Source organism: Anomaloglossus baeobatrachus, chromosome 6, assembly GCF_048569485.1.
Source record: "Anomaloglossus baeobatrachus isolate aAnoBae1 chromosome 6, aAnoBae1.hap1, whole genome shotgun sequence".
Taxonomy (NCBI): Eukaryota; Metazoa; Chordata; class Amphibia; order Anura; family Aromobatidae; genus Anomaloglossus; species Anomaloglossus baeobatrachus.
Genome location: NC_134358.1, coordinates 217336487 through 217588520, shown reverse-complemented (window position 1 = coordinate 217588520; position 252034 = coordinate 217336487). Strand labels below are relative to the sequence as shown.

The 252034-nt window shown below is 45.0% G+C and overlaps 1 protein-coding gene across 5 annotated transcripts; it reads right to left on the bottom strand.

Moving 5' to 3' along the window:
• Positions 1 to 43352: 43352 nt before the first annotated feature.
• On the bottom strand, positions 43353 to 250747 carry DCDC2 (doublecortin domain containing 2). 5 transcript variants are annotated; one of them, XM_075314694.1, is made up of 12 exons: positions 250221 to 250747; positions 228213 to 228264; positions 177620 to 177634; positions 173214 to 173290; positions 172999 to 173130; positions 171146 to 171292; positions 170706 to 170760; positions 149917 to 150094; positions 107860 to 108012; positions 65662 to 65762; positions 54368 to 54526; positions 43353 to 44896 (listed from the first exon to the last, which is right to left on the bottom strand). In XM_075314694.1, exons 1-12 carry the CDS (start codon positions 250583 to 250585, stop codon positions 44798 to 44800), a joined length of 1533 nt encoding a protein of 510 aa, XP_075170809.1. In that variant the 5' UTR covers positions 250586 to 250747; the 3' UTR covers positions 43353 to 44797. The 5 variants fall into 5 exon arrangements, with proteins under 5 accessions (XP_075170809.1, XP_075170805.1, XP_075170806.1 ...); XM_075314690.1 differs by having other exon boundaries at positions 54158 to 54526; positions 250221 to 250746; XM_075314691.1 differs by lacking the exon at positions 177620 to 177634 and having other exon boundaries at positions 54158 to 54526; positions 250221 to 250745.
• Positions 250748 to 252034: the final 1287 nt, after the last annotated feature.

Here is a 252034-nt window from a genome sequence, read left to right as displayed (position 1 = left end):
ATACTCAGCTCCTAAACCGGCGCCCTTAATGAGGTGTCCGTATTCATGGTGACGGGGCTCAAGTGGGGTTGTGACATCACACGAACCCGCATCCAATCAACTCCGGCTTCTGTCTCCCTGATGTGTATGTGTGAAAATAGATAGTCTGGATCAGTGACATGGGCCAGTGACATGGTTGCAATACTGGTCCAAACTGTGCATTCTCCCATGCATAATCGGAGAGACTCAGGGGCACTTGAAACCCCTTGACGCATCTATAAGGGATAAGCAGGTTATCCTGCAAAAACACCCCCCGTACTATATCTACCTAAATAAAGACGAGAACCACGACTTTATTGCAGGAATGGCCACAGTTTTATTTACCGTATATATGTATACCAAAAACTCGTGGCCCAACATGCCACTCAATTGTTAAACTTAACCTTATACATATATACCCGTATAACCAGAAACACCGATAGATCCGTCCGAGAGGCAAACCATCATTCCTAACCCCCCGGCCGTAACCTCCAAACCGGCCCAGAGGACCACCTCGGCCGTGACCACCCGGGGCCCAAGGTGAGGGGTAACAACGTTCCATCGTTAATTACCCCTACCCAGAACCTGCGGGACCTCCGCCCACAAGTTCCCATCCACTCCGAAGCCACTCCCCTTGAGCGACTTCGTACCAAAAAACCGACTGTCGGTACTCCCAACCTCTCAGACGGACCTATCACCCCGCTGTGACAACAATAAATTAGCAACTCAACCTTGTATTCACCTTTATTCCTCTTTTTTTTTTTTTTCTCTTTTTTTTTTTTTTTTTTTAAACATATACATATAATTATATATCAGGGCGGGCGGGTGGGACACAAAGATCAAGCGACGAAAGGGGAGGTGATCAGTACACCCCCCTCTCTTATACCTCTCACAACACCCCACCCCTTCCTTGCTCCCCCCCAATCCCCTTACAGCTCCCTTCTACCAATCCTGTACTCCCACATATCCCCCATCCCATGCAAACCCATTAACTCTTTCCTAACCTTGCACCCTCCCGATCGTCATGGGGTCCATTCACCCCTATGGGGCTCACTGCCCTTCTTGACGCATCTATAAGGGATAAGCAGGTTATCCTGCAAAAACACCCCCCGTACTATATCTACCTAAATAAAGACGAGAACCACGACTTTATTGCAGGAATGGCCACAGTTTTATTTACCGTATATATGTATACCAAAAACTCGTGGCCCAACATGCCACTCAATTGTTAAACTTAACCTTATACATATATACCCGTATAACCAGAAACACCGATAGATCCGTCCGAGAGGCAAACCATCATTCCTAACCCCCCGGCCGTAACCTCCAAACCGACCCAGAGGACCACCTCGGCCGTGACCACCCGGCCCAAGGTGAGGGGTAACAACGTTCCATCGTTAATTACCCCTACCCAGAACCTGCGGGACCTCCGCCCACAAATTCCCATCCACTCCGAAGCCACTCCCCTTGAGCGACTTCGTACCAAAAAAACCGACTGTAGGTACTCCCAACCTCTCAGACGGACCTATCACCCCGCCACAGGCCGGCCAAGTGACACCCTTACTTGGCCCGAGCCCCCCACACCCCCAGTGCTTGCTCTAGGCCATCCCTCAAACCCAACATCCATAAATCCAGACCCACATCAGTCAGATGAACCCCATCTCTCCTTAGATACTGCTCCGTGGACTCCTCCAATTCTCTATGCCGCACCACCAACCCACCATTTCTCGCCACAAACCTGCCAATAGCCCGGTTCAGCTTGCTCCGGGCCCTATTAATACGGTCCACCGACCTCCCAAAACGCCACTGCGTCCGAGCTATAATGTCTGACCAAACGATAACTATGCCCGGGAACGCCCTCCACAAATGTAACAGGTCCAGCTTTATATCCCTTTTCAATTCCCTCGCCGACCTTACTCCCAAATCGTTCCCCCCACATGCAAAATTAACACATCAGGGACACGATCCATACGGCTATAATAAGCCACCTCAGGGCGCACCCTACCCCAGGTCATGCCCCGAATTCCGAGCCACTTTACTCGAGCTTCCGACACCGACACTCCAAGCTGCCGACCGTCACGCCGCACATCCGCCCGTAACGCTCCCCAATAAACATAGGAGTGCCCGAGGATCCACACAAGGCATGGACCTATAAAATACAAAGACCACGAATAAAAACAGCAACAGAACAAGCAATTGCCCCCACAAACCGGCATCAAACACCAACCTTGAATCCCCCACCCCTGACCATCACCTGACCAAGTGAGGCCTAATGTACAAACGGAACCTGGAAGACTCCCACCTCCCTATCCGCCGGATACAGTCCTCACTCAAACCCCACCTGGCAGCCTCCGTTGCCGCCCCAATCCGGAAAGAGTGAGACCCGTACTCCCGTTGCTCCTCCCCCACCCTTGCTAGAGCCATCTTCAGCACCGCATTGAATTGATACCGCGACAAAGCCAATCCGTCCGCATGTCTAAGAAAAACACCAGGGTAACCGCTGCGCACCTTTAAAAACTCTGACACATATAACACTGGGCACAACTGGTGCCCCGGTAAAGCGAACAACACTACTAAGCGCCCCCGGCCCCTCTGATCCGTCTTAGAAAAGCAAAGCCGACATTCCACTCTATCCTCCCCCAGCATTACATCACCCAACAGCAAACCACCCATCGCTTGCTTAGTCGGGCTGACCAATTCGCCAATACGAAAGGCCCCAAAAAACGCCAGTACAAAAGCTACCGAAAACAACACCCGCTCATAAGGAGACGAACACAACTCCCCTAAACACCCCACTAAACGCACCAACAATGGCAATGACACTGGCCGCCTACAGTCACGCGACTGAGCCCCTTTCCGAAAACCCTTCATCGCCTGTCGCACCAGAAAATCCTTAGTCGCGTCCCGAACCCCCTGCATCTGGAACAAAAAGGCCAACGCCGCCAACTTGCAACCAATCACCGAAACAGACCTGCCTTCCGAAAAATCCCCACTTATTAACATCAGTACCCCCAACACTCGACCCTTGTAACCCGACTCCATGAACTCCCTACTTTCCAACTCTGCCCATTCCTTCCACACCGCCTGATATCGGCACCAAGTAGCCTCAGACACCGATCTCCGAATTCCCTCAAATGCTATACCGATGCCAGGTCCCACAGCCAGTTCTGGCAAGGTTCTCCCTCCGCGTCCGCTTCCGGCACCAGCTTCCTGAACCTGCAAAACTGAAACCGTGATAGCGCATCAGCCACCTCGTTGCGAATCCCAGGCACATGCCGAGCCACCACGCAAATGTTTAACTCCAAGCAACGCAACACTAGATGCCTTAAATACCCCACAACCGGCGGGGATTTTGCCGACAGTGCGTTGATGGAATGCACCACCGCCATGTTGTCACAATGCATGCAAACCCTTCTTCCAGCAAAAACAGGGCCCCACAGCTCCACCGCCACAATAATGGGAAACAATTCCAACAGCGCCAAATTCCTCACCAAACCTGCTTCCACCCAACGCCGCGGCCACTTTCCCACGCACCAGCGCGTTTGAAAAATTGCTCCAAAACCTGTCGCCCCAGCCGCATCAGTGTACAATTCCAGCTGGCTATTGGACACTGCCTCGCTCATCCAAAGGGTCCGACCGTTGTACCGGTCCAAGAACTCCTCCCACACCAACAAATCCCCTTTCATCATTTTTGTCACTCTGACAAAGTGATTTGGAGCTTTTACCCCCGCGGTTGCGCCCGCCAGTCTCCTATTAAATATCCGCCCCATCGGCATAATGCGACAAGCGAAATTCAATTTCCCGAGCACTGACTGCAACTCGCGCAACCGCACCTTCTTGGCCTGAGACAAAAACCGCACCGACGCCTTCAAATCCAACAGCTTCCCCTCCATTCCATTGCCAGTGTATCAATTTCGATACGTAAGAAACATAAAACCGTCACCGGCCCTTCTGTTTTGTCTTTTGCCAACGGAATACCCAGGCTACGCGCGATCCGCTCTAACGTGAACAACAACAAGGAGCAAACCGAAGAGCCCGCCGGACCCACGCAAAAGAAGTCATCCAAATAGTGAATCACCGAATGGACTCCTGCCACCTCCTTGACTACCCATTCCACAAACGTACTGAATGCCTCAAAATAAGCACACGAAATGGAACAGCCCATCGGCAAGCAACGATCCACATAGTATTCACCATCCCACATACACCCTAAGAGATGAAAGCTCTCTGGATGCACCGAGAGTAAACGAAAAGCTGCTTCCACATCCGCCTTTGCCATCAGGGCCCCCCGCCCCGCTACCCTTACCAGCTCCAAGGCCCTATCGAACGATACATAACATACCGCCAACAATTCCGGTGATATCCGACAATCCCGCCGGATAAGATAAATGATGAATGATGAATGAGCCGAAATTTGTTCGGCTCCTTCTTAGGTACCACCCCAAGGGGGGAAATCCGTAAATTGGAGAATGGCGGGTCCTGGAATGGGCCCGCCATCCTTCCCAACTCCACCTCCTTCTGCAGCTTTTCCTTCACCACCGCCGGATGTTCTTTTGCGGACCTCAGGTTTCCCGGGCGAAACGGAATCCGAAAGCCCTCCGTAAAACCACGTTCCAACAACTCCGCCGCCCGAACATCCGGGTATCTACTTAAATAGGGAAGCATCGCCTCGACCCTCACTGGCGTCCTCCCTTTTTCCAGACCCATCCCCCGCCTTTCCTTTCCCTTTCTTGAAGCACCTGGCCAGAGGGTGGGACCCTCCACATCCGGAACACTCGTGTCTGAAACGACAAGAGGCCCCGAACTTACACTGTCCCTCGTTATACTGCCAACAAGCTCCCTTTTTCTGTCCAGCCGAGGACCCGCCACTCGCACCCGGGCTCCCGGCACCCCCTCGAAAGGGCTGAGCTGGCGCCGTCATTAACCGCATCCACAAAGAAATATCCTTGTGGCCCCACTGGACTCCTGGCCGCAGAGCCTTCCGTTGCCGGAACTGCTCATCATATCTCAACCACCCTAAACCGCCGTATACTCTATACGCTTCCCCTATCGCGTCCATATATCCAAATAGGGCGGAACAATGCTCCGGCTCCTTTTCCCCGATCACACTGGCTAAGATCGCAAAGGCCTGTAGCCAGTTAGTAAACGTCCTCGGGATCAACCTATACCTCCGTTTTTCCTCATCCTCCTTCTCCTTTTTTGTATCACTGGGTTTTACCTTATCCAAATTAAACTTTTCCAAGGGAAGCAGGGAAAAAATTTCCACATACTCCCCTTTCCAAATCTTTTCCCTCACCTCCTTTTTCAAATGAACCCCTAACTGACCTTCAAAACACACATAAATTTCACTCCGCGCCCTATCATCCAAACGCACAACCTCATCCTCCTTTTCTTTTTCCTTTTCCGCCTCCTTACTCGCACCCACGGAAGCCGCCCCACCAGCCTCCTGTCCCGTACCTGCCGCCGAGGTCGGGTCCCCCACCGCAACCTCGCGCACCGGCGCTTCTGTCCGCACCACCTCCGTGGGGCCCACCCACGCCCCCACCGGAGCCCCAGGCCCAGTCCGACTCACCCGTTCCGCAGACAACCCCTGCAACACCCCCAAAAGCTGCCCCCAAAACTCCGGACCCGGTAAACCAGACTGCCCGACCGCACTCGCCCCCAGCGCAACGCGTCCCGCGACGGAACCCCCGCCCCCGCCCGCGCTACCCACAGCATGAAACATTTCTGTTGTCTGCTCACCAGGCTGCCGTTGAGCCGACGCCGGAACAGCCGTGCCACGATCTTCCTGCTGCCGCTCCGTCCGACACGCCGCTGCTCCTTCTTCCTCGCTGGAGTCTGATGCGCTGCCGAAATCCTCAGGGGGGACCAGCGAGGGGACAGCCCGCACCTGGCGGCCGTCGACCCCCACGGTCACCGCACCCTGCTCGTCCGGGCGACTCCTGCTTGACCTCTTCCTTTTCTCCCACCGTGGCGCCCTGCCGCCGTCTTTTCTCGCTGTAATCGTGATATCCTGCTGCGCCGCCACTTCTGTCGTTCTCAGTGGGCTCCCTCCCTGCCGACTGACGGAAGGCCGTGCCGAGCTTGCTCCTCGCCGGGACCCTCCCCCAGCACGCTCCTCGCCGGGGGGGACCGTGACTACCGATCTCCTCTGTGCCTGCGGGCCACCGTACCCCTCCTCTGATCTCCTGACCTCGCTGCTCGCATCCGCTCCCGTCCTCCGTCCTGTAGCTCTCCCCTGCGGCCTGCAGGGAGTCTCCTCCGGCAATCCGGCACGCCGAGCGCCACCCCCAGCCGGCACATCACTGGGGGCTGCCGTCATCCCTGCTCCGGTCTGGTGCTGCGCAGGCCGTGGACCGGAAGTGGGCCTCGCCGAGGCTCCGCCCACCCCCGACCCACGGGATCTCCGACGCGGATTCCTCCCGGTGGCCGGCTGCTCCCCTAGGTGAGTTGAAGGGCTCCGCCGCTGCTCCGGAGGGTCCCCGCAGGGGCTCCTTGATCTTATTCTCCCCCTCCAGCTGGGGGAGTAGCGCTCCGGCGGTCGCGCCCGCCGAGCACGTAGCAACGGCCCGGGCGCTGGAACAGCAGGCGGCGCCGCTCCAGCCCCACAGACCGCTGCCAGCTGCTGCCTCAGGGCATCCACTCCTACTACCTCGGAGGCCCCCCGCACCATCTCCAGCAGTTCAGCAAGGGCAGCCATGGCAGGAGGCAGCACTACGTCCTGGGACACAAAGATCAAGCGACGAAAGGGGAGGTGATCAGTACACCCCCCTCTCTTATACCTGTCACAACACCCCACCCCTTCCTTGCTCCCCCCCAATCCCCTTACAGCTCCCTTCTACCAATCCTGTACTCCCACATATCCCCCATCCCATGCAAACCCATTAACCCTTTCCTAACCTTGCACCCTCCCGATCGTCATGGGGTCCATTCACCCCTATGGGGCTCACTGCCCTTCTTTTAGTGCTCACGCGCACGTAACTGCTGAATATTCTGCAGCGATTTGACAGCACATGTGCGCTTCAAATCGCTGCAGAAACACTGCAGTATTTTTGTTAAAAAAAAGACGATTTCATGCGCTATGGCTGCTGCCCCCACCATAGACAGAGTGGGAGCTGCATTCAGAGCGCACAAATAATTGACATGCTGCTTTTATGAACGCACGGATTTGGGTCAAAATTTTAGCATCCAAATTGCTGTGTTCAAAAAAGCAACGTGCGCACGTCTCATGCACAATCTACGTAGATTGTGCAGGGGACGCAGGACGCATGCATTTACACTGCAGTGCAATACGCAGCGTAAATGCATGCTATTACGCAACATGCACATGAGTCCTTAAAAGGTTTCCAAATGGTTTCCAAGGTTAGAAGGAAAGATCTATTTTTCTTTTCTGAAGAAGGTCCACTCTTGCCCATGGATTGTTTTATGTTGCAGTCCAGCAATATAAATAAATGGGAATGAACAACAATATCAGACACAGCTTGTGAAGAAGAGTGGAGGTGTTTCTTAAAAAAGATCCTTTCTAATATCAGATTTCCATTTTTATTGGAATCCAACATCCATGTTCCACTCTCATTGTTATGTTACATCATAGTAAATGAGAATGGATAGCGCTACCATTACATATACAGATGTCTCAAAGCTCTTTAGAAAGCTGAAGTCATATTACGAAAAAGGATAAAGTGGCGAGTCCCATAATTAAAATCTTCATCTTTATTCAGCAAATTTTAAAAACATCATGATGGTTGAATTATAGTCTCAACATGTTTCAGGCAAGCATGCCCTTAGTCACTGAGATACAAAATCACTATAACCCAAGGTTTAAAAGCACTAATTCAACAACCAATGATCATATAGACATGTGTTAGCAATAATTGCACATATGAAGATCATTTACATAATCACAAGTCACTCCACGAATTTCTTCAAATGAATCAATAGAGATACAATGTGTCATTCCTATAGTTCATTCCCTTAGGGTATTTTGTATCCAATTTTATAATCCAATATAAGGCTGCTTTCACACTACGTTTTTTTAGCATGCGTCATGAACGTTTTTTTGCTGCAAAAGCGGATCCTATTTTTGCAAAGAAAAACGGATGCAAATGCATGTGTTATTTTGCTGGATCCTGTCACTTTAAGTTTATGGGCGGGCATTGGAGTCATGTGATCGGGAGTGAGGGGAACTGAATGTGAAAGACTGGGAGCCGACATCTGACAGCTGTGGAGGCTCGTAACCAAGTTAAACATCGGGTAACTTGCTTGGATACCCGATATTTACCTTGGTTACAAGTGTCTGCACGGCTAGGAGCTAAGAGGTACAACGCTTTGTCGGTTTTGCCAACTTTTACCGACGTTTTATCCGTAATTTTTCAGAGATCGTTCGTCCCATCACTCTGTTAACCAAGAAAGGACAGAAGTGGTCCGCCCAGGCCCAGGAAGCCTTCCATCGTCTCAAGGTCTGTTTTACCTCAGTGCCTATACCTATATTGGTACATCCGAATCCCGCACTTCCCTTTATCGTGGAGGTCGACGCTTCCGACTACGCATTAGGGGCCATCCTTTCTCAAAGGACTGGGGACAAGAGTCTCTTACATCCGTGTGCTTTCTTTTCCCGCCGGTTGTCCCCTGCAGAAAGGAACTATGACATTGCGGACAAAGAATTGTTAGCGATTATTTCCGCTTTCAAGGAATGGAGACACCACTTACAGGGAGCCGCGCAGCAAGTGATAGTACTCACAGATCATCGTAATCTGGAATTTCTTAAGTCTGCCAGGTGCCTGTCTCCACGGCAAGCCCGTTGGAGCCTATTCCTTAACCAGTTCAATTTTGTCGTTACATACCGTCCAGGTTCACGTAATGGGAAAGCCGATGCCTTGTCCCGAATCCACGCCGTGGACTCCGTGCCTGGAACCCCGTCTCAGACCGTGTTATCGGATGCCAATTTCGTTGGAGTAATCCAGGACCAGGACTTGTGGAAGGACATCAAGCTGGCCTATGATGGTGACGTATTTCTTGCTGCCCCCCCGAATGATGTAACTCTTGTTCTTCGGAATGGTGTGTGGTTGAGAGAGCGACGCATTTATGTCCCGGAGGCCGTAAGACTTCGGGTTCTCAAGTTGGTCCATGACTCCGTGTTGGCTGGTCATAGGGGGGTACAGAAGACGCAGGAATTTCTGAACCGTTTCTTCTGGTGGCCTACCTGTTTAAAGGACGTAAAGGACTATGTCCACTCATGTGTGGTTTGTGCCCGGTGCAAGGTCCCTCGTGTGGCTCCTACAGGACTCCTCCAACCGTTACCCGTGCCATCTCGCCCTTGGGGGTCTATCTCAATGGATTTTATTGTGGAGTTGCCCGTCTCAGACGGTCACAATACCATTTTAGTGGTGGTGGATCGGTTGACTAAAGCTGCTCACTTTATTCCGTGTGCCGGTCTTCCCTCAGCCTCAGAGACAGTGGATCTGGTTATCCAGAACATATTCCGATTGCATGGGGTACCAGACGAGATCATCTCTGACCGGGGCGTGCAGTTCACGTCTAGGTTCTGGAAGGGGTTTTGTACGGCACTCCAGATTGATGTCTGTTTGTCTTCTGCATACCATCCTCAGACAAATGGGCAGACCGAACGGACCAATCAAACCCTGGAACAATACCTTCGCTGTTATGTCAGCCATCTGCAGGACGATTGGTTGAAGATGCTTCCGTTGGCGGAGTTCTCGTATAACAACACTCAGAGCAGCTCCACTAAGGTAACACCCTTCTTTGCTAACTTGGGTTACCATCCGACTATTTTGCCTAGGTCACCGGTTGCGGTCTCAGTGCCTGCGGTGGAGGACAGATTGACAGAGCTACGACAAAATCTGGAGGTTCTGAAGGACACTGTGGCTACAGCTCAGGAGCGTTACAAGAGGTCGGCAGACGCTCACCGGAAACCGGCACCCATGTATAAGGTAGGGGACTCTGTATGGTTATCCACCAAGAACCTGAGATTGGGTGTCCCTTCGCAGAAGCTGGGACAAAAATTCATCGGTCCGTTCAAGATCACCGGGATCGTGAGCCCTGTGGCCTGTCGGCTGCGGTTACCGCACCATCTAAAGGTACACCCGGTCTTTCATGTTTCTCTCCTCAAATCCGTCTCTCCCAATACGTTTCATGGTCGTGTCGTGCCTCCTCCTCCGCCTGTGATGGTCGACGGCGAGGAGCAGTTCGTGGTTGAGGACATTATTGACTCCCGGCTCCATCGTCGGCTTCAGTATCTGGTACGTTGGCAGGGGTACGCCCCCGAGGACGATTCCTGGGAACCGGTGGGTAACATTCGAGCACCCCGGAAGATCGCTCAGTTTCATCGACGGTACCCGGACAAGCCGGGCCCTGACCCGTCCTGAGGCCGTTTCTGGGGGGGGGAGTAATGTCAGGTTTCCGGGTTTTCCAGTCCTCTTTTGAAAAAGCTTGCCCTCGGTTAACATGGAGTTTTATGTTCTGTTGCCCTACTTCCTGTCCAGCTACTTAAAAGGCCGCCTCTAAGCCTAGTCCAGTGCCTGAGTATACTGCTTGCTGTGTGCTCCTGCTTTACTGCTGCTGCTACTTGGATCCTCCTGAAAATCTACCGACCGACTCTGGACCACACCCGGTTTCTTCAAACTGTGCCCGGACTCCGTCTGCCGTCTTTGGTCAGCACGTCTGCCCAGTTTCTTCCGGTTCGTAACCATTCTGGACTTTCATCCCGTACGGACACTTCTGGACTTTACCGCTTGCCCCTTGTGTCCCGGCTGCGGCGCATTTAGGCCTTCCGGGGTTGATTGCCGGACAGTCCCTGTATAGGGGTTCGCTCTGGTGGTCTCCCTGGGGGAGTCCGGTGCGTGGCCCCGGGAATTCCCTCCGCTCCGTTTCGGGAAGGTATTTCGTGTGTTTGTTCTGCTGTGTTTGTTCTGCTGTGTTTGTTCCGTTGTGTATCTACCGTGGTTACATATCATAAACATCTTGTACCACAAACTCGTCTCTGGCTGTCATTGCCCTAACGCTATCGAAATCCTCAAAACATACAATAGTATTACAAATACTTATCAGACATAGCTGCAGACTCAGAATGACATGGAGACAAAACCGATGCAAAAGGAACAAAAAAGCCGCTGTAGAAATCATTCCTGGAGAATCCAAAAAGGAGCAGAAAAAAAGCAAAAACAGAACCTACAGGAACAGGCAAAAAGCCTAAAGGCTGGAGGACAAACTTCTGGACATCTTCACATGGAGCAGAAACAATTATCACTAGCAAAGGTTATACAAAAACTGCTTTCCTACACCCCCAGGCTGGACTCCATAGGCTCCCTGAAGCAGCTATCATCTCCTACACCTGTCTGAGCGACAGATGCAGAATCAGACTCACCAGTACTAGCCACCAGAGGGAGTCTAGAAACACTCCCGGAAACAGCACCATCTCTGATGATATTCACAACAGCGTGCACTCCTTAGTAGCGCTCCTGGAGTTCCTGTGAAGCGTACAAACTGCAGGAGGCTGGAGGAGGAGAAACCAACATGGAAGAGAGGCAGGGACACCGGGCAGCATGGTGAGTCTGATCGCGTCTCTGCAGGAGAGCAAGGAGTGCAGGGACGCAGCATTACAGTAGTCCTAGAAATGTTCATTAGCAATTATCGGCCTAAGCAGGCCAACAATCACTAACAAGAAAAACGCTTGTTCTTGGGTGATACTTTTTAGCTTGAGGACATGTGATACTGAGAAAAAAATATGTTCCATGTAAACACAACAATCATAGAAGTGATTGTTCTGTGAGCATGACAGTGCAGTTGGCCTGTCTGAATGGGCTATTAAATGACCACCAATCGGCTTACATGTAACTGCACAACCATCCCTTCTATCTGGGCAGTTTATAAAAGGCCTGGAAAACCCATTTAATCTAAAAGGGTTCTAGAATCACCTGAAAATTCCCTATGAATGTGATAAACCTTTACAATATTACAAAGTTCTCACAAATGGCACCATACGAACTCCATTACAATACAAGTGAATACAGCTTTGATGTAATCAAATCCAGAGCATAGGGTGAGAAGAAAAGATCAGCGGATGAATTAACTGGAACGTAAGGCAGGCAAAACATACCCATGGAAGGTCACTGGCTGATTAGCAATGCCACCTACAGCTCCTATCAATAGCATGTGATGACAAGGGCAGCTTGCTTACTATATGACTCATGCTTGGCTCACTGTGACGGTGAAGGAACAGCACCATTATACATATATTTCTGTATATAAAAGCACAGTAAGAAATCAGACAATAAAACATATTGACATATGTAATAGCATTCATATCACTGCATAATGGGATTAATGTAAATATGAGGCTCTACACAAAACACAGACTATTACACATCATTTAATTATAAATGGAAACTATTATCATAAAATGACATATTGTTTAAATCAGGCTTCTAAAAAATCATTAGAATTGGAAATCTTGCAATTTTCACATTGACCACTAGGACTATTTTAGACTCTAAAGGCCGCTTTACACGCAATGACATCGCTAATGAGATGTCGTTGGGGGTCATGGAATTCGTGATGCACATCCGGCCTCGTTAGCGACGACGTTGCGTGTGAAACGCAGAAGCGACCGTTAACTAGCAAAAATACTCACCATATCGTTGCTCGTTGACACGGTGCTCTATTCCCAAATATCATTGCTGCAGCAGGTACGATGTTGTTTGTTGTTCCTGCAGCAGCACACATCGCTATGTGTTACACCGCAGGAATGAGGAACCACATCATACCTGCGGCCACACGCAATGAGGAAGGACGAGGTGGGCAGGATGTTCGTCCCGCTCATCTCCGCCCCTCCGCTTCTATTGGTCGGCCGCTTAATGACGTCGCTGTGACGCCGAACGAACTGCCCCCTTAGAAAGGAGGCGGATCGCCGGCAACAGCGACGTCGCAGGGAAGGCATGACATGAGCCACATGTGGCTTGCGGGCCCCTGCTGTGTGGCTCCTGCCTGCTTCTTCAGCACCTTATCACTGTGTAAAGCATACAGCCAGAAACAGGACGAACTGCAGGAGGACGACAAGCCATGAAAAGGTTAAGGCTGCCTCCTCCTCCTTGCTGGTGACCTCATCCCCCTCAGGTGTGGTTGGCTCCTCCACCCTTTGTCTGCCTGCACTCAGCTTTGCAGGAGAGGGAAAGGATGGCACATCAAAGAGCACAGATTACATGGGTTGTCTCCACTGCTTATAAAGCCAGTGTTGGGAGTCTGTACAATTGAAGACGAGAGGCGGGTTCCCCTTGCTTCATTAAACGTATATGTTCGTGTGATGCTTCCCTTGGAGCTTGAGGCATTTTTGATTACATCCGCTGCTACCTCCATTTTGAATTGCTGGATCCTCATGGGGAGGGCAATACAAAGCATACACCAGTCTCTTGTAAACAAACAGGAGCCATTTTATTGTAGCTCACACTTCTCCCATACTTCAGGGAAGGCCACTTGTGCTGTTGGAAGGGGGGTTTCTATCTTGCTGGCACTCGCCCAGGGAACTATCCTCCAGCAGTATAGAGAAAAGAACAAAACCGCTCACCACTGCAGAGACAAGCCTGAATATATCCTCCTGTTAATATCCCATGGTCTGGCACGGATTACGGCATCAAGCCGGGAAGGTAATGGAACAAAGCAATGCAACGGATCCAGCTGGACTCCAAGGGGATAAATAAAAATGCTTCTTTATTTGTATCAACTTGATTAAAAATATATATCCATTTTTCAAGTAAAGACACCGGCTTGTGCACACTGATGAATGTCAGATGTATACCACAACGCGTTTTGGCGGGACGCCTTCTTCAGGTCATAGTCAGTACAAGACTAAAAGGATATTTATAAATGTTTTTCCTAAGCAGCGGACCAACCCACATGTTCTCAATGAATTAATTAAATAGGAGAGTATACGCTGCTCAGGTAAAATCACATGTTCACAAAAAACAGAAAATTCAAAAATAGACCATAAAGTATTTATCTAACCATAAATTACATGAGTATTCATCCAGATAGAACAAAGAAAAAGTACAGATCAATTAACATTTAGGTACAAATACCTTATATATGAATATATATGCATTTATTTTTTTTCTATAAATGGACATGAAAATCAATAGATGCAATAAAACCCCTGCTGTATAGATTTATAGATATAAATAATCGGATTCTTTTGTCAAACACATTATAAGAACCCAGGTATACAAGGAAACCGTTGCCCATAGGTATAAGAAAAAAATCAAAAACATCAATAACATAAAATCAGATCATGTTTGCTATTTAGTCCCTTAAGCGGGCTTTACACGCTACGATTTCGCTACAGCGATCTCGTTAGGGTCACGGATTTTGTGACGCACATCCGGCCGCTGTAGCGATGTCGTAGCGTGTGACTTCTAGGAGCGATTTTGGATCGTTGCAAAAACGTCCAAAATCGCTCCTCGTTGACATGGGGGTCCGCTCCCAATTATCGCTGCTGTCGCTGAGGCGAAGTTGATCCTCGTCCCTGCGGCAGCACAAATCGCTACGTGTGACGCCGCAGGAACGAGGATCATCTCCTTACCTGCCTCCGGCCACAATGCGGAAGGAGGTGGGCGGGATGTTACGTCCCGCTCATCTCCGCCCCTCTGCTATAATTGGGCGGCCGCTTAGTGACGTTGCTGTGACGCCAAACGGACCGCCCCCTTAGAAAGGAGGTGGTTCGCCGGTCACAGCGACGTCGAAGGCCATGTAAGTACGTGTAACGAGGGTGCGCGATTTTGTGCGCGACGGACAGCGATATGCCCGTCGCGCACAAACGATGGGGGCGGGTTTCATGCTAGCGATATCGGGCCGGATATCGCAGCATGTAAAGCCACCCTTAGGGAGGCGAGTATCCAGCATAAAAATCCACCGGCTTTCATGATTAAGTAGCTTTCTCCTATAATCACCTCCTCTCAATGGTTTAAAAACCTTTTCTATACCTTTAAATTTAAAGGCTGTCAAATTGCCCTTGTGAACTGTGGCAAAATGTCTGGATACCGCAGAGATACCAATTGTGTTAGCATTCACTGAATCGGACATGTGCTTACGTATACGTTTTTAAGAGGGCCCCACTGTACAGCCTACGTACTGGATCTGACATTGTTCACACTCTATCAGATATATCACATGGTTGCTATTACAGTTAATGAAAGTGTTAGTATTAAAGCTATTACCTTTGTAAAGAGATTTAAAGCCAGAAAAGCTCCCACTCTGCAGAGTATTCTGTCTCCCAGCACATTTATCTCTGCACAGCCTGTCAGATCTACCACGTGGTTTGAACTCAAAGGTTTTTTCAAGTGTGGTGCCGCTAATTGTAAATGCTGCAGTTTTGTCAGTAAGGCCCCTTTCACACGTCAGTGATTCTGGTACGTTTGTACTTTTTTTTAAACGTACCAGAATCACTGACATACGCAGACCCATTATAATGAATGGGTCTGCTCACACATCAGTGATTTGTCACTGCACGTGTCTCCATGCAGCGTACCCGCGTGTGCGTGATTGCTGCACGGAGACATGTCCATTTTTTTCTGGCATCACTGATGTTCCACGGACCACGCAGTGGTGTGGTCCGTGAAACACGTGCCAGAAAAAAACGTGCTTTTAAAATAAAAAACATTTTAACTCACCCGGCGTCCAGCGATGTCCTCTGCAGCCCATTCTCCCTGCTGCTTCTAAGCCGGCTGATTACTGTCGCGCATATTCATTATGCGCGACACAGCCGACCCGGAAGCAGCTGCTGCGGGGGTCACCGCCGGCCGGATGCTGCGTCGCGGGAGTGATCAGCACCATGGACAGCGGGAGCGGGCGTAGGTGAGTGAATCTCTAAGTGCAATCACGGGCCACGGAGAACGGAGCCCGGATTGCACTTAGACAACCCACGTGTGCCGAGATTCACGGCACACGCAGGGACATGTGCGTGTTTTACACGCCAGTGAAAAACGTCTGTGTTTTTCACTGACGTGTGAAACGGGCCTAAGAGTGATACCTTTGTATCTCTTTACAATGGTAATAGCTTTAATATTAACATTTTCATTAACTGTAATAGCGACCATGTGGTATATGGGTTGTTATGGGTTGCCACTGCAGCAGACCTCCCAGATGTCGGTTCAGCATCTCAGCGTCTCTCAATTCTCCTTCCCACCACGCCGTCTTCGTGCGCGGAGCCGCACACTCATCCAGCATGTCCTGCGGACTTTTGAAGAGTCGGGATGGAAGTCCATCATGGTCTTTAGCCATCGCCAAAATGGCCATGGCGTCCTCTCCTGCGGTTAAAACTCTTTCCCAGGCCGCACCTTGTAGGGTGGGGCCTCTTCCGGCCGCTCCACCTATTTCCTCACCGCTTTCACCCATTGCAGTCTTCTGACCAACTTTGGGTGGAGCCACAATCCCGACCGTGCCTTACATGGAGAATCTTCAGCCTTTGGACCTCCCTGAGAATGGTCACAGACTTATCTCTGCCTGTGAGGAACTTTTAATACAAGTGCATCTCAATAAATTAGAATGTCATCAAAAAGTTTATTTATTTCAGTAATTCAATACAATAAAGGAAACATATTATATAGTGATTACAAACAGAATTATCTATTTCAAGTGTTTATTTCTGTTAATGTTGATGATTATGGCTTACAGCCAATGAAAACCCAAAAGTCATTATCTCTGAAAATAAGAATAATATATAAGACCAACTGAAAAAATGACTTTAAACTCAGAAATGTTGGGGCCTACTGAAAAGTCTGTACAGTATATGCACTCAATACTTGGTCAGGGCTGCTTTTGGATGAATTACTGCATCAATGTAGTGTGGAATGGAAGCGATCAGCCTGTGGTACTGCTGAGGTGTTATGGAAGCCCAGGTAGGTTTGATTAAACACAGTGGACCTACACCAACAGATGATATGGCTCCCCAAACCATCATTGATTGTGGAAACTTCACAATAGACCTCAAGCAGCTTGGATTTTGGATTATGGCCTCTCCACTCTTCCTCCAGACTCTGGGACCTTGATTTCCAAATGAAATGCAACATTTACTGTACTTTCATCTGAAATCAACACCTTGGACCACTGAGAAACAGTCCAGTTTATTTTCTCCTTGGCCCAGGTAAGACTCTTCTGGCGTTGTCTATTGGTCATGAGTGGCTTGACACAAGGAATGCGAGAGTTGTAGCCCATGTCCTGCATACATCTTTGTGTGGTGGCTCTTGAAGCACTGACTCCAGCAACAGTCCACTCCTTCTGAATCTCAACCAAATTTTAGAAATGTCCTTTCCTTAACAATCCTATCAAGACTGTGGTTATCCTGGTTGTTTGTGCACCATTGTCTACCACTTTTTCCTTCCACTCAACTTTCCATTAATATACTTGGATACAGCACTCTGTGAAAAGCCAGCTTCTTTAGGAATGACCTTTTGTGACTTACACTCCTTGTGGGGTGTGCTAATGACTGCCTTCTGGACATCTGTCAAGTCAGTAGTCTTCCTCTTTATTGTGTAGCCTACTGAACCAAAATAAGGGACCATTTTAAATGTTTATGAAGTCTTTGCAGGTGTTTTGTAGTAATTATTCTAATTTTCTGAGATAATGATTTTTGAGTTTTCAGAGGCTGTAAGCCATAATCATCAACATTAACAGAAATAAACACCTGAAATAGATCACTTTGTTTGTAATGACTCTATATATTTGTTTCCCTTTCTGTATTGAATTACTGAAATAAATTAACTTTTTGATGATATTCTAATTTATTGAGATGTACTTGTAGCACTCATTTGATAAGTAATCGATCCCCACCCATTCCACCTTCACTTCTGTAAGTTACGTTCCCATGATCAGTGTTTGTTGAGTTTTTGATGCTGCAGAATTTCTGCACCAACTCCGCACCTTAGTTTACTTGAGCTTTTTCATTTTGTTTTTTGCTACATGACTTTTTGGATGTGTTTGTGACTAATGCGTTTTTGTTTCAATAAAGTTGGATACCTTCCATTACAGTGGTGAATATGATGTAACAAAATGTCAAGTTACTGGATGTATATTTATGAAATGTGAATTTAAAAAAAGGATAAATTAAATAAAGTTATGTATAATGGACCTTGAAGACAGTTTGTGGTAACAGCTGCATCACGGCTATTTAATAGTGGGGGCATCTATAATAAAAACAAACACTTTTATTGATTTGTGTATGGCAGGACTGGATAAAGCCATTGCTCTCCGAAAAGAACATTGCTGCCTGTCTGTAGATTACTATAGATCACCAGAAGACAATTTGAACAATGTTTTGTGGAACAAAACACAGTTTTTCAATTTAAAAGAGAAAAACACTGCATTACAGCATAAAACCCCAGCATAAAAACCAGGGCCGGCGTCAGCACCCGGCATACCCGGGCAAATGCCGGGGCCCTGGAGAGCCGGGGGGGCCCACTCGGCCTCGTCAGCTCTGGTGCACCTTGGCCGGGGCCCACTCTCCTTAGTTCTGCGGTCCCCCGGGCGAGTTCCGGGGACCGCAGTCCTCGGCAGGAATCTGCGGCGCCGTCTCTTTAAGGCGCGCAGACTTCCTGGTTTGAACTTCATCTGTGGGCGGAGCTACAGACCGGCATCCTGCTCAGTCCCACAGATGAGAGTTGCAGTGCCAGCCAGCGACCCCCAGCACAGCGTGTCCCTCCGGCGCTGTGTGGGCCCCCTCTCCACCGTGACCTGAGAGGTATGTGCCCTCCCCAACCCCGATTTATGCCCCCCCCCCCCCCCCCCGGAGCCGCGCGTGTCTGTCTCTGTCTGTATGTAGCAGAGCTAGGTGTGTATGTATATAGCAGAGTGTGTATGTATATAGCAGAGTGTGTATGTATATAGCAGAGTGTGTATGTATATAGCAGAGTGTGTATGTATATAGCAGAGTGTGTATGTATATAGCAGAGCTATGTGTGTATGTATATAGCAGAGCTAGGTGTGTATGTATATAGCAGAGCTAGGTGTGTATGTATATAGCAGAGCTAGGTGTGTATGTATATAGCAGAGTGTGTATGTATATAGCAGAGCTAGGTGTGTATGTATATAGCAGAGCTAGGTGTGTATGTATATAGCAGAGTGTGTATGTATATAGCAGAGTGTGTATGTATATAGCAGAGCTAGGTGTGTATGTATATAGCAGAGCTATGTGTGTATGTATATAGCAGAGTGTGTATGTATATAGCAGAGCTAGGTGTGTATGTATATAGCAGAGTGTGTATGTATATAGCAGAGTGTGTATGTATATAGCAGAGTGTGTATGTATATAGCAGAGTGTGTATGTATATAGCAGAGTGTGTATGTATATAGCAGAGCTAGGTGTGTATGTATATAGCAGAGCTAGGTGTGTATGTATATAGCAGAGCTATGTGTGTATGTATATAGCAGAGTGTGTATGTATATAGCAGAGTGTGTATGTATATAGCAGAGCTAGGTGTGTATGTATATAGCAGAGCTAGGTGTGTATGTATATAGCAGAGCTAGGTGTGTATGTATATAGCAGAGTGTGTATGTATATAGCAGAGTGTGTATGTATATAGCAGAGCTAGGTGTGTATGTATATAGCAGAGCTAGGTGTGTATGTATATAGCAGAGCTAGGTGTGTATGTATATAGCAGAGTGTGTATGTATATAGCAGAGTGTGTATGTATATAGCAGAGCTAGGTGTGTATGTATATAGCAGAGCTATGTGTGTATATAGCAGAGCTATGTGTGTATGTATATAGCAGAGCTAGGTGTGTATGTATATAGCAGAGCTATGTGTGCATGTATATAGCAGAGCTATGTGTGTATGTATATAGCAGAGCTATGTGTGTATGTATATAGCAGAGCTATGTGTGTATGTATATAGCAGAGCTATGTGTGCATGTATATAGCAGAGCTATGTGTGTCTGTATGTAGCAGAGCTATGTGTGTATGTATGTAGCAGAGCTATGTGTGTATGTATATAGCAGAGCTATGTGTGTATGTATATAGCAGAGCTATGTGTGTATGTATATAGCAGAGCTATGTGTGTATGTATATAGCAGAGCTATGTGTGTCTGTATGTAGCAGAGCTATGTGTGTATGTATGTAGCAGAGCTATGTGTGTATGTATATAGCAGAGCTATGTGTGTATGTATATAGCAGAGCTATGTGTGTATGTATATAGCAGAGCTATGTGTGTATGTATGTAGCAGAGCTATGTGTGCATGTATATAGCAGAGCTATGTGTGTATGTATGTGGCAGAGCTATGTGTGCATGTATATAGCAGAGCTATGTGTGTATGTATGTGGCAGAGCTATGTGTGTATGTATGTAGCAGCGCTGTGTCTGTATGTATGTATCCAGCAGAGCTGTGTGTGTCTGTCTGTATGCATGTATGATGTGTATCTATGTATGTCAGTGTATATGACTATAGATGTGTCAGTTCTATATGTATTTTTGTGAGTTTGTCGTTAAATATGTATATGTATGTGTACGTATGTGTGTCTGCGTGTGGATGGGGCCCACTGGGACTCTTCCGCCCGGGGCCCACAAAAACCTGGAGCCGGCCCTGATAAAAACCATACTACTTGTAAAACAAAGTGGTGTTAGTATCATGGTTAGGGGCAATTTTAATGCATCTGGACCAAAACTGCTTGCCATTTTATTGGAAAAATCTAAAGTACAATGTGAGAACATCTGTCAGTGAGCTGAATGTCAAGAGAACATGCGTCACACAGCATGAAAATGACCCAAAGCACACATTTGATTCAGCAAAAGAATGGTTAAAGAAGAATAAAGTTAAAGTTCCTCATTAATCAAGACTTACAATTTTCTCACCAGTCTTGATTAGGGGACATGGTGGAGTTAGATGCTCCTCATTCTTGAAGAGGTGAATACCTGCCAATGAATCTGGAGCATCTGATGAGTGGTGTACGTCATGCAGAAATGTTATTCCAACCTCTGACAGGAGAAAGATTTCTGGTGTAGGGAATGCCACAGGTGGTCATGAATTATTCAAGTCGTGGCATCCGTCCCATCCCAGCACCATTTATTTTGTCAAAGCTGGGAGAAACAGGCATGAAAACACAGATTTTTCCAAATTTTTACCCAACTCTCAGTGGTGCCAAAATGTAGTGACTTTTCAAAATAATTTAAGTAATTATTCTGACGTTGAATCGGAGCCAAAGGTTTGAATGCCCAAGAAAAAGTCTTGAACTAAGCATATAGAAATGTGCAAGGCCAGAAGAGCACAGTTCATGAGAGAAAATACATTAAATTTCATGATGACATGGGAGAGCAGGGGACTGGAGCTCCTAGACTGGCCCTCAGACTAGTGGGGCCTTAGCTATCCCTTATCTCAGAGTTTCCTCTGAAGGTGAAGATGTCTGATCCGCCATCCTGACCCTGCTCCAAACCAGCCTTGATCTTATACCCCCTTCTTTCCTAACCCAGGGGAGGGCCAAGACAGGAGTGTGATAAGAGCAACAGACATAGACAAATAGGGGAAACAAAACTCTATCTCACAGCATGCCCACACAAAGGTAAAAGACAATAAGAAGTAAGGAGGAAAATAGGAGCAGGGAGGAAACAACAAGACGACAAGAGCACAACAACTGATTGTTATTGTAGCAAGTTAGAATCCAGAGTAAGGGACAGTTATGGCAGGATCAATTGCAGAGCCGGCCCACAGTGCGGTGGAGTGTTGGTTGTGTAGTGGAAGCAAGAGAACGAGGTTAAGCAAAGAAATTAGATTAGACCAGGTTCAGAATGCAGATGTAACTCTTACCAGGCAAGCTTGTGAAAAGTGCAGATACATTCTAAGGCCAACTGAAAAGAGGACCTTGGAAAAGTAGGGACGCCCTGCTGAAGGACAGTGGCACAGAGACGACTGTAAGAGCAGTCCTTGGAAAGCAGCATAGCAGTGTGGGGGTTATAATAACCACGGCGATACATCTAGACCTGTGTGGTTTTATACTAACAATAAAGGATGTATAATTTGTTATTGCATGTGTGTGAGTTTACCCGAATATGAAAAGGACAGTGTTTTTAAGCCTTGGACAGTTTTCTTTATTATCGGTATGAAGAAAGATGATAAAGCACAATTTGCAATTCCAGAGAAGGTGAAGGTCCCGGACTCAGAGATACCAAAGCCACAACTCCACACTTCCACCCACTCAACACCCTTTTCTGTAGCATGTTACGCACAGAAAACGCAGAGCTTGTTTACAAAATGATTGTCATTTCCTTCTTTATGAAGTCTGGAGTATTGTAGTCTGACGAAATGAACATTTTTCTGGAACCTTAAGCAATAATTAAAATAGTGGTGCATGGCACCAATGCCACAACACCACACTTCTACTCACTCAGCGCCCTTTTCCTTAGTGTGCTGGGTCGAAGAAAACACAGCACTCGCCCGTCATTATCACCCCGGGCACATCTGCACTTGACATAGTCGGAAAGATGGGAATCCTTTGACAGAAAACAGGACATGTGGAGTGGGAAAGTAGCGTACAAAATTGGACAGCCTGAGATGGCAACCTGGATAGACTTAATGTTAGTGAGCAGTGACACAGAGAGAATAGTGTCTGGAAATGAGCCACCTAAGATGGCGGACTGCAGCGTGGATCTCAAGATGACGGTGACATTTGGTCTGAGGCATGGGAATCTGATCTATCGCAGATGTGGACAGTTCCAGAGAACGCAAAAAGGTGACTAGCCTATGAGAATGTTGACTTGGAGGAAGGGTTGTGCTGAAGATAAGGTCTGGCCCAAGATGGAAGGTGCATGCTGAACTGGAGAAGGGCGCTGTGTAACATGAAGGTCCGGCCTAGAACAGAATGGGAGGTGTGGTCTGGAGGAGTGAAAGGTTCAAGATGAAGTGCAGCCTCGTCAGTGGAGACCGCCGAGTGAAAGGGTCATGGCCAAGGGCAGAATGGATGAAAGTGATTAGCAGCATGCCAGCAAATGGGCCTGAGGCAGGACCATGTGGGCAGGAAGCGTACAGCATGTGACTGGCAGGCACCATCTTTTCTGAAGACACATGCCAAGGAACACAAATCACTGCCATTCCACTCCGTGCTCCTAGAAAGGCCAATGTGGTGGATGATTGCCCAATGAAAATTTCAGAGAGCGAAGATGAGGAGGTTGGAGAGCCCTGAGAATTGAAAGAGGGACCTAGAGCAGGGTGAGGTAGCCCACACCTGAACCTCTCAAAGGGCCAGAAGGGGGCAAATGTAATTTGAGGCATCTGTTCTAGGGCCCCTCACTTCTAGTGTGTAAGGAAGCTTCAGGGATCTATAAGCCATAGGAAAAAATCAGTGTGGTAGATAATGGAAAGCAGTCTGTGTGGTGAATAAATATTGGCGGGGACGCCGCAATTACAGTTCAGATGGAGATACGGCTGTTGAGCAGGAGACCTGAGAAGCCTGGCAGAAGGAAAACGCCTGAAGGTGACTTTCAGCCTGTTTGTTCCAGTTGTTGACCTAAGGCCATGTTGAATAATGGGGTGTACGTCTGGGATGCCCCTATCCCTGAAGGAAGCTGGGATCAGCCGTTCCCCAAAAGGGACTTTAAGTTGAAGGCAGGCCTTGTTCGGAGGGACTGTTTTATTGCCCCTTACAGCCTGGGCTTTATGTTTTATTTCCCCTCTCCAAATTTTTACATCTGTTACACATCCCCATTCTAGATTGGAGGACTTTGCCCCCATGGACTGTTGCCCAAAACCCCATGGACTCTGCCTTACAGTCATGGACTCCATCCAATCAGCAGTATACCTTGTCCCTTTGAGGACTGTGCCTAATGCCGGCATCACATGGGACTATTTATCGTGCGATCGCATCAGCGATCGCACCCGCCCCCGTCGCTTGTGCGTCACGGGCATTACATTGCCCGTGTCGCACAAAGTCGTTAAACCCCCGTCACACGTACTTACCTCCCGCACGACCTTGCTGTGGGCGGCGAACATCCTCTTCCTGAAGGGGGAGGGACGTTCGGCATCACAGCGACGTCACACAGCCGCCAGTCAATAGAAGCGGAGGGGCGGAGATGAGCGGGACGTAAACATCCCGCCCACCTCATTCCTTCCGCATTGGCAGCGGCGCAGGTAAGCTGCAGTTCATCGTTCCCGGGGTGTCACACGGAGCCACGTGTGCTGCCACGGGAACGATGAACAACCGGTGCGCATAAGGAGGACCGACATTTTGAAAATGAATGACGTGTCAACGAGCAACGATAAGGTATTTTTTCTCGTTAACAGTCGTTCGGAGGTGTCACATTATACGATATGTCAAACGATGACGGATGTGCACCACTAACGACGTGACCCCGACGACATATCGTCCAATATATCGTACCGTGTGACGTCGACATTAGTCCTTTGGACTGTTGTTGAGAGGAAAAGAGGATGGATGACCTGATGTTCCAACCGCGTCAGGAACTTTGAGGACTATGCATGTGGACTTGCCAGGACAGTTGCTGTGTTGGCCTGTGTGCCACTGTTAAAAATGGACTTGGACACTTGTTCCAGAGTCTGGGGAGGTATGTAAGAGGGTGACCCTACAGTCATGTACCCCCTAAAGACGTCAATTGTTTTATTATAAATGTGTAACGTGCCTTTTATGCTAAGTTAGTGTAACTTGTTAGAATCCCTCATGGCCGCAGTACTGCCAATGGTCACAAAGGTCACTGTTCTCCTGCATAATACTGAGAGAGTTTGTCTGTTTAATAAACAGACAAATAAAAAAACCAATAAACCAATGACCAATAAAAAAACCAAAAAAACCAATAAACCAATGACCAATAAAAAAAAAAAAAAAAGTGTGTCTAGTGATTTAGTCAGTAGTATTAGCCACACCTGTTTCTAGAAGCTTCTAGCAGCTTCTAGTAGTCCTTGTAGAACTATATAAACCAGCCAGAGCTAGCGAGGTGCTGAGAGTGCGAGGTACTGAAGTAAAGGGAGGCGACTGAAGATAAGTGTGGCATAGTTTTAACACAATCTCATAGTGGTGATAACTGTAGCTGTTTAAGAAGAGAAGAGTCGCCGTAAGCTGATCGATTGCTGGGACTTGCCGGGTCTCGCTGTTTGAGGACATCGCAAAACCTGACGGCGCGCGACTTTCGCCTGTCATACGCTACATCAGCATTATGGAAGAGAAGAAAATCCACATGGTCACCTGCAACACATGCTACATGTTTACAGATCTGCCGCACAAGAAATTCAACTTCACCTGTCAAAAGTGCAAACTTGTTGCCCTCTTAGAGGAAAAGGTGCGGGGACTGGAAGAAAGAATAGCAACTTTGAAGCTAATTAAAGAACATGAGGACTTCTTGGACGAGGCAGAAGCAACAATTCAGGATATGGAAAGTGAGAAAAGCTTCAGAACACATACAGAGCTGAAAAGTGGACACATGTGACCAAAAGAAGCCAGCGGATCAAGTGGTCGGCACCACCCACACAGCTTAGCAACCAATATGAAGCCCTCATGCTGGAGAACGAAAATGGCACAGCTCAGGATGATACCGTCTCTACAGGAGAAGACACAGTATCATCAAAAGAAGTTACTTTGTCAACAAAAGCAGAAACAACAGACACTCAAAAGCACTCAGGAGCAACAAGCAGTGCGTCCAGAAAGAAAAGAAGAGTGGTAGTTATGGGCGACTCACTACTAAGAGGCACAGAGGCAACTATCTGCAGGCCGGACATAACCGCACGAGAAGTATGCTGCCTCCCTGGAGCAAAAATCAAGGATGTGGCCAACAGGATACCAACTATCCTCGGATCCAAGGACGAATACCCGTTCCTATTGATACATGTAGGAACAAACGACACGGCAAGAAATGATCTGCCAACTATTTGTGAAGACTTTGAAATTCTGGGGAAGAAAATAAAGGAACGGAACGTACAGGTTGTTTTCTCATCAATCCTCCCAGTCGATGGCCATGGTGTCAGAAGATGGAATAGGATACTAGATTTGAACAACTGGCTACGACGGTGGTGCAGGCAGCAAGGATTTGGATTCTTAGACCATGGAGTGAATTACCTCTACGATGGACTTCTCGCAAGAGACGGGATACACCTCACAAAACCTGGGAAACACACGTTCGCCAGAAGGCTTGCCACACTCATCAGGAGGGCTTTAAACTAGAAGAAGAGGGGATGGGAGAAAAAACAGCAGACAAGAACATGCAGCAGAAGGACAAACTAATCAAGGATACTAGATGCCGTAAAGAGGACCCAAGACAGGGTACTAAGAAGGAAGCTGAGAAAAGGGGAGCAAAACTTCTTTCCTGCATGCTGACCAATACAAGAAGCCTGACCAATAAGATGGAGGAACTGGAGCTGGTAATGTATGAGGAGAAATACGACATAGTAGGAATAACTGAGACATGGTTAGATGATAGTTATGACTGGGCGGCTAACCTGCAAGGATATGAATTGTTTAGGAGGGATCGTAAAAAAAGGAAAGGGGGTGGAGTCTGTCTATATATAAAGTCCAGTTTAAAGCCCAGACTAAGAGAAGATATTCAAGAGGGAAATGAAGAGGTGGAGTCTCTATGGGTGGAGATACAAGGAGGGAAAACTAATAAAATCCTCATAGGGGTTTGTTATAAGCCACCAAATATAACAGAAACCACTGAAAATGTATTATTGAAACAAATAGACAAAGCAGCAAATCACAATGAGGTGATTATTATGGGGGACTTCAATTACCCCGATATAGACTGGGAAACTGAAACCTGTGTATCTCAGAAAGGAAACCGGTTTCTGTCAGTAACTAAGGATAATTATCTGTCCCAACTTGTGCCGGGCCCAACTAGAGGGGCAGCCCTTCTGGACTTAATTTTAAGCAACAGGCCAGATAGAATAACAGACGTACGAGTGGATGGGCACCTAGGGAATAGTGACCACAATATAATACAATTCCACTTGTCCTTTAGTAAGGTGCCTTGGAGGGGGGTTACAAAAACGCTGAATTTCAGGAAAGCAAAGTTTGATCAACTTAGAGAAGACCTTCGCCAAATTGATTGGGACAATGTCCTCAAAAATGGGAGCACAGAAAATAAGTGGGAAATTTTTAAATCGGTATTAAACACCCACTGCGAGCTAGCCATACCATACAGAAATAAAAGGGCTAGGAACAGGAGAAAACCAATGTGGCTTAATAAGGATGTAAAAGGGGCAATGAATAATAAGAAAAAGGCATTTAAAAAGCTAAAACAAGAAGGCAGCGAGGAAGCATTAAAAATATATAGAGAAAAAAATAAAATGTGTAAAAAACAAATATATTTAGCAAAAGTAGAAACTGAGAGACTCATTGCTAAGGAAAGCAAAACAAATCCCAAACTATTCTTTAATTATATAAACAGAAAAAAGATTAAAATTGATGGTGTTGGCCCTTTAAAGAATAATGAGGGTAAAATCATAGAAAGCGATGTGGGAAAAGCAAATGTTTTAAATACTTTTTTCTCAACTGTGTTCACACAGGAAAAGCATATGCCAGGGGAAATGCAGAGTGATCATGTAAAGGCCTCGTTAAGTATGACCTGCCTAACCCAGGAAGAAGTGCAGAACCGACTTAGTAACATTAAAATTGACAAATCACCAGGCCCTGATGGCATTCACCCTCGGGTATTAAGGGAGTTAAGTAATGTGATAGACAGGCCTCTATTCCTTTTATTTAAAGACTCTATAGAAACTGGGTCTGTTCCACTGGATTGGCGGCTAGCAAATGTGGTACCAATATTCAAAAAAGGGTGCAAAAGGGAACCTGGAAACTATAGGCCGGTAAGCTTAACATCTGTTGTGGGTAAAATGTTTGAAGGGTTTTTAAGGGATACTATTATGGAATGTCTCAATGTTAATAACTGTTTAACTCCATATCAACATGGATTTATGAAGGATCGCTCCTGTCAAACTAACCTGATCAGCTTCTATGAGGATGTAAGCTCTCACATGGACCGAGGAGAATCATTGGATGTCATTTATCTCGACTTCGGTAAAGCATTTGACACTGTCCCACATAAAAGACTGCTAAGTAAAATGAGAAAGCTTGGGCTCGGGGAAAATGTGTGTAGATGGGTAGGTAGCTGGCTTAGTGGTAGAAAACAAAGAGTGGTTATTAATGGTGCATACTCAGATTGGGCCAGGGTTACTAGTGGGGTGCCACAGGGGTCTGTATTGGGCCCCCTACTATTTAATATATTTATTAATGATCTGGTGGATGGTTTACAGAGTAAAATATCAGTATTTGCAGATGATACAAAACTATGTAAGGTAGTTAACACAAAGGAGGACAGTTTGCAACTACAGATGGACTTGAGTAAATTGGAGAATTGGGCTGAAAAATGGCAAATGAGGTTTAACACAGATAAGTGTAAGGTTATGCACATGGGAAGGAGAAACAGATGCTACGATTACTTACTAAATGGGAAACTGCTGGGGAAATCAGACATGGAAAAAGACTTAGGCATCTTAGTGAATAAGAATCTAAATTGGAGTGCCCAGTGTCAGGCAGCAGCCACCAAAGCAAATAGGGTGATGGGATGCATTAGAAGAGGTCTGGGGGCACGAGATGAAAACATCATTCTCCCTCTGTACAAATCACTAGTCAGACCACACTTGGAGTATTGTGTGCAATTTTGGGCGCCGGTGCTGAAGAAAGACATTACTGAACTTGAAAGGGTTCAGATGCGGGCTACTAAAATAATAAATGGAATGGGTGCATTACAATACACGGAAAGGTTATCAAAATTAGGTCTATTTACTCTAGAAAAGAGAAGACTTAGGGGAGACCTAATAAATATGTACAAATATATCAGAGGGCCATATAGAGATCTCTCCCATGATCTGTTTGTACCAAGGACTATGACAAGAACAAGGGGGCATTCTTTTCGATTGGAGGAAAGAAAATTCCTACATCAGCATAGAAGAGGGTTCTTCACGGTAAGAGCAGTGAGGCTCTGGAACTCTCTTCCTGAGGAAGTGGTGATGGCCAACTCACTGAATGAATTTAAGAGAGGAATGGATGCATTTCTTGTTAGCAAAAGTATAGAAGGTTATAAATAGCATAATCTTACAGGTAGATAGAAGAGCGACCAAGATTATTAGAGGAATGGGTGGGCTGCAATACCAAGACAGGTTATTAAAATTGGGGTTAGTTAGTTAGGAAAAACAAAGGCTTAGGGGGATCTAATCACAATGTATAAATATATGAGGGGACAGTACAGAGACCTTTCCAAAGATCTCTTTACACCTAGGCCTGCGACTGGAACACGGGGGCATCCGCTACGTCTTGAGGAAAGAATGTTTAATCATAATCACAGATGAGGACTCTTTACTGTACGAGCAGTGAGACTATGGAGCTCTCTGCCGTATGATGTTGTATTGAGGGATTCACAAGTAAAATTTAAGCAGAGCCTGATCGCATTAATTGAAAAATATAATATTACCAGTTATGTATATTGGATTTTATGACAGGGTGTTGATCCAGGGAACTAGTCTGATTGCCGTATGTGGAGTCAGGAAGGAATTTTTTTCCCCATTGGAGCTTATTTTACACATTGGGTTTTTTTTGCCTTCCTCTGGATCAACATGTTAGGCTACGGGTTGAACTAGATGGACTTAGAGTCTCCCTTCAACCTTAAAAACTATGAAACTATGAAATAACACACAGTAGGGAAAGGGACAGCCACAGCGGTACACCTGGACCCTTGTGGCTTTATATCAGTAGGATGCAGACAAACCAGCCTCTCCTTTCCTCCTTGGCAGCCTCTGTGCAAGAGAATAAGATCATGTCTGTAACCATCCTGGAACAGCCGTTTAATTGTAAATAGGAAACAAAATGATGTATGACTAGTTATTCCATGTGTGTGGGTTTACCCAAATAAAATTTAAGTCCTGGACAGTTTTCCGAGTATGGAGAAAGATGGTACCGCACAATGTGTAATCATGGAGATAGTGAAGGCCTCGGACTCGGAGATACCGACACCATAACTCCACACTTTCACTCACTCAACATCCTTTACTGTAGCATGCTGGGTGCAGAAAATGTAGCACTCGCCCATAGCTATCTCCCCCAGGCACGTTTACAAAATGATTGTCATTTCCTTCTGCATTCAGTCTGGGGTTGCAGACCTCTCTGACAAAATGGGCCCAAAAGGTGATCATCTCCCTGGAACCTACTGTAAAGCAATAATTAAAATAGTGGTGCAATATCCAGCATAATGGCTGTATAATTATGTAAAGCGCATATACACATACAGTACAGACCAAAAGTTTGGACACACATGCTCATCTCTAGAACAACTGTTAAGAGGAGACTGTGCAGCAGGCCTTCATGGTAAAATAGCTGCTAGGAAACCACTGCTAAAGACAGGCAACAAGCAGAAGAGACTTGTTTGGGCTAAAGAACACAAGGAATGGACATTAGACTAGTGGAAATCTATGCTTTGGTCTGATGAGTCCAAATTTGAGATCTTTGGATCCAACCACCGTGTCTTTGTAGAAAAGGTGAACTGATGGACTCTACATGGCTGGTTCTCACTGTGAAGCATGGAGGAGGAGGTGTGATGGTGTGAGGGTGCTTTGCTGGTGACACTGTTGGAGATATATTCAAAACTGAAAGCATACAGAACCTGCATGGCTACCACAGCATCTTGCAGCGGCATGCTATTTCATCCGGTTTGCATTTAGTTGGACCATCATTTATTTTTCAATAGGACAATTAACCCAAACACACCTCCAGGCTATGTAAGGGTTATTTGACTAAGAAGGAGAGTGATGCGGTGCTACGCCAGATCACCTGGCCTCCACAGTCACCAGACCTGAACCCAATCGAGATGCTTAGGGCTGATCTGGACCGCAGAGTGAAGGCAAAAGGGTCAAGTGCTAAGCATCTCTGGTAACTCCTTCAAGACTGTTGGAAAACCATTTCCGGTGGCTACCTCTTGAAGCTCATAAAGAGAATGCCAAGAGTGTGAAAAGTAGTAATGAAAGCAAAAGGTGGCTACTTTGAAGAACCTAGAATATAAGACATATTTTCAGTTGTTTCACACTTTTTTTTAAGTATTTCATTCCACATGTTTTAATTCATAGTTTTGATGCCTTCAATGTGAATCTATAATTTTCAGAGTCCTGAAAATAAAGAAAACTCTTTGAATGAAAAGGTGTGTCCAAACTTTTGGTCTGTACTGTATATGAAGTCAACTGTCATGCCACAGCAAATCCCTCAGTGGGTCCCTAATCTTAAAGGTGGGGCTCTGTGAGCCAACCACTGTCACAGTGACAGGGCACCAGCAAGGCGGGCAGGTGACCTGGTGCTCTACAGCAGAGTTCCCCAACTCCATTCCTCAAGGCCCACCATCAGTTCATATTTTCAGGATTTCCTTAGTATTGCACAGGTGATAATTTAATCACCTGCACAGGGGATGATTCCAAAATCTGTGCAATGCTAAGGAAATCCTGAAAACATGCCCTGTTGGTGGTCCTTGAGGACTGGAGTTGGGGAACTCTGCTCTACAGTACTCCTGCTATAAGGCTGAGTTCTCATGACTCCAGGTCACACCACTCCACAAGTGCAGCACCACAGCAACAATGGACACCACCCAGCACCAACACTGATTGGCTAGATCTAAAAAAAAGTCACCTAATTTTATGTACTTGACCCCTTAGCGTATTATATAAGACTATGGGTTCACTCACATTAACATTTAAATTGAACTAGTGCAATGTGAGAAAATATCGCACTGCGCTCGAATCAATGATAGTCAATGAGGTAGAGCAGATCTGTGATGTCTTTCTCATGCCAATTCGGTACGCATGCTGCGAGTGCCTCCGCATATCAGATCATGTTCACCCATACATGTCTATTGGTGAGAGTGATATATTGGATCCCAAGCACTCAAAATAGGACAAAGAGAATAAATGCAGAAAAAGTGTTATTTTATTGGACTGTTTGCAAAAAAGAAAACACCACCACAATATAGCAAAAGCCGACGTTTCGGCCTACGTTAGGCCTTTTTCAAGGTTTTTGCCTATGAGAAATGATAGAAAGTATATTACACACCACAAAGTGTCAGAAAAAAACGAAAATGTTTCACAAACATACATATGTACACACGCATATTTATATACAAGGTATTTACACGTACGTATAATAGGAGGGTGGATGGGACGAATTGAACGTCAAGGGATTGTACCATGTGGCGTTTGCTTTGCAAGGGTACGTCACTGAATGGGATAAAAAGCAATTGATCAGCACCAAAACAGGGAAATGACACAGTCATACAGTAACATACAACAAGCGCCAGTGAGTCCATATTAGAAAGCTGTCCTAGGTCAAACCAGGAGGAGACACATGAAACATGAATAGACAGCGCATCATGCTAATGTGGGGACACCATGGAGAGGGCTTTATGTATCAGAGCAGCAGCAGATTAAGGCATTACAGAGTACATAAAAATGAGGGTACATCAGAGCATAAATTCGGACAAGCATGTTATCATTGGCACATACCGGAGGCCAGGGAGGCCCAGAAGACAGGTAGAGGAAGAGAGAGGATGCCTGTGGAGAGAGATGGTGAGGCGATGGTAAATACAAGGACGTGCCTGGTGAAGTGGAACGGCAGTTGTGAGCTGAAAAGAGCAGAACGCAACTATTGCAAGTTACCTGGATACCACAAGGAGTGGGGACAGGGTCCCAGAGGTCTGTGATGGAGGCAGGAGGCATGTCGGTGTAGTGTATGGCGCGTATTTATAGGGGTTGTGTGCCACTTCCGGGTGTCCGGTGCTGGGGCTACTGCGCCTGCGTGCATGACGTTGGTGGTGGCGTGGGTACGCAGCAGAGCCTGCGTGGAGCGTCACAATAGGGGCGGGGACAGTACTGGTATGTTGGGAGGTGTGAGCGATGCAACGTCACTGTGTAATGTCAATCGCGCATGCGCGCGTGACGTCACTGAAGTGCAACTGCGCATGTGTGAGGCGTCATAGCTAAGGCACTATTACAGGAGGTGTGTGTTAGTGCTAGTATGCACGGAGGGGGCGTCATCTAATGCGTGTGGGCCAAGTCCACAATAGGGGATATAGATGATGATAATAAGAGGCGGGGTGATGCGGTATACTCCTAAACATAGAGCGATATTAATAAGGAGGTATATATGCTTTAGGATGTGTATGGATATGGGGGTGTGTTATGCAAATGTGAAAACTATAGGAAGGCAGAATGAGGGGTATGACTAATTACCCCTTATTACTAATTATGTTAATGTCCATAATTAGTAATAAGGGTTGGGTCTACATCTGTAACCTGAGACATATCTAAGTGCCTGGAAGAAAAAAAGGGGGAGGGGGGTGTTTAGAGATGGTACCTTATAGAAAGGTGGTGCCCATGATAAGGATGTGAGAGTGGAGTCCTGCCCGTGATGAAGGTGGTCAATACCTCTGGAAAAGAAGATAAGAATAAGTTAGAACTTGCATAAGTACATGAATACATGAATACCTAGACATATGCATGGTAGTCTAAGCGCTTATACAAAACGACATAGGCCTTAGTCGCTATATAACACAGTTGCTGAATAAGATGGTAGCTGAAAATTAATAATTAACTTCATATTCTCTGCTCATGCCCCATGGTTCTAGAGTCTGTAATGTATGTATCCAGTAGGCCTCGCGGTCCCTGAGGATTTGAACACGGTTCCCACCTCTCCTGGGTAACGGCACATGTTCCAAAACCTGATACCTGAGTTGAGATATTGAGTGACCCCTAGCGATGAAGTGTGCTGGAATCGGAAGTGCAGTTTGACCACAACGTATGGTAGATTTATGTTTACTAATGCGGTCTCGGACATGTTGGGTGGTCTCCCCAACATATCCGAGACCGCAGGGACACTTGATTAAGTAAACCACAAAGTTAGTGTCACAAGTGTAGAAACCCTTAATAGGGTATTTTTTGCCGGTTCGTGGATGTGTGACATTATCCCCTTTAGTGACATTAGAGCACTGAACGCAATGGAGGCATGGGAAGGTACCCTTGCGTGGCGTGGAGAGAAAACTCTGTCCTTGGATGTGGAGGAGCCAATGTCTGCTCGTACCAAAGTGTCCCTAATGTTGCGAAGACGTTTGTGGCAAATAAGTGGTGGATTTTGGAATTCTGCAATTCCAGGATAGGCATTACCAAGGATTGGCCAATGTCTTTTGATGACCTGGCTAAAGGATGGGGAAAAGGGATGGTAAGTGTTGATGAATGGTATGCGCAGATTAGGTTTGGGCTCTGAATCTCGTGTCCGGGTGGTAGAGGCTGCAATGTGGCGAGGGTAGTCTCTAGCCAGAAACTTTTTGCTAATTTCTTCGTGTCGCAGTTGACGGACTGTGGGGTCAGAGACGATTCTGTCCACTCTACAGTGCTGGGAGATCGGTAAGGATTGTTTGATGTGTTTAGGATGACAGCTACTATACAGGAGTAGACTATTTTTATCAGTGGGTTTACTATAAATGTCCGTAAACAACCTCCCATTGCAATCCTTGTTGACCAGGGTATCAAGGAAGTTGATGGAATCTTTGTCATAATGTAGGGTGGACGATATATTAGGGGAAACCGTATTGATGCTGTGGAAGAATTCTGTAAGAGATTCTTCGTTGCCATTCCAGATGAAAAATACATCGTCTATGTATCTTTTCCACAAGGGGATATGAGTGGAGAAGAGGGGGTGAGAGTAGATGAAATCTTCCTCAAATTTGGCCATGTATATATTTGCGTAAGGGGGCGACACGTTTGACCCCATAGCGGTCCCCTTACGCTGTAAATAGAATGTGTCCTCAAATAGGAAGAAATTATTCTCCAAGACCACCCTCAGGGTATCCAAACAGAACTGTTTTTTGAGTCTGTCAAAATCAGTGTGTGTGTTAAGGAACCAATTCACTGCCTCGAGGCCCCCCTGGTGGTCAATGCTGGTGTATAGACTGGTAACGTCCATGGTGACTAGAAGGCAGTTATTGGTGATGCAGTTAGTGTTGGATATGACTTCCAAGAAATGGGTGGTGTCCTTTAAGTGTGACTGGGTCTTGGGAATGAGAGGAGTGAATATTTTTTCCAAGGTGCGGGCTAGGGGAGATAGGATGGAGTCTGTGGAAGCAACAATGGGTCGGCCAGGGGGTAAGGTGAGATTCTTATGAATTTTCGGAAGGGTGTAAAACACCGGTGTGATTGGATGGTTATTGATTAGGAATTCAGATAATTTGTTATCTATTGTTGCATTTTTGGAATAAAAATCAACAAGGTCACAGATAATTGAATTGATTGTTGTGGTAGGATCCCGTGGGATTGGGGTATATGTGTTTGTGTCACTGAGCTGGTTTTTAATCTCCGATATGTAATATGATTTATCAAGGACAACAATAGCGCCCCCTTTATCTGCTGGTTTAATCACCAGATGGGGATTGTTCTTGAGTGAAGTAAGGGCTCTGGATTCTTCGTTAGTCATGTTGTGGCGCAGGTGCATGTGTCCATGTCCGATGTCAGATTTAATTCTATCAATATCCCGTGTGACCAAGGATACGTAAGTTTCGATGGGGTGGTAATTCCTCGGGGGTTGGAAGGAGCTTGGGTTGCGAAGACCCAAGTCATGTAGTGTAATGGAGGCTAAAGGTGGAGAGTCTGTTGTGGAGGTAGCGGAGTTAATGTCCACCATACGTTGTGGTCAAACTGCACTTCCGATTCCAGCACAGTTCATCGCTAGGGGTCACTCAATATCTCAACTCAGGTATCAGGTTTTGGAACACGTGCCGTTACCCAGGAGAGGTGGGAACCGTGTTCAAATCCTCAGGGACCGCGAGGCCTACTGGATACATACATTACAGACTCTAGAACCATGGGGCATGAACAGAGAATATGAAGTTAATTATTAATTTTCAGCTACCATCTTATTCAACAACTGTGTTATATAGCGGCTAAGGCCTATGTCGTTTTGTATAAGCGCTTTAGACTACCATGCATATGTCTAGGTATTCATGTATTCATGTACTTATGCAAGTTCTAACTTATTCTTATCTTCTTTTCCAGAGATATTGACCACCTTCATCACGGGCAGGACTCCACTCTCACATCCTTATCATGGGCACCACCTTTCTATAAGGTACCATCTCTAAACACCCCCCTCCCCCTTTTTTTCTTCCAGGCACTTAGATTAGTCTCATGTTACAGATGTACTCCCAACCCTTATTACTAATTATGTACATTAACATAATTAGTAATAAGGGGTAATTAGTAATACCCCTCATTCTGCCTTCCTATAGTTTTCACATTTGCATAACACACCCCCATATCCATACACATCCCAAAGCATATATACCTCCTTATTAATATCGCTCTATGTTTAGGAGTATACCGCATCACCCCGCCTCTTATTATCATCATCTATATCCCCTATTGTGGACTTGGCCCACACCCATTAGATGACGCCCCCTCCGTGCATACTAGCACTAACACACACCTCCTGTAATAGTGCCTCAGCTATGACGTCTCACGCATGCGCAGTTGCACTTCAGTGACGTCACGCGCGCATGCGCGACTGACATTACACAGTGACGTTGCATCGCTCACACCTCCCAAAATACCAGTACTGTCCCCGCCCCTATTGTGACGCTCCACGCAGGCTCTGCTGCGTACCCACGCCACCACCAACGTCATGCACGCAGGCGCAGTAGCCCCAGCACCGGACACCCGGAAGTGGCACACAACCCCTATAAATACGCACCATACACTACACCGACATGCCTCCTGCCTCCATCACAGACCTCTGGGACCCTGTCCCCACTCCTTGTGGTATCCAGGTAACTTGCAATAGTTGCGTTCTGCTCTTTTCAGCTCACAACTGCCGTTCCACTTCTCCAGGGACGTCCTTGTATTTACCATCGCCTCACCATCTCTCTCCACAGGCATCCTCTCTCTTCCTCCACCTGTCTTCTGGGCCTCCCTGGCCTCCGGTATGTGCCAATGATAACATGCTTGTCCGAATTTATGCTCTGATGTACCCTCATTTTTATGTACTCTGTAATGCCTTAATCTGCTGCTGCTCTGATACATAAAGCCCTCTCCATGGTGTCCCCACATTAGCATGATGCGCTGTCTATTCATGTGTCTCCTCCTGGTTTGACCTAGGACAGCTTTCTAATATGGACTCACTGGCGCTTGTTGTATGTTACTGTATGACTATGTCATTTCCCTGTTTTGGTGCTGATCAATTGCTTTTTATTCCATTCAGTGACGTACCCTTGCAAAGCAAACACCACATGGTACAATCCCTTGACGTTCAATTCGTCCCATCCACCCTCCTATTATACATACGTGTAAATACCTTGTATATAAATATGCGTGTGTACATATGTATGTTTGTGAAACATTTTCGTTTTTTTCTGACACTTTGTGGTGTGTAATATACTTTCTATGATTTCTCATAGGCAAAAACCTTGAAAAAGGCATAACAGGCCGAAACGTCGGCTTTTGCTATATTGTGGTGGCGTTTTCTTTTTTGCAAACAGTCCAATAAAATAACACTTTTTCTGCATTTATTCTCTTTGTCCTATTTTGAGTGCTTGGGATCCAATATATTACTTAGCGCTTTCTTTCCCTTAAGCACCTTCCTCCTTAGGCGGTTGAGCCCAGCTCTACCCACATTATTGGGGAGAGTGAACCATCAGAAGGCATTCGGATGTCATCTGAGTGCAGCACAATATATGAAGAGACAGCCAATGGAGAATATGGAGAAATGAATCTCTCCTTCTTCTCACCTGTGCTCAGATCGCAGTATAATTAATGACACTATAATCAAGCTCGCAGCAGAGTCTGACCTGAGTGTCATTAGCATATCACATAGGGATGCTGTATGCCAGTGTGACCCAGGCCTAAGGGTAAGTTCCCCACGTGGCATTTATAATGAGATTTCTTCTATATGAAAAAAGCAGGCTATTGCAAAGAAACCTCAATGGAAATAATGCACGTGTTATGTGTGTTTTTTATGCCATTTTTAAGCATTTTTTTAGTGTCAAGCCATTTTGATCTCAATGGAAAAAACTGCATTAAAAAAGCAAAAGCAATTAATATGTTGCATTTTTAAATAAGCACATAAGTCAATAAATACAAAGGAAAAAAAGAAACCGTAAGAATGAGATGTTCGAAATCTCAGTCATTTTGCTATTATTATAAAACGCTGAGTTTTATTCACAAAAATAAAATTGTGCCGAAATATTACTGCATCTAAAACACTAAATGTGTAAAACCCAGAGTCCATACTTGTTGTTTTACTGGCGATACTATTAACCCCTACAATTTTGCAGAACAAGAGAAGAAATTAGTAAAGTCAGTGGTCACATGACTGCACATATGTGATGTACGTACTTGTGTGTTTACGTGCTGTCGCGGGCGGGGAGGACGCCGCCGCTGCGCTCGCTAACGCTTGGGTCCGGTGCTGCTGCGATGGCTGCTCGGTGGCTCGAGCGGTGGGCCGGATCCGGGGACTCGAGCGGCGCTCCTCGCCCGTGAGTGAAAGGCGTGGTTTGGTTTGGGGATGTAGTCCGTGATGCCACCCACGGACACGGTCAGTTTGCTCTTGCTCCTCAACTACCACTTCACTCTTGCTCCTCCAAACTCTATCTGACCTCCTTTTCCCGCCTCCAGGACTGTGAACTCCTCGGTGGGTGGGACCAACCACCTGGCTCCACCCCACCTGTGTGGACATCAGCCCCTGGAGGGAGGCAACAAGGATTTGTATGTGTGACTGATGTGCCTAACTGGGGTGTGGGGTGTGTTGTTGCAGTACCTGTGACGTCCTGGCTTGTCCAGGGCGCCACAGTGCCATTAGTCTTCTATGGCTTCTCTCAATTCTTTTCTATTGAGAAAAGCCGGATGACACTAGTCAGCATTTGACATCAAGAATGAAAATTGCATACATGCGATCATATGACCGCCCACTAGCACGGGGAGTACAGGGCAATCGTGACAGTGTGCGCATTTTGAGTGCAGTCATTTCATCTTAAATCGGTAAAGTCTTTTGATCTGGATCTGTCAGCCAATTTCACAACACAAGCTCTATACACTATAAAGTTGACCTCTTAGTCCTGATGAGGCTGAGTTTCTTACTGTTAATATCCTTGTCAAAATGGCTGTATAATTCTGTGGCATTTAATTGTGCTCATTTTACATCAACTGGACAAACTGCAATAGAATTTAAAAGTCACTTTGACATGAATTTTCTCAATAAGTACAACAGCCTTGTCAAGTCTCAGAGATCTTCTTAATACCATATCCTGTTTTTATTTTGAAATTTGACACATCCATTTTACGTTTCATTTATTTAATATTTGATATTGGCTAGTAATGTTATGGGGTTGTCCACTTCCAGGAAACTGAGTCACAAACGTTGTAAAATACCTAAAGTTACAAACTCAGCAGGTACTCACCCTCCCTGGGTATAGCACCGGATTTTCGCTGCTGCTCCTTGTTTGGCTGTCGTGTTGAGGTGTCATCAACAGCACAAATCACTACTCTAGGCAATCCTTGAGTTCAACGCCGCAGACAAAATCCAGGGAGGGCGAGTACCTGCGGTGTTTGTTATTTTACGTAGTTCACAAAGTTTGGGGCCCACTTTCCTGAAAGTAGGCAATCTCTTTTAAGACATAAAATATTTCTCTGGATGTAAACAAAAGACAACAAAACACTGAAACAAAACAAAAACAAAGTGGAATCAAGACATAGTTGCAGGAAAGAAATAGATTTCCCCAAGGTATGTACATCTAAAAAGGTTTACAAATGTGTCTTCTCCTACATTTTCCCTTGCCTCAACATATCCGAAGGTGTGTGCTTTGAGATTACCAGCTTTAAAAAATAATGTTTATTTTGTGATATTTTGTCACTATATGTCTTTACTATATGGGGCTATGAGTGCCTACCAGAGGTTGTGATGTGAACTGCAGCTCATCAGGTTTTGCTTTTCGATTGAATGATTGAATGTGCTTATTGAGAAGTTGGAATCTTTTGCCGAATTCAAGAAAAGATAAATTTGGAGACATCGGTATGACTTTGTAAGACGTGTATACACAAGGGGTTATCGTAAAACCAATCTGAGAAAGTGGATACTGATCAATAGAACAAATGACACTAAGAGAATGAAGCAAGCAAACACCTAGTGCCAAAATGTTCCCAAAGGATGAGTTGACTAACAAGTGAGCTACACAAAACAGGAGAGCCATTGTATTGTGCTTGCTCTACCATTATAAGAAAAAAATAAGTGATATGTTCCAGGGAGATTGAATTTACCACCTATTCACCAGATAGGTGATAACTACTAGATTAGGTGGGATACAAACTTCATCAATTGCAAGAAAGCTTGGTCTTCTAAGCTGTTTTTCTGGAGTGGTAGTGCACATGCTCAGATGCCACTCCCTTCATTATTAAAGAGAACCTGTCATCACTCTTAGAAAGTATTAGATGCTTTATCACCACTTAAAACACTCTTCATGACCCTGAACGCTAAGGCTATGTGCGCACTAGAAATGTGAAGTTTCTCAAGAAAATTTCTTGAGAAACTTCTGCCAGTGAAAGATTTCCGGACCTGCGGAAAAATCCGCACCAAATCCGCATGCGGTTTTGCCGCGGATTTGCCGCGGATTTACCGCGGATTTACCGCAGGTTTGTCCCTGCAATAAATAATAAAGATAATCGATAGACAGATAATGGATAGAGGGAAAGATGGATAGATGAATAGATAGATAGATAGAAGGATAGATAGATAGATGAATAGATGAATAGATGGATAGATAGAGGGATAGATAGATAGATGAATAGATAGATAGAGGGATAGATGGATAGATAGATAGAGGGATAGATGGATAGATAGATTGAGGGATAGATGAATAGATAGATAGAGGGATAGATGGATAGATAGATAGATAGAGGGATAGATAGATAGATAAAGGGATAGATAGATAGATGAGAAAAACCTATATAATGTTCCACCTCCCTGCATTTTCTAAGCTGGCACCCTTTAGTGACTTTCATGTGGCACTAAAGGGTGCTTAGCCTTGTATTTAGCCATAAAATAAATAAATAATTAAAAAAAACGACGTGAGATCCCCCCATTTTTTGTAGCCAGCTAGGGTAAAGCAGACGGCTGCAGCCTGCAGACCACCGCTGGCAGCTTCACCTTGGCTGATAATCCAAAACAGTGGGCACCCCACGCTGTTATTTTAAATTATATAAATAATTTAAAACAAAAAACGTGCGGTCCCCCCCATATTGGATCACCAGCCAAGGTAAAGCGGACAGCTGGGGTCTGATATTCTCAGGCTAGGGAGGTCCACTGTTATTGGACACTCCCCAGCCTAAAAATAGCAGGCCGCAGCCGCCCCAGAAGTGGCGCATCCATTAGATGCGCCAATCCTGGCGCTTTGCCCCAGCTCATCCCGCGCCCTGGTGCGTTGGCAAACGGGGTAATATATGGGGTTGATGCCAGATGTGTAATGTCACCTGGCATCAAGCCCTGGGGTTGGTGAGGTCAGGCGTCTATCAGATACCCGACATCACCAACCCAGTCAGTAATAATTAAAAAATAGACAACAAAAAAAGTTTTATTTGAAAAAACACTCCCCAAAACATTCCCTCTTTAACCAATTTATTGAAAAGAGCACAATCAATTCCACGTCCGGCGTAATCCAATAAGGGGGGGGGGTACGGCGATCCATACCATAGTCGCTGTCCCAGTCAATGAAGAACAGAATGTTCCCCATTGGCTGGGAGAGCAATGCAGTGACCTGAGCTAACATCAATAGGTCAGCTCAGGTCACTGCAGGGGATGACGAGCGCTGCCATCAGGAGCATAGATGAGATCATTACCTTCTGTGATCATCTCCTGTACTGCTGACGTCAGCGCTGTCACTGACTTCTATGCCCGCCGCGTTGTCAGACGTATCGCGAGAGCTCGTGACGTCACCGCTAGTGACAGTCTCGGGCCGCTCGCGAGACGGGCATAGACAGCAGTGACAGCGCTGACGTCAGGAGGCAGGAGATCGTCACAGCAGGTAATGATCTCACCTCCTGACAGCAGCGATCGTCATCCCTGCGGCTGCCAGCACTGCAGGATGTCAGTGTCTGCCTGCGCTGCCGCGTGACAGGCTGCTGACACTGCGGGCAGACACTGACACCCTGCAGTGCAGGCAGCCGCGAGGCCGGAGCAGGACACAGACTGCACGGGCACCTGGAGGTCGCACGGAAGTGCTTCTGTGCGGTGTCCAGGGAGTGCGACGTCTGTGTTTACTCTGCTCCGCTTCCTCTTCCTGGCATAATGACATCGCTTCCTGCAAAACCGCAGGCAGCGATGAGCATTACCGCAGGTAATTCGCGGCTATTCCGGTGGTATACCGCACATCATTGCTACCTGCGGAATACCCCCGGAATACCGCAGGTACCTGCGGAAATTAATGGACATGCACATTTTCTCAAGAAAGTTTCTCGAGAAAATTTTCTCAAGAAATTTTCTTGAGAAAAATCCGCACAGTGCGCACAACTATTTTTTTTTCTCATTGAATTTCATGGGAAATGTCTGCACAAAGATTGCAGACATTTCTCAAGAAATTTCCGGGGCAAATCCGCGGGTAAATCCGCGGGAAAAACGCACTAGTGCGCACATAGCCTAAATGTAAGTGTTTCAAACCTAACTTTAATTGTCCCTGCTCATCCTGATTGCGGTCACCGGACTAGTCCAGGACCTCTATTAACCACAGAAGAGCGGATTGCTTCACAAAACCCTGGTCATCGATCCAAGTCTATGCCCCTCTGGCCGAATGTCCTAAGCTTGTGGGTTCCTAGAAACGCCGGTGTTTGAAGTTGGCTTGACATGACAACAACTGCGCAGCATACAGGTGATGTCTTGCCAGCACAGCTAATCATAAACTAAGCCTACGATCCCAGAGAATAAGGAAATCCGCACAGCTCTTGTCCATGGCCAGAGAGCACTGACCTAGACCTTAGACCGGGGTTCGGCAAAGTGATCTGCTAATCTTTATTATTAACCAATGCCAATGCAGGGGGGGTGCACGACATGTACAGGGAGATCAGGGAAGAAAAAAGTAGCGGTCCCTCTCTGAGAATGAATGGAGTGACAGCTGAGTATGAGAACTACTGCTCCAAGTCCTCATTTCTAGCAATAATGGGGTCTCAGAGGTCGTACCCCAACTGAAGTAGAAGTTCTTATGCTATCAATTTGTAATATTAACTCCATACTGGAATTCCCCTATACTTTTCAGAAGTAAATGAATTGTCAACAACAGAAACAAATGCAGTAATGATTTAAGATATTTAATTCATTAAAGATAAAACATTGACCGATTCATCTCAATGATGATCCATCCAGACAGATGTAATGTAGATAGCAGTTTATTTGTTACACAATATATAGCTTTTCATGTCATATTTTTGCATATATCAGTTTGCAGTTTAATAATCTCTCATTTGGAAAAATAACATTTTATATTATATATGTAAGAAGATATATATATATATATGTAAGGCAACGTAACCTTATGAAGTACAGAATCAGTTCAGTCTAACTATATCATGGCCGTCTACAGGGATAATCTGCAAATTGTGCATGCCTAAAGAGTATTTATATCACTTCAGCTCTCATCCATTAACAAAATGGGTCAGATTATATGCTCAGATGGGTCCAAATTGTGTCTTTGTATTTGCATTGAGGTTTCTGGATAATCTGTCTTTGTGCATTATCTCTAGCAGGGCTGCAGTATGTAATATTCAGTAAACTTGCATAATGACCTGTTTCTAGTTCAGATCCAATACCCTCCACTCTGCCCGGCTCTCGCCTTGCTTAGCTGGCTCTGTGTGTAGAGGGATTTCTATGTAATGACAATGACATTTTCCACTTTACAAGGACACACTGAGTAAATGTTAGTGCATTTCAAGCCGGTGATCACAGTAAACATGCAGAATGGGACATAGGTCATTATTTCTAAACTGTTGTCGATATTCCCCCGTGTCTGCGCTCAGTAGCAGACATCACTGGCTATTAAACAGTGGCCATAAAATCTTTACATGGACAATGTAAATTACTGTCAACGACCGCCACATGGTGTTACATAATGTACAATAGCAATAGAGATGGAAAATGTTTTCTAATTAGTCTGAGCATTGTTACTTAGAGGGAAGGATTTAACGAGAATCTAACTTGCTGTATGTTCAGTGTATACCGACTATGCATTATAATTACGTAATATAAAATTCTATTAAACATATTGGAATTTATGTCAATCTGGAGGATAGGTAGCTAAGAAAACAAGAGGTGACACATGGCAACTAAAATGATTATGACAAGTTTGGAAAACTAAACAGAGAATATCGTACTAAACATTTTTCATTGACTTGTTCACCAAATGTAGTAAAAGAAGCAATAAATGTATAGGAAAAGCCTATGGAAAGTGCAATGTTACCGGTAATGTAATATGGCTTCAAAAAAGAATAAAGTTATGATTACAAAACATCTGGCGGTATAAAAAGTACCCTAATAAATAGATAGGAACCACATTATTGTTACAAAAAATAACATGCCTTAGGAACAGTGCATATTCTGATGCATTTTAATATGAGGGTGAGTATAGAGGTATTCACCCGTCTACAAACATAAATGATAATCCTCCAGCTCTGTAATGATACAATAAAACATGCAGATTCAAGTATCAAAGGTAGCATCGTAGAGTAGGGTTCATCCTCTCCAGTTTACATTTCATCGACCAATTCCTTCTTCTCGTCTTCAGTAGGAGTGGAGACCTTCTCCAGGAGTCTTGATGATGTTGGTCTTGGAAGAGAATCTTCAACCTACAAAAAACAAAAGAAAAAGATAATACAGAAGATGGTAATCCTCGGTGTGGTAAACCACAGCAAGTAATTCTCACCACATAGTCTGATTGTATAAAGCTACAAAAGTAAAATCACTAAGCTGTGAATGAAATGCATACGTTCTGACCTAAGTGAGCTCCTATTCCATTGTATACATAACTACGTGTACCATGAATGGAAAACCAAAAAGAAAACCCACCCTACCATCGGCTTACAGCAAAACACGTTAGTTACTCATTTATAAATAAAAAAAAAAATGGACCAGTGTAGTGCAGAGTTCAGAAAGCTTGCCACTACCACCCCACAGCTTTCTATTGTACACTGTCTATTGAAAGTGAGCTGCTAATCAAAAGAGGGGGCATGGTCGGACTAGGTCTCACATGGGCACTAGTACGGGTAGTGATAACCTCCTGCAGATATAACACTCATTGTATTGAAACAGCACCTAATAAATCACACATTGCTGATATCGGTATCTCAGCCCCTAGATCATGCTGGTAAAAACCTGCTAACAGATTATTTTGAATACAAATTTGTAAACTCATGGTGTCTATTCCAATGTAATTGACTTAGATGTATCCCCATTATATGTCATTTACATTTATCTTTTACTGTTATTCACCAAAGATTAAATCTATCACCAACTAAGGAAATGCACTGGATAAATATATTTAGTTCACAAAATGTTTATTATTAGAGATTAAAAATTAATTAACATATCATTCAATGAAGATAATAAAATGGAGAGTGTATACAGGTGAAAAATCTGAACTACAATTTAAATAATCTATACAATCCTTCAAAGATTAAAGGATACTACAGTACATCTTATCACCCAAAGCATCCTCAAAGTCACACAGCTGAGCTGACATTTTTATAAGTGTATTCACGAAACTCAAATTAATGACTAAATTAATAAGTGAATTAATAAATTAATTAATACATCAATTCATTATTTCAGTTTCACTTCAATTATATGTTACATTATACTAGTGATCTGGCTCCATTTAAACGGAATTTGGAATTATGACACTTTCCACCATTGACACATTTTATAAAAGAGATGCATTACTTTTATGTTTCTTCTATAATAACATCTCACTTTATGATGTAATAGATATTGAAATACTATATTAGGGACTTCAGAACTAATATCAGGAGTTCACTTCAGCTCCAGAATTAGTCAAAGCGGTGTGCGACTATAAAGATTGTACATTAGTTGATTAAAAAATAAATATACCCCATATCAAAGGCAGCTACATCCAGCATTTCCTATGACCTCCATGATTTTTAAGGACAGCACCAAATCTTCTAGGCATGACATGAACAAGTTAGTAACAGAAAAACACAGTTTGCATTTAGGAAAATGAATTTAGAAAAATACATGGTGCCTACAGTGAAACATGGTGGTGGCAGTGTCTTTATGTGGTCTGCATTAGTGTTGCTGGTCTCAGTGAGCTACATTTCATTGATGGTATCATGAATTCTCAGATATACTGCTCTATATTGAAAGAGAAGATGATACCATCACTCCGTGCCCTTGCTAGACATGCACTTTTTCAACATGAACATGATCCAAAACACATCTAACATCGCTGCTGCATTTCTGAATAATAGGGTGAAAAAGATTAAGTGGCCAAATATGCCTCTTAATATGAGCCCAATCAAACACCTATAGAGAATTCTGAAGAGAGAAACTGAGCATCGCTCTCCATCCAGCATCTAGGGTCTAAAAGAGGTCATTATTTAACAAAAAGAAAAAGATAGATGTTGCAATATGTTGCCAACTTGTTCTTTCCATGCCTACAAGGGTTAATGCAGTACTTAGAATTGTGGTGGTCATACAAAATACTAGATGTAAGACTGAAGATTGTGTAATGAAGGTTATATTATTAACCATACTTTCATCTTATTGGTTTTAACATGTTCTACGAAATTCTGTCTCAAAATTTTTGAAATTGCTCTTATGCTCAGTGAGATATTGATTCAAATCTTACTTTTCAAAGGGGTGTACTCATTTATGCTAAGCACTGTACATCATAACTTCTGTTCTTAACAGGCTCCATGACATTCTTCATAATGACTGGAGATGTCGCCTCATTATTCCACATCTTGTCCTGGAGAAGTTCCTGAGTATGACCTACTATCATGACTTGTCTACGTAAAGCTGTCAAGGTATATGTTACAGAGCTAATTATTACATTACAACTAGAAGTCACTGTGCTACATATAATTAATCCTAATCATTAGCTCAGAGCTTCAGCTGTATCTTATTCCTTGTTCTAGTGCACTAAGCCATTTAATGAAATAGTTAAATCCATTAAGAAATATGGACAGACTAAATGCACATTACTTCTGCACGTCTGACACCTACTGGCCCATGGACATGTTACATATTGCCTTCTATTGTCATATTCCTTGCAGATTTGTCTTTCCCCTGCTCCAGTATGCTACAATCTCACATCTCCATAGGAGTTTAATCCTCCCCTGGAATGTCACTACTGCAAATACTTGGCCAGGTTTTTGGCAGGGACTAGTGGCCGAATCAGCTGTGCACAATAAAAGATAAAAGCTCTCAATGTAGCAGAATGGCAGCAGATAGAAAAAGCAAGAAAATTGTAAACTTGCTTATTTTCATGCTGTCTAACTAACTAAAGCAATTGAATAACTTGAAAATACCCCTTTACAGGGAAGGTGCTGTGATTTTTTATTTTAGTATTAATAATTATTGATTATGTAATCATATTAATACAAAATTAAATTCACTATTTTAATAGTTTTTGTTTATTCTATTTTTATTCAACCACTGGGGGCTGGGATTTTGCAGGCTACACATTCCCCCTGTAACTGCTCTGTGCTAAGCACAAGCTGAGTGGTGACTGGAGCTGGATGACCACAAAAGCGACAGAAGGAGGTGCTGGGAGCAGAAGTCCGGGATCAGGTGAGTACCGGCAGGAGGGAGTGGTGATCGCAGCCTGACATCATTACAAGACTTCAGATCACTGCTCACCGCTGCCACATTCAAAGCACAGCAAAGAAATCATCATGCTGCTGTGCTCTAAACACGTTGACACAGCTCTGCAATATCCCTGCAAACTGATATAGGAGACTCGTGTACTGTATGCAGCATTATGGGGCACATTATACAGTGGAGCACTATCTATATGGGACATAATATACAGTAAAGAACTATATGGGATGCATTATACTGTGGAGCTCTAGCTATATGGGACACATTATACAGTTGAGCACTTTATCGGAAGCATTATACTGTGGAGCACTATATGGGATGCATTATACTATGGAGCACTATGACAGCCATCCTCGGTGACACTTTCCACATTTCAGTATCACTTTGCAGTCACCAACAAAATGGCTTTGCACTGTGAGGAGAGGAGTGACATCAGACACGTGAGCAGATCCTGCCCACTTTTACTGCAGTTGCAATGCAGGCTAGTTGTAAACTATTTTTTCATGACAAACTTCTAGACTAGAAACCTGACGGCACTCCCAAAATTGCAATATGAACAGGTGCATAACTGAACATGACATAAAATTACAAAAAAAAGAGACAGTTGCACTCTGAAATGCTAAAGCATGAAAACCATGAATGTAATAATATAGATATGCATTACTGCTAAAAGGAAATCTAAGAAAAATTAGATATTTAGCATAGAAAAACGACCATTTCTATATCCGCCCAGTCGCCACATCACAGCATATCTTGTAACTGGGTAGCTACTCTATACTGAAGCCTCTCTCTGGGTTTAAAAACCTCCGGTATATGGGCAAGTAGGAACTTGCTACGAGATATGCCGCGACGTGGTGGCTGGGCAGATATAAAAATGGCCGTTTTTGTATGCTAAATATCTCATTTTTTCTTAGATTTCCTTTAGCAGTAATGCATGTCTATATTTTTACATTCATAGTTTTCATCCTTTAGTATTTCAGAGTGCAACTGTCTTTTTTTTTGTAATTTAATGTCATGTTCAGTTATGCACCTGTTCACAATGCAATTTTGGGAGTGCCATAAGGTTTTTTTGTCTAGATTAATGGGGGTGATACCTTCTGACCATGCACCCCTCCCCATTAGCCACAGATGATTTTATCCTATATAGCAGGTTCCTACTTGCCCATGCACAGGAGGTTTTTAAACCCAGAGAGAGGCTTCAGTTCAGTGTAGGTACCCAGTAATGAGCAATGCCGTGACGTGGCGACTGGGCAGATATAAAAATGGACGTTTTTGAATGCTAAATATCTCATTTTTTCCTTTAGCAGTAATGCATGTGTATATTCTTACATTCTTGGTTTTCATGCTTTAGCAATTCAGAGTGCAACTGTCTCTTTTTTTTGTAATTTCATGCCAAATTTCAGCAGCTGCTCTCCATAGTGAGTCAAAGTGGAAAATATCAAACTTTTAAAATTATGTTTTATATTTTAATCCACTAAAAACAAATGATAATATGTAAACAAAAATTTTAAACATTAATTCTTTAAATTTTTTCAGTTGTTGAAAAAAGTTTTATGGCCTGCATTATTCCCCCCACGTCTGCTGATCTGATCAGCAGACAAGTGAAGCTAACAGGCCAGATAGATCAAAGATCCACCCGTGACTGTTAACCCCTTAGATCGTGATGTCAAACTCTGACAGCACGCTCAAAAGCACTCCGGCAGGGATCGCACTATTCCCCACCGCCATCGCGATCATGGGGCACTGATGGGTTGGCATGGTCGCTTGAGGTCAGATGATGACCCGTGTCGCTGCCATGGCATGTTTGTTTTTCCTGTGAATGCCAGCAGAGCAGCATTTTCAGAGCGGTGCTGAAGCATCGCTGTGATCAGGAGACGCGATTGGAGTGTGCAGGCGTAAATTCACCTAGGGGGGACCAATAAAATCATTAAAAAATGTAAAAGAAAAAAAAGTTTTAAAGAGTATGAAACCCCCCCAAACTTAAAGTTCAAATCCCCTTCCTTTTGCCCCATGGAAAATAAAACAATAAAATAATAAAAAAAACGACATATTTGGTATTGCCACAATCAGAAATGCCCAATCTGTCGAAATAAGAAATCAAATAATCTTATTGGTATAGGGCGTAGCGAGAAAAACAAACATCAAAATACCAGAATTATGGCTTTTCGGAAGCAACATTGCATTAAAATGCATTTACAGGCGATCAAAATGTTGCATCTACGCACTGATGGTATAATTAACAACGTCAGCGCTAGACGAAAAAATAAGCCATCACTGAGCCCCAGATCCTGAAAAATGAGAACGCTATGGGTCTCAGAAAATGGCAACAAAAGCAAAATTCTTTTTTTTTTTTTTTGTTACAAACTTCTCATTTTTTTTTACCACTATACATGTTTGGAATATAAAATCCTTTTTTTTGCCATTTTCACCGCACTTGGAATTTTTTTCCCGTTTTCCATTATGGGGCAGAAATGAATGGTGTCATTCAAAATGAAATACTCGCCCTGCAAAAAATAAACCCTCACATGGCAATATTAACAGAGAGGTTAAAAAGTTATGGCTCTTGGAAGAAGGGGAAGAAAAAACGAAAACAAAAATGGAAAATCGCCCGGAGGGGTAAAGTGGTTAAGCACTGGTAGGCAGCATGCTACACCAGGAGTGCCATTAGAGATGGCAACAATCTTCCCAGCATCAAATAGTGAAAGTGACTGACAACAGAACACATAGTCACCATATCTACTGTATAAAACAGTGGAAAATGACTTTCAAAATATTTTCTTTACAGAATACTCTTATTTTTTTAAGTAAAGCATTAATTTCCTCATATGCAATTCCTACTGAGACAATTGGTGGCAGCAAAAAAAAAAAACCAGCACAGTGTCAATCAGCATGCACTTACAATGAAATAACTCATTATTACAATGAATGAAGACTGATTACTGCAGTTACACCTTACTGACCTGTGTAGAGCATATTGTTCTATAGATGTACTTATAACACAAAAGGCTGACCTATGATGAACCCACAATTTTACTTATTAGCCCTTTTATTATGAAGAGTAGGATTTTTTTTTTAAACATATATAAAATGTTATAATGCAGATCCTCCTCACATCTGATCATTGGTTGGTAGAAGAAAGTGGACATAAAAGCGTTTAGTAAATTGCAGACTGTTTAAGGCCCCCTTCACACGCACGTGTCTCCGGTACGTGTTAGGTCCGTTCCTGCACGTACCGGAGACACGGGCACACGTAGACCCATTAAAATCAATGGGTCTGCGCACACGTGCGTGTTTTGCCATGGAACGTGTGTACGTGTGGAGCATACGCGAGTCCGTGTCTTCCACACGTAGACATGTCCACGTTTTCTCCGGCATCACGGGTGTCACACGGCCCGCATACGGACCACACGGATGTAGTTTGGATGCGGTCCCGTGTGACACGCGCCAGAGAAAACTCACGTGTCAGAGAAAAAAATAACAAATCTTTACTCACCTTCTCCAGCGCTGCTGTCACTTGCTGCCTACCGCTCATTATGCCCATTTAATGTTTACTTCACTGCGGCCGGAAGAAGCAGCAGCGGGGACATAGACCGAAGATCAGCACCACGGACAGCGACACCAGGGACAGGTGAGTAGAAAGTTCCTGTTTTCCGTGTGTTATCACGGATAACACACGAAGAACATACGTAGTGCCATAAACACGGCTCACAGAGGGGAAAACGCACCTTTGACACGTCCGTGAAACACGTGTGTGATTTTCACGGACGTGTGAAGGGGGCCTAAAAGGAACGGGCCAGCTTCTCCTTACCCCTCAAAATACCGCCGGTATACTGCCAGATAGTATTTATTGCTACCTTAATACCCTTCCTAACAAGCCAATTTCATTGTCTCACTGATTTCTTCCTGGCATAAAAACGATTTTTATAACTGCGGTAGTGATACGCTAATCAGTGGTGACTAGCTGGGGGGGTAGTTACTTTCCCCAGGCTAATCGTCCCACTTATCATGTTATCATGCCCATGTGGGTGTGGGTGTCAGTAACATGATTTGCAAGAGTGGCCTCACCGCCGGGTATTTGTAAATCTTTGCCAAGCTGACAATCCGCATACCCAGGAAGGCAATTATGATGCAGTATACAGCCAGTGATGAGGTTTGCATAACTGGCATTAAAGGGAATCTGTCAGGTGATTTGCTAGTACATTATGAATGTTATCTTTAAATAGGGCTTAGAGACCTTTCAGGATCAGTAAGTTTTATTGCTCTACATTCTTGTGTTATCTTTTTGTGAGCTCCCTAGAATTCAGTGTGACATAGCAACTAATTACGTGTATGTAAATACAAACTGCATATGCACTGCTACCCCCTCCTATCTCTCAGTGATCAGTGATGAAAGTGAATCTGCACTGCTGCCCCCAATCATACTCCCTCCCACCTCTCAGCAGTGATAGTGAATGCACTGGGAGGTGGATGGGGGGAGCAGTGAATATACAAATTGCATGTACATACAGTATCTTGCAAGAGACACTGAATTCTATGCAGCTTATAACAAGATAACAGGATGACGTAGAACAATAAAACTTAAAAGATCCTCAAAAGTATCCTTAAGCCCTATTTAATGATAACATTAGTATTATACTACAAAATCACCTAACAGATTCCCTTTAAGGTACCATCACACATAACAAGATCGCTAGCGAGATCGCAGCTGAGTCACGATTTCCATGACACAGTAGCGATCCCGTTAGCAATCTTGTTATGTGTGACACCTACCAGCGATCAGGCCCCTGCTGTGAGATCTCTAGTCCTTGCAGAATGGTCCAGGCCATTTTCTTCAAAGGTGATGTCCTGCTGGGCAGGACGCATCGCTGTGTTTGACACTGTGTGACAGGGTCACAGTGACTGCTGAGATCGTTATACAGGTCGCTACTGCGACCTGTATTGTTCCTGCATCGCTGGTAAGATCTGACTGTGTGACATCTCACCTGCGACCTCCCAGCGACTTACCAGCGATCCTTATCAGGTCGCATCGTTTTCGGGATTGCTGGTAAGTCGTTGTGTGTGACTGGGCCTTTAATGGTTCGATGTTCTCTGCATCCCCGCTGCATCTCTGAGTATGTGCAGTGCACTGATGAAATTAGGATATGATGCAATCAATAAGACAATAAAATGGGCTTGTTAGGAAGGGTATATTGGTAGTAATATAGACATAGTGCAGGATTGGAGGGCCTGGGGAAGCTGTTGGGTTCCTTTTAAGGCATTCAAACGCATTAAATTAAAGAGGGACTATATGAAAGTCTAATGTGCATAGGGACCTAACAATTCTCCCCTGATTGATGATGTCAGGCAAGGATCTAGTATTTCCAATAGATGATAATTTTGTACTTTGGGAAATAAGTTGTTGCCAAAAGACTCTGGCAGTACTTCTCTCAAAAAGAAACACAGGAGTACTCGGCCAAGTGCCCCTGTGTATGGAGGAGTCGCAGAAGATAGTTATCGGCCAAACTGTTGTACAGCTGACAGCTGTCTAATGTCTAAAGGTCCTATGATACAAGAAATGATTGATAAATATGTCCTTCATCCATGGTTGATTCTGGAAGAAAAAATGCTGCTCTTGTAAATTAAAAAAGAGCAGTAAAGTTTTTAGACAGTGGAAAATAAAACAAAAAATGGACAAAATGCAATGCCTTTGATGGAAAATTGCACTTGGGGGCTGAGAGCAGAGTGGGTATACATAAGCAAGGGCTATAAATGTGGCGGGTGACATGAAGACTGTGAAATCACACCTAACAATTATCCACAAGGTTGTGCTGTGACCCACAAACTACATTAAAGATGGCAAAAAAAAACAAACCCTGTTTGAGTTGCCCCTGATATATTTCAATGTAAATCGTGTGAGACTTGCGACTTACATGGAAACTGTGAACTGCTTGGCTAACGTTCTATCGCAGAGCTAAATAGTCGCAAGCCCAGTTGCTTTTGGTAGCTGGGATTGTCTGTGACTAGCTGTCACTTGACTAGTCATGTGTATTTTTAACCTTATACAGACATATAAATGTCCAACAGTGTGAAAAATAAAAGGGCCAATGCATCAGATGTCCACCTATCAACAGACAGTACAATGAACAATAAACGGCATTACATGGTACGAACATATATGAAATTTATTTGCAGATGATTGATCAATGTAACCCTCAATGCTACAGATCTCCAACAATAAAAAAAAAATGCTAAAAATATATTTGAAATGAATTATGATCTTATAGCTTTACCTGACTTTGGTCGTCAGTGTTTCCATCATGGCCATCATCTTCATCTTCTCTCCCATAAACATCACCGTTAATTTGCCCAATGACTTCACCATGTGTGTCTACTGAATTTAAAGGCTGATCCTCTTCCCAATGTCCATCTCCATAATTATCAATCACATCTTCTGAATCATTGTGTATCTTCCCATGATCTGCTTCCACTTCGTGACTTACCATACTATGCTCCTCATTTTCACCTGTTTCTTCTTCATGAAGATGTTCTTCTTGAACATTAGTATGGTCATCTTCTGGTTCTTCTGTTTCTTCAGCGGCCCCATCACCATCTTGACCCTCATTTTCTCTTACTTCTTCTTCAACTGTTTCGGCCACTCTCTGTAATAAGTGAAAATCCATTAGAGAACCATCAGTTTATGATCATTTCTGTAAAGCACTACGTCATGAAGTGTATATGAATATTCCTTTAAAAGACAAATATTCTCATTAAATTCTTGTAATGGAGATAGCAACTTATGATACTTGACCTTACAAGATGTTTTACATGATGTTTTGTGCATTTACTTACTCATCTAAGCCATGGGAAATGTCTAAAAGGAAATGTACATATAATCCGAGAAATAAATGTAAAGAAATGAAGGCACTCACCGGTCTCTGCTGTGCAGTGAAACATTTAATCACGAATGGAAGTTACATGCTGTGGCAAGCGGGGAGGGGGTAGAACAGGACAGCACTCTCAGACGACAGCCGTTTTGCACTCTTTCACAGTGCTTCGACGGGTGAGTGCCCTCATTTCTTTACATTTATTTCTCAGATTATTCTGGACTTTTGAATGAGCACCACGTTAGCTGTTGCAGGGATTTTTACTGCCATGCCTCTTTGTCAACTGCGGCAAAGAACGCTATTATAACGCTGTTTGTGAATATTGGCTTTAGCCAAAAATATTCCTCGGGCTGAGCAGTGCCCTGTTTTTTCCTTCTAAACTTTTTGGAAATGTACATATACTTTGTAGGGAATTGGTTCTCACTAAGATCTGAGAAAATTGTTTGAGCAAACCTCCTCATATCTGACTGTAATTTTATATAACTTTGGACAGGACATATAGACATGTCAGAAGTTGTGAATGGTGGGAACAAGGCATTTTTGGCATGATAGAAATGTAGTGCTCTATAGGCAGTACTGTCTTGTTGGTATCCTCTTCTCAAAGTGCTGTGGACAGACCATAAATAGTATGCTAACTGTACAGTCATGGCTGAAAGTTTAGTCACCTTTGATATTATTCCAGAATATGAGGTATTACTGCTAGAATATGTTGTGATTACACATATTTTGTCATGCACGTTTACTTTCTTTGTGTGTATTGGAACAACAAAACAAAAAAAAAACAAAAAAAAAAACAGAAACAAAATGCAACTTGGACATCATTTCACACAAAACTCCAAAAATTGGCAGGACAAAAAATTGTTGGTACTTGTCCAAAATTGTAGGTAAACAACTTTGTTTCAAGCATGTGATGCTCGTTCAAACTCATCTGTGGCAAGTAACAGGTGTGGGTACTATGAAAATCACATCTGAAACCAGATAAAAAGGGGAGTCGTTGACTTAATCTTTGCATTGTGTGTCTGTGTGCCACACTAAAGGCCCCGTCACACTAAGCAACATCGCTAGCAACATCGCTGCTAACGAACAACTTTTGTGACGTTGCTAGCGATGTTGCTGTGTGTGACATCCAGCAACAACCTGGCCCCTGCTGTGAGGTCGTTGGTTGTTGCTGAATGTCCTGGGCCATTTTTTAGTTGTTGCTGTCCTGCTGTGAAGCACAGATCGCTGTGTGTGACAGCAACAACTAAATGTGCAGGCAGCAGGAGCCGGCTTCTGCGGAGGCTGGTAACCAATGTAAACATCGGGTAACCAAGAAGCCCTGTCCTTGGTTACCCGATATTTACCTTTGTTACCAGCCTCCGCCGCTCTCACTGTCAGTGCCGGCTCCTGCTCTGTGCACATGTAGCTGCAGGACACATCGGGTTAATTAACCCGATGTGTGCTGTAGCTAGGAGAGCAGGGAGCCAGCGCTAAGCAGTGTGCGCTGCTCCCTGCTCTGTGCACATTTAGCTGCAGCACACATCGGGTAATTAACCCGATGTGTGCTGTAAGTAGGAGAGCAAGGAGCCAGCGCTAAGCATTGTGCGCTGCTCCCTGCTCTGTGCACATGTAGCTGCAGCACACATCGGGTAATTAACCCGATGTGTGCTGTAACTAGGAGAGCAGGGAGCCAGCGCTAAGCATTGTGCGCTGCTCCCTGCTCTCTGCACATGTAGCTGCAGCACACATCGGGTAATTAACCCGATGTGTGCTGTAACTAGGAGAGCAGGGAGCCAGCGCTCAGTGTGCGCTGCTCCCTGTTCTCTGCACGTGTAGCTGCGTGCACTGGTAACCAAGGTAAATATCGGGTTGGTTACCCGATATTTACCTTAGTTACCAAGCGCAGCATCTTAAACGCGGCGCTGGGGGCTGGTCACTGGTTGCTGGTGAGCTCACCAGCAACTCGTGTAGCGACGCTCCAGCGATCCCTGCCAGGTCAGGTTGCTGGTGGGATCGCTGGAGTGTCGCAGTGTGACATCTCACCAGCAACCTCCTAGCAACTTACCAGCGATCCCTATCGTTGTTGGGATCGCTGGTAAGTTGCTTAGTGTGACTGGACCTTAAGCATGGAGGACATGGAGGAGAAAAGAACTGTCTGTGAACCTGAGAACCAAACTTGTTGAACAATAGCAACAAGCTCAAGGATACAAGTCCATGTCAGAGATCCTGATGTTCCTTTGTCCACAGTTCACAACATAATCAAGAAGTTGGTTTTGTTGTCTGTTATCTTGCTTTAATGCAAGTTGGGGGTGCAGCCCTCCTGATACTGAGGCTGAACAATTACCTGCTTCTCACTTTTTGCTGTGTATTTAATCTGGGACCCAGCTAACCACTTTACCATCCATATTGAAGTTTTGACATGACACTAGTCAGGTACAGAATATGTTTTTAACTTTAGTAGGTTAGGGACTGTCTCAGATGGGTACACCGTGACGAGGTGAGACAGCTTCTTACCTTTTTGCAAAAATGTATATACTAAGTACCCTGTTTATTAAGCACTTGCAATTTATTTATTTATAGTCAGGGTATTTTTTCTACAATTTTCTCCTTGTTTTTGTTTTTTTTCTAGTCTTGAGGCTGCAATTCACATGCTTGTAATGTTGCATGTTTATTGAACATTTGTCACAGCTCAGTTTTTTGGTTTTTATAATCAAGAAGTTTACAACCCATGGCACTGTAGCTAATCTTATTGGGTCTGGATGGCAAATTGATGAAAGATTGCAATGCAGAATAGTCTGGATGGTGGATAAGCAGCCCCAATCAAGTTACATAGAAATTCAAGCTGTCCTGCAGGCTCAGGGTGCATCAGGGTCAGCGCGATCTATCTGTCGACATTTGACTTAAATGAAATGCTAGAGCAGGAGACCCAGGGGGACACAGAGACATAAAAAACTGTAGTTTGCCAAAATGTACGTAAGCCAAAATCATTTTGGGAAAGCGTCTTGTGGACAGATGAGACCAAGATAGAGCTTTTTGGTAAAGCCCATCATTCTACAGTTTACTGAAAAGGGAATGAGGCCTACAAAAAAAAGAACACTGTACCTACAGTCAAATATGGCGGAGGCTCAAAGATGTTTTGGGTTTTGTTTTGCTGCCTCTGGCACGGAGTACCTTGACTGTGTGCAAAGCATCATGAAAACTGTAGTGCACAGTGTCAGAAAGCTGAGTTTGCATTCTAGGTCATGGGTCTTTAATCAGGATAATGACCCCAAACATACTTCAAAAAGCACCCAGAAATAGATGGAAACAAAGCTGGAGAGATCTGAAAAGCTCAGCAATAAGTCCAGACTAAATCCCACTGAACACCTGTGGGGAGATCTTAAAATTATTATTTGGAGAAGTGGTCCTTCAAATATAAGAGACCTGGAGCAGTTTGCAAAAGAAGAGTGGTCCAAAATTCCAGTTGATAGGTGTAAGAATTTTGTTGCTGGTTACAGGAAGCGATTTATTGCAATTATTTATTCCAAAGGGTGTGCAACCAAATATTAAGTTGAAGGGGCAAACAATTTTGTATGGCCCATTTTTGGAGCTTTGTGTGAAATTAAGCCCAATTTGGCTTTTTTTTTCTCTGTTTTTTCTTTTTTTGTGTTGTTCTAATACACAAAGGAAATAAACATGTGAATAACAAAACAGGGGTACTTGCACTAATTTTCTGGGAGAAATTGTCACGGTCGTCTCTCTGCTGTAAGAGTTTAGTGACCGTTTTTTGGGTCTGAGTCTCACTTATCCCCTGTGAGACTCTGCTATTTAAACAGAATTTCTTTCCCTTTGGCAGCTGTAGGCTTAATGGCTGTATTCCCTGCCAGCAAGTAGGCCTAGTACCAGCTCAGGTGTTTACGGTTTGGACCACAGTCAGTCCCTTTATATACCCTCTACTACCTGCAGAGGGGGCCAGTTATTGTTGATTCATTTGGATGCTGGTCTTGGAGCTGGAAGGAGCTGTTTGAAACCCTCGCCTGAAGTTGCTGGTGTGGCTGCAGTCCTGACTGCAGCAGTCTGTTGTGGTGTTTTCCCCCTGTCTGTCTTCCTTTCTCGGTGTGTTGTTTCAGTGCAGCGGTGAGGCTAGCGCCCGTCACCTGCCCACTCCATAGCCAGGGACTATCGTAGGGTCGTCTCCAGGCTTCAGGTTCCGGCTTGGTGACAGCTAGGAGTGCAGAGTACCGCGGCAGGTTATAGAGGAGGTGTCCATCTTCCCTCTCACTAGCAGTAGGGAACACCATTGTTAATGTCTCCCTGATGTACCCCTTTTTTGTCTTGGTGTTACAACCTGATTTTTCGTGTATTTGGCCTCATGCCGGACCTCCCCTAGCCTTTGCGTGACAGAAATACTTCATTTTCTGGAATAATTTCAAGGGTGCCAACACTTTTAGCCATGATTGTGTATAGCTCTTTATCGAACACAAGCCAAATAGACTGTTTTGAAGAATGCTGCAGATCCTTTGTTCTATCTATCAGTGGGTAGTCTGCATCCCACCAAAAAGAAAATGACCGTAGCATATTTAGCTAAATATTTTAGCTATCAATCATAAAGATTGACCTGCAGGTATACAACGCAAAGGTATTATTTACATTCAGATTTTGGTTAAAGTGGTTGTCTGGGACTAAGATATTGATGATCTATCCATCTTTAGGATAGATCATTAATATTAGATTACAGGGAATTTGACCCGCCAGTACCCAACAATCAGTGGCTATCTGGTGCTGCAGCTACTGGAAGTGCACAGCTATGAAGTTCGAGCTACATACAATTCCAGAAAAAGAACCAAGTATCAGCTGATAAGTTGGACTGCTGGGTATGAGATCACCACAATCTGATACTGAGGACCTAAGATGATATAATTAGTCCTGGACAAAGAGTTTAAAAATAAGCAATATGTACACTGCTTTACATCTAGTGTAGTCTGTAAATTAACAAAATGATAAACTTTAGAAAGCTGTCAGCAAGAGTTAACTTTAGGGGTACTTCACACACAGCGAGATCGTTACTGAGATCGCTGCTGAGTCACGGTTTTTGTGACCTCATTAGCGATCTCGCTGTGTGTGACACTGAGCAGCGATCTGGCCCCTGCTGTGAGATCGCTGCTCCTTACACACAGCCCTGGTTTGTTTTTTTATTGTTGCTCTCCCGCTGATAAGCACACATCGCTGTGTGTGACAGCGAGAGAGCAACAATCCTGAATGTGCAGGGAGCAGGAGCCGGCATCTGACAGCCTGCGGTAAGCTGTAACCAAGGTAAACATCGGGTAACCAAGGTGGTTACCCGATATTTACCTTTGTTACCAGCCTCCGCAGCTCGCACGCTGCCAGTGCCGGCTCCTGCTCCCTGCACACGCTAAGCTAAGCGGTGTGCGCTGGTAACTAAGGTAAACATCGGGTAACCATACCCGATGTTTACCTTAGTTACCAGTGTCCGCAGCTTCCAGACGCCGGCTCCGTGCAAGCGCAGCGTCGCTTGCACGTCGCTGCTGGCTGGGGGCTGGTCACTGGTCGCTGGTGAGATCTGCCTGTTTGACAGCTCACCAGCGACCATGTAGCGATGCAGCAGTGATCCTGACCAGGTCAGATCGCTGGTGGGATCGCTGCTGCGTTGCTAAAGTGTGACGGTACCCTTACCCTTAGCAAACTTATAAAGGCTAACAAATTCTTAAACAAGTCTATCAAATGTGGCGTAAAGCTGTCAAGTTCCGTTCTGGCATCAATTCCAACTTTTCAATAGGACACTAATATCAAAGAACTAGGATGGGAAAAAGTAGAGATTGTGCGAATTACTCACAGGAACCGGTCCAGTGGACATGTCGGTAATCAGTGGCCACTGGATGGGAGCCCTGAGAACTACCTCTGATGGCATCTCTGGTTCTTCTTTTGGTTAGCTCGCCTAATGCAGATGTGACCTCGCACCAGGCTGGCTAATCAAAGGAAGAACCGCGGTTTCTTTAAAAAATAAGACATCCGAGAAAGGTGAAATACAATTACACCAAGGTACTGAAGACAACAGTAGAATTAACAGTACTGTAATTCTAGATATAGGCCGGTTAAAAGGCTATTTTGTAAAAAGTCCATAGATCAAGGACCCGTAAGTGTGTTATTGCTAATTTGTGTCTACTTATCGTAATATATTAATCAATATTTGATTACTTTCTGCAGCAATGTGAAAAGCGTTATGTAATACATGAAAGCATTTTCAGCTCAAACCTTCTACTTAGAGATTCCTGGAGAGTATTTGCCCTGGAGTTAGTTATTTATGAAAGGGAAAATGAAATAATTAGTCATGGTCAAAGAATGATGATGACCAGCTTCAAACACGGCTTTTGCTTTGGACATTGCATACATTATTGGCATTCCCTTTAATGTCTGTCTGGCACTGTCTGAACTCCATCACCCTTTACTAATTTGGTTACTTGGAAATCATCTCACAGTGTATTTATTGTACAAAAAAATACTGAATGTAACACAAGTTAATGAGATAATTACAATAGATACTGGAATGTGTCTGCGGCGATATTACTAGTCAGGAACCTGATGGTGGTAGCATTACCCTTTACAACGTTTCCACATGGGAAGGAGACATCAAGAATAATATCAATGCAATCATTATATATGGTAGGGTAATAGAATTTATGCTTCACATGGGCAAGTTGCCCCAACTACAAACGCAATAGATGTTCATGTACTAATGTTGGCAACTTTAAGAAAACTCCAGAATTGTATTTTGTGTATTGTGTTCTACTCCTGCCCCAATACATGAATATATTGAATATATCAGGAGAGTAACAGAATAAATAATCCAGAATTTGTTAGCAAAATCAGACATGTTCTGGGCCAATGATGGGTGGTGTTCTCTGATTTGGGCTCTCTCAAACAAACCTGGGGGCTTTTTTCTCAAGCAACATGTTGCCCATTATGGAAAAGTCCATGTTACATCACAGGTGATACCATCTGTGCTTCAGATCTAGTGCTATATACACTGTGTGCAGAATTATTAGGCAAGTTGTATTTTAGAGGATTTTTTTATTATTGACCAACAACTATGTTCTCAATCGACTCATAAATATCAAATCTTAATATTTTTGGCAGTTGGAGTGGGTTTTTTTTAGATTTGGCTATCTTAGGAGGATATCTGTTTGTGCAGATAACTATTACTGTGCAGAATTATTAGGCAACTTAATAAAAACCAAATATATTCCCATTTCACTTGTTTATTTTCACCAGGTAAACCAATATAACTGCACAAAATTTTGAAATAAACATTTCTGACATGCAAAAACAAAACCCCAAAAAATGAGTGACCAATATAGCCACCTTTCTTTATGATCACACTCAACAGCCTACCATCCATAGTTTCTGTCAGTTGCTTGATCTGTTTACGATCAACATTGCGTGCAGCAGCCACCACAGCCTCCCAGGCACTGTTCCGAGAGTTGTACTGTTTTCCCTCCCTGTAGATCTTACATTTTATGAGGGACCACAGGTTCTCTATGGGGTTCAGATCAGGTGAACAAGGGGGCCATGTCATTATTTTTTCATCTTTTAGACCTTTACTGGCCAGCCACGCTGTGGAATAGTTGGATGCATGTGATGGAACACTGTCCTGCATGAAAATCATATTTTTCTTCAATGATACCGACTTCTTCCTGTACCACTGCTTGAAGAAGTTGTCTTCCAGAAACTAGCAGTAGGTCTGGGAGTTGAGCTTCACTCCATCCTCAACCTGAAAAGGTCCCACAAGTTCATCTTTGATGATACCAGCCCATACCAGTACCCCACCTCCACATTGCTTTGCATCTGAGTCGCACTGGAGCTCTCTGCCCTTTACTGAGCCAGCCTCTGGCCCATCCATCTGGCCCATCAAGAGTCACTCTCATTTCATCAGTCCATAAAATCTTTGAAAAATCAGTGTTAAGATAAAACGTCAAGACTGGGCCAATAAATATCTTATGTTTCTTGTTCAAAGGTAGTCTTTTTTTCAGCCTTCCTTACCTTGGCCATGTCCCTGAGTATGGCACACCTTGTGCTTTTTGATACTCCAGTAATGTTGCAGCTCTGAAATATGGCAAAACTGGTGGCAAATGGCATCTTGGCAGCTGCACGCTTGATTTTCCTCAATTCATGGGCTGTTATTTTGTGCCTTTTTTGCCCAACACGCTTCTTGCGACCCTGTTGGCTATTTACCATGAAACGCTTGATTGTTCGGTGATCACGCTTCAAATGTTTGGCAATTTCAAGACTGCTGCATCACTCTGCAAGACATCTCATAATTTTGGACTTTTCAGAGCCCGTCAAATCTCTCTTCTGACCCATTTTGCCAAAGGAAAGGAAGCTGCCTAAAAATTAAGCACACCTTATATAGGGTGTTGATGTTATTACACCACACCCCTCCTCATTACAGAGATGCACATCACCTGATTTTCTTAATTGGTAGTTGGCTCTCAAGCCCTTGGAGTAGGACAACATGTATAAAAATTATCATGTGATCAAAATACTCATTTGCCTAATAATTCTGCACATGGTGTAGTAGCACTAATTTAGCAAGGGGGAGCAGATATAGCTAGTAAGCAATGATGTCAAAATTTCCTGATAGCGGAAGCAATTGGATAAAGAACATAAGGCTGCTGGGCTCAGAAATTAAAAATATAAATATTCAGAAAGTAGGAGGATCAATAATTAAACAATATAATTAATCAAGGGAATCTGTCATCAGGGTTTCACTTCCCAAACTATTTGTATGTAGTTATTTCAAAGACAAGTTCAGTAATACCTTTACATTGCCAGTCTGTTCCTTTGTTACTGAGAAATCAGCGTTTGAATTGATATGCAAATGAGGCTGAAGATCTGAAGCCTCTGTCACTCCAGATCTATTCCCCACCAAGCGCCGCCTCGTACTGCTGTCAGCCTATATGCTGTCTGGCAAAGGAGCCATCAGTCAAGCAGGAGGCGGTGGTGCTGGAGGGGAACAGAGCTGGAGTGACAGAGGCTTCAGATCTTCAGCCTCATTAGCATATCAATATAAACTCAAATTTCTTACTAACAAAGAAACAGACTGGCCATGTAAAGGTATTGCTGGACTTGTCTTTGAAAGAGCTACATGCACATATGAATAAATTAGGGGGTAAAATCTTGCTCACAGATTCCATATTAGTACATTATTACATATTTTAGGATTACAACAATGCCAAATCGATATTTTTTTGTATTTGATCCCTTTTATTAAATGCAAATATTTATTATTTTGTCCCACTTGGGAACTAGGAAGGTGTGACAAATACAGCCCCTGTTGATTATGCTTCTAAAAGGTAAGACAGAATCTTAAATAGCTTTCCGAGCTGTTCCCTTTGGATGTCAGGTATTTATTACAATGCAGACACACCCAATTGTCACCCGTTCTTGCTTTCTCTGCAGCCCGCCATCTGGTCCTTGGTGACTTCTTCTCCCCCATATTGCACAGTCTCTTCACTCCAGGCCCTGGCTTCTGGCTTTACAAGGACACTATGCACAGTGACTTCTGAGGCTTTGTCTACCCAATTGACTTGGCGTGAAGTGAACAGCCCGAAGACAATGAGTGAGCTGGTAGAAAGGGAAAAGGACAGGCGCCAAGGATGGATGGTGGACTGTAGTGGGGTCATTATTATTTATTTTACTTTGCAGTTTGCCAGGTCCACTATTGTTCATGAAAATGGTGGATGCTATTTTGCTGAATTTGCTGAGGAACAAATTACAAAAAATATATTTGGGAGAATATGGGTCTTTGAATTTATTTGAATGGAATGGAATTCTCAAATTTTAAGCTATGTGCCCACGTTGCGTTCTGTCCCTGCAGAAATTTCTGCAGCGATTTGAACAGCACATGTGCACTTCATATTGCTGCCGAAACAGTCCGTAATGAAAAGCCGATTTCATGCGCTCTGGATGCGGCCCCTCCCATAGACAGAGCAGGGGCTGCATCCGAAGCGCACAAAAGAAGTGAAATGTTGCTTTTGAGAACGCAGCGATTTGGCAGCATGCAAATCGCTGCGATCTAAAACGCAACATGGGCATGGATTATGCACAATCTTCATAGATTGTGCTGGGGACGCAGGACGCATGCAGTTACGCTGCGGTGCAGAACACAGCGTAACTGCATGCAATACGCACACGTGGCCACAGAGCCTTACACTCACCTCTTGGAGTCACACCAAGTATTGATTAGATTTAGCTTTATCTTCACTTCGCTAATTCATAAAAATAAAACTATTAATGTTGTGTTTTATAGTATTCTTACTTTGCAGCATTGTTTTCACACCTGCTGCATGTTGCAGAGTACATATACTATATACACACACACACACACACACACACGACAAAATGACCATAAGGATTCACTAGTAAGTCCATGTGCTGTGTGTGATGTGCGGATAAATATATAAAAAAAGGTGACTTCAAAGCGCTCTCTGGTCTAATTAGTGCAGCCGACATAATTATACATTCAGGAGGTATTTAAGAGAGCTATAAAGCATGTACCGCAGCTATGAAGATCAGCTTAAATGTAATCTTGCCAAATCTAGAGACCTACTTTGAAGCCACCGCAGCCTCTCTTAAGGCTAGATTTATAAAAGATTACCTAGGGCAAAGTCAACATTATGCAAATCATCCCTTAAAAATAGTAACATTTGCCAATCTATAACTCTTAAAAACATAGCCTGAAAATGGTTTGAATGCTTCAAATTAAAAGCACTCGTCTGCATTTCCACTTTAATTAGCTGCTGGAATATGAGCTTTAAAATGAGTCCTTTATAGCTTTCCAGCCTCAGCTGCTGCTGGTGAACGGGCGAACAATTTGTATTATTTTTCTTTTTCTCATTACCATTTGATGGCTTAAAAGCTGTAAGGCAAATTACCTGATCAACCGGAACCTCCACTTTAGTGTTTTCATCTTCCTGAACTTCTGATGCCCCCCACATTTCTGATCTGTCTTCACCAGCTTTGAAAATGCCATCATCTGCACGAAAAAAGCAAGAAAATATCTAGTTTCACTGAAATATGGCTCGATTCTGGCCCTCTGTGGTGGAATTAAACAACTACAGCTGTTGGACTTCTCATCCAGCAAAATAAAGTCGTCCAATCAATTCCAGTACAGTAATCTTTACAGTCATCTGGGAATTACCAATCATCAGTAAATGACATGAACATCTGATAACATCGCACACTTTACAGGGCTTCCTTCTGAAAATGCATCATTTCACGCCAACAGATATCTGTATGGAAACAGCGGCAATGCTTTTATCAGTCTGACTGACATTACACAAAGGATCGGTCAAAACACAAACACTTGATGAGACTGGTGTACTTACTTTGAAAATCCATGTCAAAAAAGCGGTATAATCCTAAGATTAAAGTGATATTTCATGAGTATAACTAGATTTATAAAATGTTAAATTTTATTATTAGACAGGACTATACAGTCATTTTGCCATAGCTTTCTAAAGCAAGTACACCAGCCTCTACAGGTCTAAGGCTATGTGTCCACGTTGCGGAAAATGCGCGGATTTTGCCGCGGATTTCTCGCGGAAAAGTCGCGGATTTCCCGAAAATCTGCAGCTCAGGCACTTCCCAGCCATTTCTATGGCATTTTGGAAATGCTGTGCCCATGCTGCGGATTTTTCCGCAGCGGATTTTGTGCGGATTTTGATCCGGAAAAATCTGCAACATGTCAATTATTGTTGCGGATTTTCATCCGGATTTTGCCTTTAAAATTGGGGAAAAACAAAAAATCCGCACCAAAATCCGCATTAAATCCACGGCAATTCCGCGGTAAATCCGCACCTTTGAAAAGGTGCGGATAATGCGGGAAAGCCGCGGATTTTGATGCAGAAAAATCCGCAGCTACATTCTCCCGTGGACACATAGCCTAATAGATCTATTTAACAATGCTTGCAATTTGTCCTGTGAAATCCGGTGACAAATCTGCTTTAGGCAATGTGCGCATGCTGCGGATTTGCTGCAGAAAATGTGTCTAACATTGCTGCAGTCATTCCCCAGCAAAACCTATAGGTATAAAAAAAATGCTGTGCGCACACTGCGATGTTTTTTATACCTGCGGATTTAGCCGTGGAATTTCTTCTGCGGAATTAATGTGCAAGTCACTTCTTTTCTGCAGGTACCTGCGGTTTTTGTCATAGATAATGGTAAAAAACCGCAGGGACCAACCTGCGGAGAAACCGCAGCAAAACCGCTGCAAAAATGCGTCAAAACACGGTAAAAACATGGGTGCGGTATTCTGCCAGAGGGTGCCGATTTTTCTTAAGAAAAGTCCATTTTCTAGTGCGCACATAGCCTTAAATAGCTTTGAGACAGATTTAATCTCATTTCAACATACACTTGCCTACATCACTTCTATAGGCTCTGCCAGCATTACTTCTCACATCTTACTGAGGTCACCCTAAGGCTATGTGCCCACGCTGCGGAAAATGAGCGGATTTTGCCGCGGATTTCTCGCAGAAATGCCGCGGATTTTTCATAAATCTGCAGCACAGCTACTCCCCAGCCATTTCTATGGCATTTGGGAAATGCTGTGCCCACGCTGCGGATTTTTCCGCAGCGGAAATCGTGCGGATTTTCATGCGGAAAAATCTGCAGCATGTCAATTATTGTTGCGGATTTTCGTGCGGATTTTGCCTATTCAATTCAATTAAAAAAAAAAAAAAAAAAAAAAAAAAAAAAAAAAAAAAAAAATCGCAAAATCCGCAACAAAATCCGCGTCAAATCCACATCAAATCCGCACCTATGAAAAGGTGCGGATTCCGGGGGAAAGCTGTGGATTTTGATGCAGAAAAATCCGCAGATACAGAGTCCCGTGGGCACATAGCCTAACGTTGCTGCAGTCATTCCCTAGCAAAACCTATGGGTATAAAAAAAATGCTGTGCGCTCACTGCGTTTTTTTTTATACCTGCGGATTTACCCGTGGAATTTCTGCTGCGGAATTAATGGGCATGTCACTTCTTTTCTGCAGGTACCTGCGGTTTTTGCTATAGATAATGGTAAAAAACTGCAGGGACCAACCTGCGGAGAAACCGCAGCAAAACCGCTGCAAAAATGCGTCAAAACACGGTAAAAACATGGGTGCGGTATTCTGCCAGAGGGTGCCGATTTTTCTTAAGAAAAGTCCATTTTCTAGTGCGCACATAGCCTTAAATAGCTTTGAGACAGATTTAATCTCATTTCAACATACACTTGCCTACATCACTTCTATAGGCTCTGCCAGCACTACTTCTCACATCTTAGGCTATGTGCCCACGCTGCGGAAAATGTGCGAAACTTGCCACGATTTTTTCGCGGAAATTCTGTGGACTTTTTAAAAATCTGAAGCACAGCGAGTCCCCAGCCATTTCTATGGCATTTGGGGATTGCTGTGCCCATGCTGCGGTTTGTTCCGCAGCGGAAATAATGCGGTATTTCCCTGCGGAAAAATCTGCAGCATGTGAATTATTCCTGCGGATTTCTCTGCAGGGTCCCATATACTTACATGCTTTGATAGCAGACACCGGAGTCACTTTCTTCCGGTGGAGCGCAGTGGATCCAGGAGCAGCAATGAGGAGGTGGGCGGGGCCTGCACGAGCTCCGGTCATGTGACAGCCGGAGCTAGTTCAGGCCCGCCCACCTTCTCCTGCAGACGCTGACAGAGTGACCTGGCCGCCGGAAAGCAAGGTGCTGCGTGATAGAGGTAAGTATGAACTCCCCCGATCACTGTAGCACTTGTTCTGCATTGAGGATGCAGTGCCGAAGCCATGGTACTGTATCCTCAATGCAGAATGCCCGCACCATATCTGCAGGACATTCCACAAGAAAACCGCAGCATGGAAACAGACAAAAGTTGTGCTGCGGTTTTCTGGGAGCTCCTGCGGATATAACCGCAGGACACTTTCCCCGTGGGCACATAGCCTTACTGAGGTCACCCTAAGGCCCAGTGCCCATGCTGTGTAGTTTTGACGCGTATTTTCAGAAATCTGCAGCAAAATTTGAATGTCCATTGCGAAGCCAGCAAAGTCTATGAGAATTCAGAAATGCTGTGCCCACGTTGCTTATTTTTACCTTGCGTATTTGGTGCAGATTTGGTGCAGAAAAAAAGAAATCTGCACCAAATACGCAAGGGAAAAATACTCAACGTGGGCACAGCACTTCTGAATTCTCATAGACTTTGCTGGCTTCACAATGGACATGCAGATTTTGCTGCAGATTTCTGAAAACAGGACCTAAGAGGCTCAACATTGCATATGCCTTCACAGTAGAGGCAACGATGAACGGTTTAATGCACAGTTTTATAAAGACTTATTGTTTGTTTGAACCAGCTATCTTTTCAGGATCCCACACGCATGGTTCCTAATACTGTAGGGCATGTGGAGAATGGACCCGATCACCACCATTTAAATGAGATGCAGCCAATCAGGTCGCGTTTTCCTCTCTATAGAGGCCTAATAAAATCTCCCTGGCAGCATCCATGTGTTCACTAGTAGGAGAAAGAGCATAATAACATTTCTGAACAGAACCTTATATCAATAAAAAGTTACTGCACTGGACATAATAGGACTCATTAAAGGGAATCTGTCAGTAGGATTTTGCTACCTAATCTCAGAGCAGCATGATGTAGGCAAAGAGATCCTGAATTCAGGGATGTATCAGGTTGTTTACTGGGTGCAGTCGTTTGACGCAAAGATTTTAGTTTTAGCATGCAGCAGGGTTTAAAGGGAACCTGTCACCAGATTTGGGGCCTATAAGCTGCGGCCACCACCAATAGTGGGCTCTTATATACAGCATTCTAACATGTTGTATATAAGAGCCCAGGATGTTATGTAGCATGTAAAAACACTTTATAATACTCACCTAAAACGGTTGCTGAAGTGGAGTTGGGCCATATGGGCGTCTCCTTTCTCCGGTGCCGGCGCCTCCTCTTTCGGACATCTTCGTCCTCCTTCTGAAGCCTGTGTGCATGACGTGTCCTACGTCATACACACTCGCCGGTCCCGTGCAGGCGCACTACAATACTTTGATCTGCCTTGCTCAGGGCAGATCAAAGTGCTCCTGCACAGGACCTCAATGCAGGCGAGTGTGGATGACATAGGACGCGTCATGCACCCCAGCTTCAGAAGAAGGACAAAGATGGCCAAAAGAGGAGGCGCCGACACCGGAGATTGAAGACGCCCAAATGATCCAACTCCACCACACCGCTCGTTTAGGTGAGTATTATAAAGTGATTATTATGTTCTACACAGCGTCCTGGGCTCTTATATACAGCATGTTAGCTTATAGGCTCCAAAACTGGTGACAGGTTCCCTTTAACAAGCTGCCCCCGCCCACACCAGGCTTTTAGTGTACATTTCCATAGACAAAAGCTGCTAATCATAGAGGCGGCAGAGTTGGACTTGAGCTCCCTAGTTGGACTAATGATAAAGCTACTGAAGCTTAAACTAACATTGCAGGTAAACAAAAACACATTTTGTGATAAGGGACAATGGCTGAAATCTGTATGTTAACCCTTACAGCATGCTGTCTTCAGATTACAAAGCAAAACCCTGCTGACAGATTCCCTTTAACATCTGTTATACTTAAACATGGCTCACAAGCTACAAATAAATGGTTTGAATTCATTGTTATTCTGGTTCCGTCATCCTATTATTTCTTCTGTCAATCTCAGACAGGTGGCATCCTGGTGCCATGATGAAATGCAACGAATGGAAAATATCATGTGACATCTCATAATAAGGAAGGTGTCCGTTTTACAAATACATTATACATTGCACAAATATGCTAATATTTCTGTGTCATGGTTGTAGAAAGAAGGTTGCTCCTGTGCTGAGATAATCTTATATATGTGTTCCTGTTATATACTGTGTAATGGCCGTGTCTGACCATACAGGGACATGGTCTGATCAAACCCCTTTAAACTGTCACTCCTAGGAAAATGTGAAGTGAAGGTGCCTGCAATTTAGCGGGAAGACATAAACTACAAAATTTTGTAGGTGGATAGCCATCTGTTCATTTTCAAATGTGTACTTAATATATTTTAGTACCATTGACACTTTTCAGGTCACCCACTTATTATAAACTTAATGTGATACGGAAAGTAAAATACTAGGAAACGGAGTCACAAAGCAACACTAAAGGGTGCTTTACACGCTGCGGCATCGCTAACGATATATCGTCGGGGTCACGGTGTTTGTGACGCACATCCGGCATCGTTAGCGACATCGCAGCGTGTGACAGCTAGGAGCGACGATCAACGATCACAAAAACGGCAAAAATCGTTGATCGTTGACACGTCGCTCCAAATCATAATGTCGTAGGTGTTTCAGTCCGCAGGTTGTTCGTCGTTCCTGCGGCACCACACATCGCTGTGTGTGACACAGCAGGAACGACGAACATCATCCTACCTGCGTCCATCGGAAAGGAGGAAGGAAGGAGGTGGGCGGCATGTTCCGGCCGCTCATTTCCTCCCCTCCTCTTCTATTGGGCGGCCGTTTTGTGACGCCGCTGTGACGTCGAACGCACATCCCGCTTGAAGGAAGTTTGTTCGGCAGCAACAGCGATGTCGCTGAACAAGTATGTGCGTGTGACACTGCCGTAGCGATATTGTTCGCTACGGCAGCGATCACCACATGTCGCACGAACGACGGGGGCGGGTGCTATCGCTCACGATATCGCTAGCAATCGCTAGTGATGTCGCAGCGTGTAAAGCACCCTTAACATCATCAACACCACAGGCAATGACTGGCTCGCCCGCTCTTATAAAGTCTCTTTCATATTTTTTTTCCATTACCATTTCTAGAATTTGGTCAAGGACTCTAATTCATAATGAATCTAATTCAATATGATAACATGAAAAACTTGTAAACCCTTGATAGGCTACAATGCACATCACAACCTCTGTATCACATTGTCATAGAGAATCATATATTTTTTAAAGCTAGTCATCTTGTCCCACACATCACAGGATTCATTGAGCCAAAAAATGTTATTTAAAGGGTTATTCTTGAGCTGTCTCTTAAGGCCCCATCACACTAAGCAACATCGCTAGCAACATCGCTGCTAACGAACAACTTTTGTGACGTTGCTAGCGATGTTGCTGTGTGTGACATCCAGCAACAACCTGGCCCCTGCTGTGAGGTCGTTGGTTGTTGCTGAATGTCCTGGGCCATTTTTTAGTTGTTGCTCTCCCGCTGTGAAGCACAGATCGCTGTGTGTGACAGCGAGACAGCAACAACTAAATGTGCAGGCAGCAGCAGCCGGCTTCTGCGGAGGCTGGTAACCAATGTAAACATCGGGTAACCAAGAAGCCCTGTCCTTGGTTACCTGATATTTACCTTTGATACCAGCCTCCGCCGCTCTCACTGTCAGTGCCGGCTCCTGCTCTGTGCACATGTAGCTGCAGCACACATCGGGTTAATTAACCCGATGTGTGCTGTAAGTAGGAGAGCAAGGAGCCAGCGCTAAGCAGTGTGCGCTGCTCCCTGCTCTGTGCACATTTAGCTGCAGCACACATCGGGTAATTAACCCGATGTGTGCTGTAACTAGGAGAGCAAGGAGCCAGCGCTCAGTGTGCGCTGCTCCCTGCTCTCTGAACGTGTAGCTCCGTGCAGTGGTAACCAAGGTAAATATCGGGTTGGTTACCCGATATTTACCTTAGTTACCAAGCGCAACATCTTCCACGCGGCGCTGGGGGCTTGTCACTGGTTGCTGGTGAGCTCACCAGCAACTTGTGTAGCGACGCTCCAGCGATCCCTGCCAGGTCAGGTTGCTGGTGGGATCGCTGGAGCGTCGCAGTGTGACATCTCACCAGCAACCTCCTAGCAACTTACCAGCGATCCCTATCGTTGTTGGGATCGCTGGTAAGTTGCTTAGTGTGACTGGACCTTAAAGCAGCTCACAGCTTTGAGTGACAGTTCTGGTGAGTAGCAGAGCTGAAGTATTTGAATTATAAAGCACAAAATCTGCTGAAACACATTCAGATAACAGTGATTTGTTCTAGAGTGTGGACTTTTATCACTGTGTTTACATATAAAGATAACAATCCAATTGAACAAGCACACAGCTCAACAGTCAGAGCCATGATTAGGAGACATGCTATGAAAGCAGCAGATGGTTGGAACTGGTGATTTTTCAAAACAAGAATACATTGAAGTGGTTCTTTAAAAGAAGGAATGTGTACATTCCAATGGAATTTTCTGATAGGAAAATGCTTAATGTTTTGCAACAGAAGTCAAAAGGAATGGAAAGAAAACGTCCAGAAAATGCTCAGCTGTCTGTCATGACAACTCCAGACTCTGTTCACATTGCAGAGTCTGGCAGGCAACCTGATGCACCTTAGGGTACCTTCACACTTAGCGATGCCGCAGCGATCCGACCAGCGATCTGACCTGGTCAGGATCGCTGCTGCATCGCTACATGGTCGCTGGTGAGCTGTCAAACAGGCAGATCTCACCAGCGACCAGTGAACAGCCCCCAGCCAGCAGCGACGTGCAAGCGACGCTGCGCTTGCACGGAGCCGCCGTCTGGAAGCTGCGGAGACTGGTAACTAAGGTAAACATCGGGTATGGTTACCCGATGTTTACATTAGTTACCAGCGCACACCGTGTGTAGGGAGCAGGGAGCCGCGCACACTGAGCGGTGGCTCCTTGCTCTCCTAGCTACAGTACACATCGGGTTAATTAACCCGATGTGTAATGCAGCTACATGTGCAGAGAGCAGGGAGCCGCGCACACTGCTTAGCGCTGGCTCCTTGCTCTCCTAGCTGCTGTACACATCGGGTTAATTAACCCGATGTGTACAGCAGCTACATGTGCAGAGAGCTGGAGCCGGCAGCACAGGCAGCGTGAGAGCTGCAGAGGCTGGTAACTAAGGTAAATATCGGGTAACCACCTTGGTTACCCGATGTTTATCTTGGTTACAAGCTTACCTCAGCTGTCAGACGCCGGCTCCTGCTCCCTGCTCGCTTCATTTGTCGCTCTCTCGCTGTCACACACAGCGATCTGTGTGTCACAGTGGGAGAGCGCCTTTGAAGAAAACGAACCAGGGCTGTGTGTAACGAGCAGCGATCTCGCAGCAGGGGCCAGATCGCTGCTCATTGTCACACACAGCGAGATCGCTAATGAGGTCACTGCTGCGTCACAAAAAGCGTGACTCAGCAGCGATCTCGGCAGTGAGCTCGCTGTGTGTGAAGCACCCCTTAGTTGCACAGCCAGAGTCAGGCGTTGACTGTTTAGTGCTCTCTGGTCTTCGGTTTAGTAGGAGTTAATTCCTGCTGGCTGGTGAATTGCTGCTGGGGTCGCAGGTTGCTGACATCCTATCACAGCTGCCTCCGCCATATAAAAAAATGGCAGAACCTAGCCTCAGATGCCGAAGATAGCTCTAGATTTGCTCCAGTGTTATCGGTCTTTGTGCGTAGTGATACAGTTGTTTGGTGAACTGTTGTATGCAATTTGGTGTGCTCTGGAAATATCCTTGTTACCTGTACTCTATTTCTCCCTGAGCACATATGGTCTCTTCCACTGTGTGTGCTTGCAGTGAGTTTGAGTCTTGGTTTTCCCTTGTCTGTCAGTATTTCTGGGATTCCTCACTACTGTCCCAGCCCTCCCCAGGGGTGTTAGATCAGGGCTCCTCAGGAGTTAGGGGTACTTTGCACACTACGACATCGCAAGCCGATGATGCGATGCCGAGCGCGATAGTCCCCGCCCCCGTCGCAGCAGCGATGTGTTGATAGCTGGCGTAGCGAAAATTATCGCTACGCCAGCTTCACATGCACTCACCTTGCCCTGTGACGTCGCTCTGGCCGGCGACCCGTCTCCTTATTAAGGGGGCGGGCCGTGCGGTGTCATAGCGACGTCACATGGCAGGCGGCCAATAGAAGCCGAGGGGCGGAGATGAGCGGGACGTAAACATCCCGCCCACCTCCTTCCTTCCGCATAGCCGACAGAAGCCGCGGTGAAGGAGGTAGGAGATGTTCCTCGCTCCTGCGACTTCACACACAGCGATGTGTGCTGCCGCAGGAACGAGGAACAACATCGGACCGTCGCAGCAAGGTAATTATGGTTTTCGCCGACCCTACACCGATGATACCATTACGACGCTTTTGCGCTCGTTAATCGTATCATCTAGGTTTTACACACTACGATGTCGAGAGCAACGCCGGAAGTGCGTCACTTTCGACATGACCCCACCGACATCGCACCTGCGATGTTGTAGTGTGCAAAGTACCCCTTATGGCTACGCTGGCAGTCCAGACCTGGCTACCATTAAGCTTACCTCTGGAATAATGGACAGCTTAAGGTCCCTAGTCTGATGGCCAGTCTAGGTGCTCTTAGTCCTGGTAACTGTGTCATACCCCTGTCTTTTTGAGCAGTTTGTCAGCAAAAAAAGCTAGCATCTTTTCATTGTTTAATGAATTTTAGAAAAAGTTCACATACTGAAATATACTTAAAAAAAACAGCAGTGGAAAAAACCCGTTGAAAAAGCAATAAAAAAATACCCACTAAAAAAGATTCCTCATGTTTACAAAGCTCCAGAGAATAAAAAGATTGTTGATACATCTTTTGCTTGACAAATGGATGTTTTGGAACTGCCAGAAACAGATGGGGTGTGAAAATCCCCTTAACGTTCACCAAAATATTCAGCCCCTATTGCCACTATGTGACTCAAACCATTTAGGTAAACCATTATTACTGGAGATTGCAGAATCAACTCTTTAGAATCAGGATTACCAAGAATTTTGGGACAAATTTTGAAAAAGTAAACATTTTTAAAGGTTCTTTATCTCTATTACCTTTTTGAATAAAACGCTAACTCTGAAGAAGGTGCCTGTTATATAATATTGATGAATGTGTGGTAAAAGATTAAATTCCGTGAAGTGGAGAAAAATCCCACATCTGACAAGACCAAAGAGGCAGATATGAATAAAAAATGTAAGCCAGCTCGGACTAGACGGCCTTAATTATTTCCTTGCTCTTCACATACATGCATATGCATGCAAACATGTCTTACACAATCAATGACAGAACAATTTATCACACATAACGCTGCGACATATGGTGAAATTCGTGTCTGAAAAATGGTGCTCTTCATTTTGTATTTATTTTTATTTTTTTAAATGGACCCTAAATTCTCAGCACCATTGCTATATCAGCCAGTGTGAGATTCTGCACTTCGCTTTTATATGGTGAAAGAAATAGGGGAAAAATCATGAGGCTTTTGTTCTTTTTTTTTTTTCAAAATGTACAGGGCCTTGAGCTAAATGTTACATAGCAATATATCTGAGGCAGACTCTTTTTTGTAATCTAAACACGTGCAAGTCCTTTGGCTTCCAGGATAATCTATGCATGCGCCTTTGTAGCTGAGGTAACTCCATACAATAAAGTTGAGAAACCATTGTATTTAGGAAATAAATAAATAAAATGAAATAAAAGCCATACAGCCAGGCATTACATCATCTTTATCTGAATTTCAGAGAACAGCGATTGTTTGTAGTCCTTGATATAAAAGGGAGGAGAATACAGTGTAATGAATAGAACCTTCTGCAGCTGGAGAAATGTCAGGACGGGTCCACGGCAGCTCTGGCTTGCATCTTTCCTATCTCTCTTTTATTTGACAACAGACCGTAATTATAAAATGTGTGATCTCATTTTATATGCTGCAAATCTGGAACCTTTTCCACAGCAATCGAAGTCAGGAAAAAATCTAAAATGAAACCCGTGAGCTGACAAAGCTATCAAAACGGTATTGAGATGCTAGACTGCATTCACACATGACAAGCCGTTTCATATCGGTGTACGATGCGGATGTTGTTCACAACAATATCCACGAGAATATCTAAAGTACATAAGATCAAATTCTTAAAATGCGTGTGATGGAACCTTTATACTTGTATTCATAAATTCTACATCTTTGGGAGCTATGAAGAGTTTGCATGTTTCTATGTTTAAGGCTGTGTGCGCACGTTGCGTTTTTTCATGCGTTTGCGCAGCATTTTAAACTGCAGCGTAAACGCATGCGTTCTGCTTCCCCAGCAAAGTCTATGAGAATTTAGCAAATTCCATGCGCACGTTGCGTTTTTAAACGCAGCATTTTGCATACCAAATTTTTTACAAAATTGATGCGTTGTAAAAAGCAACATGTCACTTATTTTGTGCGTTTTGGATGCTTTTCTGTCTATGGCAGAGCAAGCATCCAGAACGCATCAATTCTGCATCCATTCTGCATTCACAATGCATCCCAAACGCAGCGTTTTGGCTGCGTTTTGTAATGCACATGCAGTGACAAAACGCTGCAGAATATTTGACACGGCACAACGCAACGTGCGCACATACCCTAAAGGGAATCGTTCAGCAGGTTTTTGCTATCTCATCTGACAACAGCATAATGTAAGAGAAGCTGTGGAAAGAGAAGGCGCAAATAGGGTCTTACCCGGTATAACACATGGGGGTGAATGTTAGCAAGAACACTCACCTGGTGGGGTTGTGCCAGTCACAACCCCTTTGAAAACATGTAAATAGCGTGGGAGGCAGCGGTCCCGCAGCAGGGAGACAATTCAGAAGGCAGGAGAAAAACAGGTTTAAATACCAGCGTCTACACATTGAGTCTAGAGTCTACACATTGTCCTGAGGAAGAGAACGGATATGTCCCTGAAATGCTTAGACCTGAGAAAATAAAGAAAAGGGATTTACTAACATCATCTGGACTCCTGTGGTTTGGCTGGTATTTAAACCTGTTTTTCTCCTGCCTTCTGAACAGCATAATGTAGGCAGAGATCCTGAATCCAACGATGTATCACTTAAATTACTGGGTGCAGTGTTCTGACAAAATCTGAATTTTTAGATTGACATTTAGCAGAGCTGTAATAGCTGTCCCCGCCCACACCAGGCTCTCTATAAAGATTGTACATTGACAGTGAGGTGTCAATCAGAGGAGGGATGTGTCGCACTGTCAAGCGTATGCCTGCAAGTCCTAGAAATGATGTGTCCTGCTGCTTAAACAAACATAGCAAATAAACAACAGATTGGACTGTGACAAGACAGGAATCCCTGAATTTCCTGTTTTAACCCTTACAGCATGCTGTCTTCAGCTTACATAGCAAAAACCTGCTGACAGATTCCATTTAAATGGGAATCTGTCATGTTCAAAAATGCTATTTACCTGCAGATAAAGGGATATTTCTGCCTCTTTCACATGTCAGTGAAAAACACACCCATTTTTCACAGACTTGTTGAAGGTGCGTATGGCCCTTCGTGTGCCGTGATTTTGGCACTTGTGTGTTCTCCATGTGCTATCCGTGATCGCACACAGAGAGCAGAAACTTTTTACTCACCTGGTACTGATGTCTCCAGGGCTGCGGTCACACTTTCTTCTGGGTCCGCGGTGAGTGAATATGTAAGGAGCATAATGAGCGGTCCCTGAAGCAAGACAGCATCGCTGGAGACAGATGAGTATAGAAATTCATTTTATTTCAAAGACACGTGTTTTCACCACGTACGTATCACACGGATTACACCACTGTCTGGTCCGTGTGACATCAGTGTTGCGTTAGGAGAAAAACTGACTTGTCTCCATGCGGAACACACGGACACACGGTCAATGAGAAATCACTGATGTGTGTGCAGATCCATTGATTTTAATGGGTCTGCGTATGTCCATGATTCTGGTGCATATAAAAACTGCGTCATACGTACCAGAATAACTGACGTGTGAAGGGAGCCTTATAGAGTTAGAATCCTGCCAGCCATTCTTGAACAGCAGATTCAGGGGAAAAAAATCATTCATTCATTCATTCATTCATTTTACTCGCTTGAAAGGCTCGTTCAGACGACCATTTAAATCAGATGTGTGCTATCCGTAATCTGAGTGGGGTCTGATTTTCATAGATTGACTGAATGGAGGAAGTGGAAAACCATTTTTTTATTCTCCACCAGAAAAACTCACCCCACTCTGATCAGACTCTGTTCAAACTCTCATCAGAGTCTTATCAGCATAGTTGGACCATTTTTCTTAGATATGGAGAAAACGGTTGTGTGCACCTATATAGCGAGTAAAAATGTACACATCGCTTTACAGAAATCATCATCAATAGCAGTTTGGGGCTCACAAACTATACTCCCTTTAAAGTGTGTAAATTTGTAGTGTGGGAGAAAACCGGAGTACTTGAAGAAAACCCATTGAAAGACAAGGAGAACCACTGCACCACCATGCTGCCCCCAAAATGGGCATTGCTGAGATTACATTAGATGGGGAGAAATTACGGCCACTCTCATTGTATAGTGACCAGTGACTGTAACCACTTCCTTAAAGGGGTGGTTCACCCATTTTTTTTATTTTCTGTCGAAGTTCTACTTACAATTCTAGGTATTTTCTCCATTGGCTTGTATTTCCATTTCTGGCACTGAGCGGCGCTATGCTGCACGCTCAGTGCCTGTCACATGACCCCCTGGAGCTGTGGCCGCCGGCATCCTCTGACGTCCCGGCATTTCCGGGCTCTCAAACAAGACGGGTACGTCACAGGATGCCGGCGCCACTCAGATTGAGTGACAGGGCTGTGGGCGGTGACTACCGCACATCACAACCCAGCATCGAGGGGAGGATCCGGAGGATGTCAGTGTGGAGCCGGCGTCCTGCAGATAGTGAGGCACGGGGCGCCAGTGTGCAGTTCCGGTGGGGGGGTCTTCAGCTGAATCCCCCCCTGCACGTAAGTATGTGATCACACTGTCCACCCGCCCGCGCTGCTGCGATGTCAGGAGAGCGGCCGGTATCGGGCAGTGTGATCGTGTGCTCCTCCCAGCAGCAAAACACTGACAGGCATGTCACCGCTGTGCTCTGCCATCTGTCCTGCTGCATGGGACCAACTGTCTGCACTCTGTCACCTGCACCACAAGTCACAGAGTGGAGACAGTTGGTGACAGAGCACCTCTGCCCCCCCCCTCTTCTCCCCCCCCTCCCTCTCTTCTCCCCCCCCTCTCTCTTTTCCCCCCTCTCTCTCTCTCTTCTCCCCCCCTCTCTCTCTTCTCCCCCCTCTCTCTCTTCTCCCCCCCCTCTCTCTCTTCTCCCCCCCTCTCTCTCTTCTCCCCCCCCTTTCTCTCTTCCCCCCCCCTCTCTCTCTCTTCTCCCCCCCTCTCTCTCTTCTCCCCCCTCTCTCTCTTCTCCCCCCTCTCTCTCTCTCTTCTCCCCCCCTCTCTCTCTCTTCTCCCCCCCTCTCTCTCTTCTCCCCCCCTCTCTTCTCCCCCCCCCCCGCACGCTTTCTTCTCCCCCCCGCTCGCTCTCTTTTCCTCGCTCTCTCCTGGCATGGTCAGTACAGAAATCTCTCCATCGTGGAGGGGTGAGAGGGAGTAATAAACATGGAGTTCCTACTGTGTCTGTGTATTTATTTCTAATAAAGTATTTCTCTGTGTGATGTCTTTTTTTTTTTTTAAACCCTTTGTTGGAGATTCTTAATGGCAAGGTTAAACTTGGCCTGACATTAAGAATCTCGGGCTTTTTACCAGCTGGTAAAACATAGCTGGTATTAACCCCTTATTACCACCACCTGCCACCAGGGCCACTGGAAGAGTTGGATACAGCGCCTGAAGATGGCGCTTCTATGAAAGCACCATTTTCTGGGGCAGCTGTGGACTGCAATTCGCAGTGGGGGGCCCAAAAAGTTTGGGCACCCTGCACTGTGGATTCCAATCCCCAGCTGCCTAGTTGTACCTGGCTGGACTCAAAAATTTGGTGAAGCCCACATCATTTTTTTTTTTTTTTTAATTATTTCATGAAATTCATGAAAAAAAAGGGCTTCTCTATATTTTTGGTTCCCAGCCGGGTACAACTAGGCAGCTGGGGGTTGGGGGCAGCCCGTAGCTGCCTGCTGTACCTGGCTAGCATACAAAAATATGGCGAAGCCCACGTCATTTTCTTAAAAACGTTTTCAGGGAAAAACCTTTATAAAAAAAAATGCTTCCCTGCATTTCTATTGCCAGTGAAAGTAACACCAAGCAGCGGGGGCTAGCAGCCAGTAGCTGCTTTGGTTACCCTTAGCAATAGAAAATGCAGCGGGAGCCCACAAACAATGTGATTTTTTTGTTTTTTTATTTTTAATGAATTTTTTTAAAAAAAAAAAAAATCGGCATGGGCTTCGCCCATCGAGCACCAGAGCATTTTACTGCTCAATTCATTCCAAGTAATCAGATGACTCCAGTGTCGGCCGATTACTTGTTCTGTGTCCCCCTGCATCCATCGCAGCGTGTACGGGCTGTGAGGTCAGCGGAGTGGAGACAGTGACATGCTCTGCTCTGACACATAGTGTGCTGCATGTCACTATCTTTCTACACTCTGGCACTTGTTGTGCAGGTGACCGGATGCTACATGTCACTAACTGTCTCCACTATGGGACTTGTTGTGCAGGTCAGAGTGTATACAGTTGGTACTATGCAGCAGAAATCACAGAGTGGGGCAGTTAGTGACATGTATCATCCGGTCACCTGCACAACAAGTCCCAGAGTGGATACAGTGACATGCAGCACACTATGTGTCAGAGCAGAACATGTCACCAACTTGCTCTGCTCTGTCACCTGCGGTGCTGCATGTCACGTTTTTGCCGCGATTTGGTGCCTTTTTTGCTGCGTTTTTGCTCACTGCGTTTTTAATCAGTGCACAATGCCATTAAAGATTGTTGATGAAAAAAAAAAAAGGTCTGATGTCATTTCCTTATTCAAAATGTTCATTGTATGCAGGAGAGCATACAGCAGCTGCAGAACTACAAGGCTCAGCATCCTCCATTCACTAGTGTATGCAGGAGAGCAGACAGCAGCTGCAGAACTACAAGGCTCAGCATCCTCCATCCAGGACTGTATGCAGTTTTTTACCCAAAAAGAAAAGAAAAAATGACATGGGCTTCGCCATATTTTTGTATGCTAGCCGGGTACAGCAGGCAGGTACGGGCTGCCCCCAACCCCCAGCTGCCTATTTGTACCCGGCTGGGAACCAAAAATATAGAGAAGCCCTTTTTTTTTTAATTATTTCATGAATTTCATGAAATAATTTAAAAAAAAAAAAAATGACGTGAGCTTCGCCTAATTTTAGTGTCCAGCCGGGTACAACTAGGCAGCTGGGGATTGGAATCCACAGTGAAGGGTGCCCAAGCTTTCTGGGCACCCCCACTGCGAATTGCAGTCCGCAGCCACCCCAGAAAATGGCGCTTTCATAGAAGCGCCATCTTCTGGAGCTGTATCCAACTCTTCCAGCTGCCCTGATGCCGGGTGGCTAGCTGGGTAATAATGGAGTTAGGGCTAGCTGTATATTATCAGCTAGCCCTAAGCCCGAAATTCATGGTGTCATGCCAATATTAGACATGGCCACCATGAATTTCTAGTAATGATAAAAAAAAAAACACAACACACAGAAAAATATTTTTATTAGAAATAAAACACAACACAATTAGTGACTCCATCTTTATTGAAATAAACCCCCCTCCGCAGTAATCCTGGGTCAAGGGTCCCGCGCCGCCCAATCTGGATCCAATATCATCTGATCGGTTTGCTGGAAGGCAAAGCGATCAGATGATGTGTCAGGTTAAACTACGTGAATCACATGACACATCAGCTGATTGTATAAAAGCCGATTATACAATCAGCTGAAGCGTCAGTGCAAAAAAAAAAAATAAATAAATACTCACGTCTGTGCTGATTACTGGCAGCTCCTGCAGCGGAGTCTGATCCTGGCCCATCACTGCAGGAGCGGCCGGTAATCAGCTGATGAAGTCCCCTGACGGCAGGATCAGCTGATAGCCGGCCGGGCGCGAAAAAGCCGGCGACACCACGAGAATCGATCAGCTGATGCGTCAGGTGACTGCATCAGGTGATCCACCACCAGGTCCTGCAAGCTTCGTACGTGCCCCGGGGAGACTGCACACAGCCAGAGCAGTGGTACCGAGACAGGAGCTGGGAGCGGGCATGGCACCGGGACCCTGCAGACAGGTGAGTATGACATACACACACACACATACACACTCACACACACACTGTATATATACACACACACTGTATATACGCGCACACACTGTATATACACACACACATACACACTCACACACACTGTATATACACACATACACTGTATATACACACATACACTGTATATACGCGCACACACACTGTATATACACACACACTGTATATACGCGCACACACACTTTCTTCCCCTGGCTGTGTAGAGCTGCTGCTGTCTCTGTATGATTGATCTCAGTGCATCCACAGGGAAGAGGCAGGGAGGAGGGTTTGGGTGGGAGCAGAGTGGGTGTATTAGACACAATGGGTGTGTTAGATAAGCCAGACACCGCCCTAGAGCCACAAAGAATTCTGGGACTTGTAGGAACTGAACACAGGAAGTCAGAGGAGAGATTAACCCCATCAGAGCTGGAGCCAGCAATGACCGTGTGCTGCTAGTGCACAATAAAAGGTAATTTTGCTGAAAAAACATAATAGATGTGTTGAGGGGCACATATTAGCAAGATTTATCAGAAAAAAAAAAAATCAGTTTTGGTAACTGGACAACTTCTTTAAGTTTTTAACACAATTTACCTGCAGATCAACACTCATATCTGCAAGTAAATAGCGTTTTATACATGACAGATTCCTTTTAAAACTGAATCAGAAATCGTTTCTAACCTTTCACGTAACACATAGTGCAGATACACTATAGACAAAAGTATTGAAGCACCTACACATTATATCTCCAGACGCTTTAAAAATAGGCATTAATACAGTATGTAGTTGATTCTACCTTTTCAGCAGTAACTTCCACACTTCTAGGACATATTTCTATGAAACTTAGTAGTGTGGTGGTGGAAAGTTTTGCCCATTTATCCAGAAGAGCATTTGTAAGGTCATTCACTTTGGACCTGCCTCACAATCTAGTTCTAGGTATACGGTTGGGCAGTAATGTAACTAAAATCCAATGGGCAACATTTGGACCTGGGCCCCCACCTAAATGTTGGTCAGATGGACTCTTGTGGCATTATAAATCCTATAAAGACATGTTCACCTCTCTTGTAATATTGCTTCCCGCCCTAGCTCATTCTTCTACTAATGTATCCTTCCCATAATAATGTCCCCCATGCTGGCCCCTTCCAGTAATTTTCCTCGCCCTGGCCTCTTTGTGTAATAATGTCCCCTTGAGAGCACTCTTCCTGTTATGTTCTCCATCCTGGCTCCTTCCTGTAATAATGCGCGCCATCCTGTGCCTCTTTCAGTAATAAAGTTCCACATCCTGGTTCCCACTTTCTAGGCCCCTTACTATATTAATGTCTCTTATCATGGACCCCTTCCAGTAATAATGTCCCTCTCCAGGTCTTTTCCAGTAATAAAGGCCATCATCTTGCTGAAATATCTGCAGAAATTTGGTGCAGACATTTCAGCACCAAATTTGCATCTCCTGGCAGAAAACCGCACCGAAACTGCATCAAAACCATTTTTGTGCACTTTTTTTTACCAAGAGATGCAGATTTGGTGGTGAAATTTACACACCATATTCCTGCACCAAATATGCATTTCCTGGCAAAAAAATTGCATCAATATTGCATCAAAAATGCATCATGTTTTGATGTATTCTTTTGCAAGAAGATACAGATTAGGTGCAGGAATATGATGTATACATTCCAGCATCAAATCTACATCTCTTGGCAAAAAAAAAATCAGTTTTCTGCCAGGAAATGCAGGTCTGTGAACTGTGAAGTCACTGAGTTTAATGAGGTCACTGGAGGTCAGCTTATCTGCGGTCAAAACTGGAGTACCATGGGAACCTCCAGTTGTGACTGCAAATAAACTGAGTGACATCACCACTCATTGCTGCAGCTCACTCATTCTCTGCCTGAAGCCACAACAAGCAGACATGTTCTATGCACGCTGTCACTTTAGTATGTAGCAGAGCTGGAATCGTCGTGGGACCTCGAGTGGATTACGACGGAACTGGTTATTTTGTGGGTTAATAAATTGGAGAGAGGGTGGGTTTTTTGTATTTTATTGCAAATAAAGGATTTTCTTTGTGTTTGTGTTTTACTTCTTTTCACTTACAGATTAGTATTGGGGGTCTCATAGACCCTCCCCATTACTAATCTAGCGGTTAGTGGCAGCTTTAAGCTGTTATTAACCCCTTATTAACCAGATTGCCACCACACCAGGGAAATCAACTGAGCAGGGTAAAATTCTGGGATCGTTGCATTTAATGGATGTGAAAATTCTGGGAGGCTGGAGGCTGCTATTTTTAGGCTGCAGAGGCCCAAAAACCATGGGTCTCCCCAGCCTGAGAATACCAGCCCCAGCTGTTAGCTTTAGCATGGCTGGGTATCAAAATTGGGGGAATCGCATCACATTTTATTTAAATAATTTAGAAAGCCATATAGGCTCCCTCGTATTTTGATACACAGCCAAGATAAGCACATGGCTGGGAGCTACAGCCTGTAGCCGTATGCTTTATCTGTGCTAGTTATAATATGAGGGACCCTACGCCAATTTATTCATTTATTTATTTTTACACCATGATAGAGACAAACAGCTTCTGTAATTGGTTGTGGTCAGACACGCTGTCACACAGGGTGGGGGCGCGGTCTGTTTGCAACCAATCACAGACAGTGGGGCTGCCGGTGGGCAGGGGAAGAAGTGCATATGCATGAGGGTTAATGAGCGGCCCTGGAAGTAGTGTTACAACTGCACGAGAGATTAGTAAGTATAATGCGCCTGCTCTAATCCCCTTTGCGGGGAGCATCTCGTTGTGGCTGGTTTATTGTGAAATTATTTTCTTTCCACTTCCAGATTATGGCCCCAACAGTACTCACTTTAACATTCTGTAACCAATACCTTCAGTATGTTTTGTAACAGTAAGGTTGTGAAGGTCTTGAGACAGCTCACTGATTTTACTTATCATGAGATGCTTCTAGTATGGCTCCTTTTTAATGAGACACCTTTTTATAAGCCATCAGTTGAACCAGCTGATATTATTTTTGCAGAATTGTTTTCTAATTATTAATAAATTTCAGCTACTGTCATGACTTTACATGGCTTTTTGCACTACTTTCTACTTTCTTCATGTGTTCAATGCATTTTCCCTGGGTCATTTCTCATTATTACACATCACTAAATTTATGGACATCTATGGTTTGATCTCTTTTCCTGTGTGGATCAGATAGGTAATAACTTCTCTTCACCAAATAACCCACTCAATATGCTTATGGGACCCCTTCATTCAAAGGCAACATCATCACCTTAATATCCACAGTGAAAATGTAATAACAGAATGGAGCACACACAAAAATATTTGTTTAGTACAGCAGTAGTTTATGTAAAGGATTGAAGATTTGTCAAATATTCTAAGGAAAAATGTACCGTATATCTTCCTCACCTTCCAGTTCCCCTCCCTTGCCTGAAAGCTTGAGCCAAATACTTAATATTAGACAGTTGGATGGTAGGATGCAACAGTATCTATATCATTGCTATCATTACAACAAATTAGTAAAAAGTGATATCACTACAGCAATAAGTTAGAAGCTAATATTAGGCTTAAAGGGCATTTAGACTGGAATATTATCATGAATGAGTGCTGTTTAAAATGCTCATTTCACGATTATCTTCCTGTGTAAACAGGTTGCTGATCACCCGATATATGAGCACAATACTCATCAATCACGTGAATTGATCTTTTATGCAGGATAAAGGATCACCATTCTCTGTTGGGCATTGTCCTGTTACAGGACCCACACTGCCGAAAACAATGGCAGTCAATGTGCACTGAGATGAGGAATCTAGAAGTATTCATCATTTACTTTGGTCTGCCTGTGTAAATAGGCATTGAAATCAGGGGCGCACATATCATTGGTGCAGGGAACCGAGAGGTAAGGGAGGCCATTTGCACATTTGCACATCCAAAGCAGGTAGAATTGTGGATTTTGCGGAGCTCTTGAGTGGGCACAGGGCCCATATATTGTTCTTGCACAGGGGGCCTTTTCTGTCTGTCCACCAGTGAAACGAACGCAGATTGGTAAAAGTTTATGTATCGACAGTCGTATTGTGCTACTGGTCGGTCTGTGTAAATGGATCCTGTGTAGGCAATGTGAAAGTTGCAAGGTTGCCGCATGATTTAAGATTTTTTTTATATATAAAGGGGCATTTACATTGCAAGATAACTGGGAACAAGCATTATTAAAAACGCTTGTCTCAAGATTACCTTGTCCTGTAAACAGTGTGATAATCAACTGATGAATGAGCAAAATGCTCATTCAGTGGGTGAATTGATCTTTTATGGAGCATAAAAAAATAATTGCTCTCGCTGGGGCATTGTCCTATGTAAATAGGACTCATGCTACTGAGAACAATGGCATCCTATATGCACCGAGTGATCTAGTTGGGATCGCTCAGTGCGTATCATTTACTTTGATCTGCCTGTATAAACAGGCATTCAAACGATGGACGATCAGTAAAAATTTTATCAATTGGTGGTCATATCATGCTGGCGATTGGTCTGAGTAAACAGCCCATAAGTCATAATATAGAAATAAAAAAAAACCCCATAAAATATGTATTTACTGTATTTTGCTGATTGTAAGCCGTTCTTTTTCCCCCAAAACTGGGGGTAAAATGTGGATGCGTGATCTACCGGTGAGCTGTGGGGGTGTCACTTCGGTGGAGCGACTCATGAGGGTCACAGGACGGGGTGTCTTGGCGGCAGGTGCATTGAGCTGACTATGAGCTTCATTGAAATCGCCCACGGTTGTTGCAATGGAGTTCAAGAAAATGGCCCGTGGTGGAGTGTGTGCAGATTGACATGATAGACTTCTAGAAAATGTCCTATACGCGCACGTGCCGCTTTCAAGGCCATTTTCCTTTAGTGCATCTCGTGAACTGCGAGAGATTCAACGGAGCCTGCAGTCAGGTCAATGGCACCTGCCGCCGAGACACCCCGTCCTGTGACCCTGCTGAGTCACTCCACTGCAGTATCACCCCTGCAGCCCGCTGGCAGATCAATGGAGTCCGCGACACCCCCAGGGCCTGCAGTATCGCCAACCCTCCTGAGCCATAATACCCCCTTCTCTGATCTTGCAGCATCGCCCTGCCTCCTGTGACCTTTCTGAGCCACTCCAGCACCGCCACTCCCTCCTGGTGCGCATTAGGATTAGGACGCACTAGGATTATAAGACGGACCCTCATTTTAACATTAAAAAATATTATCTCCTATTTTCCTCCTCTAAATTTGGGGTGCGTCTTATAATCCGGTGTGTGTTATAAAACAAAAAATACGGTAACTTAAAAACTCGATCTAAACAATAGGTCATTTTCTGATGCCACACTCCCATTTAATACATGTGATGCCAATGTGCCTAGTTGACAATTCATGTCATGCCAATGATGCAAAAATTGACAATAAAATGGCTTTTGACAATTTGGCAACAAAAAACAGCCAACTTCAATAAATGAAAAAGATAAATGGCAAAGATGTATTTTTATTCATAAAGCTTTTAGTCGATTTACATGGAAAATAACTGGAATAGGAAAACTGTCAAGAGAGCTCATTATTTCACAGTAACCTCACCAAAATCCTTTTGTGCGCTGTGATAAACAAGAAAATGGCCTGCATGCACTAAACAGCAAATGAGTTATAAATTCAAATAACTAGTACAAAATCAATATATTTTAAATAATTAAGCATGCCAATTAATACTTTTTGCCCAAGCTTCCTTTTTAACCATTGGCAACTATAAAAAATGTATTGCTGCACAAATTATAACATTACACACAGCCATTTAATGCATTTCAAATCTAAAACTGATTGAAGTTTAGCAGTAGGGATAAAAAAAATCATTGTAATAATGGCCTGCGCTGAATATTTTATGGAAATCAGAGTCATTTATTAACTGTAAGCTCTGTATGTAAGCAAGAAAGTTAATGTGACCATAAACATTTTTAATGTGATTTACCACGGAGGCTGCCTCATAAAAATGCAAAATCAAATTAAAAATAAAATGTAAAAATCTTTGCCTCATTAAATCCCATGGATTGCTGTGAGGGATGGAGAAGGACACATCAGTTTATGATTTGCTGTCGATAATATAATTTGCTGCAAAGTAGAAGAGAAAAAAAAAAGAAACGCAAAATGCTGATGATATTAGAGAAGGTATATTTCAATTAAAAAATTAAGAAGACAAATAATAATCCATAAAGTCAATGGCATCTGTCATGACTAATGCTTCAGGATAAAAAATGCAAGCTAATTTCCTACGCTGTCCGAAATCTACAAGAAATCCCTTTTCCCACTGGTCTGGATATCAGTTATCTATCCTTCTATGATTGGTTATTACAGTAGCCTCTTTAGCCTAAGATAATTAAAAGGACATTACATTTAGAAATTAAAAATACAGTATATTACAAAAGTGAGTATGTGTGAATGAAATTAAACGCTAGGGCTGGAGACCCAGGAGGACCCCACTGCTGACACAGAGAGATAAAAAAGCTACACTGCAGTTTGCCAACATGTAGAGTATGTCTCAAAATGGAGTACACCTCTCACATTTTTGTAAATATTTTATTATATCTTTTCATGGGACAACACTGAAGACAGGACACTTTGATACAATGTAAAGTAGTCAGTGTACAGCTTGTATCACAGTGTAAACTTGGTGTTCCCTCTAAATAACTCAACACTCAGTCATTAATGTCTAAACCACTGGCAACAATACTTAGTACACCCCTAAGTGAAAATTGACAAATTGTGCCCAAAATGTTAATACTTCCTGTGGTCACCATTATTTTTAAGTCCTATCTTAAATCTCTTGGGCATGGAGTTCATTATCGCTTCACAGGAGCCACTCCTCTATGATGTAATCATAGAGCTGGTGGATGTTAAAGACCCTACACTCCTCCATCTTCAATTTGAGGATGCCACACAGATGGAGTATAGGTCTGGAGACATTCTTGGCCAGTCCAACACCTTAACCCTCAGATTCTTTAGTAAGGCAGTGGTCGTCTTGGAGGTGTTTGGGATCGTTATGTTGGAATACTGCCCTGGGGCCCAGTTTTTGAAGGGAGCGGATCATACCCTGCTTCAGTATGTCACAGTACATGTTGGTATTCATGGTTCCCTCAATGAACTGTAGCTCCAAACAGGAGGCAGAACTCATGCAGCCCCAAACCATAACACTCCCACCACTATACTTGACTGTAAGCAAGACACATTTGTTTTTGTTCTCCTCACCTGACTGACGACATATATGCTTGTTACCATCTGAACGAAATAAGTTTATCTTGATCTCATCAGACAACAGGACATGGTTCCAGTAATCCATGCCCTTAGTTTACTTGTCTTCAGCAAGCTGTGGGCTTTCACATGCATCATCTTTAGAAGAGGCTTCCTTCTGGGATGACAGCCATACAGACCAATATGATGCAGTGTGCGCTATATATGATCTATCACTGACAGTCTTACCACCCTTCCTCATCCTATTACCTCTGCAGCAATGCTGGAAGCTCTCATACGTCTATTTGAAAAGACAACCTCTGGATATGACTCTGAGCATGTGCACTCAGCTCCATTTGTAAACCATGATAACACCTGTTCTGAATGGAACTGGTCTTGTTACACCACTGTATGGTCTTGGCCACTGTGCTACAGCTCTATTTCAGGGTGGTGGCAATCTTCTTACTTAAACTAAAGGCATTATCACCTAGTGATTATCATTGCTTCACTACACTGTCATGTGCACAGCAGTCCGGCATGCCCCATCCTACCGTATGATTGACCCCTTACTGTCAATGTACAATCTCTATTGAGAGCCTGGTGTGAATGGGACAGCTCTCTCAGCTCTGCTGCTTTGTTAAATCTAAAAGGTTTGATTGTGTCAGAATGTCTGCAGCCAGTAATCTAAGTGATACATCATTGGATTCAGAATCTCTTGGCATACATCATGCTGCTCTCATATGAGGAAGCAAAAACCTGCTGACACATTCCCTGTAAACCTCATGCAGTCAGTCCCTGGTTGCCAGTTACAGCCACTGCTTTGTTGGTTGTTAGTGGCTTCCCCTGTGCTCGGTATTGTTTATCTGTACTTCTAACCTTATTGTCTGAATACTCCTCTGCCTTATTATTTTGCCTTTGTTTTGGATTTCCTGGTTTTGACTTGCCTGACTACCCACTTACCTTACGATTCTGCCACTGATTTGGACTTCCCAGTTTTTATGCGGCTTCCTGACTATCCCAGTGCTCCTGGCTGGCAAACCTCCACTACTGTCCATGACATGTCCCCAGGATGCTTACCATGAACTCAGCAGTCAAGTCAAGTTCCCTGCTATTGCCATTAGGGCTCAATATGGAATCCATAATGCCAGTAATAGGGAATGTATCCTTGAGGCCAGGTACCTCCAATAAACAAATTGCCCAATCCTTCTTTACCCTGACTCATTTGTTGGAGGAAAGGCCACCATAGATAGATAGCTGGTCCCATCAAAATTGGTGGTTTTGGTTGACATGTATTTCAAAAGAAGTCTTTGCTGTAATGAAAATATATTAGAAAAAATTTAAAGGGAACCCTTCACCATGTATTTGCCACCCCACCTGAGAGCAGTATACTGTAGGGGCAGAGACTCAGATTCCAGTGATGTGTCAGTTACTGGGCTGCTTTATCAGCTGCAGATCTACCAGTCTTCTGAATGCTGATATGACCTTGCCCACATGAGTGATTGACACATTTCTGCTTATGCACAGTGTTCAGAATATTCTATCAATGAGTGTTAGGGACGGGGTTAAACAGAGTTCCTGAATGTGGGGGCTACATGGCAGCAGGTTTACTACTCCTCTAGTGATAATATCCTTCTGATAAAACAGTGATATTATCAAATCTACATAAAGCAGCTCAGTAAGTGGCACATCACTGGAATCAGGGTCTCTACCTCTACATTATACTGCTCTCAGATTAGGTAGCAAAAACCTGGTGACGGATTCCCTACATTTATGCTAGGCGCTACATGATGCACTTTAAATATAACCTGGAAATGATGGGATTTAGAAGTGCAGAGAGCATTTCTGATAAACAGTTATGTCTTTGTAACTGGAATGTAGGAAATAATCCATTTAATGTATTTTCCACCTTATGTAAACTCCAGAATTGTATTTTCCATATGGCTTATCAATACTCCTCTGGATTAAATGGAAAATAACATCAACTGGATAAGATAATATCTATTGTATCAGGAAAAAAAAATCATCATTTCTAAGCATATTTTTTTCAACTCATGCGATTTTAGCTGAAATGGAGACCTTGAAAATAAAACTGAGATAAGCATCCTCCTAGCTGTAGTGAAAGGCAACAAAGTAGATGAAGAGGCAATTAGGTGGAAAGTTTTAGAAGCACAACCTAATTTCTTCAGGCATTTCCTTGTTTGTCCACTTAGCCCATTTCGGTGCTTTAATCTCTAGTGAAATCCTTGGGTCTATGGTCACTAGCTGATTCATATACTTAATTGGTTGTGACTGGGAAAAAAAATGACACATGATAGAAAGTGAATGCGCCCGCATCAACATGCATAGCTCCCTCCAGCAACTTGTAACCTTTCTGTGCCTTCTTCCATCAAACATAGATGATAAGGCTTCCACGATGGAATGGCTGCAGCGGATTTTAATTTAGTTATCTGCAGGAAACCAAGTAGAACAATATTGTCTATGAATAGCTTTGCTGGCAAGAGGGATCTTGACTCATAAACGGCTTGGAATATTATGGTAATGTTTTATGGGATTTTTCAGAGAGGTAATTGTTTATGTAATGGGCCAAATATCCATATTCTGACTTTGTGATAGGCAAAGGATTCAGTGTCACATCACAATCAATATTAAAAAGAATTCTATGGAAATTATTATACATTGTGGAGCACTGACTATTATGGGGCTTAGACTGAAATAGAAGAAATAGCGCAATCATATAAATTGGATTTACGACAAACGAGGGTTAATTTGTTACGTTACATTTAAGGCTAAAATGTGAAAAGTATATATATATATATATATATATATATATATATATACATATACATATACACACATACATATACATATACATATATATATATATATATATATATATATATATATATATATATATATACACAATTTCTACCACAGCTGAAAAATCTCAATGTATCAATACGAAGGCAAACATAGCTCATCACGGGAGGTATTTGCACAAAAAATGGAATACATAAAAAAAAACAGACTCAGGCTATGTGCACACGCTGCGGTTTTTTGACGCTGCGTTTTTGTGCGGTTTTGGCCGCTAAAAACGCACCATGGCAAAAAAAGTGGTAAAACATGCATGCGTTTGTACTGCGATTTGGTGCGTTTTTGGCTGCGTTTTGTGGCGTTTTTGATCTCTGCGTTTTTCCAATGCATTGCATGGGGGGAAAACGCAGAAAAACGCAGGAAAGAATTGACATGTCCATTTTTTTTTTTAAGCTCAAAAACGCAGCTTAAAAAAAAAAAGTTGTGTGCGGACAGTAAAAATGAAAACTCATAGACTTTGCTGGGGAAGCAAAGTCATGCAGTTTTGAGGCAAAAAATGCACCAGAAAAACGTGCAAAAACGCCGTGAAAAACGCACTGTGTGAACTTACCCTCAATGTGGTGAATGGACTAGTCTGCCTCCTGTCTCACATTGTGACATAGGAAAAATATCAGACACCACCACAAGAACACAAGCTCCACTATGAGACCCTAATATCTTATTGCTAATACTGGAGCAATTTTAAAGGTCTAAAGGGCATTTTTGAATTGGAAAATTGAAAGTGATATAAACTGTATTTATTTTTCTTAGCACTTTTAAAAACATTTTTTTACTATATTTGACCAGGATTCAGAGCACGAGGGTTGGCCCGCGGCTGATACTGAAAGCCAGCGGCTCACCACGATCAAGTGATCAAGGGGGTCCCAGCAGTGAGGCAATGATGAATAAGAGATTTATGCGCTATGCTGTAGGTAGATGGCAATTGTCTTTTGTGGAAACAAACCTTTAGGTCCTGTGCGCACGCTGAGGATTTACCGCAGATTTTGCCACGGATTTGCCGCGGAATTGCTGCAGAAAATGTGTCTAACATTGCTGCAGTCATTCCCCAGCAAATCCTATGGGTTTTAAAAAATGCTGTGCGCACACTGCATTTTTTTATACCTGCGGATGTACCCACGGATTTTCCGCTGCAAAATTAATGAGCATGTCACTTCTTTTCCGCAGGTACCTGCGGTTTTTGCCATAGATAATGGTAAAAACCGCGGGGACCAACTTGTGGAAAATCTGCGATAAAAACGCGGTGCGGTTTTACTGTGGTTTTTACCGCGGGTGTGGGATTCTTTCAGAAGGTCCGTTTTTTTCTTAAGAAAATGGCACTTTCTAGTCCACACATAGCCTTCAGAGGTTGTCCAGGACTTTTACGTTGGCCTATCCATAAGATAGGTCATCAATATCTGTGGGAGTGCGACGTCTGGTACCCCCACGGAGTAGCTTTTTCCAGTGCTGGTGATGCCCAGAAGTCCTTAGTTGTGGTGCTGCTCAGTGGCATTCAATGGCTTCCCGCCTTCAGTAAGTGTATACTCCCGAAAATGGTGCACACAGTGACTGGCCCAGTCGACGCATACACCTGAAACCCGTTTTATGGGGGGTTCGGACGGTAGCCCTGACGGGATCACTGAACAGGGATCGGAGCGCAGTGTGAAAGCGGCCTTAGTGTGTACAGTTAAGCAAGCTGATAATGAAATGATTATATATATATATATATATATATATATATATATATATATATATATATATATATATATATATATTACACACACACACACACACACTCATACATACAAGGAAGGCAAATTCAGCTGCTTTTATAGGCAAGACTCCCAAAAACATTAAAATGGTGGGAATATCACATGGAGTTTTCAGCTTTTGGGTGCTGTATATATTGTGAGGTAGCGTGGTCGGCTGTGCAGCAGAAGACACAGGATCCAGGCATCAAGGTTCACAGCATCCGGTTTAATAGTCAAACAACAGTCCACAACAGTACACATGGCCTCACCGGCAGCAAACTCAGGGAGTTGTGTTCACTCCCTCACACACTAAGCTCCCCCGCCCATCTTTCTGTTTCCTTTTTAACCCTGTAGGGAAACAGCATTAACCCCGGAGTGGAGTTACTTTCCATCATGGAGTGAGCACAACCGGGGCGAGACATACCGGCCGTCATAGATAATCCCGGTCACAGTCTCACATACCCCCCCCCTCAGTTCAAGTGAGCGGGGTTGAACTCCTGCCAGCAAACACGGGCCGCGGGACAAGGCATCGGCGTTGCCCTGCAACCTACCGGCCCGGTGTTCAACCGTAAACCGGAAGTTCTGTAGAGAAAGGAACCACCGGGTAACCCGGGCATTCCGTTCCTTGGCTGACCTCATCCAGACCAGAGGAGAGTGATCCGTCACCAAGCGAAACTGCCGTCCCAGCAGGTAATAGCGTAGGGACTCCAAGGCCCACTTGATCGCCAGGCACTCCTTTTCCACTACGCTATAATTCCGCTCGGGAGGGGTGAGCTTCCTACTTAAGAAGGTGACGGGGTGTTCCTCCCCCTGGACCACCTGAGACAGCACTGCCCCCAGGCCGACCTCCGAGGCGTCAGTCTGTACTATGAACTCCTTCCGGAAATCAGGGTTTACAAGAACGGGCTGTCCGCACAGGACCCCTTTTAGGGCCCGGAAGGAGTCCTCGGCCTGCGAAGTCCAGCGCACCATGACGGACTTCTTGCCTTTGAGAAGGTCCGTCAAGGGGGCTGATAGTCCCGCAAAATCTCTGACAAACCTCCTGTAGTACCCCACGATACCCAGGAAGGCCCTAACCTGCTTCGTGGTCAGGGGTCTAGGCCACTTCTGGATCGCCTCAACCTTGTTAATTTGGGGCTTAATCACTCCTTGGCCTATCACGTAGCCCAAGTAGCGGGCTTCCGTGAGTCCCAACGCACATTTCTTGGGATTGGCTGTCAATCCGGCTGTTCGAAGCGCGTCCACCACCGCTTGTATCTGTTCCAAGTGGGTCTGCCACTCAGAGCTGTAAATAATGATGTCATCAAGGTACGCTGATGCATACGCCTGGTGGGGTTCCAGCACCAAGTCCATCAACCTCTGGAACGTGGCCGGAGCGCCATGTAACCCAAAAGGCAAGACAACATAGTGGAAGAGACCCTCTGGTGTAACAAAAGCGGTTTTCTCCTTGGCGGACTCCGTAAGTGGCACCTGCCAGTACCCCTTGGTCAGGTCGAGCGTGGTAAAATATCGCGCCTGTCCCAGCCTATCAATCAGCTCATCCACCCGCGGCATGGGATAGAGATCGAACTTGGATATTTCGTTCAATCTCCTAAAGTCATTACAGAATCTTAAGGAGCCATCGGGTTTTGGTATTAGGACAATGGGACTAGCCCATTCACTCCGGGATTTTTCGATGACCCCCAGGCGTAGCATTGTCTTCACTTCCTCTGATATGGCTTGTCTTCGAGCCTCCGGTACGCGGTATGACTTCAGGCGAACCTTCAGGTGGGGCTCGGTGACAATGTCATGTCGTATCAGACTGGTCCTACCCGGCAACTCGGAGAAGACATCGGGGTTCTGCTGAACCAGCCGTCTGGCCTCTCGCCTCTGTTGCTTGGTGAGGGCTTCTCCAATCCTTACTTCTGGTTCGTCCTCTCCGGAGGTTGCTGGAGCCGGGTTTGAACGACCCGAAGAGGAGGGAGATGGGGAAAAATCAACCATCAGGCTTTCCCGTTCCTGCCACGGTTTTAATAGGTTGACATGGTATATTTGTTCAGGTTTCCGCCTACCGGGCTGCAATACTTTATAGTTGACCACCCCGACTCTTTCCTTTATCTCGTAGGGGCCTTTCCACTGAGCCAGGAATTTACTCTCCGCCGTGGGGATCAATACCAACACCCGATCTCCGGGTTTAAAGGTCCGCACGGTGGCTTGTCTATTGTAGCGGCCGCTTTGCGCGGCCTGAGCCTCCTGTAAATGCTCCTTCACAATTGGCATGACTGCGCTTATGCGGTTCTGCATTCCTAAAATGTGTTCAATCACACTTTTATGGGGGGTGGGCTCCTGCTCCCATGTTTCCTTTGCCAGGTCCAACAATCCCCGGGGATGTCGCCCGTATAACAACTCAAAAGGCGAAAACCCTGTGGATGCCTGTGGCACCTCTCGTATGGCAAACATCAAATAGGGAAGCATCATATCCCAGTCTTTCCCGTCTTTGGAGATCACCCTTTTTAGCATGGTTTTCAGGGTTTTATTGAATCGTTCTACTAACCCATCCATCTGAGGATGATACACAGATGTACACAACTGCTTGATCTGGAGTAGCCGGCATAGTTCTTTGGTCACTTTAGACATGAATGGCGTCCCCTGATCCGTAAGGATCTCCTTGGGCAACCCCACCCGGCAGAACACAGCAAACAACTCCCGAGCTATAAGCTTTGCCACAGTATGTCTGAGAGGTATCGCCTCTGGATACCGGGTGGCATAGTCAGCGATCACTAGGATGTGTTGGTGCCCTCGAGCAGACTTTACGAGGGGCCCCACCAGATCCATCCCTATCCGTTCAAAAGGGACTTCTATAATGGGTAACGGTACCAACGGACTGCGAAAGTGGGCCAGTGGTGCGGTAAGCTGACACTCCGGGCAGGTTTCGCAGAACCGTTTTACCTCCCCAAAGACCCCGGGCCAATAGAACCTTTGCAATATTCGCTCCTGCGTTTTCTTGACCCCTAGGTGGCCACTCATCAGGTGTTTATGAGCCAAGTCGAGGACCCGCCGGCGATACGGGTGGGGCACCACCAACTGCTCTACCCCCACGCCCCGTATTTCATCTACCCGGTAGAGTAAATCCTGCTTAAGAGCGAAATGGGGGTACCTTACCTGGGCACCGGGCAACTGTGCCACCCCGTCAATTACTATCACCCGATTCCGGGCATGTATTAATGTGGGGTCCTGGAGTTGGGCTGTCCCAAACGTATCCGGGGATGCCTCCAAGTCCGGGATGGGCTCGACCGTCTCAGCCTCTCCTGCCAATACCTCTAGGGGCGACCTATCGGGTTCACACTCTGTCCCTATCATGGGGACCCCTATGGCAGGCGTCCCGGATTCAGGATTGTAGGGCTCAGGTCCCGGACTGACCAATATCTGAGGGGACTTAGGAGGTCCCTTCCATAAAGTCCAAAAATAGGGCAGATCCCTTCCTAGGATCACGTCATAGGGAAGAGAGTTAATAAGTCCCACCTCATGTTGCACCTGACCGCAAGGTGCTGTGATGGTGACAATCCCCGTGGGATAGTCTCGGCGGTCCCCATGTATGCAAACCACCCCCACGGTACGTCCTGTGGCCTTTACTTTAGCCCTTAGGGTTGATCGCAGAAGGGTCACTAAGCTTCCGGAATCCAACAAGCCTGTAACCGGACATCCATTCACCTGTATTTGGCACAAGTGGGGCTCAGTCTCTGGGGAGACCAGGTCAGCGGTACACACCACCTGAGCATACATTGAACCCCGCCGGGTAACCCCACAATCCATGGGCTCCGTGGTGAGTGGACACTGGGCTTCCATATGTCCCACCCGCTGGCACCGCCAACATCTAATAGGGAAGGAAACCCCCTTGACGAGTTGGCGTTTAGGGTACATAGCCTTCCGGACCTCAGGGACGGAGGGTACGGCCTCAGACGGTACGGTAGCGGACTCCCGCACCGGTGTCAGCGGTGGGTCCTTGGCCCTAGGCTTGGAGGGGCCGGACCGACGGGCGGTACGCAAAGTCTCAGTGTCCCGTATCAAGTCCTGCGTAGCCACATGCCGCTCTACCAGGCCCACTAATTGGTCCAGGGTACTTGGCTCGCCCTGTCCTACCCACCGTTGAATGGTGACGGGTAAGGTGCGCACAAAACGATCAACAACTACCCTTTCCACCATTTGCGCCAGGCTCAGAGTGTCAGGCTGCAACCACTTTTTTACGAGATGCAACAAGTCATAGGCCTGTGAGCGTACGGGTTTGGCTTCCTCATAGAACCACTGATTTACCCGCTGAGCCCGTACATAGGTATTCACCCCCATCCGAGCAAGTATTTCGGCTTTCAGGGTCGCATATTCTAAGGCGTCCTCGGTACAGAGGTCCAGGTACGCTTTTTGGGGCTCCCCCGTCAGATAGGGCGACAATACCTCAGCCCACTGGGGGGTCGGCAGTTTTTCCCGCTCGGCCACCCGCTCAAACACCGCTAGGAACGCTTCCACATCATCCCCCGGGGTCATCTTTTGCAACGCTTGTCTCACCGCTTTCCGGACGCTGCCGTCGTCACCCGATCCCGGGGTTGTTGCTGCCGGTCCGGCACGGATCGACTTGGCCAGGAGAACCATCTGTTCTTGGTGTCTTTGTTCCTGTGATTTCAAGGATTGGAGTATGTGTGCATTGGTCTGCTGCTGCTGTGCATTAGCCTGAGCCAAATGCTTTAGTATGTCCTCCATGGCGTCGCCGGGATTGGGCTGTAGTATAGCCGCTCGAATCCAGGACATGCGCTGCTGGGTCACCAGGGATGGATGCTACACCTCACCGGGCTGGCATGCCCGCATTCTCCACCATATGTGAGGTAGCGTGGTCGGCTGCGCAGCAGAAGACACAGGATCCAGGCATCAAGGTTCACAGCATCCGGTTTAATAGTCAAACAACAGTCCACAACAGTACACATGGCCTCACCGGCAGCAAACTCAGGGAGTTGTGTTCACTCCCTCACACACTAAGCTCCCCCGCCCATCTTTCTGTTTCCTTTTTAACCCTGTAGGGAAACAGCATTAACCCCGGAGTGGAGTTACTTTCCATCATGGAGTGAGCACAACCGGGGCGAGACATACCGGCCGTCATAGATAATCCCGGTCACAGTCTCACAATATACTGTATATATATATATATATATATATACACAGTATATATATATGTGTGTGTACTGTAAACACTGACTTGTCACCATTAAATCTACTGTTGTATTCAAAACTATATGGAAAACATTTTTTAGCGAAAATGAGTTAGTGGTAATAAATGCAATACCCCATCACAACACATATCATTAGTGATATCCTTGCTGATGCAACCTACTGGCCTAGAACAGATCGGGCTCCATTAGACTGATCATGATTTATGGTCGGGAATGTCTCATTATTATCAGTTTCATAGCGGAGGTTGTTGTTTATACTACATTTAACTTACAACAGAGCAATTCCCCGGTGAATAATCTGTGGTTTCTATCATGCTGATTTACAATGCAGAATGATACTGTCAGTAGGAATGCTGATGAATTTTCTTCATTAATGTGGTTGAAAGCAAGGGTTTGAACACTTCTTGCCTCATCATTACATAGTTACCAATATATCTGACTGTCTAAACAATGGTACATTGATATGGAGACAGAAATCTGTGGGAAACAACTATATCCCCTACAATTGCATATTATTGCAAGCAATCTACTATTGATGTCCTAGGATGAAGCAGTAATCCATATTTAATGGCTTACTTCTTACCATATTTAAGGTATCTGGGGATAAGAATATTCTGTATTTGGAACCAATGTATTTAACCCTTCCTGACAAAGCCAATTTCAGTTTTTGCCTTTTTGTTTTTTCCTCCCCTTCTTCCCAGACCCATAACGTTTTAATTTTTCTGTCCACATTGACATTAGACATATCAGGGCTTGTTTTTGCGGGATGAATTTTACTTTTGAATGGCATCATTCATTTTCTCACATAATGTACTATAAAAAGGGAAAAAAAATTCTAAATGCAGTGAAATTGTGGAAACCCCCCACACACACAATTCTGGCATTGTTTTTTTGAGAATTGTTTTTATGGCATACACTATATGGTAAAAATGATGAGGCAATAGGATTCTCTTCTTCAGTACGATTACAGTGATACCAAACATGTCCAGTTTTGTTTTCATTATTTTAGTGGTGAAAAAAAACTAATTAGGGTTATGTCGCCATTTTCCTAGAACCCGTATCCTTTTGATTTTTCAGTTGATTGAGTTGTGTGACGGCCCAGGCTTGTTTTTTTATACCATTTTGGGATAGATATGACATTTTCATCGCTTATAACAGCATTTTTTGTGGCATTGTAGAGACCAAAAAAAACTTAATTTTACCTTTCGTGAATTTTTTCCATCTACAGTATTTACCAATTAGGTTAATTATTTTTATATTTTGATAAGAGTGGAGTTTTCTGAAACCAGCGATGCCAGAAATGTGTATGTTTATATCAACTTTTTTGTCCTTTTTTTATACAGATTTGTTCACACATTTCTTTTTACTGTTTACTGTATTTAATAGCCCCCCTTAGGGGACTTCAAAACACAATCATCTTATCGCTTGTACTATATAAAGCAATACCATAGTATTGCTGTATATAGCAAATATCACAGTCTCCTTTGAAGCCCAGCTACAGGCTGCGCTTCAATGGAGCTACATAATGACAGGAAGGAATGTCTTCAACACAACCACGGCTTTCATAGAAACCCATTGGTATCCCACAATCACATCAAGGGAGCAGCAATGCTCGCATAAAATGGTGCGCCCTAATGTCGGCATCCTGTTAATGCTGTCAGAGATCGACAGTGGAATTTAAGAGTTTAGCAGAAAAAGCTCTGCTCCACCTGTAGTTGTTAAAGGCATGTCCTAGTTGTAAGGTCTCCCTAACACTTCTGTGTTTCCAGCACGTTTGTTTTTTGTAAAGGATACCACAAGTACCTATTACAACCTATGGAGTGCTTCACATGGCTTCTTCACATGTCCGTGTTTTTACACAGAACATGTGTCTGTGCAAACACAAAGGTATTGTTTGTTGTTCAGTTTCCTTTAGAGAAATTATGGCATGTCCTCAGCAACTATTATTTCTTGCAGAAAGGGGTGCTAACTCTTTGTGCTCAAATGCAGGAGAATTCGGGCCATTCTTTCAACGTGTCTTTGAGCTCCAAAAAGCACTATTCTGGGCAGGGACAATTCATGAGTTTCATGGCCCACCAAGTGTCAGCGACGCACCACAACTATTAGTAAAGGTGGTGAAGCCTCCACTACTGGGAGCTACGTTTGCTTCCACCACTACGGATGATTATTTGTCTTCAACTGAGCATTGTCATTAGCGACAGTGCATGGAACATAACGGCTGCTTACTTTTTGGGTAAAGAAACTCACGCTCATTGACTGGTGAATATCATGAATTGTGCAACAGTTCTTAAAGAACTATGCATGCATTAGAAAGGTGATCACAAGAAAAGTGTCTGGTCAATTCAACCAATCTTACACAGTGAAGCATGACCTCCATGGTTTGCAGAAGAAGAATGGTGTGCCTGAGTGCTGCCTAAATTGCGAAGTTGCATCCCACTGGAATTCCATGCTGCATATGTTGGAGCATCTGTATGAGCAGCAAACAGATTGATAATATTGTGGGCAGAGCAAGGGGTTTGTGGATCCACTAGACCAAGGTACTGGTCAGTGACCTGTAGGAGCATACCTGAACGGCTACCGAGTCTTCATTCAAGCCACATGTGGTGGAAATAGGCTAACACATTGGTAGTCCTCAATGAGAAGACAAGAAGGTGGCACTCACCTGGTTAAAATCTTCTTTCATTTATCCACACATAAAAATGCAGTGGATAATGTGGGGGGTGCCAGAGACAACGGTGACTGTTTAACGCACACAGGCACTTCGTCTGGTCAAGGCAACAGGAGTCTGGACCCGACAAAGCGCCTGTGTGCGGTCGCCATAGTCTCTGACGGCCCCCGCATTCTCCCCTGCTTTTTCATGTGTGGATAAATATAAGAAGATTTAAACCGGGTAAATGCCACATTCTTCTCATTGAGGATTTCGTGATGTATACCTTTTCATGGTTGTGCTCCACCTAATATGATTCTGCAGTGCAGCTGGCTCAGTCATACGCCTGGATTATGTGGACTAAGTGGAGCTAGGTTTGTGGGTTTTTGGTGCCGGACAGTGTCCCTTCTGGAACACACTGGTAGTTAGCTGACAAGGGCAGCCCAAGGGGATCACGGTACCTCGGCAGCTGGCGCCACAGGTATGGACACATACTCAGTCTCAGATAATAAGAGCAGCAGCAGCGGCCGGTATAGCAGATTTGGCCGAGATGGACAGACGTAGCAGCAGTAGCCAGATTGGATAGTTGCAGCAGCGAACAGCATCATAGATGCAGTTGGTCTGGATGGTTTGCAACAGCAGCAGTCGGTAGGATAGCTACAGCAGCAGTGCACTTGACATACACTGGAACACAGATAGAAATCAGTTATATAGCACACAACACAGTAACAGCAGTGGTAGCACCAAGGGACCTGAGAACTAGCAACATATAGACTATGTTGCCCAGGCACCTCCTATAAGGAGAGGGTGCCTTAAATACCTGATGCCTCTCAGCAATAGGCTGAGAGGTAGTTCCAGGTTAGTGCATACTGGCTCATTAAGAAAAGGGCGTGTCCATGCATGCGCACAAAGGACATTCCCAGGAGGCCTGTGCAGTGTGCAAAGGCCCCAGGAGACAGCAACAGAGATTGGGGACAGAGCAGCATGGCCGGAAAGGATAGAGTGCCAGCGTCAAGAGGCACAGTACAGCCGGGGACACCGGTAAGGTTGTTTACAAACATGCAACAGGCAAACTGCAGCATGGGTCCTGCCATTTGTAGCTGATGAGGGACTGAAGCATTTCACTCCCTACTGAATTTGTCAGTGGGGAGAACTGTGGCATCAGTGATGTCATCCCACTCATATTTATTTTGGAAAAAACATTCACCAGGATACAACAGGAAATGGAGGACGAACTGCTACTTCTACATGTTCACTGTGTTCCATGCAGCTTTTGGTTGATCCTCAATATCTATGTTACGTGCAGTAGGATGTGAAGGAAGAGGTAGAAAGAAGGAGAAAAGGAGCAGCAGGTGAATGTGGACATTGAATTATTCAGGCACCAGAAGAGTAAAGTTCTGATAATAATGACAACTACAATGGTCATGAAAACGAACCATCACAACAAGATGCCGAAAATGAACAAAAGGATTCTGCTGCTGCCAATGTCACTGCCACTAAACATCTGTGCCAGCCAAAAATCTCTTATCTGTCCACTGTGTCTACCAGTTTTATACTGTACTGCTACTGCAGTACACTCTACATTGCCAGGCATACATTGGGGACAACAAAGCTAGACAGGCAGAGGGCAAAAGCGACTCTCCACTGACCAGGATGACCATCATCTTATTTGAATATCACTCAGAAACTGCAGGATGACATCAAGTGATCTAAAAAAGGAATGGCAAATGGCAGGTGGGGTGAAGTGCACAGCAAGAATAGTTCGTAACAGGCTCCTAAAGGCAGGGCTCAAGTCATGTAAAGCTAGAAAAAAGCCTTTCATCAATGAGAAACAAAGGAGAGCCAGGCTGAAGTTGGGCAAAGACCATAAGGATTGGACCATAGAGGACAGGAGTAAGGTAATTTTCTCTGATGAGTCTAATTTTCAGCTTTGCCCAACACCTGGTTGTTTAATGGTTAGACAGAGACCTGGAGAGGCGTACAAGCCACAGTGTATTGCAAACACTGTTAAATTTGGTGGAGGATCGGTGATGATCTGGGGATGCTTCAGCAAGGCTAGAATTAGGCATATTAAACTTTGCGATGGACGTATGAATCAAGCCGCATACAAGGTTATCCTGGAAAAACAGTTGCTTCCTTCTGCTCAGGCAATGTTCCCCAACTCTGAGGACTGTTTTTACCAGCAGGACAATACGCCATGCCACACAGGTAGGTCAATCAATGTGTGGATGAAGGACCATCACATCAAAACCCTGTCATGGCCAGCCCAATCTCCAGACCTGAACCTCATTGAAAACCTCTGGAATGTAATCAAGAGGAAGATGGATATTCACAAGCCATCAAACAAAGAAGAACTGCTTAAATGTTTGTACCATGAGTGGCATAAGGTCGCCCCAAAAGCAGTGTGAAAGAATGATGGAAAGCATGCCCGGACACATGAAAGCTGTGATTAAAAATCATGGTTATTCCACAAAATATTGATTTCTGAACTCTTCCCGAGTTAGAACATTAGTATTGCTGTTTCCAAATGGTTATGATTATTAACTTACTTTCTCTGCATTATTCTGCAAAGTCTGAAAGCAATGCATTTTTTTTGTTATTTTAACCATTTCTCATTTTCAGAAAATAAATACAAAATGTATTGCTTGGAAATTCTGAGACATGTTGTCAGTAGTTTATAGAATAAAAGAACAATTTCCATTTTACTCAAAATTATACCTATAAAGAGAAAAATCTGAAAAACTGAAAATTTTGCAGTGGTCTCTTAATTTTTGCCAGAGCTGTATATTTACAATTTAAAAAGTCTGTTACTGCCATGTGCTGGTCATTGGTGACTGGTGGTAACAAACAGCCTTTCATATAACAAGTCAGATATTTTGAGGTAGCTGTTATTTCTGAAGTTGTTTTTGCATTAAAAAAGCTTGAAAGTTGCACATCTTTTTTTTCTGCTTAGCAAATCAATTCGCTTCAGATCAATTTTTTGGTAAGAATTTGTCTAAGCTAATTTTTTACTTTGAAAAGATTTAATCACTTCTAGAGTTGAGTCAATATTATAAAATCTAAAGAAAAAAAAATCAGACCTACTCCTACATCCCAGTACTATTTTCTGTTCTATTAGAGTCTGCCATTAGCTAAAAAATGACAATCTATTTTAACATATAGAGATCTGCTACATTATGGTCAATGGAAAAATGTCACTTCCAGCACTGGAATGAAATATATGCGGTTTCTCCTGCTTGATGAGAAAATGTAAATGATTAGTCATCAGACCACAAAGCTCATGTGTAGTGAGATGTGCAATATTCGCAGCCTACAATGGTTTGCAGGAAATACAGACATCACATGGACAGATCACCGCAATGTCAAAATAATGTTGGTCTATTAAAGAAGAAAGGCTATTCATAGTTTTGTATACAAATTGCATACAGTCTCTCTGTACAATTCCTGCTGTTTTATACTTAAAGGACAGGGCACAATTCCGCAACCATTACAGCATACTAAATTCTCACTGTGCGTAATGTACATACTACTAGAATTTGGCTCTGTTTCCCTCTTCAAGCAGTTATTGTATAAAGGCTCAAATGTGATTTGTATACATACAGCCACTTGTCAAATAACTTCTTTTACTGCTTCTCTTAGTGTTACTGAGAAAAACTAAATTAATCTACTTGGCACAGACTACAAGTAAGGGTTTGATTCCACTTGCGATTTGCACGGACGAGTGCATTCCGATAAAGCATCGGATTGCACTCGCACCAGCACAAAACTATGGGGCAGTGTCCATCTGTGATTGATTGCTCATGCCATATCGGCCTGAGAAATGAATTGCAGTATGCTGTGTTTGGCAGCGAGTTTCGGCTCACGCACATAATCCGAGTGCAATGTGATATACGCAGAGGCAGGCAGAGACAGGCAGCAGAGGAGATAGGAAGAAAGTGCTCCTCCCCTCTTCTCCGCATCAGTCGCATGAGTATCATGGACCTGCCTGTTGTGTTCCTTGGTCTTCATGATGCTATCTGCGCATTACACAGAACACTGAGACTATCACAGAGCAGGTGCATTTATACGGAGACTTGATTAAACACAGGTGGCTTATATTTATCATCATCAGTCATTTAGGACAACATTGGATCATTCAGAGATCCTCAATGAACTTCTGGAGTGAGTTTGCTGCCCTGAAACTAAAGGGGCCGAATAATATTGCACGCCCCAATTTTCAGTTATTTATTTTTTAAAAAAGTTTAAAATAAGCCATAAATTCCGTTCAACTTCACAATTGTGTCCCACTTGTTTCTGATTCTCCCCCATAACATTAAAATTGTTATCTTTGTTTGAAGCCTGAAATGTGGGAAAAGGTTGAAAAATTCAAGGGGGCTGAATACTTTTGCAAGGCAAAAACTGGGGCATTGTATTATAATGTGATACAGAAGAGTGATTTAATTATTAAATGTGTATTATGGGTTAAAGGGCTTTCATGGCCATAAAGAAAACAAAAGAAGTAAAAAAATAACTCCAAGGATTCTTTGCCATTCTGTTCCAACATCTAACTAGTATCCACTTCTTGGGCTTGTGACTAGAGATGAGCAGACCAGTGGAATTTCGGTTTGTTGGATTCAACCAGACTTTAGATAAACTTCGGTTTGGGACCCAGACTTGACCTGAACCCCAATGGAAGTCACTAATTGGGCAGTTTGCATCTCCAAATCTCCAAACAGATTAGTTTCCGGGGGCAAGATTTTTCCTTTTTTTTTTTTTGTTTGGTGCACACTACATCTGATCATGCTGTTGTTACCCCTAGTGTGAGCCGTTCAAACAGTGCAAGCGGCTCGCACTGAGCTGAGCACCAAGCGTACCCTAGCACAGCGATGCTTGCAAGAGTGGTTTGCATACATACAGCACCCGCAGTCTCTTTATTTTGCAAAATGTCTGTGGTTGGTACCAACACCGAACCTGAGGTTCATTTATCTCTACTTGTGACAACACATATGGCACTAGAGATCAGAAAGCAGATACCACCAGACAACGCGGGAAGCAAGACATCCACGGAGATGAGTTTGCCTTCTTTAGTTGTTTTTCTATGCCCTTTTCAAACAAAAATTGGTCAACCAAAATAGAAACAAACCTCACTATAATATAAAGTATTAGTCTACATTATTTTAGTACAGATTTATCCCCGCAGGAAAATATGTACTGATCTCTATCGCCTTGTTACATCCAAAAAGTGACAAGTCTAATAGTGGCAAGTTTTAATTAAACACATAAAATACTACCCTGATAAGTTTGATAACATCACCCATGCATACAGTTATTCTTCCTTCAGGGGATAGGTCTGTTGCTATTTGCTCTAGTACATTTAAATTTCACTACGACATGTTACAAAGTAAGAGATAAGCAAAATTGTGCCTCTACATACAGAAAGTGTTAGACTTCACCTTCCATTACTTGTTGAGACAGTTTAATGCCTGAAGTGCTGCTGAGCCTGTAACTAAGAATCACAATACTTTGTGTTTTACAGTTTGATCTATCCTCCAGACCAAGGCTGCCTGCTCCGGAGAGGTCACTTGTTGTTTTATCAAGGACACTGGCTGTAAAAAGAAATAGCAGGAGGTGTATGTTACTAGAATAAAAGGGTTTTTCGATTATATTGTGCAAAGGCAAAGCAACTTATTATACAATTTCTATATTAACTGTTTGAGTACAATATAGATTGTACAACATTTAGATGCGTCCATCCTTAACTTTTCTTGATTTCTATAAGTTGTCATGATAAAATCTAACTCCATTTGGTAAAATCAAATGGGGTTTTTTAGCATGAGTTATGTAAGGCTAAAGGATGCCATCTGTCAGAGGCATTTGTTACAATGACCCTGTAAAAAATATTTTACTAAAGAGGACCTGTAGTGCACCATCAATACAGTCTGTAATATATTATTACGTATGTTGCTCTCATTATTCTGACATTGTTTTTTCTTTGTTCTTGCACCTCTCAGTACCTGGTATTTTGCCTCTTCTTCCCTGCATAAAAATACTTACATCTTTTAAAACGGGAGGATTATGGATGACGTGTTTACATTTCTCAAAGGCAGACAGACATTCATGAAGTAAAAGAGTATACTTTTTAAAAGGGAATCTATCAGCAGGTTTATGAGAGCAGCATAATGTAGGCAAAGAGATCCTGAATCTAACAATGTATCACTTAGATTACTGGGTGCAGTCGTTCTGACACCATCAGAATTTTTAGATTTAGTCATGTAGCAGAGCTGAGAGAGCTGCCCCCACCCACACCAGGCTCTCTATAGAGAGATTGTACATTGACAGTAAGGTGTCACTCACAGGAGGGGGGGTACTGGACTGCCCTGTACGTGACTATGTAGTCTGAGCATAAACAAGCATAGCAAATAAACAACAGATCGGACTGTGACAAGGCAAGCATCCATGAATTCTTTGTGTTAATCCTTGCAGCATGCGGGCTTCAGTTTCCGTAACAAAAACCTGCTGACAGATTCCCTTTAACATGGGAGTCTATGGATGACGGATGGCTAACAAATGATAACTGTCAGGTATATACTTTTTTATGTTTCTTTAGCATCTTGTTCTATTTATCTTAAGATATATTGGATTTAGAGACAAGTTAAGGAAGGACACATCTGTACTTGTTTACATGCATCTCCATGATGATTTCCTCAACTTAAAGTCCTTGAATGAATGAATAGGTGACACAAGCACATTTGACAAAGGCCCTGGTATGTCCCTTTATATGAAATATTGTGTATACTGAGGCATTTATAATAGTAAAACAACACATTCTACAAAAGCAAATGGAAACAATGGGTTCATCCAAATGTATTCATCCAAATGTCAGGCGCTGCTCTTAGCAGAGGATGTGAAGGTAAATGTAAAAAAATTGTGATTTAATACAAATTGTTTAAACATTTCATTTTGATGCAGGATTTGCATCTTCTTCAGATTTGATACAATATCAATAAGTTTAGACAATCTTGGCTTTAAATACATGGCGTGAATTAGAGCGAGGGCACCGATTGGTTGACTGTAATTAGAGTTTCAATTAAACATAGTTTGAGCTAAAATGTGGACACAGATGGCTTATACAATATTCCACTAAAGGAGATATTTTAATGCCTATGTATTAGAAAAAAATTATTGGGCAATACAGTGACTAATAGATGGTACTTAAAAGTAACGCTCAGGATAAAAGAATCACTGTGACTCCTAACTATAGGTAAACCAACTGATGTCCTGCTCACAAATTAGAAAAACATGCATGTATAAATGAAAAAAATAAAAACAATCTTAATATCACACAAAATAAATCACCTACACTGGCAAACAAAAGATTGGACACCCCTTGTCAAAATTACTGTTATTGTGAACAGTTAAGCAAGTTGAAGATGAAATGATCCCTAAAAGGCATAAAGTTAAGATGACACATTTACCGTATTTTTCGAACTATAAGACGCACCGGACCATAAGACGCACCCTGGTTTTAGAGAAGGAAAATAGGAAAATAAAATTTTAAGCAAAAAATGTGGTCATGACACATTGTTATGGGGCGAGGATCTGCTACTGACACTATTATGGGGGTAATGTCCCCAAATTCTCTACTAAGGTACCCCATCCTGGTAATGATCCTCCTGCCTTGTGTATATATTTATGTCCCTCATCCTGGTATAGCCCCATCTTGCTATATACTGCATCCTGGTATGTGCTCCCATCCTGCTATATACGCCATCATCCTGCTCATATATGCCATCATCCTGCTCATATACCCCCATCATCCTGCTCATATACCCCCATCATCCTGGTATATGGCCCCATCATCCTGCTCATATACTCCCATCATCCTGGTATATGGCCCCATCATCCTGTTCATATACTCCCATCATCCTGGTATATGGCCCCATCATCCTGCTCATATACCCCCATCATCCTGCTATATGCCATCATCCTGTTCATATACCCCCATTATCCTGGTATATGGCCCCATCCTGCTCATATACCCCCATCATCCTGCTATATGCAATCATCCTGCTCATATACCCCCATCATCCTGCTCATATACCCCCATCCTGCGGCACACACAAAAAAAAAAATAAATAAACGTTTACACTCACCTTTCCTCATTCCACGCAGCGTCGCTCCTCCTCCTGTCTGTGCCGGCAGTGCTGTGTTGAGCCGGCCACGTTCCCTGCAGCACTGCGATGTATTGTCCTCCATTCTGCTGGCACGGCTGTGAAGACACACATGCGCACAGCGATGACGTCATCGCTGTGAGCACCGCTAGTCTCCAGTCCACACAGCGCGGCAGGCAGACTGGAGGACATCGCGATGCTGCAAGGGAACGGTGAGTACATTGATTCACTGCACCCCACGCTGATGATGATGCGAGGGGGGCAGTGAATACAGCCACACATGATCACTTCAGGCTGTAGTTGCCAGGGGCGATCACGGCCGGCTGTTAATTATGTGCGTGTCCCCGCCCATCATCCCGCCCACCTATCCGCCCCGGCTTCAGCGCTGAGAGATGGGCGCGAGGATGGGCGGGAGGATGGGCGTGCATATGTAATGAGCGGGCCCACGTGGTCACGGCAGGCGCTGCTGCTGCCTGCTCGTGCCCCCGATGACCCGCTCCACTGCAGCACCCTCATTCCCCACAGCCATGCCCTACATTCAGACCATTAGACGCACCCCCCACGTTCCCCCAACATTTGGGGGAAAAAAAGTGCGTCTTATGGTCCGAAAAATACGGTACTTTGTATTTTAGGCAAAATATATATATATATATATATTTATATATATATATATATATATGTTCAGCTTTTACATTTTTAAATGAACAAAAAAGGAAAATGAGCAGATGCAAAAGTTTGGGTACTCTGCATGATTAGTACCTAGTTGAACCCACTTTGGCAAGTATCACAGCTTGTAAATGCTTTTTGTAGCAGCCAAGAGTCTTCCAATTCTTGTTTGAGGGATTTTCATCCATTCTTCCTTGGAAACGTCTTGCAGTTGTGTGAGATTCCTGGCTCGTCTTGCAGCACCGCTCGTTTTAGGTCTAGCCACAGATTTTCAATGATCTTCAGATCAGGGAACTGTGAGGGCCATTGTAAAACCTTCAGCTTGCACCGTTTGAGGTAGTCTATATTGCATTTTGACGTGTGTTTAGGATCATTATCCATTTGTAGTAGCCATCCCCTTTTCACCTTCAGTTTTTACAGATTCCATGATTCCATCAACAATTTGTTGAAATTTCATTGAATCCTTTCTTCCCTCTACCTGTGAAATGTTCCCCGTGCCATTGGCTGCCACACAACCCCAAAGCATGACTGATGCGCCCTCATGCTTAATGGTTGGGGTTATGTTTTTTCCTGAAAGTCTGTGCCCTTTTTCCTCCACATATACCTGTGATCATTGTGGCCAAAGAGTTCTATTTAACCTCATTGGTGTCCACAGGACATGTGTCCAAAAAGCATCAGGCTTGCTTAGATGGTCTTTTTCAACCTTCTGACACTGAATTTTATGGTGAAGATGCAGAAGAAGTTTTCTCTTTCAAGAAGGCCATATTTGTGCAGATGTCTCTAAACAGTAGAACAATGTACCATAACTCCAGTCAGCTAACTCTTCCCGAAGGTGTTTTGCAATTAAGTGGGGTCCTGATTTGCCTCTCTAGCAATCCTACAAGGAGCTCTCACAGAAATTTTGCTGTAGAAAGCTGAAGTTGAAAAGAGGATGGCTTCTAAAAATGAATAATGATCCTAAACACACGTCAAAATCCACTATAAACTACCTCAAAAGGTGCAAGTTAAAGATTTTACAATGGCCCTCACAGTCCCCTGATCTGAACATCATTGAAAATCTGTGGCTAGACCTCTAAACAGCAGTGCATGCAAGATGACCAAGGAATCTCACAGAACAGGAAGACTTTCCAAGGAAGAATGGATGAAAATCCCTCAAACAAGAACTGAAAGACTTGCTGGCTACAAAAAGTGTTTACCAGCTGTGATACTTGCCAAAGGGTGTGCTGCTAGGTATTAACCATACAGGGTTCTCAAACGTTTGCATTAGCCCATTTTCCTTTTTTGCTAATTTAAAAATGTAAATATGAAAAAAAAATAGCCTAAAATACAATGGAAATGTGTCATCTTTAACTTTATGCCTTTTACAGATCATTTCATCTTCAACTTACTTAACTGTTCACAATAATAGTAATTTTGACCAGGGGTGCCAAACTCTTGCACGCCACTGTATGTGTCAAGTGACTATAATTCGTTATTGGCAGCGCCATCAGAATAATAATTGATTATAGCATATTTATTGATATTTATCTAAAATTAATGAGAATATAACATAAAAAACCCTGCTATCAGAAAGTGTTTAGCAAGCTAGAGACAATATTAATAATTTTTCTGATGAACTAAATGCCTGAACCTATTCTACAGTATGATCTCAATAAGATCCACTGTGATGCCCTGGACTAGCCAGGTAGTCACAGGTAGGCCCCCTGCACAAACACCAGCCCCTAAAAAGGTATCAGCAGCCAACCTAAAAACCCTGAGTCACCCCTCTCAGGTCTTGATGTTCACACCTGGGGACGGAGCCAGAAGGTTGGCCACGCGCACCGAGGAGTTCGGATAGCCTGAGGCGGGAAAAACACAACAGATCTGTTAGGAGGTGAAGTGGAGTAGAGCGGAGTAACGTCTGTCAGGGATCTGGGTAGGAGCCCGGATACCCTGTGGCCAGGAGGCAGACGGTGGTGGCCGCCTGCAGGAGCCGGGAAGACAGCCGATGGAACTGTCAGGGACCGGGACAGGTTAGTGGCCCGCCGGTACCGAACGGAAACCGGAGCACCAGGAGGGGTACTCAGACCCAGTACGAGGCCCAGAAGCCACTGGACCGAGTCGAATTCACTGATTGGGGTCTGGACCTTAGGTTCTTTCCCACCCAAGTCCCGACTGAAGGCAACAGCTCAACGAGGGGGATAGAAATCCACCGCCCAGGCATAGAGATCCCACGGGCCAGCGTCTGCGGGCAAACAGGCTCCCCCGACATCCACTAGCCGGGGAGCGGACTCCAGTCGCTGAAGCGAAGGAAGTCAGCATTCTACTACAGAGGTGCAGGAGAAAGGCGGGGACCACCAACCTGAGTAAGGGGCAAAGCGCAGCCGGCTGCGGGCACCGACCACCATCCTTTTGGTTTACCAGAGACTCTGGTGTATTTATAATAGTGAGTACAACAGTGCCCTCGGGCAGCGCATCGCACCGCACCATCCCGCCCGCACCTCTCGCCCAATCGGGCCCCCTGGGCCACCAACCCCTGCCCACGGAGGGGATCAACACCAAGCTGCACAACACCGTCCCTGGGAGCTTAGTCAATGGCAGCGGTGGTGCCCACGCACTCACCACAACCCATGGGTGGCGTCACGAACTTAAACCTCAAACAACAGCGGCCCCGGCCGTGAACCTCCCCACCGAACACCACCCCTCACTTAGCGCCAGCATTCCTTCAGAGCGACGTGACCCCCGGGTCCGGGAGGAGCTCGAGCCACCCACCAGCGAGCACGGATCCGAGCGGCTCGGCAGCCGGCCGAGCCCCGGGGCGGTACACCACTATTCTAGAAAAGAAAAAATTACAAGAAATAGGTAAGTAACTATTCAATCTTTGATGGGTAATAACTCAGAAAGAATAAGCACTTTTCCAGCCATGTGTAATAGAAAAGCATAGAGAAAAACATATCTGAACCCAACTCACCAACGTTCTATACTGATCCACTAACAACAGTCATAATTTTATGGGGCCATCCAAAAGCCCTTATCATCCAGAGATGCAAAATCAGCATTCGGTTAGAAGAGAGTTACCCTTTTACTCAGTTTGAAGACAGGACATACGCTATACATTTCAAGAATTCCTGAACTTGTCAAATTAACTATTATTGTCATTAGTCAACATTTATGACTTAAAACACCAAATGAAGAAATGATATGGATAAGACCAAGATAAATCCTTAATTAAATAAAGCCCTCCCATAAAATCAGTGTAAATGTGCATGTAGTGTAGTATGAAGGAATTAATATACTCATCGCAGCTTTCTCCAGTATACAGCGCAGTTATTCTTCTCGTCAGACTATCCAGCTATCACACAGAGATTTTCAGAACTTCGTACACTGTCATGGTGGTGTCAGGTCCTGTTCAGATTCCAGATTCTGACACTCCACCTAAGAGATTCTCTGGTGTCTGGGAACAACGCAGGCAGACTCGGCTGTCGACATCCTGTTTGCTGATTCATAGGCAGGCTAACAAGAGTTAATCTCTGCTTGTTTGCTCTCTTTGATGACCAGTTGTGAAGGAGCCTATCATATCTGCTTCCCGCCTATATATACTGACTGGGTCCTTCCTCCTATGCCAGCTATAGTTCGTCTTAGTTGATTTGGTGTGGTGTGTTGTCCCAACTATCTACTGCTTGTAGTTCTTGTTGCTTTGTACAGTTGTAGAGTTTACCCCAGTTGTCTTTTTTAGTCTCCTTCCTGCTCTTAGTTTCTCCTGAATCCTTTATTGTCCTACACTGTGTGTGCGCGTGCGTGTGTGTGTGTGTGTGTGTGTGTGTGTGTGTGATGTGTCAGAGTTTTGGTTTTGCCTGTCTTCATCTGTGTTTAACATGACATTCCTGCCCCCGTCCTTCCCTGGTAAAGGGAGGGGTGGATCAGATTAGGTCTGGTCAGGAGCAGGGCCAGGAATGGGACTCAGGCATCTCCACCATCAGGAGTATCCCTGAGGTTATGGATAGCATAGGACCCTCTAGTGTGAGGGACAGTTTGGAGCCCCTATCCCTTTTTATAAAACAAGTCACATCATGACATCAGCTCACTCTATGCCTGAGCTGGAAGTCTTTTTTTTACAATGTAAGCCTATCCCATAGTGCCACGTTCTGTCACTCAATAAACTTACAATGTAAAATCCACTTCCGGGTCATGTAGATCGCAGCATGAACGTCTGCAGAATGGAGACGTCACTAATAAGTGGAGCAGAACAATGCCGAATTGTGAAGAAACCAGGGGTAGGTGAGTATAACAGGACATGCTATAAATACCTGATAAGTGTGGAGAGTTACAGAATGAGCATCAATAATAAAATCCAGCAGCTCAACCGCAGACCCACTGGCATGGGGCCATTGTATAACTTTTTTAATAATGAAATATTTCACCTCCGAAGTCTACAAAATTACAAACACAGCTATGGACAATAATATAGTGTCAGGTTTTTACATAGAATAATTGTAAGTAAAATATTATTTTATGGTTTACGTATGCCCTAAAATATTTTGTAGGGGTTTACTACTGCTGCTAGCCCAGGTTACCTTGGAATTACATTTGCTATATATATTATATGGAGACGTTTATGCATGATGGATAAGAATTTTAATTTGGACCAAAGTTGTCAAGGTATAAAAGCACCATAAATGTCTGCCTTAGGCTCCCGTAATTTGCAGTTATGGGTTATGTCAGAAGGGCATAATATATAGCATATTCTAAGTAATGATGCATTTACCATCTGTGAAAAAATGGACGTGCAATAGTTGTAACTGGGGAAAAGGCTGAAATTGAAATGTCTAGCTGTATGCAAACCACAATTTGTTTTTTCACAGATATACATGAATTCCCTTAAGTATCATTTGTTTTCTTAACCACTACCTGATAAGGACAGCAGAGCCAGAATATCTTAATGATATCTTCATAGGATGGATACTGTTATATCAATGCAAAGGAAGTTGGCAGAAGCAAATGAGAAGAAGGCAACAATTCACAGAGGAGCCTTATTATTACTCTTCCAGATTGCTACCATGCCACGACCAGGAAGCAAATCAGAAGATGCCTCAAGGAACTCGAGAGTGTGATTATTCTCCACAGCAATTGGTTAATTGGAGTTCTCCCTTTCTGTTCTCTCATAGGATCACATTTTTTATCGAAGCAGAATTGCAATGCTGTGATGTGTCATCTGGGACGAGCTGGCAAACTCTAAATAGACCAAGCAGATTTTTCATGACAGATCCAAACAGTGACAAATTGATTCTGTCAAAGTATTTTCTAAGTAGGATGTGTAAGCCAAACATAAATCTGAGCCAAAACTACAATTCTGGAGTCCTATAATTATGGATAGATTGGGAATAAACCTTAGCTGATCAGAACACCTGTAATATGGTGCTTAAAAAAAGCAAAGGAATAAATAAAACACAAGATGATAACAAGGGCACTGAAACAAAACAAAAATGACTTGTGTACATACAGAGGACCAAAGGTGCAAAAGACACAATGCAGCGGTGGGAGAAGCTTTCACTCGTCATCACACCGGGTTTCAGATGCAAGAAGGCATTTATTCTAAAATATATAAAGTAAAGGGCTATACAAGAGCCATACATTGCAGCTAGATGCGATGTAGGTCACAATGACAGTGCAGTCAATAGATAACCATCCATTAAATCCCCAATATTCTACCTAGAGATGGCCTTAAGCTGGCCATACACATGAGATAGGTGTCAAACACCCATTGTCAGACACCTATAGCTGGCCATATACAGTAGATGGCTGATGGCTGAATGGTGCTTCTGTCAATTGTTCAGACAACAGCCATCTTAGGTGGCTCATGGATACACAGGAGCAATCATTCAGCCAAGAAAGCGGTCTCCAGAGATGTCTGTCAACAGCTTATCTCAGAGAGAACAAAGCGATATGAAGTCCAAAATTGGACATGCCTGATCAACATCTCCCTGATGATCAGTTGGCTTGAACCTTTTTGTTTCCTGCCTAAAACAAAAGAGTCGGTCAATAAACTCTGACTTCTCTTCCTTGACATCATATGTTGGGAACAGTTGGGAGGTCCTCATACACATTAGAAGGAGACCGGTACCGACCAAATCAGCTTTGGCGGACTTTCATCTGTGTATGGAGGCCTTTGTTGATGGTGTCCAACCAACAAAAGCAAAAAGTGTACACATGAATAAAAGGCCTGCAGCTGTAAGAAAAGTGTAGTATCTCTCCTAAACACCACCTCCCAAGGCCTATGAATAACAGCTCTGTTGTAATACTAAATGCAGTATCTTAAATGGAGCAACACTAACAAAAAAGGAGAAGCAAAACCTCTTCATTTTAACTATGTGAATACATTGAATATACATGGTATATGGCAAGATAGGCCCACCGAAGCTGGCAGGTTCAGGCAAATTTAATCTAACGTGCATCTAATGGGTATGGGGCCTTTAGTCTGTGCTTTTTATTCTAACTGAAGTGACAGCGTACTGTAAAGCATCTGTCGAGCTGATCAGCAATCAAGGACAAGAAGATACATGAGGATGTCTCGCAGCAGAAAACAATTCAAATCAATCTGAAAATAAATCTCTAAAATATTCTTCTTGATCCGTAACAGTAATAATATGCGCCCTCCCCCCTTCATCTTGAGATGTAATAAAGCACATGTTCTGCCATTGATAAGACGTATGAAGAAGGTGTACACCAGTGATTAATTAGAGTAATTAGCGGTACGGCTGAAGCAGTAGCTGATGGTTGCAGTATTTACGCATCACTGTTTACACCTTTGTTGTCCAAGGTTCACTAAGTCACAGTCGAACATAACATGAATGTCTGTTCCCTTTGCATAGAGGGGCTTTCACCATGTAACCAAATACACAACACATTACATAATGATAAATGAAAGCATAAAGGTAACTTCAGCAAGAAGTACGACGCTCATACGTCTAATTTTTGAAATGTTAGGGTGGTTTTATAGGAATAACCATAATTACTGCAGTCACGAACGTCCTTATTATAATTTGAAAATTTCCTTCCTTCTCCCTTGATTTTCTTCCTATGCATATATTTATGACTGATATCATATTCTACGAGTAAGGCCGTGTTCACACGTTGAGTATTTGGTCCGTTTTTTACCTCAGTATTTGGAACTAAAACCAGGAGTGGAACAATCAGAGGGAAAGTATAATAGAAACATGGGCACCACTTCTGTATTTATCACCCACTCCTGGCTTACAAATACTGAGGAAAAAAGCTCAGTAAATACTCACCATGTGCCCGCGGTCTAATACCACATTCACACATCTGTGCAGCACAATCCGTGTACGTACCATAATGGAAAATATGAGGCTGTGAAGTTAAGGTCAGGAGACCCGAGGCCAGTACGTGCATTTCGGTACATACAAGGACCATGCTGCACGGATGTCTCAATGAGGCTTTAGGACTGTTCACTACCTACATGAATTTATTTTGCCAAATCATTCTTACAAATCAATGTATGAATATCCAGCTATTAATGGATTTTCTAGCTTCTTAGCTCAAGATTCGTAAAAGAACAAAAAATGCTTTGCATAGCAGACACCTAATCACAACAAGGAATCCTGCCAGAGGTATTAAAGGACAGAGGGGGCTGTTCGGCTCATAGACATCACAATGCTCAGAATGCATGTGCATATTTTAGCTGCTGATTTTTCACATCTAATGCAAGTCTATGGGAAAAATCTGCACAGAAAACCCAGCTGTCACGGTTCCGCCGTGCGAAGCATTTTGCATTTGGAATGCTTTCGTCACAGCTCCGCTGTGCGAGCATTTTGCATTTGAAAATGCTCTGCTATGTGTCTTGTGCACTTACTGACAGGTTGTCTTTCAGCACTAGTGTCCATGCTGGTTTTGGCAGGTGCCTTCACAGATGCGCCTTGTCCTGATGATTGCTCTGTTTCTTTACTGGGCTTGCTCTGTCTGAACTTCGCCAATCGTACTTCCAGTTTGGTCAGTGTGCTCTTGGCTCCTGTCTGATGTAAGTGTTCTGATCTTGGCTTCTGACCTCAGGCCTCTTCCTGACCACATCTCTGTCTGCTCCCTGAACCTTATACATTACCTCCCAGCTTCTGACCTCGGTCCTCTTCCTGACCACGTTTCTGTCTGCTCCTTGAACCTTATATGTTACCTCCTGGCTTATGATCCCAGCTTGTCTGACTACCCTTCTATTCATACTGCTCGTAGTGTCTAGCATCACATCAGTGTACTCCCAGTTTACGCAGAGTAAAAAATGAGCAAAGAGGGCATAAGATTTCTATAAAACTATAATGCCACAAGCACACTGAGTATTTGGTGAGTTTTTTACCTCAGTATTTGTAGCCAAAACCAGGAGTTGGACAGTCAGGTAAAGTATAATAGAAACATGGGCACCAGTTCTGCATTTATTACCCACTCCTAGTTTTGGTTTACAAACGCTGAAGTAAAAAAAAACTCCCCAAAGTTTGAACATGTGCACGTGGTCTATGATGATATGTTTTAGACACAGTGAAGATACCGAGTCAAAAAAAAAAAAAAATCACAAAATGTCACACCACGTACAAAAAGTGAAATCTCCAAATAAATACCAAACTCACTACAGACTAGACTTCTCACTAATTCTGTAGTGGAAAATTAGACAGTGTAATCCTAACATGAGAACGGAATCTAAAACTGAACACTAAACTTTCACAAGGGGCTCCAGAAAGTCTCTTATTATTATAAAACATCATTACAATAAAAGGTAAAGTTGGCTGAACAAACGAGAAAAATGTCATGTGTCCAGGGGCCTGACAACTGATACCTAAAGACATGTTAAAGAAAAGAAGCGTCTTGGAGTTCTGATCCTTCATTTCAATTTCTCTATTCAAATGAACATGCACGCACAGCCAAGATGAGCATGAGTATTTTTTGAGCAATCAGCAATTAAGTGTGCATGGTAAATTTAATACCTCAGATATAAAGGTGATAAAAGATGACAATATACAGTATCCAATAGGTTTTGTAGAAAGATGTGTCTCTCTGTCAGTCTCTTTCCCCGTCTGTCTCTTTCCCCGTCTGTCTCGTTCCCCGTCTGTCTCGTTCCCCGTCTGTCTCGTTCCCCGTCTGTCTCGTTCCCCGTCTGTCTCGTTCCCCGTCTGTCTCGTTCCCCGTCTGTCTCGTTCCCCGTCTCTGTCTCTTTCCCTGTCTCTTTACTTGTCTCTGTCTCTTTCTATGTCTCTTTACTTGTCTCTGTCTCTTTCTATGTCTCTTTACTTGTCTCTGTCTCTTCCCTTGTCAGTCTCTTTCCCTGTCTGGCTGTCTATTTCCCTGTCTCTGTCTGTCTCTTTCCCCGTCTGTCTGTGTCTGTCTATTTCCCTGTTTGTCTCTTTGACTGTCTGTCTCTCTCTGTCTCTTTCTGTCTCTCTCTATCCGTCTCCCCACCGACATCTTATTACCTCACACATAAGCTTCTTATACTAACAATTTATTTTGTTCCTATGACAACCAATTATCTCTCCTATTAATAACCTAATAGCTTGCAGCTCCATTGACTTTAATGGAGGCAGGTTTTTTTGAAGAGTAGCAATAAAGCGCAGGGTTAAATTTTCCCATCCAAACATAGTCTATGACGTTCCCTGAGTCACATGGGGTGTCTGGTAAAAATGTCGTGATTGTAAATGCGATGGTGCGGATTTCTTTAGCGGACATATACACGCACACACATACATACATACATACATACAGTGCTGGCCAAAAGTATTGGCACCCTTGCAATTCTGTCAGATAATACTCAGTTTCTTCTTGAAAATGATTGCAATCACAAATTCTTTGGTATGATTATCTTCATTTAATTTGTCTTCAATAAAATAAAAAAAAAAAAATTGTCATAAAGCCAAATTGGATATAATTCCACACCAAACTTAAATAAAGGGGGTGGACAAAAGTATTGTCACTGTTTGAAAAATCGTGTGATGCTTCTCTAATTTGTGTAATTAACAGCACCTGTAACTTACCTGTGGCACCTAACAGGTATTGGCAAAAACTAAATCACACTTGCAGCCAGTTGACATGGATTAAAGTTGACTCAACCTCTGTCCTGTGTCCTTGTGTGTACCACATTGAGCATGGAGAAAAGAAAGAAAACCAAAAGAACTGTCTGAGGACTTGAGAATCCAAATTGTGAGGAAGCATGAGCAATCTCAAGGCTACAAGTCCATCTCCAAAGACCTGAAAGTTCCTGTGTCTACGGTGCGCAGTGTCATCAAGAAGTTTAAAGCCCATGGCACTGTGGCTAACCTCCCTAGATGTGGAAGGAAAAGAAAAATTGTCGAGAGATTTCAACGCAAGATTGTGTGGATGGTGGATAAAGAACCTCGACTAACATCCAAACAAGTTCAAGCTGCCCTGCAGTCCGAGGATACAACAGTGTCTACCTGTACAATCCGTCGGCGTCTGAATGAAAAGGGACTGTATGGTAGGATACCCAGGAAGACCACACTTCTTACCCTGAGATATAAAAAAGCCAGGCTAGAGTTTGCCAAAACTTACCTGAGAAAGCCTAAAACGTTTTGGAAGAATGTCAGATGAGACAAAAGTAGAGCTTTTTGGGAAAAGCCATCAACATAGAGTTTACAGGAAAAAAAAGAGGCATTCAAAGAAAAGAACACGGTCCCTACAGTCAAACATGGCGGAGGTTCCCTGATGTTTTGGGGTTGCTTTGCTGCCTCTGGCACTGGACTGCTTGACCGTGTGAATGGCATTATGAAGTCTGAAGACTACCAACAAATTTTGCAGCATAATGTAGGGCCCAGTTTGAGAAAGCTGGGTCTCCCTCAGAGGTCATGGGTCTTCCAGCAGGACAATGACCCAAAACACACTTCAAAAAGCACTAGAAAATGGTTTGATAGAAAGCAATGGAGACTACTATAGTGGCCAGCAATGAGTCCAGACCTGAATCCCATAGAACACCTGTGGAGAGATCTCAAAATGGCAGTTTGGAGAAGGCACCCTTCAAATCTCAGGGACCTGGAGCAGTTTGCCAAAGAAGAATGGTCTAAAATTCCAGGAGAGCATTGTAAGAAACTCATTGATGGTTACTGGAAGCGATTGTTCGCAGTTATTTTGGCTAAAGGTTGTGCAACCAAGTATTAGGCTAAGGGTGCCAATACTTTTGTCTGGCCCATTTTGGAGTTTTGTGTGAAATGATCAATGATTTGATTTTTGTTTCATTCTCTTTTGTGTTTTTTCATTGCAAGCAAAATAAATGAAGATAATAATACCAAAGAATTTGTGATTGCAATCATTTTCAAGAAGAAACTGAGTATTATCTGACAGAATTGCAGGGGTGCCAATACTTTTGGCCAGCACTGCACATACATACAGTACAGACCAAAAGTTTGGACACACCTTCTCATTCAAAGAGTTTTCTTTATTTTCATGACACTGAAAATTGTAGATTCACATTGAAGGCGTCAACACTATGATGACTTTTGGTCTGTACTGTACATACACTCAGCTTTATATATTAGATTAAAAATCCTCTCCGTTCTTGAGAATGATGGGATTTTAAATTTTACAATTTACTGCTCATTGCCTAGGTTATCAGCCGCCTCTGAAGTCTACCACAAGTAGCCAGTCTACAAGACAAGGAAAGCAGCGCTAACTGTGTGTATAGGGAGAAATCGGTCCGCCATTGGCTGTGGGTGAGGAATAGCTGCACAGCTGCTGCAGTATTATCCTGTCATCAACCCATAACCGCTACAGCCAATCGCTGGCCACAGTACTAAGCCTATTGACTTTAATGGTGCTGAGCTGCAATGCCATGCACAGCCCGTGAACAAGAATGATGTTGTTTCTTGAAAAAAAAAAAAAGATATTTTTTGGAAATTTAAACAGCCCTTTAATTAAATTTACTCTAGTAAGAAAAAATGATATTGTGTGATTTAATAATACAAGAATCCTTTGGGGAGTCGTTTTATTCATTTTTGGGGATAAATCAAAGTATAATTTTCAGCATGTTTTGTAACCATTGAATTGAATTAGTGGATAATTAGAATGTAAAACATGTACAAGCCATTACTCAAGGACGACTGGTTTAATTTCTGTTTTATTGTTTAATGTTATAAAGCATTCTAATATACATAAAACAAAAATGTTATGGCCCCAGCACCTTTCGAGAGATGCTGAAGAACTTCTATGTATACACTTCTCTGTCTAGACCGTCTCTGGTACATAAGCCTATTCTAAATACTGACTATTCACTAGGACGACATGGCTGCTATTGAAATACAATACTGCCCAATCATATGTACGGTCTATTAGAGCAACTTTAGATAAATGAGAAAATGTTATCTTCAACTTAACAAAAATTATACATTTACAGTATTACAGTCTTGCAAAACTTTCCAGCTGTGACGGGGATGAAATCCGAGGTGGTGACCCTGCAGAAGGACAGATTGTAACTCCCTGTGCTGCTATAGATTCCAGCTCTTTACATCATTAACTCATACTCATGAAAAAAGCCAGACTGACATATGAATAATGATGTTTTATCTTACAAGATGTACATGTCTACTTGTATGCATTACCGTATGTAATACGCCAGACACCGTCAAATCCCCGCTGAGTTGGCTTTCCTGATCATAATACTTAACATACAGAGTTCCTGATACTTGTCCTATCCTTCCCACGTAGCAGTTGTCAACATGTAGAAAGTTGAAGAGCCATACTATGTAACTGAACAGCAACTTTGGAAATCGTCTTGATTCAAAATATTGTTCTGTTTTGTATCTACAGCTCCTAAGCCGATCTATGTATGATCCAGGCAAGAGAGTACAATTAAAGGAACAAAAGTACAATCTAAAGCTCCAGCTCATCAAAGAGTCTTCACTAGAAATTTAGCATAAAATTAAAATGTTACCATTCACCAAATTTTTCACGTTGAACTAGACACATTATGTGATAGTGGCTGTAGAGTTTTTTTTCTTGTGTTTTATTTTATATCACCTCTCCATTGAGGAGATATCAGCAATAGTGATGGGCGACCCCCCCCCTCCCCCCGATGTTCGGGATCGGGAGCCTCACCCAAACTTTTTGTAAAGTGAAGTCGAGTTCGGGGCCGGAGATAACGCAAACTTGCGTCCGAACACCGAGCTTGGACTTTATAGTTATGGGATGGTTCGGGGGGCTGTAAAATAAAGAATATAGTTAATAATAAACATTGTCATTATACTTACCGGTCCCACGATGCATCCTGCAGGCCCGTTCATTCGCTGTCTCCCGGCCGTTTCTGCTTCCGGGTCCGATCATTAACTTCCAGTGGTATTCACTGCACTGCTCGTCACTCGACAGTGACACCATGAATTTCGGGCTTAGTACCAGCTGAGACTACAAAGCTGGTATTAACCCCTTTATTACCCAGCATGCCACCGCCATCAGGGCCGCTGGATGAGGGGAGTAAAACACCTGAAAATGACGCTAATAAACAATGTGCATTGGTTCTTAGTGCCATTTCCAGGGGTGGCTGCGGGCTGCAGTTTCTAGCGTGGGGGCCCAGAAAGCTTGGGCCTTACCACGCTGAGAATCCGAGCCCCCAGCTGCCTGCTTTTACCTGACTGGCGAACAAAATATGGTGGGAGCCCACACATATTTTTTTTTTTTTTTTTAAATAATTAAAAAAATAAATAAAATCAATGGGCTTTCCTGTATTTTGATTGCCAGTCAAGGTAAATCTGCCAGCCCAGGCAGATGAGGGTGGCAGCCCGTAGCCATCCGCTTGATCTGTGCTGAAAATCAAAAATACCGGAGCGCTACATCATTTTTTTTAAATTATTTATTTTTACACTACTATATGTGTAAGGGACCAAACAGAATCCTGTCTGGGCCTCCCCTGCTACAAAGTGCAGCACCCCGCCGCCAAAGAAAATGGCGCATTCATAGAAGCGCTATTTTCTGGTGCTTTACTCGGCTTGTCTAGCGGCCCTGATGGCGATGGCACACTGGGTAATAAAGGAGTTAGGGGTCATATGATTCAACTTGTGTATGACTCTCGCAAGTCTCGCGTTGCATCACCCGGCATGGCCGCACACTCTCCTGACAGGAGTGGATTGGCTGCATGTATTTCCATGCAGCTGCATGCTCGTGTCCAGAGAGCGTCAGGCCGTTCCGGGTGATATCAATGTGAAACTCGCGAGTCATACGCAAATGGAACCATACCCTCAGCCTGATTTTCGCTCTATATAGACGCTTGTCCTTACAGAGCGAGAAGCAGGCTGACAGTGACAATTAATGTTCGAGTCCATGGCTAAGCACTTGATATTTGCTATATATATTGCAATAGTTTTGTATTGCAGTATATAGTACAAATGATCAGTCAATTGCAAGTTCAAATCTGCTAATAGGGCTAAAAAAATAAAGTAAAAAAAAAATTTTTTTCAAAATATAGAACAAAAAAAAATCAAAATTGGGTGGACAGAGTTTGTAAGAATTAAAAACGATGTTAGTATGTAAGGCTAGACAACTTGTCTTATAAAGCACACATCCGTATTCCTTAAGGCCCCTTTACACACTGCAACATCTCTAGCGTTATCGCTGTAACGTCACCGGTTTTGTCACGTAATAGCGACCTCCCCAGCAACATTGCAGTGTGTGACATGCATCAGCAACCTGGCCCCCGCTGTGAGGTCGCTGATCGCTACAAGTCGTTCAGGACCATTCTTTGGTCCTTTGTTTCCCGCTGCGCAGCATGTATCGGTGTGTTTGACACCGTTACAACGACATTGTTAGTGACCCAGCCCATAGGCGTGCTAGCGTTCCCTTTCCAGCGAGGTCGTTCTGCAGGTCCGTATCGCTGCTGCATCGCTGGCCAGATCTGCCTGTTTGACAGCTCACCAGCGACTGTTAGAGACTTTCCAGCGATCCCGGCCAGGTCGAGATCGCTGGTGGGATCGCTAGAAAGTCTCAGTGTGTAAAGGGGCCATTAGTCCAAGTGCAAACCACTATGACTGGCCGCAGATTTCCTGACTGTAACTGGATAAGCTCATAGGCATATATAAAGGTGTGAATATTGACCAAGAAAAAGAAGACTAGCAGCTTTAAGGGCTATATGCAAAAAACCTCTTTATTTATCACAAATTTTTAAAAAACAACAATAGTGAAAAGTGAATTAAAAGTGCTAATAAGATGTTAATACGGGGACGAACAGCTACAATCATGTGAGGGATGGAGGTCAGAAATGTCACCTAAAAAGTAATAGGGAGATAGAACCATAAGGAATCATAAATATCCTGGCCACAATGTAACAAGACTGCCAGTAATAATCAAATCAAATAATAAAGGCAAGGAAAAGGGGCCAAGAAAATAATCACATGTTCATAGAATGCTTACCCATATATAAAAGACCTCACAACAACATCCCTCACATGAGAAAAAAAAAACCCCTAGGAACAGAGGTAACATTTCTGATGTTACTGCTCCTTATAGGCGCCATGTCTCATGCAGCATTAGTGTGACCCAGAATTGCCTGTAAGCAAAGTCTATGGAGTGCCAGAACAATGTTCCATAGACTGTTCGTCAGAATCCTTGGACTGTTTAACCAGCTGTCTTTTTTTTCTTTTGAATAAAGTGGTAAGTGATTTGTTTTATTTTTCTGTGTTTGTATGTTTGATTTTTTTTCATATATCCTTTTTTGGACTATAACAGATTTGGTGGACTATGGCGGATTACCTGGACTATGACGGAGCTGCATTTTTTTTTTATGTTTGTCTGCTTTCTTTTTAATAAAATTGTAAACGAGGGAAAGCTTTGGGAAGCGTTTATTGAAATAAATTATTTTTTTGTGTTTTTGTGTCTTTTTTTGGGGGGGAATTATCTCTCTCTTCTTTCACTCAATATGGCACTTCTCGGACTACTTGATAGGACACATGTGGAAAGAGACACTCCCCTGTTTCCAGAGCTGCTTATGGGTAAAATTGGGAAAACCTACATTGGACCTGCGAGTATTAGAACTTGACCATTAAGTTATGTAAGAAGGTGACTTGGTCTGACAAATCACATTTTCTTTTACATCATGTGGAAGGTAGGTTCATAAATGTTGCACCAGGGTGCACTATAGGAATAAAGAAAGTCAGCGGAGGCAGTGGGATGATCTTTGCAATGTTTTTCTGGGAAATCTTGGTACCACAAGGGAAACTTACATAATATTAAGCAGATGGTTCAAACTTATGGCTGAACATTGTAAGGTGGTATACTTTTAATTTCCTAAATCCTTAAATCACTGTGTTAGTTACTACTGCTATAATGGTACTCTGGGGATTAAGGTAGAGGCGGTATATGATAGACGCCTTATTGCTGCTTGCATATGTTTAATTTTGTGCAACACATGTTATGTGGCATATAGATTGCATATATTATATCTCAAGGTTACATTTTCTCTTTCAATTTGTTGCTGTGTATTATATGTATATTATTCTAGTTATATTGAGGACGTCTCCCCTATTCTAAAATGAAGACCATACATGGAATAGAGTTACTTGACACCAATTTGGCAGAGGCAGACATACAGCTGGTCCAATCTGTGCAGCCGCACAAGGGCCCAAAAAGGTAATAGGGCCCACTTCAATTTCCAATGCAGGTGGAATTGTGCATTATGATATGCTGTCACGCTAGGTACAGGGAAGTGCCAAGCAAATGGCAAAAGGGAAGGGAAAACTTGCATCTAGGGAAGGGGGAGATGGTGACCCCTGACCAAACCTACCAATGGCCCCTGGCTTCCTCACCACCCCAGATAGGTTCCGCACCTATGCGCCAAGCCAGATACATGACCCTGGCTGAACCTTAAATAGACCCTAAGTAGGGAACGGATGGGATGAGCGCTTAGTCAGCTCCTTTAAGCTCTAAAGAAGACACGGGGAGCACACACAGGGAGAAGAGGAGCACACACAGGGAGAAGTAAACAAATAACTTATCACGAGAAGACTCAGGGAAAGGAACTGTAACAACAATAAAGTTTTTCCGAATGAATACAAGCCGAGTGCGTGCACCGAAGACTTGATAAGGGTATTAGACCTATCACCAATAGAGAGTAAAGGTCCAGTCACATTAAACAACTTACCAGCGATCCCAACAACGATACAACCTGATAGGGATCGCGGGTAAGTTGCTAGGAGGTCGCTGGTGAGATGTCACACTAAGCGACGCTCCAGCGATCCCACCAGCAACCTGACCTGGCAGGGATCGCTGGAGCGTCGCTACACGTGGAAGCATGCTGCGCTTGGTAACTAAGGTAAATATCGGGTAAACAACCCGATATTTACCTTGGTTACCAGCGCACACCGCTTAGCGCTGGCTCCCTGCAACCTAGCCACAGTACACATCGGGTTAATTACTCGATGTGTACTCTGCTACGTGTGCAGGCAGCAGGAGCCGGCTTCTGCGGACGCTGGTAACCACGGTAAACAGCGGGTAACCAAGAAGCCCTTCCCTTGGTTACCCAATATTTACCTTCGTTACCAGCGTCCGCCGCTCTCAGCTGCCAGTGCCGGCTCCTGCTCCCTGCACTCCTAGCCACAACAGGTTAATTACCCGATGTGTAGTCTGGCTATGTGTGCAAGGAGCAGGAGCTGGCACTGACAGCTGAGAGCGGCTGTTTACCGTGGTTACCAGCGTCCGCAGAAGCCAGCTCCTGCTGCCTGCACATTTAGTTGTTGCTCTGTCGGTGTCACACACAGCGATGTGTGCTTCACAGCGGGAGAGCAACAACTAAAAAATGGCCCAGGACATTCAGCAACAACCAGCGACCTCACAGCAGGGGCCAGGTTGTTGCTGGATGTCACACTAAGCAACATCGCTAGCAAGTTGTGCCTCAGCAGCGATGTTGCTAGCGATGTTGCTTAGTGTGACAGTACCTTAAGGGGGAATGAGGGTATTTAAAGACACAAAGGGAAGTGCTGAAGATTAACAGCTGAAAAGGTGAGGAAATCTGCAGGGTCCTAAAAAGAAAGGGATAAACCCCAAGCAGGGAAAAAGGGAAAGTCAGAGAGCAGCTCGTGTAGCCAAACACTGCGACCTTCTACAGCCAGAAACTATAGGACTGCTTGTCAAGCGTGACACACCTGTGACACTACTGGACTGCAAAGAGACCATGTACATTCCTTGTATGGCTGTCCTTTTCTGTGTCTTCCCCTGGTCTGTGAGGTTATTTATGGTGGCCAGATTGTATTATATATCCCTCCTTCACCCCAATGCAATGGAGAAGAGTAAACCAAGCTCAAAGCAGAGTAAAGCTTATTAAAAAAATAAAAACTATTGAAAGAAAGATAAAAATAATACAATGGACACGAGAAACAATAAAACACTTTTATGTGCAGAATCACTGTAGATCAGATGCCATTATATGCACACACATAAGAATAAAGTGTAAACTAGCTTTGATGCCGCTCGCTCCTCTTTCATACACAGTTTATAACAGCAATCAGAAGAAAAAGCAATGTGTTGTCAGTTTTACATCTGGCAGAGAAAAGGACATTTATCTTGGCACACATTTCTATCCATGACAAATGAATTTAATGCTGTCTAGACAATAGTTTTAGTATTTGACGGTCATCACAACATTTCTAATATTTGGTTAGAAATTAGATATTGCAGTTACCCAGAATTTCCCTCTTTCGACGTTCTGGTTATGATGTTAGTTTTAATTTAGAATTATCGGACTTCATTATACAGTGAGGTTCAGAAATATTTAGACAGTGACTGACTCTTCGTGATTTCGGCTCTGCATGCAACTATTTTAGATTTAAAGTAAAACAACTGAGACGGAATTGAAGGGAAGATTTTCAGGTTTAGTTAAAGGGGTTAAATATAAAAATTCTGTGAAATGTTTAGAAATTGCAACCGTTTTTCTACAAAGCCTCCTCATTTCAGGGGCTCAAAAGTAATTGGATAAATGTACTTTACCATAAATAAAATATTCATTTTTAAAGGGAATCTGTGAGCAGGCTTTTGCTATGTAAGCTGAAGCCAGCATGCTGCAAGGGTTAACACAGAAATTTCACAGATGCCTGTCTTGTTGTGATCTGTTTATTTGCTATATTTGTTTGTTTGTCAAGCAGCAGGACTTCTCATTGCTTGGCCTATATCATACACATGGCAGTCCTGCACATCCCCTCACTCCACTCTGCTACATGACTAAATCTAAAAATTTTGATTGTGTCAAAATGGCTGCACTCAGTAATCTAAAGCGGGCTTTACACGCTGTGACATCGCTAGCCGATGCTAGCGATGGCGAGCGTGATAGCATCTGCTCCGATCGTTATGCCGATACTTGGTGATCGCTGCCGCAGCGAACATTATCGCTACGGCAGAGTCACAGGCACTTACCTGGTCGGCGGCGTCGCTGTGACTGCCGAACAATCCCTCCCTCAAGGGGGAGGGACGTTTGGCATCACAGCGACGGCAGCGCGACGTCACTAAGCGGCCGGCCAATCAAAGCGGAGGGGCGAAGATGAGCGGGACGAACATCCCGCCCACCTCCTTCATTCCTCATTGCTGGTGTGTGGCAGGTAAGGAGAGGTTCCTCGTTCCTGCGGCGTCACACATAGCGATGTGTGCTGCCGCAGGGACGAGGATCAACTTCGCCCACGCGACAGCAGCGATATTTGAGAATGGACCCCCATGTCAACGAGGAGCGATTTTGGACGTTTTTGCAACGATCCAAAATCGTTCCTAGGAGTCAGACACAACGAGATCGCTACAGCGGCCGGATGTGTGTCACAAAATCCGAGACCCCAACGATATCGCTGTAGCGATCTCGTAGCGTGTAAAGCCCGCTTAAGTGATACATCACTGGATTCAGGGGATCTCTTTGCCTACATACGCTGCTCTCAGATGAGGTAGAAAAAACCTGCTGACAGATTCCCTTTAATACTTTCTAGAGAATCTATTGCAGGCAACAACTGCTGGAAGCCATAGACATTACCAAACCATTACTGAGACAAACACACAACATTTCAGAGATGTTACAACACAAATCTCCTGTTGTAACAGCTCTTAAATGTTGTGCATTTGTCTCAGTAATTCATTTGTAATTACAAATTTTTTTTAAGCTAATAAAAGTATCATTCCTACAATACTTTTGTCATTTTTGGGCATAAAAGTCTTAAGCTAGTGAAATGCAGTGTAATGGGCTTGCGATCTGGAGATGGCCATTCCACTTCTTTGTCTTAAAAAATTCAGAGGTTGCTTTCACGGTATGTTTTAGATCATTGTCCATATGTGCTGTGAAGCACTGTCCAATCATGCCAATAGGGCTGAAAGTAATGATTAAAGGAGTGCTCCACTGACACCCCCTCCTCCATCATTCTTCCTCTCCGTCTGACATCTCAGCGCAGTGAGTTCGATGACGTCACTAGAGCGTCACTGTGCCAACATGAGCAGAGCTGCAGACATCTCATCACGGAGTCAGTAGGGAATGATGGGATGTATTTTTGTTTGCTAATCAATCAGTACACTGGTGGCTATAATACTATATGGATGACTATTATTCTATATGGAGGACAATTGGGTGTGCAGTCTATATGGAGCACTATGGGGTGCTATATTTTATATGAAGGACTATGGGGTGTACATTATTCTATATGGAGGTCTATGCAGTGCATTATTTTATATGGAGGACAAGGGGTGTGCATTTTTTTATATCGAGGACTATGGGGTGTGCATTTTGTTATATGGAGCACTGTAGGGTGTGCATTATTCTATAATGAGGACTATGGGTTTTGCATTATTTTATATGGAGGACTATGGGGTGTACCAGGCACTGAAATTTGTTTTTAACCCCCAAAAGAAGGCAAGTACGTCGAAACATATGTCGGGGCCTGGCACCACACTCTGCAGGAGGTAATTAACCTAGTGAATTCTGATATATTGTACTTTGACCATAATATATAATTGCTGATGATCTTTAATAGATATTTCCCTCTTTGGGTTTTAGTTTATTACTTTGGTGGTAACATATACCTCCTGCTATCTACCCCTGTAGTGTAGTGCCGCCAGCCGGTCTTCCTCTTTTTAACTTTTTATGTCTAAATATTTTTCAGTAAAGTTTGTATTATAAATTGTTATTATGGTGTTGTCATACAGTATTTTTTAGATGACATATGTCTGATTTCTGTACAAAGCCATAGGTAATTATCCATGGTACATAGGCACTGTATATTATTTAATATCTAAGCATTTATTTATGTACGGAGATTATCTGCTATGAGAAGACTACTGAAATCCTCACTAAGGGTAAATTTACATTAAATGTAAAATGAGAGTAAAAATCCACATTGTGCGGAAACAATTTACATCAGTTTCTTCTAGGTTTGTCAAATTTATTGTGGATGCACTGCATTGTATGTAAACATTACATTATTCGTACTGCAAAAGGCCCAGTCTGGTTGTGAAGAGGTTAATAGTATCTCAGAACTATACCATGAAGATAAAGCAAATGGACATGGGAAACGGTAAAGTAGAAATTTAAAAAGAACATGTTATGTGAAATCAGCACAAGAGGAGTTTATAATTAGGGGATAGAACACAGACTGCCAAGCTCTTGGGATAGATATATTTGTAAGGTTAGCTGGAAGGACGGAAGCTAAAATGAAGACATGGACGTATGGGAGCTCCTGCATCTGACATCATCAGGCCACATAGAGATACTGGAGATAAAAAAGTGCTGTACACTTGACAGCTGCAGCGTTCACCACATCCCTTCTCTCCGAAGTTCAGGAAAGTTCATGTATCAAGAAGCTAAATCCAGAGACTGCAAGTTCTCTGAAACTCTCTCCAGGGAGCCACAAATAGGATACAGAACATAACGCTGAACCCTATACACATGGCGTCAAGGTCTCCATTTACATCAACACACAAGTCACACAGAGACTGAGCACATCAGTTGTAGGAGGTTACAACAATCAGAAACACTGGGGCAGACACTTGGCCCTACAGAAGAAACTAATGTGGGCCAAGGCAGTGATGTTTTTGGTAGCACCCTGTTCATGAAAGAGGCATAGTGACTGAACTGAGGATACATTATGGGATTGTATGCAAGTCTTGGTTAGTATTTGAATGAAATTAATGCTTAACACTAGAAGTCCCTGAGAGGGGTCATTTAACATTTCTACCATTGGAACCCTATGGAGCTCGAAATTTCTAGGACTTCTAGTGTTAAAGGGGTTGTCCCTCGAAAAAAGCACCTTTTTGTTAATATATCGTGAAATAATAATAAGTTTAACAATTGGATGTGTTAAAAAATGTATTCTGGCCAGAATATCAACCAATACCTCATGTATTTTATACATAATTTCTTCATTTTATTGCACATTTTTCCATTTTTATGCAGGATACAGCCAGGCCCTTTAGTGTTGGTTGGTAAATTGGGGTGTCTGTCCTGTGGGGTGCACTTATATATTGCTGGGCAGCCCTCCTGATCTAATAGTATGGGTGTCATCAATATACTGTAAGCCATATACTGTGCAGCACACATATCTGTGTGACTGGCGCCCTGTGGAAACCCCATCTGTGTGCATTTATAATTCTAGGCAACCACCTCTGCTATGAATTGGTAAGTTTGCGATTGGTTGCTTCATCAGTATTTTGCCCATTTGTTGCCCCTGCCTTTATAATGAGGATCTGCTGCATTTGGCTAGTGCATTGGTAAACTGAACTGGTATTGGTAAGGCTGTTTCTATGACTGTAAGCTTTTTTACACTCTGAGGTAACACATTTCCTTGTTTGCTTTATCACAGGAGTGAATGTGCCTGCCATGTCACCAGTCCTGTGAGATTATCATAAATCGAATTAGTGACATCAACTCAGTACCCACTAGAGCTCCTATGCCACTGATTTCATTTATGATGAGCTTAGAGGGCTGGAGACATGATAGACACATACACTTATGGTAAAACAGACAGGGAATTGTGTTACCTTAGAATATAACAGCTGTGAGCCCTGTGTTTGTGCGGGTTTCCTCCGGGTTCTCCGGTTTCCGCCCTCACTCCAAATACATATTGATAGGGAATTTAGATTGTGAGCCCCAATGAGGACAATGATGATGATGTTTTTGCAATGCTCTATAATTACTGGCACTACATAAGCGAGTAAAATAAATTAAATTAATGTGTTTATCATGAACTATATCAGGTCTACATGATTGAACACAGCCATTACACAGGTGCACAATTACAGGATTGTAATGAGTAATATATAATTAATATGATTATATCAGCTCTGGAACAGTTTTTTAACACATCCAAGTGTGGGACTTGTTCAAAGATTTATTGGTTAAAATGTACTTAATTCGTGAGACAACCCCTTTAAAGAGGATCTTTCACAAAATTTTTCATATTGAGTGCTGGACACAAGATGTCATGGTGGCTGCAGAGGGGAATAAAACTATTCTGTTTTATTTTTTATTTTGTTTTTATTTTGCCTCTCCATTGCAGAGATACTAGCAATCATAGTATTTGACACCTAATGAGTTAACTTATTTTACGTTCAAGTGGGTGTTATCAAACAATTTTCACTGGGGTGTGTACTTCTTTTTACTGTATGAACACATCCCTATCAAAGCTAAGGGTACCTTCACACTTTAGCGATGCAGCAGCGATCCGACCAGCGATCTGACCTGGTCAGGATCGCTGCTGCATCGCTACATGGTCGCTGGTGAGCTGTCAAACAGGCAGATCACACCAGCGACCAGTGACCAGCCCCCAGCCAGCAGCGACGTGCAAGCGACGCTGCGCTTGCACGGAGCCGGCGTCTGGAAGCTGCGGACACTGGTAACTAAGGTAAACATCGGGTATGGTTACCCGATGTTTACATTAGTTACCAGCACACACCGCTTAGCTGTGTGTGCAGGGAGCAGGGAGCCGCGCACACTGAGCGCTGGCTCCTTGCTCTCCTAGCTACAGTACACATCGGGTTAATTAACCCGATGTGTACAGCAGCTACATGTGCAGAGAGCCGGAGCCGGCAGCACAGGCAGCGTGAGAGCGGCGGAGGCTGGTAACTAAAGTAAATATCGGGTAACCACCTTGGTTACCCGATGTTTATCTTGGTTACAGCTTACCGCAGCTGCCAGACGCCGGCTCCTGCTCCCTGCTCGCTTCATTTGTCGCTCTCTCGCTGTCACACACAGCGATCTGTGTGTCACAGTGGGAGAGCGCCTTTGAAGAAAACGAACCAGGGCTGTATGTAACGAGCAGCGATCTCGCAGCAGGGGCCAGATCGCTGCTCAGTGTCACACACAGCGAGGTCGCTAATAAGGTCACTGCTGCGTCACAAAAAGCGCGACTCAGCAGCGATCTCGGCAGCGAGCTCGCTGTGTGTGAAGCACCCCTAAGACTGTGTTTCTCAGTGTGTGTGAGATATAATTATACAGCTCTGATCTCCTTGTCTAACACCCTGCATGATTAGAAAGCACAGATAACTAACACGTTTGAGGTAAAGTCCCTTTGGGGGGATGAGTCAGCACGGCGGAGTTTAGCGGTGTCACATTACAAATTCTTTAGCTCTCCGGCTCTCCTAGCACTGCCAGCTCTGTTTTACTGCCTCTCCACCCACGCTTCTTGTCCAGATACTGTATGTATCCAATCACACTTATGTCTCTTGTGCACATCTCGCTCAGCAGTGACATTAGAGTACAATATCATTATATCTCACACAGAAGTAGACCAGAATAGCCATGTAACTCATGTCTGAGATGTAATTACAGACATGATCTCACAGCAAAACATTTTACAAACTGCTTAAGAACAGTCAACATAACTGTAATTACTGACACACTCAGCAATCAGGAGAGATAATAGTAAATTTTGTAATGTGACACAGCTAAACTCAGCTGCACTGCCTCTCTTATCACACTGACTCATGCAGGAGGTTAGACCAGGAGATGAGAGCTGTATCATTACATCTTACACACTGAGAAATCTAGACTAACCACTAGTAGGGGCATATTCTTCTTTGCTTTGAGTGTTGCTGCATGCCTGGGGCCCTCCAGGAGGTGAGGGCCCCAGGCAGGACCATATTTCACTAAAGACACTCAAAAGGTTTGTCCAGACATAACATATTTATGACCTATCCTTCACCACCCCCACCAATCTGTGTTTTTGATCAAGTGAACGTCTAATGCAAATATTTTTAACAGTGGCAAACCGCAGCTCCATTTAATGTATAGTGGTAGTACAACAGCTTCCACAATAGTAATGGTGTACAACATCTTCTATTATTTTAATAATGATCTGCTATTGATGACAAATTCTCTGGATAGCTCATTATGTTGTGCCCCAACAACCTGTTTAACATATAGTATCATAATATATGGGTCAGTTTGAGGGTGAAATTTTATATGGGCCATATAGATATATGCCAAAATGTTATATCGGATACACTGAAAGACAATATATAGCACAATTTAATGGTGCTTTTACAGAGGTACTATCTACAGTGTAGGACTGGGTGGTCAATGCCCACCAGTAATACTGAATCTAAGGCTTACTCTACAACTATATATGCAAATATTACTTGACCCTTCTTTGCAAATTTTCCATCCTCCATGGGATATGATAACAGCAGATTGACAGGCATCGTGAATGTCGAACACTCCCCAACTCGATAACAATGACCTATCCTTGGGTCCTTAGGACAAGACAACAATATTGGTCCAAGCAAAACCTTTTAACCTGCATAAAAAAGCTACAAAATGATTGTATGAGATGTATGGTACCATTTCTGGGGGTGAGCACTGCATGGCATTATTAGGTGTCTCTATTTGCATGGCATTACTATTTTAGTGGACACTATCAGTATTTGACCATTATCTTTGGAGACATTAAAACCATTACAGTGGAACCTTGGTTTACGAGAACAATTTTTTTGGGAGTCTGCTTGTAAACCAAGTTACTCGTCTAGCAAAGCAAAATTTCCCATAGGAAATAATGGAAGCTCAGACAATTCGTTTCACAACTTGTTCAATGTCCCATCCTGGTTCCCTATTGTGCCATTCCACACATGCACAAACACGCACAAACACACACAAACACGCACATGTTATGCTCACCTATCCTCCGTTCACTCGCTGGCCTCCTGGTTCTTGTAGTCTGCAAGCATGTGCATCCGGTAACCATCGCGACCGATGCCGGAGCTTCCGCTTTCAGCGCTTCAGCAGCAGACATCATTTGCAGGAGCCGCTTGCCACTGATTGGCTGCTTTTGAGAAGTGTCTGACAGCGGAGTTCCTCCATTGTTGCGATGGTTACCGGATACACACACTGTACCTGCGGACTACAAAACCAGGAGGCCGGCGAGGGAACGGAAGTTAAGGTGAGCATAATATATGTGTGTGTGTGTTTGTGCGTGTTTGTGCAGACTGCAAGAGCAGGTCAGACAGCGGTGAAAGTACGGAACCGGAAGTGTGTGTGGTGAGTATTTGCTTGTACAGCAAAGCTTGCTCGTTACAAGTTTACAGCAAGCTTTGCTCATATAGCGAAATACTTGCACACCAAGTTACTCGTAAATCGAGGATCCACTGTATTAGGTTGTTCCTATTTGTCAGGAGACAAGATTAGCAGTATATAAGTCTTATCATTATAAATATGGGAAATGGCTCCAAAGCAATTGAACCATCTACCTTCCCTTCAATCTAGTCCTGACTACGCAGCCAAAGATGTACACTTACCCAGGGGCAGACATATCATTGGTGCAGCCACAGAGGCCCAAGAGGTAAGGGGGCCCATTATCGCCTCTAAAGCAGGTGAAATTGTGTATTTTGAAGAGCTCTTGGGCTGCAAAGGGCCCATATTTCACTCTTGCACAGGGGCCCTTTTCTCTCTATATCCCCCAGTGCCCTTACCATTTCTTAATTTTGGTCAAGGAATCCAATTTCTGATAAAAACAATGACATGATAGTAAATTGGTTGATAGGCTGCAATTCACATCACAACCAGTGGGTGGCCACACAGTCACATATAGACTAGCGTAGCAAAATCACATCCCTTAAAGCTGGCCATGTCATCGCCCACATCTTGGCATGTATAAAGCCATTAACAAAGATGAGAAACACATCTGTACGCAGACCTGTAATATAAGCTTTGCGTGTAGGCCATAGATGTCACTTAGAACATCACTGGATCAGAAAGACACTGACTGCAACGGGACTGCAGTGTATGCACTTACGTGAGTCAGATGCTAGATTTACTAGCCACGCTTGCCCGTTTAACTTAAAAGCATTTGATAAATTTCATGTACCTAAAAGGCACATAGTAAAAGGTTTTACATTTACGTCTTTCTTTTTTTTTATTGAGTAGCATATCTCTCGAAAGTGCACCAAAGCATACAAGGCGTATCTCAGCTGAGGCTGAAATATATGTAAAATCTAATTCATACCCAACTTTATCAATCACGGCCATATCTCACATCGTAGCTTGGGTGCCAAGTGAAAATAGGATCCGTGTCCCTGAAGAAACAGCTCATCGCATCTTTATTAGATGGCCACAGATGACAATCTGATGGTATTATACTGCCATCTAGTGGGACGTGCCAGGATACGGTTTTACACTGTATTTCTTAAGTCAATTTGCAGTGAGAACGTGTTCAAAGACAGTTTAATGTTTTTTTCTTTCTATCTCTGCCATCTGTCTGAGATACACAAGCAGTAAAGTACAATATAAAAAGACAATTTATAATATCAAGGAGACATTTCCTTCAAAGACGTTTTATTCAAGACCTCCCGCAGATTTTCTACTCCCAACATGATAAAAGAATTTGCAGAAATGGGAGAAATAAAAAATACTTAACTGCTACGAGTATAACTTATAAAGTTAAATAATAAGGAAATAAATGAATGACATATAATACACCTTACAAGTGGACGTTAGTGAATGCTTCCACTTAAAGGGAGTTTCCACTCCTATCTGCGCACCAGACAGAAGAGATCTTTGTAAGGCCTCTTTCACACATCCATGCAAATCACGCATGTTTTTCACGGACGTGTTAAAGGTGCGTATTGCCCTCCGTGTGCCGTGTTTATGGCACATGTGTGTTCTCCGTGTGCTATCCGTGATAACACGGAGAACAGGAACTTTCTACTCACCTGTCCCTGGCGTTGCTGTCCGTGGTGCTATCTACGGTCTCCGGTCCTTCCAACTCCCCGCTGCTGCGGCTTCCGGCCCGCAGTGGAGTGAATATGTGATGAGCATAATGAGCGGGGGTCAGAAGCAAGTGACAGTAGCGGCAGAAACAGCAGCTCTGGAGAAGGCGAGTATAGAAATTCCTTTTAATTCACAGACACGTGTATTTTCTCCGGTGTGTGTCAAGTGGATCACATCCGTGCGGTCCGTGTGCGGTCCGTGTGCGGTCCATGATACTGGAGAAAACATGTCTACGTGTGGAGGACACGGGTACACATATGCTCTACATGTACACACGGTCCATGGCAAAACACGCACGTGAGCGCAGACCCATTGAATTGAATGGGTCTACGTGTGCCCAGGTCTCCAGTACGTGTGACAACGTACCAGAGACTCAGACGTGTGAAGGAGGCCTAAAATAAACTAGTGTTAGGCTACGGGCATATGATAAGCATTTTCCGCAGATATTTCTGTGCCAAAAACGTGTCCGTTGGCAGGAAAAATGCTGTATAAAATCATGTATGTTTGCTGTGCTTTCTTATATGTTTTTGATGCTTTTTTTCCCCCTTTCATTAAAATGAGTGAAAAGCATTAAAAGAATCGAAATACTGCAGATCTAAAGCTGCACGGCAAAAATAAGCTGCATGTGAATGAGATTTCTGAAATCTTATTCACTTTGCTAGGAAATCCAACATGTGAACATACCCTTAGGGGTACTTTGCACACTACAACATCGCAAGCCGATGCTTGCGATGCGGAGTGCGATAGTACCTGCCTATGTCGCAGCAGCGATATCTTGTGATCGCTGCCGTAGCGAACATTATCGCTACGGCAGCTTCACATGCACTTACCTGCCCTGCGACGTCGCTCTGGCAGGCTAACCGCCTCCTTCCTAAGGGGACGGGTCGTGCGGCGTCACAGCGACGTCACATGGCAGGCGGCCAACAGAAGCGGAGGGGCGGAGATGAGCGGGACGTAAACATCCCGCCCACCTCTGTCCTTCCACATAGCCGGCGTGAGCCGTGGTGACGCAGGTAGATGTTCCTTGCTCCTGCGGCTTCTCACACAGCGATGCGTGCTGCCGCAGGGGAACGAGGAACAACATCGTACCGTCGCTGCCGCGCAATTATGAAAATGTCGGACACTACACCGATGATACAATTACGACGCTTTTGCGCTCGTTAATCGTATCAAAAACGCTTTACACACTACGATATCGACAGCGATGCCGGATGTGCGTCACTTTCGATTTGACCCCACCGTCATCGCAGCTGCGATGTCGTAGTGTGCAAAGTCCCCCTTACTGTCTGAGCCAGGACTGAAAGTGATGTTGTTCCATCCATACAGTCACCTGAACTCTAACCCAGGGTTCAGCATGCAAAAAATCATTCGTATTCAATACAGAAAAAAGTGGACAATTTAGATCTGAATTGTTATCTGTATTGGATCCGTATATCCATTTTTTTAAATCCAGTACAGGTATATGGAGGTGGAGCAGGAGCTGAGCCCATCACACATGGCAGGTGCCGGGTGTGTTAAACAGCCAGCATGTGACTATAACAGCAGTTACTTGAGCTGGCTCTGATCCCGGCTGTGTAACCCCTTTAAGGGAATCTAGCAGGTTTTTGCTATATAATGTGAAGACCGCATGCTGCAAGGGTTAAAACAGAGAATGCCTGTCTTGTCAAGGTCTGATCTGTTGTTGATTTGCTTTCTTTGTTTATTTAAGCAGCATGACTTATCATTGCTCGAACTACTATATCATGCGCATGACAGTCCAGCATGCCCCCTCCTGTAATTGACACCTCACTGTCAATGTACAATATCTATAGATAGCCTGGTGTGGGAGGGGACAGCTCTCTCAGCCCTGCTAGATGGCTAAATCTAAAAATTCAGATTGTGTCAGAAGAGCTTCATCCAGTAATCTAAGTGATACATCGTTGGATTCAGGTTCTCTTTGCCTACATCATGCTCCTCTCAGATGAGGTAGCAAAAACCTGCTGACAGATTGCCTTTAAATGTTGCTGTGAATCTCTGACAGTGGCATTTCTTCCTCCATCCTTATTGCACATTTTTCCCAAATAATGAACGCCCTAAAAACAAAACCAAGAAGACAATGGTGGAATTGCGGAGCAGGATTCACCATTTTACTGCACTTGGAATTTTCTTTTGCTGTCGAGACATTGTAAAGTGAAATAAATTGTGTCTCTCAAAACTTGAATTTGTGCTGAAATAAAAACAAGCTTTCCTACAGCTTTGTGGATGGAAACATAAAAAGGCAGGACTTCTGGAAGAAGAAAGAGAGGGAAAGACAAAAGCTCGAAATCCAGAAAACTGCCTGGTCATGAAGGAGTCAACGTAATTATTATTTTATACAAATTATTACTGAAGTTACTTCAAAAAACCAATGTACAGATTTTTGGTTAGGCCAGATGTCTGTATTTCATCTTCGCTATTTGAGAAGGTGTCCTCAGAAATACAAGAGGGCAGCCCCATCAGTATTGTCCTCAATATCCCTGTAATGGGATGACAGGGCTTTAGATATCACCATGCATAAAAAGAGACTGTCTGATATCCTTCTCCTGTCTCATCAGTGGCTTAGGTGACTGGTATCTTTTCTCCATACTTTACACTGCAGCACTGTGTGCTTAGAGTAGTTTGCAGTATATAAGCAGAAGAACAGGCTAAGATCAGGCAGACCACCATGATTGAAGAATAGAATGATTATTAAAATTAATAATCTATTAATTAATATTAATTATTAATAGAGATGAGCAAGCAGTACCATGCTTGGGTGCTCGGTACTCGTAACGAGCTGTTGGATGCTTGGATAGACGAGACTTGAGTACAGAGTATAATGGACATCAATGGGGAACTCAAGTATGTTTCCGGGAAATCTAACGGAAAAATGTTTGAGTTCCCCAATAAATTTCATTATACTCGGGTACTTGAGTCGCGCCTATCCAAGCATCCAACAGCTCATTACGAGTACCAAGCACCCGAGCATGGTAGTGCTCACTCACCATTAGTCACCAGTAAAAACCAAAATTATTTGACAGCAGACATATACACATACGCAATCCCGCTTTACATAGTGTACAGCACGGAAAAACATTTACCATGACCAACGTCTGCCGAGAAACTGGACGCTACAAAATCAGCGTCAGAGAGGGCCGCCTTACATGAACATGTGCCAGCGGAAAGTGTAATTCCTCTGCACTGATATCTACCAGGTAGCCCACCTCATCAGCTAATTACTTCATTAATTAAACCATTTATCATCTAGTTACGCTTCAAAAAAATAGATTCCCTGTAATAACATATGTGAAATTTATTACAGTTTAATTAAACGCTAAAAATGGGGCCAGGAAGACATTGTATAATGAATGTACGACCCACATATATAAGGAGATGGGTGTCAGTCAGCCTAGGACACCAAGAAGAAAAGGTCAAATACACATCATTGCCTTTGAGCCTGTTTTTTGTCTTGTTTTTCCTGTTTCTCGCTTTTTTATGTTTGAACCCCGTGCATTACTTCATTTATCTGAAGTCTGTTTGTTTTCTTTTATTTTGCTTGTTTTCGCTTGTTTAGCGACTCCAGATATTTTCGGCTAAGGGGTACTTCTCACATAGCGAGATCGCTGCTGAGTTCCAGGTTTTGTGATGTACCAGTGACCTCATCAGCGATCTCGCTGTGTGTGACACTGAGCAGCGACCTGGCCCCTGCTGTGAAATCACTGATCGTTACACACTGTTCTGGTTCATTTTTTGGTCTTCGGGCTCCTGCAGGGCAGCACGCATCGGTGTGTTTGACACCTTACCCAACGACCTCGTTCGCTACTCACGTAGGCGTGCATCTTCGTTGTTTTCCGCGCCATCTCTCTGTTCCAATTGGTGATTGCTACTGCGTTCGGATTGGTCGCTTCCATCCTCTGTTCTGGCTTGTAGATCGCATTACATTTCAGAGGGCTGAATTCACTTGTCCCGGACCGCGTGTAGCAGCAGATAGTAATACAGTCCATTCTGCATCTGGACTGTAAGATGGATAAGGATGGAGAAGGATGGAAGCGCTATTATGTTGCCTTCTCTAAAGGCAAGGTCACCCAGTCAAGCGGGCTTTACATGCAACAACATCGCTAACGAGATGTCGTTGGGGTCACGGAATTCGTGACGCACATCCAGTCTCATTAGTGACGTCGTTGCGTGTGAAACACAGGAACGACCATTAACAATCAAAATTACTCACCTAATCGTTGATCATTGACCAGTCGTTCTAATCCCAATTATCGTTGCTGTTGCAGGATGCAGGTTGTTCGTCGTTTCTGCGGCTATGTGTGACACCGCAGGAACGAGGAACAACATCGCACCTGCGGCCGCCGGCAATGAGGAAGGAAGGAGGTGGGCGGGATGTTCGTCCCGCTCATCTCCTCCCCTCCGCTTCTATTGGGCGGCGCTTAGTGACGCCGCTGTAACGCCGAACGAACTGCCCCATTAGAAAGGAGGCAATTCGCCGGCCATAGCGACGTCGCTAGGCAGGTAAGTATTTGTGACGGGTGTTAGCGATGTTGTGCGCCACAGGCAGCGATTTGCCCGTGACACACAACCGACAGGGGTGGGCGCTTTCACCAGCGACATCGCTAGCTGTGTGTAAAGTGGCCTTCACAACGCAGTCACGACCACCAATCAGAGCAGAGGGGGAGCGGAAAAGGCAATGTAGATGCATGCCTATGTTACTAATCAAGATTTGAATCGTGAATGTGACAGGGTCCCAGCGACCGCCGTATCGTTGCTGCGTCGTTGAGAAAATCTGACTGTTTGACAGCTCACTAGCGACCCTGTAGCGACATACCAGCGATCCTGACCAGGTCGTATCGTGGTCGGAATCACTGGTACGTCGTTTAGTGTGACGGTACCCTAACTCTTTATGTGCGACTTTCTAAAACTTGTAAACTTTGGTACACCTTCACACCTGTTCTGTTATAGTGTATTTTCGAGCATGCGGGTATTTTGGCCTCATTTTTTGCACCATAATTGAAAACGCATGACTTTTGGAGCCAGAAAAACAACAGAAAAAGACAAAAAAAAAGACTATTTTCAACTTTGTGCCAAATTCATGAATCAGGTGTGCTATTTTGATGGATCTACCACCAAAAATGGCAACTGATATCACAAAAAAAAACAACAAATGATGAATCAGGGCCAAAGACTGGGAACATTTTCAGTAAAACTTACAATTTACTGATTTAACATCTCTGGTGTCTGTATGCATAGTCCAGCGGGCGGTCCTATTCAGTGACTGACAGTCTGCCCTATGTGACTGCATGCAGAGATGCTCTGCTCACTGGACTCATGCATACGAACACCAGAGATGTGATTGAACACAATACTGGTTATACTATATCCTTTCTCACAAGCCTATATATTTATTCTGCTTAGCCTCTACTTCTTTATACCATGCCATCTACAGGTCTGACTGAGAGAAAGAGATATATAAACATACATACATACATACATACATATGTATATATATATATATATACATATATATATATATATATATACACATAACTATTTTTTTTAATACAAAATTATTTTTATGGTGTAAAATAGTTAAAAAAAAAAACAACAATACAAATGTGGTATAGCTGCAATTGTACCGACTTAAAAAATAAATCTTTCTTATCGCTGTTATGACACAAAGAACGGTGTAAAAAAAATAAATAAAAATAAAATTCCTGAATTGCTGTTTCTTCTTGATTCTGCCTCACAAAAAGCTAAATAGAAAGTGATAAAAAAAAATATTGTATGACCAAAAACTCCAACTTGTCCCGCAAAAAACAAGCCCTCATATGACTCTGTCAGCAGAAAAATGTAAAAAAAAAACTAGTCTTAAAAATATGGTGATGCAAAACAACTTTATTTTGTAAAAAAAGCTTTTTTTTCGTGTGATAGTAGCCAAACCTAAAGAAACCTATATAAATGCTACAATGCTGCAATCCTACTGACCTAAGCAATAACGTCGTCTAATCACTTTTACTGCAAGGTGAACGTAAAAACCAGTAATAAAGCCAATTATTCAACTGCTGTTGATTTGTTTATTTTGTCTCAACTTTGAAAAGACGGATGCCGCTGAACAGAGGCCATACAGAGTCCAGAGTAACTCTGCTGCCTCATTAGTGAATGGAGCCATCTGGGGTTTCACCTGAATCACGTATTTTGGAGAGATATAGATGGAAACCCATATGTAAGTGCTCAGCATAGAGCACAAGATAAATGTGGACTGATCCAAAATGTTCTGAACCCAAATTGCCACCAAATAACATTCAACTCAACTCAAAAACACAAGACCCACTGAGGACCATCATTTGTTAATGAAACATAGGGGACTTCCATGTTATTGGTAGCACAAAGGATCTGGAAAAGTGCTATGGCTCTTCCCTAAAAAGAAATCCAGCAAAATCTGCGTTCCCAAATCCAAATAACCCACTACCTTCTCAGCACCACAACATATCTAAAGCACAGATAGCATTCACATGTTTGGCATTGTTGTAGTGAGGAGAACCCACTTAGTTAACGGAGTGTGTGTCTTCAGGAACATGAGCTGGGTACAATGTACGGGCACTACAATGTACTGCCCATCACAAGGACTTATTTGCAATTTTTAATTCTGCAACATTCACTGCATTTGATTTCAAGGGTGTTTTCCAGAGATTAAATCATTACTACACCCGTAGATGAACTCCCAGAAAAATGTATTTTCCAGAATTTGGCCACTTGAGTGGGTTTTTGCTATTATGACACTTAGGGATTCTGCAAATAGAATCCGCAAACTATTCTAGGAAAATCTATGCTCCAAAAGTCAAATGGCGCACCTTCCCTCCCAAGCCCAGCCGTGCTGCCAAACAGTACTGTGAAATGTGGGATATTGCTACTTTCAGGAAAGATTCTGTCAAACGTTATGGGGCCTTTTTTTACCTATTTTCCTTAGGACTCATTCACATGACCGTTCCGTCTATCCTGTTCAGTTCCTGGCTTTTTGCGGACCCACGGACAGGACCATCTTTTCAATGTCTTTTGTGTAGGATCGGATGGCACATGGAAGCACTTCCGTGTGCATCCGATCCTACAAATAAACAGATTGGATGTCGTATGTCTGTTCCGTTATTATGGAACATGTCCTATTCTGTTCCGTAATAATGGACCGAGACTCAATGCAAGTCAATGGGCCCGCAAAATCCCCAGAAGCCGCACGGAAGCACTTCCATGTGACCTCCGACCGGTGCCTGTGCCGTCTGTGTCCCGCTCCCGCGCCAGCCCCGCAGCTGCCCGCACTGCAGAGTCAGCATCTGCCCGCACTGCAGTGTGTCAGCATCTGCCCACACTGCAGTGTGTCAGCATAAGCGCGCACTGCATTGTCAGCATATGCCCGCATTGCAGTGTGTCAGCATTTGCCCGCACTGCAGTGTGTCAGCATATGCCCGCGCTGCAGTGTGTCAGCATATGCCCGCAATGCAGCACGAGCAGGCGCGGGGATGATGAGCGCTGCCGTCAGGATATTAGTAAAGTTCATTACCTGCAGTGATGAAGTGCTGCCCTCCTGACGTCAACGCTCGTCACGAACTGCTACGTTCTCATATCACCTCTCGCGGGCGGCCCGTGACTAGCGGTAACGTCACGGGTCGCTTGCAAGAGGTGATCTGAGAACGCGGCGGTCATTGAGCTTAGTGACCAGCGCTGACGTCAGCAGTGCAGAGGCTTCCATCACTGCAGGTAATGTACCTCGCTCCTGAAGACAGCGCTGGTCATGCCCTGTAGTGACCTGGGCTGACCTATTGATGTTAGCTCTGGTCACTGCACTGCTCTCCCAGCCAATGGGGAATGTTATGTTCTTCTTTGACTGTGACAGTGAGAATGGATTATCATGGGACCCCCTAATTGGATTACGTCGGACCCGGAATGGTTTTTCCCTTTTCAATAAATTGGTGAAAGAGGGAATGTGTTGGGGAGTTTTTTTCAAATAAAAATTTGTTTGTCGTCTATATTTTTTTTTATTATTACTGACTGGGTTAGTGATGTCGGGTATCTGATAGACGCCGTGACATTGCAACCCCAGGGCTTGATGCCAGGTGACATTGCATATCTGGTATCAACCCCATATTTTACCCCGTTTGCCACCACACCAGGGCATCGGGATGAGCTGGGTAAAAGCACCAGGATTGGCGCATCTAATGGATGCAGCACTTCTGGCGCGGCTGCGGCCTTCTATTCTTAGGAGTGGAGTGCCCTCTGTTTTGAATTACCAGCCAAGGTGAAGCTGTCAGCAGTGGCCTGCAGGCTACAGCCGTCTGCTTTACCCGAGCTGGCTACAAAAAATAGAGGGGACCGCACGTCTTTTTTTTTTTTTTAAATTATTTATTTCAATTTTTGGCTAAATACAAGGCTAGGCACCCTTTAGTGCCACATGAAAGGCACTAAAGGGTGCAAGATTACAAAATGCTGGGGAGTGGGACATTATATGTCTTTCTTATTTATTATCTATCTATCTATCTATCCCTCTAGCAATCCCTCTATTCATTCGTTCATCCCTCTATTTATCCCTCTAGCTTTCTATCCCTCTATCTATTCCTCTATCTATCTATCCATCTATTTATCTATCTAGCTGCTTCCGTGTTTTCAGTCCGCAAAAAAACAGAAGGCACACGGATGACACACGTATGACACACGGCCCATATACGGAACAGAACGGATGTCACACAGATGCCACACGGATGCATCTGTTAAAAAAAAAAAGGACCGTTTTTTGCGAACCGCCAGGAACGGGACAGTTGTGTGAATATAGCCTTATGTAAATTGGAAATCTGGGGTTAAAACAACATTTTAGTGGTAAAAGTGTAATTATTTTTTCCTCACCGCCCAATAGTATAAAATTTTGTAACACACTTGTAGTGTCAATATGCCCACTACTCAATCATAAATTACCTCCTATACAGGCGCCATTACAGAGGTGTCGACACTGGCTCGCTTGACATTTTATGTCATGGGATCCTTCACTGTCTTTTCCGTCATATAAATCAGACATCTGGAGGAAGCAAGAGCAGCCCTCACTTCCTCTGGATGTCAATTATGTCCAAAAAAGATGACAGTGAAGTGGCCGCTGATTGGCTGCAGGGGTCACGTAACATAACAATGTCAAGCAAGCCAGTGTCGACACCTCTAGAATGACGCTTTTACGGCTGGTAAGTATAGATGATAATATTTTCATTGAGAGAACATAGTGATTGAAAAGAGGTGTCCCAAGTGGTGCACAACCACTTTAATAATAACAATATAAATTTAACAAATCTGATTGTGTCCTTACTAATAACAATAATAATAATAATAATAATTATTATTATTATTATTATTATTATTGCTACTATTATTGCTATTGTTAAGTGTTAAATCCTAATTGTTAATTTTATGTTATTATTAATATTGTTTTCTTCTTCGTTATTTTTTTTATTAATTATAATAGGTATAATAATAATAATAATATTATAAGGACCACCACTGTTATAAGTAGTAATAATACTCCAATTCTAAAAAAATATTATTTGTAATAATAACAGTAATACTCTGCCTACATAGCCATATTCTCTAAGGTACACTTAGGGGTACTTTGCACAGTACGACATCGCAGGTGCGATGTCGGTGGGGTTAAATCGAAAGTGACGCACATCCGGCGTCGCTGTCGACATCGTAGTATGTGAATCCTTTTTACTACGATTAACGAGCGCAAAAGCGTCGAAATCGTATGATCGGTGTAGCGTCGGTCATTTCCATAATTTCGGAAGGACCGATGTTACGATGTTGTTCCTCGTTCCTGCGGCAGCACACATCGCTGTGTGTGAATCCGCAGGAGCAAGGAACATCTCCTACCTGCGTCCCGGCTGCAATGAGGAAGGAAGGAGGTGGGCGGGATGTTTACGTCCCACTCTTCTCCTCCCCTGCGCTTCTATTGGCCGCCTGCCGTGTGATGTCGCTGTGACGCCGCACGACCCGCCCCCCTAGGAAGGAGGCGGTTCGCCGGCCAGAGTGACATCGCAGGGCAGGTAAGTGCGTGTGAAGCTGCCGTAGCGATAGTTTTCACTACGGCAGCAATCACAAGATATCGCAGCTGTGACGGGGGCGAGGACTATCGTACTTGGCATTGCTACCATCGGCTTGCGATGTCGTAGTGTGCAAAGTACCCCTTACTTTCCTTGTACATATGCCTCCTCACTGCTATGAGAATAGTTTACTTAGCCTTTTTGTTAATTGAAAGCAGAATTATATATAGTTGCCCTTGCATCCACAAATCATCAGATGATTACATCTAATGTACAAACTTGTACATTTTTACTATTGTCCTAGCAGATACTACACAATAAATAACTAAGAAACCACAATTGATAAGTCTCATCAGTTCTAAGATATATTCTAAATATGCAAACTATTATACAGTAGGTGAAACACTCCCCATGGTAATCATCACTGACCATTTTCTTGGTAGACAACATTATTGTTCATTTCTTTCTTCTGCTTCACACGAACGGGTTTGTTTAGTATTTGAGGTTCTGGATTTCTCTTTCCTTTAGCCTTCGGTGGTTGTGGAGATATGAGATTATCCACAGTATCGGCAGAACCTCCGGTAGACTTTGTGTGACGCTCATGTCTCTGCCAAAAAAATAAAAATCATAAGGTTACTTTATGAAAATGTTAAGATGTAAAAAATATGTACAGTAATCAAAATGTGTTTTAGAACAGGTCTTGGTCAAGTCTGATCACCACTCCTCAAATTATTAAGATTTGATATTTTGCTTGAAGTTATAGGGCAACCATCATGAGAGCTGTCATGGTGGTTTCTAAGAAATATGTGTATAACTAAGAAATTATTGAACAATTATAAACTACCTGTCAAAAAGCATAATTTTATATTTACATGTGACTTTTTAATGTTGGGGTAGGTAAAAAGTTACAGTAAGAAGTGCAAAAGGGAACTAAATTCTAAAAGGCGTTCGCAAAACGAAGGGTCTAGTATCATAGAGGCAGTCCATGCTGCTGCCATGTAGACCCTGGAAAGCACAGTCCTGCCAGAGGTGACTGCATTCCTTATTTTTCAGGTGGTTATAACCTATACATGGATCCCATTCTCCAAAGGCACTTTTATGTAACCAAACAAAAGTGTGAATAATTAACTCAAAGATCAGTGAAATGAGACAGTGTGCAAATACGTCCTAGGTGGTTAAGGGTATAATGGTGTGAACCGGTCCCTGCCGGGAGGTGGTGAAGGGACATAGCAAAGATATGGCCGTACTTAAATTAAATTGTACACACAAAAAACGTTTGTTTTAAGAAGGCTTTGATGTGTTATAATGAGGAAATTCTTGGACTAGGTTACATAATGACTATATCTGTCATTACCTGTTGAGGTAATGTACCTCACTGACATGTATACCAAATAGGTCTGTACTATCCTTACTGGCTCAGTGTCACATGGACATTTTCACAAACTTCCCCGACTGTCATGTCAGCATCTGCTTCTGTTCAGACTACATAAAGATTCTGACACTCCGCCCAATACCTTCTCTGGTGTTGGCAGACTCGGGCGTTGACCTGCATAGTGTTAATTCGTAGGCAGTCTAGCAAGAGTTAATCTCTTTTAGTCTGCTTGTTAAGCCCGCTTTACACACAGCGACATCGCTAGCGATGTCGCTGGTCAAAGCACCCACCCCCGTCGGTTGTGCGTCACGGGGAAATCGCTGCCCGTGGCGCACAACATCGCTTACACCCGTCACACATACTTACCTGCCTAGCAACGTCGCTGTGGCTGGCGAACCACGTCCTTTCTAAGGGGTCGGTTCGTTTGGCGTCACAGCGACGTCACTAAGCGGCCGCCCAATAGAAGCGGAGGGGCGGAGATGAGTGGCCGTAACATCCCGCCCACCTCCTTCCTTCCTCATTGCGGGCGGCCGCAGGTACAAGGTTGTTCCTCGTTCCTGCGGTGTCACACATAGCGATGTGTGCTGCCGCAGGAACGACAAATAACCTGCGTCCTGCAACAGCAATGATATTTGGGATAAGAATGACTGGTCAACGATCAACGATTTGCTAAGTAATTTTGATCGTTAACGGTCGTTCCTGCGTTTCACATGCAATGACGTCGCTAACGAGGCCGGATGTGCGTCACGAATTCCGTGACCCCAACGACATCTCGTTAGCAATGTCGTTGAGTGTAAAGCCCGCTTTAGTCTCCTTCGATCACATGCTATGGGGAAGCTAATCACATTTACTCCCCTCCTAATTATTCTGGATAGATCCTTCCCACCTATGCTAGCTATAGTCTAACTTAGCTGATCTGGTGAGGTATAGTGATCCACACTATCTGGTGGTTGTTATACTTGTTGCTGCGTGTGGTTGTGGAGTTAACCCTTGTTGCTTTTTTGTTGTTACCTTCCTGCTGTTGCTTTACTTCTGAGTCTCTCATTGTCTATTCCTGTGTGTGTGCAGTGAGTCAGAGTTTTGGTTTTCCCTCGTCTGTCTTTATCTGTTTTCTATCACACTCCTGCCCTGTCCTTCCCTGGTGGGAGAGGGGTATCAGAATAGGCAAAAATCCAGCATCACGGAGAGTTGGAAGATTAAAACTCGAATATATTAAGCAGAAAAAATAAAATCATACAGACTGTGCGGGGAGCACAAAAATTACAGGTGGAAACATGTGGGTTAACCTATGCGTTTCGACCAGAGAGTCTTATTCATGACATGCCATGAATAAGACTCTCTGGTCGAAACGCGTAGGTTAACCCACATTTTTCCACCTGTAATTTTTGTGCTCACCGCACAGTCTGTATGATTTTATCTTGTCTGCTCAATAAATTCGAGTTTTAATCTTCCAACTCTCCGTGATGCTGGATTTTTGCTTTTCCTGATATCCACTACCGCCCGGGCCAGGGCGTTCCGTGCATCGGTGCAGGATCCAGGAGTGAAGAGGGGTGAGCTGACAATTCTTTACATTTTCTCAGGGGTATCAGAATAGTACTGATCAGGAGCATAGTCAGGAACAGGACTCAGGCAACTCCAAAATGAGGAATAACCCTGAGATTAGGGATAGCCTAGGGTCCCCTAGCGTGAGGGACAGCATAGGAGCTCCTGTCTGCCGCTATCCTAACAGTCACCTCACGACACTCAGGGTGTGAATTTCGAGTCCCATATGCCGGAGAGTTTGCTTTGGCCGAGCACTCCTATGTTCTCTATGATAGAGTCACTGCCAGACTTCTCTGCCAGCATTTTGTCTCCATGAAATTAAAAAGATTGTACTTCAGAGATCCGATGTGTCGGATTCTTCTCTTCCCAAACATCATCTGTCGGGAGAAGAGTCAGGAGCACCCATATACAGTGTGTCCACCCATATCCTGTCCACCGCCATTAACTTGAGAACAGTGGCAGCTATAGGCATAGAAGTGGTGTCTAGGTATAGTAAAGCCATGCGCTACGCAATGAAACCATCTATAGCGCCACCTGGTGGGAAACAACGGACTTAGCATTTTTATCTCGAAAATAGAACGAGATAGAGGAAAAAAAGTGAATTAAAAAATTGTAGGGCATCATCAATTCAATACGAATCAACACCTTGCATACAGAAATGGTATGATATGAAACCGATGACACCCCAAAACATTGAATGCTGGTCATGCATATGGCGCTCATTTAACTTTGATGCTTAAAGTGGCCACCGTCAGCTGCAATGCACATCTGGACTATGGACAGCATACTGCATCTTGCTGCACGTTGTACAATATGGTAGGTGACACGTTTGCACAAGCATCTGTAATAGGTCGTCGTAGGTCCTGCAATGTTGGTGGAGGGGTCGCATACACCTGCTGTTTGATGTGACCTCACAGAAAGAAGTCAAATGGGGTCAGGTCAGATGAGCGTGGAGGCCACTCCACGCAGCCACCATACCCAATGACTTGTAGGAAGGTCTCCATGAGGTATCGCTTCATGTCCACAGACTTGTGAGTTTTACATGTTCTTATCATAGCATTTCTGTATGCAAGGTGTCGATTCATATTGAATTGATGATGCCCTACAACTTTGTAATTCACTTTTTTTCTCTATCTCATTCCGTTTTCGAGATAAAAATGCTAAGTCCGTTGTTTTCCACCAGGTGGCGCAATAGGTGGTTTCATTGCGTAGCACATGGCTACTTTACTATACCTAGACACCACTTCTATGGCTATAGCTGCCGCTATTCTCAAGTTAATGGCAGTGGCCAGGATATGGGTGGACACATTACACTGTATATCAGACTGTCAGCTAATCTGGCGAATATTGTCATGTTCAGCCCACATTAGTATAATGTGATGTGGCTTTTACACATTGGATTCAAAGCTGACCATACACATGCAGTCCATTTCAACAAGTTAATAGCTGGTTAATGAGTATTCCCAATTATCAGCCAGTCTAAACAGCCCACCAAAAAATGCACATTTATCTAGATATATGCTAGTACCAAAAACATGATACCGGATGGGGCCTGAACAATCAAATGACACTTTGTCTATCATCAATCAAACTTATCTGCAGAACCAGATGGTCGAGTCATTTTTAAAACAATGGTAGAATTGTGGGGTTTTTTCACCATGCCACCTCTCTTGGATTTTTTCCCATTTTCCTGTGCATGATATGGTAAATTGAATGACGTCTTTAATAATTATCATTTTTTCGGAAAAAAATACAGACAGATAGATGATAGTAGACAGATAAACAGTCAGATAGTAGATAGATAGATAGATAGATAGATAGATACATAGATAGATAGATAGATAGATAGAGAGATAGAGGGATAGAGGGATAGATAGATAGATATTGTTAGTATCATGAAGCGCTTATTTAAAGACTTGTTTACAGAACACCCTATTCTGGTTGTTAAACACATTTGTTCCCCAATGACAATCTTTGATTCCTAAGTGACCCTTTTCTAAGGCCAGCGCGTCTATGGGGACCGTGTGCTTGCGGTTTTGGTGTGAGTTTCCTTAGTAGCAGAACACATCTCATCTCTTGCCTACAACTACCTGCCTAATTATCTGCCATTATCTGGTGGATAAAACAAGTCCCTGGGCTACAGCAGTTCCTCTGGAAACCACATAAATAAATACATTCCAGAAGAGCACCTCAACTGAAACAGTGCTTGGGATCAAGTGCGCTCTATAAGAAATGTCCTATGAGTAACAGAACAATTGCTATAACACTTATTGGAAATCCAGCACACTGGGTGATCGTTCATGGAAAATTTGCTATGAAAGGAAGCATAATGTACTTTCCTTGTAATGACACATGATATCTATTGTTCATATCTTCCTTTTAGCCATTAAGTAATATTATTGTTGGTTTAGTTACAATAATGTCACATAATAAAAAACACTGTTTACACACAATCAATGTCATTGTCCTCGATGCGCTGCACGCTTCATAGTTACCACGTTAGTAATGTGATCTCCCGGACATCAAAAGCCGGTGATCACCCATTTATCAAAAGCCAGCAAAATAAGGAATAATGTTATTTTATTTCAGCACTGCAGTGTTGCTTTAAATGTAAGTCAGTTGACCCTTGTCTTAGGGGTACTTTGCACGCTGCAACATCGCTAGCCGATTGTAGCGATGCCGAGCGCGATAGTCCCCGCCCCCGTCGCAGCTGCGATATCTTGTGATAGCTGCCGTAGCGAACATTATCGCTACGGCAGCTTCACACGCACTTACCTGCCCTGCGACGTCGCTATGGCCGGCGACCCGCCTCCTTCCTAAGGGGGCGGGTCGTGCGGCGTCACAGGGCAGGCGGCCAATAGAAGCGGAGGGGCGGAGATGAGCGGGACGTAAACATCCCGCCCACCTACTTCCTTCCTCATTGCAGGCGGGACGCAGGTAAGGAGATGTTCCTCGCTCCTGCGGCTTCATACACAGCGATGTGTGCTGCCGCAGGAACGAGGAACAACATCGTACCTGTCTGCTGCGAAATGATGGAAATGACCGACACTTCACAGATCACCGATTTTCGACGCTTTTGTGATCGTTTATCGGTGCTTCTAGGCTTTACACGTTGCAACGTCGTTACTGGCGCCGTATGTGCGTCATTTTCGATTTGACCACGACGAGATCGCAGTAGCGATGTCGCAACATGCAAAGTACCCCTTATACTCACCTGCCACCATCTTCATCTGTTTCCAGCATTGCTCCTGTCAGTCTCTGACGATTTGTGATCTGACAGGAGGTCCAGTGTTTCACAACACAATATCAGTCTATGAGAGCCTTGGTCAGGCTCTCATAGAGTTGGATTGAGCACTTGTGTGGTAACTTCTGACTTCTGGCCAGTCTGGAGTTACAGTCATAAGATGGTACCATGGGACTAGAGCGGCAACGAAAAACGGTGAAAACTCCGGAGGGTAAGTATAACGTTAGAGGAAGGGGATTGGATTTAAAGCTCAACTTCAGTGGTGAAAAAAGAAAAACACTTTAAGCACTTGCACCGCTTTTTCTTCCATGTGAGTCATTCAAAGTTTGTGAGGCTTCAGAATCTGGTTTAATAGTTCCAAAGGTTTTAGGTTGAAGGGAGACATAAATCCATTGAGTTTAACTGATAACCTAACATGATGACCCATAGAAAGGCTACAACCCATGGGGCAGATGCTCATTGCCCATATTAGTGGAAAGACTCCACATACTAGTTCCCTGGATCAACGTCCTATCACAGAATTTCACACCCATAACCTGTAATATTATATTTATCATCAAGAGCATCCAGGCCCTCCTTGTCCTTGCATGTTCGTCAATTAGCAATAACAACATCATGTGGCAAATAGAAGAAAAGGCTGTGGAAAACAAGCGCAAATAGGGTCTTACCCCAATATGTGTGGGGTGGGGAGGGGGGAGTAATGATACTCACCAATTGTAGTTGTGAAAGTCACAACTACTATAATCGCATATGCAGATCGAGCCACAGCTGCAGCCACCCAAACGGCAGATAACAGAGAGAGATGGAGAAAGGTGTTTAAATGCAGCACCAAAGGATCACTTGTTCAGAAGTTCAGATCAATGTCACTTAATTTTCATACAGGTCTACGCGTTTCAGGAGCACCTGCCCCCTTCCTCAGGACCGTCAGGTATACAAATAACATCAAAAAAGTGACATTGATCTGAACTTCTGAACAAGTGATCCTTTGGCGCGGCATTTAAACACCTTTCTCCATCTCTCTCTGTTATTTAACATCATGTGGCAGAGAGTTCCATAGTCTCACTGCTCTTACAGTAAATAATCTGCGTCTATGATTAGGTTTAAACCTTCTTTCCTCTAGATGTTGTGGATGCACCCTTGTCATCATTGTAAGCCTGGGAGTAAAAAGATTAGAAACATCATAGTACTGTCCTCTCCTACATTCGTACATTGTAAAAAGATCGACCCTAGGTCTTTATTTTTCAAAAATAAATAACCCCAAGTTTGATAACCTTTTCTCGTATTGCAGTGCAGTTCACCCATTCCCTTAATAACCTTGGTCGCTCTTCTTTGTACCCGCTCTAGTCCAGCTATGTCTTTTTAAGCATATTGTGTATAATTTTGGGTTCCAGTGTATATACTGCCGAGCATTAGACCTCTCTAAAGCCAGGACGTGCATGACCGGAAGTGAGAGGCATTCTGATCATGTGCACTGACCCTGAGCCTGGCGTCTGAAGCAGTGACAACGGACACAGGTACGCGCGTCACTGCTGATGAAGCTGGGCAATGGAAATTGAATAGCATGTTAGCACGCCCCTGTGGGCATGCTTACATGCTAAGAGGGCGGACTAGATGGGGGATATAATGCCCTTGCAACTTGTCCCTGCGCTCATTAACATATCATAAATGATCTTTAGAAATACTTTTTACTAGATCTCTTTATGTATTCTACTAGATGCAGGGACAATTAGGTAGGGATTAGCATAATGCACCCAGAACTGCTCGTGGTTCTGGGTGCATATTGGACCTGACAAGTTCTCTTTAAAGGCCCAGTCACACACACGACTTACCAGCGATCCCAAAAACGATGCTCCCTGATAGGGGTCGCTGGTAAGTTGCTGGGAGGTCGCAGGTAAGATGTCACACAGTCAGACCTTACCAACGATGCAGTAGCGACCTGTATAACGATCTCAGCAGTCACTGTGACCCTGTCACACAGTGTCAAACACAGCGATGTGTCCTGCCCAGCAGGACATCACCTTTGAAGAAAATGGCTTGGACCATTCTGCAACGACTAGAGATCTCACAGCAGGGGCCTGATCGCTGGTAGGTGTCACACATAACGAGATCGCTAACGGGATCGCTACTGGGTCACAGAAACCGTGACTCAGCAGCGATCTCGCTAGCGATCTAGTTATGTGTGAAGGTACCTTTAGTCATTTTTATCAACAAAGCATGTTCCCTACTGATTAATCCTCTACAATCTGCACCATTAGCACAATGCCTCAGCATTAGAGGGGTTGTCAGTGGAAACAAGTTATTCCCTATCCATTGGAAAGGAGATAACTTGTTGTTCAGTACCTGTTCACCACTGGAGCTTAGGGTACCTTCACACTTTAACGATGCAGCAGCGATCCGACCAGCGATCTGACCTGGTCAGGATCGCTGCTGCATTGCTACATGGTCGCTGGTGAGCTGTCAAACAGGCAGATCTCACCAGTGACTAGTGACCAGCCCCCAGCCAGCAGCGACATGCAAGCGACGCTGCGCTTGCACGGAGCCGGCGTCTGGAAGCTGCGGACACTGGTAACTAAGGTAAACATCGGGTATGGTTACCCGATGTTTACCTTAGTTACCAGCTCACACCGCTTAACTTAGCGTGTGCAGGGAGCAGGAGCCTGCACTGGCAGCGTGAGAGCTGCGGAGGCTGGTAACGAAGGTAAATATCGGGTAACCACCTTGGTTACCCGATGTTTACCTTGGTTACAGCTTACCGCAGGCTGTCAGACGCTGGCTCCTGCTCCCTGCACATTCAGGATTGTTGCTCTCTCGCTGTCACACACAGCGATGTGTGCTTATCAGCGGGAGAGCAACAATAAAAAAACGAACCAGGGCTGTGTGTAACGAGCAGCGATCTCACAGCAGGGGCCAGATCGCTGCTCAGTGTCACACACAGCGAGATTGCTAATGAGGTCACAAAAAACGTGACTCAGCAGCGATCTCAGTAGCGATCTCGCTGTGTGTGAAGTACCCCTTACACAGATCAGCAGTAAAGGGGAACAATTGCTGAAGGTCGCAGTGATGAGACACTCCTCAATGAGCAAGTTATTACCCATCCTGGGGACAGGTGATAACTCGTTTTTACTGGAAAATCACTTTAATAGAGCCCAAATGATAAAGAACTATGTATTGAGTTGTGACCTCCGGTGTGCTCCATGAAACACTGGAGCTGCCACCAGGTCACAAATCCCCAAGACCGCCAACCTGAGCAACATCGATAAAAGATGATGACGACGGAAAGTGAGCATTAGACAGAGGGCAGGGGACTTCGATTTAAAGCACCACTCTAGCAGTACAATAAAAAAAAAGTTGGAGTGGTGCTTTAAGGAGGAACATGTTATAAAATCTAAGTTTTCAACTTACTCTTATATCTCTCCAGATGGAATAATTGAGGCAGGGGAACAGCACACTTAAAGAGCTAAAAAAAAGGGTCTTTAGGATTGGTTTATTATAGGGAAAACAATTAATTATTAAAAAACATATCAGGAGGGCAGTGGATGGCAACGGATATACCTAAGGTGGTCACTTTTTATAGCTTTGAATGATAAATTATATTCAATGAACTAGCATACCCGCATCCGGTGACCTTATAACCTCTTGTTTTTGTCTTTTCTCTTTTTACCACCAATAGATTTAAGTGATATATATTGACTGTTTGTGTAATTACCCGGGAATCCCAGGGCAGGTGACTGAGATTGCCATTTGGCCATGATTGTGGAAGCACGTTTACCATTGTGTCTGTAATCCTTAATGTGATGACACTTGACTACTATTGGCATTTAAAAACAAAACCCAAGAAACAAACAAAAAAACACAGATTGACCATATACCCTATCATAAGAAAATACAAATAAAATAAGTAAACAGTAATAGTACAAGTAAATAACATAGCGTACTCATTTAATGCTATTTTGATCAAAAAAGCATAAAAGCCATCCCTCCGCAACAAGGTGTACCCAGCCGGGACAGTCCTATTCTGTCTCTAGTATTAAAACCTCACCTTGTGTTGGGTATATGCTCAATTTGTTTTTTCTCTTAAATTATGTCTGTGAAATGGCCAGTGTGAAGGTGGTGTTTGTAGACGCATTAGCAGCTTGTCCCTTGAGATGCTGGCGCATGCGCAGTGAGGAATGCTATCACTGCTATCCTTTTGTTAAAGGTTTTTATCTTGTACCTTTATACTTATGGGGACTAGTATTGGCATTTGAGATTATGGGTAATTTATTTTGTTTTACTCTATGTATATTTTTATCTGTTTTTGATATGCAATACATAGGAGTCAGTGTCTTGCACTCATTGGTGAAACACTATGGGGATGATTCATTAAGACTAGCATAGTGCACACCAATCTTAATGAAGTGCTCAATGGAGTACACTGACCTGATTTATTAAGCAGCGATTGATGCTTCATGAATAAGGCACATCTGGTACCCAGCATGTGCCACCATCAGAAACCTAAACCTGCTGGGGGCAGACATACATTTCTGAAGCAAGTAATGTCATTTTAGTGGCGTAACTTATGATGAATTTGGCGGCCCTGTCCCGCCCATGCCACGTCCATATTGGCGTTGCTGAACAGGATTGGTGTGCAAATGCCAAATGTCACAATATTGTTACGCAATTGCCGAGTTGCACAAAAATATTGCAACTTATTAAGGTGTGTATGCTTCATAAAGGCCTGTAATTCCATGTATTTGTCAAAATAAATACTTAGTGAAACTGAAATGACAAAGAAAAGGGGGGCACAGATGGTGTCTTATCCGGTGGTGCCAGGAAGAATAAAATTAGGTGCACTAACCCAGTGAGGTTGTGTTATAGACACAACCCCTATAACAACGTGTTGAGGATGGCTGCTGCAGAACCAAGAGGATAGCTTTGGAGGAAATGGAAGAAAAGGGTTAACCCGCCCTGCCAGAAGATCAATGAGGATTAAGATGTTAGATTTTATTGTTCAACACGATTCGGAGCCATAGGAACAAAAATCAATACTGTACATACATTACATTATTATACATGTATATTATTGATTTTGTGTTCCTGAAGAAGGAGCCTATCGCTCCGAAACGCATCGAACAATAAAATCTAACATCTTAATCCCCATTGATTTTCAGTGATCTTCTTCTGGCACCCTGGATTAACCCTTTTCTTCCATTTCCTCCAACATCAAAATAAATACTATTTGATAAGTCATCACCCACTTTGGATGCTGCCTATTTCTCTAATGTTTGTATATATCAGGAGCGCTGTCTGGTCATGTTTTATTGACGCAAATTAATATATCACTCAGCTTTTGATCGTTTATAAAAAGAAAGTCCCTAAAAAAAAAGTCCCTATTCCAAAGTCCAGAAGAATAGAGCCTATAAGCAGGCCATCACTGTATTTCTCAAACCCTCTATCCTTCATTGAGTTGAACCCGCTGGCTACAGGAGGCACAATGGGGCCATTATAAAAGAAAAACAAATATTTACTAGGAGCAGTGCTGGTTGTTCTGTTGACACAGTGCAGAAATTTGCTTAATGTGTGACTCGGACCCCCACTGCACATAGTTAACTAAACATACCTTAAATGACTCAAGGCTCAACTAAAAAAACTGCCCTCAACCTTACCAAACCATTTTTCTTCTATATGTATGCAAGAAGAAAACAGGTCCGCACAATCATTAAACAAAGCAAATTGAAAAAAGTATATCGTCAATAACACTAATAATATTACGTGGCATTGATGCAATAATCATAGGAGTAATATGTCATAACATCATGAAGAAACACCTAATAATAGAAAAAAATAACAATGCATAGAAATCAACTTTGGTTTTCTCTCAGGCCTCAATACCTAAACCAGTCTCTGTTTTTGCGTTTATTATTTTCATCCCCACTTTCTAGGAGCCATATTTTTTCATATTTTCTGCGGTTTTGAACGGCACAAATGATTTTATCACATAATGTATTGGAAAATAGAAACCAATTCTTTTTCAGAATTTAAATAAAACAACAATTCTGATATTCTTTTTTGGGCTTCATTTTTAGAGAGTTCACTTGTGCAGTAAAAAAAAAACTGGCGAAAGAAAAAAAAATCTTAAATGTGTAAATTGCCAAGTGATTGTAAAAACAAACAACTTTGCTGTTTATTTGCATATTAAAATTCCTCTCCATTTTTAAGGATATACAAGGGACTTTACGAAAAGGAAAAATGTGCCTAAGCACTAAACGGCAGATCATTGCTACCTCCCTGTTGCGCTTGGCGCTGTTCTTCGCCAGCACAGAGTGGTCACAGATTGCTACTGCTGGTTAACCTGCTTCTGCTAACATTGTGTCAACAGACTGGTGGCTTCTCATCTGCTTTGCTCTGTAGAAGGGACAGGACAGCCGACATCATGCTGATTGACAGCCAACTCTCCCAGTTAAGGCCCCGTCACATGCAGCGACGTATCTAACGATATATCCCCGGGGTCACGGATTCCGTGACGCACATCCGGCTCGTTAGCGACGTCGTAGCATGTGACAACAAGGAACGACCGTTAACGATGGAAAATACTCACCTTATCGTCCATCGTTGACACGTCGTTCCTTTTTAAAAAATCAATGATTGTGGAAGACGCAGGTTGTTCATCGTTCCCGAGGCAGCACATATCGCTACGTGTGACACCTCGGGAACGACGAACTGCAGCTTACCTGCGGCCGCCGGCAATGCGGAAGGAAGGAGGTGGGCGGGATGTTACGTCCCGCTCATCTCCGCCCCTCCGCTTCTATTGTGTGGCCGCTTAGTGACGCCGCTGTGACGCCACACGTACCGCCCCCTTAGAAAGGAGGCGGTTCGCCGGCAACAGCAACGTCGCTAGGCAGGTAAATACATGTGACGGCTCCAAACGATTTTGTGCGCCACGGGCAGCGATTTGCCCGTGACGCACAAACGACGGGGGCAAGTGCTTTCACCAGTGATATCGTTAGCGATATCGCTGTGTGTAACACCCCCTTTAGTCAGCGGGCTGTCAATCAGTATGGCGTTAGCTGTCCTGCCCCGTTTACAGAGCAAAACGGAAAAGAAGCCTCCGCTCTGTTGATGAAGCCATTGTATCGCCGACAGGTGCAGGTCTGTGGCCTCTCTGTGCCGATGGAGAACGGCGCCAATCACAACAGACACATAGGTAACAACTGCCTGCCAGTTAGTGACAGACATTTTTTTTTTAATGTCCTTGTTATACAATTTAAGAAAGAAGGAATTAATAAATTAATTAATAATTAAGAATTAATTATTTTGGATAGTGATCATTGCCTAGGTTTCCAACCACCACTGCAATCTATCAGTGGTAGCCGCTCTTAGGCCAGTAGCACAACGCTTACAGCCTCGTTGCTACAGAGGTTGTAAGTGCTGCTCTGAAACTTGCCATATTCAGTGTCTACTATTTGAGTTAACATCACAACCTTGCCACTAGTCCAAACGGTCACTCATTCAGGAGTGTACCTTACTCATGAAGCCGGGGAGCGGCGTGTACTGAAACGAAATGATGACAAAACTCCATTTGATCATTTACAATCTTTAAGAAAATAATAAATTGCTTTGAGTCAACAAATTTGAAGACTCAGAAATTATTTCTTTTTTGGTGGAGCTCTGTGAGGGCTGTTCCAGTTTTGTTTCTTTATTGGTTGAGTGAAAGGGAAAATGAGATTCATATAAATTTCTACATGTTATAGATGTTTTATAAACAGTATATATACCTATATAGAAGAAAGTTCACATCAGAACCGAAACGTCACTATACACCTATGTGACCAATAAAGGTCAGGTAATTGAAAAATCTGTGTCGTGCTGTTTTTTGACTTTTTTATGGATGGTTATCTGAAGAAACCACAAGGTGGGAATATTTGCTATTGAAATGTCAACTCGTTTCTTCTTTTGCTCGTTGGTTAACATTTTTGGCACCCAACGCGCGGAGACCTTTCTCATATGCAATTCTTTTGCAAGAATTCTTTGAATACTGCCATATGAGATCCCTGTGACCTCAGCTACATGCCTGATAGTCACTCTTCGATCTGCCAATACAACTTCTTCAACTTTTTTCACATTTGCTTCATTGAGGGGCGTGGATGGGCGTCCTTCACGATGTTCCTCTTCCGTTGATGTTCTTCCCAGCTTAAATTCCTTGGCCCAGCGTGCAACTGTGGAATATGGAGAAGAGTCCCCCAATGTTTCCACCAAGTCGCTGTGTATGTCTTTGGTAGTCATTTTTTTCAAGCAGAGGTATTTGATGACAGCTCTGAGCTCGTTTTTTTCCATTTTGATGTTCACTCCTTGGCAGTTCATATTCAAATGAATGTAGCTCCCGGGAATCGTGGCCTATTTAAGTGATTTTTTTTTTCCTGGACTAGTGGGTACCTAAGAGGGAAGACAACATTTTATTTTAATTTCTGTGTGCAATAGAAATAACTGATTATCATTATTTTTGATTTGCCCCTCGTAAGAAGGAGAGTGATGGGATGCTACGCCAGATGACCTGGACTCCACAGTCACCAGACCTGAACCCAAATCGAGATGGTTTGGGGTGAGCTGGACCGCAGAGTGAAGGCAAAAGGGCCAACAAGTCCTAAGCATTTCTGGGAACTCCTTTAAGACTGTTGGAAGACCATTTCCGGTGACTACATCTTGAAGCTCATCAAGAGAATGCCAAGTGTGTGCAAAGCAGTAATCAAAGCAAAAGGTGGCTACTTTGAAGAACCTAGAATATAAGACATATTCTCAGTTGTTTCAGACGTTTCTAAGTATTTCATTCCACATGTTTTTATTCATTGTTTTGATGTCTTCAATGTGAATCTACAATTTTTAGAGTCAAATAAAGAAAACTCTTTGAATGAGGTGTGTCCAGACATTTGGTCTGTACTGTATGTATATATATATATATATATATATATATATATATATATATATATATATATATATATATATATATATATATATATATATATATATATAACGCATCAGTTATTCCACATAGCCAAATAAATCTCACTGTAAGATAAGGCACCTTAAAGACTGCTGCAAAAAAATTATTTGTGGGTATTTACGGGTTATGTTTTTATTCACTAAAGGAGTTTAAATGTTATCCCTTCAAATGCGGCATAACTTCATGATCAATGGGAGTCAGTCAACTGGAACTCCCATTAATGCCAAGAATTGGGCTCTTAAGAGCCCTGTGTGAATGGAACATTGCAGGGTTATGCAAAAAATCAATTTCTAATGGGACTGTTGGAGATAACTGAGCATTGAACTCGACTGGTCTTTGGCATTACCATTAAAAATGAATGGAGTGCATATGTCACGGTGGTCTCTCTGCATTTAGAGATACTTGACAGGTTTTGGGCCCGGAGTCTCACTTTGCCTTGGGAAACTCTGGAGATTAAACGTATTATCCTTTCTTTTGGTTAATCAAGGGTTAATGTCAGTTTTCCTTGCCAGCAGCTTCTGATTACTCCTCCTCAGGTGCTTCCAGTTTGTGACCACTCCCATCCCCTATAAGTAGTCACATCATCGCCCAGTAGAGGGGACCAGTTATTATAAATCTATTCTGAAGCTCGGCCTGGAAGTGGAAGGACCTGAATGAAGCCCTTGTAGTCAGAAGCAGTGTAGGCTGAAGTCCTGGTGTTTGACTGCAGCTGTAAAGTTGGACCTTATCCTTTTGTTGATTCCCCTGTCTGTCTTTCCTTCCCTTCCCTGTTGATTAGTGCAGCATTGAGACTAGTGTCTCTCGTCGGCCATCTCAATAGCCAGGATGTTTGCAGGGCTAGTGAAGGATTAGTTATCCGGCTCCGCAATGGGTTGAAATACCCCACATAGGGACACCAGGGAGCTCAGGAAACAGCTTGAGGTGAGTTCAGGTGGTGTCCCCTCACCCCTCTACCTAGCTTAAAGGCCCACTGTTGTTAAAGTGTCCCCAGTGTACCGCTTGTTTGTTGAGTGTATCGGTGTGTGCCAGACCTCCCCTGGTCTGTGCGTGACAGCATGTGTGAATAAATGGGCACCGCTCTATTCATTTGAGGCTAATCAGTGGCCTGGTTCTCTAGATCATTGGGGGTTCCAGCAGTGTGACTGTCAGAAATTGGGAATTTATCCATTACCCAAAGGATAGAGGCTAACTCCCAAATTTTAGATACCCTCTTTAATAATACCACCAAGCAGAAAGAGGTTTCATTAAAATTGTCACAATAGAAATATGGTTATCATTATACTTTAACCAATATACATTATATACTACAGAATTGGTCAGAATTGTGTTATTGATATTTATTGATTGAGGCTTCTAGTGCACAACCGAACGTTATTAAAAAGGTACTATTCTTTATATTGAATCAGTAGCTATGATGACATCTGTACCATATTGCCTTCTTCTAAACGTGTACACCTAAAAATATTTCAGATTGATGTTTTATTTATGAGGAAGGAGGGTGACGATGGCTTAATTTGACGAGCAGCCAACTGTAGTGAACTCTGTTACACATTGACCACCTTGGACCGTGCTGACTCACAGTATATGTCTAGTTTGTCCAGTCATTTCTAAGCATTTTTTCACTGTCACATGTGTCATTCTCACAATTATTAACTCATGTCATAGTCAAATTGTATCCTTGATTTACTTTCATTTATTGTTTATGCGATAATTATGTTATTATTATAAAATAACGGTAATATATCCATTAAACAAATTAAATCCATCATCCGACAGATTATAAATGGCGATAGTCCAGTGCTGATTTTTACCATAGAACATAGCAAAAGCTTGATCAGAGATACATTACTTATAGAAATGCAAATAGTGATGTATTCTGTATAAGCATTTTTGCCATGGAGGTTTTCTTCTTTTATTTTTTACAGATATTGATAATTTGATAACTACAAAGTCTTGTTGATTGTAACACTCCCGGCTGATGTAGTGGCAGCGAGCGGGATTAATGGACCCACTGGACCACTGGGGGACCTGGCCTTACTCTTGAGTGGGAGGGGCTTAACTAAGCACCCACCGCGAGGTGGACACCAGGTACTACTCCCAGTGCAGTGACCAGGACTGTGACAGATGACCCCCAGGACAGGTGACAGACTCAGGAATAGGTGGGTACAGGCAGGCTGGACAGGTGAGTATGGACAGGAATGGTGGACATAGCAGGGACAGACAGGTATGGGAACGCAAGTACTGGAGACGGACACAGGGATAACAGGACAGAGCTCAGAACCTGACAACTACCGTGTTTTTCCAAAAATAAGACCTCCCCCAAAAATAAGCCCTAGCAGGGATTTTCAGCATTTTCGGAGAAACGCTTAAATATAAGCCCTCCCCCGAAAATAAGCCCTAGTCGCGGATCAATAATGAAGTGTCCGTGCAGCTAAAAAAGATAGATACTGCAGGACACTTCATTATACACAGCGGCACCCGGCAATTACACTCACCCGACACTGAGCGGCAGGACCTGCAGTGATCACACACCCGCACACATCAGATCTCACACACACACACAATCAGATCTCACACACAAACATCGGATCGCACACACAGTCAGATCGCACACACAGTCAGATCGCACACACAAACATCGGATCAAACGCAAACATCAAATCACACACACAAACATCGGATCGCACACACATCGGATCGCATACACACTCCCCTCATCCAGCGACACCAATCTCTTCTCGCTGGGAGAATCCTGAGAGGCAGTGCGGTGGAGCACAACGAACAGGACCTGCGGCGGGACACGTGACTTGCTCTCATTCCCTGCTGTCATAAGTGCTGGATGTGATGTGACGTGATGTGTGTGTGTGTGTGTGTGTGTGCGATCTGCTGTGTGTGTCTGCAATCGGCTGTGTGTGTGTCTGCGATCAGTTGTGTTTTTCTGCGATCGGCTGTGTGTGCCTGCGTTCGGCTGTGTGTGCCTGTGATCTGCTGTGTGTGCCTGTGATCGGATGTGTGTATCTGTGATCGGCTGTGCGTGCCTGTGATCGGCTGTGCGTGCCTGTGATCGGCTGTGTGTGCCTGTGATTGGCTGTGTGTGCCTGCGATCGGCTGTGTGTGCCTGCGATCGGCTGTGTGTGTCTGCGATCGGCTGTGTGTGTCTGCGATCGGATGTGTGTATCTGTGATGGCTGTGTGTGCCTGCGATCTGCTGTGTGTGATCTGCTGTGTATATCTGCGATCTGCTGCGTGTGTGTGTGTGATCTGCTGTGTGTGTGATCTGCTGTGTGTGTGATCTGCTGTGTGTGTGATCTGCTGTGTGTGTCAGCGTGTCAGCTAGCAGCAGGGTAGGATGGCGTGCAGCACCTACCAGAGATCACAGGAGGATCTGGGAACCACGCAGACGTCCTGGTCTGGTGAGTATGAGTCTCCTGGGAAGTGGGGGGGGGTCTGCTTTTTTGGGGGGTAAACTTACCCCCAACCGTGTTTCTCCAAGAATAAGACCTCCTCCAAAAATAAGCCCTAGTGCTTTTTTTGGGGGAAAAAAAAATATAAGACAGAGTCTTATTTTTGGAAAAACACGGTAGCTAGGTAGCAGACTAGAACACTGACCGATTAATTAGAGGCATTCTGTAGGCACCTCCCTTAATGGGAGGATGCCTTAAATACACTGTACCTCTCAACCATAGGCTGAGAGGCCCTTTAAGATGAGCGACGGTGTGTGCGCACAAAACTTAGATGCACTCCTGGGAACAATGTGCGTCATGTACAAGGCCCGGGAGGGGAAGGATGCAGCAGTACACGTGGGAGTACAGGGGAGGACGTGACCCGGCCAGGGCAGTAAGTAAGTTGGTGTCTCTGCAGAGACACCAGTACTACATTAATTATGAATTAAAAAGTTATTCTACTTGTAAGAAAACTATTACGGGGCTGATTGTGGAACTCTGGCAACTTTTAAGAAAGCTTCCAAGGACATATTTGGCACTGGCCACTTCAATCAGAGAGTCCTAAGGAATGCTTTGGTGTTTAATCTTTCATCCCTGTACACGGATCTAGTTTTTTGCTGCAAAAACTCTTTTTGAGTCCATAGAGTAGCTTCTAACCGGTGAAGCTAAATTGGCATGGATTTGCTGATAGCTAAGGCTAGGTTCACATTTCCGTCAAAATGTATCAGTCACAATCCGCGTCTATGGTAAACAACGCAATCCGTTTAGCGGATTCCGTTGTGTCCCATAGACTTGTATTAGTGGCGGATTGCGACTGATTACCTTGCGTTGCATTCGCTGCACCACGGTCAGTCATTTTTGGACTGACCGCCGGACGGGAGCAACGCAGAATGTAACGTTTTTTGGGCCGTCAAAATTATCGCACAGCACACAAATCCGTCGCCATCCGTCACGCTTGTAATGGATGTCTATGGTGCTGGATTCCATCGTAATCCGTTTTACGACGGAATCCAGCGCTGGATGCTGTCATGCTCTACTGAGCATGCCCAGCATGTTTGGCACACCCACTGGGCTGTCCCAAACACAAATGGATCATGACTGATCCGTCAAAAAATGGACGCACAGCGGATGTAACGGACGCGACGGAGTAGTTTTTTCACAGGATTCCTGTGAAAGGAATCCTGTGAAAAACACATCTGTTGCGTCAGTTGACATCTAAAAAACAACTGATCCGTTGCTGACGGACCTGACTGATTTAAAACAACGGAAATGTGAACCTAGCCTTAGGCTAGTTTCACACTTGTGTTGAACGGCATCCGTTGCATTGCGTTGTGTGACGGATGCAAAGGATGCGTTGCATATAATGGCACAACGGATGCAACGGTTCGTACAAAACAACGGAAAGCTATTTTTTTTTTCTTTTTTTACCGGCAGCAGACTATTGTGAACGATCAACTGATCACCAGGCCGCCGGGCGCTCAGCTGATCACTCTCAATAGCCGGCCGCCAGGCGCTCAGCTGATCACTCTCAATAGCCGGCCGCCAGGCGCTCAGCTGATCACTCTCATTAGCCGGCCGCCAGGCGCTCAGCTGATCACTCTCAATAGCCGGCCGCCAGGCGCTCAGCTGAGCGCTCTCAAAAACCGGCTGCCGGGCGTTCAGCTGAGCTCTCTCAAAAGCCGGCTTCCGGGCGCTCAGCTGATCGCTCTCAATAGCCGGCCGCCGGGCGCTCAGCTGAACGTTTGGCCGCCGAGAGACAAAATAAAGTTTCTGTGATTAAAAAAAAAAAAAAAAATGAGCATGCGCAGTAAAAAATAAAGGTTTCTGCCGCTCAAAAAACGTTACATGCTGCGTTCCTTCCGCCCGGCGGAAGCAACGTCGGCCAGCGGAAGCAACGCAGGTACTTTTGGCACAATCCGTCATCCATACAAGTCTATGGTAAACAGCGGAATCCGTTAACGGATTCCGCTGTTTTCCAAAAGGGCGTATTGCGCCAAAAGGTAAATAACACAAGTGTGAAAGTACCCTTAGACAAACCAAAGAGACACAGCCAAAGACAAAATCAGTTGACAGGAACTAGGTCAAGAGGAAAACTGTGGATCAAGACAAGAAGGATGAGATCAACAGATAAAAATTTTGGTCTCAAGCTTCACGTTATACAGTTATGTAGTTGGTCAAGCATGCCTCTGCACAGTGTGAGGGTGGGAAGAGTGATCATCTACATGACAATCCCACCACATGACTTTGAATATCACTGCAATTGCTACAAGCTTTCCTCGAGGTCCAAGTAGTCAACATAAAGCAATAAGCCTATAAAGGACCACATTGCATTCAACCTGTAGAACTAGCATTCAAACCAAAGTCTCTGGGAAATACAGAATATTACTCCTATATATGTGAAAAAGTAATAGTATGTTGTGAGTCAGGGCATCACTATCGGAGCAGCAACGTAGTCCATTATTTGTGTCTATTGTGTTACAGTTAGCGGCTCTGGGTTTCTAGGGAGACAGGATGATGAGAGTGACACTTCCACTGGGACCCGCTTGCTACATACTTAGTTTAAATAGCAATTGCATGCAAGTTATTTCCATTTCAACAATTGATCTGCACTTACATCTTCTTACATAAATCAGTTACTTACATTCTCCTTACTCTTTCTATATCCATTTATGGGAGGTAACGATGATGCTTTGGACCTGTTCAATGTTGCGGATAAATTGAAAAACAAAAGTGATTATCAGTCAAATATTAAATAAATAAATAAATAAAATATATATATATATATATATATATATATATATATTACACCATAAAAATACAGACATTGGGATTAGGGTACTAGCGGTTTTCATACAGGGGAGGCTTTACAGAATGATATATGGGTAGTATGGCTACAAATTTAGAGGGAATCCATAATTTTACTTTCCAGTTATAAAGAATTGTAAGCTATAGTAATATCGCTATAGTGAGAATTATCAGGGCTTATGGTACAATAGACACCTACATACATCAGGACCAAGCGCAACATAAGGACAGTAATCAGCGTGTAACAAAAAGCAATATATCGGTATTTCAGCTTACCCTTGTGCCCTTCTCACAGATGACTTTGAGAATATTATATCACCATATGGCAACTTTTTGAATCTGTCTCTGCCGACTGCAACATAAAACTGTCCATTTTCAAGTTCAGATCCGTCTTGTATGGGCATTCCTTCTAACGTGTATAATCTACAGGGAATAACCAGAAATAGAGCATTTGTGGATTAACGGAACAGATTCTAAACAAAAGGTAAAAGGGAATGTCAGTAAGATTTCAATAATGTAGTTCTTTCAAAGACAAGTCCAGTAATACCTTTACATGGACAGTCTGTTCCTCCATTATGGAGAAATCAGAAGTCTGAAGCCTTTGTCACTCCAGCTCTATACCTTACCTAAGCATCCTCCTGCTTGACAGATGGGTCTATGGCCTGAAGTCACACAGCATAGAGACTGTTAACCAAGCAGGAGGAGGTGGTATGGGAAGAGAATAGAGCTGGAGTGACAGAGGCTGCAGATATACAGCCTCATTTTCAGATCAATTCAAACACTGATTTCTCAATAATGAAGCAACAGACTGGTTATGTAAAGGTATTGCTGGACTTGTCTTTGAAAGAGGTATGTGTTCTATTCACTGCCTAGAGTCAACTGGTCCTTCTTAACACAAAAGAGCCATCAGTGAAGTCACACAGTATAAAAGCTGCAAGCCAAGCAGGAGGAGGCGGTGCTGGGCACAGAATAGAGCTGGAGTGACAGAGGCTGAAGATCTTCTGCCTCATTTTCACATCAATTCAAACACGGATTTCTCAGTAATGGAGGAACAGACTGGCCATGTAAAGGTTTTGCTGGACTTGTCTTTGAAAAAGCTCCATGTACTTTTAACTAGTTTGGAGAGTGAAAACCTGCTGACATATTTATTTTAAAGTGCAAATCCAGGACTTTATAAAATGCATCTAAGCGCTAACAGACAGGTAGCTACCTGCTTGTTGTGCCCTGTTTGCCAGCACAGAGTAGTCACAGACCACTCCTGCAGGCTATCTAGCTGCTTCTGCTGACATTGCGTCAACCGAGCGTTGGCTTCTCATTCGCTTTGTTCAGTAGACAGGATGGGACAGCTGAAGTCATTCTGATTGACAACCTGCTCCCCCCCGTTACACAGCAGAGTGTCAGCTGTCAATCAGCAGTATGTCGGCTGTCCCGCCCCCTCTACAGAGCAGAGTGGAAAAGAAGCCTGTGCTCTGGTGACAAAGCCACTGTATCACTGGCAGGAGCCGTCTCAGAGCTGCTGAAGAACGGCATGGGCAGAACAGGCAGGTAGGTAGCAATTCCCTGCCTGTTAGTCATTGGGCACACATATATATATATATATATATATATATATATTATATATATATATTATATATATATATACACACATTTTTATTTTTTTTTCAAGTCTGAGATATACCCTTCAATGAAATAATTCAATGCAGGAACTATAGAAATTAGAAAACAAGAGTATCTTCCTGTTTATATTATATATACACTATATATCTCATTCAGAAGGATTATATCTGAAACAAATATTGGAATAAATTACTTAATTGGAGGCAGATTTTATACAATAGCAATAAAAGAACAAGAAAGCACTGTTATAATTAGCGGTAGGCAGAACACCAGACTGAAATTTTTCTGCAAGCATTATCCAGATTGTGCTGTAGATCTACTGCAGAATTGACAGCTATAGATTCACCAATGACAAATCAACAACATAATTGATTTGCTGCAGATTTTTTCCACTGCATGTGCATAGGGTTTTCAAAACCCTGTTCACACATATTATACTATAATCAGGTGCAGATCAGAGGCGCAAAATCTGCACCAAAAAGCTGAGCTCACCTTTAACGCAAGGCTAATACCTGTGTACAGCTCCATTCCGGAGTTTAACTTTGTCTGTAACCAAGGCAAGAACAAGCTCCCACTGATCCAGGACTTTCCTAGGAATCAATAAACGCACCACCGGGTTCATGATATCTCCATTAGCAATAAGGCTGGTTAGAAAAAAAGATGAACATGGTGAAGATGAATCTATTTCAATATAAACCAGTGTAGTGCCTGATACAAGACTACTCACAACACAGTGCATGGCTCCTGAACATTTTTTCTAAATCTTGCCGATACATTGATTCTGCTATGGGACACAGGTTTTACCTGGAAAAGACAGATATGTGAACAGTTCATTACAATAAAACATGAGATTTCATAAAAAAATTAAAGATGTTGTCTACTTGAAAAAATACTTTTAAGGCTGCTTTATACACAACGATATCGCTAGCGATTTGGTTAACGATTTTTCACGTTTTTGCGCTCGTTGATCGTCACTCCTTGGTGTCACACACTGCGATGTCGCTAATGGCGCCGGATGTGCATCACTAACGACATGACCCCGACGATATATCGTTAGCGATGTCGCAGCGTGTAAAGCACCCTTACCCTGAACTTCTTAACATAGATCAAGAAGGGGCCTCTGATGTTCAGCTAGCAGTTTTTCGAGAGGGGTATCTGGCAGCTTTACTTCTAGTCCCCTGCTCAACACAGCAGAGCGTTCCATGTGTTGGCCCATTATCAGAGCTGTACGGGGAGGGGGTTGGATGACATGGTCATTTTAATTGCAAGGGATAGCCTAGGCCCTAGGGGCTGGGTTTTCTATCGAAATGAAGCCATTCAGCCAGTCCCCTTGATATTGGTTACATGCCGACACAGGAATCTCTCCTTTATGGTGGAACCACGGAAAAGGGAACTGGGACCAAGGCTTACAGCTGAAGAACGGGGCACCTTTCAAAATATTTTTTATTCATATTATGAAAACATCTAAATCCTTTTTGCAGATTGGACAATGGCTCTGGAATATTATTCAAACTCGTGACTAAATCAGGCCGGGGTCAAAAGTCCTTCGATTGATGGGTACTTGGATTACAAAAGTTGAAGAAGTTCCTTCATAAATGCAATGAGGAGAATTGCTGTGACTTGAAACATGGAGAAAAAACGCCGCAGTAGTAAATATCATTCACCTGGACCTTGTCTACTTGGCCCAAACTTCTATCACTGCAAGGAAAAAGAAGTAAACTCCAACTTGATCACCGTGAAGTATATTTAGGTCACGGTTTAGGTCACGGTTTAAGTCTTTTTATAACATCAAGTTGAATGCTGCTTCTATTTCACTGGACAGCGTAGTTATAATGAGACTTCCAATACGAGATGTACTCACGCACTCCGGTAGAGGAAGAGCTGGGACATTTATGGTTAAAATTACAAACACTTTACCTTTCAATAAATACTTATAGTCAATCTGTCAGCAGGTTTTTGCTACCTCTTCTGAGAGCAGCATGATGTAGGCAAAGAGATCCTGAATCCAACGATGTATCACTTAGATTAATGGGTGCAGCCGGCCTGACACAATTCGAATTTTTAGATTTAGTCATGTAGCAGAGCTCCGAGAGCTACCCCTGCCAATACCAGGCTCTCAATACAGAGGGGTTGTGTTGGACTACTGTGCGTGTAACAATGTAGTCCGAGCAACGAGAAGTCCTGCTGCGCTAACAAACATAGCAAATAAACAACAGATCGGACCTTGTAAAGACAGGCACACCTGAATTCTATGTTTTAACCCTTGCAGCATGCCGTAATCAGCTTACATGGCAAAAACCTGCTGATAGATTCCCTTTAATAAATGTCTATCTGCTTTCCTGCACGCTTACAGGATCAGCCACTAGCTATAAAAGCACTAATGTATACTTCCACTGACCTCAACTCATTAAACAGCATATAAACATGTATAAACATATATATATAAACACTTATCAGAGATCCATGTTATTCTCTAATGTATTTTTCCTACAGGTTCTGAAATACACTTTATTCACTGATTCACCTCCAAGGACAGACTTTGTAATGCTCACGTCATATACATGTGGAATAAATCTCTAGTTGCAACATTTCAAAGCAATTTATTACCATAATGATTCCTATATTCACACAAAAGAAGATTTCTTATGAATATATCAGTTTTCTTCTAGTGCCACTTGTATTACCTCTTAGTAGTAAGTACACGACTTTTCCACATCTATGATCCTAGAAGTAATCGCATGCTGAGCTACATTACATTTTTCTGTAAAGACGAACCTTTCATGCATGAACTGTCCAACATGGACAAAACATGGGGATGCATCAGGTCTATTAGTACGAAATGCCCATGTCACATTTGTCTGAAAATCTGGTAGTATTGTTGTAGCATTTGGATGACATTGCTGTCACGCATGGTTTCTGCCAGTGGCGTAGCGTTGCCCCACACACCAAAATCTATGTGAGGGCAAAATTTTGTCCCCGCTCTCACTATTATGAGGGGTGTCATCATACTCCCATTCTTCTTAGAGCAATAGCTTGTCATGCCACTGCTGCGTTCTGCATAGGCAGTGACCGAGAAGACAAAGCTCAGTTACTGCCTATGCAGAGCACAGTAGCTGACAAACTCATCCCGCGTGCTGCACTCAGCAATTAAGCGACCGAGATGATAGAAGATAAGCAGCTAATGAATGAAGGTAATTCTGAAAAACTGCACATGATTCGATAGTGTCTTAATTCATTACTATGCTTTTAAACTTTTTCTAACCCTATCTGGGAATACGGCTATGGTTAGGCTTAAGGTTAGAGCTTTAGAGCTAGGTTTAGAAATAGGAAAAGGGTTGGAGTAAAAAACAAAAATAATTAAATTAAAATAAAAACAAAAATAAAACTTAAAGAAACAATATGATAACAATGTATAACTTTTTAGTTTTAAAATGTTATACTGGATTTAAGCCACCCCACACTACGCCACTGGTACCTGCCGATCCATATATATACAGTAGTTCCATATGAGGACATTGGTAATAGCAGAGAACATCCTATGTTTCCATCATGCTTCTATATAAATTCTATGCACTATAAATAGATGCACTTGAGAAGATATAGTATATATAGTAGATATTTACCTTTCACTATTGCTACTTTAGCTCATGCAGATCCTATGATTAGGGATAGTAGCAAATATGCCTCATTAACCTTTAAGTGGGTTTTAAAAGAAGCAGATTGGTCAACAAAGACTGCATGATGTGAATAGCTAAACCACTCAATCTCATAAAAGGAATCTATCATTAGATTCACTCTGCACCGGCAGCATGAATTAGAGCCTGGCTGTGCGATATCAGCTAGATATCACTTTCTCTGAAATTCTGTTGCAACTCTTTGACTTTTGTCGTTTTCATGCCAGTTTCTCCCAGCTCTACCAAAATGGACAAAGGTGGGGCGAGAAGGGGCATGACGCCACAGCTCGTCTAGATCATGATAAGCAGTGGCATTCCCCACAGAAATCTCCCTCAATACTTGACTGGACAGAGCACATGCCACTCAACAGAAACTACTAATTCATGAAGAGACGCGGACATCATGAATCGGAAGTGTCTGATTCCAGCATGCCCCCTCATCAAGACCAGAAAGAACAACAGAGGTCTTGATGATAATCTAATAGGGAGAGATGTGACTAGTCCAATGCTTCCTTTGGCTGGCTTATCCCCATCTTGGTCCATGTGTGTACAAAGAGATCTGTCGATCAACTGGAGCGGTGCGGGAACAAGCCAGGCCAGGACCATACTCACAATATGCTCCCAAATAATTGAAAGTGCATGCTAGGGTAAGAGGTGTTTGATTTAGTAAGAGGTGCATGCCACTTAATGAATCAGGCGCATCTTACAAGTGGTGTGCGCCTTGTCAAATGTCTGAAGGCGGTGACTGGAGTCTCTGATTTCTGGCATGAAGTATGCTACACATGATCATGAATTAGGTCCTGCTCCTGCACCTGCTCAGCCTACTTTGTGAACACCAAAAGTTGCATCATTTTTCCAAAACTCTGTGTTGCTCCAAAATTATGAAACTTCTAGGGTGTTTTACACCAGAAATCCAGCGTAAACACATTAATGAACCAACCCCTATGTTCTCTCTGGAAGGACAGAGCATTTCAGAGAAAGGCATATCTGGCTACAATTGTGCAGACAGGCTCTGATTGCGTAGACAGGCTCTGATAGATTCATGCTGCCCGAACCACAGGTAGAATGTAAGGACAGCGTCCCTTTACACCTGGATTAACACAAAGCACATTAATTATGTTTTTTTTCAGGTCAAAAATAGTAGTCACTTGGCACTTTACAGTGCATCGTAAATTGAGTAGTCTACATACACTACATTTTTGTAGCATTCCTTTGGGTTTGTGTCCTTTTTTCAAAATGCAGCTATTGTGGTCATGGCATTGTTCTAAGGGGGGGTTTCTTGCTTTTTTAACAAAACATACCTGAAAAAATGTGAAAAAATTATGGAAAATAATAGTGTATGTATGTGTGCAAAGGAGGCCTCAATCTGTCTATCATTTCACATTAGGAAAATGACTATCCCCAATTATAGGACATATTTGGATGCCTTCATTACCTGTTCTATAGCAGTCATACTTACATCATCTGTGGGGGACTATTGTAAACAGCAAAACGACAAAAGATCTTTATTAGTATATACAGTTAAATATACGATAAGGCAAAAAATACATAAAAGAAATAACTGAATACAATAAAGTATGCAATTAGAAATCACATTAAATTCCAGATGCTTCTACAAGAGAAAAGACCTATGGTCTTTAGTGTTTCTATCACTGCAGACTTGCCCGTAATAGGGCATCAGAGTTTCTGAAATTTACTGTGGGATGAAAAAGTATAACATTTTCTAATAAACTTTATATATAAATTTCTCATAATTTTCAAGATCTAATCCAAACAGTAGATACAAGTCTGTTTTGCTAATGTGATGATCACAAGGATCCAAACTTTATTATAGTTAGGGTATGACCACACGCAGTATTATACTGCCCTAACAAAGTGAATGAGATTCCTGATGTCTCATGTACACTTTGGTAAATTTCTCCTTGCAGATTTGACGTAGTTTCAGGTGTGCAGCCTGTCGAGTATTAATTCTTTTTCGCAGTGTTTTTCACCTACACTAATGAATTGGAAGAAACACATTAAAAAGTGCTTAAAGGGGTTGTCCACTACTAGGACAAACCCTACTGACGCCACATGTTTCCCCCAGGTAAACTAAAAAAGATTATACTCACCTTCCATTCCGGTGATGTCCGGGATCGCGGTTCCAGGCCTCACTTGGAGTTGTAACGTCATGCAAGCTCCCCGTCCAAACAATGCCGGCTTCCGTCTCCCGACCCAGACCAAACAAAGAATGAACAGGAAGTGAGCGCAGCCCCTCTGCTCCCTTCCTGTTTATTAATTTGTTTAGTACGAAGGCAGGGAGACAAAAGCTGGAGCTGATTGGATAAGGGGCTCGCGTGACGGCACAACCTCAAGTGACCCCCTAAACCGCAATCTCGGACATCGATGGAACGACACCAGCACGGGAGTTGAGTATAGTCTTTATTATTTTACCTTGGGGAAACATGTAATCAGAAGGGCTTGTCCTAGTAGTGGACAACCCCTTTAAAAAAAAACACATAAAACCACTAATTTTTAATACAGCATTTTTCCTACCAAGAGACTCATTTGTGATGCAGAAATGCCTGCAGCAAATACTTAACGTGTGCACATACCCTCGAGGTGCTATCCTACATGAAAAATGCATGGTCCTTAAGCCATGACAGCAGTCAACATCTACAAGACAAACAAAACAAGTGCCACATGGCAAACAGAAAGCGAGAGAGAGCCCTTACATTCAGTATATGCTTTTTACTAGACACAGTTCTTATAAGTGGGTATATACCATGATGAACCACAAGCATGTATTCTACCAATAATATCATGGCCAAAAAATGGGTCCTATACAGATTCTGCATCTATAACTTGCAATCCAGTGACAGTATACAACATTGATGTCGCTCACTTTGAGCAAGGGGCACTATAAAGGGACACATGAATCACTACACGCTAACTACCTTTGTTTAAAAGTACTTTCTTAATTAAGATTTACTGAATGTTTTTAATGTTGACTCTAAATGTTCCCAGATATAGGTACAGTTGAAACCAGAAGTTTACATTCACTATCTAAAAAGACACATATGCATGTTTTTCTCAGTATATGACAAGAAATCAAAATAAACCTTTCCCATTTTATGTCACCGATTACCAAAATGATTTATATTTGCATATGCCAGAATAATGAGAGACAGAAATTTTTTTAAGGCATTTTTAATACTTTCTACAAAGTCAAAAGTTAACATATACTCAGACTACTATGCCTTTAAACAATGAGACAGCCCATATGATGATGTTATGTCTTTGGAAGCTTCTGATAGGTTTACTGGCAATATATGAGTTAATTAGAGACACACCAGTGGATGTATTTTAATGCACACCTGAAACACACTGCTTCTTTGTGTAGCATCATGGGAAAGTCAAAAGAAATCAACCAAGATCTCAGGAAGAGAATTGTGGACTTGCACAAGTCTGGTTGAGTGTTGGGTGCAATTTCCAGGTACCTGAAGGTGCCTCGTTTATCTGTACAAATAATTATATGCAAGAACAGACAAGATGGGAATGTCCAGTCATCATACTGCTCAGGAAGGAGACGAGTTCTGTATACCAGAGATGAACGGGTTCTATGTACCAGAGATGAACATGTTTTGGTCAAAAATGTGCATATCAACCCAAGAACCTTGTGAAAATGCTGGCAGAAGTTGGCAGATTGTGTCATTATCCAAAGTGAAAGGAGTACTATAGCAACATGGGCTGAAACGCCACTCTGCCAGGAAAAAGCCATTACTCCAAAAAAACATAAAAAAGCCACAATAATGTTTGCAATTGCACACAGGAACAAAGACCTTAATTTTTGGAGACATGTCCTGTGGTCTGACTAAGCTAAAATTGAACTGTTCGGCCATAAGGACCATCATTACATTTGGAGGAAAAAGGGAGAAGATTTGAAGTCTAAGAACATAATCCCAACTGTGAAACACGGGGGTGGCAGCATCATGTTGTGGGGTTGTTTTGCCCTAGGAGGGATTGGTGCACTTCACAAAATAGATGGGATAATGAGGAAAGAAGATTATGTGGCAAAACTGAAGCAACATTCAAAACATCAGCCAGGAACTTATAGCTTGGGCGGAAATAGGTCTTCCAAGTGGACAATGACTTGAAGCATACTGCCAAACTGGTTACAAAGTGGCTTAAGAATAACAAAGTGAATGTTTTGGAGTGGCCATCACAAAACCCTGATCTCAATCCCATTGAAAATTTATGGGCAAAGCTGAAAAGGCAGGTGCGAGCAAAGCAACCCACAAACATGGCTCAGTTACACCAGTTCTGTCTGGAGGAATGGGCCCAAATTCCTACCAACTATTGTGAGAAGCTTGTGGAAGGATATCCAAAACGTTTTAGCCAAGTCATATAGTTTAAGGGCAACACTACCAAATATTAATAAAATGTATGTAAACTTTTGACTTTGCAGAAAGTAATAAAAATGCCTTAAAGGGGGCTTTACATGCAGCGACATTCCTAGCAATGTTGCTGGTGAAAGCACCCGCCCCCGTCGGTTGTGCGTCATGGGCAAATCGCTGCCCGTGGCGCACAACATCGTTAGGACCCGTCACACGGACTTACCTGTCTAGCGACGTCGCTGTGGCCGGCGAACCGCCTCCTTTCTAAGGGGGAGGTTAGTTCGGCGTCACAGCAGCGTCACTAAGCGGCCGCCCAATAGAAGCGGAGGTGCGGAGATGAGCGGGAGGAACATCCCGCCCACCTCCTTCCTTCCTCATTGTGGGCGGCCGCAAGTACGATGTTGTTCCCGAGGTGTCACACGTAGCGATGTGTGCTGCCGCAGGAACGACAAACAACCTGAGTCCTCAACAAACAATTTTTTGAAAATGAATGACATGTCAACGATGGGCGATTTGGTGAGTATTTTCCATAGTTAACGGCCGCTCGTTGGTGTTACACGCAATGATGTCGCTAACGATGCCGGATGTGCGTAACGGAATCCGTGACCCCGGCGATATATCGTTAGATACGTTGTTGCATGTACCGGAGCCTTTACACATTTTCTCTCTCATTATTCTGGCTTTTGGCAAATATAAATAATTTTAGTTCCTAATTGACCTAAACGGAAAAGGTTTATTCTGATTTCATGTCAGATAGTGAGAAAAACATGCAGATGTGTCTTTTTAGATAGTGTATGGAAACTTCTGGTTTCAACTGGAGGTACTTTGGATGTTTTCTCAGTATCATGATTAATGTCGTGGTTACAATTACCTACTGTCACAGAGGCGCCAGATCAGATAATTTGAGCTACGGAATGTTCAAAATAAGTAGTGATCATTCTCACAATGAATGTCACAACTAATGATTAACCCCACAAAGTTAAAAATAAACTTGTTTTCCTAGAACATTTAAGAGGTTGACAATGAGTTATGTGCTTGTATTAGTGATGTAGTTGTTTGGTAAGACTACGGGAATACTGCGACCTGAGGGTAGTAATGTGGGTAGGATAGGTATCGACAGGAAATGTGTCTGCATAATTTCTAGTTATTATTTAAAGACCTATCACCAGATCAAAAGTGGACAGATGTTTTTCCTGCCTGCTGTGCCCTTAAGTAATCTCTTCTTTGTTTTTTTGTTTTGTTTTTTTTTTTTTAAATCCGGCACATGGTTCCAGATATAAAGACCTTTTTAGTTAGTGCAAATTTTAATGGTCTTGGTAAAGAAGATGTGGCACACAGGAGTCTCTGGAGGTGTGACACACAGGAGTCTCTGGAGGTGTGGCACACAGGAGTCTCTGGAGGTGTGGCACACAGGAGTCTCTGGAGGTGTGGCACACAGGAGTCTCTGGAGGTGTGGCACACAGGAGTCTCTGGAGGTGTGACACACAGGAGTCTCTGGAGGTGTGACACACAGGAGTCTCTGGAGGTGTGACACACAGGAGTCTCTGGAGGTGTGACTCACAGGAGTCTCTGGAGGTGTGGCACACAGGAGTCTCTGGAGGTGTGGCACACAGGAGTCTCTGAGGGTGTGGCACACAGGAGTCTCTGGAGGTGTGGCACACAGGAGTCTCTGGAGGTGTGGCACACAGGAGTCTCTGGAGGTGTGACACACAGGAGTCTCTGGAGGTGTGACACACAGGAGTCTCTGGAGGTGTGACACACAGGAGTCTCTGGAGGTGTGACACACAGGAGTCTCTGGAGGTGTGACTCACAGGAGTCTCTGGAGGTGTGGCACACAGGAGTCTCTGAGGGTGTGGTACACAGGAGTCTCTGAGGGTGTGGCACACAGGAGTCTCTGGAGGTGTGGCACACAGGAGTCTCTGGAGGTGTGGCACACAGGAGTCTCTGGAGGTGTGGCACACAGGAGTCTCTGGAGGTGTGGCACACAGGAGTCTCTGGAGGTGTGGCACACAGGAGTCTCTGGAGGTGTGGCACACAGGAGTCTCTGAGGGTGTGGCACGCAGGAGTCTCTGGAGGTGTGGCACGCAGGAGTCTCTGGAGGTGTGGCACGCAGGAGTCTCTGGAGGTGTGGCACGCAGGAGTCTCTGGAGGTGTGGCACGCAGGAGTCTCTGGAGGTGTGGCACACAGGAGTCTCTGAGGGTGTGGCTCACAGGAGTCTCTGAGGGTGTGGCTCACAGGAGTCTCTGGAGGTGTGGCACGCAGGAGTCTCTGGAGGTGTGGCACGCAGGAGTCTCTGGAGGTGTGGCACACAGGAGTCTCTGGAGGTGTGGCACACAGGAGTCTCTGGAGGTGTGGCACACAGGAGTCTCTGGAGGTGTGGCACACAGGAGTCTCTGGAGGTGTGGCACACAGGAGTCTCTGGAGGTGTGGCACACAGGAGTCTCTGGAGGTGTGGCACACAGGAGTCTCTGGAGGTGTGGCACACAGGAGTCTCTGGAGGTGTGGCACACAGGAGTCTCTGGAGGTGTGGCTCACAGGAGTCTCTGAGGGTGTGGCTCACAGGAGTCTCTGAGGGTGTGGCTCACAGGAGTCTCTGAGGGTGTGGCTCACAGGAGTCTCTGAGGGTGTGGCTCACAGGAGTCTCTGAGGGTGTGGCTCACAGGAGTCTCTGAGGGTGTGGCTCACAGGAGTCTCTGAGGGTGTGGCTCACAGGAGTCTCTGAGGGTGTGGCTCACAGGAGTCTCTGAGGGTGTGGCACACAGGTGTCTCTGAGGGTGTGGCACACAGGAGTCTCTGAGGGTGTGGCACACAGGAGTCTCTGATGGTGAGTCTTTAGGCTGCTCTGCATAATTAACATAAAAAGTAGTAATAATACAAAGGACCACATTTCTGAAACCATGTGGTGGAATAAAAATAAATAAATAAATACTGACGTGCTCAGAGGAGCATTGAGACTAAAATGAGAACAAAAACTCACCACCTTTGACTGAGTGCCAGGTCTTCTTTAAGCCCAAAAGCCATAAGTGCACTATTAGTGAGTGAGGTTAATCTAGAAGTTAATGTCCTCTCTCTTCTTTTAAGTCTAACATTTTGGGTGGGTTACAGTGGGTACAGAAAGTATTCAGAACCCTTTACATTTGTCACTCTGTTTCATTGCAGCCATTTGGTAAATTAAAAAAAATCATTTTTTTTTTCTCATTAATGTACACTCTGCACAACATATTGACAGAAAAAAAAAAGAAATTTAGAAATTTTTGGAAATTTATTAAAAAAGAAAAACTGAAATATTACATAGTGATAAGTATTCGGACTCTTTGCTCAGTATTGAGTAGAAGCACCCTTTTGAGCTAGTACAGCCATGAGTCTTCTTCGGAATGATGCAACAAGTTTTTCACACCTGGATTTGGGAATCCTCTGCCATTCTTCCATGCAGATCCTCTCCAGTTCTGTCAGGTTGGATGGTGAACATTGGTGGACAGCCATTTTCAAATCTCTCCAGAGATGCTCAATTGGGTTTAGGTCAGGGCTCTGGTTGGGCCAGTCAAGAATGGTCACAGAGTTGTTTTGAAGCCACCCCTTTGTTATTTTAGCTGTGTGCTTAGGGTCTTTATCTTGTTGGAAGGTGAACCTTCGGCGAATTCTGAGGTCCAGAGCACTGTAGAAGAGGGTTTTCTTCCAGGATATCTCTGTACGTGGCCACAGTCATCTTTTCTTGAATTGCAACCAGTCGTCCTGTCCCTGCAGCTGAAAAACACCCTATAGCATGATGCTGCCACCACCATGTTTCACTGTTGGGATTGTATTGGGCAGGTGATGAGCAGTGCCTAGTTTTCTCCACATATATTGCTTAGAATTATCACAAAAATGTTCTATGTTCGTCTCATCAGACCAGAGAATCTTATTTCTCATAGTCTGGGAATCCTTCATGTTTTTTTTTTGCAAACTCTATGCGGATTTTCATATGTCTTGTACTGAGAAGAGGCTTCCGTCGGGCCACTCTGCCATAAATGCCCGACTGGTGGAGGGCTGTAGTGATAGTTGACTTTGTGGAACTTTCTCCCATCTCCCTACTGCATCTCTGGAGCTCAGCCACAGTGATCTTGGGGTTCTTCTTTACGTCTCTCACCAAGGCTCTTCTCCCACGATTGCTCAGTTTAGCTGGACGGCCAGGTCTAGGAAGAGTTCTGGTGGTCCCAAACGTCATTCATTTAAGGATTATGGAGACCACTGTGCTTTTAGGCACCTTGAGTACTGCAGAAATCCTTTTGTAACCTTGGCCAGATCGGTGCCTTGCCACAATTCTGTCTCTGAGTTCCTTGGGTAGCTCCTTTGACTTCATGATTCTCATTTGGTCATTTGGTCTGATGACATGTGCAGTGAGGTCTTATATAAACAGGTGTGTGCCTTTCCAAATCAAATCCTATCACTTTAATTAAACACAGCTGGACCCCAATGAAGGAGTAGAACCATCTCAAGGAGGACCACAAGGACATGGACAGTATGTGACTTAAATATGAGTATCTAAGCAAGGGGTTTGAATACTTATGACCGTGTGATGTTTCAGTTTTTCTTGTTTAATAAATTTGCAAAATTTCTACATTTCTTTTTTTTTCTATCAAGATGGGGTGCAGAGTGTACATTAATGAGAAAAAAAATGAACTTTTTTGAATTTACCAAATGACTGCAATGAAACAAAGAGTGAACAATATAAAGGGGACTGAATACTTTCCATACCCACTGTACTATCTAATATATAATTTATTTTTATTTATTTATTTATTTTTAAATCAGGTTAATTTTTATTTATCAACAAAATTACATAACATATCTAACAGTCTATTTCCTCACCAGAACAGTGCGAAGAAAAGAAAGAGACCGTATTCAGTCACAAAAACACCTAAATTAAAGAGTGCACCTGCAGTCTACATCCCACGTCAGTATAGGTCACACAATAAGTATTCCATTTCAATATATTGCACATAATATGAGGTAACCAACATCTTTTAAAGCAACCATACAGATCCCAGACACTCGCAATTCACCCTGTTCCAGCAAATTATTTTCCAGTTATAAGGAGGAGGACCTGATCTCCCATACTGTCTTGCAGCAGTGCCGAAGAGAGAATACCCGGAGTATCCAACCACGTCCCCTCAGATCTTGTAGAACTTCTTCAGTGCATTTCTTTTGAGATGCATTTCTCTCCAATCGAAGTACCGCAATAACTCTTTCCCTAAGTTCCCCAATGACTGAAGGAGCCAGATCCAGCCAGTGATAGGCCAACAGTTTCCTGGCCTGATATAAGAGTCGCGTAATACCAATCGTCACCGGTAAGCTCAAGTCCATCCCCCCTCCAGGAGACGTGGCTGTAAACGTATATTAAAAATCTGTAAACAAAAATTGCATGGCTAGTCTATATATACACTGGGGGAAAAACTCCAAAAAGTTCCCACAGGAGGAGTGCCAACTTCAAGAAACATTGTGAACAAAGAGGACAAGGAAGAAAAAATGGCACAAAAGTATTGCAAAAAAGGACGTAAATTTTATTGAGGATATCATTAAAAATATTAATCTCACAACAATCACAGTATTTGCAATAGGATAAACAGGGAGGATGAAATCACAGGGTCATGGATGGATAAAAATGCACAAACATGGTATCAAACACAATTGTGGTAAAGCAACCCTGACCGCCACAAAGGAAACCCCGCAATAGTAGTAAAGACAGGTAATAGAAGTTATAAACCAGGTGAGTAACTCTGGCACTGGTACCCCACAGGAACATTTTAAATGAGCATGGTAACATCTAAACCACTAATGTGGTATTCAAAATAGTGGATGTGCCCAGATGGTAAAAAGGTGATACAAGGGGGATACCCCTGAAGGTGAGTCCTATATAGTCGTGTGGAGGTAAACACGGGGGGCCCCCAAGGGACAAAGAGAAATGGGAATGGGTGCACCACTGGTAGTCCACAGAAAGAAAAAGTGGGTGAGAGTTCAAAAAGCCCAGATACATAAGCCTGCATAAAACAGGGAATGCCAAAGGGGAGATATTAAATAATGAAAATTATGGATGATGGGGACTAGCAGTGGTGCATCCATATACCAAGAGTAAAAAGTAGAATAATTACCATGAGGTGAATAGTAAAGATAGTCGTGTAACGGAGAGGTAGGCTACTTTCACACATCCAGTTTGAGCAGTGCGGCTCAATCCGGCTGTGAAACCTATGCAACGGATGCGGCGAAAATACCGCATCCTTTGCATAAGTTTTTACATGCGGCCCGTCCGTTTTTTTCCGGTTGCGGCATGCTACTGAGCATGTGCAGTGGAAGAAACCGCATGCGGCGGCCGGATGCATTTTTTTCCGCATTGCGCCGCATCCGGCGTCCATAGGCATGCATTGAAAAATGCACCGCAGCGGTCAGATGCGGCGCGATGCGTTTTTTTTGCCGGAGCAAAAAACGTTGCAGGCAACGTTCCATCCAGCCGCGGCATCGGCTAAATCTGCCGCATGTGGCAAAAACCGGACCGAACGCAAGCCCATGCGGCACAATACGGCACTAATGTAAGTCTATGCAAAAAAAAACCCGCAACCGGCGGCAAAAAAAACGGTTGCGGTTTTTCTGCAGAGCGCCGTATTGTGCCGCAGAGCAAAAACCGGATGTGTGAAAGTAGCCGTATAGCTGTAATATCATGAGAATGACTGCAGCAGCAGTCAAAAGGGTAGTAAAACTATCACCTATAATAGAAGATTAAAAAGTAGTCATAGAGCGAAGAGGTAAGGTAAGTAGAGGAAAGCGTTATGAAAAATGAAATGTAATCTCAGAAGTAGTTGTATATGAACCTAATTCACGATAGTCATGGAGCACTGAGGTAAGGCAATGGTGGAAGGTGTAAACCAAAATCCTAATCAGCCATACATGATTAAAACTGAGCATTGAAAATAATGGAGAGGGGTGCCAGGCGTGTCAGCGGGAGAAAGTAAAACGCCAAAGGCACACCGCTGGCACGAGTAAAAATTGGAAGTATACCTGGTGTAGAGGTGGAGCGTGGAGGCAGGTAAGCGGTCCCAACGTCCGTTTCACCTGAGCACTTTTTCGAGGGAGGTATATTAATAACCTGCCAGATCAGTTCTAATACTGCTGTCCAGTAGTCCTTGATAATCCCACAAGATCACATCATATGCAGCAGATTAGCATTCTCCCGCCTGCACCTAGGACACAGATCATCCGTCTGGCTCCCCATCTTATGTAATAGACTAGGTGTCCTGTACACTCTATGCAGCAGAAATAGCTGCGACCGTCGTTGTCTTTCAGAGACAGCAAGGCTTGGAGTCTGAGACACGGCCTCATCCCATTGTTCCTCTGACATAGGACCTAAATCCTTTTCCCACTTTTCTCTAGCTTGCGAAGAGAATTTATCAAGGTACTTAGATAGCATCACTGTATATAACCTAGATATAATACCATAGGAACGGTCAGTAAGAGTGCGAATCCGCTCTATACTAATACCCCCATAACGTCTCTGTTTCTCGTAGGAGTACCAGAGTTGTAAGTACTGGTAAAAGGAACTATACGGTATCCCAAACTCATCTTGGAGCTGGCCAAATCTTTTAAGTAAGTTATTTTGAAATATCTGAGACACTAGATGTACACCCCTACTCACCCACATTCTCCAGATCGGGAGATTCTGCAGCTCTACCAGTCCGTGATTATGCCATAAGGGCCAGTACTCTGTTACTGTAAATAGCAGGGACTAAAATATAACTTTTAATTTAACAATCAATAAAATTAGTAATAATAAAGTGCTTGTGCATAAATAGTGCAACGAACAAGAAGCCACATGGTAACATATAGGTTTGATCTCACCCAAGCTTCATCCATAGACTGGACTGCACACTGGTCCTAAGAGAAAGGGTCATCGGCCAGAAGAATAGGGTAGACAAGTATGGTGAAAAACCCCTGTCGTGCCCCGTGAATAAACTTCCGCCACCATTTGCCTAGTACACATAGGTTAATCGCCTGCGCTGATCCCTGCCACTGCAGGTTGATAACCTTATTTTTATTTTTTCCTCCGTCTCCCCTGAGGAACTCTCGGTATTGAGAGGGAAACGCGTCGGGAGGATTTACACCTTTTTTGGTTGCGGGGCAGACATCTTATTTGGGTGCTGCCCTTGTCAGGGCGGAAGTGGGAGCGGAACGACAGGGAGCAGAGCCGACATTTCCCAGTTTATTAGGAGCCCCAAGCACCTGCAAAATTCTTTAATATTATTAACTGCTGGACCCACTGATGTCCCCACCTTCCTGAGATAAAGCAATAGATCAACCGCATAGAGGACCTCAAACCCTTATACGTCAACGGATATGCAAAGCATAGCTGCCAATGAATCTATTGCCGCTGCAAACAATAATGGAGAGAGAGAACAGCCCTGTCTTGTGCCCCTGGCCAGATTAAAGGATGGTGAGGTACAGCCATTAACTCGAATCCTGGCCCGCAGAGAGGCATATAGCAATTTAACCCAGCCTATAAATCTGGAGCCCAGATCCAGCTTCCTCAAAACTGCCCATACAAAGTTCCATTCAATACTATCAAAGGCCTTGGCTGAATCTAATAACAGGACTGCCCTCTCTCTATTCCTCCCCTCAGAACTAAATTGCATCCCCAGAAATAAACATCGCAGATTAATGGAGGTTGATTTATTAAGGATGAATCCGTTCTGGTCCTCATAAATCACTGACGTGATCACCCAGGACAAACTGAGTAGCGAGATGGGGCGGTAGGAATCAGGTGCGGTCGGATCCTTCCCGGCTTTCAGAATCAAGACAATAATAGCCTTCATGGATGCGGGAAGAGACCCATGCTCCTCAGCATCTCTGAACACATCCAAGAGTTTTGGTAGCAGCAGATGAGTGTACAATTTGTAAAATTCCCCTGGGAGCCCGTCCACACCTGGTGCCTTTTCATTCTGGATCTGACTAAGCGCCTCCTCCAGTTCTTCCAGATCTAGATTTCTATTCAGGGATTCTCTCTCGCTATCTGATAAACTGAAGAGAGGAATCCCAGAAAGTCCTGAAGCTCTTCATCCCTATAAAGTAATATAGCTGGGTATAATACTGTCCCATGACCTCCACAATCCCCCCCCCCCCCCCCCCCGCTATCCCTCACCTCCTCCCCAGTGTCAAGTTTCAGTGCAGCAATATAGGCCAATCCCTCCTGCGCCTTGGCGATAGTGGCAGGCAAATTTCCCACACTCTCCCCCTCTGTAAAATATTGTTGCTTAAGAAAAAAACACTTGTTAGTAGCCAAGGTGGTCATATGGTCCCTCAGAGCCCTCTGCACCCTCTCTAAGTCACATTTGGCATTGTCATTAGGGTGAGCTAGAAGGTGCTATTCCGCGTCCCCCAGGGCATCCATCAGATGTTTAGTGCAGTCCCTTCTTTTTGCCTTCCGGGTGCATATTTTTCTAATATATATCCCCCAAATGTGCGCTTTCATCACGTCCCACACAATATGTTAAAGTAACTAATATATATTTAAACATGGCCACAGAACCATGGTCCTGCAAATCAATTCACTTATCTCTCAAATGGATTCCTCCAGAGGCGAGTTTTTGTTTACTTAAATTCATGTATTTTTTGCTAAAAATCATTTGTGCTAATGGTTTTCATTAAAATGTTGCACCATTTACCTCCTTTAAGCCCGCTTTACACGCTACAATATATCTTACGATGTGTCGGCGGGGTCACGTCGTAAGTGACGCACATCCGGTATCGTAAGTTATATTGAAGCGTGTGACAGCTACGTGCGATTGAGATTGAACGTTAAAACGTTCATCGCATGCACATCGTTCAATTGCTAAAAATTGAACGTGAGGTTGTTCAATGTTCCCGAGGCAGCACACATCGCAGTGTGTGACACCCCGGGAACAATGAACAGATCTTAACCTGCGTCCCACGGCTCCCACCGGCAATGCAGAAGGAAGGAGGTGGGCGGGATGTTTACGTCCCGCTCATCTCCACCCCTCCGTTTCTATTGGCCGGCTGCCGCGTGACGTCGCTGTGACGCCAAACGTCCCTCCCACTCCAGGAATTGGATGTTCGCCGGCCACTTCGAGGTCGTATGGAAGGGTAAGTACGTGTGATGGCAAATAATCGTTTGTGCAACACGTTCAACAAATTGAACATGCAGCACATACGATGGGGGCGGTTACGATCACATACGATATCGTATGCTTAATCGTAGCGTGTAAAGCAGGCTTTAGCCTCTGTGTTAGCTGACTGCACAGTGAGTTTAAGAATGGTTCAGTGAACTCATTCTGACAAAACAGTTTATACATCTTACCGTCTTTCTCAGCTTCTCATAGCTGATTTATTATTTACTATATGAAATGTGAGATAAACGTTTGGTCATATATCAGCTGAGAGGAGCTCAGAAGAAGAACGATAAGACACTGAATATGTGGCGCCCCTGACCTGGTCAGGCACCACAGAGTATTGCACCCATGCGGGAGCAATGCTTCCAGGTAATCTCCAAAGGCCAGGATGAGGTGCACACACAAACATATAGTGATCAGGCTTCCCACATCACCAGAGGGGACCCTTGAGTAGCCAGAAGGAGTTAACTTTCAATTCCCAGCTAGGGGTGTGTTCAGGGGCTGGTTGCTAGGAAGCAGGGCAGAGAGAGAGAGAGGAAGTGAGAGAGTCGAGAGGAAGTGGTTGAAGTGTATGGAGGGGGAGCAGAGAAGCTCCCGTGCAGACAGGTCCTGAGGAGTGCTGTAGCTGAAAGCGGAGGAGAACGGAGTACTGTGGGTCGGCCTGAAGAGCATCCAGAGAAAGAGGGGTGGCTGAGTACGGAGATCCCAGTATCCGAGCACACAAGGGGAACTAGGTCCCCAGAACAGGCAGCAGATCATCCAGAGCTGCTTAACCTACAGGTGGAGGGGGTACTTCATGCCCCTCACCACGACTACACAGAGCTTGAGCCAAGCAGCACACCAGGCCCATAAGGGGACAGGGCCAGAAGCCATCCCACCAAGGCCACGCTGCCGGCAGACGAGCCAGAGAGAGGGGAGCAGGGTGGTAATAGCTTCCCTGGAGGGGTCCTACTACGCTTCAAGCAAAGGATCCTCCTAAAACAGAAAGAGTGCAAGGAAGGCGAGTGGACAGCTACCCTCAGAACGGCCTCCTGGAATTCCTGGTTCCACCTGGTTATCACAGTGTCGCCCGGGCATCTCACCGTGACCTCCAAACAGTGAGTAAACACGTTAAAAGACTTCTTGGACTGTGTTTGAGTCATTCTGCGACTTGTGGTACTACAAACCCACACCGGGCCCTGGGGCTTGCCTCACTCTCAGGAGGCTACTATATCCGACTGCACCCACCATCAGCCCCAGGCGTCCCCTAACCTGCAGTGGCGGTCCCCACTGACCGCAATACTGAGAGTGGCGTCACGATTAAAACTGAAGATTCCCTACCTGTGACCAGCACCAGCTACGTGGAGTCCCTGAAGGTATGCACCGATACAACACCTGTGGGGCTCCACATCATCTGGCGTCACGAACAGGATAAGGACTAGACCTGTTCAGACAGGTGACCGTGTGCCTCAGAGGTCCGACCGCAAAAATTGAACCGCCGCCATATTGCCATCTTCAAAAGCGCGCGCTGCAGCCCGCGCGAGGGAGAAGAGCACCGCCCACGAAGAGGTGTGGCCGCCCCAGAATCCCCACAATTCAGAGAGCGTTCTGACCCAGGAAGTGGAAAGGGAGCGCGCAGATTTCTGAAGAAAAATGGACGCTGCAGGAGGTAATGCCCCTGGTCAGGGCGACGCAGCCCAAGCGATGCCAGCCCCTGTCGCGCTGGACGCCGCAGCGCCTGGTGCCGGTGCCGCGGTCGCAGCTGCGCCGGCCGAGGTCGCCCCCATAATGCCAGTGTCCTTGTTGTATGCCCCAGGGGCGCAATGGCTGCCTCAATACGCCGGTAAAATAGACACGCTGACCGGGTTTAAGAAAAAGATCAACACCCTGCTAGACATGCACGCGATGACTGGTAAACAGAGGGCCGCTGTGGTGCTGGGACAATTGACTGGAGCAGCAGAATTGGAAGCTGAGTCCTGGGCCAATGATGACCGGAGCTCTGTTGAGACCATCTTTGCCAAACTAGCAGCTGCTTTTGAACACCGCACAGAGGGAGAGCTGAGAACGGACTTCTATCACTGCCGTCAGAAGCCCCAAGATAGTATAAGAGACTATGCCCTCAGGCTGCAGGCTGCACTACGGGCTCTCAAGCTGGTGGACCCTGTCAGTGACCAGGAAGGAAACCGAATGATGAAGGAACAATTCCTGCGGGGCCTGCGCTCTCCTGAGGATGGGAAGCAGATGAAGCTGTGGTCCCTAGAACACCCCGACGTGGACTTTGCCATTCTGAAAGACCGGGCAGTGAAAGCACTCCAACCCCCTGTGGACACAGACCCTGCCAGTTCCACGGCTGCAGGAGCGGAATCCTCCACGCAGGCCCTGATGACTGCAAAAGGACTCAACGCGCCAGCAGAGACCATAAGTACGCTATCCTCCCAAGTGCAGCAGCTCACTAAGGACGTCGCACAAATCCTGAAAGCAATGCAGTTGCCCTCAGAGACCAAAGTCCCTCATCAGATCCTGCTAGCCGACAACCCAGAGGACGTCCCTTGGATGCGGAGGAGAAGGGGTCCCCCAACTCGAGGCAGGAGCAGTGATCGCTATGACTCAGCTGGACAACCCATCTGTCGTCGTTGCCAGAAGGCAGGTCACTATGCAAGGGCCTGTCCTTTAAACGAGTCAAACCTGGGGCCGAGGGCCAGTCCTCAGGATTAAGAAGATCAGGCCCAAGTCGCTGCTGTGATCAGTACGTGGGTGGACGTCCTGTCCTGTCCATCGTCTTGGACGGGATCCCTACCCCGGCATTATTGGACACCGGCTCTCAGGTCACCACGATCCCGCATGTCCTTTATCGGAGGTTTTGGTCGGACGGCGATCTCCGACCACCGGACCCCTCCCTCACCATCTATGCTGCCAACGGACAACCTATAGACCAGATCGGGGTCAAAGAGGTAACCATAAAGGTGGGAAGGCAGGAAATGAAGGGACAAGGACTGATTGTTGTGGACACGGATGTTAGAGAAAGGAACCCGCAAATGATTTTAGGCACTAATGTCATAGAAAATTGCCTAGGGGAAGTGTTGTTGTTGCTTCACCAGATTGTTGAAGGTGCTGACGGCAGGTCGCAAAGAGCCTTGCAAAAGGAGATCCGAATCATTCTGAGGAAGCAACAGGTAAAACAGACTGGCGGTGAGATTGGTAGTGTACGGGTGATGGATGCTAACCCCATTGTGATACCCCCACGGAGTGAAATGATGATGTGGTGTAGAGCAGCGGTAGGTCTCAGAGGACAAGATTACCAGGCTGTACTAGAGCCCACTCATTCAGACCACTGGCCCACGATTCTGACAGCCAGGGGGGTAGTTGACGTACACAAGGGACGAGTGCCTGTACGAGTGTTGAACTGTGGGGAGGAGGAAGCCAGACTACCAAGGTACGCTACCATAGCCAAACTGTTTACATGCTCAGATGACGCCATAACACCTGTAGGTCCCCTGACACAAGCTGACTCAAAAGAGGGCGAGACCTCCCAAAAGCAGTTAGAGGACTGGTGCCAGAAACTACACGTGGGGACTGACTCTACACCCGACTACCAGAAACATGGGGTTTACAGGGTCGTGCAGGAATACGAGCAGGTCTTTAGTAAGAACCCACTAGATTTTGGTAGGATCAAAGGGGTGCAACATCACATACCCACAGGCAGTCATCCTCCCATTAAGGAAAGACATAGGCCTATTCCACCAGCCCATTACCAGCGCACAAAGGACATGCTGAAGGACATGAAGGAGGCAGGAGTCATAAGGGACAGTTGCAGCCCCTGGGCAGCTCCCCTAGTCCTGGTAAGAAAGAAGGATGGCACGATGAGGATGTGTGTGGATTACAGACGGATAAATCAGATAACACACAAGGATGCCTACCCTTTGCCAAGGATAGAGGAATCCCTCGCTGCCTTGAAAGCCTCTAACTACTTTTCTACCCTAGATCTTACTAGTGGCTACTGGCAAGTATCTGTAGCAGAAGAAGATCGGGAGAAGACGGCCTTCACCACCCCAATGGGCCTCTGTGAGTTCAATAGCATGCCATTTGGACTCTGCAATGCCCCCGGGACCTTCCAGAGGCTTATGGAATGCTGCCTAGGGCACCTCAACTTTGAAACCGTCCTGCTCTACCTGGATGATGTCATCGTGTACTCCAAGACCTACGAGGACCACCTGAAACACCTGGCTGAAGTCTTTGAAGCACTATCCCGATATGGAATGAAGCTGAAACCATCCAAGTGCCATTTACTGAAGCCAAAGGTCCAGTACCTAGGTCACGTGGTCAGTGCAGAAGGAGTAGCACCGGACCCAGAGAAGGTCACAGTCATCCAGGAATGGCCCACACCTACTACCGTCCGGGAGGTACGTCAGTTCCTTGGCTTGGTAGGCTACTACAGAAGGTTCATCAAGGGCTACACGAAAATGGCAGCGCCTTTGCAAGAGCTCCTGGTAGGCCACCCAAAGAAGAGAGGAAAGACCTCCGGCCCGCCATTTCACTGGGGAGAAGCAGAAGAACACTCCTTCAGACAGATGAAAGGGGCCTTGACGGGTGAAGAGATCCTAGCCTACCCTGACTACGGTCTGCCATTCGTACTGTACACAGATGCCAGTAATGTGGGACTGGGAGCAGTGCTTTCACAGGTGCAGGGAGGCAAAGAGCGTGTGATTGCTTACGCCAGCAGGAAGCTCAGGCCTACTGAAAGAAACCCAGAGAATTATAGCTCATTCAAGCTAGAGTTCCTGGCCATGGTATGGGCTATCACAGAGCGGTTCAAGCACTACCTGGCAGCCACCAAATTCACTGTCTTCACGGACAACAACCCCCTGACCCACTTGGATACTGCTAAATTGGGTGCCATGGAGCAGCGTTGGGTAGCCCGACTGGCGAATTATGACTTTACTGTCAAGTATCGAGCTGGCCGCAAGAACGGCAACGCAGATGCTCTGTCCAGGATGCCTCACCTAGCAGACGAGGGTGAAGATGTAGATGATCTTGAAGAGATTGAGCTGCCAGCGTTCCATCGCCATGGAGCAAAACAGTGTCGGCAGTCGCGTGCCCACCGCCAAGAGGTGACCCTGAACCCACTACCTCACTACAACTGGAAGGAGACCCAGGAAAATGATCCAGCGGTAGGCTTGGTAAAGAAACTGATCAGCCAGCCTGGCGCCAGCCTTGACAAAGGAGCCCCACCTGAGGCACAGTACCTATGGAAGGAGAGGGGTCGATTATTCATCTATCAAGACAAACTTTACAGGAGCATCATTGACCCGAGGACGCATGAGAAGGTGTGGCAAGTGATTGTACCACAGAAGGATACGAGGATGGTGCTAGAAGCCTATCACAATGGTGCAGGCCACTTTGGTTGGAAGAAACTGGAGGCCCTACTTAAAGTAAGATTCTACTGGGTGGGCATGAGATCTGCCCTAGAGAAGTGGTGTCGAAACTGCGGGCCTTGCAATCTTAGAAGAAAAGACCAGCACCGCCAGAGAGCACCACTCCAGCCCATCCAAACTAAACGGCCCCTGGAGATCGTGGCCCTGGACCATGTAAAGTTGGCACCCAGCAGACAAGGCTACAACTACGCTCTCACTATGGTTGACCACTACTCCAGATTCCTGGTGGTAGTACCAGTCAAGGACTTGACAGGTCAAACTGCAGCCAAAGCTTTCCAGACACACTTCTGTCGACCACATGGCTATCCAGATCAAGTGCTCACTGACCAAGGACCAGCCTTTGAAGCTGAAGTGTTTAAGGAGTTTTGTAACCTATACGGCTGCCAGAAGATCCGTACCACGCCTTACCATCCTCAGACCAATGGCATGTGTGAGAAGATGAACCACATCATTCTCGATCTTCTGAAGACGCTCCCATTGGAGGAACGAAGTCAGTGGCCAGGAAAACTGCCCGATCTAGTGGACATGTATAACAACATCCCTGTGAGTTCCACGAACTGCACACGGGCATACCTGATGAGAGCCAGACCAGGGAGATTGCCAGTAGATCTGGAAATGGGAGTTGAGACCCCTGAAGACCATCTACAAGGTGCTGATTGGGATTCCAACCGCCAAGCCCAATACAAGAAAGTACAAGAGTGTGTGGAGTGAAGCCTGACTCAGCAGCGTGAGAAACAAGAAAAGGCCTACAATCGAAAAGCACCTGCTGTTCCTTTGATGCCGGGAGATATAGTTCTCAAAGGAAAGAGAAGGCGTCATAAACTTGACAATCACTGGGAAGAAGAACCCTATACTGTGTTACCATCAACGCTTAGCAATGAAAAGACATGCCTTATCAGCAAAGATGGAGGAAAAACAACAGCTGTCGTTTCTAGAGATCGCTTAAAGAAATGTCCTGAACAACTAAGAATCCCTGAAGAAATTCCCAACCCTTTGCCAGTTCAGGAACCAAAAGAAAGGATGATCCATACTGCGCTTGGAGATTTTCCAGCAAGTTGGCCTCAATACAATGGAGCAGTTGTTATTCCAGTCATTACATTCACTCAATCTAGAGAAGTAGGAGACCTAGAAGCACCTGTTCAGAACCTAGAAGTGCCAAATGTAGCTGAAGCAGAAAACCACGCATTGGTATCAGTACCCAGTACACCCAGAATTCACATTGAGACACATACATCGGGTGGGAAGACACAACCTCAGACAGATGACAGTATAGTACTGCGTAGATCAACCCGCAGCAACTTTGGTCAGCTCCCATTACGCTATAGACAAAGTACAGTTTAGTTCAAAGTGACTGTATGAAATGTAATGTTTAACCTGTTTATAGTTAAGCAACGTTTAAGCGAAATGTGCCCACAAGGACTATTGTGAGACCTTCTTAAAATGTTAGACCATTGGTTATGAACTGGTTTTAACCACGAACTTTGCATTGTAAAAAGTTGCCTTCTTGGTACCAACCCCAGAGTCTGCCTGTTGAGGGGCATGGCTCTGCACCAACAAGGGGGCACGCCTGTTTATGGGGCCTGCCCTCCAACACTCGGAAGCGGGTACGCCTGTTTATGGGGCCTACCTTACACCACTCCCCTCAGGAGAGGAAGATTGGAGGAAAGGTCTGGGGAATGTGATGGCCCAGACCTGGTTACCAAAAGGACCGGTGACCTACCTCCTGGAGGTTTTTGGGTGGGTTCGGACATGTGGGTGGTTGGTGGTGGAATGGTACCTGGCATGTTTAAATGTAAATAATTGCCCCTGTGTGGGAAAAGTTTGTATTTACCTTTTTCTCTTGTCTTTGCAGCCCGAGGACGTGCTGATGATAACTAAGGGGGAATGTGGCGCCCCTGACCTGGTCAGGCACCACAGAGTATTGCACCCATGCGGGAGCAATGCTTCCAGGTAATCTCCAAAGGCCAGGATGAGGTGCACACACAAACATATAGTGATCAGGCTTCCCACATCACCAGAGGGGACCCTTGAGTAGCCAGAAGGAGTTAACTTTCAATTCCCAGCTAGGGGTGTGTTCAGGGGCTGGTTGCTAGGAAGCAGGGCAGAGAGAGAGAGAGGAAGTGAGAGAGTCGAGAGGAAGTGGTTGAAGTGTATGGAGGGGGAGCAGAAAAGCTCCCGTGCAGACAGGTCCTGAGGAGTGCTGTAGCTGAAAGCGGAGGAGAACGGAGTACTGTGGGTCGGCCTGAAGAGCATCCAGAGAAAGAGGGGTGGCTGAGTACGGAGATCCCAGTATCCGAGCACACAAGGGGAACTAGGTCCCCAGAACAGGCAGCAGATCATCCAGAGCTGCTTAACCTACAGGTGGAGGGGGTACTTCATGCCCCTCACCACGACTACACAGAGCTTGAGCCAAGCAGCACACCAGGCCCATAAGGGGACAGGGCCAGAAGCCATCCCACCAAGGCCACGCTGCCGGCAGACGAGCCAGAGAGAGGGGAGCAGGGTGGTAATAGCTTCCCTGGAGGGGTCCTACTACGCTTCAAGCAAAGGATCCTCCTAAAACAGAAAGAGTGCAAGGAAGGCGAGTGGACAGCTACCCTCAGAACGGCCTCCTGGAATTCCTGGTTCCACCTGGTTATCACAGTGTCGCCCGGGCATCTCACCGTGACCTCCAAACAGTGAGTAAACACGTTAAAAGACTTCTTGGACTGTGTTTGAGTCATTCTGCGACTTGTGGTACTACAAACCCACACCGGGCCCTGGGGCTTGCCTCACTCTCAGGAGGCTACTATATCCGACTGCACCCACCATCAGCCCCAGGCGTCCCCTAACCTGCAGTGGCGGTCCCCACTGACCGCAATACTGAGAGTGGCGTCACGATTAAAACTGAAGATTCCCTACCTGTGACCAGCACCAGCTACGTGGAGTCCCTGAAGGTATGCACCGATACAACACCTGTGGGGCTCCACAAATACATCATGCAGTTTGATTCTTGGATAAAAAAAAAACATGGCGAGCCAACAGTTTCACCATTACGTTTCCCAATCGTGCGGGTATTGACCTATTGAGTTTCGGCTATATAGCCAGCTGCGCTATTGAGCGGCACCCTGAGTTTGATATTTTCTCATCTGAGCATGCTCAGTGACGACATCTGAATTAACACATCATGATTCTTAGCCATAAATACATGAATTTTAAGTAGGAAAAATGTGAACTAAAATGTAAAAAACAATTTTTGCTAAAAGATATAAACCTTTGTAAATGAAACCAATATTTTTAGACATGAACAGGTTGTGTTTTGGGCAAATTACCAGTAATTTTTTACTTATTTTTACTTGTTTAGCATGTGAAGCTGCTGGCTATGGGCTCAGTGGGGCTTTCTCTCTCCTTTATATTAACATTGTACCATGTCTGTTTGTACCTCTTCTTTCCTTGCTCTCTCACGTCACATCTCTACACGTCTGTGCAAACTGTCAGGGGGAATACCTGGAAGCTTAAATCCCCACACCAGCATTTTTTGTATTTCGCCGCTGGAGTGGTACTTTAAATGTAAGTCCCCAGCCCCCTGTCGTATACTCATCTGCTGCTGCCATCTTCATCATTTTCTAGTGAGGCTTCCATCGGTCTCTGGTGATTTGTGACTTGCCAGCAGCTCTAGTGATTCATGGAGTGCGCCAGAGGTCACCAATCAATGTAACTCTATGGGAGCATAGTTTTGGCTCTCATAGACTTGCAGTGAGTGTGTAACGCCTGCCAGGATCAACAGATTCAGGTGGGATGTAATGGACAGGCTAGAGGGAAGCCACTCACCAAGCAGGACCCCCAGAACCCTGAAACCCTTTAACCCCTATACAGGGATTTGGAATTACACAGGGCCCTAGAGATCACTACCTGTGGAAGAAGCAGTCCGAGAGAGTAGTCGTCAAGCAGGGTCAAACCAGGAATAGCAGAACAGGGACAGAATCGGCAGGCAAGGACGTAATCAGAAAACGTAGCAGAGGTCAAATCCGGATCGGGCAGCGAGGTACAAAACAGCAGGCAGAAGGGTAGTCAGAAAACACGCAGAAGTCAGCACACAGGAATCACAAAACAGAATAGGGTGGACCAGGAGCCAGGAAATCAGAACTATCTCTGGCAGAGGTCAGCAGACAGGAGGGGAACTAAGAAGGGTGTGGTGTCTTCCCATTGGCTGTAGCTGAACGCTGGCAACTTCAGCTGGAAGACACACACCACCCACAATCAGCCAGTAGTACTGCAGATCCCAAGATAACCCAGCCCAGTGGATGATCGGAGCCTGCGCCCACTGGTGCCGCTGGCATCGACTCCTCTCCCATCACCAGCACCATCCACGGCAGGAACACGGCGTCTCCTGGTGATCAGAGCAGAAGTCGCTGGAGCAGACTCCGGCGGTGACGTAACAGAGTGCTTGTGACATAACTTCTGATTTCTGGCCAGTTAGACATTACGGGCACAAGATAGTGTTGCGGCCCAGAACGGAGCTGAAAGGGTTTGAAAATAGCGACGGGTGATTATAAGACAGAGAGCAGGGGATTTAAACCTAAAAAGCCACTCCAGTACCAAAAAAAAAAAAAAAACCGCCGGAGTGGTGCTTTAAAGTTGTTGTCAAGTGAAAACCGCATAGGAAATGAATTGGGCAGTGATCAAGCATGTCCCATTCTAACGGGGATAAAAGTTCCCTATTCAGTGCAGGTTCCAGCAGTTGGACCTCCAACGAACAATCATTCTTTGTCAGCCTTCTACTACACATATGAGCTATTCTCAAAGATTTGATTGATCTGAGTTGTTCTAGAGTGAAAGAAATAAAATAAAGGGGACATCCTATAAGAGTGCACAGACGCTCATACAAACCTATAAACAATATACAATTATTGAGGACATAAAAACGACAACTTCCAGTGGAGTTTTTGTTGTAAGATGTGTGATATTCATTAGCATGTTAGACGAGCGCATGGACTCGGGAAGTAACATGCCTGGACATGTTGAAACCTCTTGTTGATCCTTTAAAGCTAATTAGGAATTCTGCACTGAAAAGATTCAGCCAAAACATTTCAAAAGCTTCTCACTTGGGCCCCAAAATAGCAAATATAGTCACTTATATAATGTTCAAAATCACAAAGCAAATCTGGGACAACATAGCAAAAACGTAAAGGGGTTGTCCCACAAATAAAGGACATTTTATTCAACAGATCTTGGAATAGAAATAATTTCCATAATTGGATGTGTTAAAAAAAAAAATGTTCCTGGGCTGAGATTATGTTACATGTGTTTGCTATGTACTACGGTATGTAATGACTGTGTCTAACTGTGTATGAACATGTTCTGAACATATAACATTTCCTTGGCAGGGGAGGAAGCAACATGGAGTATACAAACAGGGCAGTATCAGATCACAGCTGATTCTTTCTGTGAGGCAAAACATTTTCCTGCCTGTTTTACCTCACATAAAATAGCAGTTGTGATCCCATGTTGTAATGTCTGTATACTCTTTTTTGCTTCCTCCCCTGCTGAGGAGATGTGGTATATTCAGACCATATTACTGCATGGTCAGACACATTACACAGTATATAGCAAGGGCACATTTATAAGATGATCTTGGAACTTTAAGAGACCTAGTTGTGGAAATTAATATTCTTCCAAGATCTATTGATTAAAATGTATTTTGTTCAGGGGACAACCTATTTAAATACCATTAACCAAGATGTAAAAACTAAATAACGGTCATGGCTCGATTTGGAGATTTAATCCGGTGACCTCTTGCTGAGTGGTCGGTTCCCCTGTCTTCTAAGCTTTGGTCCTTTTCGTCTTGGTTTGGTCTTAATGCTGATGGTTCTTATTACCTTTATTTTTCCTTTTCAGGGGTTTTCCATTGTGCTGTTTTGGTTTGTCCTATCACAGTCTGGGTGGGGATATATATATATATTTTCTTCCTTTACTACATTTCCTGCAGAATACACTTCTAGGTGGATTATTGCTAAAGAGTTGCAGTCCTTCAGCAAAGGGATTTTGCCTGCTAGGCAGATACTGTTTACATTTCTGATGAATATTTATTTGTCTGACTTTCTAGCACATTTCCTTTTTCCTCAAGTTGGTTGGAGGTTATTGTTGTTTAATTTTCTATTATTCTTATTTTCCTTTGTGTGCATGTGTTTTAAGATTCTTCTCGCTCTGTATAGCGGCCTCTGGTTCCTCAGGAGGTAGGAGAAACCCTTTGATGGTCTTTCGGTGAACCAGGTCCGAAGTGGTGTTTTTTAGTTGTGCAGCTAGGGATTATCTAATCTGTATTAGGAATCGCATTGTGCTTCCCTCCACCCCCGGCAGGGACATCGGCTCTCTCACCTATCCCAAGCTCAGCTCACGCGTGCAGCCACGCTCCCTTTCTTAAAGGGCCAGCATCCCCTAACCCACAAGTGCCTCTCGGGTTATCTGAGAGGTTGCAGGTACTTAAGGCATCTTTGCCCTATGGGAGGTGCCTGAGCAACGAGTCTAATATGTTGCTAATTCTCAGGTCCCCTAGCACTGTGCTGCTGCTGTTATATTGTGCTAGTTCCGCTGCTGAAATATGTTTGTATTTCAGTATACTGCTGCTGTTATCCCTAACCTGCCATTGCTGCTCCGAGCTGCCACACCCCCGCCAACCACAATACCCACTGCCACGAAGTATCATCAGCAGCTGCTGCTGCCATATCCATCCATCCCAGTTGGAACCTTGACACCTGCTGCTATTGTTTTCTATCCAAGAGACTGTCGCTCCCATACCCCTGGGGCCAGCCGTCACAGCACCAGTCTTCCACACCCGGTCTCACACCTGCAGCGTAACACCCTCACCATCAGAGGCTCTGGAGTGGTTCCGTAGTTAAGCCCCTTTGAATTTTCTGTGCGCTGTGGCCTGGTGGCTTCACTAAAATCCCTGCTTGCCCGGCGAGCATAACACTTCAATTACCTGTGTATGAGTGAGGTACGTGCATAACAATACAGTTTGAAGAATCAAAACTATTTCTAAAGGGATTTTCTGAACTACATAAATTATCATTTACCAATGAATAGATTAAAATTGTTAATTCAGTATGGAACCAACAATTCAGAACAAAGCAGTGTTAAAGACTGGTTGAAATCATGAAAGCTGTGATTAAAGGGAACCAAACATCAGCATTTTCCTATATAAGGCCTAAAACCCACATCCATGAAAACCACGTCCGTGTAAAACGGGCCGTTTTTCTGGTCCGTTTTGCGTTTTTTAGGTCCGTTTTTATGGTATGTGTGGCCTGCGTGTGTATCCCGTATGCTAGCCGTATGTGCGTGTGGAATGTCCGTGTGTGCGTGAGTGAAATAACCGACGTGTGTGTGTTGTCCGTGTGAAATGTTCCGTGTGTGTGTGTGATGCAGAATGTCGTTGATACATGTCGGCAGACAGCAGACAGAGTTGCGCGATGAGAATGAACTCGGGTGAACTTCACCCGACTTCATTGTCATGCCGCGGCTCTGTCTGTGTGCCGCGTACTGATTAGCGGTCACCAGTGAAGGATTCACCGGTGACCGCTAATTCCCCGAGTGACTGAACTGAGCAGCCCTCTCTCATATACTTTTTGGTTCCCCGATCTCCGGTGCGGCGCTGCACTGCTGTTATATAAACTCCGGCGGCTTTTACTATTTTGAAAAAGCCGGCCGCTCATTAATCAATCTTGTATTCCCTGCTTTACCGCACACAGGCGCCTGTGATTGGTTGCAGTCACACACGCCCACCACGCTGAGTGACAGCTGTGTCACTGCACCCAATCACAGCAGCCGGTGGGCGTGTCTATACTGTGCAGTAAAATAAATAAATAAATAATTAAAAAAACGGCGTGTGGTCCCCCCCCTATTTTAATACCAGCCAGATAAACCCATACGGCTGAAGGCTGATATTCTCAGGATGGGGAGCTCCACGTTATGGGGAGCCCCCCAGCCTAACAATATCAGTCAGCAGCCGCCCAGAATTGCCGCATACATTATATGCGACAGTTCTGGGACTGTACCTGGCTCTTCCCGATTTGCCCTGGTGCGTTGGCAAATCGGGGTAATAAGGAGTTATTGGCAGCCCATAGCTGCCACTAAATCCTAGATTAATAATGTCAGGCGTCTCCCCGAGATACCTTCCATGATTAATCTGTAAATTACAGTTAAAAAACACACACACCCGAAAAATCCTTTATTAGAAATAAAAAACACTAAGAAAGTCCCTTATCACCAATTTATTAACCCCGACAAAGCCCTCCATGTCCGGCGTAATCCACTGACCTCCAGTGTCGCATCCAGCTCTGCTGCATGCAGGTGACAGGAGCAGCAGAAGACATTGCCGCTCCTGTCACCTCCACGCAACAAATGAGGTGAGTATCGCGATCAGCTGAGCTGTCACTGAGGTTACCCGGTGGCCGCCACTGGATCCAGCGGTGGCCGCGATTAACCTCAGTGACAGCTCAGCTGATTGCGCTACTCACCTCATTTGTTGCGTGGAGGTGACAGGAGCGGCGGTGTCTTCTGCAGCTCCTGTCACCTGCATGCAGCAGAGCTGGATGCGACGCTGGAGGTCCGTGGATTACGCCGGACATGGATGGCTTTGTCGGGGTTAATAAATTGGTGATGAGGGACTTTGTTAGTGTTTTTTATTTCTAATAAAGGATTTTTCGTGTGTGTGTGTTTTTTAACTGTAATTTACAGATTAATCATGGAAGGTATCTCGGGGAGACGCCTGACATTATTAATCTAGGATTTAGTGGCAGCTATGGGCTGCCAATAACTCCTTATTACCCCGATTTGCCAACGCACCAGGGCAAATCGGGAAGAGCCAGGTACAGTCCCAGAACTGTCGCATATAATGTATGCGGCAATTCTGGGCGGCTGCTGACTGATATTGTTAGGCTGGGGGGCTCCCCATAACGTGGAGCTCCCCATCCTGAGAATATCAGCCTTCAGCCGTATGGCTTTATCTGGCTGGTATTAAAATAGGGGGGGAACCACACGCCATTTTTTTAAATTATTTATTTATTTTACTGCACAGTATAGACACGCCCACCGGCTGCTGTGATTGGGTGCAGTGACACAGCTGTCACTCAGTGTGGTGGACGTATGTGACTGCAACCAATCACAGGCGCCTGTGTGCGGTAAAGCAGGGAATACGAGATTGATTAATGAGCGGTCGGCTTTTTCAAAACAGTAAAAGCCGCCGGAGCTTTTATAACAGCAGTTCAGCGCTGCGCCGGTGATTGGGGAACGGTAAGTATGAGAGAGGGGGGGACTGACCGACAGACAGCGAGAGGGAAAGATAAGACAGAGAGACCGACCGACAGACATAGAGACCGACCGACGGACTGAGGGAGAGAAAGAAAAAGAAAAAAGACAGAGATCACATGAAAAAAGCACAAAATGTACAGGGAACAAACAGAGATGCGTCCGTGTCACTCGGACGTGCGCACAGACCCATTGACTTTCATTGGGTCCGTGCTGAGTGTTGCGTGCTAAAAACGGACATGCTTCCGTGCAAAACGGAGACACAAACGTAGCATGCACACGGACCCACGGACCTTAATGAAAAACGCACATGTGTCCTCAAACATTAAATAACATTGGTGCACGTTTGGCCGTGTCTCCGGTATATACGGAAACGGACGAAACACGCACGTTTTCTGCGGATGTGTGTTTCAGGCCTAAGGTGCAGCCAGTGCAGTACTGGTACTATCAGGCACAGGCTGTACATACCATTAGTGGGCAGCTCGGATGTTTAGGCTGTAAAATCCAAGTTTATAAAGTTTCAAAAATTCATCATGTTTTTGATTGACGTGCGCACCTCTGCTGCTAATGTCCGGGTGGGTTAAGAACATGATTCCCGCCCTCCCCCCTTTTCCCGCCGCCTGTTCCTCCCTCTCACTGGCTGTATGTAAATTTCTAATCTTCAGTTACACGGCGTCGGAGTTAGCGCCTGCGCATAGCGCTCATCTCCGGCGCCATGTTTCTGAAGCCCACAGTATTATTGTGCATGAGAGGGCGGCGCATGCGCCCTCGCTTCTTCAGATCTGTTGTGACCGCGGGATCTTACCCCGCTGCAGCAGACGTCTGCTACGATATCGTCTGCTGCAGCTAATCAGAGTAATCATAGTTAGTCCACAGAATATTGATTTCTGAACTCTTCCTGAGGTAAAACATTAGTATTGTTGTTTCTAAATGATTATAAACTTGTTTTCTTTACATTATTTGGGGTCTGAAAGCAATGCATTTTGTTGTTATTTCTCAATTACTGACCATTTCTCATTTTCAGAAAATAAATACAAAATGTATTGCTTGGAATTTCTGAGACATGCTGTCAGTAGTTTATAGAATAAAAGAACATTTTACTCAAAAATATAAAGAGAAAAATCAGAAAAACTGACAATTCTCCAGTGGTCTCTTAATTTTTGCCAGACCTGTATATACAGTATATCCTTTCTATAGAGCAATACTGAAATATATGGGGTCCTGAGCCACATTAACAACACAAACATGCACACCCAAACAATGGAAAGGCATTTTAGCAGGTGAAGTCTTGTAATGGATACATTGCGCCATGAGCAACGAATACTCTGCTAAATTAAATACCACGCAGTTCCAAATCATGTCAAGTGCTCCGTGGTATGTCAGGTGTCCAGATGAGCTGCAAAAACACTCCCAAGACAAAGGCAAGGGAATAAAAAGGAGGAAGGGACCTCAGCCAAAGCAAGAAACACAGACCTGAACTTACCAACCCATAATAATGCAACCCAGTGATCCGTAAAAGTCGCCACATCTACTATAGTATTCCCTTTAATGCTAATAGACACTTCACCTCGCTCTAACCCAGTCATCGTGCTATCAAAATTTGGTCTTTGTCAAAACTAAGCCTTATTCACACATCAGTATTTGGTTAGCATTTTGCATCAGTGTTTGTGTGCTAAAATCAGGAGTGGAATTTAAAGGGTAAAACTATGATTGAAAGATTGACACCTGTTCTGTGTTTTGGAGACACTCCTGTTTTTGGCAAATACTGATAAAAAATACTGATGTGTGAATAAAGCGTTACTCTGATCTTCACATTTCCCCATTTTTCAGTCTTTTAATGGCTCATTCAGATGACCGTCCGTTTATCCTGGTCAGTTCCTTTTTTTTTAGCAGACCTACTGACAGGACCATCTTTTCAATGTGTTTTATGTAGGATCGGATGGCACATAGAAGCACTTCCGTGTGCCATAAGTTCCTACAAAAAAACACATCGGTGTCTGTATGTCCGTGCCGTTATTGTGGAACATGTCCTAATTTGTTCCGCAATAGCGGACTGTGACACAATGCAAGTGAATGGGTCCACAAAATCTCAGAAGCCACACAGAAGCACTTCCATATGGCTTCCGTCTATCGGTGCCCCTGCAGTCTATGTCCCACTCCCCCGCCAGCGCTACAGCTGCTCACACAGCAGTGTATGAGCAGCTTCGTGGATGACGAGCACCAACATCAGGAGGTTAGCTAAGGTTATTACCTGCGGTGATAATTTCTGCTGAACTCGTGACGTCAGCACTTGTCACTGACTTCCATGCTTACAGTGATATCACCTAAAGTCTTGCGAGCGGCCCGAGACTGTGGCTAGCAGTGACGTCACAAGCTCACGTGATACTTCCTGTGACAACTTGGACGTCACGTGGAATTCAGTGACAAGCGCTGATGTCACGAGATCAGCGGAGTTCATCTGCGCAGCTAATGTACCTAGCTAACCTCATGACGTCGGCACTCGTCATGACCTGCAGTGACCTGGCCTATCCTAATGATGTTAGCTCAGGTCACAGCACTGCTTTCCCAGCCAATTGGGAACATTCTGTTCTTCATTGAGTGGGACAGTGTGTATGGATCGTCGTGGAACCCCCTTTTTGGATTATGCCGGACCTGGATTTGTTTTTTCTTTTCAATAAATTGGTGAAAGAGGGAATGTGTTGGGGAGTTTTCTTTTTTAAAATAATTTTTTGTTTGTCGTCTATTTTTTCTTATTACTGAGTGGGTTAGTGACGTCGGGTATCTGATAGATACCGTGACATCACAAATGTCAGGGCTTGATGCCAGGTGACATTACACAGCTGGTATCAACCCCATAAATTACCCCATTTGCCACCTCACCAGGGCAACGGGATGAGCTGTGGCGAAGCGGCAGGCTTGGCACATCTAATGGAGTCACCACTTCTGGGGCGGCTGAGGCCTGCTATTTTTAGGCTGGGGAGGGTCCAATTACTGTGGACCTCGATAGTCTGAGAATACCAGACCACAGCTGTCCGCTTTACCTTGGCTGGTGATCCAACTTTGGGGGGACCCCACGGTATTTGTTTTAAATTATTTAATTTAATTTAAAATAACAGCGTGGGGTGCCCTCTGTTTGGATTACCAGCCAAGGTGAAGCTGCCAGCTGCGGTCTGCAGGCTGCTGCTGTCTGCTGCACCTTAGCTAGCTACAAAAAATAGGGGGGGGGGACCCATATCGTTTTTTTTAAATTATTTATTTAGTTTTTGGCTAAACACCCTTTAGTGCCACATGAAAGGCACTAAAGGGTGCAAGATTATAAAATGCAGGGGAGTGGCACATATATGTCTTTCTCATCTATTATCTATCTATGTATTATCTATCTATCAAGCTATCTTTCTAGCTTTTGACTGTATGTAACCCTCCTTCCGTTTTTTTGCGGTCCGCAAAAAAAAACCCGGAAGGCACACGGACTGTATACAGAATGGATGCGGATGTCACATGGATGCATCCGTGGAAAAACAGGACCGTTTTTGCAGACCGCAAAAATGGGACATTCATGTGAATGTACCCTAACACATCAACTTGAAGAACTGACTGCTACTTACAATATATCACACCCCTTTAAACAAAGTTGCTGAATTTATCAATCTTTCTCTACATGTTGCCACTAAAGTTGGTGCAAATCAATTTACAGGACCCAAATCCAGAAGCCACATAAATTCTTTCTTGCCGCGGGATGGGAGCCCTGTACACTGTCCTTTATGTCACAACATCATCTACCACTCTTGTCATTAGCTTTGTGTGCCGTCATCGTTGCAGCATGATACAAGTGATGCCGCGCCAGGACAGCTAATCATAAGACAAGCCGCGGATACTGCTAGGTAGTAGGTGGTTTGCAGGGCTCCAGTCCGATAGCCACAGATTACTGACGCGGCTGCTAGATCAGGTCCTGTAAATCGATGCGCACCATCACTAGTGACCACAGTAAAGTACAATACTCTAATCCACGTTGCATTGGCACAAATGTAGCATTAAACATAAAGCGGTATTCACAAGATCCTATCCTAATATATAGCAGATGTAAAAATAATATCAGCAAATACTTTAGTTAGTTGCTGGTGGTCGTAACCATGGATACCTAAACTTTAATGCCCTGCACATGAGTTAAGTGGCATGGCTATATCAGGAGAACTATATTTTGCTACTTTTAAAATTATTACACCTACTACATATTGGGACAGGATCTTGGAGATGAGAATACCCCTTTAACACTGAACAGATCAGGGCACATGAATAAATAAGACATCAGATCACAAGTGTTGCTCTTTCTGCCTGGGGACTGTACTGAGTTTTTGGATAGCGATTGTTGCTATTTCTCAGGTCCCATTAGGCTTATTTGCATGAAACAACATTCAGAAAGGTTTATGTACACAGCCACCTCGGGGGATATAGTTTCACATTACTGTACCCAAAAACAATTGTGTTTGTTCACCAACTATGCCAGCTTTATTCCTCATGGTCAAGTTGTCACTTGTGTCCACAGAGATAGAAAAATATAATAGCACAAAGGTCACATACATAGTGTTTATATAAGATTCACAAACGCATTGTATATTATGGAAAAGCCAATAATGCAGAAGAGAAAAGTGAGATCACGCCAGAATATCTCCAGTTTACCGATGATGCTACCGTAATATATGGTTTACATGTCGCCATGGACATATGCATTTTTAAAAGTAGGAAATTCTATGAAACCGTTGCTAAAGGCTACTAATATTTACCATATAAAGTTATCTGAAAAAAAGCATGGAACAATAGTATAACTTACAGAGCAGTGGAATAATACATAGACAAGTCATCAGGAACAGTGGACTGAAGGTCCCCCTGAGGAAGTAATAACTGCCATTGGCCTCCATCAGCTATCATCATAGCTTGACTATTCTTACGCCGCTTTCATATCAGCGTTTTCCTGCCGCACTCGCCGATCTGGCACAAGGACAGTACCGTACATTAAAGTTCACTGGCAAGCTCCGGGCACATGCGGTCATGTAACCGGAGCATGTGACAGCATGTGACCGGGGCTTGCCGCACTGTCTGTGAACTGTATTGTACTGTATTGCCCTTATGCCGAATCCGGCAGTGCGGCAGTATACTGCTGATGTGTTTGTGCCCTTAGCGAGGTCTAGTGGCCAGCTCGATTAGTTAGGCATGAGCCAACACATGTTATAGGGCATGGTCTGAACTAGATGTGCAAACCCAACCTTACATGACTCTGTTGTAAAGTTTGAAGGTGTCTTTTTGTTAGTCAAAGCGGTAATCGCCAAATTAGATGACCCCTCTGTTACATTTATATAGCCTAGATGGGCACATGAATAAGTATTGTCTAAGTCAGGGGTCCCCAACCTGTGACTCGGGAGCTACATGTGCCTAGCAGGCTCGCGGCTGTCTACCAAGTTGGTGTATAAGCACCAGTCTAGCAAACAGCTATGAAGAGCAGGACTCCAGATGGTGACTTTTGCAAGTAGCCCCACATACAAGAGTAGATCTGAATGAGGGTGAGGTAGGAACTGGTGGATCTTGGTTTACTGCCTCGGTGTGATTTCTGTGGAAAAGCTTTGGCTGTCATTGTACTGGTACTGGCGTCTCTAAGTGTAACTAATGTGAGGGGGCAGGAGCTGGATGTGGCTCTTGACCCTGTTTCAGAGCAGAATGTGGCTCTCATGGTCAGAAAGGTTGGGGATCTCTGGTCTAAGTAGACAACCATTTTCAGAGAATATGGGTCTGTGTAGATAAAACCCTCAAACTCTCCCTCTCTGGAAGACTCTCAACAAGTCAATGGACTTCACTGGCGACCAACAGATTTCATTGGGCACCATACAATGCTCCATTATTCCTGTGGTGGCGCTATAGGTGAATATTAGTGATGTGTCGGTCACGAACGATCCGACACAAAGATCCGGCTCCCTGCAGTGACTGACAGGAGCCGGATCACCAAAGTGAGCCACCAAAATCGCTAAACGGCTCTTTTCGCCGCTGAAACCTTGCCCATCCGCGTCTAAACCCCGCCCACTCTGCTATCTAATCGGTCCCTTATAAGTGGGCGTGGTTTAGCCACGAGTGGGTGTGGTTTCAGCTGCGTCACTATAATCTTAAATATGTGTTCACCTGGGGTGAACACATATTTAATAAGGAGCCGAGAACGATCTGAAAGATCCAGCTCTTTTTGGTGAGCGGAGCCATGGGAACAGGATCACCAAAAAGAGCCGGACTGCCCATCACTAGTGAATATTTACCACTGCACTGCTACACATATTATAGCTCATCTCTAGGGTTCCTAAGAGGGATAACCTGTGATCAGGCTTTCCAGGGAGCCCAAGTAACAAACAATTCTTCTTTTGCTAAATCCTTTAGAATAATAGAACAATTATATTACTAGATGTTAAATTTCCCCCAAAAAACAACTTTTCTGACACTAATTCCCAGGGCTGGTGAGTTCTTTCCTGACCATTCTTGAAGAAACAGTCAGTTACATAATCATATAGAACAGCCCTCATCAGGCTGACATTTGGAGGACGTGCTATGACAATGTCTACACATAGTAAACAAAACAATAGTACGAGTATCCAGAGAGGGCTGTAACTATACCCTAAAGACATAAACAACACAAGGATTGTGTTACTTTTGCTAGTGTGTCTGTCCTTGGTTGCCAAGTGAAGTTTCACATCTATGTGAAGTCATCAGAAGACTTTTTAGAGTAAAAGGTCTTTTCAGCCCAGAAAACTATTTTACCAAGTGTAAGCCTTATAGCTTCTCACTTTACGCTGGTATACAGAGTTCCATCTGGTAAGAGAGAAATTTCATGGTGCACTTTCACACCTGCTATAAATTGGTATAAATCAGCATTATACCTTAACCCTCAACTGGTGAGGTGGGATTTTTATCACCCAACTGCTGATGTGTTGCTTCCTATACCCCAGTGTTTAGGAATCTCTAATTTTTACAGAAAATGCAAAGATCACGTTTGTTTTAATCATTTTCTTTTTGGCGACTGATTACACATGAGTATACCAAATTTTTGACACCCACAAGTATCGGAAAATGTAATACATTGATGATTCGTACCAGCATTTTCCAATGAATGCCAGCTGAACAAAATTTCCCTGGGGTGTTGCAAACCCCACCTCACCAGTTGAGGGTTAAGGGTACTTTACACGCTGCGATCTCGCTAGCGAGATCGCAAGCGATCGTACCCGCCCCCGTCGGTTGTGTGACACGGGCAAATCGCTGCCCGTGGTGCACAAGCTCGTTAGTCCCTGTCACACGGACCTGCCTGCCCTGCGACGTCGCTCTGGCCGGCGAACCGCCTCCTTTCTAAAGGGGCGGTTCGTGCGGCGTCACAGCGACATCACACGGCAGCCGTCCAATAGAAGCGAAGGGGCATAGATGAGCGGGACGTAACATCCCGCCCATCTCCTTCCTTCCTCATTGCTGGTCCACATAGCGATGTGTGCTGCCGCAGGACCGACGAACAACATTGTACCGGCAGCAGCAACGATATTAAGGAAATGAGCAACGTGTCAACGAGCAACGATTTTTCACGTTTTTGTGCTCGTTGATCGTCGCTCATTTGTGTTACACACTGCGATGTCAGTAACGGTGCCGGATGTGCGTCACTAACGACGTGACCCCGACGATATATCGTTACCGATATCGCAGCGTGTAAAGCCCCCTTTAAGATCTTACACACCGGTGGACAAAGACAAAAAAGGTCCCCTGTGCAACAAGAATATATAGGCTCTTTGGAGCCCAAGAGGTCGTCAAAATCCACAATTTAACAGCTTTTAAAGTAGAAATGGGCCCCCTGATCTCTTGGGGCCCATGCTATGCTCTACTTTTATTCCGGCTGCACTCCTGAATATTTAGATTTTTATTTTATTTTTTAACCTCATAACGACGGCCGTACGACTTAAAGCGGCGGCAAAACAGGGTACTTATTCTGTTCCGCCGCTTTAAAGCGGCGGCCCGAAAAAGCCCTGTAGCGCCCCCCAGCGACCGAAAATCTCGGGGGTTTCAGCTACCGGGGGTAGCTGAGACCCCCCAGATTATGAATCGGGGTGTTTTTTTTGGACCCCGATCATGTGATCGCCGGTATACACCGTATACCGACGAACACATGAAAAAAAAAGAAATGGCCGGTAAAACTGATTTCTTTTTCATCTGACATGATCAAACATGTCAGATGAGAAAGAAATCTAAACCCCTAGTGCCCCCAAAGCCCCCGGTACCGGAGAGTCCCCCCACCCCCACCCCTACCCCCACCGGACATCCAAAATGGCGCCGAAGCGCACAGAAAACTGCAGCCGCCGCCGGCTCTGCATTCATTTCCCTCCGATCTGAAATGATCAAACATTTCAGATCGGAGGGAAATGTCCTCCCCCTGACCCCTCCTCCGGTCCACCGGAGATCTCTGGTCCCCGGAGCCCCCTCCGGTCTCCAGAGCCGCCTCCCCCCTCCCCCCTCCGGAGCGTGGAAGATGGCGGCGCGCTGCCGCATTCATTCTGCTCTTTCTGCCGCATGTGACACGTCACATGCGACAGAAAGGTGCCCCCAAGTCCCCAGGTCCCGCTAGGTCACCCCCCGTTACCCCCCCCCAGCCCCAGCCCCCGGTCATACGTTACCTGTCTGGTGATCCGTCCCGCGATCACGCCGCCTCCTTCTTGAATGCTGGCGGCGCATGCGCAGACAGCGGCTGTCAGCTGGATCCCTGGGACGCTGACGTCGCTGCTGCACAGGCTCTCCACTGTGGACCGGGGGAGAGTGAGTGCAGTAATCAGCAGTCTCTCCATGTGAGGAGTGTGGTCCTCACATGGAGAGACTGCTGTTCCAGAAAATGGGGGGTACGTTCTGTGAGCGTGCCCCTCATATTCTGGAATGAGGTTACTGCAGGTCACTCTGCCCTAAGTTGGACCGGGGCAGTGTGAGTGCAGTAATTCTCAGATTACTGCACCCACACTGCTCATGGAGAGCTTGCTCTTCCAGAAAATGGGGGATACGTTCCCTGCACGTGCCCTCCATATTCTAGAAGATCCAGAGTCGGCGTGGGACGTCCAAATGGATTACAGCGACCGGAATTTCTTTATTTTCAATAAATTGGGGAAAGAGGAATGTTTCGGGGAGTGTTTTTTCAAATAAATTTTTTTTTTGTCTTTATTTTTTTCTATTACTTACTGGGTTAGTGATGTCGGGTATCTGTTCAGATGCCGTGACATCACTAACCCCAGGGCTTGATGCCAGGTGACATTACAGCTGGTATCAACCCCATATATTACCCCGTCTGCCACCGCACCAGGGCGCGGGATGAGCTGGGGCGAAGCGCCAGGATTGGCGCATCTAATGGATGCGCCACTACTGGGGCGGCTGCGGCCTGCTATTTTTAGGCTGGGAAGAGTCCAATAACCATGGCTCTTCCCACCCTGAGAATACCAGACCCCAGCTGTCCGCTTCACCTTGGCTGGTGATCTAATTTGGGGGGGACCCCACGTTTTTTTTTTTTTTTTTAAAAAAACGCCTGGGGAGCCCTCCAAATTGATCACCAGACAAGGTGAAGCTGTCAGCTGTGGTTTGCAGGCTACAGCTGTCTGCTTTACCCTAGCTGGCTATCAAAAATAGGGGGGACCCCACGTCGTTTATTTTAATTATTAATTTTTTGGGGGGCTAAATACAAGGCTAGGCACCCTTTAGTGCCACATGAAAGGCACTAAAGGGCGCCAGCTTAGAATATGCAGGGGGTGGGACGTTATATATGTTTGACATGTATCCATTCATCCATTGTAGCATTTTAGGCTGTGTGCCCATAATCGGGATTTGCAGCGTTTTGGGCGCAGAGTGTGTCCATAGTGTGTCCCTGTGTCCATAGCGCTGCATTGTGCAGTAGAAGCACAGTGGAAGGATTTTTAGAAATCCCTTGCCCAATGTGCTTCTTTTCTCCGCAGCATAAACCGACCTGTGGCGCAGCTTCCCGAGCCTCAGCATGTCAATTTATGCTGCGGAGATGAGTGTTCTCTGCAGGTAGCATAGAGCTCCACAGCGGCCTGAACCCAAAACGTGGGCATGGGCAGCTGCGTTCTCCTGTGGACAACACTCACATCTCTGCAGGAGGCTGACACTGTGTACTAGACGCCGTGTCGCTGGATCATGGCCACATAGCCTAAAAGTGAGACATTTGTTGCTACAGCAACATTTTTGTGAAGTACCTGTGGATTCAAAATGCTTACTATACTCCTGAATAAAATCCAGTTTCCAAAATGGGGTCACTTGTGGGGGGTTTCTAATGTATAGGTACCCAAGGGGCCCTGCAAATGTGACATGGTGCCCGCAATTTATTTCAACTTTTCCAGAATTCAAATGGTGCTCCTTCCATTCCAAGCCCTCCCATTTATTCAAACAGAGGTTTTTGGCCACATGTGGGGTATCCCTGTGCTCATAAGACAATGGATAACAACCTGTGGGGTCCACGTTTTGTTGTTGCCTCTTGAAAAAGTGAGAAATTTGATGCTGAAGCAACATTTTTGTGAAAAAAATGAAAATTTTCAATATGGCAACCTAAGCTTATCAAATTCTGTGAAGTATTCGTGGATTCAAACTGCTCACTATACACCTAGATAAAAGCCTTGAGGTGTCTTGTTTCCAGAATGGAGTCCCTTGTGGGGGACCGCCACTGTTTAGGCACCTCAGGGGCTCTCCAAATGCAACCTGGCGCCCGCTATTGATTCCAGCCAATTTTGCAGTCAAATGGCAATCCTTCCCTTCCGAGCCCTGCCATGCGCCCAAACAGTTGATTTCCACCACATATAAGGTATCGCCAAACTCAGGAGAAATTGCACAATAAATGTTATGCTGAATTTTTTCCTTTTACTCTTGTAAAAAAAAAAGCTACCTGGTTGAAATAACAATTTTGTGGTAAAATTTTATTTTTTTTTTTTCATGGCTCAACGTTATAAAATTCTGTCAAGCACCTGGGGGTTCAGAGTACTCACCAAACATCTAGATAAATTCCTTGAGGGGCCTAGTTTCCAAAATGGGGTCACTTGTGCGGGGTTTCTGCTGTTTAGGTACCTTAGGGGTCCTCCAAATGTGACATGGTGCCCGCAATCTTTTTCAGCCAAATTTCCTTTCCAAAATTCAAATATTGCTCCTTTCGTTCCAAGCCCTCCCATTTCTCCAAACAAAGGTTTCAGACCACATGTGAGGTATCACCGCGCTCATAAAAAAGTGGTTAACAAACTTTGAGGTCAAATTTTTGGAATTACCTCTTGAAAAAGTGAGAAAATTGATGCTAAAGCAACATTTTTGAGAAAATTATTAAAATTTTCAATATGACAACGTAACGTTAACAAAATCTGGGAAGTACCTGTGGATCTAAAATGCTCACTATACCCCTAGATAGAAGCCTTGAGGGGTCTAGTTTCTAAAATGGTGTCACTTGTGAGGGGTTTCTTCTGTTTAGGTACCTTAGCGGACCTGTAAATGCAACATGGTGCCCGCAATCTATTTCAGCCAAATTTGCTTTCCAAAATTCAAATATTGCTCCTTCTGTTCCGAGCCCTCCCATTTGTCCAAACAGAGGTTTCTGACCACATGTGGGGTATCGGCGCACTCATAAGAAAGTGGGGAACAAGTTTTGGGGTCCATTTTGTTGTGCTATTTCTTCTAAAAGTGAATAAATTTGGGTTAGAGCAACATTTTTAGGTAAAATTTAATTTTTGCTTTTTTTCATTCCACATTGCTTTTGTTCATGTGAAGCACCTGAAGGGTTAATAAACTTCTTGAATGTGGTTTTGAGTACTTTGGGGGGTGCAGTTTTTAGAATGGTGTCACTTTTGGGTATTTTCTGTCATCTAGGCCTATTGAAGTCACTTCAAATGTGATGTGGTCCCTAAAAAAATGGTTTTGTAAATTTTGATGTAAAAATGAGAAATCGCTGATAAACTTTGAACCCCTCTAACTTCCTAACAAAAAAAAATGTTGTTTCCAAAATTGTGCTGATGTAAAGTAGACAAGTGGGAAATGTTATTTATTAACTGTTTTGTGTCACAGAAATCTCTGGTTTAACGATATAAAAATTCAAAAGTTGAAAATTGCTAAATTTTCAAAATTGTTGCCAATATTCAATTTTTTTCATAAATAAACGCAAAAAATATTGTCCTAAATTTGGTACTAACATGAAGTCCAATATGTGACGAAAAAACAATCTCAGAATCACCGGGATCCGTTGAAGCGTTCCAGAGTTATAACCTCATGAAGTGACACTGGTCAGAATTGCAAAATTTGGTCTGGTCTTTAAGGTGAAAATTAGCTCCGTCACTAAAGGGTTAAATCTGCCAAATGGTTCTAGCGATATCGGCCCTTTTATTTGGTGCTAATTTTTATAGTCTTTACTAAAGAGTTATAATGCAGAGCAGCATAAAGACACGTCCCCGGATAATTATGTAACCCACTAGGACCATCAAACTAAGAACTGAACAAAAAAGGTCAATATCTCTGGAAGTGTATACATATTAAAAAAAATACAAAACAAAACAAAAAAAAACAAAACAGAATACTTAGAGCAGGGATGTCAAACACATTTTCACCAAGGACTATATAAGCAGTATGGTTGCCTTTAAAGGGCCATTTCTAATTGTAAAGCAGTAATGCATGTCTATCTTCTTACAATTTTTCTTAGATTTCCTTTAGCAGTAATGCATATCTATATTCTTACATTCATGGTTTGCATGCTTTAGCATTACAGAGTGCAACTGTCTTATTTTGCAATTATACAGTATGTCATGTTCAGTTATGCACCTGTTCACACTGCATGTTAGGGAGTGCCGTCAGTCTTTTTGTCTAGATTATGGGGTCATGCCTTCTGAATGTGCACCCCTCCCAAATTAGCCATAGGTTATTTTTTTCTCTAGTAGCAGGTTCCTACTAACCCATACACAGAAAGTTTTTAAAGCCAGAGAAAGGCTTCAGGTCAGTGTATATACCCAGTAATATGAGATTGCCTTGATGTGGCTACTGGGCAGATATAGAAATGGCATTTTTGTTTACTAATTATCTCAATTTTTTATTATCAACAACTATGTTCTCAATCAACCCAAAAGACTCAAATATCAAACCTTAATATTTTTGGAAGTTGGAGTGGGGTTTTTTTTAGATTCGGCTATTTTAGGAGGATATCGGTTTGTGCAGGTAACTATTACTGTGCAGAATTATTAGGCAACTTAATAAAAACCAAATATATTTCCATCTCACTTGTTTATTTTCACCAGGTAAACCAATATAACTGCACAAAATTTAGAAATAAACATTTCTGACATGCAAAAACAAAACCCCCAAAAATTAGTGACCAATATTCTTTATGATCACACTCAACAGCCTATCCACAGATTCTGTCAGTTGCTTGATCTGTTTATGATCAACATTGCATGCAGCAGCCAACACAGCCTCCCAGACACTGTTCTGAGAGATGTACGGTTTTCCCTCCCTGTAGATCTTACATTTTATGAGGGACCACAGGTTCTCTATGGGGTTCAGATCAGGTGAACAAGGGGGCCATGTCATTATTTATTCATCTTTTAGACCTTTACTGGCCAGCCACGCTGTGGAGTAGTTGGATGCATGTGATGGAGCATGGTCATGCAAGAAAATCATGTTTTTCTTGAACGATACCGACTTCTTCCTGTACCACTGCTTGAAGAAGTTGTCTTCCAGAAACTGGCAGTAGGTGTGGGAGTTGAGCTTCACTCCATCCTCAACCTGAAAAGGTCCCACATGTTCATCTTTGATGATACCAGCCTATACCAGTACCCCACCTCCACCTTGCTGGCGTCTGCGTCGGAGTGGAGCTCTCTGCCCTTTACTGATCCAGCCTCTGGCCCATCCATCTGGCCCATCAAGAGTCACTCTCATTTCATCAGTCCATAAAACCTTTGAAATCAGCCTTAAGATATTTCTTGGCCCAGTCTTGATGTTTTATATTATGTTTCTTGTTCAAAGGTGGTCATTTTTCAGCCTTCCCTCCGTTGGCCATGTCTATGAGTATGGCACACCTTGTGCTTTTTGATACTCCAGTAACTTTGCAGTTCTGAAATATGGCCAAACTGGTGGCAAATGGCATCTTGGCAGCTTCACGCTTGATTTTCCTCAATTCATGGGTGGTTATTTTGTGCCTTTTTTGCCCAACACGCTTCTTGTGACCCTGTTGGCTATTTGCCATGTAACACTTGATTGTTCAGTGATCACGCTTCAAAAGTTTGGCAATTTCAAGACTGCTGCGTCCCTCTGCAAGACATCTCACAATTTTGGACTTTTCAGAGCCCGTCAAATCTCTCTTCTGACCCATTTTGCCAAAGGAAAGGAAGTTGTCTAATAATTATGCACAGCTTATATAGGGTGTTGATGTCATTACACCACACCCTCCTCATTACAGAGATGCACATCACCTGATTTACTTAATTGGTGGTTGGCTCTCAAGCCTATACAGCTTGGAGTAGGACAACATGTATAAAAAGTATCATGTGATCAAAATACTAATTTGCCTAATAATGCTGCACATAGTGCATTCTTATATTCATGGTTTGCATGGTTTAGCATTTAAGAGTGTAGCTGTCTTTTTTTGTAATTATAAGGGCTCATACAGATTGCCATGCAACATAGTACAAGCATGCATTGCAATGCATAAACTGGCCAGGGGCTATAAGAGAGCTAGCCCTGGGTAGAAGGGCTATAAGAGAGTTGCTTAATAAGGCTAAGAGCATTGTCTTTGATTAGAGTGCTAAGAGCCTTGTCGCTGATTAGTAGGGCTAAGAGCCCTGTCCCTGGTTAGTAGGGCTAAGAGCCCTGTCCCTGGTTAGTAGGGCTAAGAGCCCTGTCCCTGGTTAGTAGGGCTAAGAGCCCTGTCCCCGGTTAGTAGGGCTAAGAGCCCTGTCCCCGGTTAGTAGGGCTAAGAGCCCTGTCCCCGGTTAGTAGGGCTAAGAGCCCTGTCCCCGGTTAGTAGGGCTCAGAGCCCTGTCCCCGGTTAGTAGGGCTCAGAGCCCTGTCACTGCTTAGTAGGGCTCAGAGCCCTGTCCCTGCTTAGTAGGGCTAAGAGCCCTGTCCCTGCTTAGTAGGGCTCAGAGCCCTGTCCCTGCTTAGTAGGGCTCAGAGCCCTGTCCCTGCTTAGTAGGGCTAAGAGCCCTGTCCCTGCTTAGTAGGGCTAAGAGCCCTGTCCCTGCTTAGTAGGGCTAAGAGCCCTGTCCCTGCTTAGTAGGGCTAAGAGCCCTGTCCCTGCTTAGTAGGGCTAAGAGCCCTGTCCCTGGTTAGTAGGGCTCAGAGCCCTGTCCCTGCTTAGTAGGGCTAAGAGCCCTGTCCCTGCTTAGTAGGGCTAAGAGCCCTGTCCCTGCTTAGTAGGGCTAAGAGCCCTGTCCCTGCTTAGTAGGGCTAAGAGCCCTGTCCCTGCTTAGTAGGGCTAAGAGCCCTGTCCCTGGTTAGTAGGGCTAAGAGCCCTGTCCCTGGTTAGTAGGGCTAAGAGCCCTGTCCCTGGTTAGTAGGGCTAAGAGCCCTGTCCCTGCTTAGTAGGGCTCAGAGCCCTGTCCCTGCTTAGTAGGGCTCAGAGCCCTGTCCCTGCTTAGTAGGGCTCAGAGCCCTGTCCCTGCTTAGTAGGGCTCAGAGCCCTGTCCCTGCTTAGTAGGGCTCAGAGCCCTGTCCCTGCTTAGTAGGGCTAAGAGCCCTGTCCCTGCTTAGTAGGGCTAAGAGCCCTGTCCCTGCTTAGTAGGGCTAAGAGCCCTGTCCCTGCTTAGTAGGGCTAAGAGCCCTGTCCCTGCTTAGTAGGGCTAAGAGCCCTGTCCCTGCTTAGTAGGGCTAAGAGCCCTGTCCCTGCTTAGTAGGGCTAAGAGCCCTGTCCCTGCTTAGTAGGGCTAAGAGCCCTGTCCCTGCTTAGTAGGGCTAAGAGCCCTGTCCCTGCTTAGTAGGGCTAAGAGCCCTGTCCCTGCTTAGTAGGGCTAAGAGCCCTGTCCCTGCTTAGTAGGGCTAAGAGCCCTGTCCCTGCTTAGTAGGGCTAAGAGCCCTGTCCCTGGTTAGTAGGGCTAAGAGCCCTGTCCCTGCTTAGTAGGGCTAAGAGCCCTGTCCCTGCTTAGTAGGGCTCAGAGCCCTGTCCCTGCTTAGTAGGGCTCAGAGCCCTGTCCCTGCTTAGTAGGGCTAAGAGCCCTGTCCCTGCTTAGTAGGGCTAAGAGCCCTGTCCCTGCTTAGTAGGGCTAAGAGCCCTGTCCCTGCTTAGTAGGGCTAAGAGCACTGTCCCTGCTTAGTAGGGCTAAGAGCACTGTCCCTGATTAGTAGTGCTAAGAGCACTGTCCCTGCTTAGTAGGGCTAAGAGCCCTGTCCCTGCTTAGTAGGGCTAAGAGCCCTGTCCCTGCTTAGTAGGGCTAAGAGCACTGTCCCTGCTTAGTAGGGCTAAGAGCACTGTCCCTGCTTAGTAGGGCTAAGAGCACTGTCCCTGCTTAGTAGGGCTAAGAGCACTGTCCCTGCTTAGTAGGGCTAAGAGCACTGTCCCTGCTTAGTAGGGCTAAGAGCACTGTCCCTGCTTAGTAGGGCTAAGAGCCCTGTCCCTGCTTAGTAGGGCTAAGACCCCTGTCCCGGCTTAGTAGGGCTAAGAGCCCTGTCCCTGCTTAGTAGGGCTAAGAGCCCTGTCCCTGCTTAGTAGGGCTAAGAGCCCCGTCTCTGCTTAGTAGGGCTAAGAGCCCTATCCCTGCTTAGTAGGTCTAACAGCCCTACTAAGCAGGGACAGGGCTCTTAGCCCTACTAAGCAGGTATAACACTAAGTGCGCTGTCTCTGCTTAGTAGGGCTAGGAGTGCTGTCCCACCATTGTAGGGCTAAGGGTGCTGTCCCTGGGTTGAAGGGCTAAGGATGTACATCCAGCTGAGGTAGGCGCTGATGCCAGCAGGCCCCCTCCAGCCCCGGGCCCCGTCGCGATCTCTGAGACCGCGACTGTTATACCCCTGCAGGTGGTGAGTCTTTAGGCCGCTCTGCACCATTACACTTTGAGACACACCTACTTGCTAAAGATCCTTGAAAGCTGCACTAAATAAAGCTCATAACTCTGGAACCGTATAAAGGATCTTAAAAAGACAAACACTGGGCACTTTTAATATGGTGACAGGTCCTCTTGTGATGTCCTGGCAAAACCAGGTAGTCACACAGATTAGGCCCCTGCACAACACCGCTCCCACACAGGTTTAAATCAGCCGACAAAACCCTAGTCACCCCCTCAGGGAAGGACAGACACACCAGTAGGCGGGACCAGGCAGAAAGGAAACGCCCACCTAGGGGTCTAGAGAGCCCGGGGTGGGAATACACAGAGTGGAGTTGAGTCTGAGTTGAGTAGGAGTGAAGAGGAGAAGCTGACAGGTGTCAGGGTCGGAGCCCTGAAACATTGGCTAGGTGGCAGACGGTGGTCACCGCCAGCAGGAGACGGGAAGACAGCTCAGCAGATCCGAGGTGGACCGGGGCAGGGTTGTAGCCCGCCGGTACCGACACTGGGGAACCAACCCGGAAACCGTGCACACAAGGGGGTACTCGGACCCTGAAGCCAGGACCGGCATCAACAGCCTAGCTAATTAACCGATTGAGGGCAGGATTCTAGGTCCTGTCCCAACCTAAGTCCCGAAAAGTAGACAACCACCCACAGAGAGGGATAGGGCATCCCCCAGGGCCCGGTAGATCCCACGGGTCAGCGTCTGACGGGCATGGCTCCCAACCAAAGGATCGGGAGCGGACTCCTGCGTTACACACTGGGAAGTCTACACAAGAAAACACAAAGTGCAGAGGAAAGGGGCAGTGACCATCAGCCCGGGTGTGGGACCAGATACACCCGTCTGCGGCAGCCGGCCACCATCACCTTGGTTTACCAAAAGACTTGTTTTATTGATTCAACAGTGAGTAACATTCCCGGCCTGACCGGGTGCGCCGGCCCCTGCCATTATCATCCCCTGCACAGAGACAATGGGCCCCGGGGCATCCATCCCTGCCCACGGAGGGGTTAAAATCCAGCTGCCAGCCCATCGCCCCTGGGAGCCCCACAACAGCAGCGGTGGTGCTACAGCTCACCACACACCGTGGGTGGTGTCAAAGACAGTTTTCAACAACCCCCGTACAAATACGTCCCCCTTTTATTCGGAGTGTCCGCGTGACCCCCGGGTCCGGTAAAGTCCCTCAAGCCATACCGCAGATCAGGATCCGAGCAGCACGGCTGCTGGCACGGGGGCGGCACACTCTATATCTAAGGGCTCACGGGTGAAAACCAGTATAAATATACATTTCATCAATCAGGTTCTAGATATCATTGCTAACACCCACCATTAGAAAGGCAAGCTGTACCTTAGGATATGTTCAGTGGTGTTTTTGTAACATTTTTCTTTCTGCAGCCAAAACTTTCACTCTTAGCAGTAAAACATTGCATATAAAGCACAGCAAATAGCTGAGATTTTCAGATGGATTAAATATGTGCTTTGTCTACAGTACAGATTATGCTGCATTTTTGCACTTTTTCATTGCTTTCTATGAGTGGCAAAAACGCTGAAAGAATTGACATGCTGCAGATTTTCAAAAACGCTGCAGTTCTCAAATTCAATGTGGAAAAATAAAAAGAAGTGTCAATTCAGCTCCGCACTCTTGTGTTAGGCTAAGTTCACATTTCCGCTAAAATCTATCAGTCACAATCCGCTGCTCTTGTAAACAACGGAATCCGTTTAGCGGATTCCGTTGCTCCCATAGACTTGTATGAGCAGCGGATTGTGACTGATGATGCTGCGTTGCACCCTCCGCCCGACTGATCAGTCGTGGAACGACTGACTGCCGGGCGGGGGGAACACAGCATGTAACGTTTTTTGAGCAGCGAGATCCGTCGGATTTCGCTGCGCATGCTCTCTGGCTCCCTGCACACGTCACCAGCTTTGGTTGGTTACCCGATATTTACCCTAGTTACGGTGCAAGGAGCCAGCGCTAAGCGGTGTAGGCCCGTAACCAAGGTAAATATCGGGTAACCAAGGTAAACATCGGGTGCTTTGCTGTTACCCGATATTTAGGCTGGTTACGTGTGCAGGGAGGCCGACACTTCCCCGCTCGGCCCCGCCCCCTCCCGCACTCCGCACATGTATTTACACACACACACACACACACACCTGTCCCCAGCCATGCAGACAAGCACTGCCACTGACACCCTCGTCTGGCCGCTCCCCCCGCTTGGCTCCGCCCCCTCCCGCACTTTGCATGTGCACACACACACATACATACATACATACATACATACATGCACATACACACACTCACTCACACATACACTCACCTGTCCCCAGCCATGCAGACCGCAGCACTTCCACTGACATACTCAGCGCCTGGCCCCGCCCCCCGCTCGGCTCCGCCCCCTCCCGCACTTTGCATGTGCACACACATACATACATACATACATACATGCACATACACACACTCACTCACACATGCACTCACCTGTCCCCAGCCATGCAGACCGCAGCACTTCCACTGACATCCTCAGCGCCTGGCCCCGCCCCCCGCTCGGCTCCGCCCCCTCCCACACTTTGCATGTGCACACACACACATACATACATACATGCACACACACACACTCTCTCACTCACTCACCTGTCCTGCAGTCCCTGCGGCACTGACGTCCTCAGTGCCACGGCCCCGCTCGGCTCCCTCCCCCCCGAACTCCGCCCCCCGCACACAACGGAATCCGACAAAGAATTCTGTTCTTTGTCATCCGTTGTACAGCGTTGAACAGCGCATCAGTCACATGCGTCAAGCGACGCAAGTATACACTGGTCTGGCCCCCAGGTCAAAAAGCTCTAAATGGTCCAAAACGGGATGTTCTCCAGCACCAAAGGAAGGTTCTTATAACTTAGCCTTTAATAATATTGGATGAAAAAATTGGCAGAATGTGCACATAAAAAACCCAAAACATACTGCCTATGTATTTCATACCTATGATTGAGGGTTTTTCTACCCAAAACGCGTAAGTTTATGGTGGGGAGTTAAATATGTGATATGTGGACATTCTGACAATATTTTCTTTATTTTATATAATTAAAGGCTAAGTTTTACCTACTTTTTTTGGTGGTGGAGAACATCCCCATTTGAGGCAGGGAAAAAAAACTGCGTGTGCATGAGATCTCCATCATCCCATAGCTTTTGCTGGTATTGTAAAACACAGCTTCTTTTCTGCAGACAAAATGCAGCAAAAAAACCAAAACACTATATGTATAATCTAGATGCTTACAAGTTAAACAAGTTAAGCAAGTCTTCCACAATTTCCCACCAATAATTGAGTGTTTTAATTATTGATGAATAACACACGTGCCTGAAAATTAGCATACACACTAAATTACTGCCAGATGAACCTACAGATTCCTGAAGGAACAGGTGGCCATTAAATTAAATGAGTGTAGTCCCAATTTTCCCTGGTGGCAGATGGGATCAGACATGTTATAAATTCAACATGCCTGATCCTTTGTTGTAAGGCTGCTTTTACACTACTTTTTTTAACATGCGTCATGAACGTTTTTTAAACGCAAAAACGGATCCAGTGCAAATGCGTTTTCATTTTAATGCATTTGCTATGGACTCGCGTCAACATGCGTTCACATGCGTTTGTGTGCGTTAGGCCCGTTTCACACGTCAGTGAAAAGTACTGACGTTTTTCACTGGCGTGTAAAACATGCACATGTCCCTCCGTGTGCCGTGAATCACGGCACACGTGGGTTGTCTAAGTGCAATCCGGGCTCCGTTCTCCGTGGCCCCTGATTGCACTTAGAGATTAACTCACCTGTGCGCGCTCCCGCTGTCCATGGTGCTGATCACTCCCGCGGTGCAGCATCCGGCCGGTGCTGACCCCCGCAGCAGCTGCTTCCGGGTCGGCTGTGTCGTGCATCATGAATATGCGCGACAATAATGAGCCGGCTCAGAAGCAGCAAGCTGCACGGGCTGCAGAGGACATCGCTGGAGCCGGGTGAGTAAAAATTATTTTTATTTTAAAAGCACGTTTTTTTCTGGCACGTGTTTCACGGATCACACCACTGTGTGGTCCGTGGGACATCAGTGATGCCAGAAAAAAATGGACATGTCTCCGTGCGGCAAACACGCACACGCGTGAACGCTGCACGGAGACATGGTCAGTGAAAACTCACTGATGTGTGAGCAGACCCATTCATTATAATGGGTCTGCGTATGTCAGTGATTCTGGTACGTTTAAAAAAAAGCACAAACGTCCCAGAATCACTGACGTGTGAAACAGGCCTTATAGTGAGGATCCAGCGACTTGCAGTTTTTTTACTTTTTTCAAAAACGCTACTTGTAGCGTTTTTGAGCTGCATCCACATACTGTTTTTCACTGGATCCTGACTAAACAGCACACAAACTCATGTGAACGCTGGCATGCTGATAGACAGGATCCTGCTTGCTCTACTGAGCATGCCCAGAATCCAGCCTGGCATGATCAGTCTCTCTCCCCCCCTCCCTCTCTCCCCCTCCCTCTCTCTCCTCTCTCTCTCCCCCGCCTGAGAGCGGCAGATGCTCGTAACCAAGGTAAATATCGGGTATCCAAGCAAAGCACTTTGCTTAGTTACCTGATGTTTACCTTGGTTACCAGCGTCTGCAGCTGTCACATGCCGGCTCCCAGTCTATCACGTTCAGTTCCCCTCACTCCCGATCACATGACTTCAATGCCCGCCCATAAACTTCAAGTGGCAGGATCCTGCAAAATAACACATGCGTTTGCATGCGTTTTTCTTTGTAAAAACAGGATCCACTTTTACAGCAAAAAAACGTTCCTGGCACATGTTAACAAAACCTAGTGTGAAAGCAGCCTAAGGTGAAATGTATCACCAGTCAAGAAGTCAGCGTCTTATTCACCTCTCCCCATGGAGAGCAGACTGGACAAGTGTGCAGATGTATTGGGGGATTGGGGACCTCAATAATCAACACGAGCTGAAGCCACAATCTTTTCAAACTGTCGACCCTTAAATACATAGTAACTTGTTCGTATACAGCACACAAAATTTTACAAAGATGCACCTGGAATCTTTTTTATTAAATGGTGTTATGTCCAGGTATTGGTGTTAGATATTTGTTATGACTGCTGTTCTTTTGATTCAATCTCTGAATGTCCACCTATGTGTCCAGGTCTAGTGGTCGCACATGCTCAGTAGAGTCAGGCAAATGGGTGGCGGAGGGATTCCTGCTATAGAAGGAATCAGAGCACTAGACGTATCTTCTCACCAGCACCGGACACATAAGGACAACGTGCTAAAAAGGAATTAAAAGGACAGCAGTGGGTGCCAAGATATGTATAACAGAAAAATCTAATAATACCTCACTGTGGGAAAACTACTTAAAATCGGTGGCTCAGTGGTTAGCACTGCAGCCTTGCAGCGCTGGGGTCCTGGGTTCAAATCCCACCAAGGACACCATCTTCAAGGAGTTTGTATGTTCTCCCCGTGTTTGTGCGGGTTTCCTCCGGGTACTCCGGTTTCCTCCCACACTCCAAAGACATACAGATAGGGACTCTAGATTGTGAGCCCCAATGGGGACAGTGTTGCCAATGTATGTAAAGCGCTGTGGAATTAATAGCGCTATATAAATGAATAAAATGAATGAATGAATGAATGAATGAATGAAAATCAGGTGGCAAGTTTTGGGTATTATTTAGTCGCAACAGAATAATTGTGTGAACCTAAGTCAGAATTGGTTAGCATCATGTTAGAAGGCTCTCATGCACTAAACTATATATGACATTACCTGGCTCATAGGGTCTACTGGCTTTTTCTTGTTTTCTCCAATATGTAAGTAACTGAAAGATAATAAGAAAGGATTACATCAATTTGACTTATAAGCCAGACTTGTGATGGCATACGCTAGACAATATAAAGGCAAAACTCATAAAATATGATACTGATCAAACAAAGAAAATATAAATTTTAAAATACAATTGTCTATTAGCCTTGATATTACATGTTTAGTTAATAACAGGCACGTTAGTTTCAACATGGTTGCATCTGGGAACCTGTCACCGATAAAGCTGTTTACCAGCAGATCTAAAAGTAATCCGCAGATACATAGCAGTTAAATATCTGGCTGGCTTCCTGGAAGAGTCGTTACAGGGAGAAAAGTAAGTGATATTCTCTCACTACCAGTGGGGCAGTGTAGGCAGCTGTAACAGGCATCAATCACTACACAGTGAGCGCTCTGTAATCACATCCCGACACCCTGACTGACAGCCAGCTATGCAGTGTATGTGTGCAGGGCAGGATGGCTGCCAAGATGCCAGGAAATGATTACAGCTAAGGCTACTTTCACATCAGCGTTTTTTTAACTGTGGCACGAATGGATTTTTTGCTGCAAAGCCGGATCCTTTACAAAAGGCGTTGTCAGCTCAATGCCAATGCATTTGCAATGGAATTGCGGCAATATGCGGTCACATATGGTTGCGTACGGCACACACTGGATCCATTGTTTTGCGGTATTTTACTGTGTTTCAAAAACGCTACTTGTTGCTTTTTGACCTCGGTCAAAATACCGCATGTCAATGGATCCGTTAGATTGCGGCGGTAGCTGCAATGTAGTTCAATGGTAGCCGAATCTTGCTGTATCGGAAGTCGCCGGATCCTGATAGACAGGATCCTGTACTGAGCATGCCCAGAAAGCAGCCTGACATGGTCATTACAGAAATATCTCTCTCTTTGTCTCTCTCTCTCAGACAGAAGACCAGGATCGTGGAGGGGTAAGAGGGAGTAATAAAGATATAGTCCCTAAGTGTGTCTGTGTATTTATTTCTAATAAAGTATTTTTTCTCTATGTGGTGTCTTTTTTTAACCCTTTATTTGAGATTCTTAGTGGCCGGGTCAAACTGGGCCACCCTGCCCTGCGGACTTCAATCCCCAGCTGCCTAGTTGTACATGGCTGGACACAAAAATTGGGAGAAGCCCATGTCAGGTTTTTTTTTTTTAATTATTTCATGAAATTCATTAAATAATTAAAAAAAGAGCTTCCCTATATTTTTGGTTCCCAACCGGGTACAAATAGGCAGCTGGGGGTTGGGGGCAGCCCGTGCCTGCCTAGCATACAAAAATATGGCGAAACCCACCTCATTTTTTTTCCCCCAATGTTAGCATAATGTGTTTGGAGTTTTTTTTGTTTTTTAATGAATGTTTAAAAAAAAAAAAAAAAAACTCGACATGGGCTTCGCCCATCGAGCACCCGAGCATTTTACTGCTCACTCATCCCTACTCCTGACCACACAGCCAGCAGAACAAGTAATCACATCAGCTGACTCCAGTGTCGGCCGATTACTGTGTCCCCTGCATGCATCACAGCATGTGCGGGCTGTGAGGTCAGCTGAGTTCGGCTGGCACTGGAGTCGGCTGATCTGAACTCAGTTGACCTGACAGCCCGCACACGCTGCGATGGATGCAGCGGGACACAGAACAAGTAATCGGCCAACACTGGAGTCAGCTGATCTGAACTCAGCTGAACTCCTGACCACACAGCTCTCACACGGTAACACGTGATCGGCAGCAGGAAGTGACTGCTGTTAACCTGCATCCATCGCAGTGTGTGCGGGCTGTGAGATCAGGAGTTCAGCTGACTCCAGTGCCGGCTGATAAATTCTGTGTCCCGCTGCAGAAGGATCCGGTAAAATAACAATTGCGGTTGCATGCATTGCACATTAAATCCACAGGATCCGAACATATGCGGTTTGCGGGTTTTTATCTTCATTCTCTCCCTGTATCCACCAGCTTTGGTAAGCTTGCCAGACATGATTTTAAAGCTATTTTCATGCAGATTACCACTGTAGCTTATAAAAATAGAGTATTTGAGAGGCAACAGGGTCTCTTTAGGCTAGTTTCACACTTGCGTTGAACGGCATCCGTTGCATTGCGTTGTGTGACGGATGGAACGGATGTGTTGCATATAGTGGCACAACGGATCGTACAGAACAACGGAATCTGCTTTTTTTTTTTTTTTTTTTTTACAGTTTTACTGGCGGCAGACTATTGTGAACGATCAGCTGATCACCCGGCTGCCGGGCGATCAGCTGAGCGCTCTCAAAAGCCGGCTACCGGGCGCTCCACTGATCGCTCTCAAAAGCCGGCTGCTGGGCGCTCAGCTGATCGCTCTCAAAATCCGGCTGCCGGGTGATCAGCTGATCGTTCGGCCACCGAGAGACAAAACAAAGTTTCTGTGATTTTAAAAAAAAAAAAAAAAAAGAAGATGAGCATGCGCAGTGAAAAAATAAAAGGATTCCGCCGCTCAAAAAACGTTACATGCTGCGTTCCTTCCGCCCGGCGGAAGTAACGCATCGTCGGCCAGCGGAAGCAACGCAGGTCCATCAGTCGCAATCCGTCGTTCATACAAATCTATGGGAAGCAGCGGAATCCGTTAACGGATTCCGCTGTTTTCCAAAACGGCGGATTGCGACTGAAGGAAAACAACGCAAGTGTGAAACAAGCCTTGGCCTTACTAAGGCATTAGGTCACAAATCATATTAGCCAGTCATTTTACAGGTTTATGACTCAAAACAAATGTATCTATTTGGCTAGAAATGCAACACGTCCACTAATTCTCTCTCTCCCCTAGGAATTTGAGCCGGCAATTGTTTCAGCGCTTGCATAATTTGCATTTGAAGGCATTATTGAGTGTGTTTCATTGACAGATAGTGTTATTGGGCCATGCTGGCGACATATCTTTATAGGCAGATGCGTATGGTAAAACTGGGGACTAATGCAATAAAGCATTGCAGCTACCATAAACAGAATGGTAGCTAATAGGCAGAGAAAAAGGGTCACATCCCCCTAATACTATACAGCTCATTCAGATGTCCGATTTTTGTGTACGTGTGCTATCCATGGTTTACAAAGATAGCACTCGTACCTGCCATAGTCTATAGGGCTATTCACATGGCCGTGACTTGCAAAGAGCTAGGTGAGTCGGTTGTCGAACCTCCATTGTTCTGATATTGATGACATATCTAATGACTAGGTTTTTACTATATAAGTCCTGGATAACCTCTTTAAAGAAAACCTGTCATCAGGGCTATGCATAGTAAACTAAACATATGGCCATAGTGGCGATGTTATAGTGATTTAATACATAAATTCTGTGCAGAAAACCGCAGTCTGTTTTTTAAGTCATCATTAGAGGTGTTGGTCTCTGTGCATTGGGGAAGGGCCTGTGGGGAGGGCCTGTGGGGAGGGCCTGTGGGGAGGGCCTGTGGGGTGGGCCTGTGGGGTGGGCCTGTGGGGTGGGCCTGTGGGGAGGCTGCCGGGCGCTCTGCTGATCGCTCTCAAAAGCCGGCTGATGGGCGCTCAGCTGACCGCTTTGAAAAGCCGGCTGCCGGGCGATCAGCTGAACGTTCGGCCACAGAGAGACAAAATAAAGTTTCTGTGATTTAAAAAAAAAAAAAAAAAAAAAAGATGAGCATGCGCAGTGAAAAATAGAGGATTCCGCCGCTCAAAAAACGTTACATGCTGCGTTTCTTCCGCCCAGCGGATCCAACGCAGCGTCGGTCAGCGGAAGCAACGCAGGTACTTTTGGCACAATCCGTCATCCATACAAGTCTATGGGAAACAGCGGAATCCGTTAACGGATTCCGCTGTTTTCCAAAAGGGCGGATTTTGACGGAAGGAAGTTAACAAAAGTGTGAAAGTACCCTAACACAAATGTTACCTAAAAGTAAAAAGTTATAACATGCTTGTAAACATCTCAATGAAAATAAACAATTGATTACCAGTATGTGCTCAGTTACTTGCACAATGCCTGTGGAAGACTCAGATCTTTAAAGCACTTGATCAGCAATGAATATAACAAAGGTGACAAGTGAACCTTTGTTGCTGTGTGTATTTCTAGTTATACCACATTACTGTGTGCACAGATTTACTGCAGCCTTTGTGTTGCTGAGAGTCTGTAATAGAGACGGTTCACCAAAGGACATGGCACAATTTCTATTTTGACCCATGTTTGCACCCATCACACGGTATCGACACCTTTGCCTACAATTATTTTATTTGTCCTAATTCATTGAAGAGGAAAAATTAAATAACTTTATTAATTTACTTTTCTAATAACAATTATATTGGCTAGCACAAAGACCAGATACAGGGCACAGATGTGATGGGCCCCACACACAATAGATCGCTGTTGGATAGTTTGGCTGATCATTCGGCTAGCAAATATTTCTCCCGACTGCTCCATACCAGGGGCACTTGCCGTACTCGCTATGAGAGAGCCGCTGTCAGACATCTCTGGTGGCAACTTAAAAACAAAATGATCGGCAATTCCAAAATTCGGACATCTTGGATTCTTCTCGCCCTCAACATCACCTGTCGGAGGCCCCCCAAACTCATCAACCGGTAGGCCAAGCCAGCTAATACTCGGCAGCTTCGGCAGACGTTAGTCTAATGTATATTGGGATCTTAAAGGGAATCTGTCAGCAGGTTCTGCTACCTCATCTGAGAGAAGAATGATTAGGCAAAAAGATTCTGAATCCAACTGTGTATCGGTTAATATCAACTATTGAGAGAAGCTTGTGGAAGGATATCCAAAACGTTTGACCCAAGTTACACATTTAAGGGCAATGAAACTAATGAAATGTGTGTAAACCTTTGACTTTGTACAAAGTAATAAAAATGTCTTATTCTGGCATTTGGCAAATATAAATAACTAGCTGTAGTACCCAGCATTGCCCGGGATAGTAACTAAGTGTCTCTCTGTCTATTCCCACTCCCTCTGCCACGTCTCCACCAAAGTCCTCTCCTGTGACTTCTGCTTCGATCACCATATGCTGCCGTATTCCTGCCGTGGGAAGTGCTGGTGATGGGAGTAGTCAGTGCCAGTGGCTCTGGTGGACACAGGCTCCACCCATCCACTAAGCTGGGTTTTCACTAGGACCTGCAGTACCACTGGCTGACTGTGGTGGCGTGTGCCTTCCAGCTGAAGTTACCACCTTTCAACAAGGGCCAATAGGAAGGCACCACACCCTTATTTCTCCTCCAGTCTTCTGGTTGACACCACATATAGCCTTTTTGTATTACTGCTGTGTTTCTGGTTACACGTTGTGCTTACTATTGATCCACGTGTTTTGAACCCTGCCGGTTCTCTGACAACTCTCCTGCCGGCCGTTTTTGTACTTCGCTGCCATCTCCGGTTTGACCTTAGCCGGATTACCTGACCACTCTCTTGCCTGCTGATTTTGTCCCTTTTGTACCTCCTGGTTTTGACCCTGCCTGACGACCACTCTTCTCTATATTGCAGTCTTTCACAGGCAATGACCTCATGGACCCTGTAGTAATTCCAGAACCCTGTACAGGGGTTAAGGGGTTTTCGAAGTCCTCGACATCCTGCTGAGTGGGTTAGTCTGTCCGTGACAGCCATCCTGAGTCTGTGGTCCCAAGCAGATGTCACGCCCTCTCTCCCTCTCTGTCTGCCTCCCTCTATGACCATCTGTCTCTTTATCTGTCTCTCTCCCCTGTCTGCCTGTCTCTCTGTCTGTCTATCTACCTGTTTATCTCTGTCTGTCCCTGTTTCTCTCTCTGTCCATCTCTCTGTATCTCTCTCTGTCTGTCTCTCTGTTTATCCATCTCTGTCTCTGTCTTTGTCTCTCTCCCTGTCTGTCTCTCTCTATCCATCTCTTTCTGTCTGTCTGCCTGTCTCTATCTCTATGTTTCTGTCTCTGTCTGTCCCTGTCTCTCCCTATCTATTGCTATGTCTGTCTCTGTGTCTCTCTCTGTCTCTGTCTCTCAACCGAAATCCTATTAACTGACACATAAGCTGACTTATACTAAGAATGTCCTTCATTGCCTATAGCAACCAGAGCTCTTAATGCAAGCAGGTTTTTAGCGAATAACTGTAAAGCGCGGGGTAAACTTTTCCCCTCAAAACATAGTCTATGAAGTTCCTTGAGTCAAATGAGGTGGCTGTGCAAACGTCCTTATTGTAAATGCGATGGTGCGGATTCCTTTATCGGACATACACAAACACACATACACATACACACACACACACACACACACACACACACACACACGCTCAGCTTTATATATTAGAATTTGGTATTTCTAATTGACCTAAAACAGGAAAGATTTATTCTCATGTCATGTCAGATAGTGAGAAAGAAGGGAATTTTGTTACTTACCGTAAATTCCTTTTCTTCTAGCTCTTATTGGGAGACCCAGACGATTGGGTGTATAGCACTGCCTCCGGAGGCCACACAAAGCAATTACACTAAAAAGTGTAAGGCCCCTCCCCTTCTGGCTATACACCCCCAGTGGGATCACTGGCTCACCAGTTTTAGTGCAAAAGCAAGAAGGAGGAAAGCCAATAACTGGTTTAAACAAATTCACTCCGAGTAACATCGGAGAACTGAAAACCGTTCAACATGAACAACATGTGTACCCGCAAACAAACCAAAAATCCCGAAGGACAACAGGGCGGGTGCTGGGTCTCCCAATAAGAGCTAGAAGAAAAGGAATTTACGGTAAGTAACAAAATTCCCTTCTTCTTCGGCGCTCTATTGGGAGACCCAGATGATTGGGACGTCCAAAAGCTGTCCCTGGGTGGGTAAAGAAATACCTCATGTTAGAGCTGCAAGACAGCCCTCCCCTACGGGGAGGCAACTGCCGCCTGCAGGACTCTTCTACCTAGGCTGGCGTCCGCCGAAGCATAGGTATGCACCTGATAATGTTTGGTGAAAGTGTGCAGACTCGACCAGGTAGCTGCCTGGCACACCTGTTGAGCCGTAGCCTGGTGTCGCAATGCCCAGGATGCACCCACGGCTCTGGTAGAATGGGCCTTCAGCCCTGATGGAACCGGAAGCCCAGCAGAACGGTAGGCTTCAAGAATTGGTTCTTTGATCCATCGAGCCAGGGTGGCCTTAGAAGCCTGCGACCCTTTGCGCTTACCAGCGACAAGAACAAAGAGTGCATCCGAACGGCGCTAGGGCGCCGTGCGGGAAATGTAGATTCTGAGTGCTCTCACCAGATCTAACAAATGTAAATCCTTCTCATACCGATGAACTGCATGAGGACAAAACGAAGGCAAAGAGATATCCTGATTAAGATGAAAAGAGGATACCACCTTCGGGAGAAACTCCTGAATGGGGCGCAGCACTACCTTGTCCTGGTGGAAGACCAGGAAGGGAGCCTTGGATGATAGTGCTGCCAGCTCAGACACTCTCCGAAGAGATGTGATCGCTACCAGAAAAGCCACTTTCTGTGATAGTCTAGAAAGTGAAACCTCCCTCAGAGGCTCGAAGGGCGGCTTCTGGAGGGCAACTAGTACCCTGTTCAGATCCCATGGATCTAACGGCCGCTTGTACGGGGGTACGATATGGCAAACCCCCTGTAGGAACGTGCGCACCTTAGGAAGGCGTGCCAAACGCCTCTGAAAAAAGACGGATAGCGCCGAGACCTGACCTTTAAGGGAGCCGAGCGACAAACCTTTTTCTAACCCAGATTGCAGGAAAGAAAGAAAGGTAGGCAATGCAAATGGCCAGGGAGACACTCCCTGAGCAGAGCACCAGGATAAGAATATCCTCCACGTTCTGTGGTAGATCTTAGCGGACGTGGGCTTCCTAGCCTGTCTCATGGTGGCAACGACCCCTTGGGACAATCCTGAAGACGCTAGGATCCAGGACTCAATGGCCACACAGTCAGGTTCAGGGCCGCAGAATTCCGATGGAAAAACGGCCCTTGGGACAGTAAGTCTGGTCGGTCTGGTAGTGCCCACGGTTGGCCGACCGTGAGCTGCCACAGATCCGGATACCACGCCCTCCTCGGCCAGTCTGGGGCGACGAGTATGACGCGGCTGCAATCGGATCTGATCTTGCGTAGCACTCTGGGCAAGAGTGCCAGAGGTGGAAACACATAAGGGAGCCGGAACTGCGACCAATCTTGCACTAGGGCGTCTGCCGCCAGCGCTCTTTGATCGCGAGACCGTGCCATGAAGGTTGGGACCTTGTTGTTGTGCCGGGACGCCATGAGGTCGACGTCCGGCCTTCCCCATCGGCGACAGATTTCCTGAAACACGTCTGGGTGAAGGGACCATTCCCCTGCGTCCATGCCCTGGCGACTGAGGAAGTCTGCTTCCCAGTTTTCTACGCCGGGGATGTGAACTGCGGATATGGTGGAGGCTGTGGCTTCCACCCACATCAGAATCCGCCGGACTTCCTGGAAGGCTTGCCGACTGCGTGTCCCCCCTTGGTGGTTGATGTATGCCACCGCTGTGGAGTTGTCCGACTGAATTCGGATCTGCCTTCCTTCCAGCCACTGCTGGAAGGCTAGTAGGGCAAGATACACTGCTCTGATTTCCAGAACATTGATCTGAAGGGTGGACTCCTGCTGAGTCCACGTACCCTGAGCCCTGTGGTGGAGAAAAACTGCTCCCCACCCTGACAGACTCGCGTCTGTCGTGACCACCGCCCAAGACGGTGGTAGGAAGGATCTTCCCTGTGATAATGAGGTGGGAAGAAGCCACCACTGCAGAGAGTCTTTGGCCGTCTGGGAAAGGGAGACTTTCCTGTCCAGGGATGTTGACTTCCCGTCCCATTGGCGGAGAATGTCCCATTGAAGTGGGCGCAGATGAAACTGCGCAAACGGAACCGCTTCCATTGCCGCCACCATCTTCCCGAGGAAGTGCATGAGGCGTCTTAAGGAGTGCGACTGACTTTGAAGGAGAGCCTGCACCCCAGTCTGTAGTGACCTCTGCTTGTCCAGCGGAAGCTTCACTATCGCTGAGAGAGTATGAAACTCCATGCCAAGATACGTTAGTGATTGGGTCGGTGACAGATTTGACTTTGAGAAGTTGATGATCCACCCGAACGTCTGGAGAGTCTCCAGTGCAACAGTCAAGCTGAGTTGGCATGCCTCTTGAGAGGGTGCCTTGACCAGTAGATCGTCCAAGTAAGGGATCACAGAGTGTCCCTGAGAGTGCAAGACTGCTACCACTGCCGCCATGATCTTGGTGAACACCCGTGGGGCTGTCGCTAGACCAAATGGCAAAGCTACGAACTGAAGATGGTCGTCTCCTATCACGAAGCGTAGAAAGCGTTGGTGCTCTGTAGCAATCGGCACGTGGAGATAAGCATCCTTGATGTCTATTGATGCTAGGAAATCTCCTTGAGACATTGAGGCAATGACTGAGCGGAGGGATTCCATCCGGAACCGCCTGGCGTTCACATGCTTGTTGAGCAGTTTTAGGTCCAGAACAGGACGGAATGAGCCGTCCTTTTTTGGCACCACAAAGAGATTGGAGTAAAAACCTTGACCTCGTTCCTGAAGAGGAACAGGGACCACCACTCCTTCTGCTCTTAGAGAATTCACCGCCTGCAGAAGGGCATCTGCTCGGTCGGGATGTGGGGAAGTTCTGAAGAACCGAGGCGGAGGCCGAGTACTGAACTCTATCCTGTACCCGTGAGACAAAATGTCTGTTACCCACCGGTCTTTGACCTGTGGCAGCCAAATGTCGCAAAAGCGGGAGAGCCTGCCACCGACCGAGGATGCGGAGGGAGGCGGCCGAAAGTCATGAGGCAGCCGCCTTGGAAGCGGTACCTCCGGTTGCTTTCTTGGGGCGTGAGTGAGCCCGCCAGGAATCAGAGCTCCTTTGCTCTTTCTGAGTCCCTTTGGAAGAGGAGAATTGGGGCTTGCCCGAGCCTCGAAAGGACCGAAACTTTGACTGCCACTTCCTCTGTGGAGGTTTGCTTGATCTGGGCTGGGGTAAGGAGGAGTCCTTACCTTTGGACTGTTTAATGATTTCCGCCAATTGCTCACCAAACAGTCTGTCTCCAGATAATGGCAAGCTGGTTAAACATTTTTTAGAAGCAGAATCTGCTTTCCATTCCTTTAACCACAAGGCTCTGCGCAAAACTACAGAGTTGGCAGATGCCATTGAGGTACGGCTCGTAGAGTCCAGTACCGCATTGATAGCGTAGGTCGCAAACGCAGACATTTGCGTAGTTAGGGACGCCACTTGCGGCACTGCTGGACGTATGAGAGAGTCCACCTGTGCCAGACCAGCTGAAATAGCTTGGAGCGCCCACACGGCCGCGAATGCTGGAGCAAACGACGCGCCGATAGCTTCATAGACAGATTTCAACCAAAGGTCCATCTGTCTGTCATTGGCATCTTTAAGTGAAGCCCCATCCTCCACTGCAACTATGGATCTAGCTGCAAGCCTGGATATTGGAGGGTCCACTTTTGGACACTGGGTCCAGCGTTTGACCACGTCAGGGGGAAAAGGATAACGTGTATCCTTAAGGCGTTTAGAAAAACGCTTGTCCGGATAAGTATTGTGTTTCTGGATGGATTCTCTGAAGTCAGAGTGGTCCAGAAAAGTACTCAATTTACGCTTGGGATACAGGAAATGGAATTTCTCCTGCTGTGCAGCTGCCTCCTCTGCAGAAGGGGCTGGGGGAGAAATATCCAACAGCCTATTGATGGCCGCTATAAGGTCATTTACCATGGCGTCACCATCTGGCGTATCCAAATTGAGTGCGGCGTCAGGACAAGACTCCTGATCACCCACCTCTGAACCCTCATATAGGGACCCTTCTCGCTGAGACCCTGATCCGCGTGATGACGTGGAGGGTCTCTCCCAGCGAGCTCGCTTAGGCGGACTGGGACTGTCATCGGAGTCAGAGCCCTCAGCCTGTGATGCCTGGGACCCCCTTGAAGTACGGATTAGTTCCAACTGAGGGGGACCGGGGAACATAGACACAGCAGTGTCTATGGTCTGAGCAACTGGCCTGGACTGCAAGGTTTCCAGGATTTTTGTCATAGTCACAGACATTTTATCAGCAAAGACTGCAAATTCTGTCCCCGTCACCGGGGCAGGGTTCACAGGCGTCTCTGCCTGGGCTACCACCACAATAGGCTCTGGCTGACGAAGTGCCACTGGGACTGAACATTGCACACAATGAGAGTCGTTGGAGCCTGCTGGTAGATTAGCCCCACATGCTGTACAAGTAGTGTATACAGCCCGTGCCTTGGCACCCTTGCGTTTTGCGGATGACATGCTGTTGTCTCCTCAAAGCAATATAGGGTGTACAGCCAAGAAGCGACCTTACAGTGCAGTATATAAATATATCTAGACACAGCAGTGTCTATGTACAGCGAAAAATATAACACTGTGGCACTAGTGGGGCCGCACGTATGTGCTGCTTACCGCCCGCTTAGCGCGGGTGTGTGGTCGCCAGAAACCCCTAGCCTGGGTCCCCCAGAGCCTGCGTCCGTTCTCCAGCCAGACTGCATGTGTATAATGGCTGCCGGCGTCCTGGGGAGCTGCAAGCCTGGGGGCGGGCCTAGGGCGTGCACAGAGAAAAAGCGCGAAGCCTGTGTCCTACTGTGCTCAGTGAGAGGGCTGGAGCATGTAAATCGTGCTCCAGCCCTCGGCGCTGCCGATTGAACAACGTCTCTCCCCTACCCTGATTGACAGGGCGGGGGGCGTTAACGAAGCGGAGCTAGGCCGCAGAAAGCCGGGGACTAAAGTTAGAAGCGCCGCCGCCGTAAAAGCGCGGTCGGCGCGTCCCCGGCGCACTACAAGTCGCAGCTGCGCCGCCGCTCCAGGGGCGGTCGGCGCGGCGATCCACACACATAAAGTCCCCCAGTAATCTGCGGGGACTATAAGCCCAGCGCACAGCGCTACAGTCCCCGGCGCACTAGCACACCCAGCAAGCCTGGGGTGCGCGTGGCCTGCCATACGGGGACACAGAGTACCTGAAAGTTGCAGGGCCTTGTCCCTGAACGGCACTCCCGCTCCACATCCAGCAGGTTCTATGGGTCTGTGGATGGAGCCCGGCCTCAGGGCTTGGTGGCCGGTAAGATCCCACTTCCTCAGAGCCCTTCAGGGGGATGAGGAAGGAAAACAGCATGTGGGCTCCAGCCTCCGTACCCGCAATGGGTACCTCAACCTTACAAACCACAAGTGGGGTAAGAAGGGAGCATGCTGGGGGCCCCATATGGGCCCTCTTTTCTTCCATCCGATATAGTCAGCAGCTACTGCTGACTAAACAGTGGAGCTATGCGTGGATGTCTGACCTCCTTCGCACAAAGCAGAAAACTGGTGAGCCAGTGATCCCACTGGGGGTGTATAGCCAGAAGGGGAGGGGCCTTACACTTTTTAGTGTAATTGCTTTGTGTGGCCTCCGGAGGCAGTGCTATACACCCAATCGTCTGGGTCTCCCAATAGAGCGCCGAAGAAAACATGCATCTACTGTATGTCTTTTTTAGTGTATGTAAACGTCTGGTTTGAACTGTACGTACAGTATTCTAGAATGCTGTACATAAGAGCTTACTTTTGATGGCTGCGGTTTATAAAGGGACAAATCTGGTGAGAGGTTCCCTTTAAAGAAGAACCACAAAGCCAATTTCTTCACCAAAGGTATCACCTTAACCCCTTCACAACTAATGAAGTACCTATACATCATTGGTCATGTATGGCCCTTTAATGCGGGCTTGCTTGACGAGCCTGCATTATTCCCTGCACGTTTGCTAATCCAATTGGCAGACGTGTGGCTAACAGGGACCTCCATTACTAATCTATGAGACCTCTCAATACTAATCGTCTAAGTAAAAAGAAATAAACAAACACAAAACACAGAAAAATCATAAAAAAAAAAAAAAAAAAAAAAACACCCTCGGTCTCCAATTTATTAACCCCCAAAACACCCCTGCTGGTCAGATCCACACATGAGGTCCCACGACAATCCCAACTCTATTACATCTGAAGTCACAGTGACCAGTCACATTAAAAAACATGACGGCACACTGCGACTTCAGAGACACACCGACGGAGACACAGCTTTGAGCGGTGACGTCACCGAGTTTACTTGACGTCACAGCTGGGATTCCCACAGTACCCCAGCTGTGACCTCAGGCAAACTCAATGAACTCAGTGAACTCTCCTAAGGTGAACTCTATGAAGTCACCTGATATGAACTTATGAAATCAGTGCCGGATTACTCACTTAGGTTATGTGTACCAGATAAACGCACCAAAAAACATGGTGCGGTTTTGATGCATTTCTTTGCCAGGAGATGCAGTTTTGGTGCAGATTTCAGCAACAAGCTTCTGAACCATATCTGCATCTTCTGGCAGAAAAACGCTTCCATGCGCGAAGCAGCTTTGAGGCGTTTCTCTGCCAGGAGATGCAGATTTTGTGCAGAAACTTTTCAGAGATTTTGTGCAGATTTTGTGCACTTAAATACTCAATGCACGCATTGCCTAATCTGGCATTTAATTCAATGATGTCACCTGAGTTGGGGTCACTGAGTTCCCCTCAGGTCAGTTGACCTAAGGTCACAGCTGGGGTACTGGGAACCCCAGCTGTGACCTCAGGTGACGTCATTGAACTCAATATTGGATTACTAGATTAGGCATTGTGTGCACATTGAGTATTTTGGTGCAGAAATTTCTGCACCAAAACTGCATCTCCTGGCAAAAAAAGGCATCAAAATGCAAACAGTTTTGGTGCTTTATCTTGCCAGGAGATGTAATTTTTGTACAGAAATGTCTGCAACCAAATACCCAATGTGCACACTTTGCCTAATCTGGCAATCCAATATTGAGTTCAATGACTTCACCTGAGGTGAGGTCACTGAGTTCAATGGGTTCACCTCAGGTCAGTTCACCTGAGGCCACACCTGAGGTACTGTGGGAACCTCCAGTGGTGACCTCAGATGAACTCAGTGATGTCACCGCTCACTGCCGCAGCTAATTCAGTCTGTCCCTGAAGCAGCAGTAAGCAGTAACGTTTTCTAATATGACCGCGTACTGCGATCTCAGAAGTAGCAGAGGCGGGATCGTTGTTGCAGTTTGTGCGGATTTCATTAGACCTGCAAGAGTGTTTTGGGGGTTAATAAATTGGAGAAAGAAGGTGTTTTTTTAAACAAAGGATATTTTTCTATTTCTTATTATTTACAGGGTTGTTAATGGTGGGGTCTCATAGACCCCTCCCCATTCTTAACCTTGTGCTTGATGACAGCTGTGATTTTTTGACAAATCACAGCTGTCATTAACCTTTTATTTTACTCCGATTACTGCAGCTCTAAGGCAATCGGGATGAGCTGGGTAAAGTGCCGGAATTGTCGCATCTAATGGATGTGACCATACCAGCGTGGCTCCAGGCTGCTATTTTTAGGTTGGAGACCCACCAGCCCCCAGCTGCCCACTTTATCTTGACTGGGTATCAAAATTGGGAGGGACCGCAAGCGTTTTTTAAATTTGTTTAAATAATTTAAAAAAAGCAGCATGGGGTCCCATGTATTTTGATACGCAGCCAAGATAATGTGCACAACTGGGGCTACAGCCTGCTTTATCTGTCATTTAGACGTCATTTTTTACAATTATTTATTTATTTTTACACTCCACAACCAATCACAGACGCCATCTATCTGACTGCAGCCAATGACAGATGTTGTCACAGACAGTGGGTGGGGAAACCAGTGAATATGCAGGAGATCGAATGAGCAAACAAGGAAGCAGTGTGACAGCCGTGCGAGAGACTCGGTAAGTGTAACTGTCTTACATTGCAGCCCCCTAGCCCTTTCAACCACCATTTTTCAGCACAATGTTTTGGGCCACATACTCTTATATGGGGTTTGGCGTCTGGGCTGATGTTCAGGTTCAAGTCCGGTCCCAAAACGGACTTTTTTTTTTTTTTTTTTTTTTTTTTTATTTACAGTCCAGCTGGACCTGCCGAACCCGAACATCAACGGCTTCGCCCAACAAATGATGTTAAGGAAAAAAAGAATTGGGTCTGAAGAATTTAATCACTTTGTATAACATACACCTCAATCTACTACACTGTATTTATCTGGTAAGGGTATGTTTACATGGTCAGGATTTGTGGGAGCCAAATCTGTTGTGGATTTTGAAATCATTTGCATTATTGGATTGTGTAATTGAAGTTCTATGGTGCTTTCAGCACAAAATCATCACCAATACGAAGGCTGCTGCCAATATTCCACAAAGATTTTTCCGGCACATGTGAACGAGGCATTAAAAACCCTTTTTGTGTAGTATTCCATCAGAATGATTGTTCCTTCTGGGATTAGACCTTTTTCACACAATGCAAATATTACCACAGCCTGATTCTGGCCCAGACTGGTAAGGCTGCTTTCACACCTCCGGTTTTAGCAGTGCAGCTAAATCCGGCTCTAAAACCTATGCAACGGATGCGGCGAAAAAAAAACGCATCCTTTGCATAAGTTTTACATGCGGCCCGTCCGGTTTTTGCCGGTTGCGGCACGCTACTGAGCATGCGCAGTGCAAAAAACCGCATCCGGCGGCCGGATGCGGTTTTTGCCGCATCCATAGGCATTGCATTGGAAAAAGCGCTGCATCCGGCCGATGCAGCGGTTTCTTTTGCCGGACAAAAAACGTGCCAGGCAACATTCCATCCGGCCGCCGCATGGGCTAAATATGCCGCATCCGGCAAAAACCAGACCGAACGCAAGGCCATGCGGCACAATCTGGCACTAATGAAAGTCTATGCGTAAAAAACGCAACCGGCGGCAAAAAAAAAACAAAAAACGGTTGCGTTTTTTCTGCAAAGAGTCGGATTGTGCCGCACAGCAAAAACCAGATGTGTGAAAGCAGCCTAAGCTGCGCTGCTAGATAGTGCCCCAGCAGGCCTGTTAGTCTGCCTGCACAGAGAAAATAGACACTGCACTTAGGGCCAGCCATGTATTATCTGTGCAGCCTCTATGGCTGGAATGGCAGAACCTGTGGGGACATCATTGTCGCATGGCCATAGTCTACACAGCCTTCTCCCAGCCACAGACTGTGACATACACGTCATAAATAGTGCAGGAGGTAAGAGCGGAGCCCGCTAAGCTCTCCTTACATTCTCCTTCTCATCTCCACTATTAGGGCTGCTTCTCACTTGTGAGTTTCTCGCAGTAGAGCAATGCGAGAAAAACTCGCATTGGAATCGGACACATGTTAGTGAATGATTCAGCTCTCATCTGCGATTTTTTTCGCAGTCCAAATCGGACTGAGAAAAAAAATCGCAGCATGCTGCTTTTTTGCGAGTTTCTACTGCGAGTCTCTCCAATGCAAGTCTATGGGAGCGTGTAAATAATCGGATGTCACGGGACGGCACTCGCACCATCCTAGTGACATGCGATTTTCTAAATACATTTCTCGCATGCTTCCTAAAACACTGGAAACGAGCGATGTCTCACAATGTCTGTCAATCACTATTCTCTGTCAGTCGGTCTCCCCCTCTCGGTCTCTATTCTCTCTCTGTCGGTCCGTCACTATCTCTGTCCCTCTCTCACAGTCTGTCGGTCAAATTCCCTCATTACCAATTTAATCAGCCCCAAAAAGCCCTCCTTGTCCGGCGTAATCCACGGACCTCCAGCGTCGCTTCCAGCTTTGCTGCATGGAGGTGACCGGAGCTGCAGCAGACACCGCCGCTCCTGTCACCACCACGCAGCAACTGAGGTGAGTAGCGCGATCTGCTGAGGTGTCACTGATGTTAATCGCGGCTACCGCTGGATCCAGTGGCGGCCACCGGGTAACCTCAGTGGCAGCTCAGCTGATCGCGCTACTCACCTCAGTTGCTGCGTGGAGGTGACAGGAGCGGCGGTGTCTGCTGCAGCTCCTGTCACCTTCATGCTGGAAGCGACGCTGGAGGTCCGTGGATTACGCCGGACATGGAGGGCTTTTTGGGGCTTATTAAATTGGTAATGAGGGAATTTGTTTGTGTTTTTTATTTCTAATAAATGATTTTTTCATGTGTGTGTGTGTGTGTGTGTGTTTATTTACTGTAACTTACAGATTAATCATGGAGGGTGTCTCATAGACGCCTGACATGATTAATCTAGGATTTAGTGGCAGCTATGGGCTGCCATTAACTCCTTATTACCCCGATTTGCCAACGCACCAGGGTAAATCGGGAAGAGCCGGGTACAGTCCCAGAACTGTCGCATCTAATGTGTGCGGCAATTCTGGGAGGCTACTGACTGATATTGTTAGGCTGGGGGGCTCGCCATAACGTAGAGCTCCCCATCCTGAGAATACCAGCCTTCAGCCGTATGGCTTTATCTGGCTGGTATTAAAATTGGGGGGACCGCACGCCATTTTTTTAAATTATTTATTTATTTATTTCACTGCACAGTATAGATCCGCCCACCGGCCGCTGTGATTGGTTGCAGTGAGACACCTGTCACTCAGCATGGAGGCGTGTCTCACTGCAACCAATCATAGGCGCCTGTGGGCGGGGAAAGCAGGGAATAGGAGATTGTTTAATGAGCGGCCGGCTTTTTCAAAATAGTAAAAGCCGCCGCAGCAGTGTGAACGCCGTGCAGCGCCGCGCCGGGGATCGGTGAGTATATGAGAGAGGGCTGCTAACTTCAGTCACTCAGGAGATTAGCGGTCACCGGTGAGTCCTTCACAGGTGACCGCTAATCAGGACGCGGCACAGACAGAGCCGCAGCATGACAATGAAGTCGGGTGAAGTTCACTCGAGTTCATTCTGATTGTGCGGCTCTGTCTGTGTCTGCCGTCATCTGCCATTCAGCTCTGCTGCATGGCTGTCTGTGTCTGCTGTCAGCGGCCATGTAGCAGCGCTGAATGGCAGATGACATAGTAAAAAATACGCATTACACACGCATTACACACGCTAGTAAAATCATTAATTTATTCAGAAAAAGCATCGCACTTGCGTTGCACTCGGACCTAACGTGAACTAAAATCAGCCGAGTTTTTTTCAGCCCAGTCGGACCGATTTTACTCGCATAGATGTGTTTCCACCCTTACATGTGTACCAGTCTGTGGGAGTGGGGAATTATTGCTAGGGGGTGGGAAGGCTCATTTACCACTGAGTATTACTACTAGTGGCAGAGGAGTGAGAAGAGGACAATATTGCTGAAAGTGGAAGAGAGAGGAGAAAGTTCTTCCATATGGGTAGGGTAAGAGAGGAGACAATAATACTATCAGTGATGTACAGGTGCGAAGGAGGGCAAGGATACAACCAGTAGGGGGTGAGTGGAAAGGGGGGGGGGAAATAGCAATAGTGGGGTGGGAAGTGGAGCTATAATGCAACTAGTACTAGTAGGGGAGGTGGGATGAGAAGAAGTAATAATACTACTAGTATTGGGGGGTGGGCTGGGGTAGGGGCAAGAAGTGGAGTAATAATGCTACTAGTAGAGGTGGTGATGTACGGGCGGGAAAAGGGAGCTATAATACTACTAGTAGGGGGTGGGGTAGCGGCGGAAAGTGGAGCAATAATGCTACTAGTAGGAGTGGTGGGCTAGGATCAGGAAGGGGAGGGGAGCAATAATGCTACAAGTAGGGGTTGTGGGGCAGGGGCAGGAAGTGGAGAAATAATTCTACTAGCCGGGGGATGGGATAGGTTCAGGATGTGGCAAAACAATTCTATTAGTGGGGGGTGGGTTAGTGGAGCAACAATGCTACTAGTATGGGGGTGGGCTTGGGGTGGGAAGTAAAGCAATAATTCTACTAGTAGGGGGTGGGGTAGCGGCGGAAAGTGGAGCAATAATGCTACTAGTAGGGGAGTGGAGTAGGGGAAACAAGTAGAGCAATGATACAAATAGTACAGGGATGGGCTAAGGGCGGGAAGTGGAGCAATAATGCTACTAGTATAGGGGTGGGATATGGGTAGGAAGTAGAGCAATAATTCTATTAGTATGGGGATGGGGTAGGGGCGGGAGGTGGAGCAATAATTCTACCAGTAGAGAGGAGGAGTAGGGGCGGGAAGTGGAGCAATGATGCTAATAGTACAGGGATGGGCTAGGGGCAGGAAGTGGAGCAATAATGCTATTAGCAGGGGGTGGGGTAGGAGCGGCAAGTGGAGCAACATTGCTACTAGTAGAGGAGAAAGAGGGGAAATGTGAGCAGTAGGTGGGAAGGAGGACTATAATCCTATCAGTAGTGCAAGGATTGGAATTTGGGCAATAATACTACCAGATGAGGAAGAATATGAAGGGGGCGCTATAATCCTACCAATAGGAGTGGGGTGAAAAGGGGAGAAATAACGCTAACAGTATGGGTGGGAACAGGGGCAATAATGCTACCAGTGGAGGAGTGGTAGGAATGGGGGCAATAATGCTATCAGTAGGGAAGGGGAGCAATGGTTCATGGTTTTATGTGGCACTAATTGGGAGGTATTTAGTGCTGCAATTTGGTATTTGACGCTGCTAGGGTGGTAATTACAGCTGCTTGGGAGTACTTAGTGCTGCAGTGTGGTATTTAGCGCTGCTGGGTGCGTATTTCGTGTTGCACTTTGGTATGCATTTGGTGCTATTGAAGATGTATTTTGTGCTGCACTGCGGTATTATTTTTGTACTGTTGGAGATGTTTTATTTTTGGCTGTTTTCAGAACTCCCTAAAACTGTATGGTGAGAGCTGAGCAGTCATAGTCACATCTCCTCTGACAGCAGATACAGCTCTAGTAAGAACAGATGGTGGGACGGGGGGCTTCTATTCTCTACATAAGTGTTGGTTCTACCAGTACAGCCCACATCTATAATCTCTGGATATGCATAAAAGGCTAAAATGAGAATATCACTCGTATACACCACACATCAGGAAAGCTGGCAGAACCTGTGGTCATATATTCCGTCTGTGTCTGCTCAGCGCTGGATTCTCTTCTACACTCTGCAGCCTGACTGTAGACCTGGTATGTGACCACTATATGATCTATATGTGTAGCGGTGTTATTGGGTATATTGAAGCTTACATAGTGGTGGCATGACTAAAAAAAAAAAAGTCCCTGACTGTATAATTAGGTGTTTCTATATTCAACTTTTTTTCCTTTTGGGTTGTATGTATGCGGGGTGCATTGGGGCACTATTTTTTGTGATATAATACAAGGGCAGGTGAGGTTTGGGCACAGGGCTGCCTTTTAATTCCGCTTTGGCTCTGATCTGATCCTATGAAGTGGTGGACAAGCGCTGGTGAGTAAACACCTCTTATACTTTTATAATGAAACACAAACAAACAAATAATATGTATGAAACAAACGCAACCGTCAATTATCTGTGGAGTCACCGCGGGCACAGGGTCTGCTCCAACTGACAGCGGATACATAGGAAGTGTTCACACCCCAAGTCAGATATTAGTGGCACAAGTCACCACCCAGTGCCAGCCTGCCACACACCATACATTACTGCCCCTCTGCCACACACCATACATTACTGCCCCTCTGCCACACACCATACATTACTGCCCCTCTGCCACACACCATACATTACTGCCCCTCTGCCACACACCATACATTACTGCCCCTCTGCCACACACCATACATTACTGCCCCTCTGCCACACACCATACATTACTGCCCCTCTGCCACACACCATACATTACTGCCCCTCTGCCCCTTCCCCCTGCTGGCTGTCCAGTACTGCCCCTTCCCCTGCTGGCTGTCCAGTACTGCCCCTTCCCCTGCTGGCTGACCAGTACTGCCCCTTCCCCCTGCTGGCTGACCAGTACTGCCCCTTCCCCTGCTGGCTGTCCAGTACTGCCCCTTCCCCTGCTGGCTGTCCAGTACTGCCCCTTCCCCTGCTGGCTGTCCAGTACTGCCCCTTCCCCTGCTGGCTGACCAGTACTGCCCCTTCCCCCTGCTGGCTGTCCATTACTGCCCCTTCCCCCTGCTGGCTGACCAGTACTGCCCCTTCCCCTGCTGGCTGTCCAGTACTGCCCCTTCCCCCTGCTGGCTGACCAGTACTGCCCCTTCTCCCTGCTGGCTGACCAGTACTGCCCCTTCCCCTGCTGGCTGTCCAGTACTGCCCCTTCCCCTGCTGGCTGTCCAGTACTGCCCCTTCCCCTGCTGGCTGTCCAGTACTGCCCCTTCCCCTGCTGGCTGACCAGTACTGCCCCTTCCCCCTGCTGGCTGTCCATTACTGCCCCTTCCCCCTGCTGGCTGTCCAGTACTGCCCCTTCCCCCTGCTGGCTGTCCATTACTGCCCCTTCCCCCTGCTGGCTGACCAGTACTGCCCCTTCCCCTGCTGGCTGACCAGTACTGCCCCTTCCCCCTGCTGGCTGACCAGTACTGCCCCTTCCCTCTGCTGGCTGACCAGTACTGCCCCTTCCCCTGCTGGCTGTCCAGTACTGCCCCTTCCCCTGCTGGCTGACCAGTACTGCCCCTTCCCCTGCTGGCTGTCCAGTACTGCCCCTTCCCCTGCTGGCTGTCCATTACTGCCCCTTCCCCTGCTGGCTGACCAGTACTGCCCCTTCCCCCTGCTGGCTGTCCAGTACTGCCCCTTCCCCTGCTGGCTGACCAGTACTGCCCCTTCCCCTGCTGGCTGACCAGTACTGCCCCTTCCCCCTGCTGGCTGACCAGTACTGCCCCTTCCCCCTGCTGGCTGTCCAGTACTGCCCCTTCCCCCTGCTGGCTGTCCATTACTGCCCCTTCCCCCTGCTGGCTGTCCAGTACTGCCCCTTCCCCCTGCTGGCTGTCCATTACTGCCCCTTCCCCCTGCTGGCTGTCCATTACTGCCCCTTCCCCCTGCTGGCTGACCAGTACTGCCCCTTCCCCCTGCTGGCTGTCCAGTACTGCCCCTTCCCCTGCTGGCTGTCCAGTACTGCCCCTTCCCCTGCTGGCTGTCCAGTACTGCCCCTTCCCCTGCTGGCTGTCCAGTACTGCCCCTTCCCCCTGCTGGCTGTCCAGTACTGCCCCTTCCCCTGCTGGCTGTCCAGTACTGCCCCTTCCCCTGCTGGCTGACCAGTACTGCCCCTTCCCCTGCTGGCTGTCCAGTACTGCCCCTTCCCCTGCTGGCTGTAGGACACTTACTCCAGCTTCTTGAAGGTCTCCTTCCCTCCGGCCACGTAGCACTCTCCGGGCTGCAGATCCTCCAGGGAGGTGACCCGGTGGCCGCTCCGTGGGGTGTAGATGTTCCGCACTGCCCCGAATGGCGCCTGCACTCTGCCGGTGACGTCCTTCAGGAAGATATCGAAGGTGCCCACTCTCTTCTCGTGGATGAGCATGCGGCGGCCGCGGTAGAAGGGGTCCCCATTCCGGTACACGTGCACCGCCTTCACCGCAGGCTGCTGGGCCAGGGGGGCTAGACTGCGCCCCCCATTGGCTGCCATAGGCGCCGGCTGCATGCCTGGAGGTGAGGGGGACAGAGCTGGCAGTACAGGGGAGCCGTCCTGCATGTGCCCGCGCTGCTGTGTGACCTCTGCCAAATAACTTCACATCACTACAGACACGTGCCCATTGATGCCAGCCTCCCTGCCACACACTGCCCGGTGCCTGCTGCGCCTCCTCCTCCCACACCTGTTATACCCGGGGGCCGCCACCTCCCTCCCACATCGCCACACTTCGCTGTTTCGTGATGCTTCACGTGGTCGCCAGGGCAACCACACAGGTCTGACCACGTGGTGTGCTCTTGTCACGCCCCACAGTGTGCCGGCACCGGTGTATGGTGTGGAGCCGGCACCGTGTGTGGTGTGGAGCCCGTGTATGATTTGGAGCCGGCACCCGTGTGTGGTGTGGAGCCCGTGTATGATTTGGAGCCGGCACCCGTGTGTGGTGTGGAGCCCGTGTATGGTGTGGAGCCCGTGTGTGGTGTGGAGCCCGTGTATGGTGTGGAGCCCGTGTGTGGTGTGGAGTCGGCACCCGTGTGTGGTGTGGAGCCCGTGTGTGGTGTGGAGCCCGTGTATGGTGTGGAGCCCGTGTATGGTGTGGAGCCCGTGTATGGTGTGGAGCCCGTGTGTGGTGTGGAGCCCGTGTGTGGTGTGGAGCCCGTGTGTGGTGTGGAGCCCGTGTGTGGTGTGGAGCCCGTGTGTGGCGTGGAGCCCGTGTATGGTGTGGAGCCCGTGTGTGGTGTGGAGCCCGTGTGTGGTGTGGATTTGGTCGGCGGGTGGACATCGGTGCCATCTGTGCCTGTGGGGTTGTCCCTGTGTCAGTGGCATTACTAATAGTGGAGTGTTATTACACTGCTTATCACTGGCTGCAGTGTTTATTGTATTATTACATGTAATTCTGTATTAGATGTAACCTCTTCCCGAGCAGTGAGCAGTGAGCAGTGGCGTCCATTCTCCCCATGCGCGGCCAGTGTGAGATTACGCTGCCATCATCCATATACAATCATTTATGCTCCAGATCTGCGCTGTATCCATATATCGCACTTCCCACAGACTGTCCGAGTGACATCCATTTTTTTTCTCACACTAATAGACTTGCATTGTTGAGTCTCGGCCATTTTTTGCCTTACGTAGCAGGCAGCGAGTCTGTACTTATGGCCGGCTTCACACTTGCGATTAACTCGCAGTAGTGTAATGTGAGAAATTCTCGCATTGCACTCGGACCCATGTTAATCAGTGAGGCAGCTCCCATCTGTTATTTTTTTTCTCAGTCCAAATCGGACTGAGAAAAAAATCACAGCATGCTGCGTTTGGGTGAGTTTCAAGTGCAAGTCACTCCAATGCAAGTCTATGGGTGCGTGAAAAAAAAACGGATGTCACACGGACGGCACACACACCATCCTAGTGACAAGCGTTTTTCTAAATACATTTATCGCATGTTGCAGAAAACACTGGAAATGAGTGAGGTCTGTCGATGTCAGTCAATCTCTCTCTCTGTCTCTTCCTCTCTCTGTGTCT

Bases quoted from the DNA above. Each gene is read 5' to 3' on its own strand.
- DCDC2 (XM_075314690.1), bottom strand. From the start codon at position 250,585: ATGCAGGACGGCTCCCCTGTACTGCCAGCTCTGTCCCCCTCACCTCCA. The intron at 171,293-172,998 runs GTATTAGCCTTG...TATTCCCTGTAG, and splicing joins CGGAATGGAGCTGTACACAG to ATTATACACGTTAGAAGGAA. The intron at 65,763-107,859 runs GTGAAGTCTAAC...TTTTTCGTGCAG, and splicing joins GTCTCAACAAGTAATGGAAG to ATGATGGCATTTTCAAAGCT.